Consider the following 287,615-nt stretch of genomic DNA (forward strand, 5'->3'; position numbering starts at 1 on the left):
GAAATATGCGGTTTTCTCTAAGAATTTTGATGATTTCGTGCAGAATTCTGCTGTTTTCTTGCAATTCAGCCGTTGAATCTTGGTAAAAAGTGATGATTTTGTAGATTTCGTGCTCTTCTTTGCGAATTCAAGCCATAAAACAACGAAAATCGGCGAGAAATCGTCGTTTTGCATCGAAATATGCGGTTTTCTCTAAGAATTATGACGATTTCGTGCAGAATTCTGCTGTTTTCTTGCAATTCAGCCGTTGAATCTTGGTAAAAAGTCATGATTTTGTAGATTTCGTGCTCTTCTTGGCGAATTCAAGATAGAAAACAACGAAAATCGGCGAGAAATCGTCGTTTTGCATCGAAATATGCGGTTTTCTGTAAGAATTTGATGATTTCGTGCAGAATTCTGCTGTTTTCTTGCAATTCAGCGGTTGAATCTTGGTAAAAAGTCATGATTTTGTAGATTTCGTGCTCTTCTTTGCGAATTCAAGCCAGAAAACAACGAAAATCGGCGAGAAATAATCGTTTTGCATCGAAATATGTGGTTTTCTGTAAGAATTTTGATGATTTTGTGCAGAATTCTGCTGTTTTCTTGCAATTCAGCCGTTGAATCTTGGTAAAAAGTCATGATTTTGTAGATTTCGTGCTCTTCTTTGCGAATTCAAGCCAGAAAACCACGAAAATCGGCGAGAAATCGTCGTTTTGCATCGAAATATGCGGTTTTCTCTAAGAATTTTGATGATTTCGTGCAGAATTCTGCTGTTTTCTTGCAATTCAGCCGTTGAATCTTGGTAAAAAGTGATGATTTTGTAGATTTCGTGCTCTTCTTTGCGAATTCAAGCCAGAAAACAACGAAAATCGGCGAGAAATCGTCGTTTTGCATCGAAATATGCGGTTTTCTCTAAGAATTTTGACGATTTCGTGCAGAATTCTGCTGTTTTCTTGCAATTCAGCTGTTGAATCTTGGTAAAAAGTCATGATTTTGTAGATTCCGGGCTCTTCTTTGCGAATTCAAGATAGAAAACAACGAAAATCAGCGAGAAATCGTCGTTTTGCATCGAAATATGCGGTTTTCTCTAAGAATTTTGATGATTTCGTGCAGAATTCTGCTGTTTTCTTGCAATTCAGCCGTTGAATCTTGGTAAAAAGTGATGATTTTGTAGATTTCGTGCTCTTCTTTGCGAATTCAAGATAGAAAACAACGAAAATCAGCGAGAAATCGTCGTTTTGCATCGAAATATGCGGTTTTCTCTAAGAATTTTGATGATTTCGTGCAGAATTCTGCTGTTTTCTTGCAATTCAGCCGTTGAATCTTGGTAAAAAGTCATGATTTTGTAGATTTCGTGCTCTTCTTGGCGAATTCAAGATAGAAAACAACGAAAATCGGCGAGAAATCGTTGTTTTGCATCGAAATATGCAGTTTTCTGTAAGAATTTTGATGATTTCGTGCAGAATTCTGCTGTTTTCTTGCAATTCAGCCGTTGAATCTAGGTAAAAAGTCATGATTTTGTAGATTTCGTGCTCTTCTTGGCAAATTCAAGATAGAAAACAACGAAAATCGGCGAGAAATCGTTGTTTTGCATCGAAATATGCAGTTTTTTCTAAGAATTTTGATGATTTCGTGCAGAATTCTGCTGTTTTCTTGCAATTCAGCCGTTGAATCTTGGTAAAAAGTCATGATTTTGTAGATTTCGTGCTCTTCTTTGCGAATTCAAGCCAGAAAACAACGAAAATCGGCGAGAAATCGTTGTTTTGCATCGAAATATGCAGTTTTCTCTAAGAATTTTGATGATTTCGTGCAGAATTCTGCGGTTTTCTTGCAATTCAGCCGTTGAATCTTGGTAAAAAGTCATGATTTTGTAGATTTCGTGCTCTTCTTTGCGAATTCAAGCCAGAAAACAACGAAAATCGGCGAGAAATCGTCGTTTTGCATCGAAATATGCGGTTTTCTCTAAGAATTTTGACGATTTCGTGCAGAATTCTGCTGTTTTCTTGCAATTCAGCTGTTGAATCTTGGTAAAAAGTCATGATTTTGTAGATTCCGTGCTCTTCTTTGCGAATTCAAGATAGAAAACAACGAAAATCAGCGAGAAATCGTCGTTTTGCATCGAAATATGCGGTTTTCTCTAAGAATTTTGATGATTTCGTGCAGAATTCTGCTGTTTTCTTGCAATTCAGCCGTTGAATCTTGGTAAAAAGTGACGATTTTGTAGATTTCGTGCTCTTCTTTGCGAATTCAAGCCAGAAAACAACGAAAATCGGCGAGAAATCGTCGTTTTGCATCGAAATATGCGGTTTTCTCTAAGAATTTTGATGATTTCGTGCAGAATTCTGCGGTTTTCTTGCAATTCAGCTGTTGAATCTTAGTAAAAAGTCATGATTTTGTAGATTTCGTGCTCTTCTTTGCGAATTCAAGCCAGAAAACAACGAAAATCGGCGAGAAATCGTCGTTTTGCATCGAAATATGCGGTTTTTTGTAAGAATTTGATGATTTCGTGCAGAATTCTGCTGTTTTCTTGCAATTCAGCGGTTGAATCTTGGTAAAAAGTCATGATTTTGTAGATTTCGTGCTCTTCTTTGCGAATTCAAGCCAGAAAACAACGAAAATCGGCGAGAAATAATCGTTTTGCATCGAAATATGCGGTTTTCTGTAAGAATTTTGATGATTTTGTGCAGAATTCTGCTGTTTTCTTGCAATTCAGCCGTTGAATCTTGGTAAAAAGTCATGATTTTGTAGATTTCGTGCTCTTCTTTGCGAATTCAAGCCAGAAAACCACGAAAATCGGCGAGAAATCGTCGTTTTGCATCGAAATATGCGGTTTTCTCTAAGAATTTTGATGATTTCGTGCAGAATTCTGCTGTTTTCTTGCAATTCAGCCGTTGAATCTTGGTAAAAAGTGATGATTTTGTAGATTTCGTGCTCTTCTTTGCGAATTCAAGCCATAAAACAACGAAAATCGGCGAGAAATCGTCGTTTTGCATCGAAATATGCGGTTTTCTCTAAGAATTATGACGATTTCGTGCAGAATTCTGCTGTTTTCTTGCAATTCAGCCGTTGAATCTTGGTAAAAAGTCATGATTTTGTAGATTTCGTGCTCTTCTTGGCGAATTCAAGATAGAAAACAACGAAAATCGGCGAGAAATCGTCGTTTTGCATCGAAATATGCGGTTTTCTGTAAGAATTTTGATGATTTCGTGCAGAATTCAGCTGTTTTCTTGCAATTCACCGGTAGAATTTTGGTAAAAAGTGATGATTTTGTAGATTTCGTGCTCTTCTTTGCAAATTCAAGCCAGAAAACAAGGAAAATCGGCGAGAAATCGTCGTTTTGCATCGAAAAATGCGGTTTTCTGTAAGAATTTTGATGATTTCGTGCAGAATTCTGCTGTTTTCTTGCAATTCAGCCGTTGAATCTTGGTAAAAAGTCATGATTTTGTAGATTTCGTGCTCTTCTTTGCGAATTCAAGCCAGAAAACAACGAAAATCGGCGAGAAATCGTCGTTTTGCATCGAAATATGCGGTTTTCTGTAAGAATTTTGATGATTTCGTGCAGAATCCTGCTGTTTTCTTGCAATTCAGCCGTTGAATCTTGGTAAAAAGTCACGATTTTGTAGATTCCGTGCTCTTCTTTGCGAATTCAAGATAGAAAACAACGAAAATCAGCGAGAAATCGTCGTTTTGCATCGAAATATGCGGTTTTCTCTAAGAATTTTGATGATTTCGTGCAGAATTCTGCTGTTTTCTTGCAATTCAGCCGTTGAATCTTGGTAAAAAGTCATGATTTTGTAGATTTCGTGCTCTTCTTGGCGAATTCAAGATAGAAAACAACGAAAATCGGCGAGAAATCGTTGTTTTGCATCGAAATATGCAGTTTTCTGTAAGAATTTTGATGATTTCGTGCAGAATTCTGCTGTTTTCTTGCAATTCAGCCGTTGAATCTAGGTAAAAAGTCATGATTTTGTAGATTTCGTGCTCTTCTTGGCAAATTCAAGATAGAAAACAACGAAAATCGGCGAGAAATCGTTGTTTTGCATCGAAATATGCAGTTTTTTCTAAGAATTTTGATGATTTCGTGCAGAATTCTGCTGTTTTCTTGCAATTCAGCCGTTGAATCTTGGTAAAAAGTCATGATTTTGTAGATTTCGTGCTCTTCTTTGCGAATTCAAGCCAGAAAACCACGAAAATCGGCGAGAAATCGTCGTTTTGCATCGAAATATGCGGTTTTCTCTAAGAATTTTGATGATTTCGTGCAGAATTCTGCTGTTTTCTTGCAATTCAGCCGTTGAATCTTGGTAAAAAGTGATGATTTTGTAGATTTCGTGCTCTTCTTTGCGAATTCAAGCCAGAAAACAACGAAAATCGGCGAGAAATCGTCGTTTTGCATCGAAATATGCGGTTTTCTCTAAGAATTTTGACGATTTCGTGCAGAATTCTGCTGTTTTCTTGCAATTCAGCTGTTGAATCTTGGTAAAAAGTCATGATTTTGTAGATTCCGGGCTCTTCTTTGCGAATTCAAGATAGAAAACAACGAAAATCAGCGAGAAATCGTCGTTTTGCATCGAAATATGCGGTTTTCTCTAAGAATTTTGATGATTTCGTGCAGAATTCTGCTGTTTTCTTGCAATTCAGCCGTTGAATCTTGGTAAAAAGTGATGATTTTGTAGATTTCGTGCTCTTCTTTGCGAATTCAAGCCAGAAAACAACGAAAATCGGCGAGAAATCGTCGTTTTGCATCAAAATATGCGGTTTTCTGTAAGATTTTTGATGATTTCGTGCAGAATTCTGCTGTTTTCTTGCAATTCACCGGTAGAATCTTGGAAAAAAGTGATGATTTTGTAGATTTCGTGCTCTTCTTTGCAAATTCAAGCCAGAAAACAAGGAAAATCGGCGAGAAATCGTCGTTTTGCATCGAAAAATGCGGTTTTCTGTAAGAATTTTGATGATTTCGTGCAGAATTCTGCTGTTTTCTTGCAATTCAGCCGTTGAATCTTGGTAAAAAGTCATGATTTTGTAGATTTCGTGCTCTTCTTTGCGAATTCAAGCCAGAAAACAACGAAAATCGGCGAGAAATCGTCGTTTTGCATCGAAATATGCGGTTTTCTGTAAGAATTTTGATGATTTCGTGCAGAATCCTGCTGTTTTCTTGCAATTCAGCCGTTGAATCTTGGTAAAAAGTCACGATTTTGTAGATTCCGTGCTCTTCTTTGCGAATTCAAGATAGAAAACAACGAAAATCAGCGAGAAATCGTCGTTTTGCATCGAAATATGCGGTTTTCTCTAAGAATTTTGATGATTTCGTGCAGAATTCTGCTGTTTTCTTGCAATTCAGCCGTTGAATCTTGGTAAAAAGTCATGATTTTGTAGATTTCGTGCTCTTCTTGGCGAATTCAAGATAGAAAACAACGAAAATCGGCGAGAAATCGTTGTTTTGCATCGAAATATGCAGTTTTCTGTAAGAATTTTGATGATTTCGTGCAGAATTCTGCTGTTTTCTTGCAATTCAGCCGTTGAGTCTAGGTAAAAATTCATGATTTTGTAGATTTCGTGCTCTTCTTGGCAAATTCAAGATAGAAAACAACGAAAATCGGCGAGAAATCGTTGTTTTGCATCGAAATATGCAGTTTTTTCTAAGAATTTTGATGATTTCGTGCAGAATTCTGCTGTTTTCTTGCAATTCAGCCGTTGAATCTTGGTAAAAAGTCATGATTTTGTAGATTTCGTGCTCTTCTTTGCGAATTCAAGCCAGAAAACCACGAAAATCGGCGAGAAATCGTCGTTTTGCATCGAAATATGCGGTTTTCTCTAAGAATTTTGATGATTTCGTGCAGAATTCTGCTGTTTTCTTGCAATTCAGCCGTTGAATCTTGGTAAAAAGTGATGATTTTGTAGATTTCGTGCTCTTCTTTGCGAATTCAAGCCAGAAAACAACGAAAATCGGCGAGAAATCGTCGTTTTGCATCGAAATATGCGGTTTTCTCTAAGAATTTTGACGATTTCGTGCAGAATTCTGCTGTTTTCTTGCAATTCAGCTGTTGAATCTTGGTAAAAAGTCATGATTTTGTAGATTCCGGGCTCTTCTTTGCGAATTCAAGATAGAAAACAACGAAAATCAGCGAGAAATCGTCGTTTTGCATCGAAATATGCGGTTTTCTCTAAGAATTTTGATGATTTCGTGCAGAATTCTGCTGTTTTCTTGCAATTCAGCCGTTGAATCTTGGTAAAAAGTGATGATTTTGTAGATTTCGTGCTCTTCTTTGCGAATTCAAGCCAGAAAACAACGAAAATCGGCGAGAAATCGTCGTTTTGCATCAAAATATGCGGTTTTCTGTAAGATTTTTGATGATTTCGTGCAGAATTCTGCTGTTTTCTTGCAATTCACCGGTAGAATCTTGGAAAAAAGTGATGATTTTGTAGATTTCGTGCTCTTCTTTGCAAATTCAAGCCAGAAAACAACGAAAATCGGCGAGAAATCGTCGTTTTGCATCGAAAAATGCGGTTTTCTGTAAGAATTTTGATGATTTCGTGCAGAATTCTGCTGTTTTCTTGCAATTCAGCCGTTGAATCTTGGTAAAAAGTCATGATTTTGTAGATTTCGTGCTCTTCTTTGCGAATTCAAGCCAGAAAACAACGAAAATCGGCGAGAAATCGTCGTTTTGCATCGAAATATGCGGTTTTCTGTAAGAATTTTGATGATTTCGTGCAGAATCCTGCTGTTTTCTTGCAATTCAGCCGTTGAATCTTGGTAAAAAGTCATGATTTTGTAGATTCCGTGCTCTTCTTTGCGAATTCAAGATAGAAAACAACGAAAATCAGCGAGAAATCGTCGTTTTGCATCGAAATATGCGGTTTTCTCTAAGAATTTTGATGATTTCGTGCAGAATTCTGCTGTTTTCTTGCAATTCAGCCGTTGAATCTTGGTAAAAAGTCATGATTTTGTAGATTTCGTGCTCTTCTTGGCGAATTCAAGATAGAAAACAACGAAAATCGGCGAGAAATCGTTGTTTTGCATCGAAATATGCAGTTTTCTGTAAGAATTTTGATGATTTCGTGCAGAATTCTGCTGTTTTCTTGCAATTCAGCCGTTGAATCTAGGTAAAAAGTCATGATTTTGTAGATTTCGTGCTCTTCTTGGCAAATTCAAGATAGAAAACAACGAAAATCGGCGAGAAATCGTTGTTTTGCATCGAAATATGCAGTTTTTTCTAAGAATTTTGATGATTTCGTGCAGAATTCTGCTGTTTTCTTGCAATTCAGCCGTTGAATCTTGGTAAAAAGTCATGATTTTGTAGATTTCGTGCTCTTCTTTGCGAATTCAAGCCAGAAAACAACGAAAATCGGCGAGAAATCGTTGTTTTGCATCGAAATATGCAGTTTTCTCTAAGAATTTTGATGATTTCGTGCAGAATTCTGCGGTTTTCTTGCAATTCAGCCGTTGAATCTTGGTAAAAAGTCATGATTTTGTAGATTTCGTGCTCTTCTTTGCGAATTCAAGCCAGAAAACAACGAAAATCGGCGAGAAATCGTCGTTTTGCATCGAAATATGCGGTTTTCTCTAAGAATTTTGATGATTTCGTGCAGAATTCTGCTGTTTTCTTGCAATTCAGCTGTTGAATCTTGGTAAAAAGTCATGATTTTGTAGATTCCGTGCTCTTCTTTGCGAATTCAAGATAGAAAACAACGAAAATCAGCGAGAAATCGTCGTTTTGCATCGAAATATGCGGTTTTCTCTAAGAATTTTGATGATTTCGTGCAGAATTCTGCTGTTTTCTTGCAATTCAGCCGTTGAATCTTGGTAAAAAGTGACGATTTTGTAGATTTCGTGCTCTTCTTTGCGAATTCAAGCCAGAAAACAACGAAAATCGGCGAGAAATCGTCGTTTTGCATCGAAATATGCGGTTTTCTCTAAGAATTTTGATGATTTCGTGCAGAATTCTGCGGTTTTCTTGCAATTCAGCTGTTGAATCTTAGTAAAAAGTCATGATTTTGTAGATTTCGTGCTCTTCTTTGCGAATTCAAGCCAGAAAACAACGAAAATCGGCGAGAAATCGTCGTTTTGCATCGAAATATGCGGTTTTTTGTAAGAATTTGATGATTTCGTGCAGAATTCTGCTGTTTTCTTGCAATTCAGCGGTTGAATCTTGGTAAAAAGTCATGATTTTGTAGATTTCGTGCTCTTCTTTGCGAATTCAAGCCAGAAAACAACGAAAATCGGCGAGAAATAATCGTTTTGCATCGAAATATGCGGTTTTCTGTAAGAATTTTGATGATTTTGTGCAGAATTCTGCTGTTTTCTTGCAATTCAGCCGTTGAATCTTGGTAAAAAGTCATGATTTTGTAGATTTCGTGCTCTTCTTTGCGAATTCAAGCCAGAAAACCACGAAAATCGGCGAGAAATCGTCGTTTTGCATCGAAATATGCGGTTTTCTCTAAGAATTTTGATGATTTCGTGCAGAATTCTGCTGTTTTCTTGCAATTCAGCCGTTGAATCTTGGTAAAAAGTGATGATTTTGTAGATTTCGTGCTCTTCTTTGCGAATTCAAGCCATAAAACAACGAAAATCGGCGAGAAATCGTCGTTTTGCATCGAAATATGCGGTTTTCTCTAAGAATTATGACGATTTCGTGCAGAATTCTGCTGTTTTCTTGCAATTCAGCCGTTGAATCTTGGTAAAAAGTCATGATTTTGTAGATTTCGTGCTCTTCTTGGCGAATTCAAGATAGAAAACAACGAAAATCGGCGAGAAATCGTCGTTTTGCATCGAAATATGCGGTTTTCTGTAAGAATTTTGATGATTTCGTGCAGAATTCAGCTGTTTTCTTGCAATTCACCGGTAGAATCTTGGTAAAAAGTGATGATTTTGTAGATTTCGTGCTCTTCTTTGCAAATTCAAGCCAGAAAACAAGGAAAATCGGCGAAAAATCGTCGTTTTGCATCGAAAAATGCGGTTTTCTGTAAGAATTTTGATGATTTCGTGCAGAATTCTGCTGTTTTCTTGCAATTCAGCCGTTGAATCTTGGTAAAAAGTCATGATTTTGTAGATTTCGTGCTCTTCTTTGCGAATTCAAGCCAGAAAACAACGAAAATCGGCGAGAAATCGTCGTTTTGCATCGAAATATGCGGTTTTCTGTAAGAATTTTGATGATTTCGTGCAGAATCCTGCTGTTTTCTTGCAATTCAGCCGTTGAATCTTGGTAAAAAGTCACGATTTTGTAGATTCCGTGCTCTTCTTTGCGAATTCAAGATAGAAAACAACGAAAATCAGCGAGAAATCGTCGTTTTGCATCGAAATATGCGGTTTTCTCTAAGAATTTTGATGATTTCGTGCAGAATTCTGCTGTTTTCTTGCAATTCAGCCGTTGAATCTTGGTAAAAAGTCATGATTTTGTAGATTTCGTGCTCTTCTTGGCGAATTCAAGATAGAAAACAACGAAAATCGGCGAGAAATCGTTGTTTTGCATCGAAATATGCAGTTTTCTGTAAGAATTTTGATGATTTCGTGCAGAATTCTGCTGTTTTCTTGCAATTCAGCCGTTGAATCTAGGTAAAAAGTCATGATTTTGTAGATTTCGTGCTCTTCTTGGCAAATTCAAGATAGAAAACAACGAAAATCGGCGAGAAATCGTTGTTTTGCATCGAAATATGCAGTTTTTTCTAAGAATTTTGATGATTTCGTGCAGAATTCTGCTGTTTTCTTGCAATTCAGCCGTTGAATCTTGGTAAAAAGTCATGATTTTGTAGATTTCGTGCTCTTCTTTGCGAATTCAAGCCAGAAAACAACGAAAATCGGCGAGAAATCGTTGTTTTGCATCGAAATATGCGGTTTTCTGTAAGAATTTTGATGATTTCGTGCAGAATTCTGCTGTTTTCTTGCAATTCAGCCGTAGAATCTTGGTAAAAAGTGATGATTTTGTAGATTTTGTGCTCTTCTTTGCGAATTCAAGCCAGAAAACAACGAAAATCGGCGAGAAATCGTTGTTTTGCATCGAAATATGCGGTTTTCTGTAAGAATTTTGATGATTTCGTGCAAAATTCTGCTGTTTTCTTACAATTCAGCCGTTGAATCTTGGTAAAAAGTCATGATTTTGTAGATTTCGTGCTCTTCTTTGCAAATTTAAGCCAGAAAACAACGAAAATCGGCGAGAAATCGTCGATTTGCATCGAAAAATGCGGTTTTCTGTAAGAATTTTTATGATTTCGTGCAAAATTCTGCGGTTTTTTTTGCAATTCAGCCGTTGAATCTTAGTAAAAAGTCATGATTTTGTAGATTTCGTGCTCTTCTTTGCGAATTCAAGCCAGAAAACAACGAAAATCGGCGAGAATTAATCGTTTTGCATCGAAATATGCGGTTTTCTGTAAGAATTTTGACGATTTCGTGCAGAATTCTGCTGTTTTCTTGCAATTCAGCCGTTGAATCTTGGTAAAAAGTCATGATTTTGTAGATTTCGTGCTCTTCTTTGCGAATTCAAGCCAGAAAACCACGAAAATCGGCGAGAAATCGTCGTTTTGCATCAAAATATGCGGTTTTCTCTAAGAATTTTGATAATTTCGTGCAGAATTCTGCTGTTTTCTTGCAATTCAGCCGTTAAATCTTGGTAAAAAGTGATGATTTTGTAGATTTCGTGCTCTTCTTTGCGAATTCAAGCCAGAAAACAACGAAAATCGGCGAGAAATCGTCGTTTTGCATCGAAATATGCGGTTTTCTGTAAGAATTTTGATGATTTCGTGCAGAATTCTGCGGTTTTCTTGCAATTCAGCCGTTGAATCTTAGTAAAAAGTCATGATTTTGTAGATTTCGTGCTCTTCTTTGCGAATTCAAGCCAGAAAACAACGAAAATCGGCGAGAAATCGTCGTTTTGCATCGAAATATGCGGTTTTCTGTAAGAATTTTGATGATTTCGTGCAGAATTCTGCTGTTTTCTTGCAATTCAGCCGTTGAATCTTGGTAAAAAGTCATGATTTTGTAGATTTCGTGCTCTTCTTTGCGAATTCAAGTCAGAAAACAACGAAAATCGGCGAGAAATCGTCGTTTTGCATCGAAATATGCGGTTTTCTCTAAGAATTTTGACGATTTCGTGCAGAATTCTGCTGTATACTTGCAATTCAGCCGTTGAGTCTTGGTAAAAAGTCATGATTTTGTAGATTTCGTGCTCTTCTTTGCGAATTCAAGATAGAAAACAACGAAAATCAGCGAGAAATCGTCGTTTTGCATCGAAATATGCGGTTTTCTCTAAGAATTTTGATGATTTCGTGCAGAATTCTGCTGTTTTCTTGGAATTCAGCTGTTGAATCTAGGTAAAAAGTCATGATTTTATAGATTTCGTGCTCTTCTTGGCGAATTCAAGTAGAAAACAACGAAAATCGGCGAGAAATCGTTGTTTTGCATCGAAATATGCGGTTTTCTGTAAGAATTTTGATGATTTCGTGCAGAATTCTGCTGTTTTCTTGCAATTCAGCCGTTGAATCTAGGTAAAAAGTCATTATTTTGTAGATTTCGTGCTCTTCTTGGCTAATTCAAGATAGAAAACAACGAAAATCGGCGAGAAATCGTTGTTTTGCATCGAAATATGCAGTTTTCTCTAAGAATTTTGATGATTTCGTGCAGAATTCTGCTGTTTTCTTGCAATTCAGCCGTTGAATCTTGGTAAAAAGTCATGATTTTGTAGATTTCGTGCTCTTCTTTGCGAATTCAAGCCAGAAAACAACGAAAATCGGCGAGAAATCGTCGATTTGCATCGAAAAATGCAATTTTCTGTTAGAATTTTGATGATTTCGTGCAGAATTCTGCGGTTTTCTTGCAATTCAGCCGTTGAATCTTAGTAAAAAGTCATGATTTTGTAGATTTCGTGCTCTTCTTTGCGAATTCAAGCCAGAAAACAACGAAAATAGGCGAAAAATCGTCGTTTTGCATCGAAATATGCGGTTTTCTGTAAGAATTTTGATGATTTCGTGCAGAATTCTGCTGTTTTCTTGCAATTCAGCCGTTGAATCTTGGTAAAAAGTCATGATTTTGTAGATTTCGTGCTCTTCTTTGCAAATTTAAGCCAGAAAACAACGAAAATCGGCGAGAAATCGTCGATTTGCATCGAAAAATGCGGTTTTCTGTAAGAATTTTTATGATTTCGTGCAAAATTCTGCGGTTTTTTTGCAATTCAGCCGTTGAATCTTAGTAAAAAGTCATGATTTTGTAGATTTCGTGCTCTTCTTTGCGAATTCAAGCCAGAAAACAACGAAAATCGGCGAGAAATAATCGTTTTGCATCGAAATATGCGGTTTTCTGTAAGAATTTTGACGATTTCGTGCAGAATTCTGCTGTTTTCTTGCAATTCAGCCGTTGAATCTTGGTAAAAAGTCATGATTTTGTAGATTTCGTGCTCTTCTTTGCGAATTCAAGCCAGAAAACCACGAAAATCGGCGAGAAATCGTCGTTTTGCATCAAAATATGCGGTTTTCTCTAAGAATTTTGATAATTTCGTGCAGAATTCTGCTGTTTTCTTGCAATTCAGCCGTTGAATCTTGGCAAAAAGTGATGATTTTGTAGATTTCGTGCTCTTCTTTGCAAATTCAAGCCAGAAAACAACGAAAATCGGCGAGAAATCGTCGTTTTGCATCGAAATATGCGGTTTTCTCTAAGAATTTTGACGATTTCGTGCAGAATTCTGCTGTTTTCTTGCAATTCAGCTGTTGAATCTTGGTAAAAAGTCATGATTTTGTAGATTTCGTGCTCTTCTTTGCGAATTCAAGCCAGAAAACAACGAAAATCGGCGAGAAATCGTCGTTTTGCATCGAAATATGCGGTTTTCTCTAAGAATTTTGACGATTTCGTGCAGAATTCTGCTGTATACTTGCAATTCAGCCGTTGAGTCTTGGTAAAAAATCATGATTTTGTAGATTTCGTGCTCTTCTTTGCGAATTCAAGATAGAAAACAACGAAAATCAGCGAGAAATCGTCGTTTTGCATCAAAATATGCGGTTTTCTCTAAGAATTTTGATGATTTCGAGCAGAATTCTGCTGTTTTCTTGGAATTCAGCTGTTGAATCTAGGTAAAAAGTCATGATTTTATAGATTTCGTGCTCTTCTTGGCGAATTCAAGTAGAAAACAACGAGAATCGGCGAGAAATCGTTGTTTTGCATCGAAATATGCGGTTTTCTGTAAGAATTTTGATGATTTCGTGCAGAATTCTGCTGTTTTCTTGCAATTCAGCCGTTGAATCTAGGTAAAAAGTCATGATTTTGTAGATTTCGTGCTCTTCTTGGCTAATTCAAGATAGAAAACAACGAAAATCGGCGAGAAATCGTTGTTTTGCATCGAAATATGCAGTTTTCTCTAAGAATTTTGATAATTTCGTGCAGAATTCTGCTGTTTTCTTGCAATTCAGCCGTTGAATCTTGGTAAAAAGTCATGATTTTGTAGATTTCGTGCCCTTCTTTGCGAATTCAAGCCAGAAAACAACGAAAATCGGCGAGAAATCGTCGATTTGCATCGAAAAATGCAATTTTTTGTTAGAATTTTGATGATTTCGTGCAGAATTCTGCGGTTTTCTTGCAATTCAGCCGTTGAATCTTAGTAAAAAGTCATGATTTTGTAGATTTCGTGCTCTTCTTTGCGAATTCAAGCCAGAAAACAACGAAAATAGGCGAAAAATCGTCGTTTTGCATCGAAATATGCGGTTTTCTGTAAGAATTTTGATGATTTCGTGCAGAATTCTGCTGTTTTCTTGCAATTCAGCCGTTGAATCTTGGTAAAAAGTCATGATTTTGTAGATTTCGTGCTCTTCTTTGCGAATTCAAGCCAGAAAAAAACGAAAATCGTCGAGAAATAATCGTTTTGCATCGAAATATGCGGTTTTCTGTAAGAATTTTGATGATTTTGTGCAGAATTCTGCTGTTTTCTTGCAATTCAGCCGTTGAATCTTGGTAAAAAGTCATGATTTTATAGATTTCGTGCTCTTCTTGGCGAATTCAAGATAGAAAACAACGAAAATCGGCGAGAAATCGTTGTTTTGCATCGAAATATGCGGTTTTCTGTAAGAATTTTGATGATTTCGTGCAGAATTCTGCTGTTTTCTTGCAATTCAGCCGTTGAATCTAGGTAAAAAGTCATGATTTTGTAGATTTCGTGCTCTTCTTGGCTAATTCAAGATAGAAAACAACGAAAATCGGCGAGAAATCGTTGTTTTGCATCGAAATATGCAGTTTTCTCTAAGAATTTTGATGATTTCGTGCAGAATTCTGCTGTTTTCTTGCAATTCAGCCGTTGAATCTTGGTAAAAAGTCATGATTTTGTAGATTTCGTGCTCTTCTTTGCGAATTCAAGCCAGAAAACAACGAAAATAGGCGAAAAATCGTCGTTTTGCATCGAAATATGCGGTTTTCTGTAAGAATTTTGATGATTTCGTGCAGAATTCTCCTGTTTTCTTGCAATTCAGCCGTTGAATCTTGGTAAAAAGTCATGATTTTGTAGATTTCGTGCTCTTCTTTGCGAATTCAAGCCAGAAAAAAACGAAAATCGTCGAGAAATAATCGTTTTGCATCGAAATATGCGGTTTTCTGTAAGAATTTTGATGATTTTGTGCAGAATTCTGCTGTTTTCTTGCAATTCAGCCGTTGAATTATGGTAAAAAGTCATGATTTTGTAGATTTCGTGCTCTTCTTTGCGAATTCAAGCCAGAAAACCACGAAAATCGGCGAGAAATCGTCGTGTTGCATCGAAATATGCGGTTTTCTCTAAGAATTTTGATGATTTCGTGCAGAATTCTGCTGTTTTCTTGCAATTCAGCCGTTGAATCTTGGTAAAAAGTGATGATTTTGTAGATGTCGTGCTCTTCTTTGCGAATTCAAGCCAGAAAACAACGAAAATCGGCGAGAAATCGTCGTTTTGCATCGAAATATGCGGTTTTCTCTAAGAATTTTGACGATTTCGTGCAGAATTCTGCTGTTTTCTTGCAATTCAGCCGTTGAATCTTGGTAAAAAGTCATGATTTTGTAGATTTCGTGCTCTTCTTTGCGAATTCAAGCCAGAAAACAACGAAAATCGGCGAGAAATCGTCGATTTGCATCGAAAAATGCAATTTTCTGTTAGAATTTTGATGATTTCGTGCAGAATTCTGCGGTTTTCTTGCAATTCAGCCGTTGAATCTTAGTAAAAAGTCATGATTTTGTAGATTTCGTGCTCTTCTTTGCGAATTCAAGCCAGAAAACAACGAAAATAGGCGAAAAATCGTCGTTTTGCATCGAAATATGCGGTTTTCTGTAAGAATTTTGATGATTTCGTGCAGAATTCTGCTGTTTTCTTGCAATTCAGCCGTTGAACCTTGAATTGGTAAAAAGTCATGATTTTGTAGATTTCGTGCTCTTCTTTGCGAATTCAAGCCAGAAAAAAACGAAAATCGTCGAGAAATAATCGTTTTGCATCGAAATATGCGGTTTTCTGTAAGAATTTTGATGATTTTGTGCAGAATTCTGCTGTTTTCTTGCAATTCAGCCGTTGAATCTTGGTAAAAAGTCATGATTTTATAGATTTCGTGCTCTTCTTGGCGAATTCAAGATAGAAAACAACGAAAATCGGCGAGAAATCGTTGTTTTGCATCGAAATATGCGGTTTTCTGTAAGAATTTTGATGATTTCGTGCAGAATTCTGCTGTTTTCTTGCAATTCAGCCGTTGAATCTAGGTAAAAAGTCATGATTTTGTAGATTTCGTGCTCTTCTTGGCTAATTCAAGATAGAAAACAACGAAAATCGGCGAGAAATCGTTGTTTTGCATCGAAATATGCAGTTTTCTCTAAGAATTTTGATGATTTCGTGCAGAATTCTGCTGTTTTCTTGCAATTCAGCCGTTGAATCTTGGTAAAAAGTCATGATTTTGTAGATTTCGTGCTCTTCTTTGCGAATTCAAGCCAGAAAACAACGAAAATCGGCGAGAAATCGTCGTTTAGCATCGAAATATGCGGTTTTCTGTAAGAATTTTGATGATTTCGTGCAGAATTCTGCTGTTTTCTTGCAATTTAGCCGTAGAATCTTGGTAAAAAGTGATGATTTTGTAGATTTCGTGCTCTTCTTTGCGAATTCAAGCCAGAAAACGACGAAAATCGGCGAGAAATCGTTGTTTTGCATCGAAATATGCGGTTTTCTGTAAGAATTTTGATGATTTCGTGCAGAATTCTGCTGTTTTCTTGCAATTCAGCCGTTGAATCTTGGTAAAAAGTCATGATTTTATAGATTTCGTGCTCTTCTTTGCGAATTCAAGCCAGAAAACAACGAAAATAGGCGAAAAATCGTCGTTTTGCATCGAAATATGCGGTTTTCTGTAAGAATTTTGATGATTTCGTGCAGAATTCTGCTGTTTTCTTGCAATTCAGCCGTTGAATCTTGGTAAAAAGTCATGATTTTGTAGATTTCGTGCTCTTCTTTGCGAATTCAAGCCAGAAAAAAACGAAAATCGTCGAGAAATAATCGTTTTGCATCGAAATATGCGGTTTTCTGTAAGAATTTTGATGATTTTGTGCAGAATTCTGCTGTTTTCTTGCAATTCAGCCGTTGAATTATGGTAAAAAGTCATGATTTTGTAGATTTCGTGCTCTTCTTTGCGAATTCAAGCCAGAAAACCACGAAAATCGGCGAGAAATCGTCGTTTTGCATCGAAATATGCGGTTTTCTCTAAGAATTTTGATGATTTCGTGCAGAATTCTGCTGTTTTCTTGCAATTCAGCCGTTGAATCTTGGTAAAAAGTGATGATTTTGTAGATGTCGTGCTCTTCTTTGCGAATTCAAGCCAGAAAACAACGAAAATCGGCGAGAAATCGTCGTTTTGCATCGAAATATGCGGTTTTCTCTAAGAATTTTGACGATTTCGTGCAGAATTCTGCTGTTTTCTTGCAATTCAGCCGTTGAATCTTGGTAAAATGTCATGATTTTGTAGATTTCGTGCTCTTCTTGGCGAATTCAAGATAGAAAACAACGAAAATCGGCGAGAAATCGTTGTTTTGCATCGAAATATGCAGTTTTCTCTAAGAATCTTGATGATTTCGTGCAGAATTCTGCTGTTTTCTTGCAATTCAGCCGTAGAATCTTGGTAAAAAGTGATGATTTTGTAGATTTCGTGCTCTTCTTTGCGAATTCAAGCCAGAAAACAACGAAAATCGGCGAGAAATCGTTGTTTTGCATCGAAATATACGGTTTTCTGTGAGAATTTTGATGATTTCGTGCAGAATTCTGCTGTTTTCTTGCAATTCAGCCGTAGAATCTTGGTAAAAAGTGATGATTTTGTAGATTTCGTGCTTTTCTTTGCGAATTCAAGCCAGAAAACAACGAAAATCGGCGAGAAATCGTTGTTTTGCATCGAAATATGCGGTTTTCTGTAAGAATTTTGATAATTTCGTGCAGAATTCTGCAGTTTTCTTGCAATTCAGCCGTTGAATCTTGGTAAAAAGTCATGATTTTGTAGATTTCGTGCTCTTCTTTGCGAATTCAAGCCAGAAAACAACGAAAATCGGCGAGAAATCGTCGTTTTGCATCGAAATATGCGGTTTTCTGTAAGAATTTTGACGATTTCGTGCAGAATTCTGCTGTTTTCTTGCAATTCAGCCGTTGAATCTTGGTAAAAAGTCATGATTTTGTAGATTTCGTGCTCTTCTTTGCGAATTCAAGCCAGAAAACAACGAAAATCGGCGAGAAATAATCGTTTTGCATCGAAATATGCGGTTTTCTGTAAGAATTTTGATGATTTCGTGCAGAATTCTGCTGTTTTCTTGCAATTCAGCCGTTGAATTTTGGTAAAATGTCATGATTTTGTAGATTTCGTGCTCTTCTTTGCGAATTCAAGCCAGAAAACAACGAAAATAGGCGAGAAATAATCGTTTTGCATCGAAATATGCGGTTTTCTGTAAGAATTTTGATGATTTTGTGCAGAATTCTGCTGTTTTCTTGCAATTCAGCCGTTGAATCTAGGTAAAAAGTCATGATTTTGTAGATTTCGTGCTCTTCTTGGCGAATTCAAGATAAAAAACAACGAAAATCGGCGAGAAATCGTTGTTTTGCATCGAAATATGCAGTTTTCTCTAAGAATTTTGATGATTTCGTGCAGAATTCTGCTGTTTTCTTGCAATTCAGCCGTTGAATCTTGGTAAAAAGTCATGATTTTGTTGATTTCGTGCTCTTCTTTGCGAATTCAAGCCAGAAAACAACGAAAATCGGCGAGAAATCGTCGTTTTGCATCGAAATATGCGGTTTTCTGTAAGAATTTTGATGATTTCGTGCAGAATTCTGCTGTTTTCTTGCAATTCAGCCGTAGAATCTTGGTAAAAAGTGATGATTTTGTAGATTTCGTGCTCTTCTTTACGAATTCAAACCAGAAAACAACGAAAATCGGCGAGAAATCGTTGTTTTGCATCGAAATATGCGGTTTTCTGTGAGAATTTTGATGATTTTGTGCAGAATTCAGCTGTTTTCTTGCAATTCAGCCGTTGAATCTTGGTAAAAAGTCATGATTTTGTAGATTTCGTGCTCTTCTTTGCGAATTCAAGCCAGAAAACAACGAAAATCGACGAGAAATCGTCGATTTGCATCGAAAAATGCAGTTTTCTGTAAGAATTTTGATGATTTCGTGCAGAATTCTGCGGTTTTCTTGCAATTCAGCCGTTGAATCTTAGTAAAAAGTCATGATTTTGTAGGTTTCGTGCTCTTCTTTGCGAATTCAAGCCAGAAAACAACGAAAATCGGCGAGAAATCGTCGATTTGCATCGAAATATGCGGTTTTCTGTAAGAATTTTGATGATTTCGTGCAGAATTCTGCTGTTTTCTTGCAATTCAGCCGTTGAATCTTGGTAAAAAGTCATGATTTTGTAAATTTCGTGCTCTTCTTTGCGAATTCAAGCCAGAAAACAACGAAAATCGGCGAGAAATCGTCGTTTTGCATCGAAATATGCGGTTTTCTCTAAGAATTTTGACGATTTCGTGCAGAATTCTGCTGTTTTCTTGCAATTCAGCCGTTGAATCTTGGTAAAAAGTCATGATTTTGTAGATTTCGTGCTCTTCTTTGCGAATTCAAGCCAGAAAACAACGAAAATCGGCGAGAAATCGTCGTTTTGCATCGAAATATGCGGTTTTCTCTAAGAATTTTGATGATTTCGTGCAGAATTCTGCTGTTTTCTTGCAATTCAGCCGTTGAATCTTGGTAAAAAGTCATGATTTTGTAGATTTCGTGCTCTTCTTTGCGAATTCAAGCCAGAAAACAACGAAAATCGGCGAGAAATCGTCGATTTGCATCGAAAAATGCGGTTTTCTGTAAGAATTTTGATGATTTCGTGCAGAATTCTGCGGTTTTCTTGCAATTCAGCCGTTGAATATTGGTAAAAAGTCATGATTTTGTAGATTTCGTGCTCTTCTTTGCGAATTCAAGCCAGAAAACAACGAAAATCGGCGAGAAATCGTCGATTTGCATCGAAAAATGCGGTTTTCTGTAAGAATTTTGATGATTTCGTGCAGAATTCTGCGGTTTTCTTGCAATTCAGCCGTTGAATCTTAGTAAAAAGTCATGATTTTGTAGATTTCGTGCTCTTCTTTGCGAATTCAAGCCAGAAAACAACGAAAATCGGCGAGAAATCGTCGATTTGCATCGAAAAATGCAATTTTCTGTAAGAATTTTGATGATTTCGTGCAGAATTCTGCTGTTTTCTTGCAATTCAGCCGTTGAATCTTGGTAAAAAGTCATGATTTTGTAGATTTCGTGCTCTTCTTTGCGAATTCAAGCCAGAAAACAACGAAAATCGGCGAGAAATAATCGTTTTGCATCGAAATATGCGGTTTTCTGTAAGAATTTTGATGATTTTGTGCAGAATTCTGCTGTTTTCTTGCAATTCAGCCGTTGAATCTTGGTAAAAAGTCATGATTTTGTAAATTTCGTGCTCTTCTTTGCGAATTCAAGCCAGAAAACAACGAAAATCGGCGAGAAATCGTCGTTTTGCATCGAAATATGCGGTTTTCTCTAAGAATTTTGACGATTTCGTGCAGAATTCTGCTGTTTTCTTGCAATTCAGCCGTTGAATCTTGGTAAAAAGTCATGATTTTGTAGATTTCGTGCTCTTCTTGGCGAATTCAAGATAGAAAACAACGAAAATCGGCGAGAAATCGTTGTTTTGCATCGAAATATGCAGTTTTCTCTAAGAATTTTGATGATTTCGTGCAGAATTCTGCTGTTTTCTTGCAATTCAGCCGTTGAATCTTGGTAAAAAGTCATGATTTTGTAGATTTCGTGCTCTTCTTTGCGAATTCAAGCCAGAAAACAACGAAAATCGGCGAGAAATCGTCGTTTTGCATCGAAAAATGCAGTTTTCTCTAAGAATTTTGATGATTTCGTGCAGAATTCTGCTGTTTTCTTGCAATTCAGTCGTTGAATCTTGGTAAAAAGTCATGATTTTGTAGATTTCGTGCTCTTCTTTACGAATTCAAGCCAGAAAAAACGAAAATCGGCGAGAAATCGTCGTTTTGCATCGAAATATACGGTTTTCTGTAAGAATTTTGATGATTTCGTGCAGAAGTCTGCTGTTTTCTTGCAATTCAGCTGTAGAATCTTGGTAAAAAGTGATGATTTTGTAGATTTCGTGCTCTTCTTTGCGAATTCAAGCCAGAAAACAACGAAAATCGGCGAGAAATCGTTGTTTTGCATCGAAATATGCGGTTTTCTGTAAGAATTTTGATAATTTCGTGCAGAATTCTGCGGTTTTCTTGCAATTCAGCCGTTGAATCTTAGTAAAAAGTCATGATTTTGTAGATTTCGTGCTTTTCTTTGCGAATTCAAGCCAGAAAACAACGAAAATCGGCAAGAAATCGTCGTTTTGCATCGAAATATGCGGTTTTCTGTAAGAATTTTGATGATTTCGTGCAGAATTCTGCTGTTTTCTTGCAATTCAGCCGTTGAATCTTGGTAAAAAGTCATGATTTTGTAGATTTCGTGCTCTTCTTTGCGAATTCAAGCCAGAAAACAACGAAAATCGGCGAGAAATAATCGTTTTGCATCGAAATATGCGGTTTTCTGTAAGAATTTTGATGATTTCGTGCAGAATTCTGCTGTTTTCTTGCAATTCAGCCGTTGAATCTTGGTAAAATGTCGCGATTTTGTAGATTTCGTGCTCTTCTTTGCGAATTCAAGCCAGAAAACCACGAAAATCGGCGAGAAATCGTCGTTTTGCATCGAAATATGCGGTTTTCTCTAAGAATTTTGATGATTTCGTGCATAATTCTGCTGTTTTCTTGCAATTCAGCCGTTGAATCTTGGTAAAAAGTGATGATTTTGTAGATTTCGTGCTCTTCTTTGCGAATTCAAGCCAGAAAACAACGAAAATCAGCGAGAAATCGTCGTTTTGCATCGAAATATGCGGTTTTCTCTAAGAATTTTGACAATTTCGTGCAGAATTCTGCTGTTTTCTTGCAATTCAGCCGTTGAATCTTGGTAAAAAGTCATGATTTTGTAGATTTTGTGCTCTTCTTTGCGAATTCAAGATAGAAAACAACGAAAATCAGCGAGAAATCGTCGTTTTGCATCGAAATATGCGGTTTTCTGTAAGAATTTTGATGATTTCGTGCAGAATTCTGCTGTTTTCTTGCAATTCAGCCGTTGAATCTTCGTAAAAAGTCATGATTTTGTAGATTTTGTGCTCTTCTTTGCGAATTCAAGCCAGAAAACCACGAAAATCGGCGAGAAATCGTCGTTTTGCATCGAAATATGCGGTTTTCTCTAAGAATTTTGACAATTTCGTGCAGAATTCTGCTGTTTTCTTGCAATTCAGCTGTTGAATCTTGGTAAAAAGTCATGATTTTGTAGATTTTGTGCTCTTCTTTGCGAATTCAAGATAGAAAACAACGAAAATCAGCGAGAAATCGTCGTTTTGCATCGAAATATGCGGTTTTCTGTAAGAATTTTGATGATTTCGTGCAGAATTCTGCTGTTTTCTTGCAATTCAGCCGTTGAATCTAGGTAAAAAGTCATGATTTTGTAGATTTCGTGCTCTTCTTGGCGAATTCAAGATAGAAAACAACGAAAATCGGCGAGAAATCGTTGTTTTGCATCGAAATATGCAGTTTTCTCTAAGAATTTTGATGATTTCGTGCAGAATTCTGCTGTTTTCTTGCAATTCAGCCGTAGAATCTTGGTAAAAAGTCATGGTTTTGTAGATTTTGTGCTCTTCTTTGCGAATTCAAGCCAGAAAACATCGAAAATCGGCGAGAAATCGTTGTTTTGCATCGAAATATGCGGTTTTCTGTAAGAATTTTGATAATTTCGTGCAGAATTCGGCTGTTTTCTTGCAATTCAGCCGTTGAATCTTGGTAAAAAGTCATGATTTTGTAGATTTCGTGCTCTTCTTTGCGAATTCAAGCCAGAAAACAACGAAAATCGGCGAGAAATAATCGTTTTGCATCGAAATATGCGGTTTTCTCTAAGAATTTTGACAATTTCGTGCAGAATTCTGTTGTTTTCTTGCAATTCAGCTGTTGAATCTTGGTAAAAAGTCATGATTTTGTAGATTTTGTGCTCTTCTTTGCGAATTCAAGATAGAAAACAACGAAAATCAGGTCGTTTTGCATCGAAATATGCGGTTTTCTGTAAGAATTTTGATGATTTCGTGCTGAATTCTGCTGTTTTCTTGCAATTCAGCCGTTGAATCTAGGTAAAAAGTCATGATTTTGTAGATTTCGTGCTCTTCTTGGCGAATTCAAGATAGAAAACAACGAAAATCGGCGAGAAATCGTTGTTTTGCATCGAAATATGCAGTTTTCTCTAAGAATTTTGATGATTTCGTGGAGAATTCTGCTGTTTTCTTGCAATTCAGCCGTAGAATCTTGGTAAAAAGTGATGATTTTGTAGATTTCGTGCTCTTCTTTGCGAATTCAAGCCAGAAAACAACGAAAATCGGCGAGAAATCGTTGTTTTGCATCGAAATATGCGGTTTTCTGTGAGAATTTTGATAATTTCGTGCATAATTCTGCTGTTTTCTTGCAATTCAGCCGTTGAATCTTGGTAAAAAGTGATGATTTTGTAGATTTCGTGCTCTTCTTTGCGAATTCAAGCCAGAAAACAACGAAAATCGGCGAGAAATCGTCGTTTTGCATCGAAATATGCGGTTTTCTCTAAGAATTTTGACAATTTCGTGCAGAATTCTGCTGTTTTCTTGCAATTCAGCCGTTGAATCTTGGTAAAAAGTTATGATTTTGTAGATTTTGTGCTCTTCTTTGCGAATTCAAGATAGAAAACAACGAAAATCAGCGAGAAATCGTCGTTTTGCATCGAAATATGCGGTTTTCTGTAAGAATTTTGATGATTTCGTGCAGAATTCTGCTGTTTTCTTGCAATTCAGCCGTTGAATCTAGGTAAAAAGTCATGATTTTGTAGATTTCGTGCTCTTCTTTGCGAATTCAAGCCAGAAAACCACGAAAATCGGCGAGAAATCGTCGTTTTGCATCGAAATATGCGGTTTTCTCTAAGAATTTTGACAATTTCGTGCAGAATTCTGCTGTTTTCTTGCAATTCAGCTGTTGAATCTTGGTAAAAAGTCATGATTTTGTAGATTTTGTGCTCTTCTTTGCGAATTCAAGATAGAAAACAACGAAAATCAGCGAGAAATCGTCGTTTTGCATCGAAATATGCGGTTTTCTGTAAGAATTTTGATGATTTCGTGCAGAATTCTGCTGTTTTCTTGCAATTCAGCCTTTGAATCTAGGTAAAAAGTCATGATTTTGTAGATTTCGTGCTCTTCTTGGCGAATTCAAGATAGAAAACAACGAAAATCGGCGAGAAATCGTTGTTTTGCATCGAAATATGCGGTTTTCTGTAAGAATTTTGATAATTTCGTGCATAATTCTGCTGTTTTCTTGCAATTCAGCCGTTGAATCTTGGTAAAAAGTGATGATTTTGTAGATTTCGTGCTCTTCTTTGCGAATTCAAGCCAGAAAACAACGAAAATCGGCGAGAAATCGTCGTTTTGCATCGAAATATGCGGTTTTCTGTAAGAATTTTGATGATTTCGTGCAGAATTCTGCTGTTTTCTTGCAATTCAGCCTTTGAATCTAGGTAAAAAGTCATGATTTTGTAGATTTCGTGCTCTTCTTGGCGAATTCAAGATAGAAAACAACGAAAATCGGCGAGAAATCGTTGTTTTGCATCGAAATATGCAGTTTTCTCTAAGAATTTTGATGATTTCGTGCAGAATTCTGCTGTTTTCTTGCAATTCAGCCGTAGAATCTTGGTAAAAAGTGATGATTTTGTAGATTTCGTGCTCTTCTTTGCGAATTCAAGCCAGAAAACAACGAAAATCGGCGAGAAATCGTTGTTTTGCATCGAAATATGCGGTTTTCTGTAAGAATTTTGATAATTTCGTGCAGAATTCGGCTGTTTTCTTGCAATTCAGCCGTTGAATCTTGGTAAAAAGTCATGATTTTGTAGATTTCGTGCTCTTCTTTGCGAATTCAAGCCAGAAAACAACGAAAATCGGCGAGAAATAATCGTTTTGCATCGAAATATGCGGTTTTCTGTAAGAATTTTGATGATTTCGTGCAGAATTCTGCTGTTTTCTTGCAATTCAGCCGTTGAATATTGGTAAAATGTCATGATATTGTAGATTTCGTGCTCTTCTTTGCGAGTTCAAGCTAGAAAACCACGAAAATCGGCGAGAAATCGTCGTTTTGCATCGAAATATGCGGTTTTCTCTAAGAATTTTGATGATTTCGTGCAGAATTCTGCTGTTTTCTTGCAATTCAGCCGTTGAATCTTGGTAAAAAGTAATGATTTTGTTGATTTCGTGCTCTTCTTTGCGAATTCAAGCCAGAAAACAACGAAAATCGGCGAGAAATCGTCGTTTTGCATCGAAATATGCGGTTTTCTCTAAGAATTTTGACGATTTCGTGCAGAATTCTGCTGTTTTCTTGCAATTCAGCCGTTGAATCTTGGTAAAAAGTCATGATTTTGTAGATTTCGTGCTCTTCTTGGCGAATTCAAGATAGAAAACAACGAAAATCGGCGAGAAATCGTTGTTTTGCATCGAAATATGCAGTTTTCTCTAAGAATTTTGATGATTTCGTGCAGAATTTTGCTGTTTTCTTGCAATTCAGCCGTTGAATCTTGGTAAAAAGTCATGATTTTGTAGATTTCGTGCTCTTCTTTGCAAATTCAAGCCAGAAAACAACGAAAATCGGCGAGAAATCGTCGTTTTGCATCGAAACATGCGGTTTTCTGTAAGAATTTTGATGATTTCGTGCAGAATTCTGCTGTTTTCTTGCAATTCAGCCGTAGAATCTTGGTAAAAAGTGATGATTTTGTAGATTTCGTGCTCTTCTTTGCGAATTCAAGCCAGAAAACAACGAAAATCGGCGAGAAATCGTTGATTTGCATCGAAATATGCGGTTTTCTGTAAGAATTTTGATGATTTCGTGCTCTTCTTTGCGAATTCAAGCCAGAAAACAACGAAAATCGGCGAGAAATCGTCGTTTTGCATCGAAATATGCGGTTTTCTCTAAGAATTTTGACGATTTCGTGCAGAATTCTGCTGTTTTCTTGCAATTCAGAAGTTGAATCTTGGTAAAAAGTCATGATTTTGTAGATTTCGTGCTCTTCTTGGCAAATTCAAGATAGAAAACAACGAAAATCGGCGAGAAATCGTTGTTTTGCATCGAAATATGCGGTTTTCTGTAAGAATTTTGATGATTTCGTACAGAATTCTGCTGTTTTCTTGCAATTCAGCCGTTAAATCTTGGTAAAAAGTCATGATTTTGTAGATTTTGTGCTCTTCTTTGCGAATTCAAGATAGAAAACAACGAAAATCAGCGAGAAATCGTCGTTTTGCATCGAAATATGCGGTTTTCTGTGAGAATTTTGATGATTTCGTGCAGAATTCTGCTGTTTTCTTGCAATTCAGCCGTTGAATCTAGGTAAAAAGTCATGATTTTGTAGATTTCGTGCTCTTCTTGGCGAATTCAAGATAGAAAACAACGAAAATCGGCGAGAAATCGTTGTTTTGCATCGAAATATGCAGTTTTCTCTAAGAATTTTGATGATTTCGTGCAGAATTCTGCTGTTTTCTTGCAATTCAGCCGTTGAATCTTGGCAAAAAGTAATGATTTTGTTGATTTCGTGCTCTTCTTTGCGAATTCAAGCCAGAAAACAACGAAAATCGGCGAGAAATCGTCGTTTTGCATCGAAATATGCGGTTTTCTCTAAGAATTTTGACGATTTCGTGCAGAATTCTGCCGTTTTCTTGCAATTCAGCCGTTGAATCTTGGTAAAAAGTCATGATTTTGTAGATTTCGTGCTCTTCTTGGCAAATTCAAGATAGAAAACAACGAAAATCGGCGAGAAATCGTTGTTTTGCATCGAAATATGCAGTTTTCTCTATGAATTTTGATGATTTCGAGCAGAATTTTGCTGTTTTCTTGCAATTCAGCCGTAGAATCTTGGTAAAAAGTCATGATTTTGTAGATTTCGTGCTCTTCTTGGCGAATTCAAGATAGAAAACAACGAAAATCGGCGAGAAATCGTTGTTTTGCATCGAAATATGCAGTTTTCTCTAAGAATTTTGATGATTTCGTGCTCTTCTTTGCGAATTCAAGCCAGAAAACAACGAAAATCGGCGAGAAATCGTCGTTTTGCATCGAAATATGCGGTTTTCTCTAAGAATTTTGACGATTTCGTGCAGAATTCTGCTGTTTTCTTGCAATTCAGCCGTTGAATCTTGGCAAAAAGTAATGATTTTGTAGATTTCGTGCTCTTCTTGGCAAATTCAAGATAGAAAACAACGAAAATCGGCGAGAAATCGTTGTTTTGCATCGAAATATGCAGTTTTCTCTAAGAATTTTGATAATTTCGTGCAGAATTTTGCTGTTTTCTTGCAATTCAGCCGTAGAATCTTGGTAAAAAGTGATGATTTTGTAGATTTCGTGCTCTTCTTTGCGAATTCAAGCCAGAAAACAACGAAAATCGGCGAGAAATCGTTGTTTTGCATCGAAATATGCGGTTTTCTGTAAGAATTTTGATGATTTCGTGCAGAATTCTGCTGTTTTCTTGCAATTCAGCCGTTAAATCTTGGTAAAAAGTCATGATTTTGTAGATTTCGTGCTCTTCTTTGCGAATTCAAGCCAGAAAACCACGAAAATCGGCGAGAAATCGTCGTTTTGCATCGAAATATGCAGTATTCTCTAAGAATTTTGATGACTTCGTGCAGAATTCTGCTGTTTTCTTGCAATTCAGCCGTTGAATCTTGGTAAAAAGTGATGATTTTGTAGATTTCGTGCCCTTCTTTGCGAATTCAAGCCAGAAAACAACGAAAATCGGCGAGAAATCGTCGTTTTGCATCGAAATATGCGGTTTTCTCTAAGAATTTTGACAATTTCGTGCAGAATTCTGCTGTTTTCTTGCAATTCAGCCGTTGAATCTTGGTAAAAAGTCATGATTTTGTAGATTTTGTGCTCTTCTTTGCGAATTCAAGATAGAAAACAACGAAAATCAGCGAGAAATCGTCGTTTTGCATCGAAATATGCGGTTTTCTCTAAGAATATTGATGATTTCGTGCAGAATTCTGCTGTTTTCTTGCAATTCAGCCGTTGAATCTTAGTAAAAAGTCATGATTTTGAAGATTTCGTGCTCTTCTTTGCGAATTCATGCCAGAAAACAACGAAAATTGGCGAGAAATCGTCGTTTTGCATCGAAATATGCGGTTTTCTGTAAGAATTTTGATGATTTCGTGCAGAATTCTGCTGTTTTCTTGCAATTCAGCCGTTGAATCTTGGTAAAAAGTCATGATTTTGTAGATTTCGTGCTCTTCTTTGCGAATTCAAGCCAGAAAACAACGAAAATCGGCGAGAAATCGTCGTTTTGCATCGAAACATGCGGTTTTCTGTAAGAATTTTGATGATTTCGTGCAGAATTTTGCTGTTTTCTTGCAATTCAGCCGTAGAATCTTGGTAAAAAGTGATGATTTTGTAGATTTCGTGCTTTTCTTTGCGAATTCAAGCCAGAAAACAACGAAAATCGGCGAGAAATCGTTGTTTTGCATCGAAATATGCGGTTTTCTGTAAGAATTTTGATGATTTCGTGCAGAATTCTGCTGTTTTCTTGCAATTCAGCCGTTAAATCTTGGTAAAAAGTCATGATTTTGTAGATTTTGTGCTCTTCTTTGCGAATTCAAGATAGAAAACAACGAAAATCGGCGAGAAATCGTCGTTTTGCATCGAAATATGCGGTTTTCTCTAAGAATTTTGACGATTTCGTGCAGAATTCTGCCGTTTTCTTGCAATTCAGCCGTTGAATCTTGGTAAAAAGTCATGATTTTGTAGATTTCGTGCTCTTCTTGGCAAATTCAAGATAGAAAACAACGAAAATCGGCGAGAAATCGTTGTTTTGCATCGAAATATGCAGTTTTCTCTAAGAATTTTGATGATTTCGTGCAGAATTCTGCTGTTTTCTTGCAATTCAGCCGTTGAATCTTGGCAAAAAGTAATGATTTTGTTGATTTCGTGCTCTTCTTTGCGAATTCAAGCCAGAAAACAACGAAAATCGGCGAGAAATCGTCGTTTTGCATCGAAATATGCGGTTTTCTCTAAGAATTTTGACGATTTCGTGCAGAATTCTGCCGTTTTCTTGCAATTCAGCCGTTGAATCTTGGTAAAAAGTCATGATTTTGTAGATTTCGTGCTCTTCTTGGCAAATTCAAGATAGAAAACAACGAAAATCGGCGAGAAATCGTTGTTTTGCATCGAAATATGCAGTTTTCTCTATGAATTTTGATGATTTCGTGCAGAATTTTGCTGTTTTCTTGCAATTCAGCCGTAGAATCTTGGTAAAAAGTCATGATTTTGTAGATTTCGTGCTCTTCTTGGCGAATTCAAGATAGAAAACAACGAAAATCGGCGAGAAATCGTTGTTTTGCATCGAAATATGCAGTTTTCTCTAAGAATTTTGATGATTTCGTGCTCTTCTTTGCGAATTCAAGCCAGAAAACAACGAAAATCGGCGAGAAATCGTCGTTTTGCATCGAAATATGCGGTTTTCTCTAAGAATTTTGACGATTTCGTGCAGAATTCTGCTGTTTTCTTGCAATTCAGCCGTTGAATCTTGGCAAAAAGTAATGATTTTGTAGATTTCGTGCTCTTCTTGGCAAATTCAAGATAGAAAACAACGAAAATCGGCGAGAAATCGTTGTTTTGCATCGAAATATGCAGTTTTCTCTAAGAATTTTGATGATTTCGTGCAGAATTTTGCTGTTTTCTTGCAATTCAGCCGTAGAATCTTGGTAAAAAGTGATGATTTTGTAGATTTCGTGCTCTTCTTTGCGAATTCAAGCCAGAAAACAACGAAAATCGGCGAGAAATCGTTGTTTTGCATCGAAATATGCGGTTTTCTGTAAGAATTTTGATGATTTCGTGCAGAATTCTGCTGTTTTCTTGCAATTCAGCCGTTAAATCTTGGTAAAAAGTCATGATTTTGTAGATTTCGTGCTCTTCTTTGCGAATTCAAGCCAGAAAACCACGAAAATCGGCGAGAAATCGTCGTTTTGCATCGAAATATGCAGTATTCTCTAAGAATTTTGATGACTTCGTGCAGAATTCTGCTGTTTTCTTGCAATTCAGCCGTTGAATCTTGGTAAAAAGTGATGATTTTGTAGATTTCGTGCCCTTCTTTGCGAATTCAAGCCAGAAAACAACGAAAATCGGCGAGAAATCGTCGTTTTGCATCGAAATATGCGGTTTTCTCTAAGAATTTTGACGATTTCGTGCAGAATTCTGCCGTTTTCTTGCAATTCAGCCGTTGAATCTTGGTAAAAAGTCATGATTTTGTAGATTTCGTGCTCTTCTTGGCAAATTCAAGATAGGAAACAACGAAAATCGGCGAGAAATCGTTGTTTTGCATCGAAATATGCAGTTTTCTCTATGAATTTTGATGATTTCGTGCAGAATTTTGCTGTTTTCTTGCAATTCAGCCGTAGAATCTTGGTAAAAAGTCATGATTTTGTAGATTTCGTGCTCTTCTTGGCGAATTCAAGATAGAAAACAACGAAAATCGGCGAGAAATCGTTGTTTTGCATCGAAATATGCAGTTTTCTCTAAGAATTTTGATGATTTCGTGCAGAATTTTGCTGTTTTCTTGCAATTCAGCCGTAGAATCTTGGTAAAAAGTGATGATTTTGTAGATTTCGTGCTCTTCTTTGCGAATTCAAGCCAGAAAACAACGAAAATCGGCGAGAAATCGTTGTTTTGCATCGAAATATGCGGTTTTCTGTAAGAATTTTGATGATTTCGTGCAGAATTCTGCTGTTTTCTTGCAATTCAGCCGTTAAATCTTGGTAAAAAGTCATGATTTTGTAGATTTCGTGCTCTTCTTTGCGAATTCAAGCCAGAAAACCACGAAAATCGGCGAGAAATCGTCGTTTTGCATCGAAATATGCAGTATTCTCTAAGAATTTTGATGACTTCGTGCAGAATTCTGCTGTTTTCTTGCAATTCAGCCGTTGAATCTTGGTAAAAAGTGATGATTTTGTAGATTTCGTGCCCTTCTTTGCGAATTCAAGCCAGAAAACAACGAAAATCGGCGAGAAATCGTCGTTTTGCATCGAAATATGCGGTTTTCTCTAAGAATTTTGACGATTTCGTGCAGAATTCTGCCGTTTTCTTGCAATTCAGCCGTTGAATCTTGGTAAAAAGTCATGATTTTGTAGATTTCGTGCTCTTCTTGGCAAATTCAAGATAGAAAACAACGAAAATCGGCGAGAAATCGTTGTTTTGCATCGAAATATGCAGTTTTCTCTATGAATTTTGATGATTTCGTGCAGAATTTTGCTGTTTTCTTGCAATTCAGCCGTAGAATCTTGGTAAAAAGTCATGATTTTGTAGATTTCGTGCTCTTCTTGGCGAATTCAAGATAGAAAACAACGAAAATCGGCGAGAAATCGTTGTTTTGCATCGAAATATGCAGTTTTCTCTAAGAATTTTGATAATTTCGTGCAGAATTTTGCTGTTTTCTTGCAATTCAGCCGTAGAATCTTGGTAAAAAGTGATGATTTTGTAGATTTCGTGCTCTTCTTTGCGAATTCAAGCCAGAAAACAACGAAAATCGGCGAGAAATCGTCGTTTTGCATCGAAATATGCGGTTTTCTCTAAGAATTTTGACAATTTCGTGCAGAATTTTGCTGTTTTCTTGCAATTCAGCCGTTGAATCTTGGTAAAAAGTCATGATTTTGTAGATTTTGTGCTCTTCTTTGCGAATTCAAGATAGAAAACAACGAAAATCAGCGAGAAATCGTCGTTTTGCATCGAAATATGCGGTTTTCTCTAAGAATATTGATGATTTCGTGCAGAATTCTGCTGTTTTCTTGCAATTCAGCCGTTGAATCTTAGTAAAAAGTCATGATTTTGAAGATTTCGTGCTCTTCTTTGCAAATTCATGCCAGAAAACAACGAAAATTGGCGAGAAATCGTCGTTTTGCATCGAAATATGCGGTTTTCTGTAAGAATTTTGATGATTTCGTGCAGAATTCTGCTGTTTTCTTGCAATTCAGCCGTTGAATCTTGGTAAAAAGTCATGATTTTGTAGATTTCGTGCTCTTCTTTGCGAATTCAAGCCAGAAAACAACGAAAATCGGCGAGAAATCGTCGTTTTGCATCGAAACATGCGGTTTTCTGTAAGAATTTTGATGATTTCGTGCAGAATTTTGCTGTTTTCTTGCAATTCAGCCGTAGAATCTTGGTAAAAAGTGATGATTTTGTAGATTTCGTGCTTTTCTTTGCGAATTCAAGCCAGAAAACAACGAAAATCGGCGAGAAATCGTTGTTTTGCATCGAAATATGCGGTTTTCTGTAAGAATTTTGATGATTTCGTGCAGAATTCTGCTGTTTTCTTGCAATTCAGCCGTTAAATCTTGGTAAAAAGTCATGATTTTGTAGATTTTGTGCTCTTCTTTGCGAATTCAAGATAGAAAACAACGAAAATCGGCGAGAAATCGTCGTTTTGCATCGAAATATGCGGTTTTCTCTAAGAATTTTGACGATTTCGTGCAGAATTCTGCCGTTTTCTTGCAATTCAGCCGTTGAATCTTGGTAAAAAGTCATGATTTTGTAGATTTCGTGCTCTTCTTGGCAAATTCAAGATAGAAAACAACGAAAATCGGCGAGAAATCGTTGTTTTGCATCGAAATATGCAGTTTTCTCTAAGAATTTTGATGATTTCGTGCAGAATTCTGCTGTTTTCTTGCAATTCAGCCGTTGAATCTTGGCAAAAAGTAATGATTTTGTTGATTTCGTGCTCTTCTTTGCGAATTCAAGCCAGAAAACAACGAAAATCGGCTAGAAATCGTCGTTTTGCATCGAAATATGCGGTTTTCTCTAAGAATTTTGACGATTTCGTGCAGAATTCTGCCGTTTTCTTGCAATTCAGCCGTTGAATCTTGGTAAAAAGTCATGATTTTGTAGATTTCGTGCTCTTCTTGGCAAATTCAAGATAGAAAACAACGAAAATCGGCGAGAAATCGTTGTTTTGCATCGAAATATGCAGTTTTCTCTATGAATTTTGATGATTTCGTGCAGAATTTTGCTGTTTTCTTGCAATTCAGCCGTAGAATCTTGGTAAAAAGTCATGATTTTGTAGATTTCGTGCTCTTCTTGGCGAATTCAAGATAGAAAACAACGAAAATCGGCAAGAAATCGTTGTTTTGCATCGAAATATGCAGTTTTCTCTAAGAATTTTGATGATTTCGTGCTCTTCTTTGCGAATTCAAGCCAGAAAACAACGAAAATCGGCGAGAAATCGTCGTTTTGCATCGAAATATGCGGTTTTCTCTAAGAATTTTGACGATTTCGTGCAGAATTCTGCTGTTTTCTTGCAATTCAGCCGTTGAATCTTGGCAAAAAGTAATGATTTTGTAGATTTCGTGCTCTTCTTGGCAAATTCAAGATAGAAAACAACGAAAATCGGCGAGAAATCGTTGTTTTGCATCGAAATATGCAGTTTTCTCTAAGAATTTTGATGATTTCGTGCAGAATTTTGCTGTTTTCTTGCAATTCAGCCGTAGAATCTTGGTAAAAAGTGATGATTTTGTAGATTTCGTGCTCTTCTTTGCGAATTCAAGCCAGAAAACAACGAAAATCGGCGAGAAATCGTTGTTTTGCATCGAAATATGCGGTTTTCTGTAAGAATTTTGATGATTTCGTGCAGAATTCTGCTGTTTTCTTGCAATTCAGCCGTTAAATCTTGGTAAAAAGTCATGATTTTGTAGATTTCGTGCTCTTCTTTGCGAATTCAAGCCAGAAAACCACGAAAATCGGCGAGAAATCGTCGTTTTGCATCGAAATATGCAGTATTCTCTAAGAATTTTGATGACTTCGTGCAGAATTCTGCTGTTTTCTTGCAATTCAGCCGTTGAATCTTGGTAAAAAGTGATGATTTTGTAGATTTCGTGCCCTTCTTTGCGAATTCAAGCCAGAAAACAACGAAAATCGGCGAGAAATCGTCGTTTTGCATCGAAATATGCGGTTTTCTCTAAGAATTTTGACAATTTCGTGCAGAATTCTGCTGTTTTCTTGCAATTCAGCCGTTGAATCTTGGTAAAAAGTCATGATTTTGTAGATTTTGTGCTCTTCTTTGCGAATTCAAGATAGAAAACAACGAAAATCAGCGAGAAATCGTCGTTTTGCATCGAAATATGCGGTTTTCTCTAAGAATATTGATGATTTCGTGCAGAATTCTGCTGTTTTCTTGCAATTCAGCCGTTGAATCTTAGTAAAAAGTCATGATTTTGAAGATTTCGTGCTCTTCTTTGCGAATTCATGCCAGAAAACAACGAAAATTGGCGAGAAATCGTCGTTTTGCATCGAAATATGCGGTTTTCTGTAAGAATTTTGATGATTTCGTGCAGAATTCTGCTGTTTTCTTGCAATTCAGCCGTTGAATCTTGGTAAAAAGTCATGATTTTGTAGATTTCGTGCTCTTCTTTGCGAATTCAAGCCAGAAAACAACGAAAATCGGCGAGAAATCGTCGTTTTGCATCGAAACATGCGGTTTTCTGTAAGAATTTTGATGATTTCGTGCAGAATTTTGCTGTTTTCTTGCAATTCAGCCGTAGAATCTTGGTAAAAAGTGATGATTTTGTAGATTTCGTGCTTTTCTTTGCGAATTCAAGCCAGAAAACAACGAAAATCGGCGAGAAATCGTTGTTTTGCATCGAAATATGCGGTTTTCTGTAAGAATTTTGATGATTTCGTGCAGAATTCTGCTGTTTTCTTGCAATTCAGCCGTTAAATCTTGGTAAAAAGTCATGATTTTGTAGATTTTGTGCTCTTCTTTGCGAATTCAAGATAGAAAACAACGAAAATCGGCGAGAAATCGTCGTTTTGCATCGAAATATGCGGTTTTCTCTAAGAATTTTGACGATTTCGTGCAGAATTCTGCTGTTTTCTTGCAATTCAGCCGTTGAATCTTGGTAAAAAGTCATGATTTTGTAGATTTCGTGCTCTTCTTTGCAAATTCATGCCAGAAAACAACGAAAATCGGCGAGAAATCGTCGTTTTGCATCGAAATATGCGGTTTTCTGTAAGAATTTTGATGATTTCGTGCAGAATTCTGCTGTTTTCTTGCAATTCAGCCGTTGAATCTTGGTAAAAAGTCATGATTTTGTAGATTTTGTGCTCTTCTTTGCGAATTCAAGATAGAAAACAACGAAAATCAGCGAGAAATCGTCGTTTTGCATCGAAATATGCGGTTTTCTCTAAGAATTTTGATGATTTCGTGCAGAATTCTGCTGTTTTCTTGCAATTCAGCCGTTGAATCTTGGTAAAAAGTCATGATTTTGTAGATTTCGTGCTCTTCTTTGCGAATTCAAGCCAGCAAACAACGAAAATCGGCGAGAAATCGTCGTTTTGCATCGAAATATGCGGTTTTCTGTAAGAATTTTGATGATTTCGTGCAGAATTCTGCTGTTTTCTTGCAATTCAGCCGTTGAATCTAGGTAAAAAGTCATGATTTTGTAGATTTCGTGCTCTTCTTGGCGAAGTCAAGATAGAAAACAACGAAAATCGGCTAGAAATCGTTGTTTTGCATCGAAATATGCGGTTTTCTGTAAGAATTTTGATGATTTCGTGCAGAATTCTGCTGTTTTCTTGCAATTCAGCCGTTGAATCTAGGTAAAAAGTTATGATTTTGTAGATTTCGTGCTCTTCTTGGCGAATTCAAAATAGAAAACAACGAAAATCGGCGAGAAATCGTTGTTTTGCATCGAAATATGCAGTTTTCTCTAAGAATTTTGATGATTTCGTGCAGAATTCTGCTGTTTTCTTGCAATTCAGCCGTTGAATCTTGGTAAAAAGTGATGATTTTGTTGATTTCGTGCTCTTCTTTGCGAATTCAAGCCAGAAAACAACGAAAATCGGCGAGAAATCGTCGTTTTGCATCGAAATATGCGGTTTTCTCTAAGAAATTTGACGATTTCGTGCAGAATTCTGCTGTTTTCTTGCAATTCAGCAGTTGAATCTTGGTAAAAAGTCATGATTTTGTAGATTTTGTGCTCTTCTTTGCGAATTCAAGATAGAAAACAACGAAAATCAGCGAGAAATCGTCGTTTTGCATCGAAATATGCGGTTTTCTCTAAGAATTTTGATGATTTCGTGCAGAATTCTGCTGTTTTCTTGCAATTCAGCCGTTGAATTTTGGTAAAAAGTCATGATTTTGTAGATTTCGTGCTCTTCTTTGCGAATTCATGCCAGAAAACAACGAAAATCGGCGAGAAATCGTCGTTTTGCTTCGAAATATGCGGTTTTCTGTAAGAATTTTGATGATTTCGTGCAGAATTCTGCTGTTTTCTTGCAATTCAGCCGTTGAATCTTGGTAAAAAGTCATGATTTTGTAGATTTCGTGCTCTTCTTTGCGAATTCAAGCCAGAAAACAACGAAAATCGGCGAGAAATCGTCGTTTTGCATCGAAATATGCGGTTTTCTGTAAGAATTTTGATGATTTCGTGCAGAATTCTGCTGTTTTCTTGCAATTCAGCCGTAGAATCTTGGTAAAAAGAAATGATTTTGTAGATTTCGTGCTTTTCTTTGCGAATTCAAGCCAGAAAACAACGAAAATCGGCGAGAAATCGTCGTTTTGCATCGAAATATGCGGTTTTCTGTAAGAATTATGATGATTTTGTGCAGAATTCTGCTGTTTTCTTGCAATTCAGCTGTTGAATCTTGGTAAAAAGTCATGATTTTGTAGATTTCGTGCTCTTCTTTGCGAATTCAAGCCAGAAAACAACGGAAATCGGCGAGAAATAATCGTTTTGCATCGAAATATGCGGTTTTCTGTAAGAATTTTGATGATTTCGTGCAGACTTCTGCTGTTTTCTTGCAATTCAGCCGTTGAATCTTAATAAAAAGTCATGATTTTGTAGATTTCGTGCTCTTCTTTGCGAATTCAAGCCAGAAAACCACGAAAATCGGCGAGAAATCGTCGTTTTGCATCGAAATATGCGGTTTTCTCTAAGAATTTTGATGATTTCGTGCAGAATTCTGCTGTTTTCTTGCAATTCAGCCGTTGAATCTTGGTAAAAAGTGATGATTTTGTTGATTTCGTGCTCTTCTTTGCGAATTCAAACCAGAAAACAACGAAAATCGGCGAGAAATCGTCGTTTTGCATCGAAATATGCGGTTTTCTGTAAGAATTTTCATGATTTCGTGCAGAATTCTGCTGTTTTCTTGCAATTCAGCCGTAGAATCTTGGTAAAAAGTGATGATTTTGTAGATTTCGTGCTCTTCTTTGCGAATTCAAGCCAGAAAACAACGAAAATCGGCGAGAAATCGTCGTTTTGCATCGAAATATGCGGTTTTCTGTAAGAATTTTGATGATTTCGTGCAGAATTCTGCTGTTTTCTTGCAATTCAGCCGTTGAATCTTGGTAAAAAGTCATGATTTTGTAGATTTCGTGCTCTTCTTTGCGAATTCAAGCCAGAAAACAACGAAAATCGGCGAGAAATCGTCGTTTTGCATCGAAATATGCGGTTTTCTCTAAGAATTTTGACGATTTCGTGCAGAATTCTGCTGTTTTCTTGCAATTCAGCCGTTAAATCTTGGTAAAAAGTCATGGTTTTGTAGATTTCGTGCTCTTCTTTGCGAATTCATGCCAGAAAACAACGAAAATCCGCGAGAAATCGTCGTTTTGCATCGAAATATGCGGTTTTCTGTAAGAATTTTGATGATTTCGTGCAGAATTCTGCTGTTTTCTTGCAATTCAGCAGTTGAATCTTGGTAAAAAGTCATGATTTTGTAGATTTCGTGCTCTTCATTGCAAATTCAAGCCAGAAAACAACGAAAATCGGCGAGAAATCGTCGTTTTGCATCGAAATATGCGGTTTTCTGTAAGAATTTTGATGATTTCGTGCAGAATTCTGCTGTTTTCTTGCAACTCAGCCGTTGAATCTTGGTAAAAAGTCATGATTTTGTAGATTTCGTGCTTTTCTTTGCGAATTCAAGCCAGAAAACAACGAAAATCGGCGAGAAATCGTCGTTTTGCATCGAAATATGCGGTTTTCTGTAAGAATTTTGAGGATTTCGTGCAGAATTCTGCTGTTTTCTTGCAATTCAGCCGTTGAATCTTGGTAAAAAGTCATGATTTTGTAGATTTCGTGCTCTTCTTGGCGAATTCAAGATAGAAAACAACGAAAATCGGCGAAAAATCGTTGTTTTGCATCGAAATATGCGGTTTTCTGTGAGAATTATGATGATTTCGTGCAGAATTTTGCTGTTTTCTTGCAATTCAGCCGTTGAATCTAGGTAAAAAGTCATGATTTTGTAGATTTCGTGCTCTTTTTGGCGAATTCAAGATAAAAATCAACGAAAATCGGCGAGAAATCGTTGTTTTGCATCGAAATATGCAGTTTTCTCTAAGAATTTTGATGATTTGGTGCAGAATTCTGCTGTTTTCTTGGAATTCAGCCGTAGAATCTTGGTAAAAAGTGATGATTTTGTAGATTTCGTGCTCTTCTTTGCGAATTCAAGCCAAAAAACAACGAAAATCGGCGAGAAATCGTTGTTTTGCATCGAAATATGCGGTTTTCTGTAAGAATTTTGATGATTTCGTGCAGAATTCTGCTGTTTTCTTGCAATTCAGCCGTTGAATCTTGGTAAAAAGTCATGATTTTGTAGATTTCGTGCTCTTCTTTGCAAATTCATGCCAGAAAACAACGAAAATCGGCGAGAAATCGTCGTTTTGCATCGAAAAATGCGGTTTTCTGTAAGAATTTTGATGATTTCGTGCAGAATTCTGCTGTTTTCTTGCAATTCAGCCGTTGAATCTTGGTAAAAAGTCATGATTTTGTAGATTTCGTGCTCTTCTTTGCGAATTCAAGCCAGAAAACAACGAAAATCGGCGAGAAATCGACGTTTTGCATCGAAAAATGCGGTTTTCTGTAAGAATTTTGATGATTTAGTGCAGAATTCTGCTGTTTTCTTGCAATTCAGCCGTTGAATCTTGGTAAAAAGTCATGATTTTGTAGATTTCGTGCTCTTCTTTGCGAATTCAAGCCAGAAAACAACGAAAATCGGCGAGAAATCGTCGTTTTGCATCGAAATATGCGGTTTTCTGTAAGAATTTTGATGATTTCGTGCAGAATTCTGCTGTTTTCTTGCAATTCAGCCGTTGAATCTTGGTAAAAAGTCATGATTTTGTAGATTTCGTGCTCTTCTTTGCGAATTCAAGCCAGAAAACAACGAAAATCGGCGAGAAATCGTCGTTTTGCATCGAAATATGCGGTTTTCTGTAAGAATTTTGAGGATTTCGTGCAGAATTCTGCTGTTTTCTTGCAATTCAGCCGTTGAATCTATGTAAAAAGTCATGATTTTGTAGATTTCGTGCTCTTCTTGGCGAACTCAAGATAGAAAACAACGAAAATCGGCGAGAAATCGTTGTTTTGCATCGAAATATGCGGTTTTCTGTGAGAATTTTGATGATTTCGTGCAGAATTTTGCTGTTTTCTTGCAATTCAGCCGTTGAATCTAGGTAAAAAGTCATGATTTTGTAGATTTCGTGCTCTTCTTGGCGAATTCAAGATAGAAATCAACGAAAATCGGCGAGAAATCGTTGTTTTGCATCGAAATATGCAGTTTTCTCTAAGAATTTTGATGATTTCGTGCAGAATTCTGCTGTTTTCTTGCAATTCAGCCGTAGAATCTTGGTAAAAAGTGATGATTTTGTAGATTTCGTGCTCTTCTTTGCGAATTCAAGCCAAAAAACAACGAAAATCGGCGAGAAATCATCGTTTTGCATCGAAATATGCGGTTTTCTGTAAGAATTTTGATGATTTCGTGCAGAATTCTGCTGTTTTCTTGCAATTCAGCCGTTGAATCTTGGTAAAAAGTCATGATTTTGTAGATTTCGTGCTCTTCTTGGCGAATTCAAGATAGAAAACAACGAAAATCGGCGAGAAATCGTTGTTTTGCATCGAAATATGCAGTTTTCTCTAAGAATTTTGATGATTTCGTGCAGAATTCTGCTGTTTTCTTGCAATTCAGTAGTTGAATCTTGGTAAAAAGTCATGATTTTGTAGATTTCGTGCTCTTCTTTGCAAATTCATGCCAGAAAACAACGAAAATCGGCGAGAAATTGTCGTTTTGCATCGAAATATGCGGTTTTCTGTAAGAATTTTGAGGATTTCGTGCAGAATTCTGCCGTTTTCTTGCAATTCAGCCGTTGAATCTTGGTAAAAAGTCATGATTTTGTAGATTTTGTGCTCTTCTTTGCGAATTCAAGCCAGAAAACAACGAAAATCGGCGAGAAATCGTTGTTTTGCATCGAAATATGCAGTTTTCTCTAAGAATTTTGATGATTTCGTGCAGAATTCTGCTGTTTTCTTGCAATTCAGCCGTTGAATCTAGGTAAAAAGTCATGATTTTGTAGATTTCGTGCTCTTCTTGGCGAATTCAAGATAGAAAACAACGAAAATCGGCGAGAAATCGTTGTTTTGCATCGAAATATGCAGTTTTCTCTAAGAATTTTGATGATTTCGTGCAGAATTCTGCTGTTTTCTTGCAATTCAGGTGTTGAATCTTGGTAAAAAGTCATGATTTTGTAGATTTCGTGCTCTTCTTTGCGAATTCAAGCCAGAAAACAACGAAAATCGGCGAGAAATCGTTGTTTTGCATCGAAATATGCAGTTTTCTCTAAGAATTTTGATGATTTCGTGCAGAATTCTGCTGTTTTCTTGCAATTCAGCCGTTGAATCTTGGTAAAAAGTCATGATTTTGTAGATTTCGTGCTCTTCTTTGCAAATTCATGCCAGAAAACAACGAAAATCGGCGAGAAATCGTCGTTTTGCATCGAAATATGCGGTTTTCTGTAAGAATTTTGATGATTTCGTGCAGAATTCTGCTGTTTTCTTGCAATTCAGCCGTTGAATCTTGGTAAAAAGTCATGATTTTGAAGATTTCGTGCTCTTCTTTGCGAATTCAAGCCAGAAAACCACGAAAATCGGCGAGAAATTGTCGTTTTGCATCGAAATATGCGGTTTTCTCTAAGAATTTTGATGATTTCGTGCAGAATTCTGCTGTTTTCTTGCAATTCAGCCGTTGAATCTTGGTAAAAAGTGATGATTTTGTAGATTTCGTGCTCATCTTTGCGAATTCAAGATAGAAAACAACGAAAATCAGCGAAAAATCGTCGTTTTGCATCGAAACATGCGGTTTTCTCTAAGATTTTTGATGATTTCGTGCAGAATTCTGCTGTTTTCTTGCAATTCAGCCGTTGAATCTTGGTAAAAAGTCATGATTTTGTAGATTTCGTGCTCATCTTTGCGAATTCAAGATAGAAAACAACGAAAATCAGCGAGAAATCGTCGTTTTGCATCGAAACATGCGGTTTTCTCTAAGAATTTTGATGATTTCGTGCAGAATTCTGCTGTTTTCTTGCAATTCAGCCGTTGAATCTTGGTAAAAAGTCATGATTTTGTAGATTTCGTGCTCTTCTTTGCAAATTCATGCCAGAAAACAACGAAAATCGGCGAGAAATCGTCGTTTTGCATCGAAATATGCGGTTTTCTGTAAGAATTTTGAGGATTTCGTGCAGAATTCTGCTGTTTTCTTGCAATTCAGCCGTTGAATCTAGGTAAAAAGTCATGATTTTGTAGATTTCGTGTTCTTCTTAGCGAATTCAAGATAGAAAACAACGAAAATCGGCGAGAAATCGTTGTTTTGCATCGAAATATGCAGTTTTCTCTAAGAATTTTGATGATTTCGTGCAGAATTCTGCCGTTTTCTTGCAATTCAGCCGTTGAATCTTGGTGAAAAGTCATGATTTTGTAGATTTCGTGCTCTTCTTTGCGAATTCAAGCCAGAAAACAACGAAAATCGGCGAGAAATCGTTGTTTTGCATCGAAATATGCAGTTTTCTCTAAGAATTTTGATGATTTCGTGCAGAATTCTGCTGTTTTCTTGCAATTCAGCCGTTGAATCTAGGTAAAAAGTCATGATTTTGTAGATTTCGTGCTCTTCTTGGCGAATTCAAGATAGAAAACAACGAAAATCGGCGAGAAATCGTTGTTTTGCATCGAAATATGCAGTTTTCTCTAAGAATTTTGATAATTTCGTGCAGAATTCTGCTGTTTTTTTGCAATTCAGCCGTTGAATCTTGGTAAAAAGTCATGATTTTGTAGATTTCGTGCTCTTTTTTGCAAATTCATGCCAGAAAACAACGAAAATCGGCGAGAAATCGTCGTTTTGCATCGAAATATGCGGTTTTCTGTAAGAATTTTGATGATTTCGTGCAGAATTCTGCTGTTTTCTTGCAATTCAGCCGTTGAATCTTGGTAAAAATTTATGATTTTGTAGATTTCGTGCTTTTCTTTGCGAATTCAAGCCAGAAAACAACGAAAATCGGCGAGAAATAATCGTTTTGCATCGAAATATGCGGTTTTCTGTAAGAATTTTGATGATTTCGTGCAGAATTCTGCTGTTTTCTTGCAATTCAGCCGTTGAATCTTGGTAAAAAGTCATGATTTTGTAGATTTCGTGCTCTTCTTTGCGAATTCAAGCCAGAAAACGACGAAAATCGGCGAGAAATCGTAGTTTTGCATCGAAATATGCGGTTTTTTCTAAGAATTTTGATGATTTCGTGCAGAATTCTGCTGTTTTCTTCCAATTCAGCCGTTGAATCTTGGTAAAAAGTGATGATTTTGTAGATTTCGTGCTCTTCTTTGCGAATTCAAGCCAGAAAACAACGAAAATCGGCGAGAAATCGTCGTATTGCATCGAAATATGCGGTTTTCTCTAAGAATTTTGACGATTTCGTGCAGAATTCTGCTGTTTTCTTGCAATTCAGCCGTTGAATCTTGGTAAGAAGTCATGATTTTGTAGATTTCGTGCTCTTCTTTGCGAATTCAAGCCAGAAAACAACGAAAATCGGCGAGAAATCGTCGTATTGCATCGAAATATGCGGTTTTCTCTAAGAATTTTGACGATTTCGTGCAGAATTCTGCTGTTTTCTTGCAATTCAGCCGTTGAATCTTGGTAAAAAGTCATGATTTTGTAGATTTCGTGCTCTTCTTTGCAAATTCATGCCAGAAAACAACGAAAATCGGCGAGAAATCGTCGTTTTGCATCGAAATATGCGGTTTTCTGTAAGAATTTTGACGATTTCGTGCAGAATTCTGCTGTTTTCTTGCAATTCAGCCGTTGAATCTTGGTAAAAAGTCATGATTTTGTAGATTTCGTGCTCTTCTTTGCGAATTCAAGCCAGAAAACAACGAAAATCGGCGAGAAATAATCGTTTTGCATCGAAATATGCGGTTTTCTGTAAGAATTTTGAGGATTTCGTGCAGAATTCTGCCGTTTTCTTGCAATTCAGCCGTTGAATCTTGGTAAAAATTTATGATTTTGTAGATTTCGTGCTTTTCTTTGCGAATTCAAGCCAGAAAACAACGAAAATCGGCGAGAAATAATCGTTTTGCATCGAAATATGCGGTTTTCTGTAAGAATTTTGAGGATTTCGTGCAGAATTCTGCCGTTTTCTTGCAATTCAGCCGTTGAATCTTGGTAAAAAGTCATGATTTTGTAGATTTTGTGCTCTTCTTTGCGAATTCAAGCCAGAAAACAACGAAAATCGGCGAGAAATCGTTGTTTTGCATCGAAATATGCAGTTTTCTCTAAGAATTTTGATGATTTCGTGCAGAATTCTGCTGTTTTCTTGCAATTCAGCCGTTGAATCTAGGTAAAAAGTCATGATTTTGTAGATTTCGTGCTCTTCTTGGCGAATTCAAGATAGAAAACAACGAAAATCGGCGAGAAATCGTTGTTTTGCATCGAAATATGCAGTTTTCTCTAAAAATTTTGATGATTTCGTGCAGAATTCTGCTGTTTTCTTGCAATTCAGCCGTTGAACCTAGGTAAAAAGTCATGATTTTGTAGATTTCGTGCTCTTCTTGCGAATTCAAGATAGAAAACAACGAAAATCGGCGAGAAATCGTTGTTTTGCATCGAAATATGCAGTTTTCTCTAAGAATTTTGATGATTTCGTGCAGAATTCTGCCGTTTTCTTGCAATTCAGCCGTTGAATCTTGGTAAAAAGTCATGATTTTGTAGATTTCGTGCTCTTCTTTGCAAATTCAAGCCAGAAAACAACGAAAATCGGCGAGAAATCGTTGTTTTGCATCGAAATATGCAGTTTTCTCTAAGAATTTTGATGATTTCGTGCAGAATTCTGCCGTTTTCTTGCAATTCAGCCGTTGAATTTAGGTAAAAAGTCATGATTTTGTAGATTTCGTGCTCTTCTTTGCGAATTCAAGCCAGAAAACAACGAAAATCGGCGAGAAATCGTCGTATTGCATCGAAATATGCGGTTTTCTCTAAGAATTTTGACGATTTCGTGCAGAATTCTGCTGTTTTCTTCCAATTCAGCCGTTGAATCTTGGTAAAAAGTGATGATTTTGTAGATTTCGTGCTCTTCTTTGCGAATTCAAGCCAGAAAACAACGAAAATCGGCGAGAAATCGTCGTATTGCATCGAAATATGCAGTTTTCTCTAAGAATTTTGATGATTTCGTGCAGAATTCTGCCGTTTTCTTGCAATTCAGCCGTTGAATCTTGGTAAAAAGTCATGATTTTGTAGATTTCGTGCTCTTCTTTGCAAATTCAAGCCAGAAAACAACGAAAATCGGCGAGAAATCGTTGTTTTGCATCGAAATATGCAGTTTTCTCTAAGAATTTTGATGATTTCGTGCAGAATTCTGCCGTTTTCTTGCAATTCAGCCGTTGAATCTAGGTAAAAAGTCATGATTTGGTAGATTTCGTGTTCTTCTTGGCGAATTCAAGATAGAAAACAACGAAAATCGGCGAGAAATCGTTGTTTTGCATCGAAATATGCAGTTTTCTCTAAGAATTTTGATGATTTCGTGCAGAATTCTGCTGTTTTCTTGCAATTCAGCCGTTGAATCTTGGTAAAAAGTCATGATTTTGTAGATTTCGTGCTCTTCTTTGCGAATTCAAGCCAGAAAACAACGAAAATCGGCGAGAAATCGTCGTTTTGCATCGAAATATGCGGTTTTCTCTAAGAATTTTGACGATTTCGTGCAGAATTCTGCTGTTTTCTTGCAATTCAGCCGTTAAATCTTGGTAAAAAGTCATGGTTTTGTAGATTTCGTGCTCTTCTTTGCGAATTCATGCCAGAAAACAACGAAAATCCGCGAGAAATCGTCGTTTTGCATCGAAATATGCGGTTTTCTGTAAGAATTTTGATGATTTCGTGCAGAATTCTGCTGTTTTCTTGCAATTCAGCAGTTGAATCTTGGTAAAAAGTCATGATTTTGTAGATTTCGTGCTCTTCATTGCAAATTCAAGCCAGAAAACAACGAAAATCGGCGAGAAATCGTCGTTTTGCATCGAAATATGCGGTTTTCTATAAGAATTTTGATGATTTCATGCAGAATTCTGCTGTTTTCTTGCAATTCAGCCGTTGAATCTTGGTAAAAAGTCATGATTTTGTAGATTTCGTGCTCTTCTTGGCAAATTCAAGATAGAAAACAACGAAAATCGGCGAGAAATCGTTGTTTTGCATCGAAATATGCAGTTTTCTCTATGAATTTTGATGATTTCGTGCAGAATTTTGCTGTTTTCTTGCAATTCAGCCGTAGAATCTTGGTAAAAAGTCATGATTTTGTAGATTTCGTGCTCTTCTTGGCGAATTCAAGATAGAAAACAACGAAAATCGGCGAGAAATCGTTGTTTTGCATCGAAATATGCAGTTTTCTCTAAGAATTTTGATGATTTCGTGCTCTTCTTTGCGAATTCAAGCCAGAAAACAACGAAAATCGGCGAGAAATCGTCGTTTTGCATCGAAATATGCGGTTTTCTCTAAGAATTTTGACGATTTCGTGCAGAATTCTGCTGTTTTCTTGCAATTCAGCCGTTGAATCTTGGCAAAAAGTAATGATTTTGTAGATTTCGTGCTCTTCTTGGCAAATTCAAGATAGAAAACAACGAAAATCGGCGAGAAATCGTTGTTTTGCATCGAAATATGCAGTTTTCTCTAAGAATTTTGATGATTTCGTGCAGAATTTTGCTGTTTTCTTGCAATTCAGCCGTAGAATCTTGGTAAAAAGTGATGATTTTGTAGATTTCGTGCTCTTCTTTGCGAATTCAAGCCAGAAAACAACGAAAATCGGCGAGAAATCGTTGTTTTGCATCGAAATATGCGGTTTTCTGTAAGAATTTTGATGATTTCGTGCAGAATTCTGCTGTTTTCTTGCAATTCAGCCGTTAAATCTTGGTAAAAAGTCATGATTTTGTAGATTTCGTGCTCTTCTTTGCGAATTCAAGCCAGAAAACCACGAAAATCGGCGAGAAATCGTCGTTTTGCATCGAAATATGCAGTATTCTCTAAGAATTTTGATGACTTCGTGCAGAATTCTGCTGTTTTCTTGCAATTCAGCCGTTGAATCTTGGTAAAAAGTGATGATTTTGTAGATTTCGTGCCCTTCTTTGCGAATTCAAGCCAGAAAACAACGAAAATCGGCGAGAAATCGTCGTTTTGCATCGAAATATGCGGTTTTCTCTAAGAATTTTGACGATTTCGTGCAGAATTCTGCCGTTTTCTTGCAATTCAGCCGTTGAATCTTGGTAAAAAGTCATGATTTTGTAGATTTCGTGCTCTTCTTGGCAAATTCAAGATAGGAAACAACGAAAATCGGCGAGAAATCGTTGTTTTGCATCGAAATATGCAGTTTTCTCTATGAATTTTGATGATTTCGTGCAGAATTTTGCTGTTTTCTTGCAATTCAGCCGTAGAATCTTGGTAAAAAGTCATGATTTTGTAGATTTCGTGCTCTTCTTGGCGAATTCAAGATAGAAAACAACGAAAATCGGCGAGAAATCGTTGTTTTGCATCGAAATATGCAGTTTTCTCTAAGAATTTTGATGATTTCGTGCAGAATTTTGCTGTTTTCTTGCAATTCAGCCGTAGAATCTTGGTAAAAAGTGATGATTTTGTAGATTTCGTGCTCTTCTTTGCGAATTCAAGCCAGAAAACAACGAAAATCGGCGAGAAATCGTTGTTTTGCATCGAAATATGCGGTTTTCTGTAAGAATTTTGATGATTTCGTGCAGAATTCTGCTGTTTTCTTGCAATTCAGCCGTTAAATCTTGGTAAAAAGTCATGATTTTGTAGATTTCGTGCTCTTCTTTGCGAATTCAAGCCAGAAAACCACGAAAATCGGCGAGAAATCGTCGTTTTGCATCGAAATATGCAGTATTCTCTAAGAATTTTGATGACTTCGTGCAGAATTCTGCTGTTTTCTTGCAATTCAGCCGTTGAATCTTGGTAAAAAGTGATGATTTTGTAGATTTCGTGCCCTTCTTTGCGAATTCAAGCCAGAAAACAACGAAAATCGGCGAGAAATCGTCGTTTTGCATCGAAATATGCGGTTTTCTCTAAGAATTTTGACGATTTCGTGCAGAATTCTGCCGTTTTCTTGCAATTCAGCCGTTGAATCTTGGTAAAAAGTCATGATTTTGTAGATTTCGTGCTCTTCTTGGCAAATTCAAGATAGAAAACAACGAAAATCGGCGAGAAATCGTTGTTTTGCATCGAAATATGCAGTTTTCTCTATGAATTTTGATGATTTCGTGCAGAATTTTGCTGTTTTCTTGCAATTCAGCCGTAGAATCTTGGTAAAAAGTCATGATTTTGTAGATTTCGTGCTCTTCTTGGCGAATTCAAGATAGAAAACAACGAAAATCGGCGAGAAATCGTTGTTTTGCATCGAAATATGCAGTTTTCTCTAAGAATTTTGATAATTTCGTGCAGAATTTTGCTGTTTTCTTGCAATTCAGCCGTAGAATCTTGGTAAAAAGTGATGATTTTGTAGATTTCGTGCTCTTCTTTGCGAATTCAAGCCAGAAAACAACGAAAATCGGCGAGAAATCGTCGTTTTGCATCGAAATATGCGGTTTTCTCTAAGAATTTTGACAATTTCGTGCAGAATTTTGCTGTTTTCTTGCAATTCAGCCGTTGAATCTTGGTAAAAAGTCATGATTTTGTAGATTTTGTGCTCTTCTTTGCGAATTCAAGATAGAAAACAACGAAAATCAGCGAGAAATCGTCGTTTTGCATCGAAATATGCGGTTTTCTCTAAGAATATTGATGATTTCGTGCAGAATTCTGCTGTTTTCTTGCAATTCAGCCGTTGAATCTTAGTAAAAAGTCATGATTTTGAAGATTTCGTGCTCTTCTTTGCAAATTCATGCCAGAAAACAACGAAAATTGGCGAGAAATCGTCGTTTTGCATCGAAATATGCGGTTTTCTGTAAGAATTTTGATGATTTCGTGCAGAATTCTGCTGTTTTCTTGCAATTCAGCCGTTGAATCTTGGTAAAAAGTCATGATTTTGTAGATTTCGTGCTCTTCTTTGCGAATTCAAGCCAGAAAACAACGAAAATCGGCGAGAAATCGTCGTTTTGCATCGAAACATGCGGTTTTCTGTAAGAATTTTGATGATTTCGTGCAGAATTTTGCTGTTTTCTTGCAATTCAGCCGTAGAATCTTGGTAAAAAGTGATGATTTTGTAGATTTCGTGCTTTTCTTTGCGAATTCAAGCCAGAAAACAACGAAAATCGGCGAGAAATCGTTGTTTTGCATCGAAATATGCGGTTTTCTGTAAGAATTTTGATGATTTCGTGCAGAATTCTGCTGTTTTCTTGCAATTCAGCCGTTAAATCTTGGTAAAAAGTCATGATTTTGTAGATTTTGTGCTCTTCTTTGCGAATTCAAGATAGAAAACAACGAAAATCGGCGAGAAATCGTCGTTTTGCATCGAAATATGCGGTTTTCTCTAAGAATTTTGACGATTTCGTGCAGAATTCTGCCGTTTTCTTGCAATTCAGCCGTTGAATCTTGGTAAAAAGTCATGATTTTGTAGATTTCGTGCTCTTCTTGGCAAATTCAAGATAGAAAACAACGAAAATCGGCGAGAAATCGTTGTTTTGCATCGAAATATGCAGTTTTCTCTAAGAATTTTGATGATTTCGTGCAGAATTCTGCTGTTTTCTTGCAATTCAGCCGTTGAATCTTGGCAAAAAGTAATGATTTTGTTGATTTCGTGCTCTTCTTTGCGAATTCAAGCCAGAAAACAACGAAAATCGGCTAGAAATCGTCGTTTTGCATCGAAATATGCGGTTTTCTCTAAGAATTTTGACGATTTCGTGCAGAATTCTGCCGTTTTCTTGCAATTCAGCCGTTGAATCTTGGTAAAAAGTCATGATTTTGTAGATTTCGTGCTCTTCTTGGCAAATTCAAGATAGAAAACAACGAAAATCGGCGAGAAATCGTTGTTTTGCATCGAAATATGCAGTTTTCTCTATGAATTTTGATGATTTCGTGCAGAATTTTGCTGTTTTCTTGCAATTCAGCCGTAGAATCTTGGTAAAAAGTCATGATTTTGTAGATTTCGTGCTCTTCTTGGCGAATTCAAGATAGAAAACAACGAAAATCGGCGAGAAATCGTTGTTTTGCATCGAAATATGCAGTTTTCTCTAAGAATTTTGATGATTTCGTGCTCTTCTTTGCGAATTCAAGCCAGAAAACAACGAAAATCGGCGAGAAATCGTCGTTTTGCATCGAAATATGCGGTTTTCTCTAAGAATTTTGACGATTTCGTGCAGAATTCTGCTGTTTTCTTGCAATTCAGCTGTTGAATCTTGGCAAAAAGTAATGATTTTGTAGATTTCGTGCTCTTCTTGGCAAATTCAAGATAGAAAACAACGAAAATCGGCGAGAAATCGTTGTTTTGCATCGAAATATGCAGTTTTCTCTAAGAATTTTGATGATTTCGTGCAGAATTTTGCTGTTTTCTTGCAATTCAGCCGTAGAATCTTGGTAAAAAGTGATGATTTTGTAGATTTCGTGCTCTTCTTTGCGAATTCAAGCCAGAAAACAACGAAAATCGGCGAGAAATCGTTGTTTTGCATCGAAATATGCGGTTTTCTGTAAGAATTTTGATGATTTCGTGCAGAATTCTGCTGTTTTCTTGCAATTCAGCCGTTAAATCTTGGTAAAAAGTCATGATTTTGTAGATTTCGTGCTCTTCTTTGCGAATTCAAGCCAGAAAACCACGAAAATCGGCGAGAAATCGTCGTTTTGCATCGAAATATGCAGTATTCTCTAAGAATTTTGATGACTTCGTGCAGAATTCTGCTGTTTTCTTGCAATTCAGCCGTTGAATCTTGGTAAAAAGTGATGATTTTGTAGATTTCGTGCCCTTCTTTGCGAATTCAAGCCAGAAAACTACGAAAATCGGCGAGAAATCGTCGTTTTGCATCGAAATATGCGGTTTTCTCTAAGAATTTTGACAATTTCGTGCAGAATTCTGCTGTTTTCTTGCAATTCAGCCGTTGAATCTTGGTAAAAAGTCATGATTTTGTAGATTTTGTGCTCTTCTTTGCGAATTCAAGATAGAAAACAACGAAAATCAGCGAGAAATCGTCGTTTTGCATCGAAATATGCGGTTTTCTCTAAGAATATTGATGATTTCGTGCAGAATTCTGCTGTTTTCTTGCAATTCAGCCGTTGAATCTTAGTAAAAAGTCATGATTTTGAAGATTTCGTGCTCTTCTTTGCGAATTCATGCCAGAAAACAACGAAAATTGGCGAGAAATCGTCGTTTTGCATCGAAATATGCGGTTTTCTGTAAGAATTTTGATGATTTCGTGCAGAATTCTGCTGTTTTCTTGCAATTCAGCCGTTGAATCTTGGTAAAAAGTCATGATTTTGTAGATTTCGTGCTCTTCTTTGCAAATTCAAGCCAGAAAACAACGAAAATCGGCGAGAAATCGTCGTTTTGCATCGAAACATGCGGTTTTCTGTAAGAATTTTGATGATTTCGTGCAGAATTTTGCTGTTTTCTTGCAATTCAGCCGTAGAATCTTGGTAAAAAGTGATGATTTTGTAGATTTCGTGCTTTTCTTTGCGAATTCAAGCCAGAAAACAACGAAAATCGGCGAGAAATCGTTGTTTTGCATCGAAATATGCGGTTTTCTGTAAGAATTTTGATGATTTCGTGCAGAATTCTGCTGTTTTCTTGCAATTCAGCCGTTAAATCTTGGTAAAAAGTCATGATTTTGTAGATTTTGTGCTCTTCTTTGCGAATTCAAGATAGAAAACAACGAAAATCGGCGAGAAATCGTCGTTTTGCATCGAAATATGCGGTTTTCTCTAAGAATTTTGACGATTTCGTGCAGAATTCTGCTGTTTTCTTGCAATTCAGCCGTTGAATCTTGGTAAAAAGTCATGATTTTGTAGATTTCGTGCTCTTCTTTGCAAATTCATGCCAGAAAACAACGAAAATCGGCGAGAAATCGTCGTTTTGCATCGAAATATGCGGTTTTCTGTAAGAATTTTGATGATTTCGTGCAGAATTCTGCTGTTTTCTTGCAATTCAGCCGTTGAATCTTGGTAAAAAGTCATGATTTTGTAGATTTTGTGCTCTTCTTTGCGAATTCAAGATAGAAAACAACGAAAATCAGCGAGAAATCGTCGTTTTGCATCGAAATATGCGGTTTTCTCTAAGAATTTTGATGATTTCGTGCAGAATTCTGCTGTTTTCTTGCAATTCAGCCGTTGAATCTTGGTAAAAAGTCATGATTTTGTAGATTTCGTGCTCTTCTTTGCGAATTCAAGCCAGCAAACAACGAAAATCGGCGAGAAATCGTCGTTTTGCATCGAAATATGCGGTTTTCTGTAAGAATTTTGATGATTTCGTGCAGAATTCTGCTGTTTTCTTGCAATTCAGCCGTTGAATCTAGGTAAAAAGTCATGATTTTGTAGATTTCGTGCTCTTCTTGGCGAAGTCAAGATAGAAAACAACGAAAATCGGCTAGAAATCGTTGTTTTGCATCGAAATATGCGGTTTTCTGTAAGAATTTTGATGATTTCGTGCAGAATTCTGCTGTTTTCTTGCAATTCAGCCGTTGAATCTAGGTAAAAAGTTATGATTTTGTAGATTTCGTGCTCTTCTTGGCGAATTCAAAATAGAAAACAACGAAAATCGGCGAGAAATCGTTGTTTTGCATCGAAATATGCAGTTTTCTCTAAGAATTTTGATGATTTCGTGCAGAATTCTGCTGTTTTCTTGCAATTCAGCCGTTGAATCTTGGTAAAAAGTGATGATTTTGTTGATTTCGTGCTCTTCTTTGCGAATTCAAGCCAGAAAACAACGAAAATCGGCGAGAAATCGTCGTTTTGCATCGAAATATGCGGTTTTCTCTAAGAAATTTGACGATTTCGTGCAGAATTCTGCTGTTTTCTTGCAATTCAGCAGTTGAATCTTGGTAAAAAGTCATGATTTTGTAGATTTTGTGCTCTTCTTTGCGAATTCAAGATAGAAAACAACGAAAATCAGCGAGAAATCGTCGTTTTGCATCGAAATATGCGGTTTTCTCTAAGAATTTTGATGATTTCGTGCAGAATTCTGCTGTTTTCTTGCAATTCAGCCGTTGAATTTTGGTAAAAAGTCATGATTTTGTAGATTTCGTGCTCTTCTTTGCGAATTCATGCCAGAAAACAACGAAAATCGGCGAGAAATCGTCGTTTTGCTTCGAAATATGCGGTTTTCTGTAAGAATTTTGATGATTTCGTGCAGAATTCTGCTGTTTTCTTGCAATTCAGCCGTTGAATCTTGGTAAAAAGTCATGATTTTGTAGATTTTGTGCTCTTCTTTGCGAATTCAAGATAGAAAACAACGAAAATCAGCGAGAAATCGTCGTTTTGCATCGAAATATGCGGTTTTCTCTAAGAATTTTGATGATTTCGTGCAGAATTCTGCTGTTTTCTTGCAATTCAGCCGTTGAATCTTGGTAAAAAGTCATGATTTTGTAGATTTCGTGCTCTTCTTTGCGAATTCAAGCCAGCAAACAACGAAAATCGGCGAGAAATCGTCGTTTTGCATCGAAATATGCGGTTTTCTGTAAGAATTTTGATGATTTCGTGCAGAATTCTGCTGTTTTCTTGCAATTCAGCCGTTGAATCTAGGTAAAAAGTCATGATTTTGTAGATTTCGTGCTCTTCTTGGCGAAGTCAAGATAGAAAACAACGAAAATCGGCTAGAAATCGTTGTTTTGCATCGAAATATGCGGTTTTCTGTAAGAATTTTGATGATTTCGTGCAGAATTCTGCTGTTTTCTTGCAATTCAGCCGTTGAATCTAGGTAAAAAGTTATGATTTTGTAGATTTCGTGCTCTTCTTGGCGAATTCAAAATAGAAAACAACGAAGATCGGCGAGAAATCGTTGTTTTGCATCGAAATATGCAGTTTTCTCTAAGAATTTTGATGATTTCGTGCAGAATTCTGCTGTTTTCTTGCAATTCAGCCGTTGAATCTTGGTAAAAAGTGATGATTTTGTTGATTTCGTGCTCTTCTTTGCGAATTCAAGCCAGAAAACAACGAAAATCGGCGAGAAATCGTCGTTTTGCATCGAAATATGCGGTTTTCTCTAAGAAATTTGACGATTTCGTGCAGAATTCTGCTGTTTTCTTGCAATTCAGCAGTTGAATCTTGGTAAAAAGTCATGATTTTGTAGATTTTGTGCTCTTCTTTGCGAATTCAAGATAGAAAACAACGAAAATCAGCGAGAAATCGTCGTTTTGCATCGAAATATGCGGTTTTCTCTAAGAATTTTGATGATTTCGTGCAGAATTCTGCTGTTTTCTTGCAATTCAGCCGTTGAATTTTGGTAAAAAGTCATGATTTTGTAGATTTCGTGCTCTTCTTTGCGAATTCATGCCAGAAAACAACGAAAATCGGCGAGAAATCGTCGTTTTGCTTCGAAATATGCGGTTTTCTGTAAGAATTTTGATGATTTCGTGCAGAATTCTGCTGTTTTCTTGCAATTCAGCCGTTGAATCTTGGTAAAAAGTCATGATTTTGTAGATTTCGTGCTCTTCTTTGCGAATTCAAGCCAGAAAACAACGAAAATCGGCGAGAAATCGTCGTTTTGCATCGAAATATGCGGTTTTCTGTAAGAATTTTGATGATTTCGTGCAGAATTCTGCTGTTTTCTTGCAATTCAGCCGTAGAATCTTGGTAAAAAGAAATGATTTTGTAGATTTCGTGCTTTTCTTTGCGAATTCAAGCCAGAAAACAACGAAAATCGGCGAGAAATCGTCGTTTTGCATCGAAATATGCGGTTTTCTGTAAGAATTATGATGATTTTGTGCAGAATTCTGCTGTTTTCTTGCAATTCAGCTGTTGAATCTTGGTAAAAAGTCATGATTTTGTAGATTTCGTGCTCTTCTTTGCGAATTCAAGCCAGAAAACAACGGAAATCGGCGAGAAATAATCGTTTTGCATCGAAATATGCGGTTTTCTGTAAGAATTTTGATGATTTCGTGCAGACTTCTGCTGTTTTCTTGCAATTCAGCCGTTGAATCTTAATAAAAAGTCATGATTTTGTAGATTTCGTGCTCTTCTTTGCGAATTCAAGCCAGAAAACCACGAAAATCGGCGAGAAATCGTCGTTTTGCATCGAAATATGCGGTTTTCTCTAAGAATTTTGATGATTTCGTGCAGAATTCTGCTGTTTTCTTGCAATTCAGCCGTTGAATCTTGGTAAAAAGTGATGATTTTGTTGATTTCGTGCTCTTCTTTGCGAATTCAAACCAGAAAACAACGAAAATCGGCGAGAAATCGTCGTTTTGCATCGAAATATGCGGTTTTCTGTAAGAATTTTCATGATTTCGTGCAGAATTCTGCTGTTTTCTTGCAATTCAGCCGTAGAATCTTGGTAAAAAGTGATGATTTTGTAGATTTCGTGCTCTTCTTTGCGAATTCAAGCCAGAAAACAACGAAAATCGGCGAGAAATCGTCGTTTTGCATCGAAATATGCGGTTTTCTGTAAGAATTTTGATGATTTCGTGCAGAATTCTGCTGTTTTCTTGCAATTCAGCCGTTGAATCTTGGTAAAAAGTCATGATTTTGTAGATTTCGTGCTCTTCTTTGCGAATTCAAGCCAGAAAACAACGAAAATCGGCGAGAAATCGTCGTTTTGCATCGAAATATGCGGTTTTCTCTAAGAATTTTGACGATTTCGTGCAGAATTCTGCTGTTTTCTTGCAATTCAGCCGTTAAATCTTGGTAAAAAGTCATGGTTTTGTAGATTTCGTGCTCTTCTTTGCGAATTCATGCCAGAAAACAACGAAAATCCGCGAGAAATCGTCGTTTTGCATCGAAATATGCGGTTTTCTGTAAGAATTTTGATGATTTCGTGCAGAATTCTGCTGTTTTCTTGCAATTCAGCAGTTGAATCTTGGTAAAAAGTCATGATTTTGTAGATTTCGTGCTCTTCATTGCAAATTCAAGCCAGAAAACAACGAAAATCGGCGAGAAATCGTCGTTTTGCATCGAAATATGCGGTTTTCTGTAAGAATTTTGATGATTTCGTGCAGAATTCTGCTGTTTTCTTGCAACTCAGCCGTTGAATCTTGGTAAAAAGTCATGATTTTGTAGATTTCGTGCTTTTCTTTGCGAATTCAAGCCAGAAAACAACGAAAATCGGCGAGAAATCGTCGTTTTGCATCGAAATATGCGGTTTTCTGTAAGAATTTTGAGGATTTCGTGCAGAATTCTGCTGTTTTCTTGCAATTCAGCCGTTGAATCTTGGTAAAAAGTCATGATTTTGTAGATTTCGTGCTCTTCTTGGCGAATTCAAGATAGAAAACAACGAAAATCGGCGAAAAATCGTTGTTTTGCATCGAAATATGCGGTTTTCTGTGAGAATTATGATGATTTCGTGCAGAATTTTGCTGTTTTCTTGCAATTCAGCCGTTGAATCTAGGTAAAAAGTCATGATTTTGTAGATTTCGTGCTCTTTTTGGCGAATTCAAGATAAAAATCAACGAAAATCGGCGAGAAATCGTTGTTTTGCATCGAAATATGCAGTTTTCTCTAAGAATTTTGATGATTTCGTGCAGAATTCTGCTGTTTTCTTGGAATTCAGCCGTAGAATCTTGGTAAAAAGTGATGATTTTGTAGATTTCGTGCTCTTCTTTGCGAATTCAAGCCAAAAAACAACGAAAATCGGCGAGAAATCGTTGTTTTGCATCGAAATATGCGGTTTTCTGTAAGAATTTTGATGATTTCGTGCAGAATTCTGCTGTTTTCTTGCAATTCAGCCGTTGAATCTTGGTAAAAAGTCATGATTTTGTAGATTTCGTGCTCTTCTTTGCAAATTCATGCCAGAAAACAACGAAAATCGGCGAGAAATCGTCGTTTTGCATCGAAAAATGCGGTTTTCTGTAAGAATTTTGATGATTTCGTGCAGAATTCTGCTGTTTTCTTGCAATTCAGCCGTTGAATCTTGGTAAAAAGTCATGATTTTGTAGATTTCGTGCTCTTCTTTGCGAATTCAAGCCAGAAAACAACGAAAATCGGCGAGAAATCGACGTTTTGCATCGAAAAATGCGGTTTTCTGTAAGAATTTTGATGATTTAGTGCAGAATTCTGCTGTTTTCTTGCAATTCAGCCGTTGAATCTTGGTAAAAAGTCATGATTTTGTAGATTTCGTGCTCTTCTTTGCGAATTCAAGCCAGAAAACAACGAAAATCGGCGAGAAATCGTCGTTTTGCATCGAAATATGCGGTTTTCTGTAAGAATTTTGATGATTTCGTGCAGAATTCTGCTGTTTTCTTGCAATTCAGCCGTTGAATCTTGGTAAAAAGTCATGATTTTGTAGATTTCGTGCTCTTCTTTGCGAATTCAAGCCAGAAAACAACGAAAATCGGCGAGAAATCGTCGTTTTGCATCGAAATATGCGGTTTTCTGTAAGAATTTTGAGGATTTCGTGCAGAATTCTGCTGTTTTCTTGCAATTCAGCCGTTGAATCTATGTAAAAAGTCATGATTTTGTAGATTTCGTGCTCTTCTTGGCGAACTCAAGATAGAAAACAACGAAAATCGGCGAGAAATCGTTGTTTTGCATCGAAATATGCGGTTTTCTGTGAGAATTTTGATGATTTCGTGCAGAATTTTGCTGTTTTCTTGCAATTCAGCCGTTGAATCTAGGTAAAAAGTCATGATTTTGTAGATTTCGTGCTCTTCTTGGCGAATTCAAGATAGAAATCAACGAAAATCGGCGAGAAATCGTTGTTTTGCATCGAAATATGCAGTTTTCTCTAAGAATTTTGATGATTTCGTGCAGAATTCTGCTGTTTTCTTGCAATTCAGCCGTAGAATCTTGGTAAAAAGTGATGATTTTGTAGATTTCGTGCTCTTCTTTGCGAATTCAAGCCAAAAAACAACGAAAATCGGCGAGAAATCATCGTTTTGCATCGAAATATGCGGTTTTCTGTAAGAATTTTGATGATTTCGTGCAGAATTCTGCTGTTTTCTTGCAATTCAGCCGTTGAATCTTGGTAAAAAGTCATGATTTTGTAGATTTCGTGCTCTTCTTGGCGAATTCAAGATAGAAAACAACGAAAATCGGCGAGAAATCGTTGTTTTGCATCGAAATATGCAGTTTTCTCTAAGAATTTTGATGATTTCGTGCAGAATTCTGCTGTTTTCTTGCAATTCAGTAGTTGAATCTTGGTAAAAAGTCATGATTTTGTAGATTTCGTGCTCTTCTTTGCAAATTCATGCCAGAAAACAACGAAAATCGGCGAGAAATTGTCGTTTTGCATCGAAATATGCGGTTTTCTGTAAGAATTTTGAGGATTTCGTGCAGAATTCTGCCGTTTTCTTGCAATTCAGCCGTTGAATCTTGGTAAAAAGTCATGATTTTGTAGATTTTGTGCTCTTCTTTGCGAATTCAAGCCAGAAAACAACGAAAATCGGCGAGAAATCGTTGTTTTGCATCGAAATATGCAGTTTTCTCTAAGAATTTTGATGATTTCGTGCAGAATTCTGCTGTTTTCTTGCAATTCAGCCGTTGAATCTAGGTAAAAAGTCATGATTTTGTAGATTTCGTGCTCTTCTTGGCGAATTCAAGATAGAAAACAACGAAAATCGGCGAGAAATCGTTGTTTTGCATCGAAATATGCAGTTTTCTCTAAGAATTTTGATGATTTCGTGCAGAATTCTGCTGTTTTCTTGCAATTCAGGTGTTGAATCTTGGTAAAAAGTCATGATTTTGTAGATTTCGTGCTCTTCTTTGCGAATTCAAGCCAGAAAACAACGAAAATCGGCGAGAAATCGTTGTTTTGCATCGAAATATGCAGTTTTCTCTAAGAATTTTGATGATTTCGTGCAGAATTCTGCTGTTTTCTTGCAATTCAGCCGTTGAATCTTGGTAAAAAGTCATGATTTTGTAGATTTCGTGCTCTTCTTTGCAAATTCATGCCAGAAAACAACGAAAATCGGCGAGAAATCGTCGTTTTGCATCGAAATATGCGGTTTTCTGTAAGAATTTTGATGATTTCGTGCAGAATTCTGCTGTTTTCTTGCAATTCAGCCGTTGAATCTTGGTAAAAAGTCATGATTTTGAAGATTTCGTGCTCTTCTTTGCGAATTCAAGCCAGAAAACCACGAAAATCGGCGAGAAATTGTCGTTTTGCATCGAAATATGCGGTTTTCTCTAAGAATTTTGATGATTTCGTGCAGAATTCTGCTGTTTTCTTGCAATTCAGCCGTTGAATCTTGGTAAAAAGTGATGATTTTGTAGATTTCGTGCTCATCTTTGCGAATTCAAGATAGAAAACAACGAAAATCAGCGAAAAATCGTCGTTTTGCATCGAAACATGCGGTTTTCTCTAAGATTTTTGATGATTTCGTGCAGAATTCTGCTGTTTTCTTGCAATTCAGCCGTTGAATCTTGGTAAAAAGTCATGATTTTGTAGATTTCGTGCTCATCTTTGCGAATTCAAGATAGAAAACAACGAAAATCAGCGAGAAATCGTCGTTTTGCATCGAAACATGCGGTTTTCTCTAAGAATTTTGATGATTTCGTGCAGAATTCTGCTGTTTTCTTGCAATTCAGCCGTTGAATCTTGGTAAAAAGTCATGATTTTGTAGATTTCGTGCTCTTCTTTGCAAATTCATGCCAGAAAACAACGAAAATCGGCGAGAAATCGTCGTTTTGCATCGAAATATGCGGTTTTCTGTAAGAATTTTGAGGATTTCGTGCAGAATTCTGCTGTTTTCTTGCAATTCAGCCGTTGAATCTAGGTAAAAAGTCATGATTTTGTAGATTTCGTGTTCTTCTTAGCGAATTCAAGATAGAAAACAACGAAAATCGGCGAGAAATCGTTGTTTTGCATCGAAATATGCAGTTTTCTCTAAGAATTTTGATGATTTCGTGCAGAATTCTGCCGTTTTCTTGCAATTCAGCCGTTGAATCTTGGTGAAAAGTCATGATTTTGTAGATTTCGTGCTCTTCTTTGCGAATTCAAGCCAGAAAACAACGAAAATCGGCGAGAAATCGTTGTTTTGCATCGAAATATGCAGTTTTCTCTAAGAATTTTGATGATTTCGTGCAGAATTCTGCTGTTTTCTTGCAATTCAGCCGTTGAATCTAGGTAAAAAGTCATGATTTTGTAGATTTCGTGCTCTTCTTGGCGAATTCAAGATAGAAAACAACGAAAATCGGCGAGAAATCGTTGTTTTGCATCGAAATATGCAGTTTTCTCTAAGAATTTTGATAATTTCGTGCAGAATTCTGCTGTTTTTTTGCAATTCAGCCGTTGAATCTTGGTAAAAAGTCATGATTTTGTAGATTTCGTGCTCTTTTTTGCAAATTCATGCCAGAAAACAACGAAAATCGGCGAGAAATCGTCGTTTTGCATCGAAATATGCGGTTTTCTGTAAGAATTTTGATGATTTCGTGCAGAATTCTGCTGTTTTCTTGCAATTCAGCCGTTGAATCTTGGTAAAAATTTATGATTTTGTAGATTTCGTGCTTTTCTTTGCGAATTCAAGCCAGAAAACAACGAAAATCGGCGAGAAATAATCGTTTTGCATCGAAATATGCGGTTTTCTGTAAGAATTTTGATGATTTCGTGCAGAATTCTGCTGTTTTCTTGCAATTCAGCCGTTGAATCTTGGTAAAAAGTCATGATTTTGTAGATTTCGTGCTCTTCTTTGCGAATTCAAGCCAGAAAACGACGAAAATCGGCGAGAAATCGTAGTTTTGCATCGAAATATGCGGTTTTTTCTAAGAATTTTGATGATTTCGTGCAGAATTCTGCTGTTTTCTTCCAATTCAGCCGTTGAATCTTGGTAAAAAGTGATGATTTTGTAGATTTCGTGCTCTTCTTTGCGAATTCAAGCCAGAAAACAACGAAAATCGGCGAGAAATCGTCGTATTGCATCGAAATATGCGGTTTTCTCTAAGAATTTTGACGATTTCGTGCAGAATTCTGCTGTTTTCTTGCAATTCAGCCGTTGAATCTTGGTAAGAAGTCATGATTTTGTAGATTTCGTGCTCTTCTTTGCGAATTCAAGCCAGAAAACAACGAAAATCGGCGAGAAATCGTCGTATTGCATCGAAATATGCGGTTTTCTCTAAGAATTTTGACGATTTCGTGCAGAATTCTGCTGTTTTCTTGCAATTCAGCCGTTGAATCTTGGTAAAAAGTCATGATTTTGTAGATTTCGTGCTCTTCTTTGCAAATTCATGCCAGAAAACAACGAAAATCGGCGAGAAATCGTCGTTTTGCATCGAAATATGCGGTTTTCTGTAAGAATTTTGACGATTTCGTGCAGAATTCTGCTGTTTTCTTGCAATTCAGCCGTTGAATCTTGGTAAAAAGTCATGATTTTGTAGATTTCGTGCTCTTCTTTGCGAATTCAAGCCAGAAAACAACGAAAATCGGCGAGAAATAATCGTTTTGCATCGAAATATGCGGTTTTCTGTAAGAATTTTGAGGATTTCGTGCAGAATTCTGCCGTTTTCTTGCAATTCAGCCGTTGAATCTTGGTAAAAATTTATGATTTTGTAGATTTCGTGCTTTTCTTTGCGAATTCAAGCCAGAAAACAACGAAAATCGGCGAGAAATAATCGTTTTGCATCGAAATATGCGGTTTTCTGTAAGAATTTTGAGGATTTCGTGCAGAATTCTGCCGTTTTCTTGCAATTCAGCCGTTGAATCTTGGTAAAAAGTCATGATTTTGTAGATTTTGTGCTCTTCTTTGCGAATTCAAGCCAGAAAACAACGAAAATCGGCGAGAAATCGTTGTTTTGCATCGAAATATGCAGTTTTCTCTAAGAATTTTGATGATTTCGTGCAGAATTCTGCTGTTTTCTTGCAATTCAGCCGTTGAATCTAGGTAAAAAGTCATGATTTTGTAGATTTCGTGCTCTTCTTGGCGAATTCAAGATAGAAAACAACGAAAATCGGCGAGAAATCGTTGTTTTGCATCGAAATATGCAGTTTTCTCTAAAAATTTTGATGATTTCGTGCAGAATTCTGCTGTTTTCTTGCAATTCAGCCGTTGAACCTAGGTAAAAAGTCATGATTTTGTAGATTTCGTGCTCTTCTTGCGAATTCAAGATAGAAAACAACGAAAATCGGCGAGAAATCGTTGTTTTGCATCGAAATATGCAGTTTTCTCTAAGAATTTTGATGATTTCGTGCAGAATTCTGCCGTTTTCTTGCAATTCAGCCGTTGAATCTTGGTAAAAAGTCATGATTTTGTAGATTTCGTGCTCTTCTTTGCAAATTCAAGCCAGAAAACAACGAAAATCGGCGAGAAATCGTTGTTTTGCATCGAAATATGCAGTTTTTTCTAAGAATTTTGATGATTTCGTGCAGAATTCTGCCGTTTTCTTGCAATTCAGCCGTTGAATTTAGGTAAAAAGTCATGATTTTGTAGATTTCGTGCTCTTCTTTGCGAATTCAAGCCAGAAAACAACGAAAATCGGCGAGAAATCGTCGTATTGCATCGAAATATGCGGTTTTCTCTAAGAATTTTGACGATTTCGTGCAGAATTCTGCTGTTTTCTTCCAATTCAGCCGTTGAATCTTGGTAAAAAGTGATGATTTTGTAGATTTCGTGCTCTTCTTTGCGAATTCAAGCCAGAAAACAACGAAAATCGGCGAGAAATCGTCGTATTGCATCGAAATATGCAGTTTTCTCTAAGAATTTTGATGATTTCGTGCAGAATTCTGCCGTTTTCTTGCAATTCAGCCGTTGAATCTTGGTAAAAAGTCATGATTTTGTAGATTTCGTGCTCTTCTTTGCAAATTCAAGCCAGAAAACAACGAAAATCGGCGAGAAATCGTTGTTTTGCATCGAAATATGCAGTTTTCTCTAAGAATTTTGATGATTTCGTGCAGAATTCTGCCGTTTTCTTGCAATTCAGCCGTTGAATCTAGGTAAAAAGTCATGATTTGGTAGATTTCGTGTTCTTCTTGGCGAATTCAAGATAGAAAACAACGAAAATCGGCGAGAAATCGTTGTTTTGCATCGAAATATGCAGTTTTCTCTAAGAATTTTGATGATTTCGTGCAGAATTCTGCTGTTTTCTTGCAATTCAGCCGTTGAATCTTGGTAAAAAGTCATGATTTTGTAGATTTCGTGCTCTTCTTTGCAAATTCATGCCAGAAAACAACGAAAATCGGCGAGAAATCGTCGTTTTGCATCGAAATATGCGGTTTTCTGTAAGAATTTTGATGATTTCGTGCAGAATTCTGCTGTTTTCTTGCAATTCAGCCGTTGAATCTTGGTAAAAATTTATGATTTTGTAGATTTCGTGCTCTTCTTTGCGAATTCAAGCCAGAAAACAACGAAAATCGGCGAGAAATAATCGTTTTGCATCGAAATATGCGGTTTTCTGTAAGAATTTTGATGATTTCGTGCAGAATTCTGCTGTTTTCTTGCAATTCAGCCGTTGAATCTTGGTAAAAAGTCATGATTTTGTAGATTTCGTGCTCTTCTTTGCGAATTCAAGCCAGAAAACGACGAAAATCGGCGAGAAATCGTCGTTTTGCATCGAAATATGCGGTTTTCTCTAAGAATTTTGATGATTTCGTGCAGAATTCTGCTGTTTTCTTCCAATTCAGCCGTTGAATCTTGGTAAAAAGTGATGATTTTGTAGATTTCGTGCTCTTCTTTGCGAATTCAAGCCAGAAAACAACGAAAATCGGCGAGAAATCGTCGTATTGCATCGAAATATGCGGTTTTCTCTAAGAATTTTGACGATTTCGTGCAGAATTCTGCTGTTTTCTTGCAATTCAGCCGTTGAATCTTGGTAAAAAATCATGATTTTGTAGATTTCGTGCTCTTCTTTGCGAATTCAAGATAGAAAACAACGAAAATCAGCGAGAAATCGTCGTTTTGCATCGAAATATGCGGTTTTCTCTAAGAATTTTGATGATTTCGTGCAGAATTCTGCTGTTTTCTTGCAATTCAGCCGTTGAATCTTAGTAAAAAGTCATGATTTTGTAGATTTTGTGCTCTTCTTTGCGAATTCATGCCAGAAAACAACGAAAATCGGCGAGAAATCATCGTTTTGCATCGAAATATGCGATTTTCTGTAAGAATTTTGATGATTTCGTGCAGAATTCTGCTGTTTTCTTGCAATTCAGCCGTTGAATCTAGGTAAAAAGTCATGATTTTGTAGATTTCGTGCTCTTCTTGGCGAATTCAAGATAGAAAACAACGAAAATCGGCGAGAAATCGTCGTTTTGCATCGAAATATGCGGTTTTCTGTAAGAATTTTGATGATTTCGTGCAGAATTCTGCTGTTTTCTTGCAATTCAGCCGTTGAATCTTGGTAAAAAGTCATGATTTTGTAGATTTTGTGCTCTTCTTTGCGAATTCAAGATAGAAAACAACGAAAATCAGCGAGAAATCGTCGTTTTGCATCGAAATATGCGGTTTTCTCTAAGAATTTTGTTGATTTCGTGCAGAATTCTGCTGTTTTCTTGCAATTCAGCCGTTGAATCTAGGTAAAAAGTCATGATTTTGTAGATTTCGTGCTCTTCTTGGCGAATTCAAGATAGAAAACAACGAAAATCGGCGAGAAATCGTCGTTTTGCATCGAAATATGCGGTTTTCTGTAAGAATTTTGATGATTTCGTGCAGAATTCTGCTGTTTTCTTGCAATTCAGCCGTTGAATCTTGGTAAAAAGTCATGATTTTGTAGATTTCGTGCTCTTCTTTGCGAATTCAAGCCAGAAAACAACGAAAATCGGCGAGAAATCGTCGTTTTGCATCGAAATATGCGGTTTTCTGTAAGAATTTTGATGATTTCGTGCAGAATTCTGCTGTTTTCTTGCAATTCAGCCGTTGAATCTAGGTAAAAAGTCATGATTTTGTAGATTTCGTGCTCTTCTTGGCGAATTCAAGATAGAAAACAACGAAAATCGGCTAGAAATCGTTGTTTTGCATCGAAATATGCGGTTTTCTGTAAGAATTTTGATGATTTCGTGCAGAATTCTGCTGTTTTCTTGCAATTCAGCCGTTGAATCTAGGTAAAAAGTTATGATTTTGTAGATTTCGTGCTCTTCTTGGCGAATTCAAAATAGAAAACAACGAAAATCGGCGAGAAATCGTTGTTTTGCATCGAAATATGCAGTTTTCTCTAAGAATTTTGATGATTTCGTGCAGAATTCTGCTGTTTTCTTGCAATTCAGCCGTTGAATCTTGGTAAAAAGTGATGATTTTGTTGATTTCGTGCTCTTCTTTGCGAATTCAAGCCAGAAAACAACGAAAATCGGCGAGAAATCGTCGTTTTGCATCGAAGTATGCGGTTTTCTCTAAGAAATTTGACGATTTCGTGCAGAATTCTGCTGTTTTCTTGCAATTCAGCAGTTGAATCTTGGTAAAAAGTCATGATTTTGTAGATTTTGTGCTCTTCTTTGCGAATTCAAGATAGAAAACAACGAAAATCGGCGAGAAATCGTCGTTTTGCATCGAAATATGCGGTTTTCTGTAAGAATTTTGATGATTTCGTGCAGAATTCTGCTGTTTTCTTGCAATTCAGCTGTTGAATCTTGGTAAAAAGTCATGATTTTGTAGATTTCGTGCTCTTCTTTGCGAATTCAAGCCAGAAAACAACGGAAATCGGCGAGAAATAATCGTTTTGCATCGAAATATGCGGTTTTCTGTAAGAATTTTGATGATTTCGTGCAGAATTCTGCTGTTTTCTTGCAATTCAGCCGTTGAATCTTAATAAAAAGTCATGATTTTGTAGATTTCGTGCTCTTCTTTGCGAATTCAAGCCAGAAAACCACGAAAATCGGCGAGAAATCGTCGTTTTGCATCGAAATATGCGGTTTTCTCTAAGAATTTTGATGATTTCGTGCAGAATTCTGCTGTTTTCTTGCAATTCAGCCGTTGAATCTTGGTAAAAAGTGATGATTTTGTTGATTTCGTGCTCTTCTTTGCGAATTCAAACCAGAAAACAACGAAAATCGGCGAGAAATCGTCGTTTTGCATCGAAATATGCGGTTTTCTGTAAGAATTTTCATGATTTCGTGCAGAATGCTGCTGTTTTCTTGCAATTCAGCCGTAGAATCTTGGTAAAAAGTGATGATTTTGTAGATTTCGTGCTCTTCTTTGCGAATTCAAGCCAGAAAACAACGAAAATCGGCGAGAAATCGTCGTTTTGCATCGAAATATGCGGTTTTCTGTAAGAATTTTGATGATTTCGTGCAGAATTCTGCTGTTTTCTTGCAATTCAGCCGTTGAATCTTGGTAAAAAGTCATGATTTTGTAGATTTCGTGCTCTTCTTTGCGAATTCAAGCCAGAAAACAACGAAAATCGGCGAGAAATCGTCGTTTTGCATCGAAATATGCGGTTTTCTCTAAGAATTTTGACGATTTCGTGCAGAATTCTGCTGTTTTCTTGCAATTCAGCCGTTAAATCTTGGTAAAAAGTCATGGTTTTGTAGATTTCGTGCTCTTCTTTGCGAATTCATGCCAGAAAACAACGAAAATCCGCGAGAAATCGTCGTTTTGCATCGAAATATGCGGTTTTCTGTAAGAATTTTGATGATTTCGTGCAGAATTCTGCTGTTTTCTTGCAATTCAGCAGTTGAATCTTAGTAAAAAGTCATGATTTTGTAGATTTCGTGCTCTTCATTGCGAATTCAAGCCAGAAAACAACGAAAATCGGCGAGAAATCGTCGTTTTGCATCGAAATATGCGGTTTTCTGTAAGAATTTTGATGATTTCGTGCAGAATTCTGCTGTTTTCTTGCAATTCAGCCGTTGAATCTTATTAAAAAGTCATGATTTTGTAGATTTCGTGCTTTTCTTTGCGAATTCAAGCCAGAAAACAACGAAAATCGGCGAGAAATCGTCGTTTTGCATCGAAATATGCGGTTTTCTGTAAGAATTTTGAGGATTTCGTGCAGAATTCTGCTGTTTTCTTGCAATTCAGCCGTTGAATCTTGGTAAAAAGTCATGATTTTGTAGATTTCGTGCTCTTCTTGGCGAATTCAAGATAGAAAACAACGAAAATCGGCGAGAAATCGTTGTTTTGCATCGAAATATGCGGTTTTCTGTGAGAATTATGATGATTTCGTGCAGAATTTTGCTGTTTTCTTGCAATTCAGCCGTTGAATCTAGGTAAAAAGTCATGATTTTGTAGATTTCGTGCTCTTCTTGGCGAATTCAAGATAGAAATCAACGAAAATCGGCGAGAAATCGTTGTTTTGCATCGAAATATGCAGTTTTCTCTAAGAATTTTGATGATTTCGTGCAGAATTCTGCTGTTTTCTTGGAATTCAGCCGTAGAATCTTGGTAAAAAGTGATGATTTTGTAGATTTCGTGCTCTTCTTTGCGAATTCAAGCCAAAAAACAACGAAAATCGGCGAGAAATCGTTGTTTTGCATCGAAATATGCGGTTTTCTGTAAGAATTTTGAAGATTTCGTGCAGAATTCTGTTGTTTTCTTGCAATTCCGCCGTTGAATCTTGGTAAAAAGTCATGATTTTGTAGATTTCGTGCTCTTATTTGCGAATTCAAGCCAGAAAACAATGAAAATCGGCGAGAAATCGTCGTTTTGCATCGAAATATGCGGTTTTCTGTAAGAATTTTGATGATTTCGTGCAGAATTCTGCTGTTTTCTTGCAATTAAGCCGTTGAATCTTGGTAAAAAGTCATGATTTTGTAGATTTCGTGCTCTTCTTTGCGAATTCAAGCCAGAAAACAACGAAAATCGGCGAGAAATCGTCGTTTTGCATCGAAAAATGCGGTTTTCTGTAAGAATTTTGATGATTTCGTGCAGAATTCTGCTGTTTTCTTGCAATTCAGCCGTTGAATCTTGGTAAAAAGTCATGATTTTGTAGATTTCGTGCTCTTCTTTGCGAATTCAAGCCAGAAAACAACGAAAATCGGCGAGAAATCGTCGTTTTGCATCGAAAAATGCGGTTTTCTGTAAGAATTTTGATGATTTCGTGCAGAATTCTGCTGTTTTCTTGCAATTCAGCCGTTGAATCTTGGTAAAAAGTCATGATTTTGTAGATTTCGTGCTCTTCTTTGCGAATTCAAGCCAGAAAACAACGAAAATCGGCGAGAAATCGTCGTTTTGCATCGAAATATGCGGTTTTCTGTAAGAATTTTGATGATTTCGTGCAGAATTCTGCTGTTTTCTTGCAATTCAGCCGTTGAATCTTGGTAAAAAGTCATGATTTTGTAGATTTCGTGCTCTTCTTTGCGAATTCAAGCCAGAAAACAACGAAAATCGGCGAGAAATCGTCGTTTTGCATCGAAATATGCGGTTTTCTGTAAGAATTTTGAGGATTTCGTGCAGAATTCTGCTGTTTTCTTGCAATTCAGCCGTTGAATCTATGTAAAAAGTCATGATTTTGTAGATTTCGTGCTCTTCTTGGCGAACTCAAGATAGAAAACAACGAAAATCGGCGAGAAATCGTTGTTTTGCATCGAAATATGCGGTTTTCTGTGAGAATTTTGATGATTTCGTGCAGAATTTTGCTGTTTTCTTGCAATTCAGCCGTTGAATCTAGGTAAAAAGTCATGATTTTGTAGATTTCGTGCTCTTCTTGGCGAATTCAAGATAGAAATCAACGAAAATCGGCGAGAAATCGTTGTTTTGCATCGAAATATGCAGTTTTCTCTAAGAATTTTGATGATTTCGTGCAGAATTCTGCTGTTTTCTTGCAATTCAGCCGTAGAATCTTGGTAAAAAGTGATGATTTTGTAGATTTCGTGCTCTTCTTTGCGAATTCAAGCCAAAAAACAACGAAAATCGGCGAGAAATCATCGTTTTGCATCGAAATATGCGGTTTTCTGTAAGAATTTTGATGATTTCGTGCAGAATTCTGCTGTTTTCTTGCAATTCAGCCGTTGAATCTAGGTAAAAAGTAATGATTTTGTAGATTTCGTGCTCTTCTTGGCGAATTCAAGATAGAAAACAACGAAAATCGGCGAGAAATCGTTGTTTTGCATCGAAATATGCAGTTTTCTCTAAGAATTTTGATGATTTCGTGCAGAATTCTGCTGTTTTCTTGTAATTCAGCCGTTGAATCTTGGTAAAAAGTCATGATTTTGTAGATTTCGTGCTCATCTTTGCGAATTCAAGATAGAAAACAACGAAAATCAGCGAGAAATCGTCGTTTTGCATCGAAACATGCGGTTTTCTCTAAGAATTTTGATGATTTCGTGCAGAATTCTGCTGTTTTCTTGCAATTCAGCCGTTGAATCTTGGTAAAAAGTCATGATTTTGTAGATTTCGTGCTCATCTTTGCGAATTCAAGATAGAAAACAACGAAAATCAGCGAGAAATCGTCGTTTTGCATCGAAACATGCGGTTTTCTCTAAGAATTTTGATGATTTCGTGCAGAATTCTGCTGTTTTCTTGCAATTCAGCCGTTGAATCTTGGTAAAAAGTCATGATTTTGTAGATTTCGTGCTCTTCTTTGCAAATTCATGCCAGAAAACAACGAAAATCGGCGAGAAATCGTCGTTTTGCATCGAAATATGCGGTTTTCTGTAAGAATTTTGAGGATTTCGTGCAGAATTCTGCTGTTTTCTTGCAATTCAGCCGTTGAATCTAGGTAAAAAGTCATGATTTTGTAGATTTCGTGTTCTTCTTAGCGAATTCAAGATAGAAAACAACGAAAATCGGCGAGAAATCGTTGTTTTGCATCGAAATATGCAGTTTTCTCTAAGAATTTTGATGATTTCGTGCAGAATTCTGCCGTTTTCTTGCAATTCAGCCGTTGAATCTTGGTAAAAAATCATGATTTTGTAGATTTCGTGCTCTTCTTTGCGAATTCAAGCCAGAAAACAACGAAAATCGGCGAGAAATCGTTGTTTTGCATCGAAATATGCAGTTTTCTCTAAGAATTTTGATGATTTCGTGCAGAATTCTGCTGTTTTCTTGCAATTCAGCCGTTGAATCTAGGTAAAAAGTCATGATTTTGTAGATTTCGTGCTCTTCTTGGCGAATTCAAGATAGAAAACAACGAAAATCGTCGAGAAATCGTTGTTTTGCATCGAAATATGCAGTTTTCTCTAAGAATTTTGATAATTTCGTGCAGAATTCTGCTGTTTTTTTGCAATTCAGCCGTTGAATCTTGGTAAAAAGTCATGATTTTGTAGATTTCGTGCTCTTCTTTGCAAATTCATGCCAGAAAACAACGAAAATCGGCGAGTAATCGTCGTTTTGCATCGAAATATGCGGTTTTCTGTAAGAATTTTGATGATTTCGTGCAGAATTCTGCTGTTTTCTTGCAATTCAGCCGTTGAATCTTGGTAAAAATTTATGATTTTGTAGATTTCGTGCTTTTCTTTGCGAATTCAAGCCAGAAAACAACGAAAATCGGCGAGAAATAATCGTTTTGCATCGAAATATGCGGTTTTCTGTAAGAATTTTGATGATTTCGTGCAGAATTCTGCTGTTTTCTTGCAATTCAGCCGTTGAATCTTGGTAAAAAGTCATGATTTTGTAGATTTCGTGCTCTTCTTTGCGAATTCAAGCCAGAAAACGACGAAAATCGGCGAGAAATCGTCGTTTTGCATCGAAATATGCGGTTTTTTCTAAGAATTTTGATGATTTCGTGCAGAATTCTGCTGTTTTCTTCCAATTCAGCCGTTGAATCTTGGTAAAAAGTGATGATTTTGTAGATTTCGTGCTCTTCTTTGCGAATTCAAGCCAGAAAACAACGAAAATCGGCGAGAAATCGTCGTATTGCATCGAAATATGCGGTTTTCTCTAAGAATTTTGACGATTTCGTGCAGAATTCTGCTGTTTTCTTGCAATTCAGCCGTTGAATCTTGGTAAAAAGTCATGATTTTGTAGATTTCGTGCTCTTCTTTGCGAATTCAAGATAGAAAACAACGAAAATCAGCGAGAAATCGTCGTTTTGCATCAAAATATGCGGTTTTCTCTAAGAATTTTGATGATTTCGTGCAGAATTCTGCTGTTTTCTTGCAATTCAGCCGTTGAATCTAGGTAAAAAGTCATGATTTTGTAGATTTCGTGCTCTTCTTGGCGAATTCAAGATAGAAAACAACGAAAATCGGCGAGAAATCGTTGTTTTGCATCGAAATATGCAGTTTTCTCTAAGAATTTTGATGATTTCGTGCAGAATTCTGCTGTTTTCTTGCAATTCAGCCGTTGAACCTAGGTAAAAAGTCATGATTTTGTAGATTTCGTGCTCTTCTTAGCGAATTCAAGATAGAAAACAACGAAAATCGGCGAGAAATCGTTGTTTTGCATCGAAATATGCAGTTTTCTCTAAGAATTTTGATGATTTCGTGCAGAATTCTGCCGTTTTCTTGCAATTCAGCCGTTGAATCTTGGTAAAAAGTCATGATTTTGTAGATTTCGTGCTCTTCTTTGCAAATTCAAGCCAGAAAACAACGAAAATCGGCGAGAAATCGTTGTTTTGCATCGAAATATGCAGTTTTCTCTAAGAATTTTGATGATTTCGTGCAGAATTCTGCCGTTTTCTTGCAATTCAGCCGTTGAATCTAGGTAAAAAGTCATGATTTTGTAGATTTCGTGCTCTTCTTTGCGAATTCAAGCCAGAAAACAACGAAAATCGGCGAGAAATCGTCGTATTGCATCGAAATATGCGGTTTTCTCTAAGAATTTTGACGATTTCGTGCAGAATTCTGCTGTTTTCTTCCAATTCAGCCGTTGAATCTTGGTAAAAAGTGATGATTTTGTAGATTTCGTGCTCTTCTTTGCGAATTCAAGCCAGAAAACAACGAAAATCGGCGAGAAATCGTCGTATTGCATCGAAATATGCGGTTTTCTCTAAGAATTTTGACGATTTCGTGCAGAATTCTGCTGTTTTCTTGCAATTCAGCCGTTGAATCTTGGTAAAAAGTCATGATTTTGTAGATTTCGTGCTCTTCTTTGCGAATTCAAGATAGAAAACAACGAAAATCAGCGAGAAATCGTTGTTTTGCATCGAAATATGCAGTTTTCTCTAAGAATTTTGATGATTTCGTGCAGAATTCTGCTGTTTTCTTGCAATTCAGCCGTTGAATCTAGGTAAAAAGTCATGATTTTGTAGATTTCGTGCTCTTCTTAGCGAATTCAAGATAGAAAACAACGAAAATCGGCGAGAAATCGTTGTTTTGCATCGAAATATGCAGTTTTCTCTAAGAATTTTGATGATTTCGTGCAGAATTCTGCCGTTTTCTTGCAATTCAGCCGTTGAATCTAGGTAAAAAGTCATGATTTTGTAGATTTCGTGCTCTTCTTGGCGAATTCAAGATAGAAAACAACGAAAATCGGCGAGAAATCGTTGTTTTGCATCGAAATATGCAGTTTTCTCTAAGAATTTTGATGATTTCGTGCAGAATTCTGCTGTTTTCTTGCAATTCAGCCGTTGAATCTTGGTAAAAAGTCATGATTTTGTAGATTTCGTGCTCTTCTTTGCAAATTCATGCCAGAAAACAACGAAAATCGGCGAGAAATCGTCGTTTTGCATCGAAATATGCGGTTTTCTGTAAGAATTTTGATGATTTCGTGCAGAATTCTGCTGTTTTCTTGCAATTCAGCCGTTGAATCTTGGTAAAAATTTATGATTTTGTAGATTTCGTGCTCTTCTTTGCGAATTCAAGCCAGAAAACAACGAAAATCGGCGAGAAATAATCGTTTTGCATCGAAATATGCGGTTTTCTGTAAGAATTTTGATGATTTCGTGCAGAATTCTGCTGTTTTCTTGCAATTCAGCCGTTGAATCTTGGTAAAAAGTCATGATTTTGTAGATTTCGTGCTCTTCTTTGCGAATTCAAGCCAGAAAACGACGAAAATCGGCGAGAAATCGTCGTTTTGCATCGAAATATGCGGTTTTCTCTAAGAATTTTGACGATTTCGTGCAGAATTCTGCTGTTTTCTTGCAATTCAGCCGTTGAATCTTGGTAAAAAGTCATGATTTTGTAGATTTCGTGCTCTTCTTTGCGAATTCAAGATAGAAAACAACGAAAATCGGCGAGAAATCGTTGTTTTGCATCGAAATATGCAGTTTTCTCTAAGAATTTTGATGATTTCGTGCAGAATTCTGCCGTTTTCTTGCAATTCAGCCGTTGAATCTTGGTAAAAAGTCATGATTTTGTAGATTTCGTGCTCTTCTTTGCAAATTCAAGCCAGAAAACAACGAAAATCGGCGAGAAATCGTTGTTTTGCATCGAAATATGCAGTTTTCTCTAAGAATTTTGATGATTTCGTGCAGAATTCTGCCGTTTTCTTGCAATTCAGCCGTTGAATCTAGGTAAAAAGTCATGATTTTGTAGATTTCGTGCTCTTCTTTGCGAATTCAAGCCAGAAAACAACGAAAATCGGCGAGAAATCGTCGTATTGCATCGAAATATGCGGTTTTCTCTATGAATTTTGACGATTTCGTGCAGAATTCTGCTGTTTTCTTGCAATTCAGCCGTTGAATCTTGGTAAAAAGTCATGATTTTGTAGATTTCGTGCTCTTCTTTGCGAATTCAAGATAGAAAACAACGAAAATCAGCGAGAAATCGTCGTTTTGCATCGAAATATGCGGTTTTCTCTAAGAATTTTGATGATTTCGTGCAGAATTCTGCTGTTTTCTTGCAATTCAGCCGTTGAATCTAGGTAAAAAGTCATGATTTTGTAGATTTCGTGCTCTTCTTGGCGAATTCAAGATAGAAAACAACGAAAATCGGCGAGAAATCGTTGTTTTGCATCGAAATATGCAGTTTTCTCTAAGAATTTTGATGATTTCGTGCAGAATTCTGCTGTTTTCTTGCAATTCAGCCGTTGAATCTAGGTAAAAAGTCATGATTTTGTAGATTTCGTGCTCTTCTTAGCGAATTCAAGATAGAAAACAACGAAAATCGGCGAGAAATCGTTGTTTTGCATCGAAATATGCAGTTTTCTCTAAGAATTTTGATGATTTCGTGCAGAATTCTGCGTTTTCTTGCAATTCAGCCGTTGAATCTTGGTAAAAAGTCATGATTTTGTAGATTTCGTGCTCTTCTTTGCAAATTCAAGCCAGAAAACAACGAAAATCGGCGAGAAATCGTTGTTTTGCATCGAAATATGCAGTTTTCTCTAAGAATTTTGATGATTTCGTGCAGAATTCTGCCGTTTTCTTGCAATTCAGCCGTTGAATCTAGGTAAAAAGTCATGATTTGGTAGATTTCGTGCTCTTCTTGGCGAATTCAAGATAGAAAACAACGAAAATCGGCGAGAAATCGTTGTTTTGCATCGAAATATGCAGTTTTCTCTAAGAATTTTGATGATTTCGTGCAGAATTCTGCTGTTTTCTTGCAATTCAGCCGTTGAATCTTGGTAAAAAGTCATGATTTTGTAGATTTCGTGCTCTTCTTTGCAAATTCATGCCAGAAAACAACGAAAATCGGCGAGAAATCGTCGTTTTGCATCGAAATATGCGGTTTTCTGTAAGAATTTTGATGATTTCGTGCAGAATTCTGCTGTTTTCTTGCAATTCAGCCGTTGAATCTTGGTAAAAATTTATGATTTTGTAGATTTCGTGCTCTTCTTTGCGAATTCAAGCCAGAAAACAACGAATATCGGCGAGAAATAATCGTTTTGCATCGAAATATGCGGTTTTCTGTAAGAATTTTGATGATTTCGTGCAGAATTCTGCTGTTTTCTTGCAATTCAGCCGTTGAATCTTGGTAAAAAGTCATGATTTTGTAGATTTCGTGCTCTTCTTTGCGAATTCAAGCCAGAAAACGACGAAAATCGGCGAGAAATCGTCGTTTTGCGTCGAAATATGCGGTTTTCTCTAAGAATTTTGATGATTTCGTGCAGAATTCTGCTGTTTTCTTCCAATTCAGCCGTTGAATCTTGGTAAAAAGTGATGATTTTGTAGATTTCGTGCTCTTCTTTGCGAATTCAAGCCAGAAAACAACGAAAATCGGCGAGAAATCGTCGTATTGCATCGAAATATGCGGTTTTCTCTAAGAATTTTGACGATTTCGTGCAGAATTCTGCTGTTTTCTTGCAATTCAGCCGTTGAATCTTGGTAAAAAATCATGATTTTGTAGATTTCGTGCTCTTCTTTGCGAATTCAAGATAGAAAACAACGAAAATCAGCGAGAAATCGTCGTTTTGCATCGAAATATGCGGTTTTCTCTAAGAATTTTGATGATTTCGTGCAGAATTCTGCTGTTTTCTTGCAATTCAGCCGTTGAATCTTGGTAAAAAGTCATGATTTTGTAGATTTCGTGCTCTTCTTTGCGAATTCATGCCAGAAAACAACGAAAATCGGCGAGAAATCATCGTTTTGCATCGAAATATGCGATTTTCTGTAAGAATTTTGATGATTTCGTGCAGAATTCTGCTGTTTTCTTGCAATTCAGCCGTTGAATCTAGGTAAAAAGTCATGATTTTGTAGATTTCGTGCTCTTCTTGGCGAATTCAAGATAGAAAACAACGAAAATCGGCGAGAAATCGTTGTTTTGCATCGAAATATGCAGTTTTCTCTAAGAATTTTGATGATTTCGTGCAGAATTCTGCTGTTTTCTTGCAATTCAGCCGTTGAATCTTGGTAAAAAGTCATGATTTTGTAGATTTCGTGCTCTTCTTTGCGAATTCAAGCCAGAAAACAACGAAAATCGGCGAGAAATCGTCGTTTTGCATCGAAAAATGCAGTTTTCTGTAAGAATTTTGATGATTTCGTGCAGAATTCTGCTGTTTTCTTGCAATTCAGCCGTTGAATCTTGGTAAAAAGTCATGATTTTGTAGATTTCGTGCTCTTCTTTGCGAATTCAAGCCAGAAAACAACGAAAATCGGCGAGAAATCGTCGTTTTGCATCGAAATATGCGGTTTTCTGAAAGAATTTTGATGATTTCGTGCAGAATTCTGCTGTTTTCTTGCAATTCAGCCGTTGAATCTTGGTAAAAAGTCATGATTTTGTAGATTTTGTGCTCTTCTTTGCGAATTCAAGCCAGAAAACAACGAAAATCAGCGAGAAATCGTCGTTTTGCATCGAAATATGCGGTTTTCTCTAAGAATTTTGATGATTTCGTGCAGAATTCTGCTGTTTTCTTGCAATTCAGCCGTTGAATCTTGGTAAAAAGTCATGATTTTGTAGATTTCGTGCTCTTCTTTGCGAATTCAAGCCAGAAAACAACGAAAATGGCGAGAAATCGTCGTTTTGCATCGAAATATGCGGATTTCTGTAAGAATTTTGATGATTTCCTGCAGAATTCTGCTGTTTTCTTGCAATTCAGCTGTTGAATCTTGGTAAAAAGTCATGATTTTGTAGATTTCGTGCTCTTCTTTGCGAATTCAAGCCAGAAAACAACGAAAATCGGCGAGAAATCGTCGTTTTGCATCGAAAAATGCAGTTTTCTGTAAGAATTTTAATGATTTCGTGCAGAATTCTGCTGTTTTCTTGCAATTCAGCCGTTGAATCTTGGTAAAAAGTCATGATTTTGTAGATTTCGTGCTCTTCTTTGCAAATTCATGCCAGAAAACAACGAAAATCGGCGAGAAATCGTCGTTTTGCATCGAAATATGCGGTTTTCTGTAAGAATTTTGAGGATTTCGTGCAGAATTCTGCTGTTTTCTTGCAATTCAGCCGTTGAATCTTGGTAAAAAGTCATGATTTTGTAGATTTCGTGCTCTTCTTTGCAAATTCATGCCAGAAAACAACGAAAATCGGCGAGAAATCGTCGTTTTGCATCGAAATATGCGGTTTTCTGTAAGAATTTTGATGATTTCGTGCAGAATTCTGCTGTTTTCTTGCAATTCAGCCGTTGAATCTTGGTAAAAATTTATGATTTTGTAGATTTTGTGCTCTTCCTTGCGAATTCAAGCCAGAAAACAACGAAAATCGGCGAGAAATAATCGTTTTGCATCGAAATATGCGGTTTTCTGTAAGAATTTTGATGATTTCGTGCAGAATTCTGCTGTTTTCTTGCAATTCAGCCGTTGAATCTTGGTAAAAAGTCATGATTTTGTAGATTTCGTGCTCTTCTTTGCAAATTCAAGCCAGAAAACGACGAAAATCGGCGAGAAATCGTCGTTTTGCATCGAAATATGCGGTTTTTTCTAAGAATTTTGATGATTTCGTGCAGAATTCTGCTGTTTTCTTCCAATTCAGCCGTTGAATCTTGGTAAAAAGTGATGATTTTGTAGATTTCGTGCTCTTCTTTGCGAATTCAAGCCAGAAAACAACGAAAATCGGCGAGAAATCGTCGTATTGCATCGAAATATGCGGTTTTCTCTAAGAATTTTGACGATTTCGTGCAGAATTCTGCTGTTTTTTTGCAATTCAGCCGTTGAATCTAGGTAAAAAGTCATGATTTTGTAGATTTCGTGCTCTTCTTGGCGAATTCAAGATAGAAAACAACGAAAATCGGCGAGAAATCGTTGTTTTGCATAGAAATATGCAGTTTTCTCTAAGAATTTTGATGATTTCGTGCAGAATTCTGCTGTTTTCTTGCAATTCAGCCGTTGAATCTAGGTAAAAAGTCATGATTTTGTAGATTTCGTGCTCTTCTTGGCGAATTCAAGATAGAAAACAACGAAAATCGGCGAGAAATCGTTGTTTTGCATCGAAATATGCAGTTTTCTCTAAGAATTTTGATGATTTCGTGCAGAATTCTGCTGTTTTCTTGCAATTCAGCCGTTGAGTCTTGGTAAAAAGTCATGATTTTGTAGATTTCGTGCTCTTCTTTGCAAATTCATGCCAGAAAACAACGAAAATCGGCGAGAAATCGTCGTTTTGCATCGAAATATGCGGTTTTCTGTAAGAATTTTGAGGATTTCGTGCAGAATTCTGCTGTTTTCTTGCAATTCAGCCGTTGAATCTTGGTAAAAAGTCATGATTTTGTAGATTTCGTGCTCTTCTTTGCAAATTCAAGCCAGAAAACGACGAAAATCGGCGAGAAATCGTCGTTTTGCATCGAAATATGCGGTTTTTTCTAAGAATTTTGATGATTTCGTGCAGAATTCTGCTGTTTTCTTCCAATTCAGCCGTTGAATCTTGGTAAAAAGTGATGATTTTGTAGATTTCGTGCTCTTCTTTGCGAATTCAAGCCAGAAAACAACGAAAATCGGCGAGAAATCGTCGTATTGCATCGAAATATGCGGTTTTCTCTAAGAATTTTGACGATTTCGTGCAGAATTCTGCTGTTTTTTTGCAATTCAGCCGTTGAATCTAGGTAAAAAGTCATGATTTTGTAGATTTCGTGCTCTTCTTGGCGAATTCAAGATAGAAAACAACGAAAATCGGCGAGAAATCGTTGTTTTGCATCGAAATATGCAGTTTTCTCTAAGAATTTTGATGATTTCGTGCAGAATTCTGCTGTTTTCTTGCAATTCAGCCGTTGAATCTAGGTAAAAAGTCATGATTTTGTAGATTTCGTGCTCTTCTTGGCGAATTCAAGATAGAAAACAACGAAAATCGGCGAGAAATCGTTGTTTTGCATCGAAATATGCAGTTTTCTCTAAGAATTTTGATGATTTCGTGCAGAATTCTGCTGTTTTCTTGCAATTCAGCCGTTGAATCTAGGTAAAAAGTCATGATTTTGTAGATTTCGTGCTCTTCTTGGCGAATTCAAGATAGAAAACAACGAAAATCGGCGAGAAATCGTCGTTTTGCATCGAAATATGCGGTTTTCTGTAAGAATTTTGAGGATTTCGTGCAGAATTCTGCTGTTTTCTTGCAATTCAGCCGTTGAATCTTGGTAAAAAGTCATGATTTTGTAGATTTCGTGCTCTTCTTTGCAAATTCAAGCCAGAAAACGACGAAAATCGGCGAGAAATCGTCGTTTTGCATCGAAATATGCGGTTTTTTCTAAGAATTTTGATGATTTCGTGCAGAATTCTGCTGTTTTCTTCCAATTCAGCCGTTGAATCTTGGTAAAAAGTGATGATTTTGTAGATTTCGTGCTCTTCTTTGCGAATTCAAGCCAGAAAACAACGAAAATCGGCGAGAAATCGTCGTATTGCATCGAAATATGCGGTTTTCTCTAAGAATTTTGACGATTTCGTGCAGAATTCTGCTGTTTTTTTGCAATTCAGCCGTTGAATCTAGGTAAAAAGTCATGATTTTGTAGATTTCGTGCTCTTCTTGGCGAATTCAAGATAGAAAACAACGAAAATCGGCGAGAAATCGTTGTTTTGCATCGAAATATGCAGTTTTCTCTAAGAATTTTGATGATTTCGTGCAGAATTCTGCTGTTTTCTTGCAATTCAGCCGTTGAATCTAGGTAAAAAGTCATGATTTTGTAGATTTCGTGCTCTTCTTGGCGAATTCAAGATAGAAAACAACGAAAATCGGCGAGAAATCGTTGTTTTGCATCGAAATATGCAGTTTTCTCTAAGAATTTTGATGATTTCGTGCAGAATTCTGCTGTTTTCTTGCAATTCAGCCGTTGAATCTTGGTAAAAAGTCATGATTTTGTAGATTTCGTGCTCTTCTTTGCGAATTCAAGCCAGAAAACAACGAAAATCGGCGAGAAATCGTCGTTTTGCATCGAAATATGCGGTTTTCTGTAAGAATTTTGATGATTTCGTGCAGAATTCTGCTGTTTTCTTGCAATTCAGCCGTAGAATCTTGGTAAAAAGTGATGATTTTGTAGATTTCGTGCTCTTCTTTGCGAATTCAAGCCAGAAATCAACGAAAATCGGCGAGAAATCGTTGTTTTGCATCAAAATATGCTGTTTTCTGTAAGAATTTTGATGATTTCCTGCAGAATTCTGCTGTTTTCTTGCAATTCAGCCGTTGAATCTTGGTAAAAAGTCATGATTTTGTAGATTTCGTGCTCTTCTTTGCGAATTCAAGCCAGAAAACAACGAAAATCGGCGAGAAATCGTCGTTTTGCATCGAAAAATGCAGTTTTCTGTAAGAATTTTGATGATTTCGTGCAGAATTCTGCTGTTTTCTTGCAATTCAGCCGTTGAATCTTGGTAAAAAGTCATGATTTTGTAGATTTCGTGCTCTTCTTTGCGAATTCAAGCCAGAAAACAACGAAAATCGGCGAGAAATCGTCGTTTTGCATCGAAATATGCGGTTTTCTGAAAGAATTTTGATGATTTCGTGCAGAATTCTGCTGTTTTCTTGCAATTCAGCCGTTGAATCTTGGTAAAAAGTCATGATTTTGTAGATTTTGTGCTCTTCTTTGCGAATTCAAGCCAGAAAACAACGAAAATCAGCGAGAAATCGTCGTTTTGCATCGAAATATGCGGTTTTCTCTAAGAATTTTGATGATTTCGTGCAGAATTCTGCTGTTTTCTTGCAATTCAGCCGTTGAATCTTGGTAAAAAGTCATGATTTTGTAGATTTCGTGCTCTTCTTTGCGAATTCAAGCCAGAAAACAACGAAAATGGCGAGAAATCGTCGTTTTGCATCGAAATATGCGGTTTTCTGTAAGAATTTTGATGATTTCCTGCAGAATTCTGCTGTTTTCTTGCAATTCAGCCGTTGAATCTTGGTAAAAAGTCATGATTTTGTAGATTTCGTGCTCTTCTTTGCGAATTCAAGCCAGAAAACAACGAAAATCGGCGAGAAATCGTCGTTTTGCATCGAAAAATGCAGTTTTCTGTAAGAATTTTAATGATTTCGTGCAGAATTCTGCTGTTTTCTTGCAATTCAGCCGTTGAATCTTGGTAAAAAGTCATGATTTTGTAGATTTCGTGCTCTTCTTTGCAAATTCATGCCAGAAAACAACGAAAATCGGCGAGAAATCGTCGTTTTGCATCGAAATATGCGGTTTTCTGTAAGAATTTTGAGGATTTCGTGCAGAATTCTGCTGTTTTCTTGCAATTCAGCCGTTGAATCTTGGTAAAAAGTCATGATTTTGTAGATTTCGTGCTCTTCTTTGCAAATTCATGCCAGAAAACAACGAAAATCGGCGAGAAATCGTCGTTTTGCATCGAAATATGCGGTTTTCTGTAAGAATTTTGATGATTTCGTGCAGAATTCTGCTGTTTTCTTGCAATTCAGCCGTTGAATCTTGGTAAAAATTTATGATTTTGTAGATTTTGTGCTCTTCCTTGCGAATTCAAGCCAGAAAACAACGAAAATCGGCGAGAAATAATCGTTTTGCATCGAAATATGCGGTTTTCTGTAAGAATTTTGATGATTTCGTGCAGAATTCTGCTGTTTTCTTGCAATTCAGCCGTTGAATCTTGGTAAAAAGTCATGATTTTGTAGATTTCGTGCTCTTCTTTGCAAATTCAAGCCAGAAAACGACGAAAATCGGCGAGAAATCGTCGTTTTGCATCGAAATATGCGGTTTTTTCTAAGAATTTTGATGATTTCGTGCAGAATTCTGCTGTTTTCTTCCAATTCAGCCGTTGAATCTTGGTAAAAAGTGATGATTTTGTAGATTTCGTGCTCTTCTTTGCGAATTCAAGCCAGAAAACAACGAAAATCGGCGAGAAATCGTCGTATTGCATCGAAATATGCGGTTTTCTCTAAGAATTTTGACGATTTCGTGCAGAATTCTGCTGTTTTTTTGCAATTCAGCCGTTGAATCTAGGTAAAAAGTCATGATTTTGTAGATTTCGTGCTCTTCTTGGCGAATTCAAGATAGAAAACAACGAAAATCGGCGAGAAATCGTTGTTTTGCATCGAAATATGCAGTTTTCTCTAAGAATTTTGATGATTTCGTGCAGAATTCTGCTGTTTTCTTGCAATTCAGCCGTTGAATCTAGGTAAAAAGTCATGATTTTGTAGATTTCGTGCTCTTCTTGGCGAATTCAAGATAGAAAACAACGAAAATCGGCGAGAAATCGTTGTTTTGCATCGAAATATGCAGTTTTCTCTAAGAATTTTGATGATTTCGTGCAGAATTCTGCTGTTTTCTTGCAATTCAGCCGTTGAATCTTGGTAAAAAGTCATGATTTTGTAGATTTCGTGCTCTTCTTTGCAAATTCATGCCAGAAAACAACGAAAATCGGCGAGAAATCGTCGTTTTGCATCGAAATATGCGGTTTTCTGTAAGAATTTTGATGATTTCGTGCAGAATTCTGCTGTTTTCTTGCAATTCAGCCGTTGAATCTTGGTAAAAATTTATGATTTTGTAGATTTCGTGCTCTTCTTTGCGAATTCAAGCCAGAAAACAACGAAAATCGGCGAGAAATAATCGTTTTGCATCGAAATATGCGGTTTTCTGTAAGAATTTTGATGATTTCGTGCAGAATTCTGCTGTTTTCTTGCAATTCAGCCGTTGAATCTTGGTAAAAAGTCATGATTTTGTAGATTTCGTGCTCTTCTTTGCGAATTTAAGCCAGAAAACGACGAAAATCGGCGAGAAATCGTCGTTTTGCATCGAAATATGGAGTTTTCTCTAAGAATTTTGATGATTTCGTGCAGAATTCTGCTGTTTTCTTCCAATTCAGCCGTTGAATCTTGGTAAAAAGTGATGATTTTGTAGATTTCGTGCTCTTCTTTGCGAATTCAAGCCAGAAAACAACGAAAATCGGCGAGAAATCGTCGTATTGCATCGAAATATGCGGTTTTCTCTAAGAATTTTGACGATTTCGTGCAGAATTCTGCTGTTTTCTTGCAATTCAGCCGTTGAATCTTGGTAAAAAGTCATGATTTTGTAGATTTCGTGCTCTTCTTTGCGAATTCAAGATAGAAAACAACGAAAATCAGCGAGAAATCGTCGTTTTGCATCGAAATATGCGGTTTTCTCTAAGAATTTTGATGATTTCGTGCAGAATTCTGCTGTTTTCTTGCAATTCAGCCGTTGAATCTTGGTAAAAAGTCATGATTTTGTAGATTTCGTGCTCTTCTTTGCGAATTCAAGCCAGAAAACAACGAAAATCGGCGAGAAATCGTCGTTTTGCATCGAAATATGCGGTTTTCTGTAAGAATTTTGATGATTTCGTGCAGAATTCTGCTGTTTTCTTGCAATTCAGCCGTAGAATCTTGGTAAAAAGTGATGATTTTGTAGATTTTGTGCTCTTCTTTGCGAATTCAAGCCAGAAAACAACGAAAATCGGCGAGAAATCGTTGTTTTGCATCAAAATATGCTGTTTTCTGTAAGAATTTTGATGATTTCCTGCAGAATTCTGCTGTTTTCTTGCAATTCAGCCGTTGAATCTTGGTAAAAAGTCATGATTTTGTAGATTTCGTGCTCTTCTTTGCGAATTCAAGCCAGAAAACAACGAAAATCGGCGAGAAATCGTCGTTTTGCATCGAAAAATGCAGTTTTCTGTAAGAATTTTGATGATTTCATGCAGAATTCTGCTGTTTTCTTGCAATTCAGCCGTTGAATCTTGGTAAAAAGTCATGATTTTGTAGATTTCGTGCTCTTCTTTGCAAATTCAAGCCAGAAAACGACGAAAATCGGCGAGAAATCGTCGTTTTGCATCGAAATATGCGGTTTTTTCTAAGAATTTTGATGATTTCGTGCAGAATTCTGCTGTTTTCTTCCAATTCAGCCGTTGAATCTTGGTAAAAAGTGATGATTTTGTAGATTTCGTGCTCTTCTTTGCGAATTCAAGCCAGAAAACAACGAAAATCGGCGAGAAATCGTCGTATTGCATCGAAATATGCGGTTTTCTCTAAGAATTTTGACGATTTCGTGCAGAATTCTGCTGTTTTCTTGCAATTCAGCCGTTGAATCTAGGTAAAAAGTCATGATTTTGTAGATTTCGTGCTCTTCTTGGCGAATTCAAGATAGAAAACAACGAAAATCGGCGAGAAATCGTTGTTTTGCATCGAAATATGCAGTTTTCTCTAAGAATTTTGATGATTTCGTGCAGAATTCTGCTGTTTTCTTGCAATTCAGCCGTTGAATCTAGGTAAAAAGTCATGATTTTGTAGATTTCGTGCTCTTCTTGGCGAATTCAAGATAGAAAACAACGAAAATCGGCGAGAAATCGTTGTTTTGCATCGAAATATGCAGTTTTCTCTAAGAATTTTGATGATTTCGTGCAGAATTCTGCTGTTTTCTTGCAATTCAGCCGTTGAATCTTGGTAAAAAGTCATGATTTTGTAGATTTCGTGCTCTTCTTTGCAAATTCATGCCAGAAAACAACGAAAATCGGCGAGAAATCGTCGTTTTGCATCGAAATATGCGGTTTTCTGTAAGAATTTTGATGATTTCGTGCAGAATTCTGCTGTTTTCTTGCAATTCAGCCGTTGAATCTTGGTAAAAATTTATGATTTTGTAGATTTCGTGCTCTTCTTTGCGAATTCAAGCCAGAAAACAACGAAAATCGGCGAGAAATAATCGTTTTGCATCGAAATATGCGGTTTTCTGTAAGAATTTTGATGATTTCGTGCAGAATTCTGCTGTTTTCTTGCAATTCAGCCGTTGAATCTTGGTAAAAAGTCATGATTTTGTAGATTTCGTGCTCTTCTTTGCGAATTCAAGCCAGAAAACGACGAAAATCGGCGAGAAATCGTCGTTTTGCATCGAAATATGGAGTTTTCTCTAAGAATTTTGATGATTTCGTGCAGAATTCTGCTGTTTTCTTCCAATTCAGCCGTTGAATCTTGGTAAAAAGTGATGATTTTGTAGATTTCGTGCTCTTCTTTGCGAATTCAAGCCAGAAAACAACGAAAATCGGCGAGAAATCGTCGTATTGCATCGAAATATGCGGTTTTCTCTAAGAATTTTGACGATTTCGTGCAGAATTCTGCTGTTTTCTTGCAATTCAGCCGTTGAATCTTGGTAAAAAGTCATGATTTTGTAGATTTCGTGCTCTTCTTTGCGAATTCAAGATAGAAAACAACGAAAATCAGCGAGAAATCGTCGTTTTGCATCGAAATATGCGGTTTTCTCTAAGAATTTTGATGATTTCGTGCAGAATTCTGCTGTTTTCTTGCAATTCAGCCGTTGAATCTTGGTAAAAAGTCATGATTTTGTAGATTTCGTGCTCTTCTTTGCGAATTCAAGCCAGAAAACAACGAAAATCGGCGAGAAATCGTCGTTTTGCATCGAAATATGCGGTTTTCTGTAAGAATTTTGATGATTTCGTGCAGAATTCTGCTGTTTTCTTGCAATTCAGCCGTAGAATCTTGGTAAAAAGTGATGATTTTGTAGATTTTGTGCTCTTCTTTGCGAATTCAAGCCAGAAAACAACGAAAATCGGCGAGAAATCGTTGTTTTGCATCAAAATATGCTGTTTTCTGTAAGAATTTTGATGATTTCCTGCAGAATTCTGCTGTTTTCTTGCAATTCAGCCGTTGAATCTTGGTAAAAAGTCATGATTTTGTAGATTTCGTGCTCTTCTTTGCGAATTCAAGCCAGAAAACAACGAAAATCGGCGAGAAATCGTCGTTTTGCATCGAAAAATGCAGTTTTCTGTAAGAATTTTGATGATTTCATGCAGAATTCTGCTGTTTTCTTGCAATTCAGCCGTTGAATCTTGGTAAAAAGTCATGATATTGTAGATTTCGTGCTCTTCTTTGCGAATTCAAGCCAGAAAACAACGAAAATCGGCGAGAAATCGTCGTTTTGCATCGAAATATGCGGTTTTCTGAAAGAATTTTGATGATTTCGTGCAGAATTCTGCTGTTTTCTTGCAATTCAGCCGTTGAATCTTGGTAAAAAGTCATGATTTTGTAGATTTTGTGCTCTTCTTTGCGAATTCAAGCCAGAAAACAACGAAAATCAGCGAGAAATCGTCGTTTTGCATCGAAATATGCGGTTTTCTCTGAGAATTTTGATGATTTCGTGCAGAATTCTGCTGTTTTCTTGCAATTCAGCCGTTGAATCTTGGTAAAAAGTCATGATTTTGTAGATTTCGTGCTCTTCTTTGCGAATTCAAGCCAGAAAACAACGAAAAACGGCGAGAAATCGTCGTTTTGCATCGAAATATGCGGTTTTCTCTAAGAATTTTGATGATTTCGTGCAGAATTCTGCTGTTTTCTTGCAATTCAGCCGTTGAATCTTGGTAAAAAGTCATGATTTTGTAGATTTTGTGCTCTTCTTAGCGCATTCAAGCCAGAAAACAACGAAAAACGGCGAGAAATCGTCGTTTTGCATCGAAATATGCGGTTTTCTGTAAGAATTTTGATGATTTCGTGCAGAATTCTGCTGTTTTCTTGCAATTCAGCCGTTGAATCTTGGTAAAAAGTCATGATTTTGTAGATTTCGTGCTCTTCTTGGCGAATTCAAGATAGAAAACAACGAAAATCGGCAAGAAATCGTTGTTTTGCATCGAAATATGCGGTTTTCTGTAAGAATTTTGATAATTTCGTGCAGAATTCTGCTGTTTTCTTGCAATTCAGCCGTTGAATCTAGGTAAAAAGTCATGATTTTGTAGATTTCGTGCTCTTCTTGGCGAATTCAAGATAGAAAACAACGAAAATCGGCGAGAAATCGTTGTTTTGCATCGAAATATGCGGTTTTCTGTAAGAATTTTGATGATTTCGTGCAGAATTCTGCTGTTTTCTTGCAATTCAGATGTTGAATCTTGGTAAAAAGTCATGATTTTGTAGATTTCGTGCTCTTCTTTGCGAATTCAAGCCAGAAAACAACGAAAATCGGCGAGAAATCGTCGTTTTGCATCGAAATATGCGGTTTTCTGTAAGAATTTTGATGATTTCCTGCAGAATTCTGCTGTTTTCTTGCAATTCAGCCGTTGAATCTTGGTAAAAAGTCATGATTTTGTAGATTTCGTGCTCTTCTTTGCGAATTCAAGCCAGAAAACAACGAAAATCGGCGAGAAATCGTCGTTTTGCATCGAAAAATGCAGTTTTCTGTAAAAATTTTGATGATTTCGTGCAGAATTCTGCTGTTTTCTTGCAATTCAGATGTTCAATCTTGGTAAAAAGTCATGATTTTGTAGATTTCGTTCTCTTCTTTGCGAATTCAAGCCAGAAAACAACGAAAATTGGCGAGAAATCGTCGTTTTGCATCAAAATATGCGGTTTTCTGTAAGAATTTTGATGATTTCGTGCAGAATTCTGCTGTTTTCTTGCAATTCAGCCGTTGAATCTTGGTAAAAAGTCATGATTTTGTAGATTTCGTGCTCTTCTTTGCGAATTCAAGCCAGAAAACAACGAAAATCGGCGAGAAATCGTCGTTTTGCATCGAAATATGCGGTTTTCTGTAAGAATTTTGATGATTTCGTGCAGAATTCTGCTGTTTTCTTGCAATTCAGCCGTTGAATCTTGGTAAAAAGTCATGATTTTGTAGATTTCGTGCTCTTCTTTGCGAATTCAAGCCAGAAAACAACGAAAATCGGCGAGAAATCGTCGTTTTGCATCGAAATATGCGGTTTTCTGTAAGAATTTTGATGATTTCGTGCAGAATTCTGCTGTTTTCTTGCAATTCAGCTGTTGAATCTTGGTAAAAAGTCATGATTTTGTAGATTCCGTGCTCTTCTTTGCGAATTCAAGATAGAAAACAACGAAAATCAGCGAGAAATCGTCGTTTTGCATCGAAATATGGGGTTTTCTCTAAGAATTTTGATGATTTCGTGCAGAATTTTGCTGTTTTCTTGCAATTCAGCCGTTGAATCTTGGTTAAAAGTGATGATTTTGTAGATTTCGTGCTCTTCTTTGCGAATTCAAGCCAGAAAACAACGAAAATCGGCGAGAAATCGTCGTTTTGCATCGAAATATGCGGTTTTCTGTAAGAATTTTGATGATTTCGTGCTGAATTCTGCTGTTTTCTTGCAATTCAGCCGTTGAATCTTGGTAAAAAGTGATGATTTTGTAGATTTCGTGCTCTTCTTTGCGAATTCAAGCCAGAAAACAACGAAAATCGGCGAGAAATCGTCGTTTTGCATCGAAATATGCGGTTTTCTGTAAGAATTTTGATGATTTCGTGCAGAATTCTGCTGTTTTCTTGCAATTCAGCCGTTGAATCTAGGTAAAAAGTCATGATTTTGTAGATTTCATGCTCTTCTTGGCGAATTCAAGATAGAAAACAACGAAAATCGGCGAGAAATCGTTGTTTTGCATCGAAATATGCGGTTTTCTCTAAGAATTTTGATGATTTCGTGCAGAATTCTGCTGTTTTCTTGCAATTCAGCCGTTGAATCTTGGTAAAAAGTCATGATTTTGTAGATTTCGTGCTCTCCTTTGCGAATTCAAGATAGAAAACAACGAAAATCAGCGAGAAATCGTCGTTTTGCAACGAAATAGGCGGTTTTCTGTAAGAATTTTGATGATTTCGTGCAGAATTCTGCTGTTTTCTTGCAATTCAGCCGTTGAATCTTGGTAAAAAGTCATGATTTTGTAGATTTCGTGCTCTTCTTGGCGAATTCAAGATAGAAAACAACGAAAATCGGCAAGAAATCGTTGTTTTGCATCGAAATATGCGGTTTTCTGTAAGAATTTTGATGATTTCGTGCAGAATTCTGCTGTTTTCTTGCAATTCAGCCGTTGAATCTAGGTAAAAAGTCATGATTTTGTAGATTTCGTGCTCTTCTTGGCGAATTCAAGATAGAAAACAACGAAAATCGGCGAGAAATCGTTGTTTTGCATCAAAATATGCAGTTTTCTCTAAGAATTTTGATGATTTGGTGCAGAATTCTGCTGTTTTCTTGCAATTCAGCCGTTGAATCTTGGTAAAAAGTCATGATTTTGTAGACTTCGTGCTCTTCTTTGCGAATTCAAGCCAGAAAACAACGAAAATGGCGAGAAATCGTCGTTTTGCATCGAAATATGCGGTTTTCTGTAAGAATTTTGATGATTTCCTGCAGAATTCTGCTGTTTTCTTGCAATTCAGCCGTTGAATTTTGGTAAAAAGTCATGATTTTGTAGATTTCGTGCTCTTCTTTGCGAATTCAAGCCAGAAAACAACGAAAATCGGCGAGAAATCGTCGTTTTGCATCGAAAAATGCAGTTTTCTGTAAGAATTTTGATGATTTCGTGCAGAATTCTGCTGTTTTCTTGCAATTCAGATGTTGAATCTTGGTAAAAAGTCATGATTTTGTAGATTTCGTGCTCTTCTTTGCGAATTCAAGCCAGAAAACAACGAAAATCGGCGAGAAATCGTCGTTTTGCATCGAAATATGCGGTTTTCTGTAAGAGTTTTGATGATTTCGTGCAGACCTCTGCTGTTTTCTTGCAATTCAGCCGTTGAATCTAGGTAAAAGTCATGATTTTGTAGATTTCGTGCTCTTCTTGGCGAATTCAAGATAGAAAACAACGAAAATCGGCGAGAAATCGTTGTTTTGCATCGAAATATGCAGTTTTCTCTAAGAATTTTGATGATTTCGTGTAGAATTCTGCTGTTTTCTTGCAATTCAGCCGTTGAATCTTGGTAAAAAGTCATGATTTTGTAGATTTCGTTCTCTTCTTTGCGAATTCAAGCCAGAAAACAACGAAAATCGGCGAGAAATCGTCGTTTTGCATCGAAATATGCGGTTTTCTGTAAGAATTTTGATGATTTCCTGCAGAATTCTGCTGTTTTCTTGCAATTCAGCCGTTGAATCTTGGTAAAAAGTCATGATTTTGTAGATTTCGTGCTCTTCTTTGCGAATTCAAGCCAGAAAACAACGAAAATCGGCGAGAAATCGTCGTTTTGCATCGAAAAATGCAGTTTTCTGTAAAAATTTTGATGATTTCGTGCAGAATTCTGCTGTTTTCTTGCAATTCAGATGTTCAATCTTGGTAAAAAGTCATGATTTTGTAGATTTCGTTCTCTTCTTTGCGAATTCAAGCCAGAAGACAACGAAAATTGGCGAGAAATCGTCGTTTTGCATCGAAATATGCGGTTTTCTGTAAGAATTTTGATGATTTCGTGCAGAATTCTGCTGTTTTCTTGCAATTCAGCCGTTGAATCTTGGTAAAAAGTCATGATTTTGTAGATTTCGTGCTCTTCTTTGCGAATTCAAGCCAGAAAACAACGAAAATCGGCGAGAAATCGTCGTTTTGCATCGAAATATGCGGTTTTCTGTAAGAATTTTGATGATTTCGTGCAGAATTCTGCTGTTTTCTTGCAATTCAGCTGTTGAATCTTGGTAAAAAGTCATGATTTTGTAGATTTCGTGCTCTTCTTTGCGAATTCAAGCCAGAAAACAACGAAAATCGGCGAGAAATCGTCGTTTTGCATCGAAATATGCGGTTTTCTGTAAGAATTTTGATGATTTCGTGCAGAATACTGCTGTTTTCTTGCAATTCAGCTGTTGAATCTTGGTAAAAAGTCATGATTTTGTAGATTCCGTGCTCTTCTTTGCGAATTCAAGATAGAAAACAACGAAAATCAGCGAGAAATCGTCGTTTTGCATCGAAATATGCGGTTTTCTCTAAGAATTTTGATGATTTCGTGCAGAATTTTGCTGTTTTCTTGCAATTCAGCTGTTGAATCTTGGTAAAAAGTGATGATTTTGTAGATTTCGTGCTCTTCTTTGCGAATTCAAGCCAGAAAACAACGAAAATCGGCGAGAAATCGTCGTTTTGCATCGAAATATGCGGTTTTCTGTAAGAGTTTTGATGATTTCGTGCAGAACTCTGCTGTTTTCTTGCAATTCAGCCGTTGAATCTAGGTAAAAGTCATGATTTTGTAGATTTCGTGCTCTTCTTGGCGAATTCAAGATAGAAAACAACGAAAATCGGCGAGAAATCGTTGTTTTGCATCGAAATATGCGGTTTTCTGTAAGAATTTTGATGATTTCGTGCAGAATTCTGCTGTTTTCTTGCAATTCAGCCGTTGAATCTAGGTAAAAAGTCATGATTTTGTAGATTTCGTGCTCTTCTTGGCGAATTCAAGATAGAAAACAACGAAAATCGGCGAGAAATCGTTGTTTTGCATCGAAATATGCAGTTTTCTCTAAGAATTTTGATGATTTCGTGTAGAATTCTGCTGTTTTCTTGCAATTCAGCCGTTGAATCTTGGTAAAAAGTCATGATTTTGTAGATTTCGTTCTCTTCTTTGCGAATTCAAGCCAGAAAACAACGAAAATCGGCGAGAAATCGTCGTTTTGCATCGAAATATGCGGTTTTCTGTAAGAATTTTGATGATTTCCTGCAGAATTCTGCTGTTTTCTTGCAATTCAGCCGTTGAATCTTGGTAAAAAGTCATGATTTTGTAGATTTCGTGCTCTTCTTTGCGAATTCAAGCCAGAAAACAACGAAAATCGGCGAGAAATCGTCGTTTTGCATCGAAAAATGCAGTTTTCTGTAAAAATTTTGATGATTTCGTGCAGAATTCTGCTGTTTTCTTGCAATTCAGATGTTCAATCTTGGTAAAAAGTCATGATTTTGTAGATTTCGTTCTCTTCTTTGCGAATTCAAGCCAGAAGACAACGAAAATTGGCGAGAAATCGTCGTTTTGCATCGAAATATGCGGTTTTCTGTAAGAATTTTGATGATTTCGTGCAGAATTCTGCTGTTTTCTTGCAATTCAGCCGTTGAATCTTGGTAAAAAGTCATGATTTTGTAGATTTCGTGCTCTTCTTTGCGAATTCAAGCCAGAAAACAACGAAAATCGGCGAGAAATCGTCGTTTTGCATCGAAATATGCGGTTTTCTGTAAGAATTTTGATGATTTCGTGCAGAATTCTGCTGTTTTCTTGCAATTCAGCTGTTGAATCTTGGTAAAAAGTCATGATTTTGTAGATTTCGTGCTCTTCTTTGCGAATTCAAGCCAGAAAACAACGAAAATCGGCGAGAAATCGTCGTTTTGCATCGAAATATGCGGTTTTCTGTAAGAATTTTGATGATTTCGTGCAGAATACTGCTGTTTTCTTGCAATTCAGCTGTTGAATCTTGGTAAAAAGTCATGATTTTGTAGATTCCGTGCTCTTCTTTGCGAATTCAAGATAGAAAACAACGAAAATCAGCGAGAAATCGTCGTTTTGCATCGAAATATGCGGTTTTCTCTAAGAATTTTGATGATTTCGTGCAGAATTTTGCTGTTTTCTTGCAATTCAGCTGTTGAATCTTGGTAAAAAGTGATGATTTTGTAGATTTCGTGCTCTTCTTTGCGAATTCAAGCCAGAAAACAACGAAAATCGGCGAGAAATCGTCGTTTTGCATCGAAATATGCGGTTTTCTGTAAGAATTTTGATGATTTCGTGCAGAATTCTGCTGTTTTCTTGCAATTCAGCAGTTGAATCTAGGTAAAAAGTCATGATTTTGTGGATTTCGTGCTCTTCTTGGCGAATTCAAGATAGAAAACAACGAAAATCGGCGAGAAATCGTTGTTTTGCATCGAAATATGCGGTTTTCTGTGAGAATTTTGATGATTTCGTGCAGAATTCTGCTGTTTTCTTGCAATTCAGCCGTTGAATCTAGGTAAAAAGTCATGATTTTGTAGATTTCGTGCTCTTCTTGGCGAATTCAAGATAGAAAACAACGAAAATCGGCGAGAAATCGTCGTTTTGCATCGAAATATGCGGTTTTCTGTAAGAATTTTGATGATTTCGTGCAGAATTCTGCTGTTTTCTTGCAATTCAGCCGTAGAATCTTGGTAAAAAGTGATGATTTTGTAGATTTTGTGCTCTTCATTGCGAATTCAAGCCAGAAAACAACGAAAATCGGCGAGAAATCGTTGTTTTGCATCGAAATATGCGGTTTTCTGTAAGAATTTTGATGATTTCGTGCAGAATTCTGCTGTTTTCTTGCAATTCAGCCGTTGAATCTTGGTAAAAAGTCATGATTTTGTAGATTTCGTGCTCTTCTTTGCGAATTCAAGCCAGAAAACAACGAAAATCGGCGAGAAATCGTCGTTTTGCATCGAAAAATGCGGTTTTCTGTAACAATTTTGATGATTTCGTGCAGAATTCTGCTGTTTTCTTGCAATTCAGCCGTAGAATCTTGGTAAAAAGTGATGATTTTGTAGATTTCGTGCTCTTCTTTGCGAATTCAAGCCAGAAAACAACGAAAATCGGCCAGAAATCGTCGTTTTGCATCGAAAAATGCGGTTTTCTGTAACAATTTTGATGATTTCGTGCAGAATTCTGCTGTTTTCTTGCAATTCAGCCGTTGAATCTTGGTAAAAAGTCATGATTTTGTAGATTTCGTGCTCTTCTTTGCGAATTCAAGCCAGAAAACAACGAAAATCGGCGAGAAATCGTCGTTTTGCATCGAAAAATGGGGTTTTCTGTAACAATTTTGATGATTTCGTGCAGAATTCTGCTGTTTTCTTGCAATTCAGCCGTTGAATCTAGGTAAAAAGTCATGATTTTGTAGATTTCGTGCTCTTCTTGGCGAATTCAAGATAGAAAACAACGAAAATCGGCGAGAAATCGTCGTTTTGCATCGAAATATGCGGTTTTCTGTAAGAATTTTGATAATTTCGTGCAGAATTCTGCTGTTTTCTTGCAATTCAGCCGTAGAATCTTGGTAAAAAGTGATGATTTTGTAGATTTTGTGCTCTTCATTGCGAATTCAAGCCAGAAAACAACGAAAATCGGCGAGAAATCGTTGTTTTGCATCGAAATATGCGGTTTTCTGTAAGAATTTTGATGATTTCGTGCAGAATTCTGCTGTTTTCTTGCAATTCAGCCGTTGAATCTTGGTAAAAAGTCATGATTTTGTAGATTTCGTGCTCTTCTTTGCGAATTCAAGCCAGAAAACAACGAAAATCGGCGAGAAATCGTCGTTTTGCATCGAAAAATGCGGTTTTCTGTAACAATTTTGATGATTTCGTGCAGAATTCTGCTGTTTTCTTGCAATTCAGCTGTAGAATCTTGGTAAAAAGTGATGATTTTGTAGATTTCGTGCTCTTCTTTGCGAATTCAAGCCAGAAAACAACGAAAATCGGCCAGAAATCGTCGTTTTGCATCGAAAAATGCGGTTTTCTGTAACAATTTTGATGATTTCGTGCAGAATTCTGCTGTTTTCTTGCAATTCAGCCGTTGAATCTTGGTAAAAAGTCTTGATTTTGTAGATTTCGTGCTCTTCTTTGCGAATTCAAGCCAGAAAACAACGAAAATCGGCGAGAAATCGTCGTTTTGCATCGAAAAATGGGGTTTTCTGTAACAATTTTGATGATTTCGTGCGGAATTCTGCTGTTTTCTTGCAATTCAGCCGTAGAATCTTGGTAAAAAGTGATGATTTTGTAGATTTCGTGCTCTTCTTTGCGAATTCAAGCCAGAAAACAACGAAAATCGGCGAGAAATCGTCGTTTTTCATCGAAAAATGCGGTTTTCTGTAACAATTTTGATGATTTCGTGCAGAATTCTGCTGTTTTCTTGCAATTCAGCCGTTGAATCTTGGTAAAAAGTCATGATTTTGCAGATTTCGTGCTCTTCTTTGCGAATTCAAGCCAGAAAACAACGAAAATCGGCGAGAAATCGTCGTTTTGCATCGAAATATGCGGTTTTCTGTAACAATTTTGATGATTTCGTGCAGAATTCTGCTGTTTTCTTGCAATTCAGCCGTTGAATCTTGGTAAAAAGTCATGATTTTGTAGATTTCGTGCTCTTCTTTGCGAATTCCAGCCAGAAAATAACGAAAATCGGCGCGACATCGTCGTTTTGCATCGAAATATGCGGTTTTCTGTAAGAATTTTGATGATTTCGTGCAGAATTCTGCTGTTTTCTTGCAATTCAGCCGTTGAATCTTGGTAAAAAGTCATGATTTTGTAGATTCCGTGCTCTTCTTTGCGAATTCAAGATAGAAAACATCGAAAATCAGCGAGAAATTGTCGTTTTGCATCGAAATATGCGGTTTTCTCTAAGCATTTTGATGATTTCGTGCAGAATTCTGCTGTTTTCTTGCAATTCAGCCGTTGAATCTTGGTAAAAAGTGATGATTTTGTAGATTTCGTGCTCTTCTTTGCGAACTCAAGCCAGAAAACAACGAAAATCGGCGAGAAATCGTTGTTTTGCATCGAAATATGCGGTTTTCTGTGAGAATTTTGATGATTTCGTGCAGAATTTTACTGTTTTCTTGCAATTCAGCCGTTGAATCTTGGTAAAAAGTCATGATTTTGTAGATTTCGTGCTCTTCTTTGCGAATTCAAGATAGAAAACAAAGAAAATCAGCGAGAAATCGTCGTTTTGCATCGAAATATGCGGTTTTCTCTAAGAATTTTGATGATTTCGTGCAGATTTCAGCTGTTTTCTTGCAATTCAGCCGTTGAATCTTGGTAAAAAGTCATGATTTTGTAGATTTCGTGCTCTTCTTTGCAAATTCATGCCAGAAAACAACGAAAATCGGCGAGAAATCGTCGTTTTGCATCGAAATATGCGGTTTTCTGTAAGAATTTTGATGATTTCGTGCAGAATTCTGCTGTTTTCTTGTAATTCAGCCGTTGAATCTTGGTAAAAAGTCATGATTTTCTAGATTTCGTGCTCTTCTTTGCGAATTCAAGCCAGAAAACAACGAAAATCGGCGAGAAATCGTCGTTTTGCATCGAAATATGCGGTTTTCTGTAAGAATTTTGATGATTTCGTGCAGAATTCTGCTGTTTTCTTGCAATTCAGCCGTTGAATCTAGGTAAAAAGTCATGATTTTGTAGATTTCGTGCTCTTCTTGGCGAATTCAAGATAGAAAACAACGAAAATCGGCGAGAAATCGTTGTTATGCATCGAAATATGCGGTTTTCTGTAAGAATGTTGATGATTTCGTGCAGAATTCTGCTGTTTTCTTGCAATTCAGCCGTTGAATCTAGGTAAAAAGTCATGATTTTGTAGATTTCGTGCTCTTCTTGGCCAATTCAAGATAGAAAACAACGAAAATCGGCGAGAAATCGTTGTTTTGCATCGAAATATGCAGTTTTCTCTAAGAATTTTGATGATTTCGTGCAGAATTCTGCTGTTTTCTTGCAATTCAGCTGTTGAATCTTGGTAAAAAGTCATGATTTTGTAGATTTCGTGCTCTTCTTTGCGAATTCAAGCCAGAAAACAACGAAAATCGGCGAGAAATCGTCGTTTTGCATCAAAATATGCGATTTTCTGTAAGAATTTTGAAGATTTTGTGCAGAATTCTGCTGTTTTCTTGCAATTCAGCCGTTGAATCTTGGTAAAAAGACATGATTTTGTAGATTTCGTGCTCTTCTTTGCGAATTCAAGCCAGAAAACAACGAAAATCGGCGAGAAATCGTCGTTTTGCGTCGAAATATGCGGTTTTCTGTAAGAATTTTGATGATTTCGTGCAGAATTCTGCTGTTTTCTTGCAATTCAGCCGTTGAATCGTGGTAAAAAGTCATGATTTTGTAGATTTCGTGCTCTTCTTTGCGAATTCATGCCAGAAAACAACGAAAATCGGCGAGAAATAATCGTTTTGCATCGAAATGTGCGGTTTTCTGTAAAAATTTTGATGATTTCATGCAGAAATTTGCTGTTTTCTGGCAATTCAGCCGTTGAATCTTGGTAAAAGGTCATGATTTTGTAGATTTCGTGCTCTTCTTTGCAAATTCAAGCCAGAAAACCACGAAAATCGGCGAGAAATCGTCGTTTTGCATCGAAATATGCGGTTTTCTCTAAGAATTTTGACGATTTCGTGCAGAATTCTGCTGTTTTCTTGCAATTGAGCCGTTGAATCTTGGTAAAAAGTCATGATTTTGTAGATTTCGTGCTCTTCTTTGCAAATTCAAGATGGAAAAGAACGAAAATCAGCGAGAAATCGTCGTTTTGCATCGAAATATGCGGTTTTCTCTAAAAATTTTGATGATTTCGTGCAGAATTCTGCTGTTTTCTTGCAATTCAGCCGTTGAATCTTGGTAAAAAGTCATGATTTTGTAGATTCCGTGCTCTTCTTTGCGAATTCAAGCCAGAAAACAACGAAAATCGGCGAGAAATCGTTGTTTTGCATCGAAATATGCGGTTTTCTGTGAGAATTTTGATGATTTCGTGCAGAATTCTGCTGTTTTCTTGCAATTCAGCCGAAGAATCTTGGTAAAAAGTGATGATTTTGTAGATTTCGTGCTCTTCTTTGCGAACTCAAGCCAGAAAACAACGAAAATCGGCGAGAAATCGTCGTTTTGCATCGAAAAATGCGGTTTTCTGTAAGAATTTTGATGATTTCGTGCAGAATTCTGCTGTTTTCTTGCAATTCAGCCGTTGAATCTTGGTAAAAAGTCATGATTTTGTAGATTTCGTGCTCTTTTTTGCGAATTCAAGCCAGAAAACAACGAAAATCGGCGAGAAATCGTCGTTTTGCATCGAAATATGCGGTTTTCTGTAAGAATTTTGATGATTTCGTGCAGAATTCTGCTGTTTTCTTGCAATTCAGCCGTTGAATCTTGGTAAAAAGTCATGGTTTTGTAGATTTCGTGCTCTTCTTTGCGAATTCAAAATAGAAAACAACGAAAATCAGCGAGAAATCGTCGTTTTGCATCGAAATATGCGGTTTTCTCTAAGAATTTTGATGATTTCGTGCAGAATTCTGCTGTTTTCTTGCATTCAGCCGTTGAATCTTAGTAAAAAGTGATGATTTTGTATATTTCGTGCTTTTCTTTGCGAATTCAAGCCAGAAAACAACGAAAATCGGCGAGAAATCGTCGTTTTGCATCGAAATATGCGGTTTTCTCTAAGAATTTTGATGATTTCGTGCAGAATTCTGGTGTTTTCTTGCAATTCAGCCGTTGAATCTTGGTAAAAAGTCATGATTTTGTAGATTTCGTGCTCTTCTTTGCGAATTCAAGCCAGAAAACAACGAAAATCGGCGAGAAATCGTCGTTTTGCATCGAAATATGCGGTTTTCTGTAAGAATTTTGATGATTTCGTGCAGAATTCTGCTGTATTCTTGCAATTCAGCCGTTGAATCTTGGTAAAAAGTCATGATTTTGTAGATTCCGTGCTCTTCTTTGCAAATTCAAGATAGAAAACAACGAAAATCAGCGAGAAATCGTCGTTTTGCATCGAAATATGCGGTTTTCTCTAAGAATTTTGATGATTTCGTGCAGAATTCTGCTGTTTTCTTGCAATTCAGCCGTTGAATCTTGGTAAAAAGTCATGATTTTGTAGATTCCGTGCTCTTCTTTGCGAATTCAAGCCAGAAAACAACGAAAATCGGCGAGAAATCGTCGTTTTGCATCAAAATATGCGGTTTTCTGTGAGAATTTTGATGATTTCGTGCAGAATTCTGCTGTTTTCTTGCAATTCAGCCGAAGAATCTTGGTAAAAAGTGATGATTTTGTAGATTTCGTGCTCTTCTTTGCGAACTCAAGCCAGAAAACAACGAAAATCGGCGAGAAATCGTTGTTTTGCATCGAAATATGCGGTTTTCTGTGAGAATTTTGATGATTTCGTGCAGAATTTTACTGTTTTCTTGCAATTCAGCCGTTGAATCTTGGTAAAAAGTCATGATTTTGTAGATTTCGTGCTCTTCTTTGCGAATTCAAGATAGAAAACAACGAAAATCAGCGAGAAATCGTCGTTTTGCATCGAAATATGCGGTTTTCTCTAAGAATTTTGATGATTTCGTGCAGATTTCAGCAGTTTTCTTGCAATTCAGCCGTTGAATCTTGGTTAAAAGTCATGATTTTGTAGATTTCGTGCTCTTCTTTGCAAATTCATGCCAGAAAACAACAAAAATCGGCGAGAAATCGTCGTTTTGCATCGAAATATACGGTTTTCTGTAAGAATTTTGATGATTTCGTGCAGAATTCTGCTGTTTTCTTGTAATTCAGCCGTTGAATCTTGGTAAAAAGTCATGATTTTCTAGATTTCGTGCTCTTCTTTGCGAATTCAAGCCAGAAAACAACGAAAATCGGCGAGAAATCGTCGTTTTGCATCGAAATATGCGGTTTTCTGTAAGAATTTTGATGATTTCGTGCAGAATTCTGCTGTTTTCTTGCAATTCAGCCGTTGAATCTAGGTAAAAAGTCATGATTTTGTAGATTTCGTGCTCTTCTTGGCGAATTCAAGATAGAAAACAACGAAAATCGGCGAGAAATCGTTGTTATGCATCGAAATATGCGGTTTTCTGTAAGAATGTTGATGATTTCGTGCAGAATTCTGCTGTTTTCTTGCAATTCAGCCGTTGAATCTAGGTAAAAAGTCATGATTTTGTAGATTTCGTGCTCTTCTTGGCCAATTCAAGATAGAAAACAACGAAAATCGGCGAGAAATCGTTGTTTTGCATCGAAATATGCAGTTTTCTCTAAGAATTTTGATGATTTCGTGCAGAATTCTGCTGTTTTCTTGCAATTCAGCTGTTGAATCTTGGTAAAAAGTCATGATTTTGTAGATTTCGTGCTCTTCTTTGCGAATTCAAGCCAAAAAACAACAAAAATCGGCGAGAAATCGTCGTTTTGCATCAAAATATGCGATTTTCTGTAAGAATTTTGAAGATTTTGTGCAGAATTCTGCTGTTTTCTTGCAATTCAGCCGTTGAATCTTGGTAAAAAGACATGATTTTGTAGATTTCGTGCTCTTCTTGGCCAATTCAAGATAGAAAACAACGAAAATCGGCGAGAAATCGTTGTTTTGCATCGAAATATGCAGTTTTCTCTAAGAATTTTGATGATTTCGTGCAGAATTCTGCTGTTTTCTTGCAATTCAGCTGTTGAATCTTGGTAAAAAGTCATGATTTTGTAGATTTCGTGCTCTTCTTTGCGAATTCAAGCCAGAAAACAACGAAAATCGGCGAGAAATCGTCGTTTTGCATCAAAATATGCGATTTTCTGTAAGAATTTTGAAGATTTTGTGCAGAATTCTGCTGTTTTCTTGCAATTCAGCCGTTAAATCTAGGTAAAAAGTCATGATTTTGTAGATTTCGTGCTCTTCTTGGCGAATTCAAGATAGAAAACAACGAAAATCGGCGAGAAATCGTTGTTATGCATCGAAATATGCGGTTTTCTGTAAGAATGTTGATGATTTCGTGCAGAACTCTGCTGTTTTCTTGCAATTCAGCCGTTGAATCTAGGTAAAAAGTCATGATTTTGTAGATTTCGTGCTCTTCTTGGCCAATTCAAGATAGAAAACAACGAAAATCGGCGAGAAATCGTTGTTTTGCATCGAAATATGCAGTTTTCTCTAAGAATTTTGATGATTTCGTGCAGAATTCTGCTGTTTTCTTGCAATTCAGCTGTTGAATCTTGGTAAAAAGTCATGATTTTGTAGATTTCGTGCTCTTCTTTGCGAATTCAAGCCAGAAAACAACGAAAATCGGCGAGAAATCGTCGTTTTGCATCAAAATATGCGATTTTCTGTAAGAATTTTGAAGATTTTGTGCAGAATTCTGCTGTTTTCTTGCAATTCAGCCGTTGAATCTTGGTAAAAAGACATGATTTTGTAGATTTCGTGCTCTTCTTTGCGAATTCAAGCCAGAAAACAACGAAAATCGGCGAGAAATCATCGTTTTGCGTCGAAATATGCGGTTTTCTGTAAGAATTTTGATGATTTCGTGCAGAATTCTGCTGTTTTCTTGCAATTCAGCCGTTGAATCTTGGTAAAAAGTCATGATGTTGTAGATTTCGTGCTCTTCTTTGCAAATTCATGCCAGAAAACAACAAAAATCGGCGAGAAATCGTCGTTTTGCATCGAAATATGCGGTTTTCTGTAAGAATTTTGATGATTTCGTGCAGAATTCTGCTGTTTTCTTGTAATTCAGCCGTTGAATCTTGGTAAAAAGTCATGATTTTCTAGATTTCGTGCTCTTCTTTGCGAATTCAAGCCAGAAAACAACGAAAATCGGCGAGAAATCGTCGTTTTGCATCGAAATATGCGGTTTTCTGTAAGAATTTTGATGATTTCGTGCAGAATTCTGCTGTTTTCTTGCAATTCAGCCGTTGAATCTAGGTAAAAAGTCATGATTTTGTAGATTTCGTGCTCTTCTTGGCGAATTCAAGATAGAAAACAACGAAAATCGGCGAGAAATCGTTGTTATGCATCGAAATATGCGGTTTTCTGTAAGAATGTTGATGATTTCGTGCAGAATTCTGCTGTTTTCTTGCAATTCAGCCGTTGAATCTAGGTAAAAAGTCATGATTTTGTAGATTTCGTGCTCTTCTTGGCCAATTCAAGATAGAAAACAACGAAAATCGGCGAGAAATCGTTGTTTTGCATCGAAACATGCAGTTTTCTCTAAGAATTTTGATGATTTCGTGCAGAATTCTGCTGTTTTCTTGCAATTCAGCTGTTGAATCTTGGTAAAAAGTCATGATTTTGTAGATTTCGTGCTCTTCTTTGCGAATTCAAGATAGAAAACAACGAAAATCGGCGAGAAATCGTTGTTATGCATCGAAATATGCGGTTTTCTGTAAGAATGTTGATGATTTCGTGCAGAATTCTGCTGTTTTCTTGCAATTCAGCCGTTGAATCTAGGTAAAAAGTCATGATTTTGTAGATTTCGTGCTCTTCTTGGCCAATTCAAGATAGAAAACAACGAAAATCGGCGAGAAATCGTTGTTTTGCATCGAAATATGCAGTTTTCTCTAAGAATTTTGATGATTTCGTGCAGAATTCTGCTGTTTTCTTGCAATTCAGCTGTTGAATCTTGGTAAAAAGTCATGATTTTGTAGATTTCGTGCTCTTCTTTGCGAATTCAAGCCAGAAAACAACGAAAATCGGCGAGAAATCGTCGTTTTGCATCAAAATATGCGATTTTCTGTAAGAATTTTGAAGATTTTGTGCAGAATTCTGCTGTTTTCTTGCAATTCAGCCGTTGAATCTTGGTAAAAAGACATGATTTTGTAGATTTCGTGCTCTTCTTTGCGAATTCAAGCCAGAAAACAACGAAAATCGGCGAGAAATCATCGTTTTGCGTCGAAATATGCGGTTTTCTGTAAGAATTTTGATGATTTCGTGCAGAATTCTGCTGTTTTCTTGCAATTCAGCCGTTGAATCGTGGTAAAAAGTCATGATTTTGTAGATTTCGTGCTCTTCTTTGCGAATTCATGCCAGAAAACAACGAAAATCGGCGAAAAATAATCGTTTTGCATCGAAATGTGCGGTTTTCTGTAAAAATTTTGATGATTTCATGCAGAAATTTGCTGTTTTCTGGCAATTCAGCCGTTGAATCTTGGTAAAAGGTCATGATTTTGTAGATTTCGTGCTCTTCTTTGCAAATTCAAGCCAGAAAACCACGAAAATCGGCGAGAAATCGTCGTTTTGCATCGAAATATGCGGTTTTCTCTAAGAATTTTGACGATTTCGTGCAGAATTCTGCTGTTTTCTTGCAATTGAGCCGTTGAATCTTGGTAAAAAGTCATGATTTTGTAGATTTCGTGCTCTTCTTTGCAAATTCAAGATGGAAAAGAACGAAAATCAGCGAGAAATCGTCGTTTTGCATCGAAATATGCGGTTTTCTCTAAGAATTTTGATGATTTCGTGCAGAATTCTGCTGTTTTCTTGCAATTCAGCCGTTGAATCTTGGTAAAAAGTCATGATTTTGTAGATTCCGTGCTCTTCTTTGCGAATTCAAGCCAGAAAACAACGAAAATCGGCGAGAAATCGTTGTTTTGCATCGAAATATGCGGTTTTCTGTGAGAATTTTGATGATTTCGTGCAGAATTCTGCTGTTTTCTTGCAATTCAGCCGAAGAATCTTGGTAAAAAGTGATGATTTTGTAGATTTCGTGCTCTTCTTTGCGAACTCAAGCCAGAAAACAACGAAAATCGGCGAGAAATCGTCGTTTTGCATCGAAAAATGCGGTTTTCTGTAAGAATTTTGATGATTTCGTGCAGAATTCTGCTGTTTTCTTGCAATTCAGCCGTTGAATCTTGGTAAAAAGTCATGATTTTGTAGATTTCGTGCTCTTTTTTGCGAATTCAAGCCAGAAAACAACGAAAATCGGCGAGAAATCGTCGTTTTGCATCGAAATATGCGGTTTTCTGTAAGAATTTTGATGATTTCGTGCAGAATTCTGCTGTTTTCTTGCAATTCAGCCGTTGAATCTTGGTAAAAAGTCATGGTTTTGTAGATTTCGTGCTCTTCTTTGCGAATTCAAGATAGAAAACAACGAAAATCAGCGAGAAATCGTCGTTTTGCATCGAAATATGCGGTTTTCTCTAAGAATTTTGATGATTTCGTGCAGAATTCTGCTGTTTTCTTGCATTCAGCCGTTGAATCTTAGTAAAAAGTGATGATTTTGTATATTTCGTGCTTTTCTTTGCGAATTCAAGCCAGAAAACAACGAAAATCGGCGAGAAATCGTCGTTTTGCATCGAAATATGCGGTTTTCTCTAAGAATTTTGATGATTTCGTGCAGAATTCTGCTGTTTTCTTGCAATTCAGCCGTTGAATCTTGGTAAAAAGTCATGATTTTGTAGATTTCGTGCTCTTCTTTGCGAATTCAAGCCAGAAAACAACGAAAATCGGCGAGAAATCGTCGTTTTGCATCGAAATATGCGGTTTTCTGTAAGAATTTTGATGATTTCGTGCAGAATTCTGCTGTATTCTTGCAATTCAGCCGTTGAATCTTGGTAAAAAGTCATGATTTTGTAGATTCCGTGCTCTTCTTTGCAAATTCAAGATAGAAAACAACGAAAATCAGCGAGAAATCGTCGTTTTGCATCGAAATATGCGGTTTTCTCTAAGAATTTTGATGATTTCGTGCAGAATTCTGCTGTTTTCTTGCAATTCAGCCGTTGAATCTTGGTAAAAAGTCATGATTTTGTAGATTTCGTGCTCTTCTTTGCAAATTCATGCCAGAAAACAACGAAAATCGGCGAGAAATCGTCGTTTTGCATCGAAATATGCGGTTTTCTGTAAGAATTTTGATGATTTCGTGCAGAATTCTGCTGTTTTCTTGCAATTCAGCCGTTGAATCTTGGTAAAAAGTCATGATTTTGTAGATTTCGTGCTCTTCTTTGCGAATTCAAGCCAGAAAACAACGAAAATCGGCGAGAAATCGTCGTTTTGCATCGAAAAATGCGGTTTTCTGTAAGAATTTTGATGATTTCGTGCAGAATTCTGCTGTTTTCTTGCAATTCAGACGTTGAATCTTGGTAAAAAGTCATGATTTTGTAGATTTCGTGCTCTTCTTTGCGAATTCAAGCCAGAAAACAACGAAAATCGGCGAGAAATCGTCGTTTTGCATCGAAATATGCGGTTTTCTGTAAGAATTTTGATGATTTTGTGCAGAATTCTGCTGTTTTCTTGCAATTTAGCCGTTGAATCTTGGTAAAAAGTCATGATTTTGTAGATTTCGTGCTCTTCTTTGCGAATTCAAGATAGAAAACAACGAAAATCAGCGAGAAATCGTCGTTTTGCATCGAAATATGCGGTTTTCTCTAAGAATTTTGATGATTTCGTGCAGAATTCTGCTGTTTTCTTGCAATTCAGCCGTTGAATCTTGGTAAAAAGTCATGATTTTGTAGATTTCGTGCTCTTCTTTGCAAATTCAAGCCAGAAAACCACGAAAATCGGCGAGAAATCGTCGTTTTGCATCGAAATATGCGGTTTTCTCTAAGAATTTTGACGATTTCGTGCAGAATTCTGCTGTTTTCTTGCAATTGAGCCGTTGAATCTTGGTAAAAAGTCATGATTTTGTAGATTTCGTGCTCTTCTTTGCAAATTCAAGATGGAAAAGAACGAAAATCAGCGAGAAATCGTCGTTTTGCATCGAAATATGCGGTTTTCTCTAAGAATTTTGATGATTTCGTGCAGAATTCTGGTGTTTTCTTGCAATTCAGCTGTTGAATCTTGGTAAAAAGTGATGATTTTGTAGATTTCGTGCTCTTCTTTGCGAATTCAAGCCAGAAAACAACGAAAATCGGCGAGAAATCGTCGTTTTGCATCGAAATATGCGGTTTTCTCTAAGAATTTTGACGATTTTGTGCAGAATTCTGCTGTTTTCTTGCAATTCAGCCGTTGAATCTAGGTAAAAAGTCATGATTTTGTAGATTTTGTGCTCTTCTTGGCGAATTCAAGATAGAAAACAACGAAAATCGGCGAGAAATCGTTGTTTTGCATCGAAATATGCAGTTTTCTCTAAGAAGTTTGATGATTTCGTGCAGAATTCTGCTGTTTTCTTGCAATTCAGCCGTTGAATCTTGGTAAAAAGTCATGGTTTTGTAGATTTCGTGCTCTTCTTTGCGAATTCAAGCCAGAAAACAACGAAAATCGGCGAGAAATCGTCGTTTTGCATCGAAATATGCGGTTTTCTCTAAGAATTTTGACGATTTTGTGCAGAATTCTGCTGTTTTCTTGCAATTCAGCCGTTGAATCTTGGTAAAAAGTCATGATTTTGTAGATTTCGTGCTCTTCTTTGCGAATTCAAGATAGAAAACAACGAAAATCGGCGAGAAATCGGCGAGAAATCGTCGTTTTGCATCGAAATATGCGGTTTTCTGTAAAAATTTTGATGATTTCGTGCAAAATTCTGCTGTTTTCTTGCAATTCAGCCGTTGAATCTTGGTAAAAAGTCATGATTTTGTAGATTTCGTGCTCTTCTTTGCAAATTCAAGCCAGAAAACCACGAAAATCGGCGAGAAATCGTCGTTTTGCATCGAAATATGCGGTTTTCTCTAAGAATTTTGACGATTTCGTGCAGAATTCAGCTGTTTTCTTGCAATTGAGCCGTTGAATCTTGGTAAAAAGTCATGATTTTGTAGATTTCGTGCTCTTCTTTGCAAATTCAAGATGGAAAAGAACGAAAATCAGCGAGAAATCGTCGTTTTGCATCGAAATATGCGGTTTTCTCTAAGAATTTTGATGATTTCGTGCAGAATTCTGCTGTTTTCTTGCAATTCAGCCGTTGAATCTTGGTAAAAAGTGATGATTTTGTAGATTTCGTGCTCTTCTTTGCGAATTCAAGCCAGAAAACAACGAAAATCGGCGAGAAATCGTCGTTTTGCATCGAAATATGCGGTTTTCTCTAAGAATTTTGACGATTTTGTGCAGAATTCTGCTGTTTTCTTGCAATTCAGCCGTTGAATCTAGGTAAAAAGTCATGATTTTGTAGATTTTGTGCTCTTCTTGGCGAATTCAAGATAGAAAACAACGAAAATCGGCGAGAAATCGTTGTTTTGCATCGAAATATGCAGTTTTCTCTAAGAAGTTTGATGATTTCGTGCAGAATTCTGCTGTTTTCTTGCAATTCAGCCGTTGAATCTTGGTAAAAAGTCATGGTTTTGTAGATTTCGTGCTCTTCTTTGCGAATTCAAGCCAGAAAACAACGAAAATCGGCGAGAAATCGTCGTTTTGCATCGAAATATGCGGTTTTCTCTAAGAATTTTGACGATTTTGTGCAGAATTCTGCTGTTTTCTTGCAATTCAGCCGTTGAATCTTGGTAAAAAATCATGATTTTGTAGATTTCGTGCTCTTCTTTGCGAATTCAAGATAGAAAACTACGAAAATCGGCGAGAAATCGGCGAGAAATCGTCGTTTTGCATCGAAATATGCGGTTTTCTGTAAAAATTTTGATGATTTCGTGCAAAATTCTGCTGTTTTCTTGCAATTCAGCCGTTGAATCTTGGTAAAAAGTCATGATTTTGTAGATTTCGTGCTCTTCTTTGCGAATTCAAGCCAGAAAACAACGAAAATCGGCGAGAAATCGTCGTTTTGCATCGAAATATGGGGTTTTCTGTAAGAATATTGATGATTTCGTGCGGAATTCTGCTGTTTTCTTGCAATTCAGCCGTTGAATCTAGGTAAAAAGTCATGATTTTGTAGATTTCGTGCTCTTCTTGGCGAATTCAAGATAGAAAACAACGAAAATCGGCGAGAAATCGTTGTTTTGCATCGAAATATGCAGTTTTCTCTAAGAAGTTTGATGATTTCGTGCAGAATTCTGCTGTTTTCTTGCAATTCAGTCGTTGAATCTTGGTAAAAAGTCATGGTTTTGTAGATTTCGTGCTCTTCTTTGCGAATTCAAGCCAGAAAACAACGAAAATTGGCGAGAAATCGTCGTTTTGCATCGAAATATGCGGTTTTCTGTAAGAATTTTGATGATTTCGTGCAGAATTCTGCTGTTTTCTTGCAATTCAGCCGTAGAGTCTTGGTAAAAAGTGATGATTTTGTAGATTTCGTGCTCTTCTTTGCGAATTCAAGCCAGAAAACAACGAAAATTGGCGAGAAATCGTTGTTTTGCATCGAAATATGCGGTTTTCTGTAAGAATTTTGATGATTTCGTGCAGAATTCTGCTGTTTTCTTGCAATTCAGCCGTTGAATCTTGGTAAAAAGTCATGATTTTGTAGATTTCGTGCTCTTCTTTGCAAATTCATGCCAGAAAACAACGAAAATCGGCGAGAAATCGTCGTTTTGCATCGAAATATGCGGTTTTCTGTAAGAATTTTGATGATTTCGTGCAGAATTCTGCTGTTTTCTTGCAATTCAGCCGTTGAATCTTGGTAAAAAGTCATGATTTTGTAGATTTCGTGCTCTTCTTTGCGAATTCAAGCCAGAAAACAACGAAAATCGGCGAGAAATCGTCGTTTTGCATCGAAATATGCGGTTTTCTGTAAGAATTTTGATGATTTCGTGCAGAATTCTGCTGTTTTCTTGCAATTCAGCCGTTGAATCTTGGTAAAAAGTCATGATTTTGTAGATTTCGTGCTCTTCTTTGCGAATTCAAGATAGAAAACAACGAAAATCAGCGAGAAATCGTCGTTTTGCATCGAAATATGCGGTTTTCTCTAAGAATTTTGATGATTTCGTGCAGAATTCTGCTGTTTTCTTGCAATTCAGCCGTTGAATCTTGGTAAAAAGTCATGATTTTGTAGATTTCGTGCTCTTCTTTGCAAATTCAAGCCAGAAAACCACGAAAATCGGCGAGAAATCGTCGTTTTGCATCGAAATATGCGGTTTTCTCTAAGAATTTTGACGATTTCGTGCAGAATTCTGCTGTTTTCTTGCAATTGAGCTGTTGAATCTTGGTAAAAAGTCATGATTTTGTAGATTTCGTGCTCTTCTTTGCAAATTCAAGATGGAAAAGAACGAAAATCAGCGAGAAATCGTCGTTTTGCATCGAAATATGCGGTTTTCTCTAAGAATTTTGATGATTTCGTGCAGAATTCTGCTGTTTTCTTGCAATTCAGCCGTTGAATCTTGGTAAAAAGTGATGATTTTGTAGATTTCGTGCTCTTCTTTGCGAATTCAAGCCAGAAAACAACGAAAATCGGCGAGAAATCGTCGTTTTGCATCGAAATATGCGGTTTTCTCTAAGAATTTTGACGATTTTGTGCAGAATTCTGCTGTTTTCTTGCAATTCAGCCGTTGAATCTAGGTAAAAAGTCATGATTTTGTAGATTTTGTGCTCTTCTTGGCGAATTCAAGATAGAAAACAACGAAAATCGGCGAGAAATCGTTGTTTTGCATCGAAATATGCAGTTTTCTCTAAGAAGTTTGATGATTTCGTGCAGAATTCTGCTGTTTTCTTGCAATTCAGCCGTTGAATCTTGGTAAAAAGTCATGGTTTTGTAGATTTCGTGCTCTTCTTTGCGAATTCAAGCCAGAAAACAACGAAAATCGGCGAGAAATCGTCGTTTTGCATCGAAATATGCGGTTTTCTCTAAGAATTTTGACGATTTTGTGCAGAATTCTGCTGTTTTCTTGCAATTCAGCCGTTGAATCTTGGTAAAAAGTCATGATTTTGTAGATTTCGTGCTCTTCTTTGCGAATTCAAGATAGAAAACAACGAAAATCGGCGAGAAATCGGCGAGAAATCGTCGTTTTGCATCGAAATATGCGGTTCTCTGTAAAAATTTTGATGATTTCGTGCAAAATTCTGCTGTTTTCTTGCAATTCAGCCGTTGAATCTTGGTAAAAAGTCATGATTTTGTAGATTTCGTGCTCTTCTTTGCAAATTCAAGCCAGAAAACCACGAAAATCGGCGAGAAATCGTCGTTTTGCATCGAAATATGCGGTTTTCTCAAAGAATTTTGACGATTTCGTGCAGAATTCTGCTGTTTTCTTGCAATTGAGCCGTTGAATCTTGGTAAAAAGTCATGATTTTGTAGATTTCGTGCTCTTCTTTGCGAATTCAAGCCAGAAAACAACGAAAATCGGCGAGAAATCGTCGTTTTGCATCGAAATATGCGGTTTTCTGTAAAAATTTTGATGATTTCGTGCAAAATTCTGCTGTTTTCTTGCAATTCAGCCGTTGAATCTTGGTAAAAAGTCATGATTTTGTAGATTTCGTGCTCTTCTTTGCGAATTCAAGCCAGAAAACAACGAAAATCGGCGAGAAATCGTCGTTTTGCATCGAAATATGGGGTTTTCTGTAAGAATATTGATGATTTCGTGCGGAATTCTGCTGTTTTCTTGCAATTCAGCCGTTGAATCTAGGTAAAAAGTCATGATTTTGTAGATTTCGTGCTCTTCTTGGCGAATTCAAGATAGAAAACAACGAAAATCGGCGAGAAATCGTTGTTTTGCATCGAAATATGCAGTTTTCTCTAAGAAGTTTGATGATTTCGTGCAGAATTCTGCTGTTTTCTTGCAATTCAGTCGTTGAATCTTGGTAAAAAGTCATGGTTTTGTAGATTTCGTGCTCTTCTTTGCGAATTCAAGCCAGAAAACAACGAAAATCGGCGAGAAATCGTCGTTTTGCATCGAAATATGCGGTTTTCTGTAAGAATTTTGATGATTTCGTGCAGAATTCTGCTGTTTTCTTGCAATTCAGCCGTAGAGTCTTGGTAAAAAGTGATGATTTTGTAGATTTCGTGCTCTTCTTTGCGAATTCAAGCCAGAAAACAACGAAAATTGGCGAGAAATCGTTGTTTTGCATCGAAATATGCGGTTTTCTGTAAGAATTTTGATGATTTCGTGCAGAATTCTGCTGTTTTCTTGCAATTCAGTCGTTGAATCTTGGTAAAAAGTCATGGTTTTGTAGATTTCGTGCTTTTCTTGGCGAATTCAAGATAGAAAACAACGAAAATCGGCGAGAAATCGTTGTTTTGCATGGAAATATGCAGTTTTCTCTAAGAAGTTTGATGATTTCGTGCAGAATTCTGCTGTTTTCTTGCAATTCAGCCGTTGAATGTTGGTAAAAAGTCATGGTTTTGTAGATTTCGTGCTCTTCTTTGCGAATTCAAGCCAGAAAACAACGAAAATCGGCGAGAAATTGTCGTTTTGCATCGAAATATGCGGTTTTCTCTAAGAATTTTGACGATTTTGTGCAGAATTCTGCTGTTTTCTTGCAATTCAGCCGTTGAATCTTGGTAAAAAGTCATGATTTTGTAGATTTCGTGCTCTTCTTTGCGAATTCAAGATAGAAAACAACGAAAATCGGCGAGAAATCGGCGAGAAATCGTCGTTTTGCATCGAAATATGCGGTTTTCTGTAAAAATTTTGATGATTTCGTGCAAAATTCTGCTGTTTTCTTGCAATTCAGCCGTTGAATCTTGGTAAAAAGTCATGATTTTGTAGATTTCGTGCTCTTCTTTGCGAATTCAAGCCAGAAAACAACGAAAATCGGCGAGAAATCGTCGTTTTGCATCGAAATATGGGGTTTTCTGTAAGAATATTGATGATTTCGTGCGGAATTCTGCTGTTTTCTTGCAATTCAGCTGTTGAATCTAGGTAAAAAGTCATGATTTTGTAGATTTCGTGCTCTTCTTGGCGAATTCAAGATAGAAAACAACGAAAATCGGCGAGAAATCGTTGTTTTGCATCGAAATATGCAGTTTTCTCTAAGAAGTTTGATGATTTCGTGCAGAATTCTGCTGTTTTCTTGCAATTCAGTCGTTGAATCTTGGTAAAAAGTCATGGTTTTGTAGATTTCGTGCTCTTCTTTGCGAATTCAAGCCAGAAAACAACGAAAATCGGCGAGAAATCGTCGTTTTGCATCGAAATATGCGGTTTTCTGTAAGAATTTTGAAGATTTCGTGCAGAATTCTGCTGTTTTCTTGCAATTCAGCCGTAGAGTCTTGGTAAAAAGTGATGATTTTGTAGATTTCGTGCTCTTCTTTGCGAATTCAAGCCAGAAAACAACGAAAATTGGCGAGAAATCGTTGTTTTGCATCGAAATATGCGGTTTTCTGTAAGAATTTTGATGATTTCGTGCAGAATTCTGCTGTTTTCTTGCAATTCAGTCGTTGAATCTTGGTAAAAAGTCATGGTTTTGTAGATTTCGTGCTCTTCTTGGCGAATTCAAGATAGAAAACAACGAAAATCGGCGAGAAATCGTTGTTTTGCATCGAAATATGCAGTTTTCTCTAAGAAGTTTGATGATTTCGTGCAGAATTCTGCTGTTTTCTTGCAATTCAGCCGTTGAATCTTGGTAAAAAGTGATGATTTTGTAGATTTCGTGCTCTTCTTTGCGAATTCAAGCCAGAAAACAACGAAAATCGGCGAGAAATCATCGTTTTGCATCGAAATATGCGGTTTTCTCTAAGAATTTTGACGATTTTGTGCAGAATTCTGCTGTTTTCTTGCAATTCAGCCGTTGAATCTAGGTAAAAAGTCATGATTTTGTAGATTTTGTGCTCTTCTTGGCGAATTCAAGATAGAAAACAACGAAAATCGGCGAGAAATCGTTGTTTTGCATCGAAATATGCAGTTTTCTCTAAGAAGTTTGATGATTTCGTGCAGAATTCTGCTGTTTTCTTGCAATTCAGCCGTTGAATGTTGGTAAAAAGTCATGGTTTTGTAGATTTCGTGCTCTTCTTTGCGAATTCAAGCCAGAAAACAACGAAAATCGGCGAGAAGTCGTCGTTTTACATCGAAATATGCGGTTTTCTCTAAGAATTTTGACGATTTTGTGCAGAATTCTGCTGTTTTCTTGCAATTCAGCCGTTGAATCTTGGTAAAAAGTCATGATTTTGTAGATTTCGTGCTCTTCTTTGCGAATTCAAGATAGAAAACAACGAAAATCGGCGAGAAATCGGCGAGAAATCGTCGTTTTGCATCGAAATATGCGGTTTTCTGTAAAAATTTTGATGATTTCGTGCAAAATTCTGCTGTTTTCTTGCAATTCAGCCGTTGAATCTTGGTAAAAAGTCATGATTTTGTAGATTTCGTGCTCTTCTTTGCGAATTCAAGCCAGAAAACAACGAAAATCGGCGAGAAATCGTCGTTTTGCATCGAAATATGGGGTTTTCTGTAAGAATATTGATGATTTTGTGCAGAATTCTGCTGTTTTCTTGCAATTCAGCCGTTGAATCTAGGTAAAAAGTCATGATTTTGTAGATTTTGTGCTCTTCTTGGCGAATTCAAGATAGAAAACAACGAAAATCGGCGAGAAATCGTTGTTTTGCATCGAAATATGCAGTTTTCTCTAAGAAGTTTGATGATTTCGTGCAGAATTCTGCTGTTTTCTTGCAATTCAGCCGTTGAATGTTGGTAAAAAGTCATGGTTTTGTAGATTTCGTGCTCTTCTTTGCGAATTCAAGCCAGAAAACAACGAAAATCGGCGAGAAATCGTCGTTTTGCATCGAAATATGCGGTTTTCTCTAAGAATTTTGACGATTTTGTGCAGAATTCTGCTGTTTTCTTGCAATTCAGCCGTTGAATCTTGGTAAAAAGTCATGATTTTGTAGATTTCGTGCTCTTCTTTGCGAATTCAAGATAGAAAACAACGAAAATCGGCGAGAAATCGGCGAGAAATCGTCGTTTTGCATCGAAATATGCGGTTTTCTGTAAAAATTTTGATGATTTCGTGCAAAATTCTGCAGTTTTCTTGCAATTCAGCCGTTGAATCTTGGTAAAAAGTCATGATTTTGTAGATTTCGTGCTCTTCTTTGCGAATTCAAGCCAGAAAACAACGAAAATCGGCGAGAAATCGTCGTTTTGCATCGAAATATGGGGTTTTCTGTAAGAATATTGATGATTTCGTGCGGAATTCTGCTGTTTTCTTGCAATTCAGCCGCTGAATCTAGGTAAAAAGTCATGATTTTGTAGATTTCGTGCTCTTCTTGGCGAATTCAAGATAGAAAACAACGAAAATCGGCGAGAAATCGTTGTTTTGCATCGAAATATGCAGTTTTCTCTAAGAAGTTTGATGATTTCGTGCAGAATTCTGCTGTTTTCTTGCAATTGAGCCGTTGAATCTTGGTAAAAAGTCATGGTTTTGTAGATTTCGTGCTCTTCTTGGCGAATTCAAGATAGAAAACAACGAAAATCGGCGAGAAATCGTTGTTTTGCATCGAAATATGCAGTTTTCTCTAAGAAGTTTGATGATTTCGTGCAGAATTCTGCTGTTTTCTTGCAATTCAGCCGTTGAATCTTGGTAAAAAGTGATGATTTTGTAGATTTCGTGCTCTTCTTTGCGAATTCAAGCCAGAAAACAACGAAAATCGGCGAGAAATCGTCGTTTTGCATCGAAATATGCGGTTTTCTCTAAGAATTTTGACGATTTTGTGCAGAATTCTGCTGTTTTCTTGCAATTCAGCCGTTGAATCTAGGTAAAAAGTCATGATTTTGTAGATTTTGTGCTCTTCTTGGCGAATTCAAGATAGAAAACAACGAAAATCGGCGAGAAATCGTTGTTTTGCATCGAAATATGCAGTTTTCTCTAAGAAGTTTGATGATTTCGTGCAGAATTCTGCTGTTTTCTTGCAATTCAGCCGTTGAATGTTGGTAAAAAGTCATGGTTTTGTAGATTTCGTGCTCTTCTTTGCGAATTCAAGCCAGAAAACAACGAAAATCGGCGAGAAATCGTCGTTTTGCATCGAAATATGCGGTTTTCTCTAAGAATTTTGACGATTTTGTGCAGAATTCTGCTGTTTTCTTGCAATTCAGCCGTTGAATCTTGGTAAAAAGTCATGATTTTGTAGATTTCGTGCTCTTCTTTGCGAATTCAAGATAGAAAACAACGAAAATCGGCGAGAAATCGGCGAGAAATCGTCGTTTTGCATCGAAATATGCGGTTTTCTGTAAAAATTTTGATGATTTCGTGCAAAATTCTGCTGTTTTCTTGCAATTCAGCCGTTGAATCTTGGTAAAAAGTCATGATTTTGTAGATTTCGTGCTCTTCTTTGCGAATTCAAGCCAGAAAACAACGAAAATCGGCGAGAAATCGTCGTTTTGCATCGAAATATGGGGTTTTCTGTAAGAATATTGATGATTTCGTGCGGAATTCTGCTGTTTTCTTGCAATTCAGCCGCTGAATCTAGGTAAAAAGTCATGATTTTGTAGATTTCGTGCTCTTCTTGGCGAATTCAAGATAGAAAACAACGAAAATCGGCGAGAAATCGTTGTTTTGCATCGAAATATGCAGTTTTCTCTAAGAAGTTTGATGATTTCGTGCAGAATTCTGCTGTTTTCTTGCAATTGAGCCGTTGAATCTTGGTAAAAAGTCATGATTTTGTAGATTTCGTGCTCTTCTTTGCAAATTCAAGATGGAAAAGAACGAAAATCAGCGAGAAATCGTCGTTTTGCATCGAAATATGCGGTTTTCTCTAAGAATTTTGATGATTTCGTGCAGAATTCTGCTGTTTTCTTGCAATTCAGCCGTTGAATCTTGGTAAAAAGTCATGATTTTGTAGATTTCGTGCTCTTCTTTGCAAATTCAAGCCAGAAAACCACGAAAATCGGCGAGAAATCGTCGTTTTGCATCGAAATATGCGGTTTTCTCTAAGAATTTTGACGATTTCGTGCAGAATTCTGCTGTTTTCTTGCAATTGAGCCGTTGAATCTTGGTAAAAAGTCATGATTTTGTAGATTTCGTGCTCTTCTTTGCAAATTCAAGATGGAAAAGAACGAAAATCAGCGAGAAATCGTCGTTTTGCATCGAAATATGCGGTTTTCTCTAAGAATTTTGATGATTTCGTGCAGAATTCTGCTGTTTTCTTGCAATTCAGCCGTTGAATCTTGGTAAAAAGTGATGATTTTGTAGATTTCGTGCTCTTCTTTGCGAATTCAAGCCAGAAAACAACGAAAATCGGCGAGAAATCGTCGTTTTGCATCGAAATATGCGGTTTTCTCTAAGAATTTTGACGATTTTGTGCAGAATTCTGCTGTTTTCTTGCAATTCAGCCGTTGAATCTAGGTAAAAAGTCATGATTTTGTAGATTTTGTGCTCTTCTTGGCGAATTCAAGATAGAAAACAACGAAAATCGGCGAGAAATCGTTGTTTTGCATCGAAATATGCAGTTTTCTCTAAGAAGTTTGATGATTTCGTGCAGAATTCTGCTGTTTTCTTGCAATTCAGCCGTTGAATGTTGGTAAAAAGTCATGGTTTTGTAGATTTCGTGCTCTTCTTTGCGAATTCAAGCCAGAAAACAACGAAAGTCGGCGAGAAATCGTCGTTTTGCATCGAAATATGCGGTTTTCTCTAAGAATTTTGACGATTTTGTGCAGAATTCTGCTGTTTTCTTGCAATTCAGCCGTTGAATCTTGGTAAAAAGTCATGATTTTGTAGATTTCGTGCTCTTCTTTGCGAATTCAAGATAGAAAACAACGAAAATCGGCGAGAAATCGGCGAGAAATCGTCGTTTTGCATCGAAATATGCGGTTTTCTGTAAAAATTTTGATGATTTCGTGCAAAATTCTGCTGTTTTCTTGCAATTCAGCCGTTGAATCTTGGTAAAAAGTCATGATTTTGTAGATTTCGTGCTCTTCTTTGCGAATTCAAGCCAGAAAACAACGAAAATCGGCGAGAAATCGTCGTTTTGCATCGAAATATGGGGTTTTCTGTAAGAATATTGATGATTTCGTGCGGAATTCTGCTGTTTTCTTGCAATTCAGCCGTTGAATCTAGGTAAAAAGTCATGATTTTGTAGATTTCCTGCTCTTCTTGGCGAATTCAAGATAGAAAACAACGAAAATCGGCGAGAAATCGTTGTTTTGCATCGAAATATGCAGTTTTCTCTAAGAAGTTTGATGATTTCGTGCAGAATTGTGCTGTTTTCTTGCAATTCAGTCGTTGAATCTTGGTAAAAAGTCATGGTTTTGTAGATTTCGTGCTCTTCTTTGCGAATTCAAGCCAGAAAACAACGAAAATCGGCGAGAAATCGTCGTTTTGCATCGAAATATGCGGTTTTCTGTAAGAATTTTGATGATTTCGTGCAGAATTCTGCTGTTTTCTTGCAATTCAGCCGTAGAGTCTTGGTAAAAAGTGATGATTTTGTAGATTTCGTGCTCTTCTTTGCGAATTCAAGCCAGAAAACAACGAAAATTGGCGAGAAATCGTTGTTTTGCATCGAAATATGCGGTTTTCTGTAAGAATTTTGATGATTTCGTGCAGAATTCTGCTGTTTTCTTGCAATTCAGTCGTTGAATCTTGGTAAAAAGTCATGGTTTTGTAGATTTCGTGCTTTTCTTGGCGAATTCAAGATAGAAAACAACGAAAATCGGCGAGAAATCGTTGTTTTGCATGGAAATATGCAGTTTTCTCTAAGAAGTTTGATGATTTCGTGCAGAATTCTGCTGTTTTCTTGCAATTCAGCCGTTGAATGTTGGTAAAAAGTCATGGTTTTGTAGATTTCGTGCTCTTCTTTGCGAATTCAAGCCAGAAAACAACGAAAATCGGCGAGAAATCGTCGTTTTGCATCGAAATATGCGGTTTTCTCTAAGAATTTTGACGATTTTGTGCAGAATTCTGCTGTTTTCTTGCAATTCAGCCGTTGAATCTTGGTAAAAAGTCATGATTTTGTAGATTTCGTGCTCTTCTTTGCGAATTCAAGATAGAAAACAACGAAAATCGGCGAGAAATCGGCGAGAAATCGTCGTTTTGCATCGAAATATGTGGTTTTCTGTAAAAATTTTGATGATTTCGTGCAAAATTCTGCTGTTTTCTTGCAATTCAGCCGTTGAATCTTGGTAAAAAGTCATGATTTTGTAGATTTCGTGCTCTTCTTTGCGAATTCAAGCCAGAAAACAACGAAAATCGGCGAGAAATCGTCGTTTTGCATCGAAATATGGGGTTTTCTGTAAGAATATTGATGATTTCGTGCGGAATTCTGCTGTTTTCTTGCAATTCAGCCGTTGAATCTAGGTAAAAAGTCATGATTTTGTAGATTTCGTGCTCTTCTTGGCGAATTCAAGATAGAAAACAACGAAAATCGGCGAGAAATCGTTGTTTTGCATCGAAATATGCAGTTTTCTCTAAGAAGTTTGATGATTTCGTGCAGAATTCTGCTGTTTTCTTGCAATTCAGTCGTTGAATCTTGGTAAAAAGTCATGGTTTTGTAGATTTCGTGCTCTTCTTTGCGAATTCAAGCCAGAAAACAACGAAAATCGGCGAGAAATCGTCGTTTTGCATCGAAATATGCGGTTTTCTGTAAGAATTTTGATGATTTCGTGCAGAATTCTGCTGTTTTCTTGCAATTCAGCCGTAGAGTCTTGGTAAAAAGTGATGATTTTGTAGATTTCGTGCTCTTCTTTGCGAATTCAAGCCAGAAAACAACGAAAATTGGCGAGAAATCGTTGTTTTGCATCGAAATATGCGGTTTTCTGTAAGAATTTTGATGATTTCGTGCAGAATTCTGCTGTTTTCTTGCAATTCAGTCGTTGAATCTTGGTAAAAAGTCATGGTTTTGTAGATTTCGTGCTCTTCTTGGCGAATTCAAGATAGAAAACAACGAAAATCGGCGAGAAATCGTTGTTTTGCATCGAAATATGCAGTTTTCTCTAAGAAGTTTGATGATTTCGTGCAGAATTCTGCTGTTTTCTTGCAATTCAGCCGTTGAATCTTGGTAAAAAGTGATGATTTTGTAGATTTCGTGCTCTTCTTTGCGAATTCAAGCCAGAAAACAACGAAAATCGGCGAGAAATCGTCGTTTTGCATCGAAATATGCGGTTTTCTCTATAAATTTTGACGATTTTGTGCAGAATTCTGCTGTTTTCTTGCAATTCAGCCGTTGAATCTAGGTAAAAAGTCATGATTTTGTAGATTTTGTGCTCTTCTTGGCGAATTCAAGATAGAAAACAACGAAAATCGGCGAGAAATCGTTGTTTTGCATCGAAATATGCAGTTTTCTCTAAGAAGTTTGATGATTTCGTGCAGAATTCTGCTGTTTTCATGCAATTCAGCCGTTGAATGTTGGTAAAAAGTCATGGTTTTGTAGATTTCGTGCTCTTCTTTGCGAATTCAAGCCAGAAAACAACGAAAATCGGCGAGAAATCGTCGTTTTGCATCGAAATATGCGGTTTTCTCTAAGAATTTTGACGATTTTGTGCAGAATTCTGCTGTTTTCTTGCAATTCAGCCGTTGAATCTTGGTAAAAAGTCATGATTTTGTAGATTTCGTGCTCTTCTTTGCGAATTCAAGATAGAAAACAACGAAAATCGGCGAGAAATCGGCGAGAAATCGTCGTTTTGCATCGAAATATGCGGTTTTCTGTAAAAATTTTGATGATTTCGTGCAAAATTCTGCTGTTTTCTTGCAATTCAGCCGTTGAATCTTGGTAAAAAGTCATGATTTTGTAGATTTCGTGCTCTTCTTTGCGAATTCAAGCCAGAAAACAACGAAAATCGGCGAGAAATCGTCGTTTTGCATCGAAATATGGGGTTTTCTGTATGAATATTGATGATTTCGTGCGGAATTCTGCTGTTTTCTTGCAATTCAGCCGCTGAATCTAGGTAAAAAGTTATGATTTTGTAGATTTCGTGCTCTTCTTGGCGAATTCAAGATAGAAAACAACGAAAATCGGCGAGAAATCGTTGTTTTGCATCGAAATATGCAGTTTTCTCTAAGAAGTTTGATGATTTCGTGCAGAATTCTGCTGTTTTCTTGCAATTCAGTCGTTGAATCTTGGTAAAAAGTCATGGTTTTGTAGATTTCGTGCTCTTCTTTGCGAATTCAAGCCAGAAAACAACGAAAATCGGCGAGAAATCGTCGTTTTGCATCGAAATATGCGGTTTTCTGTAAGAATTTTGATGATTTCGTGCAGAATTCTGCTGTTTTCTTGCAATTCAGCCGTTGAATCTAGGTAAAAAGTCATGATTTTGTAGATTTCGTGCTCTTCTTGGCGAATTCAAGATAGAAAACAACGAAAATCGGCGAGAAATCGTTGTTTTGCATCGAAATATGCAGTTTTCTCTAAGAAGTTTGATGATTTCGTGCAGAATTCTGCTGTTTTCTTGCAATTCAGTCGTTGAATCTTGGTAAAAAGTCATGGTTTTGTAGATTTCGTGCTCTTCTTTGCGAATTCAAGCCAGAAAACAACGAAAATCGGCGAGAAATCGTCGTTTTGCATCGAAATATGGGGTTTTCTGTAAGAATATTGATGATTTCGTGCGGAATTCTGCTGTTTTCTTGCAATTCAGCCGTTGAATCTAGGTAAAAAGTCATGATTTTGTAGATTTCGTGCTCTTCTTGGCGAATTCAAGATAGAAAACAACGAAAATCGGCGAGAAATCGTTGTTTTGCATCGAAATATGCAGTTTTCTCTAAGAAGTTTGATGATTTCGTGCAGAATTCTGCTGTTTTCTTGCAATTCAGCCGTTGAATGTTGGTAAAAAGTCATGGTTTTGTAGATTTCGTGCTCTTCTTTGCGAATTCAAGCCAGAAAACAACGAAAATCGGCGAGAAATCGTCGTTTTGCATCGAAATATGCGGTTTTCTCTAAGAATTTTGACGATTTTGTGCAGAATTCTGCTGTTTTCTTGCAATTCAGCCGTTGAATCTTGGTAAAAAGTCATGATTTTGTAGATTTCGTGCTCTTCTTTGCGAATTCAAGATAGAAAACAACGAAAATCGGCGAGAAATCGGCGAGAAATCGTCGTTTTGCATCGAAATATGCGGTTTTCTGTAAAAATTTTGATGATTTCGTGCAAAATTCTGCTGTTTTCTTGCAATTCAGCCGTTGAATCTTGGTAAAAAGTCATGATTTTGTAGATTTCGTGCTCTTCTTTGCGAATTCAAGCCAGAAAACAACGAAAATCGGCGAGAAATCGTCGTTTTGCATCGAAATATGGGGTTTTCTGTAAGAATATTGATGATTTCGTGCGGAATTCTGCTGTTTTCTTGCAATTCAGCCGTTGAATCTAGGTAAAAAGTCATGATTTTGTAGATTTCGTGCTCTTCTTGGCGAATTCAAGATAGAAAACAACGAAAATCGGCGAGAAATCGTTGTTTTGCATCGAAATATGCAGTTTTCTCTAAGAAGTTTGATGATTTCGTGCAAAATTCTGCTGTTTTCTTGCAATTCAGTCGTTGAATCTTGGTAAAAAGTCATGGTTTTGTAGATTTCGTGCTCTTCTTTGCGAATTCAAGCCAGAAAACAACGAAAATCGGCGAGAAATCGTCGTTTTGCATCGAAATATGCGGTTTTCTGTAAGAATTTTGATGATTTCGTGCAGAATTCTGCTGTTTTCTTGCAATTCAGCCGTAGAGTCTTGGTAAAAAGTGATGATTTTGTAGATTTCGTGCTCTTCTTTGCGAATTCAAGCCAGAAAACAACGAAAATTGGCGAGAAATCGTTGTTTTGCATCGAAATATGCGGTTTTCTGTAAGAATTTTGATGATTTCGTGCAGAATTCTGCTGTTTTCTTGCAATTCAGCCGTTGAATCTTGGTAAAAAGTTATGATTTTGTAGATTCCGTGCTCTTCTTTGCGAATTCAAGATAGAAAACAACGAAAATCAGCGAGAAATCGTCGTTTTGCATCGAAATATGCGGTTTTCTCTAAGAATTTTGATGATTTCGTGCAGAATTCTGCTGTTTTCTTGCAATTCAGCCGTTGAATCTTGGTAAAAAGTGATGATTTTGTAGATATCGTGCTCTTCTTTGCGAATTCAAGCCAGAAAACAACGAAAATCGGCGAGAAATCGTCCTTTTGCATCGAAATATGCGGTTTTCTCTAAGAATTTTGATGATTTCGTGCAGAATTCTGCTGTTTTCTTGCAATTCAGCCGTTGAATCTTGGTAAAATGTCATGATTTTGTAGATTTCGTGCTCTTCTTTGCGAATTCAAGCCAGAAAACAACGAAAATCGGCGAGAAATCGTCGTTTTGCATCGAAATATGCGGTTTTCTGTGAGAATTTTGATGATTTCGTGCAGAATTCTGCTGGTTTCTTGCAATTCAGCCGTTGAATCTTGGTAAAAAGACATGATTTTGTAGATTTCGTGCTCTTCTTTGCGAATTCAAGCCAGAAAACAACGAAAATCGGCGGGAAATCGTCGTTTTGCATCGAAATATGCGGTTTTCTGTAAGAATTTTGATGATTTCGTGCAGAATTCTGCTGTTTTCTTGCAATTCAGCCGTTGAATCTTGGTAAAAAGTGATGATTTTGTAGATATCGTGCTCTTCTTTGCGAATTCAAGCCAGAAAACAACGAAAATCGGCGAGAAATCGTCCTTTTGCATCGAAATATGCGGTTTTCTCTAAGAATTTTGATGATTTCGTGCAGAATTCTGCTGTTTTCTTGCAATTCAGCCGTTGAATCTTGGTAAAATGTCATGATTTTGTAGATTTCGTGCTCTTCTTTGCGAATTCAAGCCAGAAAACAACGAAAATCGGCGAGAAATCGTCGTTTTGCATCGAAATATGCGGTTTTCTGTGAGAATTTTGATGATTTCGTGCAGAATTCTGCTGGTTTCTTGCAATTCAGCCGTTGAATCTTGGTAAAAAGACATGATTTTGTAGATTTCGTGCTCTTCTTTGCGAATTCAAGCCAGAAAACAACGAAAATCGGCGGGAAATCGTCGTTTTGCATCGAAATATGCGGTTTTCTGTAAGAATTTTGATGATTTCGTGCAGAATTCTGCTGTTTTCTTGCAATTCAGCCGTTGAATCTAGGTAAAAAGTCATGATTTTGTAGATTTCGTGCTCTTCTTGGCGAATTCAAGATAGAAAACAACGAAAATCGGCGAGAAATCGTTGTTTTGCATCGAAATATGCGGTTTTATGTGAGGATTTTGATGATTTCGTGCGGAATTTTGCTGTTTTCTTGCAATTCAGCCGTTGAATCTAGGTAAAAAGTCATGATTTTGTAGATTTCGTGCTCTTCTTGGCGAATTCAAGATAGAAAACAACGAAAATCGGCGAGAAATCGTTGTTTTGCATCGAAATATGCAGTTTTCTCTAAGAATTTTGATGATTTCGTGGAGAATTTTGCTGTTTTCTTGCAATTCAGCCGTTGAATCTTGGTAAAAAGTCATTATTTTGTAGATTTCGTGCTCTTCTTTGCGAATTCAAGCCAGAAAACAACGAAAATCGGCGAGAAATCGTCGTTTTGCATCGAAATATGCGGTTTTCTCTAAGAATTTTGATGATTTCGTGCAGAATTCTGCTGTTTTCTTGCAATTCAGCCGTTGAATCTTGGTAAAAAGTCATGATTTTGTAGATTTCGTGCTCTTCTTTGCGAATTCAAGCCAGAAAACAACGAAAATCGGCGAGAAATCGTCGTTTTGCATCGAAATATGCTGTTTTCTGTAAGAATTTTGATGATTTCGTGCAGAATTCTGCTGTTTTCTTGCAATTCAGCTGTTGAATCTAGGTAAAAAGTCATGATTTTGTAGATTTCGTGCTCTTCTTGGCGAATTCAAGATAGAAAACAACGAAAATCGGCGAGAAATCGTTGTTTTGCATCGAAATATGCGGTTTTCTGTAAAAATTTTGACGATTTCGTACAGAATTCTGCTGTTTTCTTGCAATTCAGCCGTTGAATCTAGGTAAAAAGTCATGATTTTGTAGATTTCGTGCTCTTCTTGGCGAATTCAAGATAGAAAACAACGAAAATCGGCGAGAAATCGTTGTTTTGCATCGAAATATGCAGTTTTCTCTAAGAATTTTGATGATTTCGTGGAGAATTCTGCTGTTTTCTTGCAATTCAGCCGTTGAATCTTGGTAAAAAGTCATTATTTTGTAGATTTTGTGCTCTTCTTTGCGAATTCAAGCCAGAAAACAACGAAAATCGGCGAGAAATCGTCGTTTTGCATCGAAATATGCCGTTTTCTGTAAGAATTTTGATGATTTCGTGCAGAATTCTGCTGTTTTCTTGCAATTCAGCCGTTGAATCTTGGTAAAAAGTCATAATTTTGTAGATTTCGTGCTCTTCTTTGCGAATTTAAGCCAGAAAACAACGAAAATCGGCGAGAAATAATCGTTTTGCATCGAAATATGCGGTTTTCTGTAAGAATTTTGATGATTTCGCGCAGAATTCTGCTGTTTTCTTGCAATTCAGCCGTTGAATCTTTGTAAAAAGTCATGATTTTGTAGATTTCGAGCTCTTCTTTGCGAATTCAAGCCAGAAAACCACGAAAATCGGCGAGAAATCGTCGTTTTGCATCGAAATATGCGGTTTTCTCTAAGAATTTTGATGATTTCGTGCAGAATTCTGCTGTTTTCTTGCAATTCAGCCGTTGAATCTTGGTAAAAAGTGATGATTTTGTAGATTTCGTGCTCTTCTTTGCGAATTCAAGATAGAAAACAACGAAAATCGGCGAGAAATCGGCGAGAAATCGTCGTTTTGCATCGAAATATGCGGTTTTCTCTAAGAATTTTGATGATTTCGTGCAGAATTCTGCTGTTTTCTTGCAATTCAGCCGTTGAATCTTGGTAAAAAGTCATGATTTTGTAGATTTCGTGCTCTTCTTTGCGAATTCAAGCCAGAAAACAACGAAAATCGGCGAGAAATCGTCGTTTTGCATCGAAATATGCTGTTTTCTGTAAGAATTTTGATGATTTCGTGCAGAATTCTGCTGTTTTCTTGCAATTCAGCTGTTGAATCTAGGTAAAAAGTCATGATTTTGTAGATTTCGTGCTCTTCTTGGCGAATTCAAGATAGAAAACAACGAAAATCGGCGAGAAATCGTTGTTTTGCATCGAAATATGCGGTTTTCTGTAAAAATTTTGACGATTTCGTACAGAATTCTGCTGTTTTCTTGCAATTCAGCCGTTGAATCTAGGTAAAAAGTCATGATTTTGTAGATTTCGTGCTCTTCTTGGCGAATTCAAGATAGAAAACAACGAAAATCGGCGAGAAATCGTTGTTTTGCATCGAAATATGCAGTTTTCTCTAAGAATTTTGATGATTTCGTGGAGAATTCTGCTGTTTTCTTGCAATTCAGCCGTTGAATCTTGGTAAAAAGTCATTATTTTGTAGATTTTGTGCTCTTCTTTGCGAATTCAAGCCAGAAAACAACGAAAATCGGCGAGAAATCGTCGTTTTGCATCGAAATATGCCGTTTTCTGTAAGAATTTTGATGATTTCGTGCAGAATTCTGCTGTTTTCTTGCAATTCAGCCGTTGAATCTTGGTAAAAAGTCATAATTTTGTAGATTTCGTGCTCTTCTTTGCGAATTTAAGCCAGAAAACAACGAAAATCGGCGAGAAATAATCGTTTTGCATCGAAATATGCGGTTTTCTGTAAGAATTTTGATGATTTCGCGCAGAATTCTGCTGTTTTCTTGCAATTCAGCCGTTGAATCTTTGTAAAAAGTCATGATTTTGTAGATTTCGAGCTCTTCTTTGCGAATTCAAGCCAGAAAACCACGAAAATCGGCGAGAAATCGTCGTTTTGCATCGAAATATGCGGTTTTCTCTAAGAATTTTGATGATTTCGTGCAGAATTCTGCTGTTTTCTTGCAATTCAGCCGTTGAATCTTGGTAAAAAGTGATGATTTTGTAGATTTCGTGCTCTTCTTTGCGAATTCAAGATAGAAAACAACGAAAATCGGCGAGAAATCGGCGAGAAATCGTCGTTTTGCATCGAAATATGCGGTTTTCTGTAAAAATTTTGATGATTTCGTGCAAAATTCTGCTGTTTTCTTGCAATTCAGCCGTTGAATCTTGGTAAAAAGTCATGATTTTGTAGATTTCGTGCTCTTCTTTGCGAATTCAAGCCAGAAAACAACGAAAATCGGCGAGAAATCGTCGTTTTGCATCGAAATATGGGGTTTTCTGTAAGAATATTGATGATTTCGTGCGGAATTCTGCTGTTTTCTTGCAATTCAGCCGTTGAATCTAGGTAAAAAGTCATGATTTTGTAGATTTCGTGCTCTTCTTGGCGAATTCAAGATAGAAAACAACGAAAATCGGCGAGAAATCGTTGTTTTGCATCGAAATATGCAGTTTTCTCTAAGAAGTTTGATGATTTCGTGCAGAATTCTGCTGTTTTCTTGCAATTCAGTCGTTGAATTTTGGTAAAAAGTCATGGTTTTGTAGATTTCGTGCTCTTCTTTGCAAATTCAAGCCAGAAAACAACGAAAATCGGCGAGAAATCGTCGTTTTGCATCGAAATATGCGGTTTTCTGTAAGAATTTTGATGATTTCGTGCAGAATTCTGCTGTTTTCTTGCAATTCAGCCGTAGAGTCTTGGTAAAAAGTGATGATTTTGTAGATTTCGTGCTCTTCTTTGCGAATTCAAGCCAGAAAACAACGAAAATTGGCGAGAAATCGTTGTTTTGCATCGAAATATGCGGTTTTCTGTAAGAATTTTGATGATTTCGTGCAGAATTCTGCTGTTTTCTTGCAATTCAGCCGTTGAATCTTGGTAAAAAGTTATGATTTTGTAGATTCCGTGCTCTTCTTTGCGAATTCAAGATAGAAAACAACGAAAATCAGCGAGAAATCGTCGTTTTGCATCGAAATATGCGGTTTTCTCTAAGAATTTTGATGATTTCGTGCAGAATTCTGCTGTTTTCTTGCAATTCAGCCGTTGAATCTTGGTAAAAAGTGATGATTTTGTAGATATCGTGCTCTTCTTTGCGAATTCAAGCCAGAAAACAACGAAAATCGGCGAGAAATCGTCCTTTTGCATCGAAATATGCGGTTTTCTCTAAGAATTTTGATGATTTCGTGCAGAATTCTGCTGTTTTCTTGCAATTCAGCCGTTGAATCTTGGTAAAATGTCATGATTTTGTAGATTTCGTGCTCTTCTTTGCGAATTCAAGCCAGAAAACAACGAAAATCGGCGAGAAATCGTCGTTTTGCATCGAAATATGCGGTTTTCTGTAAGAATTTTGATGATTTCGTGCAGAATTCTGCTGGTTTCTTGCAATTCAGCCGTTGAATCTTGGTAAAAAGACATGATTTTGTAGATTTCGTGCTCTTCTTTGCGAATTCAAGCCAGAAAACAACGAAAATCGGCGGGAAATCGTCGTTTTGCATCGAAATATGCGGTTTTCTGTAAGAATTTTGATGATTTCGTGCAGAATTCTGCTGTTTTCTTGCAATTCAGCCGTTGAATCTAGGTAAAAAGTCATGATTTTGTAGATTTCGTGCTCTTCTTGGCGAATTCAAGATAGAAAACAACGAAAATCGGCGAGAAATCGTTGTTTTGCATCGAAATATGCGGTTTTATGTGAGGATTTTGATGATTTCGTGCAGAATTTTGCTGTTTTCTTGCAATTCAGCCGTTGAATCTAGGTAAAAAGTCATGATTTTGTAGATTTCGTGCTCTTCTTGGCGAATTCAAGATAGAAAACAACGAAAATCGGCGAGAAATCGTTGTTTTGCATCGAAATATGCAGTTTTCTCTAAGAATTTTGATGATTTCGTGGAGAATTTTGCTGTTTTCTTGCAATTCAGCCGTTGAATCTTGGTAAAAAGTCATTATTTTGTAGATTTCGTGCTCTTCTTTGCGAATTCAAGCCAGAAAACAACGAAAATCGGCGAGAAATCGTCGTTTTGCATCGAAATATGCGGTTTTCTGTAAGAATTTTGATGATTTCGTGCAGAATTCTGCTGTTTTCTTGCAATTCAGCCGTTGAATCTTGGTAAAAAGTCATGATTTTGTAGATTTCGAGCTCTTCTTTGCGAATTTAAGCCAGAAAACCACGAAAATCGGCGAGAAATCGTTGTTTTGCATCGAAATATGCAGTTTTCTCTAAGAAGTTTGATGATTTCGTGCAGAATTCTGCTGTTTTCTTGCAATTCAGTCGTTGAATCTTGGTAAAAAGTCATGGTTTTGTAGATTTCGTGCTCTTCTTTGCGAATTCAAGCCAGAAAACAACGAAAATCGGCGAGAAATCGTCGTTTTGCATCGAAATATGCGGTTTTCTGTAAGAATTTTGATGATTTCGTGCAGAATTCTGCTGTTTTCTTGCAATTCAGCCGTAGAGTCTTGGTAAAAAGTGATGATTTTGTAGATTTCGTGCTCTTCTTTGCGAATTCAAGCCAGAAAACAACGAAAATTGGCGAGAAATCGTTGTTTTGCATCGAAATATGCGGTTTTCTGTAAGAATTTTGATGATTTCGTGCAGAATTCTGCTGTTTTCTTGCAATTCAGCCGTTGAATCTTGGTAAAAAGTTATGATTTTGTAGATTCCGTGCTCTTCTTTGCGAATTCAAGATAGAAAACAACGAAAATCAGCGAGAAATCGTCGTTTTGCATCGAAATATGCGGGTTTCTCTAAGAATTTTGATGATTTCGTGCAGAATTCTGCTGTTTTCTTGCAATTCAGCCGTTGAATCTTGGTAAAAAGTGATGATTTTGTAGATTTCGTGCTCTTCTTTGCGAATTCAAGCCAGAAAACAACGAAAATCGGCGAGAAATCGTCGTTTTGCATCGAAATATGCGGTTTTCTCTAAGAATTTTGATGATTTCGTGCAGAATTCTGCTGTTTTCTTGCAATTCAGCTGTTGAATCTAGGTAAAAAGTGATGATTTTGTAGATTTCGTGCTCTTCTTTGCGAATTCAAGCCAGAAAACAACGAAAATCGGCGAGAAATCGTCGTTTTGCATCGAAATATGCGGTTTTCTGTAAGAATTTTGATGATTTCGTGCAGAATTCTGCTGTTTTCTTGCAATTCAGCTGTTGAATCTAGGTAAAAAGTGATGATTTTGTAGATTTCGTGCTCTTCTTTGCGAATTCAAGCCAGAAAACAACGAAAATTGGCGAGAAATCGTTGTTTAGCATCGAAATATGCGGTTTTCTGTAAGAATTTTGAGGATTTCGTGCAGAATTCTGCTGTTTTCTTGCAATTCAGCCGTTGAATCTTGGTAAAAAGTTATGATTTTGTAGATTCCGTGCTTTTCTTTGCGAATTCAAGATAGAAAACAACGAAAATCAGCGAGAAATCGTGGTTTTGCATCGAAATATGCGGTTTTCTCTAAGAATTTTGATGATTTCGTGCAGAATTCTGCTGTTTTCTTGCAATTCAGCCGTTGAATCTTGGTAAAAAGTGATGATTTTGTAGATTTCGTGCTCTTCTTTGCGAATTCAAGCCAGAAAACAACGAAAATCGGCGAGAAATCGTCGTTTTGCATCGAAATTTGCGGTTTTCTCTAAGAATTTTGATGATTTCGTGCAGAATTCTGCTGTTTTCTTGCAATTCAGCCGTAGAATCTTGGTAAAAAGTGATGATTTTGTAGATTTCGTGCTCTTCTTTGCGAATTCAAGCCAGAAAACAACGAAAATCGGCGAAAAATCGTTGTTTTGCATCGAAATATGCGGTTTTCTGTAAGAATTTTGATGATTTCGTGCAGAATTCTGCTGTTTTCTTGCAATTCAGCCGTTGAATCTTGGTAAAAAGTCATGATTTTGTAGATTTCGTGCTCTTCTTTGCGAATTCAAGCCAGAAAACAACGAAAATCGGCGAGAAATCGTCGTTTTGCATCGAAAAATGCGGTTTTCTGTAAGAATTTTCATGATTTCGTGCAGAATTCTGCTGTTTTCTCGCAATTCAGCCGTTGAATCTTGGTAAAAAGTCATGATTTTGTAGATTTCGTGCTCTTCTTTGCGAATTCAAGTCAGAAAACCACGAAAATCGGCGATGAATCGTCGTTTTGCATCTAAATATGCGGTTTTCTGTAAGAATTTTCATGATTTCGTGCAGAATTCTGCTGTTTTCTCGCAATTCAGCCGTTGAATCTTGGTAAAAAGTCATGATTTTGTAGATTTTGTGCTCTTCTTTGCGAATTCAAGCCAGAAAACCACGAAAATCGGCGAGAAATCGTCGTTTTGCATCGAAATATGCGGTTTTCTCTAAGAATTTTGTGGATTTCGTGCAGAATTCTGCTGTTTTCTTGCAATTCAGATGTTGAATCTTGGTAAAAAATCATGATTTTGTAGATTTCGTGCTCTTCTTTGCGAATTCAAGCCAGAAAACAACGAAAATCGGCGAGAAATCGTCGTTTTGCATCGAAATATGCGGTTTTCTGTAAGAATTTTGAAGATTTCGTGCAGAATTCTGCTGTTTTCTTGCAATTCAGCCGTTGAATCTAGGTAAAAAGTCATGATTTTGTAGATTTCGTGCTCTTCTTGGCGAATTCAAGACAGAAAACAACGAAAATCGGCGAGAAATCGTTGTTTTGCATCGAAATATGCAGTTTTCTCTAAGAATTTTGATGATTTCGTGCAGAATTCTGCTGTTTTCTTGCAATTCAGCCGTTGAATCTTGGTAAAAAGTCATGATTTTGTAGATTTCGTGCTCTTCTTTGCGAATTCAAGCCAGAAAACAACGAAAATCGGCGAGAAATCGTCGTTTTGCATCGAAATATGCGGTTTTCTGTAAGAATTTTGATGATTTCGTGCAAAATTCCGCTGTTTTCTTGCAATTCAGCTGTAGAATGTTGGTAAAAAGTGATGATTTTGTAGATTTCGTGCTCTTCTTTGCGAATTCAAGCCAGAAAACAACGAAAATCGGCGAGAAATCGTTGTTTTGCATCGAAATATGCGGTTTTCTGTAAGAATTTTGATGAGTTCGTGCAGAATTCTGTTGTGTTCTTGCAATTCAGCCGTTGAATCTTGGTAAAAAGTCATGATTTTGTAGATTCCGTGCTCGTCTTTGCGAATTCAAGATAGAAAACAACGAAAATCAGCGAGAAATCGTCGTTTTGCATCGAAATATGCGGTTTTCTCTAAGAATTTTGATGATTTCGTGCAGAATTCTGCTGTTTTCTTGCAATTCAGCCGTTGAATCTTGGTAAAAAGTGATGATTTTGTAGATTTCGTGCTCTTCTTTGCGAATTCAAGCCAGAAAACAACGAAAATCGGCGAGAAATCGTCGTTTTGCATCGAAATATGCGGTTTTCTCTAAGAATTTTGACGATTTCGTGCAGAATTCTGCTGTTTTCTTGCAATTCAGCCGTTGAATCTTGGTAAAAGGTCATGATTTTGTTGATTTCGTGCTCTTCTTGGTGAATTCAAGATAGAAAACAACGAAAATCGGCGAGAAATCGTTGTTTTGCATCGAAATATGCAGTTTTCTCTAAGAATTTTGATAATTTCGTGCAGAATTCTGCTGTTTTCTTGCAATTCAGCCGTTGAATCTTGGTAAAAAGTTATGATTTTGTAGATTTCGTGCTCTTCTTTGCGAATTCAAGCCAGAAAACAACGAAAATCGGCGAGAAATCGTCGTTTTGCATCGAAATATGCGGTTTTCTGTAAGAATTTTGATGATTTCGTGCAGAATTCTGCTTCTTGCAATTCAGCCGTTGAATCTTGGTAAAAAGTCATGATTTTGTAGATTTCGTGCTCTTCTTTGCGAATTCAAGCCAGAAAACCACGAAAATCGGCGAGAAATCGTCGTTTTGCATCGAAATATGCGGTTTTCTCTAAGAATTTTGATGATTTCGTGCAGAATTCTGCTGTTTTCTTGCAATTCAGCCGTTGAATCTTGGTAAAAAGTGATGATTTTGTTGATTTCGTGCTCTTCTTTGCGAATTCAAGCCAGAAAACAACGAAAATCGGCGAGAAATCGTCGTTTTGCATCGAAATATGCGGTTTTCTCTAAGAATTTTGACGATTTCGTGCAGAATTCTGCTGTTTTCTTGCAATTCAGCCGTTGAATCTTGGTAAAAAGTCATGATTTTGTAGATTTCGTGCTCTTCTTTGCAAATTTGAGATAGAAAACAACGAAAATCAGCGAGAAATCGTCGTTTTGCATCGAAATATGCGGTTTTCTCTAAGAATTTTGATGATTTCGTGCAGAATTCTGCTGTTTTCTTGCAATTCAGCCGTTGAATCTTGGTAAAAAGTCATGATTTTGTAGATTTCGTGCTCTTCTTTGCGAATTCATGCCAGAAAACAACGAAAATCGGCTAGAAATCGTCGTTTTGCATCGAAATATGCGGTTTTCTGTAAGAATTTTGATGATTTCGTGCAGAATTCTGCTGTTTTCTTGCAATTCAGCTGTTGAATCTTGGTAAAAAGTCATGATTTTGTAGATTTCGTGCTCTTCTTTGCGAATTCAAGATAGAAAACAACGAAAATCAGCGAGAAATCGTCGTTTTGCATCGAAATATGCGGTTTTCTCTAAGAATTTTGATGATTTCGTGCAGAATTCTGCTGTTTTCTTGCAATTCAGCCGTTGAATCTTGGTAAAAAGTCATGATTTTGTAGATTTCGTGCTCTTTTTTGCGAATTCATGCCAGAAAACAACGAAAATCGGCGAGAAATCGTCGTTTTACATCGAAATATGCGGTTTTCTGTAAGAATTTTGATGATTTCGTGCAGAATTCTGCTGTTTTCTTGCAACTCAGCCGTTGAATCTAGGTAAAAAGTCATGATTTTGTAGATTTCGTGCTCTTCTTGGCGAATTCAAGACAGAAAACAACGAAAATCGGCGAGAAATCGTTGTTTTGCATCGAAATATGCAGTTTTCTCTAAGAATTTTGATGATTTCGTGCAGAATTCTGCTGTTTTCTTGCAATTCAGCCGTTGAATCTTGGTAAAAAGTCATGATTTTGTAGATTTCGTGCTCTTCTTTGCGAATTCAAGCCAGAAAACAACGAAAATCGGCGAGAAATCGTCGTTTTGCATCGAAATATGCGGTTTTCTGTAAGAATTTTGATGATTTCGTGCAAAATTCCGCTGTTTTCTTGCAATTCAGCCGTAGAATGTTGGTAAAAAGTGATGATTTTGTAGATTTCGTGCTCTTCTTTGCGAATTCAAGCCAGAAAACAACGAAAATCGGCGAGAAATCGTTGTTTTGCATCGAAATATGCGGTTTTCTGTAAGAATTTTGATGAGTTCGTGCAGAATTCTGTTGTGTTCTTGCAATTCAGCCGTTGAATCTTGGTAAAAAGTCATGATTTTGTAGATTTCGTGCTCTTCTTTGCGAATTCAAGCCAGAAAACAACGAAAATCGGCGAGAAATCGTCGTTTTGCATCGAAATATGCGGTTTTCTGTAAGAATTTTGATGATTTCGTGCAGAATTCTGCTTCTTGCAATTCAGCCGTTGAATCTTGGTAAAAAGTCATGATTTTGTAGATTTCGTGCTCTTCTTTGCGAATTCAAGCCAGAAAACCACGAAAATCGGCGAGAAATCGTCGTTTTGCATCGAAATATGCGGTTTTCTCTAAGAATTTTGATGATTTCGTGCAGAATTCTGCTGTTTTCTTGCAATTCAGCCGTTGAATCTTGGTAAAAAGTGATGATTTTGTTGATTTCGTGCTCTTCTTTGCGAATTCAAGCCAGAAAACAACGAAAATCGGCGAGAAATCGTCGTTTTGCATCGAAATATGCGGTTTTCTCTAAGAATTTTGACGATTTCGTGCAGAATTCTGCTGTTTTCTTGCAATTCAGCCGTTGAATCTTGGTAAAAAGTCATGATTTTGTAGATTTCGTGCTCTTCTTTGCAAATTTAAGATAGAAAACAACGAAAATCAGCGAGAAATCGTCGTTTTGCATCGAAATATGCGGTTTTCTCTAAGAATTTTGATGATTTCGTGCAGAATTCTGCTGTTTTCTTGCAATTCAGCCGTTGAATCTTGGTAAAAAGTCATGATTTTGTAGATTTCGTGCTCTTCTTTGCGAATTCATGCCAGAAAACAACGAAAATCAGCTAGAAATCGTCGTTTTGCATCGAAATATGCGGTTTTCTGTAAGAATTTTGATGATTTCGTGCAGAATTCTGCTGTTTTCTTGCAATTCAGCCGTTGAATCTTGGTAAAAAGTCATGATTTTGTAGATTTCGTGCTCTTCTTTGCGAATTCAAGATAGAAAACAACGAAAATCAGCGAGAAATCGTCGTTTTGCATCGAAATATGCGGTTTTCTCTAAGAATTTTCATGATTTCGTGCAGAATTCTGCTGTTTTCTTGCAATTCAGCCGTTGAATCTTGGTAAAAAGTCATGATTTTGTAGATTTCGAGCTCTTTTTTGCGAATTCATGCCAGAAAACAACGAAAATCGGCGAGAAATCGTCGTTTTACATCGAAATATGCGGTTTTCTGTAAGAATTTTGATGATTTCGTGCAGAATTCTGCTGTTTTCTTGCAACTCAGCCGTTGAATCTAGGTAAAAAGTCATGATTTTGTAGATTTCGTGCTCTTCTTGGCGAATTCAAGATAGAAAACAACGAAAATCGGCGAGAAATTGTTGTTTTGCATCGAAATATGCAGTTTTCTCTGAGAATTTTGACGATTTCGTGCAGAATTCTGCTGTTTTCTTGCAATTCAGCCGTTGAATCTTGGTAAAAATCATGATTTTGTAGATTTCGTGCTCTTCTTTGCGAATTCAAGCCAGAAAACAACGAAAATCGGCGAGAAATCGTCGTTTTGCATCGAAATATGCGGTTTTCTTTAAGAATTTTGATGTTTTCGTGCAGAATTCTGCTGTTTTCTTGCAATTCAGCCGTTGAATCTTGGTAAAAAGTGATGATTTTGTAGATTTCGTGCTCTTCTTTGCGAATTCAAACCAGAAAACAACGAAAATCGGCGAGAAATCGTCGTTTTGCATCGAAATATGCGGTTTTCTCTAAGAATTTTGACGATTTCGTGCAGAATTCTGTTGTTTTCTTGCAATTCAGCCGTTGAATCTTGGTAAATTGTCATGATTTTGTAGATTTCGTGCTCTTCTTTGCGAATTCAAACCAGAAAACAACGAAAATCGGCGAGAAATCGTCGTTTTGCATCGAAATATGCGGTTTTCTGTAAGAATTTTGATGATTTCGTGCAGAATTCTGCTGTTTGCTTGCAATTCAGCCGTTGAATCTAGGTAAAAAGTCATGATTTTATAGATTTCGTGCTCTTCTTGGCGAATTCAAGATAGAAAACAACGAAAATCGGCGAGAAATCGTTGTTTTGCATCGAAATATGCGGTTTTCTGTAAGAATTTTGATGATTTCGTGCAGAATTCTGCTGTTTTCTTGCAATTCAGCCGTTGAATCTAGGTAAAAAGTCATGATTTTGTAGATTTCGTGCTCTTCTTGGCGAATTCAAGATAGAAAACAACGAAAATCGGCGAGAAATCGTTGTTTTGCATCGAAATATGCAGTTTTCTCTAAGAATTTTGATGATTTTGTGCAGAATTCTGCTGTTTTCTTGCAATTCAGCCGTTGAATCTTGGTAAAAAGTCATGATTTTGTAGATTTCGTGCTCTTCTTTGCAAATTCAAGCCAGAAAACAACGAAAATCGGCGAGAAATCGTCGTTTTGCATCGAAATATGCGGTTTTCTGTAAGAATTTTGATGATTTCGTGCAGAATTCTGCTGTTTTCTTGCAATTCAGCCGTTGAATCTTGGTAAAAAGTCATGATTTTGTAGATTTCGTGCTCTTCTTTGCGAATTCAAGCCAGAAAACAACGAAAATCGGCGAGAAATCGTCGTTTTGTATCGAAACATGCGGTTTTCTCTAGGAATTTTGACGATTTCGTGCAGAATTCTGCTGTTTACTTGCAATTCAGCCGTTGAATCTAGGTGAGAAGTCATGATTTTATAGATTTCGTGCTCTTCTTGGCGAATTCAAGATAGAAAACAACGAAAATCGGCGAGAAATCGTTGTTTTGCATCGAAATATGCGGTTTTCTGTAAGAATTTTGATGATTTCGTGCAGAATTCTGCTGTTTTCTTGCAATTCAGCCGTTGAATCTAGGTAAAAAGTCATGATTTTATAGATTTCGTGTTCTTCTTGGCGAATTCAAGATAGAAAACAACGAAAATCGGCGAGAAATCGTTGTTTTGCATCGAAATATGCGGTTTTCTGTTAGAATTTTGATGATTTCGTGCAGAATTCTGCTGTTTTCTTGCAATTCAGCCGTTGAATCTTGGTAAAAAGTTATGATTTTGTAAATTTCGTGCCCTTCTTTGCGAATTCAAGCCAGAAAACAACGAAAATCGGCGAGTAATCGTCGTTTTGCATCGAAAAATGCGGTTTTCTGTAAGAATTTTGATGATTTCGTGCAGAATTCTGCTGTTTTCTTGCAATTCAGCCATTGAATCTTGGTAAAAAGTCATGATTTTGTAGATTTCGTGCTCTTCTTTGCGAATTCAAGCCAGAAAACAACGAAAATCGGCGAGAAATCGTCGTTTTGCATCGAAATATGCGGTTTTCTGTAAGAATTTTGATGATTTCGTGCAGAATTCTGCTGTTTTCTTGCAATTCAGCCGTTGAATCTAGGTAAAAAGTCATGATTTTGTAGATTTCGTGCTCTTCTTGGCAAATTCAAGATAGAAAACAACGAAAATCGGCGAGAAATCGTTGTTTTGCATCGAAATATGCAGTTTTCTCTAAGAATTTTGATGATTTCGTGCAGAATTCTGCCGTTTTCTTGCAATTCAGCCGTTGAATCTTGGTAAAAAGTGATGATTTTGTAGATTTCGTGCTCTTCTTTGCGAATTCAAGCCAGAAAACAACGAAAATCCGCGAGAAATCGTTGTTTTGCATCGAAATATGCAGTTTTCTCTAAGAATTTTGATGATTTCGTGCAGAATTCTGCTGTTTTCTTGCAATTCAGCCGTTGAATCTAGGTAAAAAGTCATGATTTTGTAGATTTCGTGCTCTTCTTTGCGAATTCAAGCCAGAAAACAACGAAAATCGGCGAGAAATCGTCGTTTTGCATCGAAATATGCGGTTTTCTGTAAGAATTTTGATGATTTCGTGCAGAATTCTGCTGTTTTCTTGCAATTCAGCCGTTGAATCTTGGTAAAAAGTCATGATTTTGTAGATTCCGTGCTCTTCTTTGCGAATTCAAGATAGAAAACAACAAAAATCAGCGAGAAATCGTCGTTTTGCATCGAAATATGCGGTTTTCTCTAAGAATTTTGATGATTTCGTGCAGAATTCTGCTGTTTTCTTGCAATTCAGCCGTTGAATCTTGGTAAAAAGTCATGATTTTGTAGATTTCGTGCTCTTCTTTGCGAATTCAAGCCAGAAAACAACGAAAATCGGCGAGAAATCGTCGTTTTGCATCGAAATATGCGGTTTTCTGTAAGAATTTTGATGATTTCGTGCAGAATTCTGCTGTTTTCTTGCAATTCAGCCGTTGAATCTTGGTAAAAAGTCATGATTTTGTAGATTCCGTGCTCTTCTTTGCGAATTCAAGATAGAAAACAACGAAAATCAGCGAGAAATCGTCGTTTTGCATCGAAATATGCGGTTTTCTCTAAGAATTTTGATGATTTCGTGCAGAATTCTGCTGTTTTCTTGCAATTCAGCCGTTGAATCTTGGTAAAAAGTGATGATTTTGTAGATTTCGTGCTCTTCTTTGCGAATTCAAGCCAGAAAACAACGAAAATCGGCGAGAAATCGTCGTTTTGCATCGAAATATGCGGTTTTCTCTAAGAATTTTGATAATTTCGTGCAGAATTTTGCTGTTTTCTTACAATTCAGCCGTTGAATCTTGGTAAAAAGTCATGATTTTGTGGATTTCGTGCTCTTCTTTGCGAATTCAAGCCAGAAAACCACGAAAATCGGCGAGAATTCGTCGTTTTGCATCGAAATATGCGGTTTTCTCTAAGAATTTTGACGATTTCGTGCAGAATTCTGCTGTTTTCTTGCAATTCAGCCGTTGAATCTTGGTAAAAAGTCATGATTTTGTAGATTTCGTGCTCTTCTTTGCGAATTCAAGATAGAAAACAACGAAAATCGGCGAGAAATCGTCGTTTTGCATCGAAATATGCGGTTTTCTCTAAGAATTTTGACGATTTCGTGCAGAATTCTGCTGTTTTCTTGCAATTCAGCCGTTGAATCTTGGTAAAAAGTCATGATTTTGTAGATTTCGTGCTCTTCTTTGCGAATTCAAGCCAGAAAACAACGAAAATCGGCGAGAAATCGTTGTTTTGCATCGAAATATGCAGTTTTCTCTAAGAATTTTGATGATTTCGTGCAGAATTCTGCTGTTTTCTTGCAATTAAGCCGTTGAATCTAGGTAAAAAGTCATGATTTTGTAGATTTCGTGCTCTTCTTGGCAAATTCAAAATAGAAAACAACTAAAATCGGCGAGTAATCGTTGTTTTGCCTCGAAATATGCAGTTTTCTCTAAGAATTTTGATGATTTCGTGCAGAATTCTGCTGTTTTCTTGCAATTCAGCCGTTGAATCTTGGTAAAGTCATGATTTTGTAGATTTCGTGCTCATCTTTGCGAATTCAAGATAGAAAACAAGGAAAATCAGCGAGAAATCGTCGTTTTGCATCGAAATATGCGGTTTTCTCTAAGAATTTTGATGATTTCGTGCAGAATTCTGCTGTTTTCTTGCAATTCAGCCGTTGAATCTTGGTAAAAAGTCATGATTTTGTAGACTTCGTGCTCTTCTTTGCAAATTCATGCCAGAAAACAACGAAAATCGGCGAGAAATCGTCGTTTTGCATCGAAATATGCGGTTTTCTGTAAGAATTTTGATGATTTCGTGCAGAATTCTGCTGTTTTCTTGCAATTCAGCCGTTGAATCTTGGTAAAAATTCATGATTTTGTAGATTTCGTGCTCTTCTTTGCGAATTCAGGCCAGAAAACAACGAAAATCGGCGAGAAATAATCGTTTTGCATCGTAATATGCGGTTTTCTGTAAGAATTTTGATGATTTCGTGCAGAATTCTGCTGTTTTCTTGCAATTCAGCCGTTGAATCTTGGTAAAAAGTCATGATTTTGTAGATTTCGTGCTCTTCTTTGCGAATTCAAGCCAGAAAACCACGAAAATCGGCGTGAAATCGTCGTTTTGCATCGAAATATGCGGTTTTCTCTAAGAATTTTGACGATTTCGTGCAGAATTCTGCTGTTTTCTTGCAATTCAGCCGTTGAATCTTGGTAAAAAGTCATGATTTTGTAGATTTCGTGCTCTTCTTTGCGAATTCATGCCAGAAAACAACGAAAATCGGCGAGAAATCATCGTTTTGCATCGAAATATGCGATTTTCTGTAAGAATTTTGATGATTTCGTGCAGAATTCTGCTGTTTTCTTGCAATTCAGCCGTCGAATCTAGGTAAAAAGTCATGATTTTGTAGATTTCGTGCTCTTCTCGGCGAATTCAAGATAGAAAACAACGAAAATCGGCGAGAAATCGTTGTTTTGCATCGAAATATGCAGTTTTCTCTAAGAATTTTGATGATTTCGTGCAGAATTCTGCTGTTTTCTTGCAATTCAGCTGTTGAATCTTGGTAAAAAGTCATGATTTTGTAGATTTCGTGCTCTTCTTTGCGAATTCAAACCAGAAAACAACGAAAATCGGCGAGAAATCGTCGTTTTGCATCGAAATATGCGGTTTTCTGTAAGAATTTTGATGATTTCGTGCAGAATTCTGCTGTTTTCTTGCAATTCAGCCGTAGAATCTTGGTAAAAAGTGATGATTTTGTAGATTTCGTGCTCTTCTTTGCGAATTCAAGCCAGAAAACAACGAAAATCGGCGAGAAATCGTTGTTTTGCATCGAAATATGCGGTTTTCTGTAAGAATTTTGATGATTTCGTGCAGAATTCTGCTGTTTTCTTGCAATTCAGCCGTTGAATCTTGGTAAAAAGTCATGATTTTGTAGATTTCGTGCTCTTCTTTGCGAATTCAAGCCAGAAAACCACGAAAATCGGCGTGAAATCGTCGTTTTGCATCGAAATATGCGGTTTTCTCTAAGAATTTTGACGATTTCGTGCAGAATTCTGCTGTTTTCTTGCAATTCAGCCGTTGAATCTTGGTAAAAAGTCATGATTTTGTAGATTTCGTGCTCTTCTTTGCGAATTCATGCCAGAAAACAACGAAAATCGGCGAGAAATCATCGTTTTGCATCGAAATATGCGATTTTCTGTAAGAATTTTGATGATTTCGTGCAGAATTCTGCTGTTTTCTTGCAATTCAGCCGTCGAATCTAGGTAAAAAGTCATGATTTTGTAGATTTCGTGCTCTTCTCGGCGAATTCAAGATAGAAAACAACGAAAATCGGCGAGAAATCGTTGTTTTGCATCGAAATATGCAGTTTTCTCTAAGAATTTTGATGATTTCGTGCAGAATTCTGCTGTTTTCTTGCAATTCAGCTGTTGAATCTTGGTAAAAAGTCATGATTTTGTAGATTTCGTGCTCTTCTTTGCGAATTCAAACCAGAAAACAACGAAAATCGGCGAGAAATCGTCGTTTTGCATCGAAATATGCGGTTTTCTGTAAGAATTTTGATGATTTCGTGCAGAATTCTGCTGTTTTCTTGCAATTCAGCCGTAGAATCTTGGTAAAAAGTGATGATTTTGTAGATTTCGTGCTCTTCTTTGCGAATTCAAGCCAGAAAACAACGAAAATCGGCGAGAAATCGTTGTTTTGCATCGAAATATGCGGTTTTCTGTAAGAATTTTGATGATTTCGTGCAGAATTCTGCTGTTTTCTTGCAATTCAGCCGTTGAATCTTGGTAAAAAGTCATGATTTTGTAGATTTCGTGCTCTTCTTTGCGAATTCAAGCCAGAAAACACCGAAAATCGGCGAGAAATCGTCGTTTTGCATCGAAATATGCGATTTTCTGTAAGAATTTTGATGATTTCGTGCAGAATTCTGCTGTTTTCTTGCAATTCAGCCGTCGAATCTAGGTAAAAAGTCATGATTTTGTAGATTTCGTGCTCTTCTCGGCGAATTCAAGATAGAAAACAACGAAAATCGGCGAGAAATCGTTGTTTTGCATCGAAATATGCAGTTTTCTCTAAGAATTTTGATGATTTCGTGCAGAATTCTGCTGTTTTCTTGCAATTCAGCTGTTGAATCTTGGTAAAAAGTCATGATTTTGTAGATTTCGTGCTCTTCTTTGCGAATTCAAGCCAGAAAACAACGAAAATCGGCGAGAAATCGTCGTTTTCCATCGAAATATGCGGTTTTCTGTAAGAATTTTGATGATTTCGTGCAGAATTCTGCTGTTTTCTTGCAATTCAGCTGTTGAATCTTGGTAAAAAGTCATGATTTTGTAGATTTCGTGCTCTTCTTTGCGAATTCAAGCCAGAAAACAACGAAAATCGGCGAGAAATCGTCGTTTTGCATCGAAAAATGCAGTTTTCTGTAAGAATTTTGATGATTTCGTGCAGAATTCTGCTGTTTTCTTGCAATTCAGCCGTTGAATCTTGGTAAAAAGTCATGATTTTGTAGATTTCGTGCTCTTCTTTGCGAATTCAAGCCAGAAAACACCGAAAATCGGCGAGAAATCGTCGTTTTGCATCGAAATATGCGGTTTTCTGTAAGAATTTTGATGATTTCTTGCAGAATTCTGCTGTTTTCTTGCAATTCAGCCGTTGAATCTTGGTAAAAAGTCATGATTTTGTAGATTTCGTGCTCTTCTTTGCGAATTCAAGCCAGAAAACAACGAAAATCGGCGAGAAATCGTCGTTTTGCATCGAAAAATGCAGTTTTCTGTAAGAATTTTGATGATTTCGTGCAGAATTCTGCTGTTTTCTTGCAATTCAGCCGTTGAATCTTGGTAAAAAGTCATGATTTTGTAGATTTCGTGCTCTTCTTTGCGAATTCAAGCCAGAAAACACCGAAAATCGGCGAGAAATCGTCGTTTTGCATCGAAATATGCTGTTTTCTGTAAGAACTTTGATGATTTCGTGCAGAATTCTGCTGTTTTCTTGCAATTCAGCCGTTGAATCTTAGTAAAAAGTCATGATTTTGTACATTTCGTGCTCTTCTTTGCGAATTCAAGCCAGAAAACAACGAAAATCGGCGAGAAATAATCGTTTTGCATCGAAATATGCGGTTTTCTGTAAGAATTTTGATGATTTCGTGCAGAACTCTGCTGTTTTCTTGCAATTCAGCCGTTGAATCTTGGAAAAAAGTCATGATTTTGTAGATTTCGTGCTCTTCTTTGCGAATTCAAGCCAGAAAACAACGAAAATCGGCGAGAAATCGTCGTTTTGCATCGAAATATGCGGTTTTCTCTAAGAATTTTGACGATTTCGTGCAGAATTCTGCTGTTTTCTTGCAATTCAGCCGTTGAATCTTGGTAAAAAGTCATGATTTTGTAGATTCCGTGCTCTTCTTTGCGAATTCAAGATAGAAAACAACGAAAATCAGCGAGAAATCGTCGTTTTGCATCGAAATATGCGGTTTTCTCTAAGAATTTTGATGATTTCGTGCAGAATTCTGCTGTTTTCTTGCAATTCAGCCGTTGAATCTTGGTAAAAAGTCATGGTTTTGTAGATTTCGTGCTCTTCTTTGCGAATTCAAGCCAAAAAACAACGAAAATCGGCGAGAAATAATCGTTTTGCATCGAAATATGAGGTTTTCTGTAAGAATTTTGATGATTTCGTGCAGAATTCTGCTGTTTTCTTGCAATTCAGCCGTTGAATCTAGGTAAAAAGTCATGATTTTGTAGATTTCGTGCTCTTCTTGGCGAATTCAAGCCAGAAAACAACGAAAATCGGCGAGAAATCGTCGTTTTGCATCGAAATATGCGGTTTTCTGTAAGAATTTTGATGATTTCGTGCAGAATTCTGCTGTTTTCTTGCAATTCAGCCGTTGAATCTTGGTAAAAAGTCATGATTTTGTAGATTCCGTGTTCTTCTTTGCGAATTCAAGATAGAAAACAACGAAAATCAGCGAGAAATCGTCGTTTTGCATCGAAATATGCGGTTTTCTCTAAGAATTTTGATGATTTCGTGCAGAATTCTGCTGTTTTCTTGCAATTCAGCCGTTGAATCTTGGTAAAAAGTGATGATTTTGTAGATTTCGTGCTCTTCTTTGCGAATTCAAGCCAGAAAACAACGAAAATCGGCGAGAAATCGTCGTTTTGCATCGAAATATGTGGTTTTCTGTAAGAATTTTGATGATTTCCTGCAGAATTCTGCTGTTTTCTTGCAATTCAGCCGTTGAATCTTGGTAAAAAGTCATGATTTTGTAGATTTTGTGCTCTTCTTTGCGAATTCAAGCCAGAAAACAACGAAAATCGGCGAGAAATCGTCGTTTTGCATCGAAAAATGCAGTTTTCTGTAAGAATTTTGATGATTTCGTGCAGAATTCTGCTGTTTTCTTGCAATTCAGCCGTTGAATCTTGGTAAAAAGTCATGATTTTGTAGATTTCGTGCTCCTCTTTGCGAATTCAAGATAGAAAACAACGAAAATCGGCGAGAAATCGTTGTTTTGCATCGAAATATGCGGTTTTCTGTAAGAATTTTGATGATTTCGTGCAGAATTCTGCTGTTTTCTTGCAATTCAGCCGTTGAATCTAGGTAAAAAGTCATGATTTTGTAGATTTCGTGCTCTTCTTGGCGAATTCAAGATAGAAAACAACGAAAATCGGCGAGAAATCGTTGTTTTGCATCGAAATATGCAGTTTTCTCTAAGAATTTTGATGATTTCGTGCAGAATTCTGCTGTTTTCTTGCAATTCAGCCGTTGAATCTTGGCAAAAAGTCATGATTTTTAGATTTCGTGCTCTTCTTTGCGAATTCAAGCCAGAAAACAACGAAAATCGGCGAGAAATCGTCGTTTTGCATCGAAATATGCGGTTTTCTGTAAGAATTTTGATGATTTCCTGCAGAATTCTGCTGTTTTCTTGCAATTCAGCTGTTGAATCTTGGTAAAAAGTCATGATTTTGTAGATTTCGTGCTCTTCTTTGCGAATTCAAGCCAGAAAACAACGAAAATCGGCGAGAAATCGTCGTTTTGCATCGAAATATGCGGTTTTCTGTAAGAATTTTGATGATTTCGTGCAGAATTCTGCTGTTTTCTTGCAATTCAGCCGTTGAATCTTGGTAAAAAGTCATGATTTTGTAGATTTCGTGCTCTTCTTTGCGAATTCAAGCCAGAAAACAACGAAAATCGGCGAGAAATCGTCGTTTTGCATCGAAATATGCGGTTTTCTGTAAGAATTTTGATGATTTCGTGCAGAATTCTGCTGTTTTCTTGCAATTCAGCCGTTGAATCTTGGTAAAAAGTCATGATTTTGTAGATTCCGTGTTCTTCTTTGCGAATTCAAGATAGAAAACAACGAAAATCAGCGAGAAATCGTCGTTTTGCATCGAAATATGCGGTTTTCTCTAAGAATTTTGATGATTTCGTGCAGAATTCTGCTGTTTTCTTGCAATTCAGCTGTTGAATCTTGGTAAAAAGTGATGATTTTGTAGATTTCGTGCTCTTCTTTGCGAATTCAAGCCAGAAAACAACGAAAATCGGCGAGAAATCGTCGTTTTGCATCGAAATATGTGGTTTTCTGTAAGAATTTTGATGATTTCCTGCAGAATTCTGCTGTTTTCTTGCAATTCAGCCGTTGAATCTTGGTAAAAAGTCATGATTTTGTAGATTTCGTGCTCTTCTTTGCGAATTCAAGCCAGAAAACAACGAAAATCGGCGAGAAATCGTCGTTTTGCATCGAAAAATGCAGTTTTCTGTAAGAATTTTGATGATTTCGTGCAGAATTCTGCTGTTTTCTTGCAATTCAGCCGTTGAATCTTGGTAAAAAGTCATGATTTTGTAGATTTCGTGCTCCTCTTTGCGAATTCAAGATAGAAAACAACGAAAATCGGCGAGAAATCGTTGTTTTGCATCGAAATATGCGGTTTTCTGTAAGAATTTTGATGATTTCGTGCAGAATTCTGCTGTTTTCTTGCAATTCAGCCGTTGAATCTAGGTAAAAAGTCATGATTTTGTAGATTTCGTGCTCTTCTTGGCGAATTCAAGATAGAAAACAACGAAAATCGGCGAGAAATCGTTGTTTTGCATCGAAATATGCAGTTTTCTCTAAGAATTTTGATGATTTCGTGCAGAATTCTGCTGTTTTCTTGCAATTCAGCCGTTGAATCTTGGGAAAAAGTCATGATTTTGTAGATTTCGTGCTCTTCTTTGCGAATTCAAGCCAGAAAACAACGAAAATCGGCGAGAAATCGTCGTTTTGCATCGAAATATGCGGTTTTCTGTAAGAATTTTGATGATTTCCTGCAGAATTCTGCTGTTTTCTTGCAATTCAGCTGTTGAATCTTGGTAAAAAGTCATGATTTTGTAGATTTCGTGCTCTTCTTTGCGAATTCAAGCCAGAAAACAACGAAAATCGGCGAGAAATCGTCGTTTTGCATCGAAATATGCGGTTTTCTGTAAGAATTTTGATGATTTCGTGCAGAATTCTGCTGTTTTCTTGCAATTCAGCCGTTGAATCTTGGTAAAAAGTCATGATTTTGTAGATTTCGTGCTCTTCTTTGCGAATTCAAGCCAGAAAGCAACGAAAATCGGCGAGAAATCGTCGTTTTGCATCGAAATATGCGGTTTTCTGTAAGAATTTTGATGATTTCGTGCAGAATTCTGCTGTTTTCTTGCAATTCAGCCGTTGAATCTTGGTAAAAAGTCATGATTTTGTAGATTCCGTGTTCTTCTTTGCGAATTCAAGATAGAAAACAACGAAAATCAGCGAGAAATCGTCGTTTTGCATCGAAATATGCGGTTTTCTCTAAGAATTTTGATGATTTCGTGCAGAATTCTGCTGTTTTCTTGCAATTCAGCCGTTGAATCTTGGTAAAAAGTGATGATTTTGTAGATTTCGTGCTCTTCTTTGCGAATTCAAGCCAGAAAACAACGAAAATCGGCGAGAAATCGTCGTTTTGCATCGAAATATGTGGTTTTCTGTAAGAATTTTGATGATTTCCTGCAGAATTCTGCTGTTTTCTTGCAATTCAGCCGTTGAATCTTGGTAAAAAGTCATGATTTTGTAGATTTCGTGCTCTTCTTTGCGAATTCAAGCCAGAAAACAACGAAAATCGGCGAGAAATCGTCGTTTTGCATCGAAAAATGCAGTTTTCTGTAAGAATTTTGATGATTTCGTGCAGAATTCTGCTGTTTTCTTGCAATTCAGCCGTTGAATCTTGGTAAAAAGTCATGATTTTGTAGATTTCGTGCTCCTCTTTGCGAATTCAAGATAGAAAACAACGAAAATCGGCGAGAAATCGTTGTTTTGCATCGAAATATGCGGTTTTCTGTAAGAATTTTGATGATTTCGTGCAGAATTCTGCTGTTTTCTTGCAATTCAGCCGTTGAATCTAGGTAAAAAGTCATGATTTTGTAGATTTCGTGCTCTTCTTGGCGAATTCAAGATAGAAAACAACGAAAATCGGCGAGAAATCGTTGTTTTGCATCGAAAAATGCAGTTTTCTCTAAGAATTTTGATGATTTCGTGCAGAATTCTGCTGTTTTCTTGCAATTCAGCCGTTGAATCTTGGGAAAAAGTCATGATTTTGTAGATTTCGTGCTCTTCTTTGCGAATTCAAGCCAGAAAACAACGAAAATCGGCGAGAAATCGTCGTTTTGCATCGAAATATGCGGTTTTCTGTAAGAATTTTGATGATTTCCTGCAGAATTCTGCTGTTTTCTTGCAATTCAGCTGTTGAATCTTGGTAAAAAGTCATGATTTTGTAGATTTCGTGCTCTTCTTTGCGAATTCAAGCCAGAAAACAACGAAAATCGGCGAGAAATCGTCGTTTTGCATCGAAATATGCGGTTTTCTGTAAGAATTTTGATGATTTCGTGCAGAATTCTGCTGTTTTCTTGCAATTCAGCCGTTGAATCTTGGTAAAAAGTCATGATTTTGTAGATTTCGTGCTCTTCTTTGCGAATTCAAGCCAGAAAACAACGAAAATCGGCGAGAAATCGTTGTTTTGCATCGAAATATGCGGTTTTCTGTGAGAATTTTGATGATTTCCTGCAGAATTCTGCTGTTTTCTTGCAATTCAGCCGTTGAATCTTGGTAAAAAGTCATGATTTTGTAGATTTCGTGCTCTTCTTTGCGAATTCAAGCCAGAAAACAACGAAAATCGGCGAGAAATCGTCGTTTTGCATCGAAAAATGCAGTTTTCTGTAAGAATTTTAATGATTTCGTGCAGAATTCTGCTGTTTTCTTGCAATTCAGCCGTTGAATCTTGGTAAAAAGTCATGATTTTGTAGATTTCGTGCTCTTCTTTGCGAATTCAAGCCAGAAAACACCGAAAATCGGCGAGAAATCGTCGTTTTGCATCGAAATATGCGGTTTTCTGTAAGAATTTTGATGATTTCGTGCAGAATTCTGCTGTTTTCTTGCAATTCAGCCGTTGAATCTTAGTAAAAAGTCATGATTTTGTAGATTTCGTGCTCTTCTTTGCGAATTCAAGCCAGAAAACAACGAAAATCGGCGAGAAATAATCGTTTTGCATCGAAATATGCGGTTTTCTGTAAGAATTTTGATGATTTCGTGCAGAACTCTGCGGTTTTCTTGCAATTCAGCCGTTGAATCTTGGTAAAAAGTCATGATTTTGTAGATTTTGTGGTCTTCTTTGCGATTTCAAGCCAGAAAACAACGAAAATCGGCGAGAAATCGTCGTTTGGCATCGAAATATGCGGTTTTCTCTAAGAATTTTGACGATTTCGTGCAGAATTCTGCTGTTTTCTTGCAATTCAGCCGTTGAATCTTGGTAAAAAGTCATGATTTTGTAGATTCCGTGCTCTTCTTTGCGAATTCAAGATAGAAAACAACGAAAATCAGCGAGAAATCGTCGTTTTGCATCAAAATATGCGGTTTTCTCTAAGAATTTTGATGATTTCGTGCAGAATTCTGCTGTTTTCTTGCAATTCAGCCGTTGAATCTAGGTAAAAAGTCATGATTTTGTAGATTTCGTGCTCTTCTTAGCGAATTCAAGCCAGAAAACAACGAAAATCGGCGAGAAATCGTCGTTTTGCATCGAAATATGCGGTTTTCTGTAAGAATTTTGATGATTTCGTGCAGAATTCTGCTGTTTTCTTGCAATTCAGCCGTTGAATCTTGGTAAAAAGTCATGATTTTGTAGATTCCGTGCTCTTCTTTGCGAATTCAAGATAGAAAACAACGAAAATCAGCGAGAAATCGTCGTTTTGCATCGAAATATGCGGTTTTCTCTAAGAATTTTGATGATTTCGTGCAGAATTCTGCTGTTTTCTTGCAATTCAGCCGTTGAATCTTGGTAAAAAGTGATGATTTTGTAGATTTCGTGCTCTTCTTTGCGAATTCAAGCCAGAAAACAACGAAAATCGGCGAGAAATCGTCGTTTTGCATCGAAATATGCGGTTTTCTCTAAGAATTTTGATGATTACGTGCAGAATTCTGCTATTTTCTTGCAATTCAGCTGTTGAATCTTGGTAAAAAGTGATGATTTTGGAGATTTCGTGCTCTTCTTTGCGAATTCAAGCCAGAAAACAACGAAAATCGGCGAGAAATCGTCGTTTTGCATCGAAATATGCGGTTTTCTCTAAGAATTTTGACGATTTCGTGCAGAATTCTGCTGTTTTCTTGCAATTCAGCCGTTGAATCTTGGTAAAAAGTCATGATTTTGTAGATTTCGTGCTCTCCTTTGCAAATTCAAGATAGAAAACAACGAAAATCAGCGAGAAATCGTCGTTTTGCAACGAAATAGGCGGTTTTCTGTAAGAATTTTGATGATTTCGTGCAGAATTCTGCTGTTTTCTTGCAATTCAGCCGTTGAATCTTGGTAAAAAGTCATGATTTTGTAGATTTTGTGCTCTTCTTGGCGAATTCAAGATAAAAAACAACGAAAATCGGCGAGAAATCGTTGTTTTGCATCGAAATATGCGGTTTTCTGTAAGAATTTTGATGATTTCGTGCAGAATTCTGCTGTTTTCTTGCAATTCAGCCGTTGAATCTAGGTAAAAAGTCACGATTTTGTAGATTTTGTGCTCTTCTTGGCGAATTCAAGATAGAAAACAACGAAAATCGGCGAGAAATCGTTGTTTTGCATCGAAATATGCAGTTTTCTCTAAGAATTTTGATGATTTCGTGCAGAATTCTGCTGTTGTCTTGCAATTCAGCCGTTGAATCTTGGTAAAAAGTCATGATTTTGTAGATTTCGTGCTCTTCTTTGCGAATTCAAGCCAGAAAACAACGAAAATCGGCGAGAAATCGTCGTTTTGCATCGAAATATGCGGTTTTCTGTAAGAATTTTGATGATTTCCTGCAGAATTCTGCTGTTTTCTTGCAATTCAGCCGTTGAATCTTGGTAAAAAGTCATGATTTTGTAGATTTCGTGCTCTTCTTTGCGAATTCAAGCCAGAAAACAACGAAAATCGGCGAGAAATCGTCGTTTTGCATCGAAAAATGCAGTTTTCTGTAAGAATTTTGATGATTTCGTGCAGAATTCTGCTGTTTTCTTGCAATTCAGCTGTTGAATCTTGGTAAAAAGTCATGATTTTGTAGATTTCGTGTTCTTCTTTGCGAATTCAAGCCAGAAAACAACGAAAATCGGCGAGAAATCGTCGTTTTGCTTCGAAATATGCGGTTTTCTCTAAGAATTTTGATGATTACGTGCAGAATTCTGCTGTTTTCTTGCAATTCAGCCGTTGAATCTTGGTAAAAAGTGATGATTTTGTAGATTTCGTGCTCTTCTTTGCGAATTCAAGCCAGAAAACAACGAAAATCGGCGAGAAATCGTCGTTTTGCATCGAAAAATGCAGTTTTCTGTAAGAATTTTGATGATTTCGTGCAGAATTCTGCTGTTTTCTTGCAATTCAGCCGTTGAATCTTGGTAAAAAGTCACGATTTTGTAGATTTCGTGCTCTTCTTTGCGAATTCAAGCCAGAAAACACCGAAAATCGGCGAGAAATCGTCGTTTTGCATCGAAATATGCGGTTTTCTGTAAGAATTTTGATGATTTCGTGCAGAATTCTGCTGTTTTCTTGCAATTCAGCCGTTGAATCTTAGTAAAAAGTCATGATTTTGTAGATTTCGTGCTCTTCTTTGCGAATTCAAGCCAGAAAACAACGAAAATCGGCGAGAAATCGTCGTTTTGCATCGAAATATGCGGTTTTCTCTAAGAATTTTGACGATTTCGTGCAGAATTCTGCTGTTTTCTTGCAATTCAGCCGTTGAATCTTGGTAAAAAATCATGATTTTGTAGATTCCGTGCTCTTCTTTGCGAATTCAAGATAGAAAACAACGAAAATCAGCGAGAAATCGTCGTTTTGCATTGAAATATGCGGTTTTCTCTAAGAATTTTGATGATTTCGTGCAGAATTCTGCTGTTTTCTTGCAATTCAGCCGTTGAATCTTGGTAAAAAGTCATGGTTTTGTAGATTTCGTGCTCTTCTTTGCGAATTCAAGCCAAAAAACAACGAAAATCGGCGAGAAATAATCGTTTTGCATCGAAATATGCGGTTTTCTGTAAGAATTTTGATGATTTCGTGCAGAATTCTGCTGTTTTCTTGCAATTCAGCCGTTGAATCTAGGTAAAAAGTCATGATTTTGTAGATTTCGTGCTCTTCTTTGCGAATTCAAGCCAGAAAACAACGAAAATCGGCGAGAAATCGTCGTTTTGCATCGAAATATGCGGTTTTCTGTAAGAATTTTGATGATTTCGTGCAGAATTCTGCTGTTTTCTTGCAATTCAGCCGTTGAATCTTGGTAAAAAGTCATGATTTTGTAGATTCCGTGCTCTTCTTTGCGAATTCAAGATAGAAAACAACGAAAATCAGCGAGAAATCGTCGTTTTGCATCGAAATATGCGGTTTTCTCTAAGAATTTTGATGATTTCGTGCAGAATTCTGCTGTTTTCTTGCAATTCAGCCGTTGAATCTTGGTAAAAAGTGATGATTTTGTAGATTTCGTGCTCTTCTTTGCGAATTCAAGCCAGAAAACAACGAAAATCGGCGAGAAATCGTCGTTTTGCATCGAAATATGCGGTTTTCTCTAAGAATTTTGATGATTACGTGCAGAATTCTGCTGTTTTCTTGCAATTCAGCCGTTGAATCTTGGTAAAAAGTGATGATTTTGTAGATTTCGTGCTCTTCTTTGCGAATTCAAGCCAGAAAACAACGAAAATCGGCGAGAAATCGTCGTTTTGCATCGAAATATGCGGTTTTCTCTAAGAATTTTGACGATTTTGTGCAGAATTCTGCTGTTTTCTTGCAATTCAGCCGTTGAATCTTGGTAAAAAGTCATGATTTTGTAGATTTCGTGCTCTCCTTTGCGAATTCAAGATAGAAAACAACGAAAATCAGCGAGAAATCGTCGTTTTGCAACGAAATAGGCGGTTTTCTGTAAGAATTTTGATGATTTTGTGCAGAATTCTGCTGTTTTCTTGCAATTCAGCCGTTGAATCTAGGTAAAAAGTCATGATTTTGTAGATTTTGTGCTCTTCTTGGCGAATTCAAGATAGAAAACAACGAAAATCGGCGAGAAATCGTTGTTTTGCATCGAAATATGCAGTTTTCTCTAAGAATTTTGATGATTTCGTGCAGAATTCTGCTGTTGTCTTGCAATTCAGCCGTTGAATCTTGGTAAAAAGTCATGACTTTGTAGATTTCGTGCTCTTCTTTGCGAATTCAAGCCAGAAAACAACGAAAATCGGCGAGAAATCGTCGTTTTGCATCGAAATATGCGGTTTTCTCTAAGAATTTTGATGATTACGTGCAGAATTCTGCTGTTTTCTTGCAATTCAGCCGTTGAATCTTGGTAAAAAGTGATGATTTTGTAGATTTCGTGCTCTTCTTTGCGAATTCAAGCCAGAAAACAACGAAAATCGGCGAGAAATCGTCGTTTTGCATCGAAATATGCGGTTTTCTCTAAGAATTTTGACGATTTTGTGCAGAATTCTGCTGTTTTCTTGCAATTCAGCCGTTGAATCTTGGTAAAAAGTCATGATTTTGTAGATTTCGTGCTCTTCTTGGCGAATTCAAGATAGAAAACAACAAAAATCGGCGAGAAATCGTTGTTTTGCATCGAAATATGCGGTTTTCTGTAAGAATTTTGATGATTTCGTGCAGAATTCTGCTGTTTTCTTGCAATTCAGCCGTTGAATCTAGGTAAAAAGTCATGATTTTGTAGATTTTGTGCTCTTCTTGGCGAATTCAAGATAGAAAACAACGAAAATCGGCGAGAAATCGTTGTTTTGCATCGAAATATGCAGTTTTCTCTAAGAATTTTGATGATTTCGTGCAGAATTCTGCTGTTGTCTTGCAATTCAGCCGTTGAATCTTGGTAAAAAGTCATGACTTTGTAGATTTCGTGCTCTTCTTTGCGAATTCAAGCCAGAAAACAACGAAAATCGGCGAGAAATCGTCGTTTTGCATCGAAATATGCGGTTTTCTGTAAGAATTTTGATGATTTCCTGCAGAATTCTGCTGTTTTCTTGCAATTCAGCCGTTGAATCTTGGTAAAAAGTCATGATTTTGTAGATTTCGTGCTCTTCTTTGCGAATTCAAGCCAGAAAACAACGAAAATCGGCGAGAAATCGTCGTTTTGCATCGAAAAATGCAGTTTTCTGTAAGAATTTTGATGATTTCGTGCAGAATTCTGCTGTTTTCTTGCAATTCAGCTGTTGAATCTTGGTAAAAAGTCATGATTTTGTAGATTTCGTGCTCTTCTTTGCGAATTCAAGCCAGAAAACAACGAAAATCGGCGAGAAATCGTCGTTTTGCATCGAAATATGCGGTTTTCTCTAAGAATTTTGATGATTACGTGCAGAATTCTGCTGTTTTCTTGCAATGCTGCCGTTGAATCTTGGTAAAAAGTGATGATTTTGTAGATTTCGTGCTCTTCTTTGCGAATTCAAGCCAGAAAACAACGAAAATCGGCGAAAAATCGTCGTTTTGCATCGAAAAATGCAGTTTTCTGTAAGAATTTTGATGATTTCGTGCAGAATTCTGCTGTTTTCTTGCAATTCAGCCGTTGAATCTTGGTAAAAAGTCATGATTTTGTAGATTTCGTGCTCTTCTTTGCGAATTCAAGCCAGAAAACACCGAAAATCGGCGAGAAATCGTCGTTTTGCATCGAAATATGCGATTTTCTGTAAGAATTTTGATGATTTCGTGCAGAATTCTGCTGTTTTCTTGCAATTCAGCCGTTGAATCTTAGTAAAAAGTCATGATTTTGTAGATTTCGTGCTCTTCTTTACGAATTCAAGCCAGAAAACAACGAAAATCGGCGAGAAATCGTCGTTTTGCATCGAAATATGCGGTTTTCTCTAAGAATTTTGACGATTTCGTGCAGAATTCTGCTGTTTTCTTGCAATTCAGCCGTTGAATCTTGGTAAAAAGTCATGATTTTGTAGATTCCGTGCTCTTCTTTGCGAATTCAAGATAGAAAACAACGAAAATCAGCGAGAAATCGTCGTTTTGCATCGAAATATGCGGTTTTCTCTAAGAATTTTGATGATTTCGTGCAGAATTCTGCTGTTTTCTTGCAATTCAGCCGTTGAATCTTGGTAAAAAGTCATGGTTTTGTAGATTTCGTGCTCTTCTTTGCGAATTCAAGCCAGAAAACAACGAAAATCGGCGAGAAATAATCGTTTTGCATCGAAATATGCGGTTTTCTGTAAGAATTTTGATGATTTCGTGCAGAATTCTGCTGTTTTCTTGCAATTCAGCCGTTGAATCTAGGTAAAAAGTCATGATTTTGTAGATTTCGTGCTCTTCTTAGCGAATTCAAGCCAGAAAACAACGAAAATCGGCGAGAAATCGTCGTTTTGCATCGAAATATGCGGTTTTCTGTAAGAATTTTGATGATTACGTGCAGAATTCTGCTGTTTTCTTGCAATTCAGCTGTTGAATCTTGGCAAAAAGTCATGATTTTGTAGATTTCGTGCTCTCCTTTGCGAATTCAAGATAGAAAACAACGAAAATCAGCGAGAAATCGTCGTTTTGCAACGAAATAGGCGGTTTTCTGTAAGAATTTTGATGATTTCGTGCAGAATTCTGCTGTTTTCTTGCAATTCAGCCGTTGAATCTTGGTAAAAAGTCATGATTTTGTAGATTTCGTGCTCTTCTTGGCGAATTCAAGATAGAAAACAACGAAAATCGGCGAGAAATCGTTGTTTTGCATCGAAATATGCGGTTTTCTCTAAGAATTTTGATGATTTCGTGCAGAATTCTGCTGTTTTCTTGCAATTCAGCCGTTGAATCTTAGTAAAAAGTCATGATTTTGTAGATTCCGTGCTCTTCTTTGCGAATTCAAGCCAGAAAACAACAAAAATCGGCGAGAAATAATCGTTTTGCATCGAAATATGCGGTTTTCTCTAAGAATTTTGATGATTTCGTGCAGAATTCTGCTGTTTTCTTGCAATTCAGCTGTTGAATCTTGGTAAAAAGTGATGATTTTGTAGATTTCGTGCTCTTCTTTGCGAATTCAAGCCAGAAAACAACGAAAATCGGCGAGAAATCGTCGTTATGCATCAAAATATGCGGTTTTCTCTAAGAATTTTGATGATTACGTGCAGAATTCTGCTGTTTTCTTGCAATTCAGCCGTTGAATCTTGGTAAAAAGTCATGATTTTGTAAATTCCGTGCTCTTCTTTGCGAATTCAAGATAGAAAACAACGAAAATCAGCGAGAAATCGTCGTTTTGCATCGAAATATGCGGTTTTCTCTAAGAATTTTGATGATTTCGTGCAGAATTCTGCTGTTTTCTTGCAATTCAGCTGTTGAATCTTGGTAAAAAGTGATGATTTTGTAGATTTCGTGCTCTTCTTTGCGAATTCAAGCCAGAAAACAACGAAAATCGGCGAGAAATCGTCGTTATGCATCAAAATATGCGGTTTTCTCTAAGAATTTTGATGATTACGTGCAGAATTCTGCTGTTTTCTTGCAATTCAGCCGTTGAATCTTGGTAAAAAGTGATGATTTTGTAGATTTCGTGCTCTTCTTTGCGAATTCAAGCCAGAAAACAACGAAAATCGGCGAGAAATCGTCGTTTTGCATCGAAATATGCGGTTTTCTCTAAGAATTTTGACGATTTCGTGCAGAATTCTGCTGTTTTCTTGCAATTCAGCCGTTGAATCTTGGTAAAAAGTCATGATTTTGTAGATTCCGTGCTCTTCTTTGCGAATTCAAGATAGAAAACAACGAAAATCAGCGAGAAATCGTCGTTATGCATCGAAATATGCGGTTTTCTCTAAGAATTTTGATGATTACGTGCAGAATTCTGCTGTTTTCTTGCAATTCAGCCGTTGAATCTTGGTAAAAAGTCATGATTTTGTAGATTTCGTGCTCTCCTTTGCGAATTCAAGATAGAAAACAACGAAAATCAGCGAGAAATCGTCGTTTTGCAACGAAATAGGCGGTTTTCTGTAAGAATTTTGATGATTTCGTGCAGAATTCTGCTGTTTTCTTGCAATTCAGCCGTTGAATCTTGGTAAAAAGTCATGATTTTGTAGATTTCGTGCTCCTCTTGGCGAATTCAAGATAGAAAACAACGATGATTTCGTGCAGAATTCTGCTGTTTTCTTGCAATTCAGCCGTTGAATCTAGGTAAAAAGTCATGATTTTGTAGATTTTGTGCTCTTCTTGGCGAATTCAAGATAGAAAACAACGAAAATCGGCGAGAAATCGTTGTTTTGCATCGAAATATGCAGTTTTCTCTAAGAATTTTGATGATTTCGTGCAGAATTCTGCTGTTGTCTTGCAATTCAGCCGTTGAATCTTGGTAAAAAGTCATGATTTTGTAGATTTCGTGCTCTTCATTGCGAATTCAAGCCAGAAAACAACGAAAATCGGCGAGAAATCGTCGTTTTGCATCGAAATATGCGGTTTTCTGTAAGAATTTTGATGATTTCCTGCAGAATTCTGCTGTTTTCTTGCAATTCAGCCGTTGAATCTTGGTAAAAAGTCATGATTTTGTAGATTTCGTGCTCTTTTTTGCGAATTCAAGATAGAAAACAACAAAAATCGGCGAGAAATCGTTGTTTTGCATCGAAATATGCGGTTTTCTGTATAAATTTTGATGATTTCGTGCAGAATTCTGCTGTTTTCTTGCAATTCAGCCGTTGAATCTAGGTAAAAAGTCATGATTTTGTAGATTTCGTGCTCTTCTTGGCGAATTCAAGATAGAAAACAACGAAAATCGGCGAGAAATCGTTGTTTTGCATCGAAATATGCAGTTTTCTCTAAGAATTTTGATGATTTCGTGCAGAATTCTGCTGTTTTCTTGCAATTCAGCTGTTGAATCTTGGTAAAAAGTCATGATTTTGTAGATTTTGTGCTCTTCTTTGCGAATTCAAGCCAGAAAACAACGAAAATCGGCGAGAAATCGTCGTTTTGCATCAAAATATGCGGTTTTCTGTAAGAATTTTGATGATTTCGTGCAGAATTCTGCTGTTTTCTTGCAATTCAGCCGTTGAATCTTGGTAAAATCTCATGATTTTGTAGATATCGTGCTCCTCTTTGCGAATTCAAGCCAGAAAACCACGAAAATCGGCGAGAAATCGTCGTTTTGCATCGAAATATGCAATTTCTCTAAGAATTTTGATGATTTCGTGCAGAATTCTGCTGTTTTCTTGCAATTCAGCCGTTGAATCTTGGTAAAAAGTGATAATTTTGTAGATTTCGTGCTCTTCTTTGCGAATTCAAGCCAGAAAACAACGAAAATCGGCGAGAAATCGTCGTTTTGCATCGAAATATGCGGTTTTCTCTAAGAATTTTGACGATATCGTGCAGAATTCTGCTGTTTTCTTGCAATTCAGCTGTTGAATCTAGGTAAAAAGTCATGATTTTGTAGATTTCGTGCTCTTCTTGGCGAATTCAAGATAGAAAACAACGAAAATCGGCGAGAAATCGTTGTTTTGCATCGAAATATGCAGTTTTCTCTAAGAATTTTGATGATTTCGTGCAGAATTCTGCTGTTTTCTTGCAATTCAGCTGTTGAATCTAGGTAAAAAGTCATGATTTTGTAGATTTCGTGCTCTTCTTGGCGAATTCAAGATAGAAAACAACGAAAATCGGCGAGAAATCGTTGTTTTGCATCGAAATATGCGGTTTTCTGTAAGAATTTTGATGATTTCGTGCAGAATTCTGCTGTTTTCTTGCAATTCAGCCGTAGAATCTTGGTAAAAAGTGATGATTTTGTAGATTTTGTGCTCTTCTTTGCAAATTCAAGCCAGAAAACAACGAAAATCGGCGAGAAATCGTTGTTTTGCATCGAAATATGCGGTTTTCTGTACGAATTTTGATGATTTCGTGCAGAATTCTGCTGTTTTCTTGCAATTCAGCTGTTGAATCTTGGTAAAAAGTCATGATTTTGTAGATTTCGTGCTCTTCTTTGCGAATTCAAGCCAGAAAACAACGAAAATCGGCGAGAAATCGTCGTTTTGCATCGAAATATGCGGTTTTCTGTAAGAATTTTGATGATTTCGTGCAGAATTCTGCTGTTTTCTTGCAATTCAGCCGTTGAATCTTGGTAAAAAGTCATGACTTTGTAGATTTCGTGCTCTTCTTTGCGAATTCAAGCCAGAAAACAACGAAAATCGGCGAGAAATCGTCGTTTTGCATCGAAATATGCGGTTTTCTGTAAGAATTTTGTTGATTTCGTGCAGAATTCTGCTGTTTTCTTGCAATTCAGCCGTTGAATCTTGGTAAAAAGTCATGATTTTGTAGATTTCGTGCTCTTCTTTGCGAATTCAAGCCAGAAAACAACGAAAATCGGCGAGAAATCGTCGTTTTGCATCGAAATATGCGGTTTTCTGTGAGAATTTTGATGATTTCGTGCAGAATTCTGCTGTTTTCTTGAAATTCAGCCGTTGAATCTTGGTAAAAAGTTATGATTTTGTAGATTCCGTGCTCTTCTTTGCGAATTCAAGATAGAAAACAACGAAAATCAGCGAGAAATCGTCGTTTTGCATCGAAATATGCGGTTTTCTGTGAGAATTTTGATGATTTCGTGCAGAATTCTGCTGTTTTCTTGCAATTCAGCCGTTGAATCTTGGTAAAAAGTCATGATTTTGTAGATATCGTGCTCCTCTTTGCGAATTCAAGCCAGAAAACCACGAAAATCGGCGAGAATTCGTCGTTTTGCATCGAAATATGCGATTTCTCTAAGAATTTTGATGATTTCGTGCAGAATTCTGCTGTTTTCTTGCAATTCAGCCGTTGAATCTTGGTAAAAAGTAATAATTTTGTAGATTTCGTGCTCTTCTTTGCGAATTTAAGCCAGAAAACAACGAAAATCGGCGAGAAATCGTCGTTTTGCATCGAAATATGCGGTTTTCTCTAAGAATTTTGACGATTTCGTGCAGAATTCTGCTGTTTTCTTGCAATTCAGCTGTTGAATCTAGGTAAAAAGTCATGATTTTGTAGATTTCGTGCTCTTCTTGGCGAATTCAAGATAGAAAACAACGAAAATCGGCGAGAAATCGTTGTTTTGCATCGAAATATGCAGTTTTCTCTAAGAATTTTGATGATTTCGTGCAGAATTCTGCTGTTTTCTTGCCATTCAGCCGTTGAATCTTGTTAAAAAGTGATGATTTTGTAGATTTCGTGCTCTTCTTTGCGAATTCAAGCCAGAAAACAACGAAAATCGGCGAGAAATCGTCGTTTTGCATCGAAATATGCGGTTTTCTCTAAGAATTTTGACGATTTCGTGCAGAATTCTGCTGTTTTCTTGCAATTCAAACGTTGAATCTGGGTAAAAAGTCATGATTTTGTAGATTTCGTGCTCTTCTTGGCGAATTCAAGATAGAAAACAACGAAAATCGGCGAGAAATCGTTGTTTTGCATCGAAATATGCAGTTTTCTCTAAGAATTTTGATGATTTCGTGCAGAATTCTGCTGTTTTCTTGCAATTCAGCCGTTGAATCTTGGTAAAAAGTCATAATTTTGTAGATTTCGTGCTCTTCTTTGCGAATTCAAGCCAGAAAACAACAAAAATCGGCGAGATATCGTCGTTTTGCATCGAAATATGCGGTTTTCTGTACGAATTTTGATGATTTCGTGCAGAATTCTGCTGTTTTCTTGCAATTCAGCTGTAGAATCTTGGTAAAAAGTGATGATTTTGTAGATTTTGTGCTCTTCTTTGCAAATTCAAGCCAGAAAACAACGAAAATCGGCGAGAAATCGTTGTTTTGCATCGAAATATGCGGTTTTCTGTAAGAATTTTGATGATTTCGTGCAGAATTCTGCTGTTTTCTTGCAATTCAGCCGTAGAATCTTGGTAAAAAGTGATGATTTTGTAGATTTTGTGCTCTTCTTTGCAAATTCAAGCCAGAAAACAACGAAAATCGGCGAGAAATCGTTGTTTTGCATCGAAATATGCGGTTTTCTGTACGAATTTTGATGATTTCGTGCAGAATTCTGCTGTTTTCTTGCAATTCAGCTGTTGAATCTTGGTAAAAAGTCATGATTTTGTAGATTTCGTGCTCTTCTTTGCGAATTCAAGCCAGAAAACAACGAAAATCGGCGAGAAATCGTCGTTTTGCATCGAAATATGCGGTTTTCTGTAAGAATTTTGATGATTTCGTGCAGAATTCTGCTGTTTTCTTGCAATTCAGCCGTTGAATCTTGGTAAAAAGTCATGATTTTGTAGATTTCGTGCTCTTCTTTGCGAATTCAAGCCAGAAAACAACGAAAATCGGCGAGAAATCGTCGTTTTGCATCGAAATATGCGGTTTTCTGTAAGAATTTTGTTGATTTCGTGCAGAATTCTGCTGTTTTCTTGCAATTCAGCCGTTGAATCTTGGTAAAAAGTCATGATTTTGTAGATTTCGTGCTCTTCTTTGCGAATTCAAGCCAGAAAACAACGAAAATCGGCGAGAAATCGTCGTTTTGCATCGAAATATGCGGTTTTCTGTGAGAATTTTGATGATTTCGTGCAGAATTCTGCTGTTTTCTTGCAATTCAGCCGTTGAATCTTGGTAAAAAGTTATGATTTTGTAGATTCCGTGCTCTTCTTTGCGAATTCAAGATAGAAAACAACGAAAATCAGCGAGAAATCGTCGTTTTGCATCGAAATATGCGGTTTTCTGTGAGAATTTTGATGATTTCGTGCAGAATTCTGCTGTTTTCTTGCAATTCAGCCGTTGAATCTTGGTAAAAAGTCATGATTTTGTAGATATCGTGCTCCTCTTTGCGAATTCAAGCCAGAAAACCACGAAAATCGGCGAGAATTCGTCGTTTTGCATCGAAATATGCGATTTCTCTAAGAATTTTGATGATTTCGTGCAGAATTCTGCTGTTTTCTTGCAATTCAGCCGTTGAATCTTGGTAAAAAGTAATAATTTTGTAGATTTCGTGCTCTTCTTTGCGAATTCAAGCCAGAAAACAACGAAAATCGGCGAGAAATCGTCGTTTTGCATCGAAATATGCGGTTTTCTCTAAGAATTTTGACGATTTCGTGCAGAATTCTGCTGTTTTCTTGCAATTCAGCTGTTGAATCTAGGTAAAAAGTCATGATTTTGTAGATTTCGTGCTCTTCTTGGCGAATTCAAGATAGAAAACAACGAAAATCGGCGAGAAATCGTTGTTTTGCATCGAAATATGCAGTTTTCTCTAAGAATTTTGATGATTTCGTGCAGAGTTCTGCTGTTTTGTTGCAATTCAGCCGTTGAATCTTGGTAAAAAGTCATGATTTTGTAGATTTCGGGCTCTTCTTTGCGAATTAAAGCCAGAAAACAACGAAAATCGGCGAGAAATCGTCGTTTTGCATCGAAAAATGCGGTTTTCTGTAAGAATTTTGATGATTTCGTGCAGAATTCTGCTGTTTTCTTGCAATTCAGCCGTTGAATCTTGGTAAAAAGTCATGATTTTGTAGATTTCGTGCTTTTCTTTGCGAATTCAAGCCAGAAAACAACGAAAATCGGCGAGAAATCGTCGTTTTGCATCGAAATATGCGGTTTTCTGTAAGAATTTTGATGATTTCGTGAAGAATTCTGCTGTTTTCTTGCAATTCAGCCGTTGAATCTTGGTAAAAAGTCATGATTTTGTAGATTCCGTGCTCTTCTTTGCGAATTCAAGATGGAAAACAACGAAAATCAGCGAGAAATCGTCGTTTTGCATCGAAATATGCGGTTTTCTCTAAGAATTTTGATGATTTCGTGCAGAATTCTGCTGTTTCCTTGCAATTCAGCCGTTGAATCTTGGTAAAAAGTGATGATTTTGTAGATTTCGTCCTCTTCTTTGCGAATTCAAGCCAGAGAACAACGAAAATCGGCGAGAAATCGTCGTTTTGCCTCGAAATATGCGGTTTTCTCTAAGAGTTTTGATGATTTCGTGCAGAATTCTGCTGTTTTCTTGCAATTCAGCCGTTGAATCTAGGTAAAAAGTCATGATTTAGTAGATTTCGTGCTCTTCTTGGCGAATTCAAGATAGAAAACAACGAAAATCGGCGAGAAATCGTTGTTTTGCATCGAAATATGCGGTTTTCTGTAAGAATTTTGATGATTTCGTGCAGAATTCTGCTGTTTTCTTGCAATTCAGCCGTTGAATCTAGGTAAAAAGTCATGATTTTGTAGATTTCGTGCTCTTCTTGGCGAATTCAAGATAGAAAACAACGAAAATCGGCGAGAAATCGTTGTTTTGCATCGAAATATGCAGTTTTCTCTAAGAATTTTGATGATTTCGTGCAGAATTCTGCTGTTTTCTTGCAATTCAGCCGTTGAATCTTGGTAAAAAGTCATGATTTTGTAGATTTCGTGCTCTTCTTTGCGAATTCAAGCCAGAAAACAACGAAAATCGGCGAGAAATCGTCGTTTTGCATCGAAATATGCGGTTTTCTGTAAGAATTTTGATGATTTCGTGCAGAATTCTGCTGTTTTCTTGCAATTCAGCCGTTGAATCTAGGTAAAAAGTCATGATTTTGTAGATTTCGTGCTCTTCTTGGCGAATTCAAGATAGAAAACAACGAAAATCGGCGAGAAATCGTTGTTTTGCATCGAAATATGCGGTTTTCTGTAAGAATTTTGATGATTTCGTGCAGAATTCTGCTGTTTTCTTGCAATTCAGCCGTTGAATCTAGGTAAAAAGTCATGATTTTGTAGATTTCGTGCTCCTCTTGGCGAATTCAAGATAGAAAACAACGAAAATCGGCGAGAAATCGTTGTTTTGCATCGAAATATGCAGTTTTCTCTAAGAATTTTGATGATTTCGTGCAGAATTCTGCTGTTTTCTTGCAATTCAGCCGTTGAATCTTGGTAAAAAGTCATAATTTTGTAGATTTCGTGCTCTTCTTTGCGAATTCAAGCCAGAAAACAACGAAAATCGGCGAGATATCGTCGTTTTGCATCGAAATATGCGGTTTTCTGTAAGAATTTTGATGATTTCGTGCAGAATTCTGCTGTTTTCTTGCAATTCAGCCGTTGAATCTAGGTAAAAAGTCATGATTTTGTAGATTTCGTGCTCCTCTTGGCGAATTCAAGATAGAAAACAACGAAAATCGGCGAGAAATCGTTGTTTTGCATCGAAATATGCAGTTTTCTCTAAGAATTTTGATGATTTCGTGCAGAATTCTGCTGTTTTCTTGCAATTCAGCCGTTGAATCTTGGTAAAAAGTCATGATTTTGTCGATTTCGTGCTCTTCTTTGCGAATTCAAGCCAGAAAACAACGAAAATCGGCGAGAAATCGTCGTTTTGCATCGAAATATGCGGTTTTCTGTACGAATTTTGATGATTTCGTGCAGAATTCTGCTGTTTTCTTGCAATTCAGCCGTAGAATCTTGGTAAAAAGTGATGATTTTGTAGATTTTGTGCTCTTCTTTGCAAATTCAAGCCAGAAAACAACGAAAATCGGCGAGAAATCGTTGTTTTGCATCGAAATATGCGGTTTTCTGTAAGAATTTTGATGATTTCGTGCAGAATTCTGCTGTTTTCTTGCAATTCAGCCGTTGAATCTTGGTAAAAAGTCATGATTTTGTCGATTTCGTGCTCTTCTTTGCGAATTCAAGCCAGAAAACAACGAAAATCGGCGAGAAATCGTCGTAAAATGCGGTTTTCTGTAAGAATGTTGATGATTTCGTGCAGAATTCTGCTGTTTTCTTGCAATTCAGCCGTTGAATCTTGGTAAAAAGTCATGATTTTGCAGATTTCGTGCTCTTCTTTGCGAATTCAAGCCAGAAAACAACGAAAATCGGCGAGAAATCGACGTTTTGCATCGAAATATGCGGTTTTCTGTAAGAATTTTGATGATTTCGTGCAGAATTCTGCTGTTTTCTTGCAATTCAGCCGTTGAATCTTGGTAAAAAGTCATGATTTTGTAGATTTCGTGCTCTTCTTTGCGAATTCAAGCCAGAAAACAACGAAAATCGGCGAGAAATAATCGTTTTGCATCGAAATATGCGGTTTTCTGTAAGAATTTTGATGATTTCGTGCAAAATTCTGCTGTTTTCTTGCAATTCAGCCGTTGAATCTTGGTAAAAAGTCATGATTTTGTAGATTTCGTGCTCTTCTTTGCGAATTCAAGCCAGAAAACCACGAAAATCGGCGAGAAATCGTCGTTTTGCATCGAAATATGCGGTTTTCTCTAAGAATTTTGATGATTTCGTGCAGAAATCTGCTGTTTTCTTGCAATTCAGCCGTTGAATCTTGGTAAAAAGTCATGATTTTGTAGATTTCGTGCTCTTCTTTGCGAATTCCAGCCAAAAAACAACGAAAATCGGCGCGAAATCGTCGTTTTGCATCGAAATATGCGGTTTTCTGTAAGAATTTTGATGATTTCGTGCAGAATTCTGCTGTTTTCTTGCAATTCAGCCGTTGAATCTTGGTGAAAAGTCATGATTTTGTAGATTTCGTGCTCTTCTTTGCGAATTCAAGCCAGAAAACAACGAAAATCGGCGAGAAATAATCGTTTTGCATCGAAATATGCGGTTTTCTGTAAGAATTTTGATGATTTCGTGCAGAATTCTGCTGTTTTCTTGCAATTCAGCCGTTGAATCTTGATAAAAAGTTATGATTTTGTAGATTTCGTGCTCTTCTTTGCAAATTCAAGCCAGAAAACAACGAAAATCGGCGAGAAATCTTCGTTTTGCATCGAAATATGCGGTTTTCTGTAAGAATTTTGATGATTTCGTGCAGAATTCTGCTGTTTTCTTGCAATTCAGCCGTTGAATCTTGGTAAAAAGTCATGATTTTGTAGATTTCGTGCCCTTCTTTGCAAATTCAAGCTAGAAAACAACGAAAATCGGCGAGAAATCTTCGTTTTGCATCGAAATATGCGGTTTTCTGTAAGAATTTTGATGATTTCGTGCAGAATTCTGCTGTTTTCTTGCAATTCAGCCGTTGAATCTTGGTAAAAAGTCATGATTTTGCAGATTTCGTGCTCTTCTTTGCGAATTCAAGCCAGAAAACAACGAAAATCGGCGAGAAATCGACGTTTTGCATCGAAATATGCGGTTTTCTGTAAGAATTTTGATGATTTCATGCAGAATTCTGCTGTTTTCTTGCAATTCAGCCGTTGAATCTTGGTAAAAAGTCATGATTTTGTAGATTTCGTGCTCTTCTTTGCGAATTCAAGCCAGAAAACAACGAAAATCGGCGAGAAATAATCGTTTTGCATCGAAATATGCGGTTTTCTGTAAGAATTTTGATGATTTCGTGCAGAATTCTGCTGTTTTCTTGCAATTCAGCCGTTGAATCTTGGTAAAAAGTCATGATTTTGTAGATTTCGTGCTCTTCTTTGCGAATTCAAGCCAGAAAACCACGAAAATCGGCGAGAAATCGTCGTTTTGCATCGAAATATGCGGTTTTCTCTAAGAATTTTGATGATTTCGTGCAGAAATCTGCTGTTTTCTTGCAATTCAGCCGTTGAATCTTGGTAAAAAGTCATGATTTTGTAGATTTCGTGCTCTTCTTTGCGAATTCCAGCCAGAAAACAACGAAAATCGGCGCGAAATCGTCGTTTTGCATCGAAATATGCGGTTTTCTGTAAGAATTTTGATGATTTCGTGCAGAATTCTGCTGTTTTCTTGCAATTCAGCCGTTGAATCTTGGTGAAAAGTCATGATTTTGTAGATTTCGTGCTCTTCTTTGCGAATTCAAGCCAGAAAACAACGAAAATCGGCGAGAAATAATCGTTTTGCATCGAAATATGCGGTTTTCTGTAAGAATTTTGATGATTTCGTGCAGAATTCTGCTGTTTTCTTGCAATTCAGCCGTTGAATCTTGATAAAAAGTTATGATTTTGTAGATTTCGTGCTCTTCTTTGCAAATTCAAGCCAGAAAACAACGAAAATCGGCGAGAAATCTTCGTTTTGCATCGAAATATGCGGTTTTCTGTAAGAATTTTGATGATTTCGTGCAGAATTCTGCTGTTTTCTTGCAATTTAGCCGTTGAATCTTGGTAAAAAGTCATGATTTTGTAGATTTCGTGCCCTTCTTTGCAAATTCAAGCTAGAAAACAACGAAAATCGGCGAGAAATCTTCGTTTTGCATCGAAATATGCGGTTTTCTGTAAGAATTTTGATGATTTCGTGCAGAATTCTGCTGTTTTCTTGCAATTCAGCCGTTGAATCTTGGTAAAAAGTCATGATTTTGTAGATTCCGTGCTCTTCTTTGCGAATTCAAGATAGAAAACATCGAAAATCAGCGAGAAATCGTCGTTTTGCATCGAAATATGCGGTTTTCTCTAAGCATTTTGATGATTTCGTGCAGAATTCTGCTGTTTTTTTGCAATTCAGCCGTTGAATCTTGGTAAAAAGTCATGATTTTGTAGATTTCGTGCTCTTCTTTGCGAATTCAAGATAGAAAACAACGAAAATCAGCGAGAAATCGTCGTTTTGCATCGAAATATGCGGTTTCCTCTAAGAATTTTGATGATTTCGTGCAGATTTCTGCTGTTTTCTTGCAATTCAGCCGTTGAATCTTGGTAAAAAGTCATGATTTTGTAGATTTCGTGCTCTTCTTTGCGAATTCAAGCCAGAAAACAACGAAAATCGGCGAGAAATCGTCGTTTTGCATCGAAATATGCGGTTTTCTGTAAGAATTTTGATGATTTCGTGAAGAATTCTGCTGCTTTCTTGCAATTCAGCCGTTGAATCTTGGTAAAAAGTCATGATTTTGTAGATTCCGTGCTCTTCTTTGCGAATTCAAGATAGAAAACAACGAAAATCAGCGAGAAATCGTCGTTTTGCATCGAAATATGCGGTTTTCTCTAAGAATTTTGACGATTTCGTGCAGAATTCTGCTGTTTTCTTGCAATTCAGCTGTTGAATCTAGGTAAAAAGTCATGATTTTGTAGATTTCGTGCTCTTCTTGGCGAATTCAAGATAGAAAACAACGAAAATCGGCGAGAAATCGTTGTTTTGCATCGAAATATGCAGTTTTCTCTAAGAATTTTGATGATTTCGTGCAGAGTTCTGCTGTTTTGTTGCAATTCAGCCGTTGAATCTTGGTAAAAAGTCATGATTTTGTAGATTTCGTGCTCTTCTTTGCGAATTAAAGCCAGAAAACAACGAAAATCGGCGAGAAATCGTCGTTTTGCATCGAAAAATGCGGTTTTCTGTAAGAATTTTGATGATTTCGTGCAGAATTCTGCTGTTTTCTTGCAATTCAGCCGTTGAATCTTGGTAAAAAGTCATGATTTTGTAGATTTCGTGCTCTTCTTTGCGAATTCAAGCCAGAAAACAACGAAAATCGGCGAGAAATCGTCGTTTTGCATCGAAATATGCGGTTTTCTGTAAGAATTTTGATGATTTCGTGAAGAATTCTGCTGTTTTCTTGCAATTCAGCCGTTGAATCTTGGTAAAAAGTCATGATTTTGTAGATTCCGTGCTCTTCTTTGCGAATTCAAGATAGAAAACAACGAAAATCAGCGAGAAATCGTCGTTTTGCATCGAAATATGCGGTTTTCTCTAAGAATTTTGATGATTTCGTGCAGAATTCTGCTGTTTCCTTGCAATTCAGCCGTTGAATCTTGGTAAAAAGTGATGATTTTGTAGATTTCGTCCTCTTCTTTGCGAATTCAAGCCAGAGAACAACGAAAATCGGCGAGAAATCGTCGTTTTGCATCGAAATATGCGGTTTTCTCTAAGAGTTTTGATGATTTCGTGCAGAATTCTGCTGTTTTCTTGCCATTCAGTCGTTGAATCTTGGTAAAAAGTGATGATTTTGTAGATTTAGTGCTCTTCTTTGCGAATTCAAGCCAGAAAACAACGAAAATCGGCGAGAAATCGTCGTTTTGCATCGAAATATGCGGTTTTCTCTAAGAATTTTGACGATTTCGTGCAGAATTCTGCTGTTTTCTTGCAATTCAGCCGTTGAATCTAGGTAAAAAGTCATGATTTTGTAGATTTCGTGCTCTCCTTTGCGAATTCAAGATAGAAAACAACGAAAATCGGCGAGAAATCGTCGTTTTGCAACGAAATATCCGGTTTTCTGTAAGAATTTTGATGATTTCGTGCAGAACTCTGCTGTTTTCTTGCAATTCAGCCGTTGAATCTTGGTAAAAAGTCATGATTTTGTAGATTTCGTGCTCTTCTTTGCGAATTCAAGCCAGAAAATAACGAAAATCGGCGAGAAATCGTCGTTTTGCATCGAAATATGCGGTTTTCTGTAAGAATTTTGATGATTTCGTGCAGAATTCTGCTGTTTTCTTGCAATTCAGCCGTTGAATCTAGGTAAAAAGTCATGATTTTGTAGATTTCGTGCTCTTCTTGGCGAATTCAAGATAGAAAACAACGAAAATCGGCGAGAAATCGTTGTTTTGCATCGAAATATGCGGTTTTCTGTAAGAATTTTGATGATTTCGTGCAGAATTCTGCTGTTTTCTTGCAATTCAGCCGTTGAATCTAGGTAAAAAGTCATGATTTTGTAGATTTGGTGCTCTTCTTGGCGAATTCAAGATAGAAAACAACGAAAATCGGCGAGAAATCGTTGTTTTGCATCGAAATATGCAGTTTTCTCTAAGAATTTTGATGATTTCGTGCAGAATTCTGCTGTTTTCTTGCAATTCAGCCGTTGAATCTTGGTAAAAAGTCATGATTTTGTAGATTTCGTGCTCTTCTTTGCGAATTCAAGCCAGAAAACAACGAAAATCGGCGAGAAATCGTCGTTTTGCATCGAAATATGCGGTTTTCTGTAAGAATTTTGATGATTTCGTGCAGAATTCTGCTGTTTTCTTGCAATTCAGCCGTTGAATCTAGGTAAAAAGTCATGATTTTGTAGATTTCGTGCTCTTCTTGGCGAATTCAAGATAGAAAACAACGAAAATCGGCGAGAAATCGTTGTTTTGCATCGAAATATGCGGTTTTCTGTAAGAATTTTGATGATTTCGTGCAGAATTCTGCTGTTTTCTTGCAATTCAGCCGTTGAATCTAGGTAAAAAGTCATGATTTTGTAGATTTCGTGCTCTTCTTGGCGAATTCAAGATAGAAAACAACGAAAATCGGCGAGAAATCGTTGTTTTGCATCGAAATATGCAGTTTTCTCTAAGAATTTTGATGATTTCGTGCAGAATTCTGCTGTTTTCTTGCAATTCAGCCGTTGAATCTTGGTAAAAAGTCATAATTTTGTAGATTTCGTGCTCTTCTTTGCGAATTCAAGCCAGAAAATAACGAAAATCGGCGAGATATCGTCGTTTTGCATCGAAATATGCGGTTTTCTGTACGAATTTTGATGATTTCGTGCAGAATTCTGCTGTTTTCTTGCAATTCAGCCGTAGAATCTTGGTAAAAAGTGATGATTTTGTAGATTTTGTGCTCTTCTTTGCAAATTCAAGCCAGAAAACAACGAAAATCGGCGAGAAATCGTTGTTTTGCATCGAAATATGCGGTTTTCTGTAAGAATTTTGATGATTTCGTGCAGAATTCTGCTGTTTTCTTGCAATTCAGCCGTTGAATCTTGGTAAAAAGTCATGATTTTGTCGATTTCGTGCTCTTCTTTGCGAATTCAAGCCAGAAAACAACGAAAATCGGCGAGAAATCGTCGTAAAATGCGGTTTTCTGTAAGAATGTTGATGATTTCGTGCAGAATTCTGCTGTTTTCTTGCAATTCAGCCGTTGAATCTTGGTAAAAAGTCATGATTTTGCAGATTTCGTGCTCTTCTTTGCGAATTCAAGCCAGAAAACAACGAAAATCGGCGAGAAATCGACGTTTTGCATCGAAATATGCGGTTTTCTGTAAGAATTTTGATGATTTCGTGCAGAATTCTGCTGTTTTCTTGCAATTCAGCCGTTGAATCTTGGTAAAAAGTCATGATTTTGTAGATTTCGTGCTCTTCTTTGCGAATTCAAGCCAGAAAACAACGAAAATCGGCGAGAAATAATCGTTTTGCATCGAAATATGCGGTTTTCTGTAAGAATTTTGATGATTTCGTGCAGAATTCTGCTGTTTTCTTGCAATTCAGCCGTTGAATCTTGGTAAAAAGTCATGATTTTGTAGATTTCGTGCTCTTCTTTGCGAATTCAAGCCAGAAAACCACGAAAATCGGCGAGAAATCGTCGTTTTGCATCGAAATATGCGGTTTTCTCTAAGAATTTTGATGATTTCGTGCAGAAATCTGCTGTTTTCTTGCAATTCAGCCGTTGAATCTTGGTAAAAAGTCATGATTTTGTAGATTTCGTGCTCTTCTTTGCAAATTCCAGCCAGAAAACAACGAAAATCGGCGCGAAATCGTCGTTTTGCATCGAAATATGCGGTTTTCTGTAAGAATTTTGATGATTTCGTGCAGAATTCTGCTGTTTTCTTGCAATTCAGCCGTTGAATCTTGGTGAAAAGTCATGATTTTGTAGATTTCGTGCTCTTCTTTGCGAATTCAAGCCAGAAAACAACGAAAATCGGCGAGAAATAATCGTTTTGCATCGAAATATGCGGTTTTCTGTAAGAATTTTGATGATTTCGTGCAGAATTCTGCTGTTTTCTTGCAATTCAGCCGTTGAATCTTGATAAAAAGTTATGATTTTGTAGATTTCGTGCTCTTCTTTGCAAATTCAAGCCAGAAAACAACGAAAATCGGCGAGAAATCTTCGTTTTGCATCGAAATATGCGGTTTTCTGTAAGAATTTTGATGATTTCGTGCAGAATTCTGCTGTTTTCTTGCAATTCAGCCGTTGAATCTTGGTAAAAAGTCATGATTTTGTAGATTTCGTGCCCTTCTTTGCAAATTCAAGCTAGAAAACAACGAAAATCGGCGAGAAATCTTCGTTTTGCATCGAAATATGCGGTTTTCTGTAAGAATTTTGATGATTTCGTGCAGAATTCTGCTGTTTTCTTGCAATTCAGCCGTTGAATCTTGGTAAAAAGTCATGATTTTGCAGATTTCGTGCTCTTCTTTGCGAATTCAAGCCAGAAAACAACGAAAATCGGCCAGAAATCGACGTTTTGCATCGAAATATGCGGTTTTCTGTAAGAATTTTGATGATTTCGTGCAGAATTCTGCTGTTTTCTTGCAATTCAGCCGTTGAATCTTGGTAAAAAGTCATGATTTTGTAGATTTCGTGCTCTTCTTTGCGAATTCAAGCCAGAAAACAACGAAAATCGGCGAGAAATAATCGTTTTGCATCGAAATATGCGGTTTTCTGTAAGAATTTTGATGATTTCGTGCAGAATTCTGCTGTTTTCTTGCAATTCAGCCGTTGAATCTTGGTAAAAAGTCATGATTTTGTAGATTTCGTGCTCTTCTTTGCGAATTCAAGCCAGAAAACCACGAAAATCGGCGAGAAATCGTCGTTTTGCATCGAAATATGCGGTTTTCTCTAAGAATTTTGATGATTTCGTGCAGAAATCTGCTGTTTTCTTGCAATTCAGCCGTTGAATCTTGGTAAAAAGTCATGATTTTGTAGATTTCGTGCTCTTCTTTGCGAATTCCAGCCAGAAAACAACGAAAATCGGCGCGAAATCGTCGTTTTGCATCGAAATATGCGGTTTTCTGTAAGAATTTTGATGATTTCGTGCAAAATTCTGCTGTTTTCTTGCAATTCAGCCGTTGAATCTTGGTGAAAAGTCATGATTTTGTAGATTTCGTGCTCTTCTTTGCGAATTCAAGCCAGAAAACAACGAAAATCGGCGAGAAATAATCGTTTTGCATCGAAATATGCGGTTTTCTGTAAGAATTTTGATGATTTCGTGCAGAATTCTGCTGTTTTCTTGCAATTCAGCCGTTGAATCTTGATAAAAAGTTATGATTTTGTAGATTTCGTGCTCTTCTTTGCAAATTCAAGCCAGAAAACAACGAAAATCGGCGAGAAATCTTCGTTTTGCATCGAAATATGCGGTTTTCTGTAAGAATTTTGATGATTTCGTGCAGAATTCTCCTGTTTTCTTGCAATTCAGCCGTTGAATCTTGGTAAAAAGTCATGATTTTGTAGATTCCGTGCTCTTCTTTGCGAATTCAAGATAGAAAACATCGAAAATCAGCGAGAAATCGTCGTTTTGCATCAAAATATGCGGTTTTCTCCAAGCATTTTGATGATTTCGTGCAGAATTCTGCTGTTTTTTTGCAATTCAGCCGTTGAATCTTGGTAAAAAGTCATGATTTTGTAGATTTCGTGCTCTTCTTTGCGAATTCAAAATAGAAAACAACGAAAATCAGCGAGAAATCGTCGTTTTGCATCGATATATGCGGTTTTCTCTAAGAATTTTGATGATTTCGTGCAGATTTCTGCTGTTTTCTTGCAATTCAGCCGTTGAATCTTGGTAAAAAGTCATGATTTTGTAGATTTCGTGCTCTTCTTTGCAAATTCATGCCAGAAAACACGAAAATCGGCGAGAAATCGTCGTTTTGCATCGAAATATGCGGTTTTCTGTGAGAATTTTGATGATTTCGTGCAGAATTCTGACGAAAATCGGCGAGAAATCGTCGTTTTGCATCGAAAAATGCGGTTTTCTGTAAGAATTTTGATGATTTCGTGCAGAATTCTGCTGTTTTCTTGCAATTCAGCCGTTGAATCTTGGTAAAAAGTCATGATTTTGTAGATTTCGTGCTCTTCTTTGCGAATTCAAGCCAGAAAACAACGAAAATCGCCGAGAAATCGTCGTTTTGCATCGAAATATGCGGTTTTCTGTAAGAATTTTGATGATTTCGTGCAGAATTCTGCTGTTTTCTTGCAATTCAGCCGTTGAATCTAGGTAAAAAGTCATGATTTTGTAGATTTCGTGCTCTTCTTGGCGAATTCAAGATAGAAAACAACGAAAATCGGCGAGAAATCGTTGTTTTGCATCGAAATATGCGGTTTTCTGTAAGAATTTTGATGATTTCGTGCAGAATTCTGCTGTTTTCTTGCAATTCAGCCGTTGAATCTTGGTAAAAAGTCATGATTTTGTAGATTTCGTGCTCTTCTTGGCGAATTCAAGATAGAAAACAACGAAAATCGGCGAGAAATCGTTGTTTTGCATCGAAATATGCAGTTTTCTCTAAGAATTTTGATGATTTCGTGCAGAATTCTGCTGTTTTCTTGCAACTCAGCCGTTGAATCTTGGTAAAAAGTCATAATTTTGTAGATTTCGTGCTCTTCTTTGCGAGTTCAAGCCAGAAAACAACGAAAATCGGCGAGATATCGTCGTTTTGCATCGAAATATGCGGTTTTCTGTAAGAATTTTGATGATTTCGTGCAGAATTCTGCTGTTTTCTTGCAATTCAGCCGTTGAATCTTGATAAAAAGTCATGATTTTGTAGATTTCGTGCTCTTGCTTGCGAATTCAAGCCAGAAAACAACGAAAATCGGCGAGATATCGTCGTTTTGCATCGAAATATGCGGTTTTCTGTAAGAATTTTGATGATTTCGTGCAGAATTCTGCTGTTTTCTTGCAATTCAGCCGTTGAATCTAGGTAAAAAGTCATGATTTTGTAGATTTCGTGCTCTTCTTGGCGAATTCAAGATAGAAAACAACGAAAATCGGCGAGAAATCGTTGTTTTGCATCGAAATATGCAGTTTTCTCTAAGAATTTTGATGATTTCGTGCAGAATTCTGCTGTTTTCTTGCAATTCAGCCGTTAAATCTTGGTAAAAAGTCATAATTTTGTAGATTTCGTGCTCTTCTTTGCGAATTCAAGCCAGAAAACAACGAAAATCGGCGAGATATCGTCGTTTTGCATCGAAATATGCGGTTTTCTGTAAGAATTTTGATGATTTCGTGCAGAATTCTGCTGTTTTCTTGCAATTCAGCCGTAGAATCTTGGTAAAAAGTGATGATTTTGTAGATTTTGTGCTCTTCTTTGCAAATTCAAGCCAGAAAACAACGAAAATCGGCGAGAAATCGTTGTTTTGCATCGAAATATGCGGTTTTCTGTAAGAATTTTGATGATTTCGTGCAGAATTCTGCTGTTTTCTTGCAATTCAGCCGTTGAATCTTGGTAAAAAGTCATGATTTTGTCGATTTCGTGCTCTTCTTTGCGAATTCAAGCCAGAAAACAACGAAAATCGGCGAGAAATCGTCGTTTTGCATCGAAAAATGCGGTTTTCTGTAAAAATTTTGATGATTTCGTGCAGAATTCTGCTGTTTTCTTGCAATTCAGCCGTTGAATCTTGGTAAAAAGTCATGATTTTGTAGATTTCGTACTTTTCTTTGCGAATTCAAGCCAGAAAACAACGAAAATCGGCGAGAAATAATCGTTTTGCATCGAAATATGCGGTTTTCTGTAAGAATTTTGATGATTTCGTGCAGAATTCTGCTGTTTTCTTGCAATTCAGCCGTTGAATCTTGATAAAAAGTCATGATTTTGTAGATTTCGTGCTCTTGTTTGCGAATTCAAGCCAGAAAACAACGAAAATCGGCGAGAAATCGTCGTTTTGCATCGAAAAATGCGGTTTTCTGTAAGAATTTTGATGATTTCGTGCAGAATTCTGCTGTTTTCTTGCAACTCAGCCGTTGAATCTTGGTAAAAAGTCATGATTTTGTAGATTTCGTGCTCTTCTTTGCAAATTCAAGCCAGAAAACAACGAAAATCGGCGAGAAATCTTCGTTTTGCATCGAAATATGCGGTTTTCTGTAAGAATTTTGATGATTTCGTGCAGAATTCTGCTGTTTTCTTGCAATTCAGCCGTTGCATCTTGGTAAGAAGGCATGATTTTGTAGATTCCGTGCTCTTCTTTGCGAATTCAAGATAGAAAACATCGAAAATCAGCGAGAAATCGTCGTTTTGCATCGAAATATGCGGTTTTCTCTAAGCATTTTGATGATTTCGTGCAGAATTCTGCTGTTTTCTTGCAATTCAGCCGTTGAATCTTGGTAAAAAGTCATGATTTTGTAGATTTCGTGCTCTTCTTTGCGAATTCAAGATAGAAAACAACGAAAATCAGCGAGAAATCGTCGTTTTGCATCGAAATATGCGGTTTTCTCTAAGAATTTTGATGATTTCGTGCAGATTTCTGCTGTTTTCTTGCAATTCAGCCGTTGAATCTTGGTAAAAAGTCATGATTTTGTAGATTTCGTGCTCTTCTTTGCAAATTCATGCCAGAAAACAACGAAAATCGGCGAGAAATCGTCGTTTTGCATCGAAATATGCGGTTTTCTGTGAGAATTCTGATGATTTCGTGCAGAATTCTGACGAAAATCGGCGAGAAATCGTCGTTTTGCATCGAAATATGCGGTTTTCTGTAAGAATTTTGATGATTTCGTGCAGAATTCTGCTGTTTTCTTGCAATTCAGCCGTTGAATCTTGGTAAAAAGTCATGATTTCGTAGATTCCGTGCTTTTCTTTGCGAATTCAAGATAGAAAACATCGAAAATCAGCGAGAAATCGTCGTTTTGCATCGAAATATGCGGTTTTCTCTAAGCATTTTGATGATTTCGTGCAGAATTCTGCTGTTTTTTTGCAATTCAGCCGTTGAATCTTGGTAAAAAGTCATGATTTTGTAGATTTCGTGCTCTTCTTTGCGAATTCAAAATAGAAAACAACGAAAATCAGCGAGAAATCGTCGTTTTGCATCGATATATGCGGTTTTCTCTAAGAATTTTGATGATTTCGTGCAGATTTCTGCTGTTTTCTTGCAATTCAGCCGTTGAATCTTGGTAAAAAGTCATGATTTTGTAGATTTCGTGCTCTTCTTTGCAAATTCATGCCAGAAAACACGAAAATCGGCGAGAAATCGTCGTTTTGCATCGAAATATGCGGTTTTCTGTGAGAATTTTGATGATTTCGTGCAGAATTCTGACGAAAATCGGCGAGAAATCGTCGTTTTGCATCGAAAAATGCGGTTTTCTGTAAGAATTTTGATGATTTCGTGCAGAATTCTGCTGTTTTCTTGCAATTCAGCCGTTGAATCTTGGTAAAAAGTCATGATTTTGTAGATTTCGTGCTCTTCTTTGCGAATTCAAGCCAGAAAACAACGAAAATCGCCGAGAAATCGTCGTTTTGCATCGAAATATGCGGTTTTCTGTAAGAATTTTGATGATTTCGTGCAGAATTCTGCTGTTTTCTTGCAATTCAGCCGTTGAATCTAGGTAAAAAGTCATGATTTTGTAGATTTCGTGCTCTTCTTGGCGAATTCAAGATAGAAAACAACGAAAATCGGCGAGAAATCGTTGTTTTGCATCGAAATATGCGGTTTTCTGTAAGAATTTTGATGATTTCGTGCAGAATTCTGCTGTTTTCTTGCAATTCAGCCGTTGAATCTTGGTAAAAAGTCATGATTTTGTAGATTTCGTGCTCTTCTTGGCGAATTCAAGATAGAAAACAACGAAAATCGGCGAGAAATCGTTGTTTTGCATCGAAATATGCAGTTTTCTCTAAGAATTTTGATGATTTCGTGCAGAATTCTGCTGTTTTCTTGCAACTCAGCCGTTGAATCTTGGTAAAAAGTCATAATTTTGTAGATTTCGTGCTCTTCTTTGCGAGTTCAAGCCAGAAAACAACGAAAATCGGCGAGATATCGTCGTTTTGCATCGAAATATGCGGTTTTCTGTAAGAATTTTGATGATTTCGTGCAGAATTCTGCTGTTTTCTTGCAATTCAGCCGTTGAATCTTGATAAAAAGTCATGATTTTGTAGATTTCGTGCTCTTGCTTGCGAATTCAAGCCAGAAAACAACGAAAATCGGCGAGATATCGTCGTTTTGCATCGAAATATGCGGTTTTCTGTAAGAATTTTGATGATTTCGTGCAGAATTCTGCTGTTTTCTTGCAATTCAGCCGTTGAATCTAGGTAAAAAGTCATGATTTTGTAGATTTCGTGCTCTTCTTGGCGAATTCAAGATAGAAAACAACGAAAATCGGCGAGAAATCGTTGTTTTGCATCGAAATATGCAGTTTTCTCTAAGAATTTTGATGATTTCGTGCAGAATTCTGCTGTTTTCTTGCAATTCAGCCGTTAAATCTTGGTAAAAAGTCATAATTTTGTAGATTTCGTGCTCTTCTTTGCGAATTCAAGCCAGAAAACAACGAAAATCGGCGAGATATCGTCGTTTTGCATCGAAATATGCGGTTTTCTGTAAGAATTTTGATGATTTCGTGCAGAATTCTGCTGTTTTCTTGCAATTCAGCCGTAGAATCTTGGTAAAAAGTGATGATTTTGTAGATTTTGTGCTCTTCTTTGCAAATTCAAGCCAGAAAACAACGAAAATCGGCGAGAAATCGTTGTTTTGCATCGAAATATGCGGTTTTCTGTAAGAATTTTGATGATTTCGTGCAGAATTCTGCTGTTTTCTTGCAATTCAGCCGTTGAATCTTGGTAAAAAGTCATGATTTTGTCGATTTCGTGCTCTTCTTTGCGAATTCAAGCCAGAAAACAACGAAAATCGGCGAGAAATCGTCGTTTTGCATCGAAAAATGCGGTTTTCTGTAAAAATTTTGATGATTTCGTGCAGAATTCTGCTGTTTTCTTGCAATTCAGCCGTTGAATCTTGGTAAAAAGTCATGATTTTGTAGATTTCGTACTTTTCTTTGCGAATTCAAGCCAGAAAACAACGAAAATCGGCGAGAAATAATCGTTTTGCATCGAAATATGCGGTTTTCTGTAAGAATTTTGATGATTTCGTGCAGAATTCTGCTGTTTTCTTGCAATTCAGCCGTTGAATCTTGATAAAAAGTCATGATTTTGTAGATTTCGTGCTCTTGTTTGCGAATTCAAGCCAGAAAACAACGAAAATCGGCGAGAAATCGTCGTTTTGCATCGAAAAATGCGGTTTTCTGTAAGAATTTTGATGATTTCGTGCAGAATTCTGCTGTTTTCTTGCAACTCAGCCGTTGAATCTTGGTAAAAAGTCATGATTTTGTAGATTTCGTGCTCTTCTTTGCAAATTCAAGCCAGAAAACAACGAAAATCGGCGAGAAATCTTCGTTTTGCATCGAAATATGCGGTTTTCTGTAAGAATTTTGATGATTTCGTGCAGAATTCTGCTGTTTTCTTGCAATTCAGCCGTTGCATCTTGGTAAGAAGGCATGATTTTGTAGATTCCGTGCTCTTCTTTGCGAATTCAAGATAGAAAACATCGAAAATCAGCGAGAAATCGTCGTTTTGCATCGAAATATGCGGTTTTCTCTAAGCATTTTGATGATTTCGTGCAGAATTCTGCTGTTTTCTTGCAATTCAGCCGTTGAATCTTGGTAAAAAGTCATGATTTTGTAGATTTCGTGCTCTTCTTTGCGAATTCAAGATAGAAAACAACGAAAATCAGCGAGAAATCGTCGTTTTGCATCGAAATATGCGGTTTTCTCTAAGAATTTTGATGATTTCGTGCAGATTTCTGCTGTTTTCTTGCAATTCAGCCGTTGAATCTTGGTAAAAAGTCATGATTTTGTAGATTTCGTGCTCTTCTTTGCAAATTCATGCCAGAAAACAACGAAAATCGGCGAGAAATCGTCGTTTTGCATCGAAATATGCGGTTTTCTGTGAGAATTCTGATGATTTCGTGCAGAATTCTGACGAAAATCGGCGAGAAATCGTCGTTTTGCATCGAAATATGCGGTTTTCTGTAAGAATTTTGATGATTTCGTGCAGAATTCTGCTGTTTTCTTGCAATTCAGCCGTTGAATCTTGGTAAAAAGTCATGATTTCGTAGATTCCGTGCTTTTCTTTGCGAATTCAAGATAGAAAACATCGAAAATCAGCGAGAAATCGTCGTTTTGCATCGAAATATGCGGTTTTCTCTAAGCATTTTGATGATTTCGTGCAGAATTCTGCTGTTTTTTTGCAATTCAGCCGTTGAATCTTGGTAAAAAGTCATGATTTTGTAGATTTCGTGCTCTTCTTTGCGAATTCAAGATAGAAAACAACGAAAATCAGCGAGAAATCGTCGTTTTGCATCGAAATATGCGGTTTTCTCTGAGAATTTTGATGATTTCGTGCAGATTTCTGCTGTTTTCTTGCAATTCAGCCGTTGAATCTTGGTAAAAATGCATGATTTTGTAGATTTCGTGCTCTTCTTGGCAAATTCATGCCAGAAAACACGAAAGTCGGCGAGAAATCGTCGTTTTGCATCGAAATATGCGGTTTTCTGTGAGAATTTTGATGATTTCGTGCAGAATTCTGACGAAAATCGGCGAGAAATCGTCGTTTTGCATCGAAATATGCGGTTTTCTGTAAGAACTTTGATGATTTCGTGCAGAATTCTGCTGTTTTCTTGCAATTCAGCCGTTGAATCTTGGTAAAAAGTCATGATTTTGTAGATTTCGTGCTCTTCTTTGCGAATTCAAGCCAGAAAACAACGAAAATCGGCGAGAAATCGTCGTTTTGCATCGAAATATGCGGTTTTCTGTAAGAATTTTGATGATTTCGTGCAGAATTCTGCTGTTTTCTTGCAATTCAGCCGTTGAATCTAGGTAAAAAGTCATGATTTTGTAGATTTCGTGCTCTTCTTGGCGAATTCAAGATAGAAAACAACGAAAATCGGCGAGAAATCGTTGTTTTGCATCGAAATATGCAGTTTTCTCTAAGAATTTTGATGATTTCGTGCAGAATTCTGCTGTTTTCTTGCAATTCAGCCGTTAAATCTTGGTAAAAAGTCATAATTTTGTAGATTTCGTGCTCTTCTTTGCGAATTCAAGCCAGAAAACAACGAAAATCGGCGAGATATCGTCGTTTTGCATCGAAATATGCGGTTTTCTGTAAGAATTTTGATGATTTCGTGCAGAATTCTGCTGTTTTCTTGCAATTCAGCCGTAGAATCTTGGTAAAAAGTGATGATTTTGTAGATTTTGTGCTCTTCTTTGCAAATTCAAGCCAGAAAACAACGAAAATCGGCGAGAAATCGTTGTTTTGCATCGAAATATGCGGTTTTCTGTAAGAATTTTGATGATTTCGTGCAGAATTCTGCTGTTTTCTTGCAATTCAGCCGTTGAATCTTGGTAAAAAGTCATGATTTTGTCGATTTCGTGCTCTTCTTTGCGAATTCAAGCCAGAAAACAACGAAAATCGGCGAGAAATCGTCGTTTTGCATCGAAAAATGCGGTTTTCTGTAAAAATTTTGATGATTTCGTGCAGAATTCTGCTGTTTTCTTGCAATTCAGCCGTTGAATCTTGGTAAAAAGTCATGATTTTGTAGATTTCGTACTTTTCTTTGCGAATTCAAGCCAGAAAACAACGAAAATCGGCGAGAAATAATCGTTTTGCATCGAAATATGCGGTTTTCTGTAAGAATTTTGATGATTTCGTGCAGAATTCTGCTGTTTTCTTGCAATTCAGCCGTTGAATCTTGATAAAAAGTCATGATTTTGTAGATTTCGTGCTCTTGTTTGCGAATTCAAGCCAGAAAACAACGAAAATCGGCGAGAAATCGTCGTTTTGCATCGAAAAATGCGGTTTTCTGTAAGAATTTTGATGATTTCGTGCAGAATTCTGCTGTTTTCTTGCAATTCAGCCGTTGAATCTTGGTAAAAAGTCATGATTTTGTAGATTTCGTGCTCTTCTTTGCAAATTCAAGCCAGAAAACAACGAAAATCGGCGAGAAATCTTCGTTTTGCATCGAAATATGCGGTTTTCTGTAAGAATTTTGATGATTTCGTGCAGAATTCTGCTGTTTTCTTGCAATTCAGCCGTTGCATCTTGGTAAAAAGGCATGATTTTGTAGATTCCGTGCTCTTCTTTGCGAATTCAAGATAGAAAACATCGAAAATCAGCGAGAAATCGTCGTTTTGCATCGAAATATGCGGTTTTCTCTAAGCATTTTGATGATTTCGTGCAGAATTCTGCTGTTTTCTTGCAATTCAGCCGTTGAATCTTGGTAAAAAGTCATGATTTTGTAGATTTCGTGCTCTTCTTTGCGAATTCAAGATAGAAAACAACGAAAATCAGCGAGAAATCGTCGTTTTGCATCGAAATATGCGGTTTTCTCTAAGAATTTTGATGATTTCGTGCAGATTTCTGCTGTTTTCTTGCAATTCAGCCGTTGAATCTTGGTAAAAAGTCATGATTTTGTAGATTTCGTGCTCTTCTTTGCAAATTCATGCCAGAAAACAACGAAAATCGGCGAGAAATCGTCGTTTTGCATCGAAATATGCGGTTTTCTGTGAGAATTCTGATGATTTCGTGCAGAATTCTGACGAAAATCGGCGAGAAATCGTCGTTTTGCATCGAAATATGCGGTTTTCTGTAAGAATTTTGATGATTTCGTGCAGAATTCTGCTGTTTTCTTGCAATTCAGCCGTTGAATCTAGGTAAAAAGTCATGATTTTGTAGATTTCGTGCTCTTCTTGGCGAATTCAAGATAGAAAACAACGAAAATCGGCGAGAAATCGTTGTTTTGCATCGAAATATGCGGTTTTCTGTAAGAATTTTGATGATTTCGTGCAGAATTCTGCTGTTTTCTTGCAATTCAGCCGTTGAATCTTGGTGAAAAGTCATGATTTTGTAGATTTCGTGCTCTTCTTTGCGAATTCAAGCCAGAAAACAACGAAAATCGGCGAGAAATAATCGTTTTGCATCGAAATATGCGGTTTTCTGTAAGAATTTTGATGATTTCGTGCAGAATTCTGCTGTTTTCTTGCAATTCAGCCGTTGAATCTTGATAAAAAGTTATGATTTTGTAGATTTCGTGCTCTTCTTTGCAAATTCAAGCCAGAAAACAACGAAAATCGCCGAGAAATCTTCGTTTTGCATCGAAATATGCGGTTTTCTGTAAGAATTTTGATGATTTCGTGCAGAATTCTGCTGTTTTCTTGCAATTCAGCCGTTGAATCTTGGTAAAAAGTCATGATTTTGTAGATTTCGTGCCCTTCTTTGCAAATTCAAGCTAGAAAACAACGAAAATCGGCGAGAAATCTTCGTTTTGCATCGAAATATGCGGTTTTCTGTAAGAATTTTGATGATTTCGTGCAGAATTCTGCTGTTTTCTTGCAATTCAGCCGTTGAATCTTGGTAAAAAGTTATGATTTTGTAGATTCCGTGCTCTTCTTTGCGAATTTAAGATAGAAAACATCGAAAATCAGCGAGAAATCGTCGTTTTGCATCGAAATATGCGGTTTTCTCTAAGCATTTTGATGATTTCGTGCAGAATTCTGCTGTTTTTTTGCAATTCAGCCGTTGAATCTTGGTAAAAAGTCATGATTTTGTAGATTTCGTGCTCTTCTTTGCGAATTCAAGATAGAAAACAACGAAAATCAGCGAGAAATCGTCGTTTTGCATCGAAATATGCGGTTTTCTCTAAGAATTTTGATGATTTCGTGCAGATTTCTGCTGTTTTCTTGCAATTCAGCCGTTGAATCTTGGTAAAAAGTCATGATTTTGTAGATTTCGTGCTCTTCTTTGCAAATTCATGCCAGAAAACACGAAAATCGGCGAGAAATCGTCGTTTTGCATCGAAATATGCGGTTTTCTGTGAGAATTTTGATGATTTCGTGCAGAATTCTGACGAAAATCGGCGAGAAATCGTCGTTTTGCATCGAAAAATGCGGTTTTCTGTAAGAATTTTGATGATTTCGTGCAGAATTCTGCTGTTTTCTTGCAATTCAGCCGTTGAATCTTGGTAAAAAGTCATGATTTTGTAGATTTCGTGCTCTTCTTTGCGAATTCAAGCCAGAAAACAACGAAAATCGCCGAGAAATCGTCGTTTTGCATCGAAATATGCGGTTTTCTGTAAGAATTTTGATGATTTCGTGCAGAATTCTGCTGTTTTCTTGCAATTCAGCCGTTGAATCTAGGTAAAAAGTCATGATTTTGTAGATTTCGTGCTCTTCTTGGCGAATTCAAGATAGAAAACAACGAAAATCGGCGAGAAATCGTTGTTTTGCATCGAAATATGCGGTTTTCTGTAAGAATTTTGATGATTTCGTGCAGAATTCTGCTGTTTTCTTGCAATTCAGCCGTTGAATCTTGGTAAAAAGTCATGATTTTGTAGATTTCGTGCTCTTCTTGGCGAATTCAAGATAGAAAACAACGAAAATCGGCGAGAAATCGTTGTTTTGCATCGAAATATGCAGTTTTCTCTAAGAATTTTGATGATTTCGTGCAGAATTCTGCTGTTTTCTTGCAATTCAGCCGTTAAATCTTGGTAAAAAGTCATAATTTTGTAGATTTCGTGCTCTTCTTTGCGAATTCAAGCCAGAAAACAACGAAAATCGGCGAGATATCGTCGTTTTGCATCGAAATATGCGGTTTTCTGTAAGAATTTTGATGATTTCGTGCAGAATTCTGCTGTTTTCTTGCAATTCAGCCGTTGAATCTTGATAAAAAGTCATGATTTTGTAGATTTCGTGCTCTTCCTTGCGAATTCAAGCCAGAAAACAACGAAAATCGGCGAGAAATCGTCGTTTTGCATCGAAAAATGCGGTTTTCTGAAAGAATTTTGATGATTTCGTGCAGAATTCTGCTGTTTTCTTGCAATTCAGCCGTTGAATCTTGGTAAAAAGTCATGATTTTGTAGATTTCGTGCTCTTCTTTGCAAATTCAAGCCAGAAAACAACGAAAATCGGCGAGAAATCTTCGTTTTGCATCGAAATATGCGGTTTTCTGTAAGAATTTTGATGATTTCGTGCAGAATTCTGCTGTTTTCTTGCAATTCAGCCGTTGAATCTTGGTAAAAAGTCATGATTTCGTAGATTCCGTGCTCTTCTTTGCGAATTCAAGATAGAAAACATCGAAAATCAGCGAGAAATCGTCGTTTTGCATCGAAATATGCGGTTTTCTCTAAGCATTTTGATGATTTCGTGCAGAATTCTGCTGTTTTTTTGCAATTCAGCCGTTGAATCTTGGTAAAAAGTCATGATTTTGTAGATTTCGTGCTCTTCTTTGCGAATTCAAGATAGAAAACAACGAAAATCAGCGAGAAATCGTCGTTTTGCATCGAAATATGCGGTTTTCTCTGAGAATTTTGATGATTTCGTGCAGATTTCTGCTGTTTTCTTGCAATTCAGCCGTTGAATCTTGGTAAAAATGCATGATTTTGTAGATTTCGTGCTCTTCTTGGCAAATTCATGCCAGAAAACACGAAAGTCGGCGAGAAATCGTCGTTTTGCATCGAAATATGCGGTTTTCTGTGAGAATTTTGATGATTTCGTGCAGAATTCTGACGAAAATCGGCGAGAAATCGTCGTTTTGCATCGAAATATGCGGTTTTCTGTAAGAACTTTGATGATTTCGTGCAGAATTCTGCTGTTTTCTTGCAATTCAGCCGTTGAATCTTGGTAAAAAGTCATGATTTTGTAGATTTCGTGCTCTTCTTTGCGAATTCAAGCCAGAAAACAACGAAAATCGGCGAGAAATCGTCGTTTTGCATCGAAATATGCGGTTTTCTGTAAGAATTTTGATGATTTCGTGCAGAATTCTGCTGTTTTCTTGCAATTCAGCCGTTGAATCTAGGTAAAAAGTCATGATTTTGTAGATTTCGTGCTCTTCTTGGCGAATTCAAGATAGAAAACAACGAAAATCGGCGAGAAATCGTTGTTTTGCATCGAAATATGCAGTTTTCTCTAAGAATTTTGATGATTTCGTGCAGAATTCTGCTGTTTTCTTGCAATTCAGCCGTTGAATCTTGGTAAAAAGTCATGATTTTGTAGATTTCGTACTCTTCTTTGCGAATTCAAGCCAGAAAACAACGAAAATCGGCGAGAAATAATCGTTTTGCATCGAAATATGCGGTTTTCTGTAAGAATTTTGATGATTTCGTGCAGAATTCTGCTGTTTTCTTGCAATTCAGCCGTTGAATCTTGATAAAAAGTCATGATTTTGTAGATTTCGTGCTCTTGTTTGCGAATTCAAGCCAGAAAACAACGAAAATCGGCGAGATATCGTCGTTTTGCATCGAAATATGCGGTTTTCTGTAAGAATTTTGATGATTTCGTGCAGAATTCTGCTGTTTTCTTGCAATTCAGCCGTAGAATCTTGGTAAAAAGTGATGATTTTGTAGATTTTGTGCTCTTCTTTGCAAATTCAAGCCAGAAAACAACGAAAATCGGCGAGAAATCGTTGTTTTGCATCGAAATATGCGGTTTTCTGTAAGAATTTTGATGATTTCGTGCAGAATTCTGCTGTTTTCTTGCAATTCAGCCGTTGAATCTTGGTAAAAAGTCATAATTTTGTCGATTTCGTGCTCTTCTTTGCGAATTCAAGCCAGAAAACAACGAAAATCGGCGAGAAATCGTCGTTTTGCATCGAAAAATGCGGTTTTCTGTAAAAATTTTGATGATTTCGTGCAGAATTCTGCTGTTTTCTTGCAATTCAGCCGTTGAATCTTGGTAAAAAGTCATGATTTTGTAGATTTCGTACTCTTCTTTGCGAATTCAAGCCAGAAAACAACGAAAATCGGCGAGAAATAATCGTTTTGCATCGAAATATGCGGTTTTCTGTAAGAATTTTGATGATTTCGTGCAGAATTCTGCTGTTTTCTTGCAATTCAGCCGTTGAATCTTGATAAAAAGTCATGATTTTGTAGATTTCGTGCTCTTGTTTGCGAATTCAAGCCAGAAAACAACGAAAATCGGCGAGAAATCGTCGTTTTGCATCGAAAAATGCGGTTTTCTGTAAGAATTTTGATGATTTCGTGCAGAATTCTGCTGTTTTCTTGCAATTCAGCCGTTGAATCTTGGTAAAAAGTCATGATTTTGTAGATTTCGTGCTCTTCTTTGCAAATTCAAGCCAGAAAACAACGAAAATCGGCGAGAAATCTTCGTTTTGCATCGAAATATGCGGTTTTCTGTAAGAATTTTGATGATTTCGTGCAGAATTCTGCTGTTTTCTTGCAATTCAGCCGTTGAATCTTGGTAAAAAAGCATGATTTTGTAGATTCCGTGCTCTTCTTTGCGAATTCAAGATAGAAAACATCGAAAATCAGCGAGAAATCGTCGTTTTGCATCGAAATATGCGGTTTTCTCTAAGCATTTTGATGATTTCGTGCAGAATTCTGCTGTTTTCTTGCAATTCAGCCGTTGAATCTTGGTAAAAAGTCATGATTTTGTAGATTTCGTGCTCTTCTTTGCGAATTCAAGATAGAAAACAACGAAAATCAGCGAGAAATCGTCGTTTTGCATCGAAATATGCGGTTTTCTCTAAGAGTTTTGATGATTTCGTGCAGATTTCTGCTGTTTTCTTGCAATTCAGCCGTTGAATCTTGGTAAAAAGTCATGATTTTGTAGATTTCGTGCCCTTCTTTGCAAATTCATGCCAGAAAACAACGAAAATCGGCGAGAAATCGTCGTTTTGCATCGAAATATGCGGTTTTCTGTAAGAATTTTGATGATTTCGTGCAGAATTCTGCTGTTTTCTTGCAATTCAGCCGTTGAATCTAGGTAAAAAGTCATGATTTTGTAGATTTCGTGCTCTTCTTGGCGAATTCAAGATAGAAAACAACGAAAATCGGCGAGAAATCGTTGTTTTGCATCGAAATATGCGGTTTTCTGTAAGAATTTTGATGATTTCGTGCAGAATTCTGCTGTTTTCTTGCAATTCAGCCGTTGAATCTAGGTAAAAAGTCATGATTTTGTAGATTTCGTGCTCTTCTTGGCCAATTCAAGATAGAAAACAACGAAAATCGGCGAGAAATCGTTGTTTTGCATCGAAATATGCGGTTTTCTGTAAGAATTTTGATGATTTCGTGCAGAATTCTGCTGTTTTCTTGCAATTCAGCCGTTGAATCTTGGTAAAAAGTCATGATTTTGTAGATTTCGTGCTCTTCTTTGCAAATTCAAGCCAGAAAACAACGAAAATCGGCGAGAAATCTTCGTTTTGCATCGAAATATGCGGTTTTCTGTAAGAATTTTGATGATTTCGTGCAGAATTCTGCTGTTTTCTTGCAATTCAGCCGTTGAATCTTGGTAAAAAAGCATGATTTTGTAGATTCCGTGCTCTTCTTTGCGAATTCAAGATAGAAAACATCGAAAATCAGCGAGAAATCGTCGTTTTGCATCGAAATATGCGGTTTTCTCTAAGCATTTTGATGATTTCGTGCAGAATTCTGCTGTTTTCTTGCAATTCAGCCGTTGAATCTTGGTAAAAAGTCATGATTTTGTAGATTTCGTGCTCTTCTTTGCGAATTCAAGATAGAAAACAACGAAAATCAGCGAGAAATCGTCGTTTTGCATCGAAATATGCGGTTTTCTCTAAGAATTTTGATGATTTCGTGCAGATTTCTGCTGTTTTCTTGCAATTCAGCCGTTGAATCTTGGTAAAAAGTCATGATTTTGTAGATTTCGTGCTCTTCTTTGCAAATTCATGCCAGAAAACAACGAAAATCGGCGAGAAATCGTCGTTTTGCATCGAAATATGCGGTTTTCTGTAAGAATTTTGATGATTTCGTGCAGAATTCTGCTGTTTTCTTGCAATTCAGCCGTTGAATCTAGGTAAAAAGTCATGATTTTGTAGATTTCGTGCTCTTCTTGGCGAATTCAAGATAGAAAACAACGAAAATCGGCGAGAAATCGTTGTTTTGCATCGAAATATGCGGTTTTCTGTAAGAATTTTGATGATTTCGTGCAGAATTCTGCTGTTTTCTTGCAATTCAGCCGTTGAATCTAGGTAAAAAGTCATGATTTTGTAGATTTCGTGCTCTTCTTGGCCAATTCAAGATAGAAAACAACGAAAATCGGCGAGAAATCGTTGTTTTGCATCGAAATATGCAGTCTTCTCTGAGAATTTTGATGATTTCGTGCAGAATTCTGCTGTTTTCTTGCAATTCAGCCGTTGAATCTTGGTAAAAAGTCATGATTTTGTAGATTTGGTGCTCTTCTTTGCGAATTCAAGCCAGAAAACAACGAAAATCGGCGAGAAATCGTCGTTTTGCATCGAAAAATGCGGTTTTCTGTAAAAATTTTGATGATTTTGTGCAGAATTCTGCTGTTTTCTTGCAATTCAGCCGTTGAATCTTGGTAAAAAGTCATGATTTTGTAGATTTCGTGCTCTTCTTTGCGAATTCAAGCCAGAAAACAACAAAAATCGGCGAGAAATCGTCGTTTTGCATCGAAATATGCGGTTTCCTGTAAGAATTTTGATGATTTCGTGCAGAATTCTGCGGTTTTCTTGCAATTCAGCGGTTGAATCTAGGTAAAAAGTCATGATTTTGTAGATTTCGTGCTCTTCTTGGCGAATTCAAGATAGAAAACAACGAAAATCGGCGAGAAATCGTTGTTTTGCATCGAAATATGCAGTTTTCTCTAAGAATTTTGATGATTTCGTGCAGAATTCTGCTGTTTTCTTGCAATTCAGCCGTTGAATCTTGGTAAAAAGTCATGATTTTGTAGATTTCGTGCTCTTCTTTGCGAATTCAAGCCAGAAAACAACGAAAATCGGCGAGAAATAGTCGTTTTGCATCGAAAAATGCGGTTTTCTGTAAGAATTTTGATGATTTCGTGCAGAATTCTGCTGTTTTCTTGCAATTCAGCCGTTGAATCTTGGTAAAAAGTCATGATTTTGTAGATTTCGTGCTCTTCTTTGCGAATTCAAGCAGAAAACAACGAAAATCGGCGAGAAATCGTCGTTTTGCATCGAAATATGCGGTTTTCTCTAAGAATTTTGATGATTTCGTGCAGAATTCTGCTGTTTTTTTGCAATTCAGCCGTTGAATCTTGGTAAAAAGTGATGATTTTGTAGATTTCGTGCTCTTCTTCGCGAATTCAAGCCAGAAAACAACGAAAATCGGCGAGAAATAGTCGTTTTGCATCGAAATATGCGGTTTTCTCTAAGAATTTTGACGATTTCGTGCAGAATTCTGCTGTTTTCTTGCAATTCAGCTGTTGAATCTTGGTAAAAAGTCATGATTTTGTAGATTTCGTGCTCTTCTTTGCGAATTCAAGATAGAAAACAACGAAAATCAGCGAGATATCGTCGTTTTGCATCGAAATATGCGGTTTTCTGTAAGAATTTTGATGATTTCGTGCAGAATTCTGCTGTTTTCTTGCAATTCAGCTGTTGAATCTAGGTAAAAAGTCATGATTTTGTAGATTTCGTGCTCTTCTTGGCCAATTCAAGATAGAAAACAACGAAAATCGGCGAGAAATCGTTGTTTTGCATCGAAATATGCAGTTTTCTCTAAGAATTTTGATGATTTCGTGCAGAATTCTGCTGTTTTCTTGCAATTCAGCCGTTGAATCTTGGTAAAAAGTCATGATTTTGTAGATTTCGTGCTCTTCTTTGCGAATTCAAGCCAGAAAACAACGAAAATCGGCGAGAAATCGTCGTTTTGCATCGAAAAATGCGGTTTTCTGTAAGAATTTTGATGATTTTGTGCAGAATTCTGCTGTTTTCTTGCAATTCAGCCGTTGAATCTTGGTAAAAAGACATGATTTTGTAGATTCCGTGCTCTTCTTTGCGAATTCAAGCCAGAAAACAACGAAAATCGGCGAGAAATCGTCGTTTTGCGTCGAAATATGCGGTTTTCTGTAAGAATTTTGATGATTTCGTGCAGAATTCTGCTGTTTTCTTGCAATTCAGCCGTTGAATCGTGGTAAAAAGTCATGATTTTGTAGATTTCGTGCTCTTCTTTGCAAATTCAAGCCAGAAAACCACGAAAATCGGCGAGAAATCGTCGTTTTGCATCGAAATATGCGGTTTTCTGTGAGAATTTTGATGATTTCGTGCAGAATTCTGCGGTTTTCTTGCAATTCAGCGGTTGAATCTAGGTAAAAAGTCATGATTTTGTAGATTTCGTGCTCTTCTTGGCGAATTCAAGATAGAAAACAACGAAAATCGGCGAGAAATCGTCGTTTTGCATCAAAATATGCGGTTTTCTCTAAGAATTTTGATGATTTCGTGCAGAATTCTGCTGTTTTCTTGCAATTCAGCCGTTGAATCTTGGTAAAAAGTCATGATTTTGTAGATTTCGTGCTCTTCTTTGCGAATTCAAGATAGAAAACAACGAAAATCAGCGAGAAATCGTCGTTTTGCATCGAAATATGCGGTTTTCTCTAAGAATTTTGATGATTTCGTGCAGATTTCTGCTGTTTTCTTGCAATTCAGCCGTTGAATCTTGGTAAAAAGTCATGATTTTGTAGATTTCGTGCTCTTCTTTGCAAATTCATGCCAGAAAACAACGAAAATCGGCGAGAAATCGTCGTTTTGCATCGAAATATGCGGTTTTCTGTAAGAATTTTGATGATTTCGTGCAGAATTCTGCTGTTTTCTTGCAATTCAGCCGTTGAATCTAGGTAAAAAGTCATGATTTTGTAGATTTCGTGCTCTTCTTGGCGAATTCAAGATAGAAAACAACGAAAATCGGCGAGAAATCGTTGTTTTGCATCGAAATATGCGGTTTTCTGTAAGAATTTTGATGATTTCGTGCAGAATTCTGCTGTTTTCTTGCAATTCAGCCGTTGAATCTAGGTAAAAAGTCATGATTTTGTAGATTTCGTGCTCTTCTTGGCCAATTCAAGATAGAAAACAACGAAAATCGGCGAGAAATCGTTGTTTTGCATCGAAATATGCGGTTTTCTGTAAGAATTTTGATGATTTCGTGCAGAATTCTGCTGTTTTCTTGCAATTCAGCCGTTGAATCTTGGTAAAAAGTCATGATTTTGTAGATTTCGTGCTCTTCTTTGCAAATTCAAGCCAGAAAACAACGAAAATCGGCGAGAAATCTTCGTTTTGCATCGAAATATGCGGTTTTCTGTAAGAATTTTGATGATTTCGTGCAGAATTCTGCTGTTTTCTTGCAATTCAGCCGTTGAATCTTGGTAAAAAAGCATGATTTTGTAGATTCCGTGCTCTTCTTTGCGAATTCAAGATAGAAAACATCGAAAATCAGCGAGAAATCGTCGTTTTGCATCGAAATATGCGGTTTTCTCTAAGCATTTTGATGATTTCGTGCAGAATTCTGCTGTTTTCTTGCAATTCAGCCGTTGAATCTTGGTAAAAAGTCATGATTTTGTAGATTTCGTGCTCTTCTTTGCGAATTCAAGATAGAAAACAACGAAAATCAGCGAGAAATCGTCGTTTTGCATCGAAATATGCGGTTTTCTCTAAGAATTTTGATGATTTCGTGCAGATTTCTGCTGTTTTCTTGCAATTCAGCCGTTGAATCTTGGTAAAAAGTCATGATTTTGTAGATTTCGTGCTCTTCTTTGCAAATTCATGCCAGAAAACAACGAAAATCGGCGAGAAATCGTCGTTTTGCATCGAAATATGCGGTTTTCTGTAAGAATTTTGATGATTTCGTGCAGAATTCTGCTGTTTTCTTGCAATTCAGCCGTTGAATCTAGGTAAAAAGTCATGATTTTGTAGATTTCGTGCTCTTCTTGGCGAATTCAAGATAGAAAACAACGAAAATCGGCGAGAAATCGTTGTTTTGCATCGAAATATGCGGTTTTCTGTAAGAATTTTGATGATTTCGTGCAGAATTCTGCTGTTTTCTTGCAATTCAGCCGTTGAATCTAGGTAAAAAGTCATGATTTTGTAGATTTCGTGCTCTTCTTGGCCAATTCAAGATAGAAAACAACGAAAATCGGCGAGAAATCGTTGTTTTGCATCGAAATATGCAGTCTTCTCTGAGAATTTTGATGATTTCGTGCAGAATTCTGCTGTTTTCTTGCAATTCAGCCGTTGAATCTTGGTAAAAAGTCATGATTTTGTAGATTTGGTGCTCTTCTTTGCGAATTCAAGCCAGAAAACAACGAAAATCGGCGAGAAATCGTCGTTTTGCATCGAAAAATGCGGTTTTCTGTAAAAATTTTGATGATTTTGTGCAGAATTCTGCTGTTTTCTTGCAATTCAGCCGTTGAATCTTGGTAAAAAGTCATGATTTTGTAGATTTCGTGCTCTTCTTTGCGAATTCAAGCCAGAAAACAACAAAAATCGGCGAGAAATCGTCGTTTTGCATCGAAATATGCGGTTTCCTGTAAGAATTTTGATGATTTCGTGCAGAATTCTGCGGTTTTCTTGCAATTCAGCGGTTGAATCTAGGTAAAAAGTCATGATTTTGTAGATTTCGTGCTCTTCTTGGCGAATTCAAGATAGAAAACAACGAAAATCGGCGAGAAATCGTTGTTTTGCATCGAAATATGCAGTTTTCTCTAAGAATTTTGATGATTTCGTGCAGAATTCTGCTGTTTTCTTGCAATTCAGCCGTTGAATCTTGGTAAAAAGTCATGATTTTGTAGATTTCGTGCTCTTCTTTGCGAATTCAAGCCAGAAAACAACGAAAATCGGCGAGAAATAGTCGTTTTGCATCGAAAAATGCGGTTTTCTGTAAGAATTTTGATGATTTCGTGCAGAATTCTGCTGTTTTCTTGCAATTCAGCCGTTGAATCTTGGTAAAAAGTCATGATTTTGTAGATTTCGTGCTCTTCTTTGCGAATTCAAGCAGAAAACAACGAAAATCGGCGAGAAATCGTCGTTTTGCATCGAAATATGCGGTTTTCTCTAAGAATTTTGATGATTTCGTGCAGAATTCTGCTGTTTTTTTGCAATTCAGCCGTTGAATCTTGGTAAAAAGTGATGATTTTGTAGATTTCGTGCTCTTCTTCGCGAATTCAAGCCAGAAAACAACGAAAATCGGCGAGAAATAGTCGTTTTGCATCGAAATATGCGGTTTTCTCTAAGAATTTTGACGATTTCGTGCAGAATTCTGCTGTTTTCTTGCAATTCAGCTGTTGAATCTTGGTAAAAAGTCATGATTTTGTAGATTTCGTGCTCTTCTTTGCGAATTCAAGATAGAAAACAACGAAAATCAGCGAGATATCGTCGTTTTGCATCGAAATATGCGGTTTTCTGTAAGAATTTTGATGATTTCGTGCAGAATTCTGCTGTTTTCTTGCAATTCAGCTGTTGAATCTAGGTAAAAAGTCATGATTTTGTAGATTTCGTGCTCTTCTTGGCCAATTCAAGATAGAAAACAACGAAAATCGGCGAGAAATCGTTGTTTTGCATCGAAATATGCAGTTTTCTCTAAGAATTTTGATGATTTCGTGCAGAATTCTGCTGTTTTCTTGCAATTCAGCCGTTGAATCTTGGTAAAAAGTCATGATTTTGTAGATTTCGTGCTCTTCTTTGCGAATTCAAGCCAGAAAACAACGAAAATCGGCGAGAAATCGTCGTTTTGCATCGAAAAATGCGGTTTTCTGTAAGAATTTTGATGATTTTGTGCAGAATTCTGCTGTTTTCTTGCAATTCAGCCGTTGAATCTTGGTAAAAAGACATGATTTTGTAGATTCCGTGCTCTTCTTTGCGAATTCAAGCCAGAAAACAACGAAAATCGGCGAGAAATCGTCGTTTTGCGTCGAAATATGCGGTTTTCTGTAAGAATTTTGATGATTTCGTGCAGAATTCTGCTGTTTTCTTGCAATTCAGCCGTTGAATCGTGGTAAAAAGTCATGATTTTGTAGATTTCGTGCTCTTCTTTGCAAATTCAAGCCAGAAAACCACGAAAATCGGCGAGAAATCGTCGTTTTGCATCGAAATATGCGGTTTTCTGTAAGAATTTTGATGATTTCGTGCAGAATTCTGCTGTTTTCTTGCAATTCAGCCGTTGAATCTTGGTAAAAAGTCATGATTTTGTAGATTTCGTGCTCTTCTTTGCGAATTCAAGCCAGAAAACAACGAAAATCGGCGAGAAATCGTCGTTTTGCATCGAAATATGCGGTTTTCTGTGAGAATTTTGATGATTTCGTGCAGAATTCTGCGGTTTTCTTGCAATTCAGCGGTTGAATCTAGGTAAAAAGTCATGATTTTGTAGATTTCGTGCTCTTCTTGGCGAATTCAAGATAGAAAACAACGAAAATCGGCGAGAAATCGTTCTTTTGCATCGAAATATGCAGTTTTCTCTAAGAATTTTGATGATTTCGTGCAGAATTCTGCTGTTTTCTTGCAATTCAGCCGTTGAATCTTGGTAAAAAGTCATGATTTTGTAGATTTCGTGCTCTTTTTTGCGAATTCAAGCCAGAAAACAACGAAAATCGGCGAGAAATCGTCGTTTTGCATCAAAATATGCGGTTTTCTCTAAGAATTTTGATGATTTCGTGCAGAATTCTGCTGTTTTCTTGCAATTCAGCCGAAGAATCTTGGTAAAAAGTGATGGTTTTGTAGATTTCGTGCTCTTCTTTGCAAATTCAAGCCAGAAAACAACGAAAATCGGCGAGAAATCGTTGTTTTGCATCGAAATATGCGGTTTTCTGTAAGAATTTTGATGATTTCGTGCAGAATTTTACTGTTTTCTTGCAATTCAGCCGTTGAATCTTGGTAAAAAGTCATGATTTTGTGGATTTCGTGCTCTTCTTTGCGAATTTAAGCCAGAAAACAACGAAAATCGGCGAGAAATAGTCGTTTTGCATCGAAAAATGCGGTTTTCTGTAAGAATTTTGATGATTTCGTGCAGAATTCTGCTGTTTTCGTCGTTTTGCATCGAAATATGCGGTTTTCTGTAAGAATTTTGATGATTTCGTGCAGAATTCTGCTGTTTTCTTGCAATTCAGCCGTTGAATCTTGGTAAAAAGTCATGATTTTGTAGATTTCGTGCTCTTCTTTGCGAATTCAAGATAGAAAACAACGAAAATCAGCGAGAAATCGTCGTTTTGCATCGAAATATGCGGTTTTCTCTAAGAATTTTGATGATTTCGTGCAGAATTCTGCTGTTTTCTTGCAATTCAGCTGTTGAATCTTGGTAAAAAGTCATGATTTTGTAGATTTCGTGCTCTTCTTCGCGAATTCAAGCCAGAAAACAACGAAAATCGGCGAGAAATCGTCGTTTTGCGTCGAAATATGCGGTTTTCTGTAAGAATTTTGATGATTTCGTGCAGAATTCTGCTGTTTTCTTGCAATTCAGCCGTTGAATCGTGGTAAAAAGTCATGATTTTGTAGATTTCGTGCTCTTCTTTGCAAATTCAAGCCAGAAAACAACGAAAATCAGCGAGAAATCGTCGTTTTGCATCGAAATATGCGGTTTTCTGTAAGAATTTTGATGATTTCGTGCAGAATTCTGCTGTTTTCTTGCAATTCAGCCGTTGAATCTAGGTAAAAAGTCATGATTTTGTAGATTTCGTGCTCTTTTTGGCAAATTCAAGATAGAAAACAACGAAAATCGGCGAGAAATCGTTGTTTTGCATCGAAATATGCGGTTTTCTGTAAGAATTTTGATGATTTCGTGCAGAATTCTGCTGTTTTCTTGCAATTCAGCCGTTGAATCTAGGTAAAAAGTCATGATTTTGTAGATTTCGTGCTCTTCTTGGCGAATTCAAGATAGAAAACAACGAAAATCGGCGAGAAATCGTTATTTTGCATCGAAATATGCGGTTTTCTGTAAGAATTTTTATGATTTCGTGCAGAATTCTGCTGTTTTCTTGCAATTCAGCCGTTGAATCTTGGTAAAAAGTCATGATTTTGTAGATTTCGTGCTCTTCTTTGCGAATTCAAGCCAGAAAACAACCAGAATTGGCGAGAAATCGTCGTTTTGCATCGAAATATGCGGTTTTCTGTAAGAATTTTGATGATTTCGTGCAGAATTCTGCTGTTTTCTTACAATTCAGCCGTTGAATCTTGGTAAAAAGTCATGATTTTGTAGATTTCGTGCTTTTCTTTGCGAATTCAAGCCAGAAAACAACGAAAATCGGCGAGAAATAATCGTTTTGCATCGAAATATGCGGTTTTCTGTAAGAATTTTGATGATTTCGTGCAGAATTCTGCTGTTTTCTTGCAATTCAGCCGTTGAATCGTGGTAAAAAGTCATGATTTTGTAGATTTCGTGCTCTTCTTTGCAAATTCAAGCCAGAAAACCACGAAAATCGGCGAGAAATCGTCGTTTTGCATCGAAATATGCGGTTTTCTGTAAGAATTTTGATGATTTCGTGCAGAATTCTGCTGTTTTCTTGCAATTCAGCCGTTGAATCTTGGTAAAAAGTCATGATTTTGTAGATTTCGTGCTCTTCTTTGCGAATTCAAGCCAGAAAACAACGAAAATCGGCGAGAAATCGTCGTTTTGCATCGAAATATGCGGTTTTCTGTGAGAATTTTGATGATTTCGTGCAGAATTCTGCGGTTTTCTTGCAATTCAGCGGTTGAATCTAGGTAAAAAGTCATGATTTTGTAGATTTCGTGCTCTTCTTGGCGAATTCAAGATAGAAAACAACGAAAATCGGCGAGAAATCGTTCTTTTGCATCGAAATATGCAGTTTTCTCTAAGAATTTTGATGATTTCGTGCAGAATTCTGCTGTTTTCTTGCAATTCAGCCGTTGAATCTTGGTAAAAAGTCATGATTTTGTAGATTTCGTGCTCTTTTTTGCGAATTCAAGCCAGAAAACAACGAAAATCGGCGAGAAATCGTCGTTTTGCATCAAAATATGCGGTTTTCTCTAAGAATTTTGATGATTTCGTGCAGAATTCTGCTGTTTTCTTGCAATTCAGCCGAAGAATCTTGGTAAAAAGTGATGGTTTTGTAGATTTCGTGCTCTTCTTTGCAAATTCAAGCCAGAAAACAACGAAAATCGGCGAGAAATCGTTGTTTTGCATCGAAATATGCGGTTTTCTGTAAGAATTTTGATGATTTCGTGCAGAATTTTACTGTTTTCTTGCAATTCAGCCGTTGAATCTTGGTAAAAAGTCATGATTTTGTGGATTTCGTGCTCTTCTTTGCGAATTTAAGCCAGAAAACAACGAAAATCGGCGAGAAATAGTCGTTTTGCATCGAAAAATGCGGTTTTCTGTAAGAATTTTGATGATTTCGTGCAGAATTCTGCTGTTTTCGTCGTTTTGCATCGAAATATGCGGTTTTCTGTAAGAATTTTGATGATTTCGTGCAGAATTCTGCTGTTTTCTTGCAATTCAGCCGTTGAATCTTGGTAAAAAGTCATGATTTTGTAGATTTCGTGCTCTTCTTTGCGAATTCAAGATAGAAAACAACGAAAATCAGCGAGAAATCGTCGTTTTGCATCGAAATATGCGGTTTTCTCTAAGAATTTTGATGATTTCGTGCAGAATTCTGCTGTTTTCTTGCAATTCAGCTGTTGAATCTTGGTAAAAAGTCATGATTTTGTAGATTTCGTGCTCTTCTTCGCGAATTCAAGCCAGAAAACAACGAAAATCGGCGAGAAATCGTCGTTTTGCGTCGAAATATGCGGTTTTCTGTAAGAATTTTGATGATTTCGTGCAGAATTCTGCTGTTTTCTTGCAATTCAGCCGTTGAATCGTGGTAAAAAGTCATGATTTTGTAGATTTCGTGCTCTTCTTTGCAAATTCAAGCCAGAAAACAACGAAAATCAGCGAGAAATCGTCGTTTTGCATCGAAATATGCGGTTTTCTGTAAGAATTTTGATGATTTCGTGCAGAATTCTGCTGTTTTCTTGCAATTCAGCCGTTGAATCTAGGTAAAAAGTCATGATTTTGTAGATTTCGTGCTCTTTTTGGCAAATTCAAGATAGAAAACAACGAAAATCGGCGAGAAATCGTTGTTTTGCATCGAAATATGCGGTTTTCTGTAAGAATTTTGATGATTTCGTGCAGAATTCTGCTGTTTTCTTGCAATTCAGCCGTTGAATCTAGGTAAAAAGTCATGATTTTGTAGATTTCGTGCTCTTCTTGGCGAATTCAAGATAGAAAACAACGAAAATCGGCGAGAAATCGTTATTTTGCATCGAAATATGCGGTTTTCTGTAAGAATTTTTATGATTTCGTGCAGAATTCTGCTGTTTTCTTGCAATTCAGCCGTTGAATCTTGGTAAAAAGTCATGATTTTGTAGATTTCGTGCTCTTCTTTGCGAATTCAAGCCAGAAAACAACCAGAATTGGCGAGAAATCGTCGTTTTGCATCGAAATATGCGGTTTTCTGTAAGAATTTTGATGATTTCGTGCAGAATTCTGCTGTTTTCTTACAATTCAGCCGTTGAATCTTGGTAAAAAGTCATGATTTTGTAGATTTCGTGCTTTTCTTTGCGAATTCAAGCCAGAAAACAACGAAAATCGGCGAGAAATAATCGTTTTGCATCGAAATATGCGGTTTTCTGTAAGAATTTTGATGATTTCGTGCAGAATTCTGCTGTTTTCTTGCAATTCAGCCGTTGAATCTTGGTAAAAAGTCATGATTTTGTAGATTTCGTGCATTTCTTTGCGAATTCAAGCCAGAAAACAACGAAAATCGGCGAGAAATAATCGTTTTGCATCGAAATATGCGGTTTTCTGTAAGAATTTTGATGATTTCGTGCAGAATTCTGCTGTTTTCTTGCAATTCAGCCGTTGAATCTTGGTAAAAAGTGATGATTTTGTAGATTTCGTGCTCTTTTTTGCGAATTCAAGCCAGAAAACAACGAAAATCGGCGAGAAATAATCGTTTTGCATCGAAATATGCGGTTTTCTCTAAGAATTTTGATGATTTCGTGCAGAATTCTGCTGTTTTCTTGCAATTCAGCCGTTGAATCTTGGTAAAAAGTCATGATTTTGTAGATTTCGTGCTCTTCTTTGCAAATTCATGCCAGAAAAGAACGAAAATCGGCGAGAAATCGTCGTTTTGCATCGAAATATGCGGTTTTCTGTAAGAATTTTGATGATTTCGTGCAGAATTCTGCTGTTTTCTTGCAATTCAGCCGTTGAATCTTGGTAAAAAGTCATAATTTTGTAGATTTCGTGCTCTTCTTTGCAAAATCAAGCCAGAAAACAACGAAAATCGGCGAGAAATCGTCGTTTTGCATCGAAATATGCGGTTTTCTGTAAGAATTTTGATGATTTCGTGCAGAATTCTGCTGTTTTCTTGCAATTCAGCCGTTGAATCTTGGTAAAAAGTCATGATTTTGTAGATTTCGTGCTCTTCTTTGCAAATTCAAGATAGAAAACAACGAAAATCAGCGAGAAATTGTCGTTTTGCATCGAAATATGCGGTTTTCTCTAAGAATTTTGATGATTTCGTGCAGAATTCTGCTGTTTTCTTGCAATTCAGCCGTTGAATCTTGGTAAAAAGTGATGATTTTGTAGATTTCGTGCTCTTCTTTGCGAATTGAAGCCAGAAAACAACGAAAATCGGCGAGAAATCGTCGTTTTGCATCGAAATATGCGGTTTTCTCTAAGAATTTTGATGATTTCGTGCAGAATTCTGCTGTTTTCTTGCAATTCAGTTGTTGAATCTTGGTAAAAAGTCATGATTTTGTAGATTTCGTGCTCTTCTTTGCGAATTCAAGCCAGAAAACAACGAAAATCGCCGAGAAATCGTCGTTTGCATCGAAATATGCGGTTTTCTGTAAAAATTTTGATGATTTCGTGCAGAATTCTGCTGTTTTCTTGCAATTCAGCCGTTGAATCTTGGTAAAAAGTCATGATTTTGTAGATTTCGTGCGCTTCTTTGCGAATTCAAGATAGAAAACAACGAAAATCAGCGAGAAATCGTCGTTTTGCATCGAAATATGCGGTTTTCTCTAACAATTTTGATGATTTCGTGCAGAATTCTGCTGTTTTCTTGCAATTCAGCCGTTGAATCTAGGTAAAAAGTCATGATTTTGTAGATTTCGTGCTCTTCTTGGCGAATTCAAGATAGAAAACAACGAAAATCGGCGAGAAATCGTTGTTTTGCATCGAAATATGCGGTTTTCTGTAAAAATTTTGACGATTTCGTACAGAATTCTGCTGTTTTCTTGCAATTCAGCCGTTGAATCTAGGTAAAAAGTCATAATTTTGTAGATTTCGTGCTCTTCTTGGCGAATTCAATTTAGAAAACAACGAAAATCGGCGAGAAATCGTTGTTTTGCATCGAAATATGCAGTTTTCTCTAAGAATTTTGATGATTTCGTGCAGAATTCTGCTGTTTTCTTGCAATTCAGCCGTAGAATCTTGGTAAAAAGTGATGATTTTGTAGATTTCGTGCTCTTCTTTGCGAATTCAAGCCAGAAAACAACGAAAATCGGCGAAAAATCGTTGTTTTGCATCGAAATATGCGGTTTTCTATAAGAATTTTGATGATTTCGTGCAGAATTCTGCTGTTTTCTTGCAATTCAGCCGTTGAATCTTGGTAAAAAGTCATGATTTTGTAGATTTCGTGCTCTTCTTTGCGAATTCAAGCCAGAAAACAACGAAAATCGCCGAGAAATCGTCGTTTGCATCGAAATATGCGGTTTTCTGTAAGAATTTTGATGATTTCGTGCGGAATTCTGCTGTTTTCTTGCAATTCAGCCGTTGAATCTAGGTAAAAAGTCATGATTTTGTAGATTTCGTGCTCTTCTTGGCGAATTCAAGACAGAAAACAACGAAAATCGGCGAGAAATCGTTGTTTTGCATCGAAATATGCAGTTTTCTCTAAGAATTTTGATGATTTCGTGCAGAATTCTGCTGTTTTCTTGCAATTCAGCCGTTGAATCTTGGTAAAAAGTCATGATTTTGTAGATTTCGTGCTCTTCTTTGCGAATTCAAGCCAGAAAACAACGAAAATCGGCGAGAAATCGTCGTTTGCATCGAAATATGCGGTTTTCTGTAAGAATTTTGATGATTTCGTGCAAAATTCTGCTGTTGTCTTGCAATTCAGCCGTAGAATCTTGGTAAAAAGTGATGATTTTGTAGATTTCGTGCTCTTCTTTGCGAATTCAAGCCAGAAAACAACGAAAATCGGCGAGAAATCGTTGTTTTGCATCGAAATATGCGGTTTTCTGTGAGAATTTTGATGAGTTCGTGCAGAATTCTGCTGTGTTCTTGCAATTCAGCCGTTGAATCTTGGTAAAAAGTCATGATTTTGTAGATTCCGTGCTCTTCTTTGCGAATTCAAGATAGAAAACAACGAAAATCAGCGAGAAATCGTCGTTTTGCATCGAAATATGCGGTTTTTTCTAAGAATTTTGATAATTTCGTGCAGAATTCTGCTGTTTTCTTGCAATTCAGCCGTTGAATCTTGGAAAAAAGTGATGATTTTGTAGATTTCGTGCTCTTCTTTGCGAATTCAAGCCAGAAAACAACGAAAATCGGCGAGAAATCGTCATTTTGCATCGAAATATGCGGTTTTCTCTAAGAATTTTGACGATTTCGTGCAGAATTCTGCTGTTTTCTTGCAATTCAGCCGTTGAATCTTGGTAAAAAGTGAAGATTTTGTAGATTTCGTGCACTTCTTTGCGAATTCAAGCCAGAAAACAACGAAAATCGGCGAGAAATCGTCATTTTGCATCGAAATATGCGGTTTTCTCTAAGAATTTTGACGATTTCGTGCAGAATTCTGCTGTTTTCTTGCAATTCAGCCGTTGAATCTTGGTAAAAAGTCATGATTTTGTAGATGGCGTGCTCTTCTTTGCGAATTCAAGCCAGAAAACAACGAAAATCGGCGAGAAATCGTCGTTTTGCATCGAAATATGCGGTTTTCTCTAATAATTTTGATGATTTCGTGCAGAATTCTGCTGTTTTCTTGCAATTCAGCCGTTGAATCTTGGAAAAAAGTGATGATTTTGTAGATTTCGTGCTCTTCTTTGCGAATTCAAGCCAGAATACAACGAAAATCGGCGAGAAATCGTCGTTTTGCATCGAAATATGCGGTTTTCTCTAAGAATTTTGAAGATTTCGTGCAGAATTCTGCTGTTTTCTTGCAATTCAGCCGTTGAATCTTGGTAAAAAGTGAAGATTTTGTAGATTTCGTGCACTTCTTTGCGAATTCAAGCCAGAAAACAACGAAAATCGGCGAGAAATCGTCGTTTTGCATCGAAATATGCGGTTTTCTCTAAGAATTTTGATGATTTCGTGCAGAATTCTGCTGTTTTCTTGCAATTCAGTTGTTGAATCTTGGTAAAAAGTCATGATTTTGTTGATTTCGTGCTCTTCTTGGTGAATTCAAGATAGAAAACAACGAAAATCGGCGAGAAATCGTTGTTTTGCATCGAAATATGCAGTTTTCTCTAATAATTTTGATGATTTCGTGCAGAATTCTGCTGTTTTCTTGCAATTCAGCCGTTGAATCTTGGTAAAAAGTCATGATTTTGTAGATTTCGTGCTCTTCTTTGCAAATTCAAGATAGAAAACAACGAAAATCAGCGAGAAATCGTCGTTTTGCATCGAAATATGCGGTTTTCTCTAAGAATTTTGATGATTTCGTGCAGAATTCTGCTGTTTTCTTGCAATTCAGCCGTTGAATCTTGGTAAAAAGTCATGATTTTGTAGATGGCGTGCTCTTCTTTGCGAATTCAAGCCAGAAAACAACGAAAATCGGCGAGAAATCGTCGTTTTGCATCGAAATATGCGGTTTTCTGTAAGAATTTTGATGATTTCGTGCAGAATTCTGCTTCTTGCAATTCAGCCGTTGAATCTTGGTAAAAAGTCATGATTTTGTAGATTTCGTGCTCTTCTTTGCGAATTCAAGCCAGAAAACCACGAAAATCGGCGAGAAATCGTCGTTTTGCATCGAAATATGCGGTTTTCTCTAAGAATTTTGATTATTTCGTGCAGAATTCTGCTGTTTTCTTGCAATTCAGCCGTTGAATCTTGGTAAAAAGTCATGATTTTGTAGATGGCGTGCTCTTCTTTGCGAATTCAAGCCAGAAAACAACGAAAATCGGCGAGAAATCGTCGTTTTGCATCGAAATATGCGGTTTTCTGTAAGAATTTTGATGATTTCGTGCAGAATTCTGCTTCTTGCAATTCAGCCGTTGAATCTTGGTAAAAAGTGATGATTTTGTAGATTTCGTGCTCTTCTTTGCGAATTCAAGCCAGAAAACAACGAAAATCGGCGAGAAATCGTCGTTTTGCATCGAAATATACGGTTTTTTCTAAGAATTTTGACGATTTCGTGCAGAATTCTGCTGTTTTCTTGCAATTCAGCCGTTGAATATTGGTAAAAAGTCATGATTTTGTAGATTTCGTGCTCTTCTTTGCAAATTCAAGATAGAAAACAACGAAAATCAGCGAGAAATCGTCGTTTTGCATCGAAATATGCGGTTTTCTCTAAAAATTTTGATGATTTCGTGCAGAATTCTGCTGTTTTCTTGCAATTCAGCCGTTGAATCTTGGTAAAAAGTCATGATTTTGTAGATTTCGTGCTCTTCTTTGCGAATTCATGCCAGAAAACAACGAAAATCGGCGAGAAATCGTCGTTTTGCATCGAAATATGCGGTTTTCTGTAAGAATTTTGATGATTTCGTGCAGAATTCTGCTGTTTTCTTGCAATTCAGCCGTTGAATCTTGGTAAAAAGTCATGATTTTGTAGATTTCGTGCTCTTCTTTGCGAATTCAAGATAGAAAACAACGAAAATCAGCGAGAAATCGTCGTTTTGCATCGAAATATGCGGTTTTCTCTAAGAATTTTGATGATTTCGTGCAGAATTCTACTGTTTTCTTGCAATTCAGCCGTTGAATCTTGGTAAAAAGTCATGATTTTGTAGATTTCGTGCTCTTCTTTGCGAATTCAAGCCAGAAAACAACGAAAATTGGCGAGAAATCGTCGTTTTGCATCGAAATATGCGGTTTTCTCTAAGAATTTTGGCGATTTCGTGCGGAATTCTGCTGTTTTCTTGCAATTCAGCCGTAGAATCTTGGTAAAAAGTGATGATTTTGTAGATTTCGTGCTCTTCATTGCGAATTCAAGCCAGAAAACAACGAAACTCGGCGAGAAATCGTTGTTTTGCATCGAAATATGCGGTTTTCTGTAAGAATTTTGATGATTTCGTGCAGAATTCTGCTTCTTGCAATTCAGCCGTTGAATCTAGGTAAAAAGTCATGATTTTGTAGATTTCGTGCTCTTCTTTGCGAATTCAAGCCAGAAAACAACGAAAATCGGCGAGAAATCGTCGTTTTGCATCGAAATATGCGGTTTTCTGTAAGAATTTTGATGATTTCGTGCAGAATTCTGCTGTTTTCTTGCAACTCAGCCGTTGAATCTAGGTAAAAAGTCATGATTTTGTAGATTTCGTGCTCTTTTTGGCGAATTCAAGATAGAAAACAACGAAAATCGGCGAGAAATCGTCGTTTTGCATCGAAACATGCGGTTTTCTCTAAGAATTTTGACGATTTCGTGCAGAATTCTGCTGTTTTCTTGCAATTCAGCCGTTGAATCTTGGTAAAAAGTCATGATTTTGTAGATTTCGTGCTCTTCTTTGCAAATTCAAGATAGAAAACAACGAAAATCAGCGAGAAATCGTCGTTTTGCATCGAAATATGCGGTTTTCTCTAAGAATTTTGATGATTTCGTACAGAATTCTGCTGTTTTCTTGCAATTCGGCCGTTGAATCTTGGTAAAAAGTCATGATTTTGTAGATTTCGTGCTCTTCTTTGCGAATTCAAGATAGAAAACAACGAAAATCAGCGAGAAATCGTCGTTTTGCATCGAAATATGCGGTTTTCTCTAAGAATTTTGATGATTTCGTGCAGAATTCTACTGTTTTCTTGCAATTCAGCCGTTGAATCTTGGTAAAAAGTCATGATTTTGTAGATTTCGTGCTCTTCTTTGCGAATTCAAGCCAGAAAACAACGAAAATTGGCGAGAAATCGTCGTTTTGCATCGAAATATGCGGTTTTCTCTAAGAATTTTGGCGATTTCGTGCGGAATTCTGCTGTTTTCTTGCAATTCAGCTGTAGAATCTTGGTAAAAAGTGATGATTTTGTAGATTTCGTGCTCTTCTTTGCGAATTCAAGCCAGAAAACAACGAAACTCGGCGAGAAATCGTTGTTTTGCATCGAAATATGCGGTTTTCTGTAAGAATTTTGATGATTTCGTGCAGAATTCTGCTTCCTGCAATTCAGCCGTTGAATCTTGGTAAAAAGTCATGATTTTGTAGATTTCGTGCTCTTCTTTGCGAATTCAAGCCAGAAAACAACGAAAATCGGCGAGAAATCGTCGTTTTGCATCGAAATATGCGGTTTTCTGTAAGAATTTTGATGATTTCGTGCAGAATTCTGCTGTTTTCTTGCAACTCAGCCGTTGAATCTAGGTAAAAAGTCATGATTTTGTAGATTTTGTGCTCTTCTTGGCGAATTCAAGATAGAAAACAACGAAAATCGGCGAGAAATCGTCGTTTTGCATCGAAATATGCGGTTTTCTCTAAGAATTTTGACGATTTCGTGCAGAATTCTGCTGTTTTCTTGCAATTCAGCCGTTGAATCTTGGTAAAAAGTCATGATTTTGTAGATTTCGTGCTCTTCTTTGCACATTCAAGATAGAAAACAACGAAAATCAGCGAGAAATCGTCGTTTTGCATCGAAATATGCGGTTTTCTCTAAGAATTTTGATGATTTCGTACAGAATTCTGCTGTTTTCTTGCAATTCGGCCGTTGAATCTTGGTAAAAAGTCATGATTTTGTAGATTTCGTGCTCTTCTTTGCGAATTCATGCCAGAAAACAACGAAAATCGGCGAGAAATCGTCGTTTTGCATCGAAATATGCGGTTTTCTGTAAGAATTTTGATGATTTCGTGCAGAATTCTGCTGTTTTCTTGCAACTCAGCCGTTGAATCTAGGTAAAAAGTCATGATTTTGTAGATTTCGTGCTCTTCTTGGCGATTTCAAGATAGAAAACAACGAAAATCGGTTAGAAATCGTTGTTTTGCATCGAAATATGCAGTTTTCTCTAAGAATTTTGACGATTTCGTGCAGAATTCTGCTGTTTTCTTGCAATTCAGCCGTTGAATCTTGGTAAAAAGTCATGATTTTGTAGATTTCGTGCTCTTCTTTGCGAATTCAAGATAGAAAACAACGAAAATCAGCGAGAAATCGTCGTTTTGCATCGAAATATGCGGTTTTCTCTAAGAATTTTGATGATTTCGTGCAGAATTCTGCTGTTTTCTTGCAATTCAGCCGTTGAATCTTGGTAAAAAGTCATGATTTTGTAGATTTCGTGCTCTTCTTTGCGAATTCAAGCCAGAAAACAACGAAACTCGGCGAGAAATCGTTGTTTTGCATCGAAATATGCGGTTTTCTGTAAGAATTTTGATGATTTCGTGCAGAATTCTGCTGTTTTCTTGCAATTCAGCCGTTGAATCTTGGTAAAAAGTCATGATTTTATAGATTTCGTGCTCTTCTTTGCGAATTCAAGCCAGAAAACAACGAAAATCGGCGAGAAATCGTCGTTTTGCATCGAAAAATGCGGTTTTCTGTAAGAATTTTGATGATTTCGTGCAGAATTCTGCTGTTTTCTTGCAATTCAGCCGCTGAATCTTGGTAAAAAGTCATGATTTTGTAGATTTCGTGCTCTACTTTGCAAATTCAAGCCAGAAAACAACGAAAATCGGCGAGATATCGTCGTTTTGCATTGAAATATGCGGTTTCTGTAAGAATTTTGATGATTTCGTGCAGAATTCTGCTGTTTTCTTGCAATTCAGCCGTTGAATCTTAGTAAAAAGTCATGATTTTGTAGATTTCGTGCTCTTCTTTGCGAATTCAAGCCAGAAAACAACGAAAATCGGCGAGAAATAATCGTTTTGCATCGAAATATGCGGTTTTCTGTAAGAATTTTGATGATTTCGTGCAGAATTCTGCTGTTTTCTTGCAATTCAGCCGTTGAATCTTGGTAAAAAATCATGATTTTGTAGATTTCGTGCTCTTCTTTGCGAATTCAAGCCAGAAAACAACGAAAATCGGCGAGAAATCGTCGTTTTGCATCGAAATATGCGGTTTTCTCTAAGAATTTTGACGATTTCGTGCAGAATTCTGCTGTTTTCTTGCAATTCAGCCGTTGAATCTTGGTAAAAAGTCATGATTTTGTAGATTTCGTGCTCTTCTTGGCGAATTCAAGATAGAAAACAACGAAAATCGGCGAGAAATCGTCGTTTTGCATCGAAATATGCGGTTTTCTGTAAGAATTTTGATGATTTCGTGCAGAATTCTGCTTCTTGCAATTCAGCTGTTGAATCTTGGTAAAAAGTCATGATTTTGTAGATTTCGTGCTCTTCTTTGCGAATTCAAGCCAGAAAACCACGAAAATCGGCGAGAAATCGTCGTTTTGCATCGAAATATGCGGCTTTCTCCAAGAATTTTGATTATTTCGTGCAGAATTCTGCTGTTTTCTTGCAATTCAGCCATTGAATCTTGGTAAAAAGTGATGATTTTGTAGATTTCGTGCTCTTCTTTGCGAATTCAAGCCAGAAAACAACGAAAATCGGCGAGAAATCGTCGTTTTGCATCGAAATATACGGTTTTCTCTAAGAATTTTGACGATTTCGTGCAGAATTCTGCTGTTTTCTTGCAATTCAGCTGTTGAATATTGGTAAAAAGTCATGATTTTGTAGATTTCGTGCTCTTCTTTGCGAATTCAAGATAGAAAACAACGAAAATCAGCGAGAAATTGTCGTTTTGCATCGAAATATGCGGTTTTCTCTAAGAATTTTGATGATTTTGTGCAGAATTCTGCTGTTTTCTTGCAATTCAGCCGTTGAATCTTGGTAAAAAGTCATGATTTTGTAGATTTCGTGCTCTTCTTTGCGAATTCAAGCCAGAAAACAACGAAACTCGGCGAGAAATCGTTGTTTTGCATCGAAATATGCGGTTTTCTGTAAGAATTTTGATGATTTCGTGCAGAATTCTGCTGTTTTCTTGCAATTCAGCCGTTGAATCTTGGTAAAAAGTCATGATTTTATAGATTTCGTGCTCTTCTTTGCGAATTCAAGCCAGAAAACAACGAAAATCGGCGAGAAATCGTCGTTTTGCATCGAAAAATGCGGTTTTCTGTAAGAATTTTGATGATTTCGTGCAGAATTCTGCTGTTTTCTTGCAATTCAGCCGCTGAATCTTGGTAAAAAGTCATGATTTTGTAGATTTCGTGCTCTACTTTGCAAATTCAAGCCAGAAAACAACGAAAATCGGCGAGATGTCGTCGTTTTGCATTGAAATATGCGGTTTCTGTAAGAATTTTGATGATTTCGTGCAGAATTCTGCTGTTTTCTTGCAATTCAGCCGTTGAATCTTAGTAAAAAGTCATGATTTTGTAGATTTCGTGCTCTTCTTTGCGAATTCAAGCCAGAAAACAACGAAAATCGGCGAGAAATAATCGTTTTGCATCGAAATATGCGGTTTTCTGTAAGAATTTTGATGATTTCGTGCAGAATTCTGCTGTTTTCTTGCAATTCAGCCGTTGAATCTTGGTAAAAAATCATGATTTTGTAGATTTCGTGCTCTTCTTTGCGAACTCAAGCCAGAAAACAACGAAAATCGGCGAGAAATCGTCGTTTTGCATCGAAATATGCGGTTTTCTCTAAGAATTTTGACGATTTCGTGCAGAATTCTGCTGTTTTCTTGCAATTCAGCCGTTGAATCTTGGTAAAAAGTCATGATTTTGTAGATTTCGTGCTCTTCTTGGCGAATTCAAGATAGAAAACAACGAAAATCGGCGAGAAATCGTCGTTTTGCATCGAAATATGCGGTTTTCTGTAAGAATTTTGATGATTTCGTGCAGAATTCTGCTTCTTGCAATTCAGCCGTTGAATCTTGGTAAAAAGTCATGATTTTGTAGATTTCGTGCTCTTCTTTGCGAATTCAAGCCAGAAAACCACGAAAATCGGCGAGAAATCGTCGTTTTGCATCGAAATATGCGGCTTTCTCTAAGAATTTTGATTATTTCGTGCAGAATTCTGCTGTTTTCTTGCAATTCAGCCGTTGAATCTTGGTAAAAAGTGATGATTTTGTAGATTTCGTGCTCTTCTTTGCGAATTCAAGCCAGAAAACAACGAAAATCGGCGAGAAATCGTCGTTTTGCATCGAAATATACGGTTTTCTCTAAGAATTTTGACGATTTCGTGCAGAATTCTGCTGTTTTCTTGCAATTCAGCCGTTGAATATTGGTAAAAAGTCATGATTTTGTAAATTTCGTGCTCTTCTTTGCAAATTCAAGATAGAAAACAACGAAAATCAGCGAGAAATCGTCGTTTTGCATCGAAATATGCGGTTTTCTCTAAGAATTTTGATGATTTCGTACAGAATTCTGCTGTTTTCTTGCAATTCGGCCGTTGAATCTTGGTAAAAAGTCATGATTTTGTAGATTTCGTGCTCTTCTTTGCGAATTCATGCCAGAAAACAACGAAAATCGGCGAGAAATCGTCGTTTTGCATCGAAATATGCGGTTTTCTGTAAGAATTTTGATGATTTCGTGCAGAATTCTGCTGTTTTCTTGCAACTCAGCTGTTGAATCTAGGTAAAAAGTCATGATTTTGTAGATTTCGTGCTCTTCTTGGCGATTTCAAGATAGAAAACAACGAAAATCGGTTAGAAATCGTTGTTTTGCATCGAAATATGCAGTTTTCTCTAAGAATTTTGACGATTTCGTGCAGAATTCTGCTGTTTTCTTGCAATTCAGCCGTTGAATCTTGGTAAAAAGTCATGATTTTGTAGATTTCGTGCTCTTCTTTGCGAATTCAAGATAGAAAACAACGAAAATCAGCGAGAAATCGTCGTTTTGCATCGAAATATGCGGTTTTCTCTAAGAATTTTGATGATTTCGTGCAGAATTCTGCTGTTTTCTTGCAATTCAGCCGTTGAATCTTGGTAAAAAGTCATGATTTTGTAGATTTCGTGCTCTTCTTTGCGAATTCATGCCAGAAAACAACGAAAATCGGCGAGAAATCGTCGTTTTGCATCGAAATATGCGGTTTTCTGTAAGAATTTTGATGATTTCGTGCAGAATTCTGCTGTTTTCTTGCAATTCAGCCGTTGAATCTTGGTAAAACGTCATGATTTTGTAGATTTCGTGCTCTTCTTTGCGAATTCAAGCCAGAAAACAACGAAAATTGGCGAGAAATCGTCGTTTTGCATCGAAATATGCGGTTTTCTCTAAGAACTTTGACGATTTCGTGCGGAATTCTGCTGTTTTCTTGCAATTCAGCCGTAGAATCTTGGTAAAAAGTCATGATTTTGTAGATTTCGTGCTCTTCTTTGCGAATTCAAGATAGAAAACAACGAAAATCAGCGAGAAATCGTCGTTTTGCATCGAAATATGCGGTTTTCTCTAAGAATTTTGATGATTTCGTGCAGAATTCTGCTGTTTTCTTGCAATTCAGCCGTTGAATCTTGGTAAAAAGTCATGATTTTGTAGATTTCGTGCTCTTCTTTGCGAATTCATGCCAGAAAACAACGAAAATCGGCGAGAAATCGTCGTTTTGCATCGAAATATGCGGTTTTCTGTAAGAATTTTGATGATTTCGTGCAGAATTCTGCTGTTTTCTTGCAATTCAGCCGTTGAATCTTGGTAAAACGTCATGATTTTGTAGATTTCGTGCTCTTCTTTGCGAATTCAAGCCAGAAAACAACGAAAATTGGCGAGAAATCGTCGTTTTGCATCGAAATATGCGGTTTTCTCTAAGAATTTTGACGATTTCGTGTGGAATTCTGCTGTTTTCTTGCAATTCAGCCGTAGAATCTTGGTAAAAAGTGATGATTTTGTAGATTTCGTGCTCTTCTTTGCGAATTCAAGCCAGAAAACAACGAAACTCGGCGAGAAATCGTTGTTTTGCATCGAAATATGCGGTTTTCTGTAAGAATTTTGATGATTTCGTGCAGAATTCTGCTGTTTTCTTGCAATTCAGCCGTTGAATCTTGGTAAAAAGTCATGATTTTATAGATTTCGTGCTCTTCTTTGCGAATTCAAGCCAGAAAACAACGAAAATCGGCGAGAAATCGTCGTTTTGCATCGAAAAATGCGGTTTTCTGTAAGAATTTTGATGATTTCGTGCAGAATTCTGCTGTTTTCTTGCAATTCAGCCGCTGAATCTTGGTAAAAAGTCATGATTTTGTAGATTTCGTGCTCTACTTTGCGAATTCAAGCCAGAAAACAACGAAAATCGGCGAGATATCGTCGTTTTGCATTGAAATATGCGGTTTCTGTAAGAATTTTGATGATTTCGTGCAGAATTCTGCTGTTTTCTTGCAATTCAGCTGTTGAATCTTAGTAAAAAGTCATGATTTTGTAGATTTCGTGCTCTTCTTTGCGAATTCAAGCCAGAAAACAACGAAAATCGGCGAGAAATAATCGTTTTGCATCGAAATATGCGGTTTTCTGTAAGAATTTTGATGATTTCGTGCAGAATTCTGCTGTTTTCTTGCAATTCAGCCGTTGAATCTTGGTAAAAAATCATGATTTTGTAGATTTCGTGCTCTTCTTTGCGAATTCAAGCCAGAAAACAACGAAAATCGGCGAGAAATCGTCGTTTTGCATCGAAATATGCGGTTTTCTCTAAGAATCTTGACGATTTCGTGCAGAATTCTGCTGTTTTCTTGCAATTCAGCCGTTGAATCTTGGTAAAAAGTCATGATTTTGTAGATTTCGTGCTCTTCTTGGCGAATTCAAGATAGAAAACAACGAAAATCGGCGAGAAATCGTCGTTTTGCATCGAAATATGCGGTTTTCTGTAAGGATTTTGATGATTTCGTGCAGAATTCTGCTTCTTGCAATTCAGCCGTTGAATCTTGGTAAAAAGTCATGATTTTGTAGATTTCGTGCTCTCCTTTGCGAATTCAAGCCAGAAAACCACGAAAATCGGCGAGAAATCGTCGTTTTGCATCGAAATATGCGGTTTTCTCTAAGAATTTTGATTATTTCGTGCAGAATTCTGCTGTTTTCTTGCATTCAGCCGTTGAATCTTGGTAAAAAGTGATGATTTTGTAGATTTCGTGCTCTTCTTTGCGAATTCAAGCCAGAAAACAACGAAAATCGGCGAGAAATCGTCGTTTTGCATCGAAATATACGGTTTTCTCTAAGAATTTTGACGATTTCGTGCAGAATTCTGCTGTTTTCTTGCAATTCAGCCGTTGAATATTGGTAAAAAGTCATGATTTTGTAAATTTCGTGCTCTTCTTTGCAAATTCAAGATAGAAAACAACGAAAATCAGCGAGAAATCGTCGTTTTGCATCGAAATATGCGGTTTTCTCTAAAAATTTTGATGATTTCGTGCAGAATTCTGCTGTTTTCTTGCAATTCAGCCGTTGAATCTTGGTAAAAAGTCATGATTTTGTAGATTTCGTGCTCTTCTTTGCGAATTCATGCCAGAAAACAACGAAAATCGGCGAGAAATCGTCGTTTTGCATCGAAATATGCGGTTTTCTGTAAGAATTTTGATGATTTCGTGCAGAATTCTGCTGTTTTCTTGCAATTCAGCCGTTGAATCTTGGTAAAAAGTCATGATTTTGTAGATTTCGTGCTCTTCTTTGCAAATTCAAGATAGAAAACAACGAAAATCAGCGAGAAATCGTCGTTTTGCATCGAAATATGCGGTTTTCTCTAAGAATTTTGATGATTTCGTGCAGAATTCTACTGTTTTCTTGCAATTCAGCGGTTGAATCTTGGTAAAAAGTCATGATTTTGTAGATTTCGTGCTCTTCTTTGCGAATTCAAGCCAGAAAACAACGAAAATTGGCGAGAAATCGTTTTGCATCGAAATATGCGGTTTTCTCTAAGAATTTTGGCGATTTCGTGCGGAATTCTGCTGTTTTCTTGCAATTCAGCCGTAGAATCTTGGTAAAAAGTGATGATTTTGTAGATTTCGTGCTCTTCTTTGCGAATTCAAGCCAGAAAACAACGAAACTCGGCGAGAAATCGTTGTTTTGCATCGAAATATGCGGCTTTCTGTAAGAATTTTGATGATTTCGTGCAGAATTCTGCTGTTTTCTTGCATTCAGCCGTTGAATCTTAGTAAAAAGTCATGATTTTGTAGATTTCGTGCTCTTCTTTGCGAATTCAAGCCAGAAAACAACGAAAATCGGCGAGAAATCGTCGTTTTGCATCGAAATATGCGGTTTTCTCTAAGAATTTTGACGATTTCGTGCAGAATTCTGCTGTTTTCTTGCAATTCAGCCGTTGAATCTTGGTAAAAAGTCATGATTTTGTAGATTTCGTGCTCTTTTTGGCGAATTCAAGATAGAAAACAACGAAAATCGGCGAGAAATCGTCGTTTTGCATCGAAATATGCGGTTTTCTGTAAGGATTTTGATGATTTCGTGCAGAATTCTGCTTCTTGCAATTCAGCCGTTGAATCTTGGTAAAAAGTCATGATTTTGTAGATTTCGTGCTCTTCTTTGCGAATTCAAGCCAGAAAACCACGAAAATCGGCGAGAAATCGTCGTTTTGCATCGAAATATGCGGTTTTCTCTAAGAATTTTGATTATTTCGTGCAGAATTCTGCTGTTTTCTTGCATTCAGCCGTTGAATCTTGGTAAAAAGTGATGATTTTGTAGATTTCGTGCTCTTCTTTGCGAATTCAAGCCAGAAAACAACGAAAATCGGCGAGAAATCGTCGTTTTGCATCGAAATATACGGTTTTCTCTAAGAATTTTGACGATTTCGTGCAGAATTCTGCTGTTTTCTTGCAATTCAGCCGTTGAATATTGGTAAAAAGTCATGATTTTGTAAATTTCGTGCTCTTCTTTGCAAATTCAAGATAGAAAACAACGAAAATCAGCGAGAAATCGTCGTTTTGCATCGAAATATGCGGTTTTCTCTAAAAATTTTGATGATTTCGTGCAGAATTCTGCTGTTTTCTTGCAATTCAGCCGTTGAATCTTGGTAAAAAGTCATGATTTTGTAGATTTCGTGCTCTTCTTTGCGAATTCATGCCAGAAAACAACGAAAATCGGCGAGAAATCGTCGTTTTGCATCGAAATATGCGGTTTTCTGTAAGAATTTTGATGATTTCGTGCAGAATTCTGCTGTTTTCTTGCAATTCAGCCGTTGAATCTTGGTAAAAAGTCATGATTTTGTAGATTTCGTGCTCTTCTTTGCAAATTCAAGATAGAAAACAACGAAAATCAGCGAGAAATCGTCGTTTTGCATCGAAATATGCGGTTTTCTCTAAGAATTTTGATGATTTCGTGCAGAATTCTACTGTTTTCTTGCAATTCAGCCGTTGAATCTTGGTAAAAAGTCATGATTTTGTAGATTTCGTGCTCTTCTTTGCGAATTCAAGCCAGAAAACAACGAAAATTGGCGAGAAATCGTCGTTTTGCATCGAAATATGCGGTTTTCTCGAAGAATTTTGGCGATTTCGTGCGGAATTCTGCTGTTTTCTTGCAATTCAGCCGTAGAATCTTGGTAAAAAGTGATGATTTTGTAGATTTCGTGCTCTTCTTTGCGAATTCAAGCCAGAAAACAACGAAACTCGGCGAGAAATCGTCGTTTTGCATCGAAATATGCGGTTTTCTCTAAGAATTTTGATGATTTCGTGCAGAATTCTGCTGTTTTCTTGCAATTCAGCCGTTGAATCTTGGTAAAAAGTCATGATTTTGTAGATTTCGTGCTCTTCTTTGCGAATTCATGCCAGAAAACAACGAAAATCGGCGAGAAATCGTCGTTTTGCATCGAAAAATGCGGTTTTCTGTAAGAATTTTGATGATTTCGTGCAGAATTCTGCTGTTTTCTTGCAATTCAGCCGTTGAATCTTGGTAAAACGTCATGATTTTGTAGATTTCGTGCTCTTCTTTGCGAATTCAAGCCAGAAAACAACGAAAATTGGCGAGAAATCGTCGTTTTGCATCGAAATATGCGGTTTTCTCTAAGAATTTTGACGATTTCGTGCGGAATTCTGCAGTTTTCTTGCAATTCAGCCGTAGAATCTTGGTAAAAAGTGATGATTTTGTAGATTTCGTGCTCTTCTTTGCGAATTCAAGCCAGAAAACAACGAAACTCGGCGAGAAATCGTCGTTTTGCATCGAAAAATGCGGTTTTCTGTAAGAATTTTGATGATTTCGTGCAGAATTCTGCTGTTTTCTTGCAATTCAGCCGCTGAATCTTGGTAAAAAGTCATGATTTTGTAGATTTCGTGCTCTACTTTGCGAATTCAAGCCAGAAAACAACGAAAATCGGCGAGATATCGTCGTTTTGCATTGAAATATGCGGTTTCTGTAAGAATTTTGATGATTTCGTGCAGAATTCTGCTGTTTTCTTGCAATTCAGCCGTTGAATCTTAGTAAAAAGTCATGATTTTGTAGATTTCGTGCTCTTCTTTGCGAATTCATGCCAGAAAACAACGAAAATCGGCGAGAAATAATCGTTTTGCATCGAAATATGCGGTTTTCTGTAAGAATTTTGATGATTTCGTGCAGAATTCTGCTGTTTTCTTGCAATTCAGCCGTTGAATCTTGATAAAAAATCATGATTTTGTAGATTTCGTGCTCTTCTTTGCGAATTCAAGCCAGAAAACAACGAAAATCGGCGAGAAATCGTCGTTTTGCATCGAAATATGCGGTTTTCTCTAAGAATTTTGACGATTTCGTGCAGAATTCTGCTGTTTTCTTGCAATTCAGCCGTTGAATCTTGGTAAAAAGTCATGATTTTGTAGATTTCGTGCTCTTCTTGGCGAATTCAAGATAGAAAACAACGAAAATCGGCGAGAAATCGTCGTTTTGCATCGAAATATGCGGTTTTCTGTAAGGATTTTGATGATTTCGTGCAGAATTCTGCTTCTTGCAATTCAGCCGTTGAATCTTGGTAAAAAGTCATGATTTTGTAGATTTCGTGCTCTTCTTTGCGAATTCAAGCCAGAAAACCACGAAAATCGGCGAGAAATCGTCGTTTTGCATCGAAATATGCGGTTTTCTCTAAGAATTTTGATTATTTCGTGCAGAATTCTGCTGTTTTCTTGCATTCAGCCGTTGAATCTTGGTAAAAAGTGATGATTTTGTAGATTTCGTGCTCTTCTTTGCGAATTCAAGCCAGAAAACAACGAAAATCGGCGAGAAATCGTCGTTTTGCATCGAAATATACGGTTTTCTCTAAGAATTTTGACGATTTCGTGCAGAATTCTGCTGTTTTCTTGCAATTCAGCCGTTGAATATTGGTAAAAAGTCATGATTTTGTAAATTTCGTGCTCTTCTTTGCAAATTCAAGATAGAAAACAACGAAAATCAGCGAGAAATCGTCGTTTTGCATCGAAATATGCGGTTTTCTCTAAAAATTTTGATGATTTCGTGCAGAATTCTGCTGTTTTCTTGCAATTCAGCCGTTGAATCTTGGTAAAAAGTCATGATTTTGTAGATTTCGTGCTCTTCTTTGCGAATTCATGCCAGAAAACAACGAAAATCGGCGAGAAATCGTCGTTTTGCATCGAAATATGCGGTTTTCTGTAAGAATTTTGATGATTTCGAGCAGAATTCTGCTGTTTTCTTGCAATTCAGCCGTTGAATCTTGGTAAAAAGTCATGATTTTGTAGATTTCGTGCTCTTCTTTGCAAATTCAAGATAGAAAACAACGAAAATCAGCGAGAAATCGTCGTTTTGCATCGAAATATGCGGTTTTCTCTAAGAATTTTGATGATTTCGTGCAGAATTCTACTGTTTTCTTGCAATTCAGCCGTTGAATCTTGGTAAAAAGTCATGATTTTGTAGATTTCGTGCTCTTCTTTGCGAATTCAAGCCAGAAAACAACGAAAATTGGCGAGAAATCGTCGTTTTGCATCGAAATATGCGGTTTTCTCTAAGAATTTTGGCGATTTCGTGCGGAATTCTGCTGTTTTCTTGCAATTCAGCCGTAGAATCTTGGTAAAAAGTGATGATTTTGTAGATTTCGTGCTCTTCTTTGCGAATTCAAGCCAGAAAACAACGAAACTCGGCGAGAAATCGTTGTTTTGCATCGAAATATGCGGCTTTCTGTAAGAATTTTGATGATTTCGTGCAGAATTCTGCTTCTTGCAATTCAGCCGTTGAATCTTGGTAAAAAGTCATGATTTTGTAGATTTCGTGCTCTTCTTTGCGAATTCAAGCCAGAAAACAACGAAAATCGGCGAGAAATCGTCGTTTTGCATCGAAATATGCGGTTTTCTCTAAGAATTTTGATGATTTCGTGCAGAATTCTGCTGTTTTCTTGCAATTCAGCCGTTGAATCTTGGTAAAAAGTCATGATTTTGTAGATTTCGTGCTCTTCTTTGCGAATTCATGCCAGAAAACAACGAAAATCGGCGAGAAATCGTCGTTTTGCATCGAAATATGCGGTTTTCTGTAAGAATTTTGATGATTTCGTGCAGAATTCTGCTGTTTTCTTGCAATTCAGCCGTTGAATCTTGGTAAAACGTCATGATTTTGTAGATTTCGTGCTCTTCTTTGCGAATTCAAGCCAGAAAACAACGAAAATTGGCGAGAAATCGTCGTTTTGCATCGAAATATGCGGTTTTCTCTAAGAATTTTGACGATTTCGTGCGGAATTCTGCTGTTTTCTTGCAATTCAGCCGTAGAATCTTGGTAAAAAGTGATGATTTTGTAGATTTCGTGCTCTTCTTTGCGAATTCAAGCCAGAAAACAACGAAACTCGGCGAGAAATCGTCGTTTTGCATCGAAAAATGCGGTTTTCTGTAAGAATTTTGATGATTTCGTGCAGAATTCTGCTGTTTTCTTGCAATTCAGCCGCTGAATCTTGGTAAAAAGTCATGATTTTGTAGATTTCGTGCTCTACTTTGCGAATTCAAGCCAGAAAACAACGAAAATCGGCGAGATATCGTCGTTTTGCATTGAAATATGCGGTTTCTGTAAGAATTTTGATGATTTCGTGCAGAATTCTGCTGTTTTCTTGCAATTCAGCCGTTGAATCTTAGTAAAAAGTCATGATTTTGTAGATTTCGTGCTCTTCTTTGCGAATTCAAGCCAGAAAACAACGAAAATCGGCGAGAAATAAGCGTTTTGCATCGAAATATGCGGTTTTCTGTAAGAATTTTGATGATTTCGTGCAGAATTCTGCTGTTTTCTTGCAATTCAGCCGTTGAATCTTGGTAAAAAATCATGATTTTGTAGATTTCGTGCTCTTCTTTGCGAATTCAAGCCAGAAAACAACGAAAATCGGCGAGAAATCGTCGTTTTGCATCGAAATATGCGGTTTTCTCTAAGAATTTTGACGATTTCGTGCAGAATTCTGCTGTTTTCTTGCAATTCAGCCGTTGAATCTTGGTAAAAAGTCATGATTTTGTAGATTTCGTGCTCTTCTTGGCGAATTCAAGATAGAAAACAACGAAAATCGGCGAGAAATCGTCGTTTTGCATCGAAATATGCGGTTTTCTGTAAGGATTTTGATGATTTCGTGCAGAATTCTGCTTCTTGCAATTCAGCCGTTGAATCTTGGTAAAAAGTCATGATTTTGTAGATTTCGTGCTCTTCTTTGCGAATTCAAGCCAGAAAACCACGAAAATCGGCGAGAAATCGTCGTTTTGCATCGAAATATGCGGTTTTCTCTAAGAATTTTGATTATTTCGTGCAGAATTCTGCTGTTTTCTTGCATTCAGCCGTTGAATCTTGGTAAAAAGTGATGATTTTGTAGATTTCGTGCTCTTCTTTGCGAATTCAAGCCAGAAAACAACGAAAATCGGCGAGAAATCGTCGTTTTGCATCGAAATATACGGTTTTCTCTAAGAATTTTGACGATTTCGTGCAGAATTCTGCTGTTTTCTTGCAATTCAGCCGTTGAATATTGGTAAAAAGTCATGATTTTGTAAATTTCGTGCTCTTCTTTGCAAATTCAAGATAGAAAACAACGAAAATCAGCGAGAAATCGTCGTTTTGCATCGAAATATGCGGTTTTCTCTAAAAATTTTGATGATTTCGTGCAGAATTCTGCTGTTTTCTTGCAATTCAGCCGTTGAATCTTGGTAAAAAGTCATGATTTTGTAGATTTCGTGCTCTTCTTTGCGAATTCATGCCAGAAAACAACGAAAATCGGCGAGAAATCGTCGTTTTGCATCGAAATATGCGGTTTTCTGTAAGAATTTTGATGATTTCGTGCAGAATTCTGCTGTTTTCTTGCAATTCAGCCGTTGAATCTTGGTAAAAAGTCATGATTTTGTAGATTTCGTGCTCTTCTTTGCAAATTCAAGATAGAAAACAACGAAAATCAGCGAGAAATCGTCGTTTTGCATCGAAATATGCGGTTTTCTCTAAGAATTTTGATGATTTCGTGCAGAATTCTACTGTTTTCTTGCAATTCAGCCGTTGAATCTTGGTAAAAAGTCATGATTTTGTAGATTTCGTGCTCTTCTTTGCGAATTCAAGCCAGAAAACAACGAAAATTGGCGAGAAATCGTCGTTTTGCATCGAAATATGCGGTTTTCTCTAAGAATTTTGGCGATTTCGTGCGGAATTCTGCTGTTTTCTTGCAATTCAGCCGTAGAATCTTGGTAAAAAGTGATGATTTTGTAGATTTCGTGCTCTTCTTTGCGAATTCAAGCCAGAAAACAACGAAAATCGGCGAGAAATCGTCGTTTTGCATCGAAATATGCGGTTTTCTCTAAGAATTTTGATGATTTCGTGCAGAATTCTGCTGTTTTCTTGCAATTCAGCCGTTGAATCTTGGTAGAAAGTCATGATTTTGTAGATTTCGTGCTCTTCTTTGCGAATTCATGCCAGAAAACAACGAAAATCGGCGAGAAATCGTCGTTTTGCATCGAAATATGCGGTTTTCTGTAAGAATTTTGATGATTTCGTGCAGAATTCTGCTGTTTTCTTGCAATTCAGCCGTTGAATCTTGGTAAAACGTCATGATTTTGTAGATTTCGTGCTCTTCTTTGCGAATTCAAGCCAGAAAACAACGAAAATTGGCGAGAAATCATCGTTTTGCATCGAAATATGCGGTTTTCTCTAAGAATTTTGACGATTTCGTGCGGAATTCTGCTGTTTTCTTGCAATTCAGCCGTAGAATCTTGGTAAAAAGTGATGATTTTGTAGATTTCGTGCTCTTCTTTGCGAATTCAAGCCAGAAAACAACGAAACTCGGCGAGAAATCGTTGTTTTGCATCGAAATATGCGGTTTTCTGTAAGAATTTTGATGATTTCGTGCAGAATTCTGCTGTTTTCTTGCAATTCAGCCGTTGAATCTTGGTAAAAAGTCATGATTTTATAGATTTCGTGCTCTTCTTTGCGAATTCAAGCCAGAAAACAACGAAAATCGGCGAGAAATCGTCGTTTTGCATCGAAAAATGCGGTTTTCTGTAAGAATTTTGATGATTTCGTGCAGAATTCTGCTGTTTTCTTGCAATTCAGCCGCTGAATCTTGGTAAAAAGTCATGATTTTGTAGATTTCGTGCTCTTCTTGGCGAATTCAAGATAGAAAACAACGAAAATCGGCGAGAAATCGTCGTTTTGCATCGAAATATGCGGTTTTCTGTAAGGATTTTGATGATTTCGTGCAGAATTCTGCTTCTTGCAATTCAGCCGTTGAATCTTGGTAAAAAGTCATGATTTTGTAGATTTCGTGCTCTTCTTTGCGAATTCAAGCCAGAAAACCACGAAAATCGGCGAGAAATCGTCGTTTTGCATCGAAATATGCGGTTTTCTCTAAGAATTTTGATTATTTCGTGCAGAATTCTGCTGTTTTCTTGCATTCAGCCGTTGAATCTTGGTAAAAAGTGATGATTTTGTAGATTTCGTGCTCTTCTTTGCGAATTCAAGCCAGAAAACAACGAAAATCGGCGAGAAATCGTCGTTTTGCATCGAAATATACGGTTTTCTCTAAGAATTTTGACGATTTCGTGCAGAATTCTGCTGTTTTCTTGCAATTCAGCCGTTGAATATTGGTAAAAAGTCATGATTTTGTAAATTTCGTGCTCTTCTTTGCAAATTCAAGATAGAAAACAACGAAAATCAGCGAGAAATCGTCGTTTTGCATCGAAATATGCGGTTTTCTCTAAAAATTTTGATGATTTCGTGCAGAATTCTGCTGTTTTCTTGCAATTCAGCCGTTGAATCTTGGTAAAAAGTCATGATTTTGTAGATTTCGTGCTCTTCTTTGCGAATTCATGCCAGAAAACAACGAAAATCGGCGAGAAATCGTCGTTTTGCATCGAAATATGCGGTTTTCTGTAAGAATTTTGATGATTTCGTGCAGAATTCTGCTGTTTTCTTGCAATTCAGCCGTTGAATCTTGGTAAAAAGTCATGATTTTGTAGATTTCGTGCTCTTCTTTGCAAATTCAAGATAGAAAACAACGAAAATCAGCGAGAAATCGTCGTTTTGCATCGAAATATGCGGTTTTCTCTAAGAATTTTGATGATTTCGTGCAGAATTCTACTGTTTTCTTGCAATTCAGCCGTTGAATCTTGGTAAAAAGTCATGATTTTGTAGATTTCGTGCTCTTCTTTGCGAATTCAAGCCAGAAAACAACGAAAATTGGCGAGAAATCGTCGTTTTGCATCGAAATATGCGGTTTTCTCTAAGAATTTTGGCGATTTCGTGCGGAATTCTGCTGTTTTCTTGCAATTCAGCCGTAGAATCTTGGTAAAAAGTGATGATTTTGTAGATTTCGTGCTCTTCTTTGCGAATTCAAGCCAGAAAACAACGAAAATCGGCGAGAAATCGTCGTTTTGCATCGAAATATGCGGTTTTCTGTAAGAATTTTGATGATTTCGTGCAGAATTCTGCTGTTTTCTTGCAATTCAGCCGTTGAATCTTGGTAGAAAGTCATGATTTTGTAGATTTCGTGCTCTTCTTTGCGAATTCATGCCAGAAAACAACGAAAATCGGCGAGAAATCGTCGTTTTGCATCGAAATATGCGGTTTTCTGTAAGAATTTTGATGATTTCGTGCAGAATTCTGCTGTTTTCTTGCAATTCAGCCGTTGAATCTTGGTAAAACGTCATGATTTTGTAGATTTCGTGCTCTTCTTTGCGAATTCAAGCCAGAAAACAACGAAAATTGGCGAGAAATCATCGTTTTGCATCGAAATATGCGGTTTTCTCTAAGAATTTTGACGATTTCGTGCGGAATTCTGCTGTTTTCTTGCAATTCAGCCGTAGAATCTTGGTAAAAAGTGATGATTTTGTAGATTTCGTGCTCTTCTTTGCGAATTCAAGCCAGAAAACAACGAAACTCGGCGAGAAATCGTTGTTTTGCATCGAAATATGCGGTTTTCTGTAAGAATTTTGATGATTTCGTGCAGAATTCTGCTGTTTTCTTGCAATTCAGCCGTTGAATCTTGGTAAAAAGTCATGATTTTATAGATTTCGTGCTCTTCTTTGCGAATTCAAGCCAGAAAACAACGAAAATCGGCGAGAAATCGTCGTTTTGCATCGAAAAATGCGGTTTTCTGTAAGAATTTTGATGATTTCGTGCAGAATTCTGCTGTTTTCTTGCAATTCAGCCGCTGAATCTTGGTAAAAAGTCATGATTTTGTAGATTTCGTGCTCTACTTTGCGAATTCAAGCCAGAAAACAACGAAAATCGGCGAGATATCGTCGTTTTGCATTGAAATATGCGATTTCTGTAAGAATTTTGATGATTTCGTGCAGAATTCTGCTGTTTTCTTGCAATTCAGCCGTTGAATCTTGGTAGAAAGTCATGATTTTGTAGATTTCGTGCTCTTCTTTGCGAATTCATGCCAGAAAACAACGAAAATCGGCGAGAAATCGTCGTTTTGTATCGAAATATGCGGTTTTCTGTAAGAATTTTGATGATTTCGTGCAGAATTCTGCTGTTTTCTTGCAATTCAGCCGTTGAATCTTGGTAAAACGTCATGATTTTGTAGATTTCGTGCTCTTCTTTGCGAATTCAAGCCAGAAAACAACGAAAATTGGCGAGAAATCATCGTTTTGCATCGAAATATGCGGTTTTCTCTAAGAATTTTGACGATTTCGTGCGGAATTCTGCTGTTTTCTTGCAATTCAGCCGTAGAATCTTGGTAAAAAGTGATGATTTTGTAGATTTCGTGCTCTTCTTTGCGAATTCAAGCCAGAAAACAACGAAACTCGGCGAGAAATCGTTGTTTTGCATCGAAATATGCGGTTTTCTGTAAGAATTTTGATGATTTCGTGCAGAATTCTGCTGTTTTCTTGCAATTCAGCCGTTGAATCTTGGTAAAAAGTCATGATTTTATAGATTTCGTGCTCTTCTTTGCGAATTCAAGCCAGAAAACAACGAAAATCGGCGAGAAATCGTCGTTTTGCATCGAAAAATGCGGTTTTCTGTAAGAATTTTGATGATTTCGTGCAGAATTCTGCTGTTTTCTTGCAATTCAGCCGCTGAATCTTGGTAAAAAGTCATGATTTTGTAGATTTCGTGCTCTACTTTGCGAATTCAAGCCAGAAAACAACGAAAATCGGCGAGATATCGTCGTTTTGCATTGAAATATGCGGTTTCTGTAAGAATTTTGATGATTTCGTGCAGAATTCTGCTGTTTTCTTGCAATTCAGCCGTTGAATCTTAGTAAAAAGTCATGATTTTGTAGATTTCGTGCTCTTCTTTGCGAATTCAAGCCAGAAAACAACGAAAATCGGCGAGAAATAATCGTTTTGCATCGAAATATGCGGTTTTCTGTAAGAATTTTGATGATTTCGTGCAGAATTCTGCTGTTTTCTTGCAATTCAGCCGTTGAATCTTGGTAAAAAATCATGATTTTGTAGATTTCGTGCTCTTCTTTGCGAATTCAAGCCAGAAAACAACGAAAATCGGCGAGAAATCGTCGTTTTGCATCGAAATATGCGGTTTTCTCTAAGAATTTTGACGATTTCGTGCAGAATTCTGCTGTTTTCTTGCAATTCAGCCGTTGAATCTTGGTAAAAAGTAATGATTTTGTAGATTTCGTGCTCTTCTTGGCAAATTCAAGATAGAAAACAACGAAAATCGGCGAGAAATCGTCGTTTTGCATCGAAATATGCGGTTTTCTGTAAGGATTTTGATGATTTCGTGCAGAATTCTGCTTCTTGCAATTCAGCCGTTGAATCTTGGTAAAAAGTCATGATTTTGTAGATTTCGTGCTCTTCTTTGCGAATTCAAGCCAGAAAACCACGAAAATCGGCGAGAAATCGTCGTTTTGCATCGAAATATGCGGTTTTCTCTAAGAATTTTGATTATTTCGTGCAGAATTCTGCTGTTTTCTTGCATTCAGCCGTTGAATCTTGGTAAAAAGTGATGATTTTGTAGATTTCGTGCTCTTCTTTGCGAATTCAAGCCAGAAAACAACGAAAATCGGCGAGAAATCGTCGTTTTGCATCGAAATATACGGTTTTCTCTAAGAATTTTGACGATTTCGTGCAGAATTCTGCTGTTTTCTTGCAATTCAGCCGTTGAATATTGGTAAAAAGTCATGATTTTGTAAATTTCGTGCTCTTCTTTGCAAATTCAAGATAGAAAACGACGAAAATCAGCGAGAAATCGTCGTTTTGCATCGAAATATGCGGTTTTCTCTAAAAATTTTGATGATTTCGTGCAGAATTCTGCTGTTTTCTTGCAATTCAGCCGTTGAATCTTGGTAAAAAGTCATGATTTTGTAGATTTCGTGCTCTTCTTTGCGAATTCATGCCAGAAAACAACGAAAATCGGCGAGAAATCGTCGTTTTGCATCGAAATATGCGGTTTTCTGTAAGAATTTTGATGATTTCGTGCAGAATTCTGCTGTTTTCTTGCAATTCAGCTGTTGAATCTTGGTAAAAAGTCATGATTTTGTAGATTTCGTGCTCTTCTTTGCAAATTCAAGATAGAAAACAACGAAAATCAGCGAGAAATCGTCGTTTTGCATCGAAATATGCGGTTTTCTCTAAGAATTTTGATGATTTCGTGCAGAATTCTACTGTTTTCTTGCAATTCAGCCGTTGAATCTTGGTAAAAAGTCATGATTTTGTAGATTTCGTGCTCTTCTTTGCGAATTCAAGCCAGAAAACAACGAAAATTGGCGAGAAATCGTCGTTTTGCATCGAAATATGCGGTTTTCTCTAAGAATTTTGGCGATTTCGTGCGGAATTCTGCTGTTTTCTTGCAATTCAGCCGTAGAATCTTGGTAAAAAGTGATGATTTTGTAGATTTCGTGCTCTTCTTTGCGAATTCAAGCCAGAAAACAACGAAACTCGGCGAGAAATCGTTGTTTTGCATCGAAATATGCGGCTTTCTGTAAGAATTTTGATGATTTCGTGCAGAATTCTGCTTCTTGCAATTCAGCCGTTGAATCTTGGTAAAAAGTCATGATTTTGTAGATTTCGTGCTCTTCTTTGCGAATTCAAGCCAGAAAACAACGAAAATCGGCGAGAAATCGTCGTTTTGCATCGAAATATGCGGTTTTCTGTAAGAATTTTGATGATTTCGTGCAGAATTCTGCTGTTTTCTTGCAACTCAGCCGTTGAATCTAGGTAAAAAGTCATGATTTTGTAGATTTCGTGCTCTTCTTGGCGAATTCAAGATAGAAAACAACGAAAATCGGCGAGAAATCGTCGTTTTGCATCGAAATATGCGGTTTTCTCTAAGAATTTTGACGATTTCGTGCAGAATTCTGCTGTTTTCTTGCAATTCAGCCGTTGAATCTTGATAAAAAGTCATGATTTTGTAGATTTCGTGCTCTTCTTTGCAAATTCAAGATAGAAAACAACGAAAATCAGCGAGAAATCGTCGTTTTGCATCGAAATATGCGGTTTTCTCTAAGAATTTTGATGATTTCGTACAGAATTCTGCTGTTTTCTTGCAATTCGGCCGTTGAATCTTGGTAAAAAGTCATGATTTTGTAAATTTCGTGCTCTTCTATGCAAATTCATGCCAGAAAACAACGAAAATCGGCGAGAAATCGTCGTTTTGCATCGAAATATGCGGTTTTCTGTAAGAATTTTGATGATTTCGTGCAGAATTCTGCTGTTTTCTTGCAACTCAGCCGTTGAATCTAGGTAAAAAGTCATGATTTTGTAGATTTCGTGCTCTTCTTGGCGATTTCAAGATAGAAAACAACGAAAATCGGTTAGAAATCGTTGTTTTGCATCGAAATATGCAGTTTTCTCTAAGAATTTTGACGATTTCGTGCAGAATTCTGCTGTTTTCTTGCAATTCAGCCGTTGAATCTTGGTAAAAAATCATGATTTTGTAGATTTCGTGCTCTTCTTTGCGAATTCAAGCCAGAAAACAACGAAAATTGGCGAGAAATCGTCGTTTTGCATCGAAATATGCGGTTTTCTCTAAGAATTTTGACGATTTCGTGCGGAATTCTGCTGTTTTCTTGCAATTCAGCCGTAGAATCTTGGTAAAAAGTGATGATTTTGTAGATTTCGTGCTCTTCTTTGCGAATTCAAGCCAGAAAACAACGAAACTCGGCGAGAAATCGTTGTTTTGCATCGAAATATGCGGTTTTCTGTAAGAATTTTGATGATTTCGTGCAGAATTCTGCTGTTTTCTTGCAATTCAGCCGTTGAATGTTGGTAAAAAGTCATGATTTTATAGATTTCGTGCTCTTCTTTGCGAATTCAAGCCAGAAAACAACGAAAATCGGCGAGAAATCGTCGTTTTGCATCGAAAAATGCGGTTTTCTGTAAGAATTTTGATGATTTCGTGCAGAATTCTGCTGTTTTCTTGCAATTCAGCCGTTGAATCTTGGTAAAAAATCATGATTTTGTAGATTTCGTGCTCTTCTTTGCGAATTCAAGCCAGAAAACAACGAAAATCGGCGAGAAATCGTCGTTTTGCATCGAAATATGCGGTTTTCTCTAAGAATTTTGACGATTTCGTGCAGAATTCTGCTGTTTTCTTGCAATTCAGCCGTTGAATCTTGGTAAAAAGTCATGATTTTGTAGATTTCGTGCTCTTCTTGGCGAATTCAAGATAGAAAACAACGAAAATCGGCGAGAAATCGTTGTTTCGCATCGAAATATGCAGTTTTCTCTAAGAATTTTGATGATTTCGTGCAGAATTTTGCTGTTTTCTTGCAATTCAGCCGTTGAATCTTGGTAAAAAGTCATGATTTTGTAGATTTCGTGCTCTTCTTTGCGAATTCAAGTCAGAAAACAACGAAAATCGGCGAGAAATCGTCGTTTTGCATCGAAATATGCGGTTTTCTGTAAGAATTTTGATGATTTCGTGCAGAATTCTGCTGTTTTCTTGCAATTCAGCCGTAGAATCTTGGTAAAAAGTGATGATTTTGTAGATTTTGTGCTCTTCTTTGCGAATTCAAGCCAGAAAACAACGAAAATCGGCGAGAAATCGTTGTTTTGCATCGAAATATGCGGTTTTCTGTAAGAATTTTGATGATTTCGTGCAGAATTCTGCTGTTTTCTTGCAATCCAACCGTTGAATCTTGGTAAAAAGTCATGATTTTGTAGATTTCGTGCTCTTCTTTGCAAATTCAAGCCAGAAAACAACGAAAATCGGCGAGAAATCGTCGTTTTGCATCGAAAAATGCGGTTTTCTGTAAGAATTTTGATGATTTCGTGCAGAAAGTCATGATTTTGTAGATTTCGTGCTCTTCTTTACGAATTTAAGCCAGAAAACCACGAAAATCGGCGAGAAATCGTCGTTTTGCATCGAAATATGCGGTTTTCTCTAAGAATTTTGATGATTTCGTGCAGAATTCTGCTGTTTTCTTGCAATTCAGCCGTTGAATCTTGGTAAAAAGTGATGATTTTGTAGATTTCGTGCTCTTCTTTGCGAATTCAAGCCAGAAAACAACGAAAATCGGCGAGAAATCGTCGTTTTGCATCGAAATATGCGGTTTTCTCTAAGAATTTTGACAATTTCGTGCAGAATTCTGCTGTTGTCTTGCAATTCAGCCGTTGAATCTTGGTAAAAAGTCATGATTTTGTAGATCTCGTGCTCTTCTTTGCGAATACAAGCCAGAAAACAACGAAAATCGGCGAGAAATCGTCGTTTTGCATCGAAATATGCGGTTTTCTGTAAGAATTTTGATGATTTCGTGCAGAATTCTACTGTTTTCTTGCAATTCAGCCGTTGAATCTTGGTAAAAAGTCATGATTTTGTAGATTTTGTGCTCTTCTTTGCGAATTCAAGATAGAAAACAACGAAAATCAGCGAGAAATCGTCGTTTTGCATCGAAATATGCGGTTTTCTCTAAGAATATTGATGATTTCGTGCAGAATTCTGCTGTTTTCTTGCAATTCAGCCGTTGAATCTTGGTAAAAAGGCATGATTTTGTAGATTTCGTGCTCATCTTTGCGAATTCATGCCAGAAAACAACGAAAATTGGCGAGAAATCGTCGTTTTGCATCGAAATATGCGGTTTTCTGTAAGAATTTTGATGATTTCGTGCAGAATTCTACTGTTTTCTTGCAATTCAGCCGTTGAATCTTGGTAAAAAGTCATGATTTTGTAGATCTCGTGCACTTCTTTGCGAATTGAAGCAAAAAAACAACGAAAATCGGCGAGAAATCGTCGTTTTGCATCGAAATATGCGGTTTTCTGTAAGAATTTTGATGATTTCGTGCAGAATTCTGCTGTTTTCTTGCAATTCAGCTGTTGAATCTAGGTAAAAAGTCATGATTTTGTAGATCTCGTGCTCTTCTTTGCGAATACAAGCCAGAAAACAACGAAAATCGGCGAGAAATCGTCGTTTTGCATCGAAATATGCGGTTTTCTGTAAGAATTTTGATGATTTCGTGCAGAATTCTACTGTTTTCTTGCAATTCAGCCGTTGAATCTTGGTAAAAAGTCATGATTTTGTAGATTTTGTGCTCTTCTTTGCGAATTCAAGATAGAAAACAACGAAAATCAGCGAAAAATCGTCGTTTTGCATCGAAATATGCGGTTTTCTCTAAGAATATTGATGATTTCGTGCAGAATTCTGCTGTTTTCTTGCAATTCAGCCGTTGAATCTTGGTAAAAAGTCATGATTTTGTAGATTTCGTGCTCTTCTTTGCGAATTTAAGATAGAAAACAACGAAAATTAGCGAGAAATCGTCGTTTTGCATCGAAATATGCGGTTTTCTCTAAGAATTTTGATGATTTCGTGCAGAATTCTGCTGTTTTCTTGCAATTCAGCCGTTGAATCTTGGTAAAAAGTCATGATTTTGTAGATTTCGTGCTTTTCTTTGCGAATTCAAGATAGAAAACAACGAAAATCAGCGAGAAATCGTCGTTTTGCATCGAAATATACGGTTTTCTCTAAGAATTTTGATGATTTCGTGCAGAATTCTGCTGTTTTCTTGCAATTCAGCCGTTGAATCTTGGTAAAAAGTCATGATTTTGTAGATTTCGTGCTCTTCTTTGCAAATTCATGCCAGAAAACAACGAAAATCAGCGAGAAATCGTCGTTTTGCATCGAAATATGCGGTTTTCTGTAAGAATTTTGATGATTTCGTGCAGAATTCTGCTGTTTTCTTGCAATTCAGCCGTTGAATCTTGGTAAAAAGTCATGATTTTGTAGATCTCGTGCACTTCTTTGCGAATTGAAGCAAAAAAACAACGAAAATCGGCGAGAAATCGTCGTTTTGCATCGAAATATGCGGTTTTCTGTAAGAATTTTGATGATTTCGTGCAGAATTCTGCTGTTTTCTTGCAATTCAGCCGTTGAATCTAGGTAAAAAGTCATGATTTTATAGATTTCGTGCTCTTCTTGGCGAATTCAAGATAGAAAACAACGAAAATCGGCGAGAAATCGTTGTTTTGCATCGAAATATGCGGTTTTCTGTAAGAATTTTGATGGTTTCGTGCAGAATTCTGCTGTTTTCTTGCAATTCAGCCGTTGAATTTAGGTAAAAAGTCATGATTTTGTAGATTTCGTGCTCTTCTTGGCGAATTCAAGATAGAAAACAAAAAAAATCGGCGAGAAATCGTTGTTTTGCATCGAAATATGCAGTTTTCTCTAAGAATTTTGATGATTTCGTGCAGAATTCTGCTGTTTTCTTGCAATTCAGCCGTTGAATCTTGGTAAAAAGTCATGATTTTGTAGATTTCGTGCTCTTCTTTGCGAATTCAAGCCAGAAAACAACGAAAATCGGCGAGAAATCGTCGTTTTGCATCGAAATATGCGGTTTTCTCTAAGAATTTTGACGATCTCGTGCAAAATTCTGCTATTTTCTTGCAATTCAGCCGTAGAATCTTGGTAAAAAGTGATGATTTTGTAGATTTCGTGCTCTTCTTTGCAAATTCAAGCCAGAAAACAACGAAAATCGGCGAGAAATCGTCGTTTTGCATCGAAATATGCGGTTTTCTCTAAGAATTTTAATGATTTCGTGCAGAATTCTGCTGTTTTCTTGCAATTCAGCCGTTGAATCTTGGTAAAAAGTCATGATTTTGTAGATTTCGTGCTCTTCTTTGCGAATTCAAGCCAGAAAACAACGAAAATCGGCGAGAAATCGTCGATTTGCATCGAAAAATGCGGTTTTCTGTAAGAATTTTGATGATTTCGTGCAGAATTCTGCGGTTTTCTTGCAATTCAGCCGTTGAATCTTAGTAAAAAGTCATGATTTTGTAGATTTCGTGCTCTTCTTTGCGAATTCAAGCCAGAAAACAACGAAAATCGGCGAGAAATCGTCGTTTTGCATCGAAATATGCGGTTTTCTGTAAGAATTTTAATGATTTCGTGCAGAATTCTGCTGTTTTCTTGCAATTCAGCCGTTGAATCTTGGTAAAAAGTCATGATTTTGTAGATTTTGTGCTCTTCTTTGCGAATTCAAGCCAGAAAACAACGAAAATCGGCGAGAAATCGTCGTTTTGCATCGAAATATGCGGTTTTCTGTAAGAATTTTGATGATTTCGTGCAGAATTCTGCTGTTTTCTTGCAATTCAGCCGTAGAATCTTGGTAAAAAGTGATGATTTTGTAGATTTTGTGCTCTTCTTTGCGAATTCAAGCCAGAAAACAACGAAAATCGGCGAGAAATCGTCGTTTTGCATCGAAATATGCGGTTTTCTGTAAGAATTTTAATGATTTCGTGCAGAATTCTGCTGTTTTCTTGCAATTCAGCCGTAGAATCTTGGTAAAAAGTGATGATTTTGTAGATTTTGTGCTCTTCTTTGCGAATTCAAGCCAGAAAACAACGAAAATCGGCGAGAAATCGTTGTTTTGCATCGAAATATGCGGTTTTCTGTAAGAATTTTGATGATTTCGTGCAGAATTCTGCTGTTTTCTTGCAATTCAGCCGTTGAATCTTGGTAAAAAGTCATGATTTTGTAGATTTCGTGCTCTTCTTTGCGAATTCAAGCCAGAAAACAACGAAAATCGGCGAGAAATCGTCGATTTGCATCGAAAAATGCGGTTTTCTGTAAGAATTTTGATGATTTCGTGCAGAATTCTGCGGTTTTCTTGCAATTCAGCCGTTGAATCTTAGTAAAAAGTCATGATTTTGTAGATTTCGTGCTCTTCTTTGCGAATTCAAGCCAGAAAACAACGAAAATCGGCGAGAAATCGTCGTTTTGCATCGAAATATGCGGTTTTCTGTAAGAATTTTGATGATTTCGTGCAGAATTCTGCTGTTTTCTTGCAATTCAGCCGTTGAATCTAGGTAAAAAGTCATGATTTTATAGATTTCGTGCTCTTCTTGGCGAATTCAAGATAGAAAACAACGAAAATCGGCGAGAAATCGTTGTTTTGCATCGAAATATGCGGTTTTCTGTAAGAATTTTGATGGTTTCGTGCAGAATTCTGCTGTTTTCTTGCAATTCAGCCGTTGAATTTAGGTAAAAAGTCATGATTTTGTAGATTTCGTGCTCTTCTTGGCGAATTCAAGATAGAAAACAACGAAAATCGGCGAGAAATCGTTGTTTTGCATCGAAATATGCAGTTTTCTCTAAGAATTTTGATGATTTCGTGCAGAATTCTGCTGTTTTCTTGCAATTCAGCCGTTGAATCTTGGTAAAAAGTCATGATTTTGTAGATTTCGTGCTCTTCTTTGCGAATTCAAGCCAGAAAACAACGAAAATCGGCGAGAAATCGTCGTTTTGCATCGAAATATGCGGTTTTCTCTAAGAATTTTGACGATCTCGTGCAGAATTCTGCTATTTTCTTGCAATTCAGCCGTAGAATCTTGGTAAAAAGTGATGATTTTGTAGATTTCGTGCTCTTCTTTGCAAATTCAAGCCAGAAAACAACGAAAATCGGCGAGAAATCGTCGTTTTGCATCGAAAAATGCGGTTTTCTGTAAGAATTTTGATGATTTCGTGCAGAATTCTGCTGTTTTCTTGCAATTCAGCCGTTGAATCTTGGTAAAAAGTCATGATTTTGTAGATTTCGTGCTCTTCTTTGCGAATTCAAGCCAGAAAACAACGAAAATCGGCGAGAAATCGTCGTTTTGCATCGAAATATGCGGTTTTCTGTAAGAATTTTGATGATTTCGTGCAGAATTCTGCTGTTTTCTTGCAATTCAGCCGTAGAATCTTGGTAAAAAGTGATGATTTTGTAGATTTTGTGCTCTTCTTTGCGAATTCAAGCCAGAAAACAACGAAAATCGGCGAGAAATCGTCGTTTTGCATCGAAATATGCGGTTTTCTGTAAGAATTTTAATGATTTCGTGCAGAATTCTGCTGTTTTCTTGCAATTCAGCTGTAGAATCTTGGTAAAAAGTGATGATTTTGTAGATTTTGTGCTCTTCTTTGCGAATTCAAGCCAGAAAACAACGAAAATCGGCGAGAAATCGTTGTTTTGCATCGAAATATGCGGTTTTCTGTAAGAATTTTGATGATTTCGTGCAGAATTCTGCTGTTTTCTTGCAATTCAGCCGTTGAATCTTGGTAAAAAGTCATGATTTTGTAGATTTCGTGCTCTTCTTTGCGAATTCAAGCCAGAAAACAAAGAAAATCGGCGAGAAATCGTCGATTTGCATCGAAAAATGCGGTTTTCTGTAAGAATTTTGATGATTTCGTGCGGAATTCTGCGGTTTTCTTACAATTCAGCCGTTGAATCTTAGTAAAAAGTCATGATTTTGTAGATTTCGTGCTCTTCTTTGCGAATTCAAGCCAGAAAACAACGAAAATCGGCGAGAAATCGTCGTTTTGCATCGAAATATGCGGTTTTCTGTAAGAATTTTGATGATTTCGTGCAGAATTCTGCTGTTTTCTTGCAATTCAGCCGTTGAAGAAATCGTCGTTTTGCATCGAAATATGCGGTTTTCTGTAAGAATTTTGATGATTTCGTGCAGAAATCTGCTGTTTTCTTGCAATTCAGCCGTAGAATCTTGGTAAAAAGTGATGATTTTGTAGATTTCGTGCTCTTCTTTGCGAATTCAAGCCAGAAAACAACGAAAATCGGCGAGAAATCGTTGTTTTGCATCGAAATATGCGGTTTTCTGTAAGAATTTTGATGATTTCGTGCAGAATTCTGCGGTTTTCTTGCAATTCAGCCGTAGAATCTTGGTAAAAAGTGATGATTTTGTAGATTTCGTGTTCTTCTTTGCGAATTCAAGCCAGAAAACAACGAAAATCGGCGAGAAATCGTTGTTTTGCATCGAAATATGCGGTTTTCTGTAAGAATTTTGATAATTTCGTGCAGAATTCTGCGGTTTTCTTGCAATTCAGCCGTTGAATCTTGGTAAAAAGTGATGATTTTGTAGATTTCGTGCTCTTCTTTGCGAATTCAAGCCAGAAAACAACGAAAATCGGCAAGAAATCGTCGTTTTGCATCGAAATATGCGGTTTTCTGTAAGAATTTTGATGATTTCGTGCAGAATTCTGCTGTTTTCTTGCAATTCAGCCGTAGAATCTTGGTAAAAAGTGATGATTTTGTAGATTTCGTGCTCTTCTTTGCGAATTCAAGCCAGAAAACAACGAAAATCGGCGAGAAATCGTTGTTTTGCATCGTAATATGCGGTTTTCTTTAAGAATTTTGATGATTTCGTGCAGAAATCTGCTGTTTTCTTGCAATTCAGCCGTTGAATCTTGGTAAAAAGTCATGATTTTGTAGATTTCGTGCTCTTCTTTGCGAATTCAAGCCAGAAAACAACGAAAATCGGCGAGAAATCGTCGATTTGCATCGAAAAATGCGGTTTTCTGTAAGAATTTTGATGATTTCGTGCAGAATTCTGCTGTTTTCTTGCAATTCAGCCGTTGAATCTTGGTAAAAAGTCATTATTTTGTAGATTTCGTGCTCTTCTTTGCGAATTCAAGCCAGAAAACAACGAAAATCGGCGAGAAATCGTCGATTTGCATCGAAAAATGCGGTTTTCTGTAAGAATTTTGATGATTTCGTGCAGAATTCTGCGGTTTTCTTGCAATTCAGCCGTTGAATCTTAGTAAAAAGTCATGATTTTGTAGATTTCGTGCTCTTCTTTGCGAATTCAAGCCAGAAAACAACGAAAATCGGCGAGAAATCGTCGTTTTGCATCGAAATATGCGGTTTTCTGTAAGAATTTTGATGATTTCGTGCAGAATTCTGCTGTTTTCTTGCAATTCAGCCGTTGATGAAATCGTCGTTTTGCATCGAAATATGCGGTTTTCTGTAAGAATTTTGATAATTTCGTGCAGAAATCTGCTGTTTTCTTGCAATTCAGCCGTAGAATCTTGATAAAAAGTGATGATTTTGTAGATTTCGTGCTCTTCTTTGCGAATTCAAGCCAGAAAACAACGAAAATCGGCGAGAAATCGTTGATTTGCATCGAAATATGCGGTTTTCTGTGAGAATTTTGATGATTTCGTGCAGAATTCTGCGGTTTTCTTGCAATTCAGCCGTAGAATCTTGGTAAAAAGTGATGATTTTGTAGATTTCGTGCTCTTCTTTGCGAATTCAAGCCAGAAAACAACGAAAATCGGCGAGAAATCGTTGTTTTGCATCGAAATATGCGGTTTTCTGTAAGAATTTTGATAATTTCGTGCAGAATTCTGCGGTTTTCTTGCAATTCAGCCGTTGAATCTTGGTAAAAAGTGATGATTTTGTAGATTTCGTGCTCTTCTTTGCAAATTCAAGCCAGAAAACAACGAAAATCGGCGAGAAATCGTCGTTTTGCATCGAAATATGCGGTTTTCTGTAAGAATTTTAATGATTTCGTGCAGAATTCTGCTGTTTTCTTGCAATTCAGCCGTTGAATCTTGGTAAAAAGTCATGATTTTGTAGATTTCGTGCTCTTCTTTGCGAATTCAAGCCAGAAAACAACGAAAATCGGCGAGAAATCGTCGTTTTGCATCGAAATATGCGGTTTTCTGTAAGAATTTTGATGATTTCGTGCAGAATTCTGCTGTTTTCTTGCAATTCAGCCGTAGAATCTTGGTAAAAAGTGATGATTTTGTAGATTTCGTGCTCTTCTTTGCAAATTCAAGCCAGAAAACAACGAAAATCGGCGAGAAATCGTTGTTTTGCATCGAAATATGCGGTTTTCTGTAAGAATTTTGATGATTTCGTGCAGAATTCTGCTGTTTTCTTGCAATTCAGCCGTAGAATCTTGGTAAAAAGTGATGATTTTGTAGATTTCGTGTTCTTCTTTGCGAATTCAAGCCAGAAAACAACGAAAATCGGCGAGAAATCGTTGTTTTGCATCGAAATATGCGGTTTTCTGTAAGAATTTTGATAATTTCGTGCAGAATTCTGCGGTTTTCTTGCAATTCAGCCGTTGAATCTTGGTAAAAAGTGATGATTTTGTAGATTTCGTGCTCTTCTTTGCGAATTCAAGCCAGAAAACAACGAAAATCGGCAAGAAATCGTCGTTTTGCATCGAAATATGCGGTTTTCTGTAAGAATTTTGATGATTTCGTGCAGAATTCTGCTGTTTTCTTGCAATTCAGCCGTAGAATCTTGGTAAAAAGTGATGATTTTGTAGATTTCGTGCTCTTCTTTGCGAATTCAAGCCAGAAAACAACGAAAATCGGCGAGAAATCGTTGTTTTGCATCGTAATATGCGGTTTTCTTTAAGAATTTTGATGATTTCGTGCAGAAATCTGCTGTTTTCTTGCAATTCAGCCGTTGAATCTTGGTAAAAAGTCATGATTTTGTAGATTTCGTGCTCTTCTTTGCGAATTCAAGCCAGAAAACAACGAAAATCGGCGAGAAATCGTCGATTTGCATCGAAAAATGCGGTTTTCTGTAAGAATTTTGATGATTTCGTGCAGAATTCTGCTGTTTTCTTGCAATTCAGCCGTTGAATCTTGGTAAAAAGTCATTATTTTGTAGATTTCGTGCTCTTCTTTGCGAATTCAAGCCAGAAAACAACGAAAATCGGCGAGAAATCGTCGATTTGCATCGAAAAATGCGGTTTTCTGTAAGAATTTTGATGATTTCGTGCAGAATTCTGCGGTTTTCTTGCAATTCAGCCGTTGAATCTTAGTAAAAAGTCATGATTTTGTAGATTTCGTGCTCTTCTTTGCGAATTCAAGCCAGAAAACAACGAAAATCGGCGAGAAATCGTCGTTTTGCATCGAAATATGCGGTTTTCTGTAAGAATTTTGATGATTTCGTGCAGAATTCTGCTGTTTTCTTGCAATTCAGCCGTTGATGAAATCGTCGTTTTGCATCGAAATATGCGGTTTTCTGTAAGAATTTTGATAATTTCGTGCAGAAATCTGCTGTTTTCTTGCAATTCAGCCGTAGAATCTTGATAAAAAGTGATGATTTTGTAGATTTCGTGCTCTTCTTTGCGAATTCAAGCCAGAAAACAACGAAAATCGGCGAGAAATCGTTGATTTGCATCGAAATATGCGGTTTTCTGTGAGAATTTTGATGATTTCGTGCAGAATTCTGCGGTTTTCTTGCAATTCAGCCGTAGAATCTTGGTAAAAAGTGATGATTTTGTAGATTTCGTGCTCTTCTTTGCGAATTCAAGCCAGAAAACAACGAAAATCGGCGAGAAATCGTTGTTTTGCATCGAAATATGCGGTTTTCTGTAAGAATTTTGATAATTTCGTGCAGAATTCTGCGGTTTTCTTGCAATTCAGCCGTTGAATCTTGGTAAAAAGTGATGATTTTGTAGATTTCGTGCTCTTCTTTGCAAATTCAAGCCAGAAAACAACGAAAATCGGCGAGAAATCGTCGTTTTGCATCGAAATATGCGGTTTTCTGTAAGAATTTTAATGATTTCGTGCAGAATTCTGCTGTTTTCTTGCAATTCAGCCGTTGAATCTTGGTAAAAAGTCATGATTTTGTAGATTTCGTGCTCTTCTTTGCGAATTCAAGCCAGAAAACAACGAAAATCGGCGAGAAATCGTCGTTTTGCATCGAAATATGCGGTTTTCTGTAAGAATTTTGATGATTTCGTGCAGAATTCTGCTGTTTTCTTGCAATTCAGCCGTAGAATCTTGGTAAAAAGTGATGATTTTGTAGATTTCGTGCTCTTCTTTGCAAATTCAAGCCAGAAAACAACGAAAATCGGCGAGAAATCGTTGTTTTGCATCGAAATATGCGGTTTTCTGTAAGAATTTTGATGATTTCGTGCAGAATTCTGCTGTTTTCTTGCAATTCAGCCGTTGAATCTTGGTAAAAAGTCATGATTTTGTAGATTTCGTGCTCTTCTTTGCGAATTCAAGCCAGAAAACAACGAAAATCGGCGAGAAATCGTCGATTTGCATCGAAAAATGCGGTTTTCTGTAAGAATTTTGATGATTTCGTGCAGAATTCTGCGGTTTTCTTGCAATTCAGCCGTTGAATCTTAGTAAAAAGTCATGATTTTGTAGATTTCGTGCTCTTCTTTGCGAATTCAAGCCAGAAAACAACGAAAATCGGCGAGAAATCGTCGTTTTGCATCGAAATATGCGGTTTTCTGTAAGAATTTTGATGATTTCGTGCAGAATTCTGCTGTTTTCTTGCAATTCAGCCGTTGATGAAATCGTCGTTTTGCATCGAAATATGCGGTTTTCTGTAAGAATTTTGATAATTTCGTGCAGAAATCTGCTGTTTTCTTGCAATTCAGCCGTAGAATCTTGATAAAAAGTGATGATTTTGTAGATTTCGTGCTCTTCTTTGCGAATTCAAGCCAGAAAACAACGAAAATCGGCGAGAAATCGTTGATTTGCATCGAAATATGCGGTTTTCTGTGAGAATTTTGATGATTTCGTGCAGAATTCTGCGGTTTTCTTGCAATTCAGCCGTAGAATCTTGGTAAAAAGTGATGATTTTGTAGATTTCGTGCTCTTCTTTGCGAATTCAAGCCAGAAAACAACGAAAATCGGCGAGAAATCGTTGTTTTGCATCGAAATATGCGGTTTTCTGTAAGAATTTTGATAATTTCGTGCAGAATTCTGCGGTTTTCTTGCAATTCAGCCGTTGAATCTTGGTAAAAAGTGATGATTTTGTAGATTTCGTGCTCTTCTTTGCAAATTCAAGCCAGAAAACAACGAAAATCGGCGAGAAATCGTCGTTTTGCATCGAAATATGCGGTTTTCTGTAAGAATTTTAATGATTTCGTGCAGAATTCTGCTGTTTTCTTGCAATTCAGCCGTTGAATCTTGGTAAAAAGTCATGATTTTGTAGATTTCGTGCTCTTCTTTGCGAATTCAAGCCAGAAAACAACGAAAATCGGCGAGAAATCGTCGTTTTGCATCGAAATATGCGGTTTTCTGTAAGAATTTTGATGATTTCGTGCAGAATTCTGCTGTTTTCTTGCAATTCAGCCGTAGAATCTTGGTAAAAAGTGATGATTTTGTAGATTTCGTGCTCTTCTTTGCAAATTCAAGCCAGAAAACAACGAAAATCGGCGAGAAATCGTTGTTTTGCATCGAAATATGCGGTTTTCTGTAAGAATTTTGATGATTTCGTGCAGAATTCTGCTGTTTTCTTGCAATTCAGCCGTTGAATCTTGGTAAAAAGTCATGATTTTGTAGATTTCGTGCTCTTCTTTGCGAATTCAAGCCAGAAAACAACGAAAATCGGCGAGAAATCGTCGATTTGCATCGAAAAATGCGGTTTTCTGTAAGAATTTTGATGATTTCGTGCAGAATTCTGCTGTTTTCTTGCAATTCAGCCGTTGAATCTTGGTAAAAAGTCATGATTTTGTAGATTTCGTGCTCTTCTTTGCGAATTTAAGCCAGAAATCAACGAAAATCGGCGAGAAATCGTCGTTTTGCATCGAAATATGCGGTTTTCTGTAAGAATTTTGATGATTTCGTGCAGAATTCTGCTGTTTTCTTGCAATTCAGCCGTTGAATCTTGGTAAAAAGTCATGATTTTGTAGATTTCGTGCTCTTCTTTGCGAATTTAAGCCAGAAATCAACGAAAATCGGCGAGAAATCGTCGTTTTGCATCGAAATATGCGGTTTTCTGTAAGAATTTTGATGATTTCGTGCAGAAATCTGCTGTTTTCTTGCAATTCAGCCGTAGAATCTTGGTAAAAAGTGATGATTTTGTAGATTTCGTGCTCTTCTTTGCGAATTCAAGCCAGAAAACAACGAAAATCGGCGAGAAATCGTCGTTTTGCATCGAAATATGCGGTTTTCTGTAAGAATTTTGATGATTTCGTGCAGAATTCTGCTGTTTTCTTGCAATTCAGCCGTTGAATCTTGGTAAAAAGTCATGATTTTGTAGATTTCGTGCTCTTCTTTGCGAATTCAAGCCAGAAAACAACGAAAATCGGCGAGAAATCGTCGTTTTGCATCGAAATATGCGGTTTTCTGTAAGAATTTTGATGATTTCGTGCAGAATTCTGCTGTTTTCTTGCAATTCAGCCGTAGAATCTTGGTAAAAAGTGATGATTTTGTAGATTTCGTGCTCTTCTTTGCGAATTCAAGCCAGAAAACAACGAAAATCGGCGAGAAATCGTTGTTTTGCATCGAAATATGCGGTTTTCTGTAAGAATTTTGATGATTTCGTGCAGAATTCTGCTGTTTTCTTGCAATTCAGCCGTTGAATCTTGGTAAAAAGTCATGATTTTGTAGATTTCGTGCTCTTCTTTGCGAATTCAAGCCAGAAAACAACTAAAATCGACGAGAAATCGTCGATTTGCATCGAAAAATGCGGTTTTCTGTAAGAATTTTGATGATTTCGTGCAGAATTCTGCTGTTTTCTTGCAATTCAGCCGTTGAATCTTGGTAAAATGTCATGATTTTGTAGATTTCGTGCTCTTCTTTGCGAATTCAAGCCAGAAATCAACGAAAATCGGCGAGAAATCGTCGTTTTGCATCGAAATATGCGGTTTTCTGTCAGAATTTTGATAATTTCGTGCAGAATTCTGCGGTTTTCTTGCAATTCAGCCGTTGAATCTTGGTAAAAAGTGATGATTTTGTAGATTTCGTGCTCTTCTTTGCGAATTCAAGCCAGAAAACAACGAAAATCGGCGAGAAATCGTCGTTTTGCATCGAAATATGCGGTTTTCTGTAAGAATTTTGATGATTTCGTGCAGAATTCTGCTGTTTTCTTGCAATTCAGCCGTAGAATCTTGGTAAAAAGTGATGATTTTGTAGATTTCGTGCTCTTCTTTGCAAATTCAAGCCAGAAAACAACGAAAATCGGCGAGAAATCGTCGTTTTGCATCGAAATATGCGGTTTTCTCTAAGAATTTTGATGATTTCGTACAGAATTCTGCTGTTTTCTTGCAATTCGGCCGTTGAATCTTGGTAAAAAGTCATGATTTTGTAGATTTCGTGCTCTTCTTTGCAAATTCATGCCAGAAAACAACGAAAATCGGCGAGAAATCGTCGTTTTGCATCGAAATATGCGGTTTTCTGTAAGAATTTTGATGATTTCGTGCAGAATTCTGCTTCTTGCAATTCAGCCGTTGAATCTTGGTAAAAAGTCATGATTTTGTAGATTTCGTGCTCTTCTTTGCGAATTCAAGCCAGAAAACCACGAAAATCGGCGAGAAATCGTCGTTTTGCATCGAAATATGCGGTTTTCTCTAAGAATTTTGATGATTTCGTGCAGAATTCTGCTGTTTTCTTGCAATTCAGCCGTTGAATCTTGGTAAAAAGTCATGATTTTGTAGATCTCGTGCTCTTCTTTGCAAATTCATGCCAGAAAACAACGAAAATCGGCGAGAAATCGTCGTTTTGCATCGAAATATGCGGTTTTCTGTAAGAATTTTGATGATTTCGTGCAGAATTCTGCTGTTTTCTTGCAATTCAGCCGTTGAATCTTGGTAAAAAGTCATGATTTTGTAGATTTCGTGCTCTTCTTTGCGAATTCAAGATAGAAAACAACGAAAATCAGCGAGAAATCGTCGTTTTGCATCGAAATATGCGGTTTTCTGTAAGAATTTTGATGATTTCGTGCAGAATTCTGCTGTTTTCTTGCAATTCAGCCGTTGAATCTAGGTAAAAAGTCATGATTTTGTAGATCTCGTGCTCTTCTTTGCGAATTGTAGCGAAAAAACAACGAAAATCGGCGAGAAATTGTCGTTTTGCATCGAAATATGCGGTTTTCTGTAAGAATTTTGATGATTTCGTGCAGAATTCTGCTGTTTTCTTGCAATTCAGCCGTTGAATCTTGGTAAAAAGTCATGATTTTGTAGATTTCGTGCTCTTCTTTGCGAATTCAAGTCAGAAAACAACGAAAATCGGCGAGAAATAATCGTTTTGCATCGAAATATCCGGTTTTCTGTAAGAATTTTGATGATTTTGTGCAGAATTCTGCTGTTTTCTTGCAATTCAGCTGTTGAATCTGGGTAAAAAGTCATGATTTTGTTGATTTCGTGCTCTTTTTTGCGAATTCAAACCAGAAAACCACGAAAATCGGCGAGAAATCGTCGTTTTGCATCGAAATATGCGGTTTTCTCTAAGAATTTTGATGATTTCGTGCAGAATTCTGCTTCTTGCAATTCAGCCGTTGAATCTTGGTAAAAAGTCATGATTTTGTAGATTTCGTGCTCTTCTTTGCGAATTCAAGCCAGAAAACCACGAAAATCGGCGAGAAATCGTCGTTTTGCATCGAAATATGCGGTTTTCTCTAAGAATTTTGATGATTTCGTGCAGAATTCTGCTGTTTTCTTGCAATTCAGCCGTTGAATCTTGGTAAAAAGTCATGATTTTGTAGATCTCGTGCTCTTCTTTGCAAATTCATGCCAGAAAACAACGAAAATCGGCGAGAAATCGTCGTTTTGCATCGAAATATGCGGTTTTCTGTAAGAATTTTGATGATTTCGTGCAGAATTCTGCTGTTTTCTTGCAATTCAGCCGTTGAATCTTGGTAAAAAGTCATGATTTTGTAGATTTCGTGCTTTTCTTTGCGAATTCAAGATAGAAAACAACGAAAATCAGCGAGAAATCGTCGTTTTGCATCGAAATATGCGGTTTTCTCTAAGAATTTTGATGATTTCGTGCAGAATTCTGCTGTTTTCTTGCAATTCAGCCGTTGAATCTTGGTAAAAAGTCATGATTTTGTAGATTTCGTGCTCTTCTTTGCGAATTCAAGCCAGAAAACAACGAAAATCGGCGAGAAATCGTCGTTTTGCATCGAAATATGTGGTTTTCTGTAAGAATTTTGATGATTTCGTGCAGAATTCTGCTGTTTTCTTGCAATTCAGCCGTAGAATCTTGGTAAAAAGTGATGATTTTGTAGATTTTGTGCTCTTCTTTGCAAATTCAAGCCAGAAAACAACGAAAATCGGCGAGAAATCGTCGTTTTGCATCGAAATATGCGGTTTTCTGTAAGAATTTTAATGATTTCGTGCAGAATTCTGCTGTTTTCTTGCAATTCAGCCGTAGAATCTTGGTAAAAAGTGATGATTTTGTAGATTTTGTGCTCTTCTTTGCGAATTCAAGCCAGAAAACAACGAAAATCGGCGAGAAATCGTTGTTTTGCATCGAAATATGCGGTTTTTTGTAAGAATTTTGATGATTTCGTGCAGAATTCTGCTGTTTTCTTGCAATTCAGCCGTAGAATCTTGGTAAAAAGTGATGATTTTGTAGATTTTGTGCTCTTCTTTGCAAATTCAAGCCAGAAAACAACGAAAATCGGCGAGAAATCGTCGTTTTGCATCGAAATATGCGGTTTTCTGTAAGAATTTTAATGATTTCGTGCAGAATTCTGCTGTTTTCTTGCAATTCAGCCGTAGAATCTTGGTAAAAAGTGATGATTTTGTAGATTTTGTGCTCTTCTTTGCGAATTCAAGTCAGAAAACAACGAAAATCGGCGAGAAATAATCGTTTTGCATCGAAATATCCGGTTTTCTGTAAGAATTTTGATGATTTTGTGCAGAATTCTGCTGTTTTCTTGCAATTCAGCTGTTGAATCTGGGTAAAAAGTCATGATTTTGTTGATTTCGTGCTCTTTTTTGCGAATTCAAACCAGAAATCCACGAAAATCGGCGAGAAATCGTCGTTTTGCATCGAAATATGCGGTTTTCTCTAAGAATTTTGATGATTTCGTGCAGAATTCTGCTTCTTGCAATTCAGCCGTTGAATCTTGGTAAAAAGTCATGATTTTGTAGATTTCGTGCTCTTCTTTGCGAATTCAAGCCAGAAAACCACGAAAATCGGCGAGAAATCGTCGTTTTGCATCGAAATATGCGGTTTTCTCTAAGAATTTTGATGATTTCGTGCAGAATTCTGCTGTTTTCTTGCAATTCAGCCGTTGAATCTTGGTAAAAAGTCATGATTTTGTAGATCTCGTGCTCTTCTTTGCAAATTCATGCCAGAAAACAACGAAAATCGGCGAGAAATCGTCGTTTTGCATCGAAATATGCGGTTTTCTGTAAGAATTTTGATGATTTCGTGCAGAATTCTGCTGTTTTCTTGCAATTCAGCCGTTGAATCTTGGTAAAAAGTCATGATTTTGTAGATTTCGTGCTTTTCTTTGCGAATTCAAGATAGAAAACAACGAAAATCAGCGAGAAATCGTCGTTTTGCATCGAAATATGCGGTTTTCTCTAAGAATTTTGATGATTTCGTGCAGAATTCTGCTGTTTTCTTGCAATTCAGCCGTTGAATCTTGGTAAAAAGTCATGATTTTGTAGATTTCGTGCTCTTCTTTGCGAATTCAAGCCAGAAAACAACGAAAATCGGCGAGAAATCGTCGTTTTGCATCGAAATATGTGGTTTTCTGTAAGAATTTTGATGATTTCGTGCAGAATTCTGCTGTTTTCTTGCAATTCAGCCGTAGAATCTTGGTAAAAAGTGATGATTTTGTAGATTTTGTGCTCTTTCGTCGTTTTGCATCGAAATATGCGGTTTTCTGTAAGAATTTTAATGATTTCGTGCAGAATTCTGCTGTTTTCTTGCAATTCAGCCGTAGAATCTTGGTAAAAAGTGATGATTTTGTAGATTTTGTGCTCTTCTTTGCGAATTCAAGCCAGAAAACAACGAAAATCGGCGAGAAATCGTTGTTTTGCATCGAAATATGCGGTTTTTTGTAAGAATTTTGATGATTTCGTGCAGAATTCTGCTGTTTTCTTGCAATTCAGCCGTTGAATCTTGGTAAAAAGTCATGATTTTGTAGATTTCGTGCTCTTCTTTGCGAATTCAAGCCAGAAAACAACGAAAATCGGCGAGAAATCGTCGATTTGCATCGAAATATGCGGTTTTCTGTAAAAATTTTGATGATTTCGTGCAGAATTCTGCTGTTTTCTTGCAATTCAGCCGTTGAAGAAATCGTCGTTTTGCATCGAAATATGCGGTTTTCTGTAAGAATTTTGATGATTTCGTGCAGAAATCTGCTGTTTTCTTGCAATTCAGCCGTAGAATCTTGGTAAAAAGTGATGATTTTGTAGATTTCGTGCTCTTCTTTGCGAATTCAAGCCAGAAAACAACGAAAATCGGCGAGAAATCGTTGTTTTGCATCGAAATATGCGGTTTTCTGTAAGAATTTTGATGATTTCGTGCAGAATTCTGCGGTTTTCTTGCAATTCAGCCGTAGAATCTTGGTAAAAAGTGATGATTTTGTAGATTTCGTGCTCTTCTTTGCGAATTCAAGCCAGAAAACAACGAAAATCGGCGAGAAATCGTTGTTTTGCATCGAAATATGCGGTTTTCTGTAAGAATTTTGATAATTTCGTGCAGAATTCTGCGGTTTTCTTGCAATTCAGCCGTTGAATCTTGGTAAAAAGTGATGATTTTGTAGATTTCGTGCTCTTCTTTGCGAATTCAAGCCAGAAAACAACGAAAATCGGCAAGAAATCGTCGTTTTGCATCGAAATATGCGGTTTTCTCTAAGAATTTTGATGATTTCGTGCAGAATTCTGCTGTTTTCTTGCAATTCAGCCGTAGAATCTTGGTAAAAAGTGATGATTTTGTAGATTTCGTGCTCTTCTTTGCGAATTCAAGCCAGAAAACAACGAAAATCGGCGAGAAATCGTTGTTTTGCATCGAAATATGCGGTTTTCTGTAAGAATTTTGATGATTTCGTGCAGAATTCTGCTGTTTTCTTGCAATTCAGCCGTTGAATCTTGGTAAAAAGTCATGATTTTGTAGATTTCGTGCTCTTCTTTGCGAATTCAAGCCAGAAAACAACGAAAATCGGCGAGAAATCGTCGATTTGCATCGAAAAATGCGGTTTTCTGTAAGAATTTTGATGATTTCGTGCAGAATTCTGCTGTTTTCTTGCAATTCAGCCGTTGAATCTTGGTAAAAAGTCATGATTTTGTAGATTTCGTGCTCTTCTTTGCGAATTCAAGCCAGAAATCAACGAAAATCGGCGAGAAATCGTCGTTTTGCATCGAAATATGCGGTTTTCTGTAAGAATTTTGATGATTTCGTGCAGAAATCTGCTGTTTTCTTGCAATTCAGCCGTAGAATCTGGGTAAAAAGTGATGATTTTGTAGATTTCGTGCTCTTCTTTGCGAATTCAAGCCAGAAAACAACGAAAATCGGCGAGAAATCGTCGTTTTGCATCGAAATATGCGGTTTTCTGTAAGAATTTTGATGATTTCGTGCAGAATTCTGCTGTTTTCTTGCAATTCAGCCGTTGAATCTTGGTAAAAAGTCATGATTTTGTAGATTTCGTGCTCTTCTTTGCGAATTCAAGCCAGAAAACAACGAAAATCGGCGAGAAATCGTCGATTTGCATCGAAAAATGCGGTTTTCTGTAAGAATTTTGATGATTTCGTGCAGAATTCTGCGGTTTTCTTGCAATTCAGCCGTTGAATCTTAGTAAAAAGTCATGATTTTGTAGATTTCGTGCTCTTCTTTGCGAATTCAAGCCAGAAAACAACGAAAATCGGCGAGAAATCGTCGTTTTGCATCGAAATATGCGGTTTTCTGTAAGAATTTTGATGATTTCGTGCAGAATTCTGCTGTTTTCTTGCAATTCAGCCGTTGAAGAAATCGTCGTTTTGCATCGAAATATGCGGTTTTCTGTAAGAATTTTGATGATTTCGTGCAGAAATCTGCTGTTTTCTTGCAATTCAGCCGTAGAATCTTGGTAAAAAGTGATGATTTTGTAGATTTCGTGCTCTTCTTTGCGAATTCAAGCCAGAAAACAACGAAAATCGGCGAGAAATCGTTGTTTTGCATCGAAATATGCGGTTTTCTGTAAGAATTTTGATGATTTCGTGCAGAATTCTGCGGTTTTCTTGCAATTCAGCCGTAGAATCTTGGTAAAAATTGATGATTTTGTAGATTTCGTGCTCTTCTTTGCGAATTCAAGCCAGAAAACAACGAAAATCGGCGAGAAATCGTTGTTTTGCATCGAAATATGCGGTTTTCTGTAAGAATTTTGATAATTTCGTGCAGAATTCTGCGGTTTTCTTGCAATTCAGCCGTTGAATCTTGGTAAAAAGTGATGATTTTGTAGATTTCGTGCTCTTCTTTGCAAATTCAAGCCAGAAAACAACGAAAATCGGCGAGAAATCGTCGTTTTGCATCGAAATATGCGGTTTTCTGTAAGAATTTTAATGATTTCGTGCAGAATTCTGCTGTTTTCTTGCAATTCAGCCGTTGAATCTTGGTAAAAAGTCATGATTTTGTAGATTTCGTGCTCTTCTTTGCGAATTCAAGCCAGAAAACAACGAAAATCGGCGAGAAATCGTCGTTTTGCATCGAAATATGCGGTTTTCTGTAAGAATTTTGATGATTTCGTGCAGAATTCTGCTGTTTTCTTGCAATTCAGCTGTTGAATCTTGGTAAAAAGTCATGATTTTGTAGATTTCGTGCTCTTCTTTGCGAATTCAAGCCAGAAAACAACAAAAATCGGCGAGAAATCGTCGTTTTGCATCGAAATATGTGGTTTTCTGTAAGAATTTTGATGATTTCGTGCAGAATTCTGCTGTTTTCTTGCAATTCAGCCGTAGAATCTTGGTAAAAAGTGATGATTTTGTAGATTTTGTGCTCTTCTTTGCAAATTCAAGCCAGAAAACAACGAAAATCGGCGAGAAATCGTCGTTTTGCATCGAAATATGCGGTTTTCTGTAAGAATTTTAATGATTTCGTGCAGAATTCTGCTGTTTTCTTGCAATTCAGCCGTAGAATCTTGGTAAAAAGTGATGATTTTGTAGATTTTGTGCTCTTCTTTGCGAATTCAAGCCAGAAAACAACGAAAATCGGCGAGAAATCGTTGTTTTGCATCGAAATATGCGGTTTTTTGTAAGAATTTTGATGATTTCGTGCAGAATTCTGCTGTTTTCTTGCAATTCAGCCGTTGAATCTTGGTAAAAAGTCATGATTTTGTAGATTTCGTGCTCTTCTTTGCGAATTCAAGCCAGAAAACAACGAAAATCGGCGAGAAATCGTCGATTTGCATCGAAATATGCGGTTTTCTGTAAGAATTTTGATGATTTCGTGCAGAATTCTGCTGTTTTCTTGCAATTCAGCCGTTGAAGAAATCGTCGTTTTGCATCGAAATATGCGGTTTTCTGTAAGAATTTTGATGATTTCGTGCAGAAATCTGCTGTTTTCTTGCAATTCAGCCGTAGAATCTTGGTAAAAAGTGATGATTTTGTAGATTTCGTGCTCTTCTTTGCGAATTCAAGCCAGAAAACAACGAAAATCGGCGAGAAATCGTTGTTTTGCATCGAAATATGCGGTTTTCTGTAAGAATTTTGATGATTTCGTGCAGAATTCTGCGGTTTTCTTGCAATTCAGCCGTAGAATCTTGGTAAAAAGTGATGATTTTGTAGATTTCGTGCTCTTCTTTGCGAATTCAAGCCAGAAAACAACGAAAATCGGCGAGAAATCGTTGTTTTGCATCGAAATATGCGGTTTTCTGTAAGAATTTTGATAATTTCGTGCAGAATTCTGCGGTTTTCTTGCAATTCAGCCGTTGAATCTTGGTAAAAAGTGATGATTTTGTAGATTTCGTGCTCTTCTTTGCGAATTCAAGCCAGAAAACAACGAAAATCGGCAAGAAATCGTCGTTTTGCATCGAAATATGCGGTTTTCTGTAAGAATTTTGATGATTTCGTGCAGAATTCTGCTGTTTTCTTGCAATTCAGCCGTAGAATCTTGGTAAAAAGTGATGATTTTGTAGATTTCGTGCTCTTCTTTGCGAATTCAAGCCAGAAAACAACGAAAATCGGCGAGAAATCGTTGTTTTGCATCGAAATATGCGGTTTTCTGTAAGAATTTTGATGATTTCGTGCAGAATTCTGCTGTTTTCTTGCAATTCAGCCGTTGAATCTTGGTAAAAAGTCATGATTTTGTAGATTTCGTGCTCTTCTTTGCGAATTCAAGCCAGAAAACAACGAAAATCGGCGAGAAATCGTCGATTTGCATCGAAAAATGCGGTTTTCTGTAAGAATTTTGATGATTTCGTGCAGAATTCTGCTGTTTTCTTGCAATTCAGCCGTTGAATCTTGGTAAAAAGTCATGATTTTGTAGATTTCGTGCTCTTCTTTGCGAATTCAAGCCAGAAATCAACGAAAATCGGCGAGAAATCGTCGTTTTGCATCGAAATATGCGGTTTTCTGTAAGAATTTTGATGATTTCGTGCAGAAATCTGCTGTTTTCTTGCAATTCAGCCGTAGAATCTGGGTAAAAAGTGATGATTTTGTAGATTTCGTGCTCTTCTTTGCGAATTCAAGCCAGAAAACAACGAAAATCGGCGAGAAATCGTCGTTTTGCATCGAAATATGCGGTTTTCTGTAAGAATTTTGATGATTTCGTGCAGAATTCTGCTGTTTTCTTGCAATTCAGCCGTTGAATCTTGGTAAAAAGTCATGATTTTGTAGATTTCGTGCTCTTCTTTGCGAATTCAAGCCAGAAAACAACGAAAATCGGCGAGAAATCGTCGATTTGCATCGAAAAATGCGGTTTTCTGTAAGAATTTTGATGATTTCGTGCAGAATTCTGCGGTTTTCTTGCAATTCAGCCGTTGAATCTTAGTAAAAAGTCATGATTTTGTAGATTTCGTGCTCTTCTTTGCGAATTCAAGCCAGAAAACAACGAAAATCGGCGAGAAATCGTCGTTTTGCATCGAAATATGCGGTTTTCTGTAAGAATTTTGATGATTTCGTGCAGAATTCTGCTGTTTTCTTGCAATTCAGCCGTTGAAGAAATCGTCGTTTTGCATCGAAATATGCGGTTTTCTGTAAGAATTTTGATGATTTCGTGCAGAAATCTGCTGTTTTCTTGCAATTCAGCCGTAGAATCTTGGTAAAAAGTGATGATTTTGTAGATTTCGTGCTCTTCTTTGCGAATTCAAGCCAGAAAACAACGAAAATCGGCGAGAAATCGTTGTTTTGCATCGAAATATGCGGTTTTCTGTAAGAATTTTGATGATTTCGTGCAGAATTCTGCGGTTTTCTTGCAATTCAGCCGTAGAATCTTGGTAAAAATTGATGATTTTGTAGATTTCGTGCTCTTCTTTGCGAATTCAAGCCAGAAAACAACGAAAATCGGCGAGAAATCGTTGTTTTGCATCGAAATATGCGGTTTTCTGTAAGAATTTTGATAATTTCGTGCAGAATTCTGCGGTTTTCTTGCAATTCAGCCGTTGAATCTTGGTAAAAAGTGATGATTTTGTAGATTTCGTGCTCTTCTTTGCAAATTCAAGCCAGAAAACAACGAAAATCGGCGAGAAATCGTCGTTTTGCATCGAAATATGCGGTTTTCTGTAAGAATTTTAATGATTTCGTGCAGAATTCTGCTGTTTTCTTGCAATTCAGCCGTTGAATCTTGGTAAAAAGTCATGATTTTGTAGATTTCGTGCTCTTCTTTGCGAATTCAAGCCAGAAAACAACGAAAATCGGCGAGAAATCGTCGTTTTGCATCGAAATATGCGGTTTTCTGTAAGAATTTTGATGATTTCGTGCAGAATTCTGCTGTTTTCTTGCAATTCAGCCGTAGAATCTTGGTAAAAAGTCATGATTTTGTAGATTTCGTGCTCTTCTTTGCGAATTCAAGCCAGAAAACAACGAAAATCGGCGAGAAATCGTCGATTTGCATCGAAAAATGCGGTTTTCTGTAAGAATTTTGATGATTTCGTGCAGAATTCTGCTGTTTTCTTGCAATTCAGCCGTTGAATCTTGGTAAAAAGTCATGATTTTGTAGATTTCGTGCTCTTCTTTGCGAATTTAAGCCAGAAATCAACGAAAATCGGCGAGAAATCGTCGTTTTGCATCGAAATATGCGGTTTTCTGTAAGAATTTTGATGATTTCGTGCAGAAATCTGCTGTTTTCTTGCAATTCAGCCGTAGAATCTTGGTAAAAAGTGATGATTTTGTAGATTTCGTGCTCTTCTTTGCGAATTCAAGCCAGAAAACAACGAAAATCGGCGAGAAATCGTCGTTTTGCATCGAAATATGCGGTTTTCTGTAAGAATTTTGATGATTTCGTGCAGAATTCTGCTGTTTTCTTGCAATTCAGCCGTTGAATCTTGGTAAAAAGTCATGATTTTGTAGATTTCGTGCTCTTCTTTGCGAATTCAAGCCAGAAAACAACGAAAATCGGCGAGAAATCGTCGTTTTGCATCGAAATATGCGGTTTTCTGTAAGAATTTTGATGATTTCGTGCAGAATTCTGCTGTTTTCTTGCAATTCAGCCGTAGAATCTTGGTAAAAAGTGATGATTTTGTAGATTTCGTGCTCTTCTTTGCGAATTCAAGCCAGAAAACAACGAAAATCGGCGAGAAATCGTCGTTTTGCATCGAAATATGCGGTTTTCTCTAAGAATTTTGATGATTTCGTGCAGAATTCTGCTGTTTTCTTGCAATTCAGCCGTTGAATCTTGGTAAAAAGTCATGATTTTGTAGATCTCGTGCTCTTCTTTGCAAATTCATGCCAGAAAACAACGAAAATCGGCGAGAAATCGTCGTTTTGCATCGAAATATGCGGTTTTTGTAAGAATTTTGATGATTTCGTGCAGAATTCTGCTGTTTTCTTGCAATTCAGCCGTTGAATCTTGGTAAAAAGTCATGATTTTGTAGATTTCGTGCTCTTCTTTGCGAATTCAAGATAGAAAACAACGAAAATCAGCGAGAAATCGTCGTTTTGCATCGAAATATGCGGTTTTCTCTAAGAATTTTGATGATTTCGTGCAGAATTCTGCTGTTTTCTTGCAATTCAGCCGTTGAATCTTAGTAAAAAGTCATGATTTTGTAGATCTCGTGCTCTTCTTTGCGAATTGTAGCGAAAAAACAACGAAAATCGGCGAGAAATTGTCGTTTTGCATCGAAATATGCGGTTTTCTGTAAGAATTTTGATGATTTCGTGCAGAATTCTGCTGTTTTCTTGCAATTCAGCCGTTGAATCTTGGTAAAAAGTCATGATTTTGTAGATTTCGTGCTCTTCTTTGCGAATTCAAGTCAGAAAACAACGAAAATCGGCGAGAAATAATCGTTTTGCATCGAAATATCCGGTTTTCTGTAAGAATTTTGATGATTTTGTGCAGAATTCTGCTGTTTTCTTGCAATTCAGCTGTTGAATCTGGGTAAAAAGTCATGATTTTGTTGATTTCGTGCTCTTCTTTGCGAATTCAAACCAGAAAACCACGAAAATCGGCGAGAAATCGTCGTTTTGCATCGAAATATGCGGTTTTCTCTAAGAATTTTGATGATTTCGTGCAGAATTCTGCTTCTTGCAATTCAGCAGTTGAATCTTGGTAAAAAGTCATGATTTTGTAGATTTCGTGCTCTTCTTTGCGAATTCAAGCCAGAAAACCACGAAAATCGGCGAGAAATCGTCGTTTTGCATCGAAATATGCGGTTTTCTCTAAGAATTTTGATGATTTCGTGCAGAATTCTGCTGTTTTCTTGCAATTCAGCCGTTGAATCTTGGTAAAAAGTCATGATTTTGTAGATCTCGTGCTCTTCTTTGCAAATTCATGCCAGAAAACAACGAAAATCGGCGAGAAATCGTCGTTTTGCATCGAAATATGCGGTTTTCTGTAAGAATTTTGATGATTTCGTGCAGAATTCTGCTGTTTTCTTGCAATTCAGCCGTTGAATCTTGGTAAAAAGTCATGATTTTGTAGATTTCGTGCTCTTCTTTGCGAATTCAAGATAGAAAACAACGAAAATCAGCGAGAAATCGTCGTTTTGCATCGAAATATGCGGTTTTCTCTAAGAATTTTGATGATTTCGTGCAGAATTCTGCTGTTTTCTTGCAATTCAGCCGTTGAATCTTGGTAAAAAGTCATGATTTTGTAGATTTCGTGCTCTTCTTTGCGAATTCATGCCAGAAAACAACGAAAATCGGCGAGAAATCGTCGTTTTGCATCGAAATATGCGGTTTTCTGTAAGAATTTTGATGAGTTCGTGCAGAATTCTGCTGTTTTCTTGCAATTCAGCCGTTGAATCTTGGTAAAAAGTCATGATTTTGTAGATTTCGTGCTCTTCTTTGCGAATTCAAGCCAGAAAACAACGAAAATTGGCGAGAAATCGTCGTTTTGCATCGAAATATGCGGTTTTCTCTAAGAATTTTGGCGATTTCGTGCGGAATTCTGCTGTTTTCTTGCAATTCAGCCGTAGAATCTTGGTAAAAAGTGATGATTTTGTAGATTTCGTGCTCTTCTTTGCGAATTCAAGCCAGAAAACAACGAAACTCGGCGAGAAATCGTTGTTTTGCATCGAAATATGCGGTTTTCTGTAAGAATTTTGATGATTTCGTGCAGAATTCTGCTTCTTGCAATTCAGCCGTTGAATCTTGGTAAAAAGTCATGATTTTGTAGATTTCGTGCTCTTCTTTGCGAATTCAAGCCAGAAAACAACGAAAATCGGCGAGAAATCGTCGTTTTGCATCGAAATATGCGGTTTTCTGTAAGAATTTTGATGATTTCGTGCAGAATTCTGCTGTTTTCTTGCAACTCAGCCGTTGAATCTAGGTAAAAAGTCATGATTTTGTAGATTTTGTGCTATTCTTGGCGAATTCAAGATAGAAAACAACGAAAATCGGCGAGAAATCGTCGTTTTGCATCGAAATATGCGGTTTTCTCTAAGAATTTTGACGATTTCGTGCAGAATTCTGCTGTTTTCTTGCAATTCAGCCGTTGAATCTTGGTAAAAAGTCATGATTTTGTAGACTTCGTGCTCTTCTTTGCAAATTCAAGATAGAAAACAACGAAAATCAGCGAGAAATCGTCGTTTTGCATCGAAATATGCGGTTTTCTCTAAGAATTTTGATGATTTCGTACAGAATTCTGCTGTTTTCTTGCATTCGGCCGTTGAATCTTGGTAAAAAGTCATGATTTTGTAGATTTCGTACTCTTCTTTGCGAATTCATGCCAGAAAACAACGAAAAGCGGCGAGAAATCGTCGTTTTGCATCGAATTATGCGGTTTTCTGTAAGAATTTTGATGATTTCGTGCAGAATTCTGCTGTTTTCTTGCAACTCAGCCGTTGAATCTAGGTAAAAAGTCATGATTTTGTAGATTTCGTGCTCTTCTTGGCGAATTCAAGATAGAAAACAACGAAAATCGGCGAGAAATCGTCGTTTTGCATCGAAATATGCGGTTTTCTCTAAGAATTTTGACGATTTCGTGCAGAATTCTGCGGTTTTCTTGCAATTCAGCCGTTGAATCTTGGTAAAAAGTGATGATTTTGTAGATTTCGTGCTCTTCTTTGCGAATTCAAGCCAGAAAACAACGAAAATCGGCGAAAAATCGTTGTTTTGCATCGAAATATGCGGTTTTCTGTAAGAATTTTGATGATTTCGTGCAGAATTCTGCTGTTTTCTTGCAATTCAGCCGTTGAATCTTGGTAAAAAGTCATGATTTTGTAGATTTCGTGCTCTTCTTTGCGAATTCAAGCCAGAAAACAACGAAAATCGGGGAGAAATCGTCGTTTTGCATTGAAAAATGCGGTTTTCTGTAAGAATTTTGATGATTTCGTGCAGAAAGTCATGATTTTGTAGATTTCGTGCTCTTCTTTGCGAATTTAAGCCAGAAAACCACGAAAATCGGCGAGAAATTGTCGTTTTGCATCGAAATATGCGGTTTTCTCTAAGAATTTTGATGATTTCGTGCAGAATTCTGCTGTTTTCTTGCAATTCAGCCGTTGAATCTTGGTAAAAAGTGATGATTTTGTAGATTTCGTGCTCATCTTTGCGAATTCAAGCCAGAAAACAACGAAAATTGGCGAGAAATCGTCGTTTTGCATCGAAATATGCGGTTTTCTGTAAGAATTTTGACAATTTCGTGCAGAATTCTGCTGTTGTCTTGCAATTCAGCCGTTGAATCTTGGTAAAAAGTCATGATTTTGTAGATTTTGTGCTCTTCTTTGCGAATTCAAGATAGAAAACAACGAAAATCAGCGAGAAATCGTCGTTTTGCATCGAAATATGCGGTTTTCTCTAAGAATATTGATGATTTCGTGCAGAATTCTGCTGTTTTCTTGCAATTCAGCCGTTGAATCTTGGTAAAAAGTCATGATTTTGTAGATTTCGTGCTCTTCTTTGCGAATTCATGCCAGAAAACAACGAAAATTGGCGAGAAATCGTCGTTTTGCATCGAAATATGCGGTTTTCTGTAAGAATTTTGATGATTTCGTGCAGAATTCTGCTGTTTTCTTGCAATTCAGCCGTTGAATCTTGGTAAAAAGTCATGATTTTGTAGATTTCGTGCTCTTCTTTGCGAATTCAAGCCAGAAAACAACGAAAATCGGCGAGAAATCGTCGTTTTGTATCGAAATATGCGGTTTTCTCTAAGAATTTTGACGATTTCGTGCAGAATTCTGCTGTTTACTTGCAATTCAGCCGTTGAATCTTGGTAAAAAGTCATGATTTTGTAGATTTCGTGCTCTTCTTTGCGAATTCAAGATAGAAAACAACGAAATTCAGCGAGAAATCGTCGTTTTGCATCGAAATATGCGGTTTTCTGTAAGAATTTTGATGGTTTCGTGCAGAATTCTGCTGTTTTCTTGCAATTCAGCCGTTGAATTTAGGTAAAAAGTCATGATTTTGTAGATTTCGTGCTCTTCTTGGCGAATTCAAGATAGAAAACAACGAAAATCGGCGAGAAATCGTTGTTTTGCATCGAAATATGCAGTTTTCTCTAAGAATTTTGATGATTTCGTCCGGAATTCTGCTGTTTTCTTGCAATTCAGCCGTTGAATCTTGGTAAAAAGTCATGATTTTGTAGATTTCGTGCTCTTCTTTGCGAATTCAAGCCAGAAAACAACGAAAATCGGCGAGAAATCGTCGTTTTGCATCGAAATATGCGGTTTTCTGTAAGAATTTTGATGATTTCGTGCAGAATTCTGCGGTTTTCTTGCAATTCAGCCGTAGAATCTTCGTAAAAAGTGATGATTTTGTAGATTTTGTGCTCTTCTTTGCGAACTCAAGCCAGAAAACAACGAAAATCGGCGAGAAATCGTTGTTTTGCATCGAAATATGCGGTTTTCTGTAAGAATTTTGATGATTTCGTGCAGAATTCTGCTGTTTTCTTGCAATTCAGCCGTTGAATCTTGGTAAAAAGTCATGATTTTGTAGATTTCGTGCCCTTCTTTGCGAATTCAAGCCAGAAAACAACGAAAATCGGCGAGAAATCGTCGATTTGCATCGAAAAATGCGGTTTTCTGTAAGAATTTTGATGATTTCGTGCAGAATTCTGCGGTTTTCTTGCAATTCAGCCGTTGAATCTTAGTAAAAAGTCATGATTTTGTAGATTTCGTGCTCTTCTTTGCGAATTCAAGCCAGAAAACAACGAAAATCGGCGAGAAATCGTCGTTTTGCATCGAAATATGCGGTTTTCTGTAAGAATTTTGATGATTTCGTGCAGAATTCTGCTGTTTTCTTGCAATTCAGCCGTTGAATCTTGGTAAAAAGTCATGATTTTGTAGATTTCGTGCTCTTCTTTGCGAATTCAAGTCAGAAAACAACGAAAATCGGCGAGAAATAATCGTTTTGCATCGAAATATCCGGTTTTCTGTAAGAATTTTGATGATTTTGTGCAGAATTCTGCTGTTTTCTTGCAATTCAGCCGTTGAATCTGGGTAAAAAGTCATGATTTTGTAGATTTCGTGCTCTTCTTTGCGAATTCAAGCCAGAAAACCACGAAAATCGGCGAGAAATCGTCGTTTTGCATCGAAATATGCGGTTTTCTCGAAGAATTTTGATGATTTCGTGCAGAATTCTGCTGTTTTCTTGCAATTCAGCCGTTGAATCTTGGTAAAAAGTGATGATTTTGTAGATTTCGTGCTCTTCTTTGCGAATTCAAGCCAGAAAACAGCGAAAATCGGCGAGAAATCGTCGTTTTGCATCGAAATATGCGGTTTTCTGTAAGAATTTTGATGATTTTGTGCAGAATTCTGCTGTTTTCTTGCAATTCAGCTGTTGAATCTTGGTAAAAAGTAATGATTTTATAGATTTCGTGCTCTTCTTTGCGAATTCAAGCCAGAAAACAACGAAAATCGGCGAGAAATCGTCGTTTTGCATCGAAAAATGCGGTTTTCTGTAAGAATTTTGATGATTTCGTGCAGAATTCTGCTGTTTTCTTGCAATTCAGCCGCTGAATCTTGGTAAAAAGTCATGATTTTGTAGATTTCGTGCTCTACTTCGCGAATTCAAGCCAGAAAACAACGAAAATCGGCGAGAAATCGTCGTTTTGCATCGAAATATGCGGTTTCTGTAAGAATTTTGATGATTTCGTGCAGAATTCTGCTGTTTTCTTGCAATCCAGCCGTTGAATCTTAGTAAAAAGTCATGATTTTGTAGATTTCGTGCTCTTCTTGGCGAATTCAAGATAGAAAACATCGAGAATCGGCGAGAAATCGTTGTTTCGCAGAAATATGCAGTTTTCTCTAAGAATTTTGATGATTTCGTGCAGAATTTGGCTGTTTTCTTGCAATTCAGCCGTTGAATCTTGGTAAAAAGTTATGATTTTGTAGATTTCGTGCTCTTCTTTGCGAATTCAAGCCAGAAAACAACGAAAATCGGCGAGAAATCGTCGTTTTGCATCGAAATATGCGGTTTTCTGTAAGAATTTTGATGATTTCGTACAGAATTCTGCTGTTTTCTTGCAATTCAGCCGTAGAATCTTGGTAAAAAGTGATGATTTTGTAGATTTCGTGCTCTTCTTTGCGAATTCAAACCAGAAAACAACGAAAATCGGCGAGAAATCGTTGTTTTGCATCGAAATATGCGGTTTTCTGTAAGAATTTTGATGATTTTGTGCAGAATTCTGCTGTTTTCTTGCAATTCAGCTGTTGAATCTGGGTAAAAAGTTATGATTTTGTTGATTTCGTGCTCTTCTTTGCGAATTCAAACCAGAAAACCACGAAAATCGGCGAGAAATCGTCGTTTTGCATCGAAAAATGCGGATTTCTCTAAGAATTTTGATGATTTCGTGCCGAATTCTGCTGTTTTCTTGCAATTCAGCCGTTGAATCTTGGTAAAAAGTGATGATTTTGTAGATTTCGTGCTCTTCTTTGCGAATTCAAGCCAGAAAACAGCGAAAATCGGCGAGAAATCGTCGTTTTGCATCGAAATATGCGGTTTTCTCTAAGAATTTTGACGATTTCGTGCAGAATTCTGCTGTTTTCTTGCAATTCAGCCGTTGAATCTTGGTAAAAAGTCATGATTTTGTAGATTTCGTGCTCTTCTTGGCGAATTCAAGATAGGAAACAACGAAAATTGGCGAGAAATCGTTGTTTTGCATCGAAATATGCAGTTTTCTCTAAGAATTTTGATGATTTCGTGCAGAATTCTGCTGTTTTCTTGCAATTCAGCCGTTGAATCTTGGTAAAAAGTCATGATTTTTTAGATTTCGTGCTCTTCTTTGCGAATTCAAGCCAGAAATCAACAAAAATCGGCGAGAAATCGTCGTTTTGCATCGAAATATGCGGTTTTCTGTAAGAATTTTGATGATTTCGTGCAGAAATCTGCTGTTTTCTTGCAATTCAGCCGTAGAATCTTGGTAAAAAGTGATGATTTTGTAGATTTCGTGCTCTTCTTTGCGAATTCAAGCCAGAAAACAACGAAAATCGGCGAGAAATCGTTGTTTTGCATCGAAATATGCGGTTTTCTGTAAGAATTTTGATGATTTCGTGCAGAATTCTGCTGTTTTCTTGCAATTCAGCCGTAGAATCTTGGTAAAAAGTGATGATTTTGTAGATTTCGTGCTCTTCTTTGCGAATTCAAGCCAGAAAACAACGAAAATCGGCGAGAAATCGTTGTTTTGCATCGAAATATGCGGTTCTCTGTAAGAATTTTGATAATTTCGTGCAGAATTCTGCGGTTTTCTTGCAATTCAGCCGTTGAATCTTGGTAAAAAGTGATGATTTTGTAGATTTCGTGCTCTTCTTTGCGAATTCAAGCCAGAAAACAACGAAAATCGGCGAAAAATCGTTGTTTTGCATCGAAATATGCGGTTTTCTGTAAGAATTTTGATGATTTCGTGCAGAATTCTGCTGTTTTCTTGCAATTCAGCCGTTGAATCTTGGTAAAAAGTCATGATTTTGTAGATTTCGTGCTCTTCTTTGCGAATTCAAGCCAGAAAACAACGAAAATCGGGGAGAAATCGTCGTTTTGCATCGAAAAATGCGGTTTTCTGTAAGAATTTTGATGATTTCGTGCAGAAAGTCATGATTTTGTAGATTTCGTGCTCTTCTTTGCGAATTTAAGCCAGAAAACCACGAAAATCGGCGAGAAACTGTCGTTTTGCATCGAAATATGCGGTTTTCTCTAAGAATTTTGATGATTTCGTGCAGAATTCTGCTGTTTTCTTGCAATTCAGCCGTTGAATCTTGGTAAAAAGTGATGATTTTGTAGATTTCGTGCTCATCTTTGCGAATTCAAGCCAGAAAACAACGAAAATTGGCGAGAAATCGTCGTTTTGCATCGAAATATGCGGTTTTCTGTAAGAATTTTGACAATTTCGTGCAGAATTCTGCTGTTGTCTTGCAATTCAGCCGTTGAATCTTGGTAAAAAGTCATGATTTTGTAGATTTTGTGCTCTTCTTTGCGAATTCAAGATAGAAAACAACGAAAATCAGCGAGAAATCGTCGTTTTGCATCGAAATATGCGGTTTTCTCTAAGAATATTGATGATTTCGTGCAGAATTCTGCTGTTTTCTTGCAATTCAGCCGTTGAATCTTGGTAAAAAGTCATGATTTTGTAGATTTCGTGCTCTTCTTTGCGAATTCATGCCAGAAAACAACGAAAATTGGCGAGAAATCGTCGTTTTGCATCGAAATATGCGGTTTTCTGTAAGAATTTTGATGATTTCGTGCAGAATTCTGCTGTTTTCTTGCAATTCAGCCGTTGAATCTTGGTAAAAGGTCATGATTTTGTAGATCTCGTGCTCTTCTTTGCGAATTCAAGCCAGAAAACAACGAAAATCGGCGAGAAATCGTCGTTTTGCATCGAAATATGCGGTTTTCTGTAAGAATTTTGATGATTTCGTGCAGAATTCTGCTGTTTTCTTGCAATTCAGCCGTTGAATCTTGGTAAAAAGTCATGATTTTGTAGATTTCGTGCTCTTCTTTGCGAATTCAAGCCAGAAAACAACGAAAATCGGCGAGAAATCGTCGTTTTGTATCGAAATATGCGGTTTTCTCTAAGAATTTTGACGATTTCGTGCAGAATTCTGCTGTTTACTTGCAATTCAGCCGTTGAATCTTGGTAAAAAGTCATGATTTTGTAGATTTCGTGCTCTTCTTTGTGAATTCAAGATAGAAAACAACGAAAATCAGCGAGAAATCGTCGTTTTGCATCGAAATATGCGGTTTTCTCTAAGAATTTTGATGATTTCGTGCAGAATTCTGCTGTTTTCTTGCAACTCAGCCGTTGAATCTTGGTAAAAAGTCATGATTTTGTAGATTTCGTGCTCTTCTTTGCAAATTCATGCCAGAAAACAACGAAAATCAGCGAGAAATCGTCGTTTTGCATCGAAATATGCGGTTTTCTGTAAGAATTTTGATGATTTCGTGCAGAATTCTGCTGTTTTCTTGCAATTCAGCCGTTGAATCTTGGTAAAAAGTCATGATTTTGTAGATCTCGTGCTCTTCTTTGCGAATTGAAGCGAAAAAACAACGAAAATCGGCGAGAAATCGTCGTTTTGCATCGAAATATGCGGTTTTCTGTAAGAATTTTGATGATTTCGTGCAGAATTCTGCTGTTTTCTTGCAATTCAGCCGTTGAATCTAGGTAAAAAGTCATGATTTTATAGATTTCGTGCTCTTCTTGGCGAATTCAAGATAGAAAACAACGAAAATCGGCGAGAAATCGTTGTTTTGCATCGAAATATGCGGTTTTCTGTAAGAATTTTGATGGTTTCGTGCAGAATTCTGCTGTTTTCTTGCAATTCAGCCGTTGAATTTAGGTAAAAAGTCATGATTTTGTAGATTTCGTGCTCTTCTTGGCGAATTCAAGATAGAAAACAACGAAAATCGGCGAGAAATCGTTGTTTTGCATCGAAATATGCAGTTTTCTCTAAGAATTTTGATGATTTCGTCCGGAATTCTGCTGTTTTCTTGCAATTCAGCCGTTGAATCTTGGTAAAAAGTCATGATTTTGTAGATTTCGTGCTCTTCTTTGCGAATTCAAGCCAGAAAACAACGAAAATCGGCGAGAAATCGTCGTTTTGCATCGAAATATGCGGTTTTCTGTAAGAATTTTGATGATTTCGTGCAGAATTCTGCGGTTTTCTTGCAATTCAGCCGTAGAATCTGGGTAAAAAGTGATGATTTTGTAGATTTTGTGCTCTTCTTTGCGAACTCAAGCCAGAAAACAACGAAAATCGGCGAGAAATCGTTGTTTTGCATCGAAATATGCGGTTTTCTGTAAGAATTTTGATGATTTCGTGCAGAATTCTGCTGTTTTCTTGCAATTCAGCCGTTGAATCTTGGTAAAAAGTCATGATTTTGTAGATTTCGTGCTCTTCTTTGCGAATTCAAGCCAGAAAACAACGAAAATCGGCGAGAAATCGTCGATTTGCATCGAAAAATGCGGTTTTCTGTGAGAATTTTGATGATTTCGTGCAGAATTCTGCGGTTTTCTTGCAATTCAGCCGTTGAATCTTAGTAAAAAGTCATGATTTTGTAGATTTCGTGCTCTTCTTTGCGAATTCAAGCCAGAAAACAACGAAAATCGGCGAGAAATCGTCGTTTTGCATCGAAATATGCGGTTTTCTGTAAGAATTTTGATGATTTCGTGCAGAATTCTGCTGTTTTCTTGCAATTCAGCCGTTGAATCTTGGTAAAAAGACATGATTTTGTAGATTTCGTGCTCTTCTTTGCGAATTCAAGTCAGAAAACAACGAAAATCGGCGAGAAATAATCGTTTTGCATCGAAATATCCGGTTTTCTGTAAGAATTTTGATGATTTTGTGCAGAATTCTGCTGTTTTCTTGCAATTCAGCCGTTGAATCTGGGTAAAAAGTCATGATTTTGTAGATTTCGTGCTCTTCTTTGCGAATTCAAGCCAGAAAACAACGAAAATCGGCGAGAAATCGTCGATTTGCATCGAAAAATGCGGTTTTCTGTAAGAATTTTGATGATTTCGTGCAGAATTCTGCGGTTTTCTTGCAATTCAGCCGTAGAATCTGGGTAAAAAGTGATGATTTTGTAGATTTTGTGCTCTTCTTTGCGAACTCAAGCCAGAAAACAACGAAAATCGGCGAGAAATCGTTGTTTTGCATCGAAATATGCGGTTTTCTGTAAGAATTTTGATGATTTCGTGCAGAATTCTGCTGTTTTCTTGCAATTCAGCCGTTGAATCTTGGTAAAAAGTCATGATTTTGTAGATTTCGTGCTCTTCTTTGCGAATTCAAGCCAGAAAACAACGAAAATCGGCGAGAAATCGTCGATTTGCATCGAAAAATGCGGTTTTCTGTGAGAATTTTGATGATTTCGTGCAGAATTCTGCGGTTTTCTTGCAATTCAGCCGTTGAATCTTAGTAAAAAGTCATGATTTTGTAGATTTCGTGCTCTTCTTTGCGAATTCAAGCCAGAAAACAACGAAAATCGGCGAGAAATCGTCGTTTTGCATCGAAATATGCGGTTTTCTGTAAGAATTTTGATGATTTCGTGCAGAATTCTGCTGTTTTCTTGCAATTCAGCCGTTGAATCTTGGTAAAAAGACATGATTTTGTAGATTTCGTGCTCTTCTTTGCGAATTCATGCCAGAAAACAACGAAAATTGGCGAGAAATCGTCGTTTTGCATCGAAATATGCGGTTTTCTGTAAGAATTTTGATGATTTCGTGCAGAATTCTGCTGTTTTCTTGCAATTCAGCCGTTGAATCTTGGTAAAAGGTCATGATTTTGTAGATCTCGTGCTCTTCTTTGCGAATTCAAGCCAGAAAACAACGAAAATCGGCGAGAAATCGTCGTTTTGCATCGAAATATGCGGTTTTCTGTAAGAATTTTGATGATTTCGTGCAGAATTCTGCTGTTTTCTTGCAATTCAGCCGTTGAATCTTGGTAAAAAGTCATGATTTTGTAGATTTCGTGCTCTTCTTTGCGAATTCAAGCCAGAAAACAACGAAAATCGGCGAGAAATCGTCGTTTTGTATCGAAATATGCGGTTTTCTCTAAGAATTTTGACGATTTCGTGCAGAATTCTGCTGTTTACTTGCAATTCAGCCGTTGAATCTTGGTAAAAAGTCATGATTTTGTAGATTTCGTGCTCTTCTTTGTGAATTCAAGATAGAAAACAACGAAAATCAGCGAGAAATCGTCGTTTTGCATCGAAATATGCGGTTTTCTCTAAGAATTTTGATGATTTCGTGCAGAATTCTGCTGTTTTCTTGCAATTCAGCCGTTGAATCTTGGTAAAAAGTCATGATTTTGTAGATTTCGTGCTCTTCTTTGCAAATTCATGCCAGAAAACAACGAAAATCAGCGAGAAATCGTCGTTTTGCATCGAAATATGCGGTTTTCTGTAAGAATTTTGATGATTTCGTGCAGAATTCTGCTGTTTTCTTGCAATTCAGCCGTTGAATCTTGGTAAAAAGTCATGATTTTGTAGATCTCGTGCTCTTCTTTGCGAATTGAAGCGAAAAAACAACGAAAATCGGCGAGAAATCGTCGTTTTGCATCGAAATATGCGGTTTTCTGTAAGAATTTTGATGATTTCGTGCAGAATTCTGCTGTTTTCTTGCAATTCAGCCGTTGAATCTAGGTAAAAAGTCATGATTTTATAGATTTCGTGCTCTTCTTGGCGAATTCAAGATAGAAAACAACGAAAATCGGCGAGAAATCGTTGTTTTGCATCGAAATATGCGGTTTTCTGTAAGAATTTTGATGGTTTCGTGCAGAATTCTGCTGTTTTCTTGCAATTCAGCCGTTGAATTTAGGTAAAAAGTCATGATTTTGTAGATTTCGTGCTCTTCTTGGCGAATTCAAGATAGAAAACAACGAAAATCGGCGAGAAATCGTTGTTTTGCATCGAAATATGCAGTTTTCTCTAAGAATTTTGATGATTTCGTCCGGAATTCTGCTGTTTTCTTGCAATTCAGCCGTTGAATCTTGGTAAAAAGTCATGATTTTGTAGATTTCGTGCTCTTCTTTGCGAATTCAAGCCAGAAAACAACGAAAATCGGCGAGAAATCGTCGTTTTGCATCGAAATATGCGGTTTTCTGTAAGAATTTTGATGATTTCGTGCAGAATTCTGCGGTTTTCTTGCAATTCAGCCGTAGAATCTGGGTAAAAAGTGATGATTTTGTAGATTTTGTGCTCTTCTTTGCGAACTCGAGCCAGAAAACAACGAAAATCGGCGAGAAATCGTTGTTTTGCATCGAAATATGCGGTTTTCTGTAAGAATTTTGATGATTTCGTGCAGAATTCTGCTGTTTTCTTGCAATTCAGCCGTTGAATCTTGGTAAAAAGTCATGATTTTGTAGATTTCGTGCTCTTCTTTGCGAATTCAAGCCAGAAAACAACGAAAATCGGCGAGAAATCGTCGATTTGCATCGAAAAATGCGGTTTTCTGTGAGAATTTTGATGATTTCGTGCAGAATTCTGCGGTTTTCTTGCAATTCAGCCGTTGAATCTTAGTAAAAAGTCATGATTTTGTAGATTTCGTGCTCTTCTTTGCGAATTCAAGCCAGAAAACAACGAAAATCGGCGAGAAATCGTCGTTTTGCATCGAAATATGCGGTTTTCTGTAAGAATTTTGATGATTTCGTGCAGAATTCTGCTGTTTTCTTGCAATTCAGCCGTTGAATCTTGGTAAAAAGACATGATTTTGTAGATTTCGTGCTCTTCTTTGCGAATTCAAGTCAGAAAACAACGAAAATCGGCGAGAAATAATCGTTTTGCATCGAAATATCCGGTTTTCTGTAAGAATTTTGATGATTTTGTGCAGAATTCTGCTGTTTTCTTGCAATTCAGCCGTTGAATCTGGGTAAAAAGTCATGATTTTGTAGATTTCGTGCTCTTCTTTGCGAATTCAAGCCAGAAAACCACGAAAATCGGCGAGAAATCGTCGTTTTGCATCGAAATATGCGGTTTTCTCGAAGAATTTTGATGATTTCGTGCAGAATTCTGCTGTTTTCTTGCAATTCAGCCGTTGAATCTTGGTAAAAAGTGATGATTTTGTAGATTTCGTGCTCTTCTTTGCGAATTCAAGCCAGAAAACAGCGAAAATCGGCGAGAAATCGTCGTTTTGCATCGAAATATGCGGTTTTCTCTAAGAATTTTGATGATTTCGTGCAGAATTCTGCTGTTTTCTTGCAATTCAGCCGTTTAATCTTGGTAAAAAGTCATGATTTTGTAGATTTTGTGCTCTTCTTTGCAAATTTATGCCAGAAAACAACGAAAATCAGCGAGAAATCGTCGTTTTGCATCGAAATATGCGGTTTTCTGTAAGAATTTTGATGATTTCGTGCAGAATTCTGCTGTTTTCTTGCAATTCAGCCGTTGAATCTTGGTAAAAAGTCATGATTTTGTAGATCTCGTGCTCTTCTTTGCGAATTGTAGCGAAAAAAACAACGAAAATCGGCGAGAAATCGTCGTTTTGCATCGAAATATGCGGTTTTCTGTAAGAATTTTGATGATTTCGTGCAAAATTCTGCTGTTTTCTTGCAATTCAGCCGTTGAATCTTGGTAAAAAGTCATGATTTTGTAGATTTCGTGCTCTTCTTTGCGAATTCAAGTCAGAAAACAACGAAAACCGGCGAGAAATAATCGTTTTGCATCGAAATATCCGGTTTTCTGTAAGAATTTTGATGATTTTGTGCAGAATTCTGCTGTTTTCTTGCAATTCAGCTGTTGAATCTGGGTAAAAAGTCATGATTTTGTAGATTTCGTGCTCTTCTTTGCGAATTCAAACCAGAAAACCACGAAAATCGGCGAGAAATCGTCGTTTTGCATCGAAATATGCGGTTTTCTCTAAGAATTTTGATGATTTCGTGCAGAATTCTGCTGTTTTCTTGCAATTCAGCCGTTGAATCTTAGTAAAAAGTGATGATTTTGTAGATTTCGTGCTCTTCTTTGCGAATTCAAGCCAGAAAACAGCGAAAATCGGCGAGAAATCGTCGTTTTGCATCGAAATATGCGGTTTTCTCTAAGAATTTTGACGATTTCGTGCAGAATTCTGCTGTTTTCTTGCAATTCAGCCGTTGAATCTTGGTAAAAAGTCATGATTTTGTAGATTTCGTGCTCTCCTTGGCGAATTTAAGATAGAAAACAACGAAAATTGGCGAGAAATCGTTGTTTTGCATCGAAAAATGCAGTTTTCTCTAAGAATTTTGATGATTTCGTGCAGAATTCTGCTGTTTTCTTGCAATTCAGCCGTTGAATCTTGGTAAAAAGTGATGATTTTGTAGATTTCGTGCTCTTCTTTGCAATTCAAGCCAGAAAACAACGAAAATCGGCGAGAAATCGTTGTTTTGCATCGAAATATGCGGTTTTCTGTAAGAATTTTGATGATTTTGTGCAGAATTCTGCTGTTTTCTTGCAATTCAGCCGTAGAATCTTGGTAAAAAGTGATGATTTTGTAGATTTCGTGCTCTTCTTTGCGAATTCAAGCCAGAAAACAACGAAAATCGGCGAGAAATCGTTGTTTTGCATCGAAATATGCGGTTTTCTGTAAGAATTTTGATAATTTCGTGCAGAATTCTGCGGTTTTCTTGCAATTCAGCCGTTGAATCTTGGTAAAAAGTCATGATTTTGTAGATTTCGTGCTCTTCTTTGCGAATTCAAGCCAGAAAACAACGAAAATCGGCGAGAAATCGTCGTCTTGCATCGAAAAATGCGGTTTTCTGTAAGAATTTTGATGATTTCGTGCAGAAAGTCATGATTTTGTAGATTTCGTGCTCTTCTTTGCGAATTTAAGCCAGAAAACCACGAAAATCGGCGAGAAATCGTCGTTTTGCATCAAAATATGCGGTTTTCTCTAAGAATTTTGATGATTTCGAGCAGAATTCTGCTGTTTTCTTGCAATTCAGCCGTTGAATCTTGGTAAAAAGTGATGATTTTGTAGATTTCGAGCTCTTCTTTGCGAATTCAAGCCAGAAAACAACGAAAATTGGCGAGAAATCGTCGTTTTGCATCGAAATATGCGGTTTTCTGTAAGAATTTTGACAATTTCGTGCAGAATTCTGCTGTTGTCTTGCAATTCAGCCGTTGAATCTTGGTAAAAAGTCATGATTTTGTAGATTTTGTGCTCTTCTTTGCGAATTCAAGATAGAAAACAACGAAAATCAGCGAGAAATCGTCGTTTTGCATCGAAATATGCGGTTTTCTCTAAGAATATTGATGATTTCGTGCAGAATTCTGCTGTTTTCTTGCAATTCAGCCGTTGAATCTTGGTAAAAAGTCATGATTTTGTAGATTTCGTGCTCTTCTTTGCGAATTCATGCCAGAAAACAACGAAAATTGGCGAGAAATCGTCGTTTTGCATCGAAATATGCGGTTTTCTGTAAGAATTTTGATGATTTCGTGCAGAATTCTGCTGTTTTCTTGCAATTCAGCTGTTGAATCTTGGTAAAAGGTCATGATTTTGTAGATCTCGTGCTCTTCTTTGCGAATTCAAGCCAGAAAACAACGAAAATCGGCGAGAAATCGTCATTTTGCATCGAAATATGCGGTTTTCTGTAAGAATTTTGATGATTTCGTGCAGAATTCTGCTGTATTCTTGCAATTCAGCCGTTGAATCTTGGTAAAAAGTCATGATTTTGTAGATTTCGTGCTCTTCTTTGCGAATTCAAGCCAGAAAACAACGAAAATCGGCGAGAAATCGTCGTTTTGTATCGAAATATGCGGTTTTCTCTAAGAATTTTGACGATTTCGTGCAGAATTCTGCTGTTTACTTGCAATTCAGCCGTTGAATCTTGGTAAAAAGTCATGATTTTGTAGATTTCGTGCTCTTCTTTGCGAATTCAAGATAGAAAACAACGAAAATCAGCGAGAAATCGTCGTTTTGCATCGAAATATGCGGTTTTCTCTAAGAATTTTGATGATTTCGTGCAGAATTCTGCTGTTTTCTTGCAATTCAGCCGTTGAATCTTGGTAAAAAGTCATGATTTTGTAGATTTCGTGCTCTTCTTTGCAAATTCATGCCAGAAAACAACGAAAATCAGCGAGAAATCGTCGTTTTGCATCGAAATATGCGGTTTTCTGTAAAAATTTTGAAGATTTCGTGCAGAATTCTGCTGTTTTCTTGCAATTCAGCCGTTGAATCTTGGTAAAAAGTCATGATTTTGTAGATCTCGTGCTCTTCTTTGCGAATTGAAATATGCGGTTTTCTGTAAGAATTTTGATGATTTCGTGCAGAATTCTGCTGTTTTCTTGCAATTCAGCCGTTGAATCTAGGTAAAAAGTCATGATTTTATAAATTTCGTGCTCTTCTTGGCGAATTCAAGATAGAGAACAACGAAAATCGGCGAGAAATCGTTGTTTTGCATCGAAATATGCAGTTTTCTCTAAGAATTTTGATGATTTCGTGCAGAATTCTGCTGTTTTCTTGCAATTCAGCCGTTGAATCTTGGTAAAAAGTCATGATTTTGTAGATTTCGTGCTCTTCTTTGCGAATTCAAGCCAGAAAACAACGAAAATCGGCGAGAAATCGTCGTTTTGCATCGAAATATGCGGTTTTCTGTAAGAATTTTGATGATTTCGTGCAGAATTCTGCTGTTTTCTTGCAATTCAGCCGTAGAATCTTAGTAATAAGTGATGATTTTGTAGATTTTGTGCTCTTCTTTGCGAACTCAAGCCAGAAAACAACGAAAATCGGCGAGAAATCGTTGTTTTGCATCGAAATATGCGGTTTTCTGTAAGAATTTTGATGATTTCGTGCAGAATTCTGCTGTTTTCTTGCAATTCAGCCGTTGAATCTTGGTAAAAAGTCATGATTTTGTAGATTTCGTGCTCTTCTTTGCGAATTCAAGCCAGAAAACAACGAAAATCGGCGAGAAATCGTCGATTTGCATCGAAAAATGCGGTTTTCTGTAAGAATTTTGATGATTTCGTGCAGAATTCTGCGGTTTTCTTGCAATTCAGCGGTTGAATCTTAGTAAAAAGTCATGATTTTGTAGATTTCGTGCTCTTCTTTGCGAATTCAAGCCAGAAAACAACGAAAATTGGCGAGAAATCGTCGTTTTGCATCGAAATATGCGGTTTTCTGTAAGAATTTTGATGATTTCGTGCAGAATTCTGCTGTTTTCTTGCAATTCAGCCGTTGAATCTTGGTAAAAAGTCATGATTTTGTAGATTTCGTGCTCTTCTTTGCGAATTCAAGTCAGAAAACAACGAAAATCGGCGAGAAATAATCGTTTTGCATCGAAATATCCGGTTTTCTGTAAGAATTTTGATGATTTTGTGCAGAATTCTGCTGTTTTCTTGCAATTCAGCCGTTGAATCTGGGTAAAAAGTCATGATTTTGTAGATTTCGTGCTCTTCTTTGCGAATTCAAGCCAGAAAACAGCGAAAATCGGCGAGAAATCGTCGTTTTGCATCGAAATATGCGGTTTTCTCTAAGAATTTTGACGATTTCGTGCAGAATTCTGCTGTTTTCTTGCAATTCAGCCGTTGAATCTTGGTAAAAAGTCATGATTTTGTAGATTTCGTGCTCTTCTTGGCGAATTCAAGATAGAAAACAACGAAAATTGGCGAGAAATCGTTGTTTTGCATCGAAATATGCAGTTTTCTCTAAGAATTTTGATGATTTCGTGCAGAATTCTGCTGTTTTCTTGCAATTCAGCCGTTGAATCTTGGTAAAAAGTCATGATTTTGTAGATTTCGTGCTCTTCTTTGCGAATTCAAGCCAGAAATCAACGAAAATCGGCGAGAAATCGTCGTTTTGCATCGAAATATGCGGTTTTCTGTAAGAATTTTGATGATTTCGTGCAGAAATCTGCTGTTTTCTTGCAATTCAGCTGTAGAATCTTGGTAAAAAGTGATGATTTTGTAGATTTCGTGCTCTTCTTTGCGAATTCAAGCCAGAAAACAACGAAAATCGGCGAGAAATCGTTGTTTTGCATCGAAATATGCGGTTTTCTGTAAGAATTTTGATGATTTCGTGCAGAATTCTGCTGTTTTCTTGCAATTCAGCCGTTGAATCTTGGTAAAAAGTGATTATTTTGTAGATTTCGTGCTCTTCTTTGCGAATTCAAGCCAGAAAACAACGAAAATTGGCGAAAAATCGTCGTTTTGCATCGAAATATGCGGTTTTCTGTAAGAATTTTGATGATTTCGTGCAGAATTCTGCTGTTTTCTTGCAATTCAGCCGTTGAATCTTGGTAAAAGGTCATGATTTTGTAGATCTCGTGCTCTTCTTTACGAATTCAAGCCAGAAAACAACGAAAATCGGCGAGAAATCGTCGTTTTGCATCGAAATATGCGGTTTTCTGTAAGAATTTTGATGATTTCGTGCAGAATTCTGCTGTTTTCTTGCAATTCAGCCGTTGAATCTAGGTAAAAAGTCATGATTTTATAGATTTCGTGCTCTTCTTGGCGAATTCAAGATAGAAAACAACGAAAATCGGCGAGAAATCGTTGTTTTGCATCGAAATATGCGGTTTTCTGTAAGAATTTTGATGGTTTCGTGCAGAATTCAGCTGTTTTCTTGCAATTCAGCCGTTGAATTTAGGTAAAATGTCATGATTTTGTAGATTTCGTGCTCTTCTTGGCGAATTTAAGATAGAAAACAACGAAAATCGGCGAGAAATCGTTGTTTTGCATCGAAATATGCAGTTTTCTTTAAGAATTTTGATGATTTCGTGCAGAATTCTGCTGTTTTCTTGCAATTCAGCCGTTGAATCTTGGTAAAAAGTAATGATTTTGTAGATTTCGTGCTCTTCTTGGCGAATTCAAGATAGAAAACAACGAAAATCGGCGAGAAATCGTTGTTTTGCATCGAAATATGCGGTTTTCTGTAAGAATTTTGATGATTTCGTGCAGAAATCTGCTGTTTTCTTGCAATTCAGCTGTAGAATCTTGGTAAAAAGTGATGATTTTGTAGATTTCGTGCTCTTCTTTGCGAATTCAAGCCAGAAAACAACGAAAATCGGCGAGAAATCGTTGTTTTGCATCGAAATATGCGGTTTTCTGTAAGAATTTTGATGATTTCGTGCAGAATTCTGCTGTTTTCTTGCAATTCAGCCGTTGAATCTTGGTAAAAAGTGATGATTTTGTAGATTTCGTGCTCTTCTTTGCGAATTCAAGCCAGAAAACAACGAAAATTGGCGAAAAATCGTCGTTTTGCATCGAAATATGCGGTTTTCTGTAAGAATTTTGACAATTTCGTGCAGAATTCTGCTGTTGTCTTGCAATTCAGCCGTTGAATCTTGGTAAAAAGTCATGATTTTGTAGATTTTGTGCTCTTCTTTGCGAATTCAAGATAGAAAACAACGAAAATCAGCGAGAAATCGTCGTTTTGCATCGAAATATGCGGTTTTCTCTAAGAATATTGATGATTTCGTGCAGAATTCTGCTGTTTTCTTGCAATTCAGCCGTTGAATCTTGGTAAAAAGTCATGATTTTGTAGATTTTGTGCTCTTCTTTGCGAATTCATGCCAGAAAACAACGAAAATTGGCGAGAAATCGTCGTTTTGCATCGAAATATGCGGTTTTCTGTAAGAATTTTGATGATTTCGTGCAGAATTCTGCTGTTTTCTTGCAATTCAGCCGTTGAATCTTGGTAAAAGGTCATGATTTTGTAGATCTCGTGCTCTTCTTTACGAATTCAAGCCAGAAAACAACGAAAATCGGCGAGAAATCGTCGTTTTGCATCGAAATATGCGGTTTTCTGTGAGAATTTTGATGATTTCGTGCAGAATTCTGCTGTATTCTTGCAACTCAGCCGTTGAATCTTGGTAAAAAGTCATGATTTTGTAGATTTCGTGCTCTTCTTTGCGAATTCAAGCCAGAAAACAACGAAAATCGGCGAGAAATCGTCGTTTTGTATCGAAATATGCGGTTTTCTCTAAGAATTGTGACGATTTCGTGCAGAATTCTGCTGTTTACTTGCAATTCAGCCGTAGAATCTTGGTAAAAAGTCATGATTTTGTAGATTTCGTGCTCTTCTTTGCGAATTCAAGATAGAAAACAACGAAAATCAGCGAGAAATCGTCGTTTTGCATCGAAATATGCGGTTTTCTCTAAGAATTTTGATGATTTCGTGCAGAATTCTGCTGTTTTCTTGCAATTCAGCCGTTGAATCTTGGTAAAAAGTCATGATTTTGTAGATTTCGTGTTCTTCTTTGCAAATTCATGCCAGAAAACAACGAAAATCAGCAAGAAATCGTCGTTTTGCATCGAAATATGCGGTTTTCTGTAAAAATTTTGATGATTTCGTGCAGAATTCTGCTGTTTTCTTGCAATTCAGCCGTTGAATCTTGGTAAAAAGTTATGATTTTGTAGATCTCGTGCTCTTCTTTGCGAATTGAAGCGAAAAAACAACGAAAATCGGCGAGAAATCGTCATTTTGCATCGAAATATGCGGTTTTCTGTAAGAATTTTGATGATTTCGTGCAGAATTCTGCTGTTTTCTTGCAATTCAGCCGTTGAATCTAGGTAAAAAGTCATGATTTTATAGATTTCGTGCTCTTCTTGGCGAATTCAAGATAGAAAACAACGAAAATCGGCTAGAAATCGTTGTTTTGCATCGAAATATGCGGTTTTCTGTAAGAATTTTGATGGTTTCGTGCAGAATTCAGCTGTTTTCTTGCAATTCAGCCGTTGAATTTAGGTAAAATGTCATGATTTTGTAGATTTCGTGCTCTTCTTGGCGAATTCAAGATAGAAAACAACGAAAATCGGCGAGAAATCGTTGTTTTGCATCGAAATATGCAGTTTTCTCTAAGAATTTTGATGATTTCGTGCAGAATTCTGCTGTTTTCTTGCAATTCAGCCGTTGAATCTTGGTAAAAAGTCATGATTTTGTAGATTTCGTGCTCTTCTTTGCGAATTCAAGCCAGAAAACAACGAAAATCGGCGAGAAATAATCGTTTTGCATCGAAATATCCGGTTTTCTGTAAGAATTTTGATGATTTTGTGCAGAATTCTGCTGTTTTCTTGCAATTCAGCCGTTGAATCTGGGTAAAAAGTCATGATTTTGTAGATTTCGTGCTCTTCTTTGCGAATTCAAGCCAGAAAACCACGAAAATCGGCGAGAAATCGTCGTTTTGCATCGAAATATGCGGTTTTCTCGACGAATTTTGATGATTTCGTGCAGAATTCTGCTGTTTTCTTGCAATTCAGCCGTTGAATCTTGGTAAAAAGTGATGATTTTGTAGATTTCGTGCTCTTCTTTGCGAATTCAAGCCAGAAAACAGCGAAAATCGGCGAGAAATCGTCGTTTTGCATCGAAATATGCGGTTTTCTCTAAGAATTTTGACGATTTCGTGCAGAATTCTGCTGTTTTCTTGCAATTCAGCCGTTGAATCTTGGTAAAAAGTCATGATTTTGTAGATTTCGTGCTCTTCTTGGCGAATTCAAGATAGAAAACAACGAAAATTGGCGAGAAATCGTTGTTTTGCATCGAAATATGCAGTTTTCTCTAAGAATTTTGATGATTTCGTGCAGAATTCTGCTGTTTTCTTGCAATTCAGCCGTTGAATCTTGGTAAAAAGTCATGATTTTGTAGATTTCGTGCTCTTCTTTGCGAATTCAAGCCAGAAAACAACGAAAATTGGCGAGAAATCGTTGTTTTGCATCGAAATATGCAGTTTTCTCTAAGAATTTTGATGATTTCGTGCAGAATTCTGCTGTTTTCTTGCAATTCAGCTGTAGAATCTTGGTAAAAAGTGATGATTTTGTAGATTTCGTGCTCTTCTTTGCGAATTCAAGCCAGAAAACAACGAAAATCGGCGAGAAATCGTTGTTTTGCATCGAAATATGCGGTTTTCTGTAAGAATTTTGATGATTTCGTGCAGAATTCTGCTGTTTTCTTGCAATTCAGCCGTTGAATCTTGGTAAAAAGTGATGATTTTGTAGATTTCGTGCTCTTCTTTGCGAATTCAAGCCAGAAAACAACGAAAATTGGCGAGAAATCGTCGTTTTGCATCGAAATATGCGGTTTTCTGTAAGAATTTTGACAATTTCGTGCAGAATTCTGCTGTTGTCTTGCAATTCAGCCGTTGAATCTTGGTAAAAAGTCATGATTTTGTAGATTTTGTGCTCTTCTTTGCGAATTCAAGATAGAAAACAACGAAAATCAGCGAGAAATCGTCGTTTTGCATCGAAATATGCGGTTTTCTCTAAGAATATTGATGATTTCGTGCAGAATTCTGCTGTTTTCTTGCAATTCAGCCGTTGAATCTTGGTAAAAGGTCATGATTTTGTAGATCTCGTGCTCTTCTTTGCGAATTCAAGCCAGAAAACAACGAAAATCGGCGAGAAATCGTCGTTTTGCATCGAAATATGCGGTTTTCTGTAAAAATTTTGATGATTTCGTGCAGAATTCTGCTGTATTCTTGCAATTCAGCAGTTGAATCTTGGTAAAAAGTCATGATTTTGTAGATTTCGTGCTCTTCTTTGCGAATTCAAGCCAGAAAACAACAAAAATCGGCGAGAAATCGTCGTTTTGTATCGAAATATGCGGTTTTCTCTAAGAATTTTGATGATTTCGTGCAGAATTCTGCTGTTTTCTTGCAATTCAGCCGTTGAATCTAGGTAAAAAGTCATGATTTTATAGATTTCGTGCTCTTCTTGGCGAATTCAAGATAGAAAACAACGAAAATCGGAGAGAAATCGTTATTTTGCATCGAAATATGCAGTTTTCTCTAAGAATTTTGATGATTTCGTGCAGAATTCTGCTGTTTTCTTGCAATTCAGCCGTTGAATCTTGGTAAAAAGTCATGATTTTGTAGATTTCGTGCTCTTCTTTGCGAATTCAAGCCAGAAAACAACGAAAATCGGCGAGAAATCGTCGTTTTGCATCGAAACATGCGGTTTTCTGTAAGAATTTTGATGATTTCGTGCAGAATTCTGCTGTTTTCTTGCAATTCAGCCGTAGAATCTTGGTAAAAAGTGATGATTTTGTAGATTTTGTGCTCTTCTTTGCGAACTCAAGCCAGAAAACAACGAAAATCGGCGAGAAATCGCTGTTTTGCATCGAAATATGCGGTTTTCTGTAAGAATTTTGATGATTTCGTGCAGAATTCTGCTGTTTTCTTGCAATTCAGCCGTTGAATCTTGGTAAAAAGTCATGATTTTGTAGATTTCGTGCTCTTCTTTGCGAATTCAAGCCAGAAAACAACGAAAATCGGCGAGAAATCGTCGATTTGCATCGAAAAATGCGGTTTTCTGTAAGAATTTTGATGATTTCGTGCAGAATTCTGCGGTTTTCTTGCAATTCAGCTGTTGAATCTTAGTAAAAAGTCATGATTTTGTAGATTTCGTGCTCTTCTTTGCGAATTCAAGCCAGAAAACAACGAAAATCGGCGAGAAATCGTCGTTTTGCATCGAAATATTCGGTTTTCTGTAAGAATTTTGATGATTTCGTGCAGAATTCTGCTGTTTTCTTGCAATTCAGCCGTTGAATCTTGGTAAAAAGTCATGATTTTGTAGATTTCGTGCTCTTCTTTGCGAATTCAAGTCAGAAAACAACGAAAATCGGCGAGAAATAATCGTTTTGCATCGAAATATCCGGTTTTCTGTAAGAATTTTGATGATTTTGTGCAAAATTCTGCTGTTTTCTTGCAATTCAGCCGTTGAATCTGGGTAAAAAGTCATGATTTTGTAGATTTCGTGCTCTTCTTTGCGAATTCAAGCCAGAAAACCACGAAAATCGGCGAGAAATCGTCGTTTTGCATCGAAATATGCGGTTTTCTCGAAGAATTTTGATGATTTCGTGCAGAATTCTGCTGTTTTCTTGCAATTCAGCCGTTGAATCTTGGTAAAAAGTGATGATTTTGTAGATTTCGTGCTCTTCTTTGCGAATTCAAGCCAGAAAACAGCGAAAATCGGCGAGGAATCGTCGTTTTGCATCGAAATATGCGGTTTTCTCTAAGAATTTTGACGATTTCGTGCAGAATTCTGCTGTTTTCTTGCAATTCAGCCGTTGAATCTTGGTAAAAAGTCATGATTTTGTAGATTTCGTGCTCTTCTTGGCGAATTCAAGATAGAAAACAACGAAAATTGGCGAGAAATTGTTGTTTTGCATCGAAATATGCAGTTTTCTCTAAGAATTTTGATGATTTCGTGCAGAATTCTGCTGTTTTCTTGCAATTCAGCCGTTGAATCTTGGTAAAAAGTCATGATTTTGTAGATTTCGTGCTCTTCTTTGCGAATTCAAGCCAGAAATCAACGAAAATCGGCGAGAAATCGTCGTTTTGCATCGAAATATGCAGTTTTCTGTAAGAATTTTGATGATTTCGTGCAGAAATCTGCTGTTTTCTTGCAATTCAGCTGTAGAATCTTGGTAAAAAGTGATGATTTTGTAGATTTCGTGCTCTTCTTTGCGAATTCAAGCCAGAAAACAACGAAAATCGGCGAGAAATCGTTGTTTTGCATCGAAAAATGCGGTTTTCTGTAAGAATTTTGATGATTTCGTGCAGAATTCTGCTGTTTTCTTGCAATTCAGCCGTTGAGTCTTGGTAAAAAGTCATGATTTTGTAGATTTTGTGCTCTTCTTTGCGAATTCAAGCCAGAAAACAACGAAAATCGGCGAGAAATCGTCGTTTTGCATTGAAATATGCGGTTTTCTGTAAGAAGTTTGATGATTTCGTGCAGAATTCTGCTGTTTTCTTGCAATTCAGCCGTAGAATCTTGGTAAAAAGTCATGATTTTGTAGATTTCGTGCTCTTCTTTGCGAATTCAAGCCAGAAAACAACGAAAATCGGCGAGAAATCGTCGTTTTGCATCGAAATATGCGGTTTTCTGTAAGAATTTTGATGATTTCGTGCAAAATTCTGCTGTTTTCTTGCAATTCAGCCGTAGAATCTTGGTAAAAAGTGATGATTTTGTAGATTTCGTGCTCTTCTTTGCGAATTCAAGCCAGAAAACAACGAAAATCGGCGAGAAATCGTTGTTTTGCATCGAAATATGCGGTTTTCTGTAAGAATTTTGATGATTTCGTGCAGAATTCTGCTGTTTTCTTGCAATTCAGCCGTTGAATCTTGGTAAAAAGTCATGATTTTGTAGATTTCGTGCTCTTCTTTGCGAATTCAAGCCAGAAAACAACGAAAATCGGCGAGAAATCGTCGATTTGCATCGAAAAATGCGGTTTTCTGTAAGAATTTTGATGATTTTGTGCAGAATTCTGCTGTTTTCTTGCAATTCAGCCGTTGAATCTTGGTAAAAAGTCATGATTTTGTAGATTTCGTGCTCTTCTTTGCGAATTTAAGCCAGAAATCAACGAAAATCGGCGAGAAATCGTCGTTTTGCATCGAAATATGCGGTTTTCTGTAAGAATTTTGATGATTTCGTGCAGAAATCTGCTGTTTTCTTGCAATTCGGCCGTTGAATCTTGGTAAAAAGTCATGATTTTGTAGATTTCGTGCTCTTCTTTGCGAATTCAAGCCAGAAAACAACGAAAATCGGCAGGAAATCGTCGTTTTGCATCGAAATATGCGGTTTTCTGTAAGAATTTTGATGATTTCGTGCAGAATTCTGCTGTTTTCTTGCAATTCAGCCGTAGAATCTTGGTAAAAAGTGATGATTTTGTAGATTTCGTGCTCTTTTTTGCGAATTCAAGCCAGAAAACAACGAAAATCGGCGAGAAATCGTTGTTTTGCATCGAAATATGCGGTTTTCTGTAAGAATTTTGATGATTTCGTGCAGAATTCTGCTGTTTTCTTGCAATTCAGCCGTTGAATCTTGGTAAAAAGTCATGATTTTGTAGATTTCGTGCTCTTCTTTGCGAATTCAAGCCAGAAAACAACGAAAATCGGCGAGAAATCGTCGATTTGCATCGAAAAATGCGGTTTTCTGTAAGAATTTTGATGATTTCGTGCAGAATTCTGCGGTTTTCTTGCAATTCAGCCGTTGAATCTTAGTAAAAAGTCATGATTTTGTAGATTTCGTGCTCTTCTTTGCTAATTCAAGCCAGAAAACAACGAAAATCGGCGAGAAATCGTCGTTTTGCATCGAAATATGCGGTTTTCTGTAAGAATTTTGATGATTTCGTGCAGAATTCTGCTGTTTTCTTGCAATTCAGCCGTTGAATCTTGGTAAAAAGTCATGATTTTGTAGATTTCGTGCTCTTCTTTGCGAATTCAAGCCAGAAAACAACGATAATCGGCGAGAAATAATCGTTTTGCATCGAAATATGCGGTTTTCTGTAAGAATTTTGATGATTTTGTGCAGAATTCTGCTGTTTTCTTGCAATTCAGCCGTTGAATCTTGGTAAAAAGTCATGCTTTTTTAGATTTCGTGCTCTTCTTTGCGAATTCAAGCCAGAAAACAACGAAAATCGGCAGGAAATCGTCGTTTTGCATCGAAATATGCGGTTTTCTGTAAGAATTTTGATGATTTCGTGCAGAATTCTGCTGTTTTCTTGCAATTCAGCCGTAGAATCTTGGTAAAAAGTGATGATTTTGTAGATTTCGTGCTCTTTTTTGCGAATTCAAGCCAGAAAACAACGAAAATCGGCGAGAAATCGTTGTTTTGCATCGAAATATGCGGTTTTCTGTAAGAATTTTGATGATTTCGTGCAGAATTCTGCTGTTTTCTTGCAATTCAGCCGTTGAATCTTGGTAAAAAGTCATGATTTTGTAGATTTCGTGCTCTTCTTTGCGAATTCAAGCCAGAAAACAACGAAAATCGGCGAGAAATCGTCGATTTGCATTGAAAAATGCGGTTTTCTGTAAGAATTTTGATGATTTCGTGCAGAATTCTGCGGTTTTCTTGCAATTCAGCCGTTGAATCTTAGTAAAAAGTCATGATTTTGTAGATTTCGTGCTCTTCTTTGCGAATTCAAGCCAGAAAACAACGAAAATCGGCGAGAAATCGTCGTTTTGCATCGAAATATGCGGTTTTCTGTAAGAATTTTGATGATTTCGTGCAGAATTCTGCTGTTTTCTTGCAATTCAGCCGTTGAATCTTGGTAAAAAGTCATGATTTTGTAGATTTCGTGCTCTTCTTTGCGAATTCAAGCCAGAAAACAACGATAATCGGCGAGAAATAATCGTTTTGCATCGAAATATGCGGTTTTCTGTAAGAATTTTGATGATTTTGTGCAGAATTCTGCTGTTTTCTTGCAATTCAGCCGTTGAATCTTGGTAAAAAGTCATGCTTTTTTAGATTTCGTGCTCTTCTTTGCGAATTCAAGCCAGAAAACCACGAAAATCGGCGAGAAAACGTCGTTTTGCATCAAAATATGCGGTTTTCTCTAAGAATTTTGATGATTTCGTGCAGAATTCTGCTGTTTTCTTGCAATTCAGGCGTTGAATCTTGGTAAAAAGTGATGATTTTGTAGATTTCGAGTTCTTCTTTGCAAATTCAAGCCAGAAAACAACGAAAATCGGCGAGAAATCGTCGTTTTGCATCGAAATATGCGGTTTTCTCTAAGAATTTTGACGATTTCGTGCAGAATTCTGCTGTTTTCTTGCAATTCAGCCGTTGAATCTTGGTAAAAAGTCATGATTATGTAGATTTCGTGCTCTTCTTGGCGAATTCAAGATAGAAAACAACGAAAATCGGCGAGAAATCGTTGTTTTGCATCGAAATATGCAGTTTTCTCTAAGAATTTTGATGATTTCGTGCAGAATTCTGCTGTTTTCTTGCGATTCAGCCGTTGAATCTTGGTAAAAAGTCATGATTTTGTAGATTTCGTGCTCTTCTTTGCGAATTCAAGCCAGAAAACAACGAAAATCGGCGAGAAATCGTCGTTTTGCATCGAAATATGCGGTTTTCTGTAAGAATTTTGATGATTTCGTGCAGAATTCTGCTGTTTTCTTGCAATTCAGCCGTTGAATCTTGGTAAAAAGTCATGCTTTTTTAGATTTCGTGCTCTTCTTTGCGAATTCAAGCCAGAAAACCACGAAAATCGGCGAGAAAACGTCGTTTTGCATCAAAATATGCGGTTTTCTCTAAGAATTTTGATGATTTCGTTCAGAATTCTGCTGTTTTCTTGCAATTCAGGCGTTGAATCTTGGTAAAAAGTGATGATTTTGTAGATTTCGTGTTCTTCTTTGCAAATTCAAGCCAGAAAACAACGAAAATCGGCGAGAAATCGTCGTTTTGCATCGAAATATGCGGTTTTCTCTAAGAATTTTGACGATTTCGTGCAGAATTCTGCTGTTTTCTTGCAATTCAGCCGTTGAATCTTGGTAAAAAGTCATGATTATGTAGATTTCGTGCTCTTCTTGGCGAATTCAAGATAGAAAACAACGAAAATCGGCGAGAAATCGTTGTTTTGCATCGAAATATGCAGTTTTCTCTAAGAATTTTGATGATTTCGTGCAGAATTCTGCTGTTTTCTTGCAATTCAGCCGTTGAATCTTAGTAAAAAGTCATGATTTTGTAGATTTCGTGCTCTTCTTTGCGAATTCAAGCCAGAAAACAACGAAAATCGGCGAGAAATCGTCGTTTTGCATCGAAATATGCGGTTTTCTGTAAGAATTTTGATGATTTCGTGCAGAATTCTGCTGTTTTCTTGCAATTCAGCCGTTGAATCTTGGGAAAAAGTCATGATTTTGTAGATTTCGTGCTCTTCTTTGCGAATTCAAGCCAGAAAACAACGATAATCGGCGAGAAATAATCGTTTTGCATCGAAATATGCGGTTTTCTGTAAGAATTTTGATGATTTTGTGCAGAATTCTGCTGTTTTCTTGCAATTCAGCCGTTGAATCTTGGTAAAAAGTCATGCTTTTTTAGATTTCGTGCTCTTCTTTGCGAATTCAAGCCAGAAAACAACGAAAATCGGCAGGAAATCGTCGTTTTGCATCGAAATATGCGGTTTTCTGTAAGAATTTTGATGATTTCGTGCAGAATTCTGCTGTTTTCTTGCAATTCAGCCGTGGAATCTTGGTAAAAAGTGATGATTTTGTAGATTTCGTGCTCTTTTTTGCGAATTCAAGCCAGAAAACAACGAAAATCGGCGAGAAATCGTTGTTTTGCATCGAAATATGCGGTTTTCTGTAAGAATTTTGATGATTTCGTGCAGAATTCTGCTGTTTTCTTGCAATTCAGCCGTTGAATCTTGGTAAAAAGTCATGATTTTGTAGATTTCGTGCTCTTCTTTGCGAATTCAAGCCAGAAAACAACGAAAATCGGCGAGAAATCGTCGATTTGCATCGAAAAATGCGGTTTTCTGTAAGAATTTTGATGATTTCGTGCAGAATTCTGCGGTTTTCTTGCAATTCAGCCGTTGAATCTTAGTAAAAAGTCATGATTTTGTAGATTTCGTGCTCTTCTTTGCGAATTCAAGCCAGAAAACAACGAAAATCGGCGAGAAATCGTCGTTTTGCATCGAAATATGCGGTTTTCTGTAAGAATTTTGATGATTTCGTGCAGAATTCTGCTGTTTTCTTGCAATTCAGCCGTTGAATCTTGGTAAAAAGTCATGATTTTGTAGATTTCGTGCTCTTCTTTGCGAATTCAAGCCAGAAAACAACGATAATCGGCGAGAAATAATCGTTTTGCATCGAAATATGCGGTTTTCTGTAAGAATTTTGATGATTTTGTGCAGAATTCTGCTGTTTTCTTGCAATTCAGCCGTTGAATCTTGGTAAAAAGTCATGCTTTTTTAGATTTCGTGCTCTTCTTTGCGAATTCAAGCCAGAAAACCACGAAAATCGGCGAGAAAACGTCGTTTTGCATCAAAATATGCGGTTTTCTCTAAGAATTTTGATGATTTCGTGCAGAATTCTGCTGTTTTCTTGCAATTCAGGCGTTGAATCTTGGTAAAAAGTGATGATTTTGTAGATTTCGAGTTCTTCTTTGCAAATTCAAGCCAGAAAACAACGAAAATCGGCGAGAAATCGTCGTTTTGCATCGAAATATGCGGTTTTCTCTAAGAATTTTGACGATTTCGTGCAGAATTCTGCTGTTTTCTTGCAATTCAGCCGTTGAATCTTGGTAAAAAGTCATGATTATGTAGATTTCGTGCTCTTCTTGGCGAATTCAAGATAGAAAACAACGAAAATCGGCGAGAAATCGTTGTTTTGCATCGAAATATGCAGTTTTCTCTAAGAATTTTGATGATTTCGTGCAGAATTCTGCTGTTTTCTTGCGATTCAGCCGTTGAATCTTGGTAAAAAGTCATGATTTTGTAGATTTCGTGCTCTTCTTTGCGAATTCAAGCCAGAAAACAACGAAAATCGGCGAGAAATCGTCGTTTTGCATCGAAATATGCGGTTTTCTGTAAGAATTTTGATGATTTCGTGCAGAATTCTGCTGTTTTCTTGCAATTCAGCCGTTGAATCTTGGTAAAAAGTCATGCTTTTTTAGATTTCGTGCTCTTCTTTGCGAATTCAAGCCAGAAAACCACGAAAATCGGCGAGAAAACGTCGTTTTGCATCAAAATATGCGGTTTTCTCTAAGAATTTTGATGATTTCGTTCAGAATTCTGCTGTTTTCTTGCAATTCAGGCGTTGAATCTTGGTAAAAAGTGATGATTTTGTAGATTTCGTGTTCTTCTTTGCAAATTCAAGCCAGAAAACAACGAAAATCGGCGAGAAATCGTCGTTTTGCATCGAAATATGCGGTTTTCTCTAAGAATTTTGACGATTTCGTGCAGAATTCTGCTGTTTTCTTGCAATTCAGCCGTTGAATCTTGGTAAAAGGTCATGATTATGTAGATTTCGTGCTCTTCTTGGCGAATTCAAGATAGAAAACAACGAAAATCGGCGAGAAATCGTTGTTTTGCATCGAAATATGCAGTTTTCTCTAAGAATTTTGATGATTTCGTGCAGAATTCTGCTGTTTTCTTGCGATTCAGCCGTTGAATCTTGGTAAAAAGTCATGATTTTGTAGATTTCGTGCTCTTCTTTGCGAATTCAAGCCAGAAAACAACGAAAATCGGCGAGAAATCGTCGTTTTGCATCGAAATATGCGGTTTTCTGTAAGAATTTTGATGATTTCGTGCAGAATTCTGCTGTTTTCTTGCAATTCAGCCGTAGAATCTTGGTAAAAAGTGATGATTTTGTAGATTTCGTGCTCTTCTTTGCGAATTCAAGCCAGAAAACAACGAAAATCGGCGAGAAATCGTTGTTTTGCATCGAAATATGCGGTTTTCTGTAAGAATTTTGATGATTTCGTGCAGAATTCTGCTGTTTTCTTGCAATTCAGCCGTTGAATCTTGGTAAAAGGTCATGATTTTGTAGATCTCGTGCTCTTCTTTGCGAATTCAAGCCAGAAAACAACGAAAATCGGCGAGAAATCGTCGTTTTGCATCGAAAAATGCGGATTTCTGTAAGAATTTTGATGATTTCGTGCAGAATTCTGCTGTTTTCTTGCAATTCAGCTGTTGAATCTTGGTAAAAAGTCATGATTTTGTAGATTTCGTGCTCTTCTTTGCGAATTCAAGCCAGAAAACAACGAAAATCGGCGAGAAATCGTCGTTTTGTATCGAAATATGCGGTTTTCTCTAAGAATTTTGACGATTTCGTGCAGAATTCTGCTGTTTACTTGCAATTCAGCCGTTGAATCTTGGTAAAAGTCATGATTTTGTAGATTTCGTGCTCTTCTTTGCGAATTCAAGATAGAAAACAACGAAAATCGGCGAGAAATCGTCGTTTTGCATCGAAATATGCGGTTTTCTGTAAGAATTTTGATGATTTCGTGCAGAATTCTGCTGTTTTCTTGCAATTCAGCCGTTGAATCTTGGTAAAAAGTCATGCTTTTTTAGATTTCGTGCTCTTCTTTGCGAATTCAAGCCAGAAAACCACGAAAATCGGCGAGAAAACGTCGTTTTGCATCAAAATATGCGGTTTTCTCTAAGAATTTTGATGATTTCGTTCAGAATTCTGCTGTTTTCTTGCAATTCAGGCGTTGAATCTTGGTAAAAAGTGATGATTTTGTAGATTTCGTGTTCTTCTTTGCAAATTCAAGCCAGAAAACAACGAAAATCGGCGAGAAATCGTCGTTTTGCATCGAAATATGCGGTTTTCTCTAAGAATTTTGACGATTTCGTGCAGAATTCTGCTGTTTTCTTGCAATTCAGCCGTTGAATCTTGGTAAAAAGTCATGATTATGTAGATTTCGTGCTCTTCTTGGCGAATTCAAGATAGAAAACAACGAAAATCGGCGAGAAATCGTTGTTTTGCATCGAAATATGCAGTTTTCTCTAAGAATTTTGATGATTTCGTGCAGAATTCTGCTGTTTTCTTGCGATTCAGCCGTTGAATCTTGGTAAAAAGTCATGATTTTGTAGATTTCGTGCTCTTCTTTGCGAATTCAAGCCAGAAAACAACGAAAATCGGCGAGAAATCGTCGTTTTGCATCGAAATATGCGGTTTTCTGTAAGAATTTTGATGATTTCGTGCAGAATTCTGCTGTTTTCTTGCAATTCAGCCGTAGAATCTTGGTAAAAAGTGATGATTTTGTAGATTTCGTGCTCTTCTTTGCGAATTCAAGCCAGAAAACAACGAAAATCGGCGAGAAATCGTTGTTTTGCATCGAAATATGCGGTTTTCTGTAAGAATTTTGATGATTTCGTGCAGAATTCTGCTGTTTTCTTGCAATTCAGCCGTTGAATCTTGGTAAAAGGTCATGATTTTGTAGATCTCGTGCTCTTCTTTGCGAATTCAAGCCAGAAAACAACGAAAATCGGCGAGAAATCGTCGTTTTGCATCGAAATATGCGGTTTTCTGTAAGAATTTTGATGATTTCGTGCAGAATTCTGCTGTTTTCTTGCAATTCAGCTGTTGAATCTTGGTAAAAAGTCATGATTTTGTAGATTTCGTGCTCTTCTTTGCGAATTCAAGCCAGAAAACAACGAAAATCGGCGAGAAATCGTCGTTTTGTATCGAAATATGCGGTTTTCTCTAAGAATTTTGACGATTTCGTGCAGAATTCTGCTGTTTACTTGCAATTCAGCCGTTGAATCTTGGTAAAAGTCATGATTTTGTAGATTTCGTGCTCTTCTTTGCGAATTCAAGATAGAAAACAACGAAAATCAGCGAGAAATCGTCGTTTTGCATCGAAATATGCGGTTTTCTCTAAGAATTTTGATGATTTCGTGCAGAATTCTGCTGTTTTCTTGCAATTCAGCCGTTGAATCTTGGTAAAAAGTCATGATTTTGTAGATTTCGTGCTCTTCTTTGCAAATTCATGCCAGAAAACAACGAAAATCAGCGAGAAATCGTTGTTTTGCATCGAAATATGCGGTTTTCTGTAAGAATTTTGATGATTTCGTGCAGAATTCTGCTGTTTTCTTGCAATTCAGCCGTTGAATCTTGGTAAAAAGTCATGATTTTGTAGATCTCGTGCTCTTCTTTGCGAATTGAAGCGAAAAAACAACGAAAATCGGCGAGAAATCGTCGTTTTGCATCGAAATATGCGGTTTTCTGTAAGAATTTTGATGATTTCGTGCAGAATTCTGCTGTTTTCTTGTAATTCAGCCGTTGAATCTAGGTAAAAAGTCATGATTTTATAGATTTCGTGCTCTTCTTGGCGAATTCAAGATAGAAAACAACGAAAATCGGCGAGAAATCGTTGTTTTGCATCGAAATATGCGGTTTTCTGTAAGAATTTTGATGGTTTCGTGCAGAATTCTGCTGTTTTCTTGCAATTCAGCCGTTGAATTTAGGTAAAAAGTCATGATTTTGTAGATTTTGTGCTCTTCTTGGCGAATTCAAGATAGAAAACAACGAAAATCGGCGAGAAATCGTTGTTTTGCATCGAAATATGCAGTTTTCTCTAAGAATTTTGATGATTTCGTGCAGAATTCTGCTGTTTTCTTGCAATTCAGCCGTTGAATCTTGGTAAAAAGTCATGATTTTGTAGATTTCGTGCTCTTCTTTGCGAATTCAAGCCAGAAAACAACGAAAATCGGCGAGAAATCGTCGTTTTGCATCGAAATATGCGGTTTTCTGTAAGAATTTTGATGATTTCGTGCAGAATTCTGCTGTTTTCTTGCAATTCAGCCGTAGAATCTTGGTAAAAAGTGATGATTTTGTAAATTTTGTGCTCTTCTTTGCGAACTCAAGCCAGAAAACAACGAAAATCGGCGAGAAATCGTTGTTTTGCATCGAAATATGCGGTTTTCTGTAAGAATTTTGATGATTTCGTGCAGAATTCTGCTGTTTTCTTGCAATTCAGCCGTTGAATCTTGGTAAAAAGGCATGATTTTGTAGATTTCGTGCTCTTCTTTGCGAATTCAAGCCAGAAAACAACGAAAATCGGCGAGAAATCGTCGTTTTGCATCGAAATATGCGGTTTTCTCTAAGAATTTTGACGATTTCGTGCAGAATTCTGCTGTTTTCTTGCAATTCAGCCGTTGAATCTTGGTAAAAAGTCATGATTATGTAGATTTCGTGCTCTTCTTGGCGAATTCAAGATAGAAAACAACGAAAATCGGCGAGAAATCGTTGTTTTGCATCGAAATATGCAGTTTTCTCTAAGAATTTTGATGATTTCGTGCAGAATTCTGCTGTTTTCTTGCGATTCAGCCGTTGAATCTTGGTAAAAAGTCATGATTTTGTAGATTTCGTGCTCTTCTTTGCGAATTCAAGCCAGAAAACAACGAAAATCGGCGAGAAATCGTCGTTTTGCATCGAAATATGCGGTTTTCTGTAAGAATTTTGATGATTTCGTGCAGAATTCTGCTGTTTTCTTGCAATTCAGCCGTAGAATCTTGGTAAAAAGTGATGATTTTGTAGATTTCGTGCTCTTCTTTGCGAATTCAAGCCAGAAAACAACGAAAATCGGCGAGAAATCGTTGTTTTGCATCGAAATATGCGGTTTTCTGTAAGAATTTTGATGATTTCGTGCAGAATTCTGCTGTTTTCTTGCAATTCAGCCGTTGAATCTTGGTAAAAGGTCATGATTTTGTAGATCTCGTGCTCTTCTTTGCGAATTCAAGCCAGAAAACAACGAAAATCGGCGAGAAATCGTCGTTTTGCATCGAAATATGCGGTTTTCTGTAAGAATTTTGATGATTTCGTGCAGAATTCTGCTGTTTTCTTGCAATTCAGCTGTTGAATCTTGGTAAAAAGTCATGATTTTGTAGATTTCGTGCTCTTCTTTGCGAATTCAAGCCAGAAAACAACGAAAATCGGCGAGAAATCGTCGTTTTGTATCGAAATATGCGGTTTTCTCTAAGAATTTTGACGATTTCGTGCAGAATTCTGCTGTTTACTTGCAATTCAGCCGTTGAATCTTGGTAAAAGTCATGATTTTGTAGATTTCGTGCTCTTCTTTGCGAATTCAAGATAGAAAACAACGAAAATCAGCGAGAAATCGTCGTTTTGCATCGAAATATGCGGTTTTCTCTAAGAATTTTGATGATTTCGTGCAGAATTCTGCTGTTTTCTTGCAATTCAGCCGTTGAATCTTGGTAAAAGTCATGATTTTGTAGATCTCGTGCTCTTCTTTGCGAATTGAAGCGAAAAAACAACGAAAATCGGCGAGAAATCGTCGTTTTGCATCGAAATATGCGGTTTTCTGTAAGAATTTTGATGATTTCGTGCAGAATTCTGCTGTTTTCTTGTAATTCAGCCGTTGAATCTAGGTAAAAAGTCATGATTTTATAGATTTCGTGCTCTTCTTGGCGAATTCAAGATAGAAAACAACGAAAATCGGCGAGAAATCGTTGTTTTGCATCGAAATATGCGGTTTTCTGTAAGAATTTTGATGGTTTCGTGCAGAATTCTGCTGTTTTCTTGCAATTCAGCCGTTGAATTTAGGTAAAAAGTCATGATTTTGTAGATTTTGTGCTCTTCTTGGCGAATTCAAGATAGAAAACAACGAAAATCGGCGAGAAATCGTTGTTTTGCATCGAAATATGCAGTTTTCTCTAAGAATTTTGATGATTTCGTGCAGAATTCTGCTGTTTTCTTGCAATTCAGCCGTTGAATCTTGGTAAAAAGTCATAATTTTGTAGATTTCGTGCTCTTCTTTGCGAATTCAAGCCAGAAAACAACGAAAATCGGCGAGAAATCGTCGTTTTGCATCGAAATATGCGGTTTTCTGTAAGAATTTTGATGATTTCGTGCAGAATTCTGCTGTTTTCTTGCAATTCAGCCGTAGAATCTTGGTAAAAAGTGATGATTTTGTAAATTTTGTGCTCTTCTTTGCGAACTCAAGCCAGAAAACAACGAAAATCGGCGAGAAATCGTTGTTTTGCATCGAAATATGCGGTTTTCTGTAAGAATTTTGATGATTTCGTGCAGAATTCTGCTGTTTTCTTGCAATTCAGCCGTTGAATCTTGGTAAAAAGTCATGATTTTGTAGATTTCGTGCTCTTCTTTGCGAATTCAAGCCAGAAAACAACGAAAATCGGCGAGAAATCGTCGTTTTGCATCGAAATATGCGGTTTTCTGTAAGAATTTTGATGATTTCGTGCAGAATTCTGCTGTTTTCTTGCAATTCAGCCGTAGAATCTTGGTAAAAAGTGATGATTTTGTAAATTTTGTGCTCTTCTTTGCGAACTCAAGCCAGAAAACAACGAAAATCGGCGAGAAATCGTTGTTTTGCATCGAAATATGCGGTTTTCTGTAAGAATTTTGATGATTTCGTGCAGAATTCTGCTGTTTTCTTGCAATTCAGCCGTTGAATCTTGGTAAAAAGTCATGATTTTGTAGATTTCGTGCTCTTCTTTGCGAATTCAAGCCAGAAAACAACGAAAATCGGCGAGAAATCGTCGATTTGCATCGAAAAATGCGGTTTTCTGTAAGAATTTTGATGATTTCGTGCAGATTTCTGCGGTTTTCTTGCAATTCAGCCGTTGAATCTTAGTAAAAAGTCATGATTTTGTAGATTTCGTGCTCTTCTTTGCGAATTCAAGCCAGAAAACAACGAAAATCGGCGAGAAATCGTCGTTTTGCATCGAAATATGCGGTTTTCTGTAAGAATTTTGATGATTTCGTGCAGAATTCTGCTGTTTTCTTGCAATTCAGCCGTAGAATCTTGGTAAAAAGTGATGATTTTGTAGATTTCGTGCTCTTCTTTGCGAATTCAAGCCAGAAAACAACGAAAATCGGCGAGAAATCGTTGTTTTGCATCGAAATATGCGGTTTTCTGTAAGAATTTTGATGATTTCGTGCAGAATTCTGCTGTTTTCTTGCAATTCAGCCGTTGAATCTTGGTAAAAGGTCATGATTTTGTAGATCTCGTGCTCTTCTTTGCGAATTCAAGCCAGAAAACAACGAAAATCGGCGAGAAATCGTCGTTTTGCATCGAAATATGCGGTTTTCTGTAAGAATTTTGATGATTTCGTGCAGAATTCTGCTGTTTTCTTGCAATTCAGCTGTTGAATCTTGGTAAAAAGTCATGATTTTGTAGATTTCGTGCTCTTCTTTGCGAATTCAAGCCAGAAAACAACGAAAATCGGCGAGAAATCGTCGTTTTGTATCGAAATATGCGGTTTTCTCTAAGAATTTTGACGATTTCGTGCAGAATTCTGCTGTTTACTTGCAATTCAGCCGTTGAATCTTGGTAAAAGTCATGATTTTGTAGATTTCGTGCTCTTCTTTGCGAATTCAAGATAGAAAACAACGAAAATCAGCGAGAAATCGTCGTTTTGCATCGAAATATGCGGTTTTCTCTAAGAATTTTGATGATTTCGTGCAGAATTCTGCTGTTTTCTTGCAATTCAGCCGTTGAATCTTGGTAAAAGTCATGATTTTGTAGATCTCGTGCTCTTCTTTGCGAATTGAAGCGAAAAAACAACGAAAATCGGCGAGAAATCGTCGTTTTGCATCGAAATATGCGGTTTTCTGTAAGAATTTTGATGATTTCGTGCAGAATTCTGCTGTTTTCTTGTAATTCAGCCGTTGAATCTAGGTAAAAAGTCATGATTTTATAGATTTCGTGCTCTTCTTGGCGAATTCAAGATAGAAAACAACGAAAATCGGCGAGAAATCGTTGTTTTGCATCAAAATATGCGGTTTTCTGTAAGAATTTTGATGGTTTCGTGCAGAATTCTGCTGTTTTCTTGCAATTCAGCCGTTGAATTTAGGTAAAAAGTCATGATTTTGTAGATTTTGTGCTCTTCTTGGCGAATTCAAGATAGAAAACAACGAAAATCGGCGAGAAATCGTTGTTTTGCATCGAAATATGCAGTTTTCTCTAAGAATTTTGATGATTTCGTGCAGAATTCTGCTGTTTTCTTGCAATTCAGCCGTTGAATCTTGGTAAAAAGTCATAATTTTGTAGATTTTGTGCTCTTCTTTGCGAATTCAAGCCAGAAAACAACGAAAATCGGCGAGAAATCGTCGTTTTGCATCGAAATATGCGGTTTTCTGTAAGAATTTTGATGATTTCGTGCAGAATTCTGCTGTTTTCTTGCAATTCAGCCGTAGAATCTTGGTAAAAAGTGATGATTTTGTAAATTTTGTGCTCTTCTTTGCGAACTCAAGCCAGAAAACAACGAAAATCGGCGAGAAATCGTTGTTTTGCATCGAAATATGCGGTTTTCTGTAAGAATTTTGATGATTTCGTGCAGAATTCTGCTGTTTTCTTGCAATTCAGCCGTTGAATCTTGGTAAAAAGTCATGATTTTGTAGATTTCGTGCTCTTCTTTGCGAATTCAAGCCAGAAAACAACGAAAATCGGCGAGAAATCGTCGTTTTGCATCGAAATATGCGGTTTTCTGTAAGAATTTTGATGATTTCGTGCAGAATTCTGCTGTTTTCTTGCAATTCAGCCGTAGAATCTTGGTAAAAAGTGATGATTTTGTAAATTTTGTGCTCTTCTTTGCGAACTCAAGCCAGAAAACAACGAAAATCGGCGAGAAATCGTTGTTTTGCATCGAAATATGCGGTTTTCTGTAAGAATTTTGATGATTTCGTGCAGAATTCTGCTGTTTTCTTGCAATTCAGCCGTTGAATCTTGGTAAAAAGTCATGATTTTGTAGATTTCGTGCTCTTCTTTGCGAATTCAAGCCAGAAAACAACGAAAATCGGCGAGAAATCGTCGATTTGCATCGAAAAATGCGGTTTTCTGTAAGAATTTTGATGATTTCGTGCAGATTTCTGCGGTTTTCTTGCAATTCAGCCGTTGAATCTTAGTAAAAAGTCATGATTTTGTAGATTTCGTGCTCTTCTTTGCGAATTCAAGCCAGAAAACAACGAAAATCGGCGAGAAATCGTCGTTTTGCATCGAAATATGCGGTTTTCTGTAAGAATTTTGATGATTTCGTGCAAAATTCTGCTGTTTTCTTGCAATTCAGCCGTTGAATCTTGGTAAAAAGTCATGATTTTGTAGATTTCGTGCTCTTTTTTGCGAATTCAAGCCAGAAAACAACGAAAATCGGCGAGAAATCGTCGTTTTGCATCGAAATATGCGGTTTTCTGTAAGAATTTTGATGATTTCGTGCAAAATTCTGCTGTTTTCTTGCAATTCAGCCGTTGAATCTTGGTAAAAAGTCATGATTTTGTAGATTTCGTGCTCTTCTTTGCGAATTCAAGCCAGAAATCAACGAAAATCGGCGAGAAATCGTCGTTTTGCATCGAAATATGCGGTTTTCTCTAAGAATTTTGACGATTTCGTGCAGAATTCTGCTGTTTTCTTGTAATTCAGCCGTTGAATCTTGGTAAAAAGTCATGATTTTGTAGATATCGTGCTCTTCTTGGCGAATTCAAGATAGAAAACAACGAAAATTGGCGAGAAATCGTTGTTTTGCATCGAAATATGCAGTTTTCTCTAAGAATTTTGATGATTTCGTGCAGAATTCTGCTGTTTTCTTGCAATTCAGCCGTTGAATCTTGGTAAAAAGTCATGATTTTGTAGATTTCGTGCTCTTCTTTGCGAATTCAAGCCAGAAAACAACGAAAATCGGCGAGAAATCGTCGTTTTGCATCGAAATATGCGGTTTTCTGTAAGAATTTTGATGATTTCGTGCAGAATTCTGCTGTTTTCTTGCAATTCAGCCGTAGAATCTTGGTAAAAAGTGATGATTTTGTAAATTTTGTGCTCTTCTTTGCGAACTCAAGCCAGAAAACAACGAAAATCGGCGAGAAATCGTTGTTTTGCATCGAAATATGCGGTTTTCTGTAAGAATTTTGATGATTTCGTGCAGAATTCTGCTGTTTTCTTGCAATTCAGCCGTTGAATCTTGGTAAAAAGTCATGATTTTGTAGATTTCGTGCTCTTCTTTGCGAATTCAAGCCAGAAAACAACGAAAATCGGCGAGAAATCGTCGATT

The sequence above is a fragment of the Gnatocerus cornutus genome, unplaced genomic scaffold, assembly GCF_029298725.1.
Source record: "Gnatocerus cornutus isolate USDA-ARS CGAHR unplaced genomic scaffold, icGnaCorn1.1 ctg00000022.1, whole genome shotgun sequence".
Lineage (NCBI taxonomy): Eukaryota > Metazoa > Arthropoda > Insecta > Coleoptera > Tenebrionidae > Gnatocerus > Gnatocerus cornutus.